Below are 288,358 nucleotides of genomic sequence, written 5' to 3'. Positions count from 1 at the left end.
CCTCACCACCTGCCGAAGATCCAGTCTAGCAGCCATGTCCCTTAGCACTCACCAGCTCGGTGACTAATGGCCACACTTGCTGATGGACATTGAATTCCCCCACCCAGAGTACATTCTGTGTTCTTGTCGCCCTTAGCGATTCCTTCAATCGGTGTTCAACATGGAGGAGTACTTGTTCATCAGCTGAGGGAGGGTGGTAGGTAGTACCCAGTAGGATGTTTCCTTGCCCATGTTTGATACCCTGAGACTTCATGGGGTCCAAATGTTGAGAGCTCCCAGGGAAACTATGTCCTTACTGTATATCACAGTGCTGCCATCTCTGGTGAGTCTATCCTGCTGGTGGGACAAGACATACCCAAGGATGGTAATGGTGATGTCTGGGACATTGTCTCTAAGGTATGTTTCTGTGACTATGGGTGAAATCTTGCCAAATAATGACAGAGTGATGGTTCCAGCACGAAAAAACGGACTGATTCCTACCGACAGTGCTGCCGTAATTTTGGAGGGAATCTTTTGCCTCATTAGTAATAATTTTTCTGCCTACCAGCGTTGCACTGCACCTGCGGCGTGTTCCCTCTGATTCACCCTCCACCCCTGCAACAACTTAATCATTGCAAGCACTAGGGAGCTCCATATAAATGGCACCCTGCACTCTCCAGCACTTGTTCCAGAATGACTGCAGGGGATGGCAGCCAAGAAGTCCGCACCTCGTTTTTTGGAGGGAGCCCTCACCAGGATGCTGGATGGAGTGGAGCAGAGGCGGGACACACACTCCAGGAGATGGCCTTCCAACAGGGTCACCACCCCTGTCTAGGATACAGTGGCAGCCCTGGTCAGTGCAAGTGGACTCCAGAAGAGGATAGGGCAACAGTGTTGGAAGAAGATGAATGATCTTCTTCGCTCAGCCAGGGTAAGTGAACCACCCCAGGTCCCCCTCTGGACTTTTCCGCATACACCTCGCTGCTCCAACTCCATCTCTCACCCAGCCACCTCAAGGGTTTCCAATACCAGGCACGAGGCGCTCCTCCCCGTCCCACAGTCACCATGTCCCCCCAGTAGCTGCTACGCTCCTCACTCTCAAGCTCTCACCCAAGCCCCACGCCTGCCACATCACATCACCATCTTCAATCTCACGAATCCCGCCTACACTCTTCCTCTCTCTGTCATTGCAGGACAAACTCAACCACAACAAATGTGAATGGGCCTGGCCAGCTGGAGTCATGTCCCAGCTCAGAACCCTCAGATATTTTGAGAAGCGAGCCCTCGAACTGGCCGGGAAGGAGAAAAACCGCGTGTGTGCCCACGCTGTCATTCCTCAAGTCCCAAGTGAGTAATTATTGTTTCCACCTTTCCCCTGTAATACACTGATGTCATGTCCCTTCTCCTGCAGGCTGAGCAGCTGAACAGGCCGGACCATCCTCGTGCACCCTGGACCCACCGGACACGAGCATCTCCGAGGGAGACCTCTCCAACCCCACCATGAAGGAGGTGTCACAGCTGTCACCCACATCCAGCACCACCACAGATACTCACACCTCGGTGGATTCATTAAGGTGGCAGGTTGCTGGGTCACTCACTGGTGAGCACCTCACAGCTGAAGATCCACAGCAGGCAGAAGCAGGGATGTCCCAGGGAACCGGGAAAGTCTGATTTGCTCCAAGTTGTTGCACTTCACGTTTTACTTGTCAGGAACAAAGCTACAATTCTAAGTGAGGATTTACTCTACTCATCAATTCATTCTCTTTGCTGCAGGAAATTTTCATGAACTTTTGAAATGTATCAAGAGATTTTCAGGGACACTTTTGTCAAAATTTCAACGGCACGGTGGCACAGTGGTTAGCACTGCTGCCTCACAGCGCCAGGGACCCGGGTTCAATTCCAGCCTCGGGCAACTGTCTGTGTGGGGTTTGCACGTTCTCCCTGTATCCATGTGAGTTTCCTCCAGGTGCTCCGGTTTCCTCCCACAGTCCAAAGATGTGCAGGATAGGTGGATTAGCCATTGTAAATGAGCAGGGTTACGGGGGATAGGTCTGGGTCAAATGTTCTTTTGGAGAGTCGGTGCAGACAAGATGGGCTGAATGGCCTCCTTCTGCACTGTAGGGGGTTCTATGGTTCTATTATCAACATTTTGTCTGGAAATTCACTGAGGACTTCACTTAAATAGATTAGCTGCTGAGCTACTTTACCCTATTGGACACTTTTCAGATGTCACCAAGTGAAAGTTTAGGGTCCTCCTTGGTCTGGACAAGAAATGGGTGGACAAGAGGCCAGGTAGAGCAAATAGCTGCATAGGAAAGAATAATAAAAGAAATGTGGATTCCTTCTGCCATGTTGGGAAAGGACATGCTCCTCTTCCAGACTTCCTGTATACAACATTAAGTGCTGTGTTTGAGAACCTGATAGAAGAGATCACTTGGTCCCTGAGTCACACTAAAACATCAGTGTGTCAACCCATGCCCCTGGTTTGTGGACAGCTAATATCACTGTAACATCATGGTACACACCATTAACTCATTACCATAACTATTAAACCATTATTCTGCATCTCTCCTCAAGTAAAATCTCAACTTTTTTTAGGAACAACTTAGGCTATTTTCTTAAACATAAGAACATAAGAAATAGGAGCAGGAGTAGGCCATCTAGCCCCTCAAGCCTGCTCCGCCATTCAATAAGATCATGGCTGATCTGATAGTGGGTTCAGTTCCACTTACCCACCCACTCCCCATAACCCTTAATTCCCTTAATGGTTAAAAACCTATCTATCTGTGACTTAAACACATTTAACGAGGTAGCCTCTACTGCTTCATTGGGCAGAGAATTCCAAAGATTCACTACCCTCTGGGAGAAGAAGTTCCTCCTCAACTCTTCTAAATTGACTCCCCCGTATTTTGAGGCTATGCCCCCTAGTTCTTGTTTCCATTGTAAGTGGAAATAACCTCGCTGCTTCTACCCTGTCAAGCCCCTTCATTATCTTATATGTCTCTATAAGATCTCCCCTCAACCTTCTAAACTCCAATGAGTACAGGCCCGGTCTACTCAATCTCTCCTCATAAGCTATACCCCTCATCTCTGGAATCAACCTGGTGAACCTTCTCTGTGCCCCCTCCAAAGCTAATATATCCTTTCTTAAATAAGGGGACCAAAATTGTACACAGTACTCTAGGTGCAGCCTCACCAGTACCCTGTACAGTTGCAGCATGACCTCTCTGCTTTTATACTCCATCCCTCTCGCGATAAAGGCCAACATTCCATTTGCCGCCTTGATTACCTGCTGCACCTGCAAACTGAGTTTTTGTGATTCATGCACAAGGACCCCCAGGTCCCTCTGCACAATAGCATGTTGTAATTTTTCACCATTTAAATAATAGTCCATTTTACTATTATTCCTTCCAAAGTGGATAACCTCACACTTACCAACATTATACTCCATCTGCCAGATCCTTGCCCACTCACTTAGCCTAACCAAATCTCTCTGCAGACTCTCTACATCCTAACTATCAACATTACTTTGAACTTCTGTAAATCTATTCTGCTGTTACAGATTCTGTCCAACTCTACTCTCCCCACTGCTCCAAGTCACTGTTATAAAGGCTCGCTAGGAGGATGTTGGGGACATTTGCAGTCGCTAGTCTTTTCGATGAAAGACAAATACATTTTGGTATTAGGCACAGTACCTGTGGCTGTACCTACATACCTGTAGAAACTTTTACAGTCAGTTATTATGTTCCCCGCAAGCTTTCTCTTGTACTCTACCGTTCTTCATCAATTCCTTTGTCCTTCATTTTAAACTGTTTCCAATCCTCTGGGCTGCTGCTTTTTCTGGTCAATTTGTATGACTCTTCCTTCGATATAATATCTCCAATTTGCTATTTTACTTTTGTGCCAAACAGGAATAGACAATTGTTACAGTTCACCCATGCGCTCTTTGAATGTTTGCAATTGCCTATCCACTGTCATCCCTTACCTAATCCATCATAGCCAACTCGAACCTCATACCATCGCACATTCCTTTATTTAGATTCAGGACCTGAATCTCAGAATCAACTACATCACTCTCTTGTGGATCTTGTAAAGAATTCCATCCTTTTATGGACATTCATCCCAAGGAGCCTTGCACAACTAGATTGCCAATTATCCCTTTTTCATTACACAATACCCAATGTAGGATGACCTGTTCTTTAGTTGGTTTGAAGAGTTGTTGAGGAGATTTAAGTGTGGGCATCAACATACATTCTCACAAGCTAACAGTCGCTAGTCTTTTCGATGAAAGACAAATACATTTTGGTAACCTTCACTCCAGCAATGTGATACAAATTGGAATAAAGCATTTGTCCTCCTGGACAGCTCACTGTGGTCAGCCAACATTATATAGTGCACCTTATTGGGTTCAATGGGACAAATAGATGAATTCAGCTCTTTGGCAGCAAAGGCTGTTGACTCCTCAAAATGGACAAGAGAAATTTCATACACTTCGGCTGTAGAAAAATAATGATTACTCGGACCTCGTTCTTCAATGGATCACCCACTGCTGCAATGGTCTTTTTCTCGCTTTAGGCTGAAGCACGCATTGAATGTTTTCAAGATGGTTTCAAAATATGCAGAGGTCTCTTCTATCATTTGTATTCAGGACATTGCCAGCTATGAATCCTACGGCATACAGGAATAAATAAACCTAGTGGTTTCGCTGTTTGGCATGCAAACCCAACACTTCTCGATACCTCAGGAATTGCTTTTTCCAAAAGTCCAAACACTGGCCTCACCGTGGAATATCAAGTCTTGCAGATGGCAGCAGAAGGGGCAGTGTGCACTGGACTGGTGCTGACATCATTGCCAATTCTCAGTGTGCCCCTTATCTTCCTTTGAAAAAGTCTCCTCATGATTTCTCCCTGTGTGTGCTCTGTCGATCGCACAAAACCATTGTTAGATTGCTGTCACCACTGCTGCTCCCATGGTTTGTGGTTTGGTTTCCACTTTAAGTACTATTTGGACCTCTCTTCGAATGACTTGTGGTCTGTTCTGGATTGGGAAGGTTTCCCAACACTTATGGGTGATTAGGTCTAACTCCAATATGTTTCTTCAGAAACTCCTTTATTTACGCTACAGTACATTCGAAGTTTCTAGGTAAGTGCATCTCTCTCTAGTGCGGACTATCCTTCTCAGTCTCTTGTACATCACTGTTACATCATGGTCCACATCATAATCTTCTAACTATTAACCTCTCACTCTACACACCCTACATCCTCAGTGGAAGTGAATTAATGGAACCTGTTTATTTTGTTCGACATAAATTGCATTTAATCAGCAGTTAAGTGCTAAACTTGATGGTACCCATTTTAGCATCTTCAGGCAAATTCAAGTTATGGGAATGAACACTTAATGTCAGAATGGCAAACCAGAACCAGAATTTCAAATACGTATGTTTTATTAGTACACCATCATCTGTTTTGCCCCTTTCACCAAAATAACCCCCTAAAATATTCTTTCAGCACCTTTATCTGAATTGAGAATTAATTATAATGCTTCAGCCAGTGACTCATATGAAACAGCTTCAAAGTTCCAGTGAATTTACTGGAATCAATTTGAATATTACTCCTGAATTCCGAGAAATTGCAATGTCAACATTACTTCAGATGAATCATAATTTCATTGGGATGTCCTTGTTTGAAGCCTTTGCATCTTTTTAATTTTGTGAGTGTTCTCATGCCTCAGCTATAACTAAGATTCTTGGCTGGATTCCATTCTCTCAATAACTATGCCTTAACAGAATGAGCCTGAACATTAGAAGTGACAGACTGAATGTGAGAAACTATAGATATGGCTGTACAGTCATTGTCATTTTTTAACAAACAGCTGCCACTTACTCACTAAATACCATCTATCCCTGGGAATTATTTTTTTCTGATCTATTTTAGCCTGATTAAAACAAATGATTAACACAAGTTTAAAAAAACCATAGAAAATTGACCAAATTCCTAGAATTGAAACCAGAATTGAGAAGCAGAGAAGTGATATTAAACTTGTATTGAACCTTTGTTAGACCACACTTGGAGCACTGTGAACAGTTTTGGTCTCCATATTATAAAAAGGCCTTAGAGGTATTGGAGAAGGTTGCAAATGAATTGTTACCCATGAGGGGTTGCATAGAGGGCATAAAGGATTAGGTAAGGAGAGGGATGGGAGCTGACTCCTCCCACTACAGCCATCCAGCCAAATAAAGATCCACATTCAACTTACACTGTTGCCAATCACCTTTGCTCTAAGCCAATAACCCCTCAGTCACTGGAGCCTGCTGCTTCTGCAATGTATGAAAGATGACCATACACACCATAGTCATCCTCTGGAGTGACCCATGTCACTCAATCATTGTCACAGGGGCCCCCAACAATAGATGGAACTGGCAGAAACCAACCAAGGTGGTTATTATAAAAATAATCGGACACAAGGAGAGAAGCATTGCCCACCTAATCACCCATGAGCATGTCCATCCATTGTGTTTTCTTAATTCTTTTATGAGTGCTCCAATGTGGTGTGCCCTTTGCTGCCAGCTTTGTGGGAAGCAGGCTGGTGACCTTGCTGCCTTGTGACCTTGGATGACATTGGTGTCAGACTCTGGCTGCCAGAGGCCTAGAGGGCCCCAGTATGCTGAGAGATTCCTGCATCTCCTCTGGCGTTATGGTTATGTGAGACACTGGCATCACGGGCTGAGGGGTTGAGGAGCTGCTTTCCACACTTGGAGCCTCCTGCAAGGATCCTCCTGAAACAGAAGGCAGCTCCTCTTCTTCCTCTGCGAGGTACACTTGCACCTCCCTGCTGACCTGAGAAGGGCGAAGATCTGGAGGATAGTCCAGGAACCTCATTCCGCTCTCATCTTGTCACTGCTGCATTGAACTCATTGACAAAGTGATGGCTCACAGGTCCGTTTGCATCTGCAGCATCTGGTCTGCTCAATGTAGCTCTCCAGGAGAGTCACTGATTTCTTAATGGAGACGATCAGTTGAGATGAGAGAGAGTTTGCAGCACTCATGAACAGGATAGACTCCTTTTATACAGCCAGGGTGTGGGTACCTTCTGGAAACTTTGCCAGATCTTCAAGCATCTTGTGCTGAATTTCCAGGATTAGCCACCTTACTAATGATTATGTTTTAAATGATTGTCCCCTTATCCTGGAATGGTGCCCCCAGGTTCAACAGTGTCTCTCTGCAGGATCTCTCCCAGGTTTCCCGGGAAAGGCAGGAGGTGCTCTTACCCAAGTTGGGAACAGCAGATTCCCCCCTGCTTGACTGTGGCAGCCTGGACTGGGATCACAGAGGAAGTGAGCAATTATGGAGTCCACCCAGAATGGGTGCAGGGCTGAAAATGGATAAATGGCCTCCTCTGATCAGATGTGACAACGTATTGTTGCATCAAAAGGTTTCTCAAGCCACGGGTGTTTGCTGATGAAGAGAGGGGCCAGACTGGAAAATGTGCATTAATCATCAGTACCAAATGGCCACAGAGGCCATGCTATCTGATAGTTGTGCATGATAAGAGGATGGGGTAGCAATTGGATTCTGTGGTCAGTACGTGGCATGGGGATGAATGGGCAAAAGGGAGTTAGGTGCCTTGACATGCTAAGAACACTCTAATTCCTCACATAGGATTCGGAAATGTTCAATGTCAGGGAATGGGCCAAGGCAGGAAGAGGACTAGTGGAGCTGAGAGTGATCATGGCCTTTGGAGCTGGAGGCCTGGAAGCTTGCTGGAGAACAGGGAAGGTGCTTGGTTGCAGTTAGGTTGGCTGGAGTAGCCAGTCAGCAAAGTGAGTCTGTCTCCAAGCTGGTATGGAGATATCTGCATATTAAAGACATGTGTGAAACTGTAGTTTCCTGATAGACTGAGTTAATCTTAATGTCTTTCTTGTTGCTTTCCACTGCAGGTCATCACTGTAACCTGAGAAGTCGAAAGTTGATAATGCTAACAGACAACTCCATCTCTAACGAGGACCATGTACAAGGTGCAGTGTTCCTCTCCCTGATTCTCCTTAGTTTCACTCACACTGGTTTCAGAGGCTTCTTGTATATAATTTGGGGCAGCCATCTTATATTGCCTTGAGAAACAAGGTGGTGATCACTTCATAGGCATGTCCCAGCAGCTGAGAGTGGCTCTGTTAGCTGAGATCACTGACACTGGAAGGATTGTTGGGGACTGGGCCTCTGCTTAGCCCCAGTCTGATGACAGGACTTTCCCTGGTCTTAGCCTCAATGAGTCTGCTGGAGATGCAGAGACAGGCAGGGGAACATCTGGTGGATGTTTCAGATACTATGTTGAACTTCGTGTAGATGGTGACGGAGTCCATCCAAGTCTTGGCTCCTGCCTTGGCTCTGGCTTATGAGTATATGGCTTCCTCCACAGTGAGGTTGGTTGCCACCTTGGGGAGCCAGATCAATCATACGATCTGTATGCATGAGGACCTGCATCCTGTCACTCTGGCCACGACTCAAAACAGCCGTGATTAGATCAGAAGTGAATGAGACACCTAGACCTCACTTCTAGTGCCCCTTCTCCCCAGGGATACAGGGAGATGCCACTATGCACCAGGAGGGAGAAGGATGCCAGCCAGAAGCTGGAAAGGAGCGGTCACGTTGCTAGGAGTTTACTATAGGCCCCCAAATAGTAATAGAGATGTGGAGGAAGAAATTGCTAAGCAGATTATGGATACGTGTGGGGGTCACGGGGTAGTTGTCATGGGGGACTTTAACTTTCCAAATATTGATTGGAACCTTTGTAGGTCGAATAGTTTGGATGGGGCACTTTTTGTGCAGTGTGTGCAGGAGGGTTTCCTGACACAATATGTGGATAGGCCGACAAGGGGTGAGGCCACATTGGATTTGGTACTGGGAAATGAACCGGGCCAAGTGTTAGATTTGGTTGTGGGAGAGAACTTTGGAGATAGTGACCACAATTCGGTGTCTTTTGTTATTGCAATGGAGAGGGATAGGGCCGGACGGCAGGGCAAGGCTTACAATTGGGGGAGAGGTAATTATGATGCGATTAGGCAAGAATTAAGGGGCATAAGATGGGAACAGAAACTGTCAGGGAAAGGCACTGATGAAAAGTGGAACTTTTTCAAGGAACAAATACTGGGTGTCCTTGATAGGTATGTCCCTGTCAGGCAGGGAGGAAATGGCCGAGTGAGGGAACCGTGGTTCACAAAAGAGGTGGAATGTCTTGTGAAAAGGAAGAGGGAAGCTTATGTAGGGATGAGGAAACAAGGTTCAGATGGCTCGACTGAGGGTTACAAGTTAGCAAGGAACGAGCTGAAAAAGGGGCTGAGGAGAGCTAGGAGGGGACATGAGAAGTCCTTGGCGGGTCGGATCAAGGAAAACCCCAAGGCTTTTTACTCTTATGTGAGGAATAAAAGAATGACCAGGGTGAGGTTAGGGCCGGTCAAGGACAGTGGTGGGAACTTGTGTATGGAATCAGTAGAGATAGGCGAGGTGATGAATGAATACTTTTCTTCAGTGTTCACCAAGGAGAGGGGCCATGTTTTTCAGGAAGAGAAGGTGTTACAGGCTAATAGGCTGGAGGAAATAGATGTTCGGAGGGAGGATGTATTGGCAGTTTTGAATAAACTGAAGGTCGATAAGTCCCCTGGGCCTGATGAAATGTATCCTAGGATTCTTTGGGAGGCGAGGGATGAGATTGCAGAGCCTTTGGCTTTGATCTTTGGGTCCTCGCTGTCCACGGGGATGGTGCCAGAGGACTGGAGAGTGGCAAATGTTGTTCCTCTGTTTAAGAAAGGGAATAGAAATGACCCTGGTAATTATAGACCGGTTAGTCTGACTTCGGTGGTTGGTAAATTGATGGAAAAGGTCCTTAGGGATGGGATTTACGACCATTTAGAAAGATGCGGATTAATCCGGGATAGTCAGCACGGATTTGTGAAGGGCAAATCGTGCCTCACAAATTTGATAGAATTTTTTGAGGAGGTAACTAGGTGTGTTGATGAAGGTAGGGCGGTTGATGTCATATACATGGATTTTAGTAAGGCGTTTGATAAGGTCCCCCATGGTCGGCTTATGATGAAAGTAAGGAGGTGTGGGATAGAGGGAAAGTTGGCCGATTGGATAGGTAACTGGCTGTCTGATCGAAGACAGAGGGTGGTGGTGGATGGAAAATTTTCGGACTGGAGGCAGGTTGCTAGCGGAGTGCCGCAGGGATCGGTGCTTGGTCCTCTGCTCTTTGTGATTTTTATTAATGACTTAGAGGAGGGGGCTGAAGGGTGGATCAGTAAATTTGCTGATGACACCAAGATTGGTGGAGTAGTGGATGAGGTGGAGGGCTGTTGTAGGCTGCAAAGAGACATAGATAGGATGCAAAGCTGGGCTGAAAAATGGCAAATGGAGTTTAACCCTGATAAATGTGAGGTGATTCATTTTGGTAGGACTAATTTAAATGTGGATTACAGGGTCAAAGGTAGGGTTCTGAAGACTGTGGAGGAACAGAGAGATCTTGGGGTCCATATCCACAGATCTCTAAAGGTTGCCACTCAAGTGGATAGAGCTGTGAAGAAGGCATATAGTGTGTTAGCTTTTATTAACAGGGGGTTGGAGTTTAAGAGCCGTGGGGTTATGCTGCAACTGTACAGGACCTTGGTGAGACCGCATTTGGAATATTGCGTGCAGTTCTGGTCACCTCACTATAAGAAGGATGTGGAAGCGCTGGAAAGAGTGCAGAGGAGATTTACCAGGATGCTGCCTGGTTTGGAGTGTCGGTCTTATGAGGAAAGGTTGAGGGAGCTGGGGCTGTTCTCTCTGGAGCGGAGGAGATTGAGGGGAGACTTAATAGAGGTTTATAAAATGATGAAGGGGATAGATCGAGTGAACGTTCAAAGACTATTTCCTCGGGTGGATGGAGCTATTACAAGGGGGCATAACTATAGGGTTCATGGTGGGAGATATAGGAAGGATATCAGAGGTAGGTTCTTCACGCAGAGAGTGGTTGGGGTGTGGAATGGACTGCCTGCAGTGATAGTGGAGTCAGACACTTTAGGAACATTTAAGCGGTTATTGGATAGGCACATGGAGCACACCAGGATGGTAGGGAGTGGGATAGCTTGATCTTGGTTTCAGATGTAGGTCGGCACAACATCGTGGGCCGAAGGGCCTGTTCTGTGCTGTAATGTTCTATGTTCTATGTTCTATGTTCTAGAAGCTCTGAAGGTGTCGTCTCAGGGCATTCCCTGAATGAGTGAGAGCCCTTCATTCCCTCTGCCAGTGACTCAGGAGACTCCAAGCAGGCAAGGCCAAGGAGTATCTGTGCACGAGACGATTATTAGGCCGGGGCCTCCAAGGTCTTGAACCACCTGAAGCCATACCAATATCATCTTACATAATGGACAATCCTCCTAGCAGCCTGCCTGTTCATCAGCTGCTGAAGTCAGGGTTGCAACAAGGCAGAGTGGTTGTAAACGAAAAATTAAAAAGTATTTAGGGCATAATGGTGGAATGGGTGTTGAGACACTGTTATATTTTGCACATTTATATATCACAATATATTTTGTCCATGTGATCATTATATGCATTATAAGCATTTGCTGGGACACCTTCATTCAAAGGGCAAAGTATCAGTGGTGGATGGTAAATGGGGAGGTGATGAAGTGTACAGAAAATGAAGATTAGTTGTTGCTGAAGGTGAATGGATGTGAGGGATGATGTGATGGAGAACACTTAGCAAAGCAGCGTGAAATAGGGACACATTAAATCACAGGATCTAGTAGAATCAATTAACGAACTCACATATCCTGGCTGAGTTAAGTCATTAAAACCTCTTTCAGTTATATTACACCACACCTTCTAGGTGAGAACAGCAGGTTCCTTCCTTCATTTGCTAATGTATGTCCCTCCTCCTCCTCACATAACTGCTGTGATGTGTCATTGAATCTGGGTGCTGCACTTGCACTCTGTCCAGTGTCCTATACAACTCCAAATTCTGTTTATGAAATGTCTCTTTAAATACGGCTGACATCATGTTGTGGGGTTAAACCAGCTGTGCAGCTTGGAGACGTGAAACCTGAAAGTTAACATTAATTGCTTCAACTGAGTTGCAATCTGAGGATTCACAGTCTGAGGATTCAGGGTAGATAATTTAGGACGGAGGTGAGGAGACATTTCTTCACCCTGGTGCGCATTATCACACACGAGGCTTGAGATGCTCAAGGAAATAAAGGCTTTTATTTACTATTACAACGAAGCTACCATGTATAGTACACGATCCCAGACTGAGGGGTCCCAGACAGAGCAGTGACCTTTATACCTCTCCCAGGAGGCGGAGCCCGACTGGGATGTACCATAATAACTATAATACAGGTGTAACAGCCCAACCCTAACCCCAACAGCAACAAGTAGAACAACCCATCCCTAACCCCAACAGCAACATATATACATACTCGTAGTACTGGCCAGACCCTGGCTCAGTACTATCTAGTGGGAACCAACGATGGTTCACCACATTCACCCCTCCTTTGAAGACAAAGGCCGGCGGGGTACAAAAAAAACAGAATAATTTGTCATCAGTCTATAAGTTCAGACGGTCAGGGGGACCGCACCGTTGTTGTGACCTCCTCAACACCGGTGATGACACCGGTGTAGGCACTCGCGGTGGCGTTCTCCCCAAGGCGATGTCCAACGGTTCCTCCACAGTCTCACGGGCCGGCTGACCCCGAGGTGATGATAATCCGTTGAGTTCCGACACGCCCTGAAGTGGTGACCATCTCCTGGACTCAGGCAAGCTGTACACGGGAGTAAAAGGGTTAAGTAATGGTCCCGATGCTGCCCGCGCCGTGTCAAGAGGGGAAACAATAGTTGGGGGGTCTCTAACAGGAGGTATGGGAGCGACAGGGATTTCTACGTCCCCTGCTGGCGCCAGGTCTCGAATCGAGACCGTGTCCTCTCGCCCGTCAGGGTATGCCACATAGGCATACTGAGGGTTGGCGTGGAGGAGATGGACCTGTTCGACCAACGGGTCGGACTTGCGGGCCCTTACATGTCACCGCAGGAGGACAGGTCCTGAGTACGTCAACCAAGACGGTAATGAGGTCCCAGAGGAAGACTTCCGAGGGAATGAAAACAGCCTCTCATGAGGAGTAGCGTTGGTTGCCGTACACAGGAGTGAGCGTATGGAATGGAGCGCATCAGGGAGCACCTCTTGCCAACGGGAGACTGGAAGGCTTTTTGACTTCAACGCCAGTAAGACAGCCTTCCAGACTGTAGCATTCTCACGTTCCACCTGTCTGTTACCCCTAGGGTTGTAGCACGTGGTTCTACTAGAGGCAATCCCGTATGAGAGCAGGTATTGCCTCAAGTCATCGCTCATGAACGACGAGCCCCTATCGCTGTGAATGTAGCAGGGGTACCCGAACAGAGTAAAAAGATCACGGAATGCCTTGATAACCGTGGCAGCGGATGTATCAGAGCAGGGAATAACAAAAGGGAATCTCGAGTACTCATCAATGATGTTGAGGAAGTACACATTCCGATCTGTCGAGGGAAGGGGGCCCTTAAAGTCGACACTCAGTCTTTCAAAGGGACGAGTGGCCTTGACTAGTTGTGCCCGCTCAGGTCGGTAAAAGTGCGGTTTGCATTCTGCGCTAACCCGACAACTCCTCGTTATAGACCTGACATCCTCCACCGAGTAGGGCAGATTGCGGGCTTTTATGAAGTGGTAGAGCCGAGTGACCCCAGGATGGCATAGGTCATTATGGAGAGCCTGCAAACGGTCCTCCTGTATACTGGCGCATGTTCCACGCGACAGGGCATCCGAGGGCTCGTTGAGTTTCCCTGGACGATACATGATATCATAATTATAGGTGGAGAGTTCGATTCTCCACCTCAAGATCTTGTCGTTCTTGATCTTGCCCCGCAGCGTGTTATTGAACATGAACGCCACGGACCGCTGGTCCGTGATCAGGGTGAACCGTTTTCCCGCCAAGTAATGGCGCCAATGCCTGACGGCCTCCACAATGGCCTGGGCCTCCTTTTCCACCGCTGAATGTCGAATTTCGGGGCCTTGGAGGGTGCGGGAAAAAAAGGCGACGGGCCTGCCCGCCTGGTTAAGTGTGGCGGCCAGGGCGAAATCAGATGCATCGCTCTCCACCTGAAAGGGGATGGACTCATCAACAGCGTGTATCGTGGCTTTCGCGATGTCGGCTTTTAGTTTATCAAAGGCCAATCAAGCCTCTGGTGTTAGGGGAAAAGAGGTGGACTTGATGAGCGGACGGGCTTTGTCCGCGTAATTGGGAACCCACTGTGCATAGTAAGAGAAGAAGCCTAAGCATCTTCTCAGTGCTTTTGCGCTAGTGGGCAGGGGAAGTTCAAGGAGGGGACGCATACGGTCTGGATCAGGGCCAATGACCCCGTTTTCCACCACGTATCCGAGGATGGCTAAACGGCGCATACGAAATACACACTTCTCCCTGTTGTAGGTCAGATTCAGGCGAGATGCAGTGCGTAGGAACTCAAGGAGATTTGTGTCGTGGTCCTGCTGGTCATGGCCGCAGATGGTGACGTTATCCAGGTACGGGAAGGTAGCCCGCAGTCCGTTATGGTCCACCATTCGGTCCATAGCACGCTGGAAGACCGAGACCCCATTGGTGACACCAAAAGGAACTCTGAGAAAGTGATACAAGCAACCATCTGCCTCAAAAGCCGTGTATTGTCGGTCCTCTGGGCGAATGGGGAGTTGGTGGTAGGCAGACTTGAGGTCTATGGTGGAGAACACCCGGTACTGCGCAATCTGGTTGACCATGTCAGATATGCACGGGAGGGGATACGCATCCAGCTGCGTGTATCTATTAATGGTCTGACTATAGTCAATGACCATCCGGGGTTTGTTCCCACTCTTGACCACCACGACTTGCGCTCTCCATGGACTAGCGCTAGATCGTATGATCCCTTCCTTGAGGAGCCGCTGAACTTCAGATCGAATGAAGATCCGATCCTCAGCGCTGTAACGCCTACTCTTAGTCGCGATGGGCTTGCAGCCTGGCACAAGATTCTGGAACAGGGAGGGTGTGGTAATCTTCAGCGTTGAGAGGCTACAGGCGGGGAGCGTTGGGCAATTTGGAAGCTGCTGTTCTGCCACTGAAAGCAGAGGGTGTGGCCCACCGTACTGTAGGGTTACACTCTTCAAGTGGACCATGAAATTTAGTCCGAGGAGTATTGGCGCGCAAAGGTGCGGTAACACCAGGAGCTTGAAGCGCTCGTAAACCGTGCCCTGCACCGTTAAATTTACCACGCAACTCCCTAGCACGGTGACAGACCGGGACCTTGATGCCATCGAAATCGTCTGTTTGACAGGTTGGATCTGGAGGCCACACCGCTTCACAGCGTCTGGGTGAATAAAACTCTCAGTGCTCCCGCTGTCAAACAGACAATAAATCAAGTGTTTGTTTACCTGAATGTCCATCATAGACTTGTCGAGTCTGTGAGGCTTGGCCTGGTCCAGGATGATCGTCGCCACCGTTGGTTCATGAGCGCCACTGCAGGCAGCTGAGATAGATGAAGATGACCCCTGCTGGTCGTTCGCGGTCGGTGCCGACCAACATGGCTGCTCCCATAGGTCGCACGTGGGTGATGGCGCCAAAATCAGCGACCCTTGGTGGTCGCGCATCTCTTGCGATTCCGTCGACTTTAATGGCGGCGTCCTGGCCTCGCACGTGGACGAAACCCTCGACGATGCCGATGACGAAGAACCGGGCTCCGGGGAGTCTCAGGCCGCACTGCTGTTCCTGGAAGTAAGTTTGGATCGGCATACCTTCGAATAGTGCCCCTTCTTACCGCAGGCGGAGCACAACACAGCTTTAGCGGGACATCGCTGCCGAGTGTGCTTCACTCCCCCACAGAAGTAACACCGCGGGCCGCCCGGAGCTGCTGCTGTCGTCAGGCCCGAGTGTGGGCACACCATCACGCAGCTTTTCGAACCCGAGGGACGAGGAGGGATCAGCGACTGCTCCTGCCATGTTGTCTCCACGTGGTCTTCGGGATACAATACTAGGCTTTTGGAGGCCGTCTCCAACGTATCCGTTAGTTCTATGGACTTAGTGAGATCAAGATTACCTTGCTCCAACTGTCTGAGTCGGATATAAGATGATCCGATTCCCGCCACAAACGCATCTCGAGCGAGGTCGTTCATGTTCTGGTCTGCCGACACTGCTTTGCAGTTACAGCCCCTGGCTAGCTGTAGGAGCTCGTTCGCGTACTCTTCCGTTGTTTCGCCGGGCTGCCGTCGTCGAGTGGCTAAGAGGTATCGAGCATGCATCTCGTTTGGCGGTTTAATGTAACGCTTCTTAAGAAGCTCGAGGGCCCTTGTGTCGTCGGTGGCCGCACGGATCGCGAGATATATGGTGTCGCTTACCCTCGCGTGGAGGACCCGGAGTCTGTCGTCGTCTGTGGTGACCGCTGCGGAGGCTGCAAGGTAGTCCTCAAAACATTTCAACCAGTGGTCGAAGGTGTTAGAGGCGCCCGCCGCACGTGGATCCAGTGTAAGACGTTCGGGTTTTAACATTTGCTCCATACTCTCTGTATCGTTTTCTTTTTTTTTTAACGACGAGAGTTTAATTAATAGTAAATAAAATTGATGCGCGTTATCACACACGAGGCTTGAGATGCTCAAGGAAATAAAGGCTTTTGTTTACTATTACGACGAAGCTACCATGTATAGTACACGATCCCAGACTGAGGGGTCCCAGACAGAGCAGTGACCTTTATACCTCTCCCAGGAGGCGGAGCCCGCCTCGGATGTACCATAATAACTATAATACAGGTGTAACAGCCCAACCCTAACCCCAACAGCAACAAGTAGAACAACCCATCCCTAACCCCAACAGCAACATATATACATACTCGTAGTACTGGCCAGACTCTGGCTCAGTACTACCTAGTGGGAACCAACGATGGTTCACCACACACCCAAAGAGGGTGAGCCTGTGGAATTCATTACCACAGGAAGTAGTTGATGCCAAAACATTGAATGTATTCAAGAGGCAAATGGGATCAAAGGTTATGGGGCGAAAACAGGATTAGGCTATTGAGTTGGATGATCAGCCATGATCATAATGAATGGCGGAGCAGGCTCGAAGGACCAAATGGCCTCCTCCTGCTCCTATCTTCTATGTTTCTATGTTTCTATCACAGGTTCCAAGCCAGAGTTTACTCCTGTGTTCATCTCCACCAACCCCCACCACCATCCCACAAACCCTCGCTCGCATCTGTGTGAAAGTAGCAGTCATGGTAATGGCACCTTTAAAATTCAAACTGCACTAAATGGTTTCCAAAATGCCAACAGGTGGCACAGTGGTTAACACTGCTGTCTCACAGCGCCAGGAACCCAGGTTCGATTCCCGGTTTGGGTCACCGTCTGTGCAGAGTCTGCACATTCTCCCCGTGCCTGCATGGGTTTCCTCCGGGTGCTCCGGTTTCCTCCCACAGTCCGAAAGACGTGTTGGTTCGATGCATTGGCCATGCTGAATTCTCCCTCAGTGTACCCGAACAGGTGCCGGAGTGTGGTGACTCAGGGATTTTCACAGTAACTTCATTGCAGTGTGAATGTAAGCCTATTTGTGACTAATAAATAAACTTTAAAACTTTAACAAAAACTTTAAAAAGTTAATCTTTAAGAAAATGTCTGAATGTCACCCTGACCTGAGTAACCATTGTCTTGATTGTTTCCATAAAAAAGTAGATTAACTGAAGATTGCAATAATTTATTTGCAATGTGTTTGCAATCAGCAATAAAGCTTTACTAATGTGGATGGTAGCAGGTGGGAAGAACTGCTCTCCATAACAAACTGTCAGCCCAGGCTCAGGCACAATGCGGCAGCTGCCACATGGAACAGGAAGGCCTGTTTGTTGGTGAATCAGAGGTTAGAAAATGGCATGTGTTAAGTGTGATCACTGGGTTAACGGTGCCTTATTTATGCCTTGGGCTTTCTTGACTTTGCATGCAAGCATGAGGGATTTTAAAAATTCTAATTAAAAAAAGCACGATATTACAGATGAAGGGAATTTGAAGTCAAAAAACAGTAAATGTTGGAAACTCTCGGCAGGACGCGGATGGAGCATTCTTCAGATATTGTCTCTTCCGCAGAATAATGAAGAGTCCATGTCGGAAATGTTTCTTCTGTTCTCTCCACAGATCTTACCATCTGAGAGTTTCCAACGTTTGCTGCTTTTGTATAAAATGTGCTAACATTATGAGCTCTCCTCACTGGAAGGTAGTAAGATGCAGTCATATAAAACATATGCCTCAGGCTCTGGAGAGTTCTTGCCAATTGGCAAATCCAGTATTGCAAATGGGTTTGCAAATTACTACGCCATGTTGTGAGTTGCCTGCAGTGCAAAATGTGTTTTGTTTTAAATGATGTTTGTTTCTTGCGACTGTTCTCTTGTACCAAAATCTAGATCAGTTATGTTGAGTGCTGACTGATAAACAATGCTAAAAGCAAGGGTTTTTTTGCTTTTTGAGGCCCTGGTGTTGTAAATAACTCCACCCTGCCATGACAGGCTGGGCAGAATTTAATCAGTGGCTCACTGATCCTGACTGTAGAACTGGAAGAAGTCGCCATTTCTACTTTTGTTCCAGGAGCTGATGCCCACGCAGTTGATTTGAAAATTTAAAGTGTGAGTATGTGAAGCACGCACTATAACATGGTGGATGTGGGATTTCCAATGGAGGATCCCACCATCAGGTCACTGTTCAGTTGCTCTAGAAGAAGGTCTATAAAAGAGCCTCCTGGACGAGCAGGGAGGCTCTGCATGAAAGGTCATATTTCCACATCCTTCCCGGTTTGTTCTGCAGTTTGGCCATTTTGTTTTATCACTCCCTTATAACCCTCAGCCCCTTTCAAACTTATCCACTCATCATTAAAATCTACTGTCCTAGGACCCCCATCCCCTCCTGCCCACCTCACCCACCATGCCCAAGCCCTGTATGACTATAACTGCAGATGTCAGAGTAAAGGCAGAGATTAGCAGACCCTGCAGATTCTCCTTCAGGTTATCAAAGATTGGTGTGAGATGCACTTCCCAAGTGATGGCAACAGGAAAGCCTCCGGCCTGACCAAGGCAACCTGCACGGAGATCAGAAAGGGCTCAGCAACCATGGAGTCTACCCACGATTATGGTGCAGTTCCGGAAAAGGCTCATTGATTTCCTTTGATCTGCTCGGCTAGGAGGCACAGTAGCATAGATTGTCTCTAATTTGGATGTATATCGATGTGTGAGTATGCAGCTCGGATAGGCAGGTGAATGTGTGAGGACTGCACGGCACTCGAGGCTAAAGCATGTGGCAGTTTGGCCTGAGTGAGCAATTGGATATAAACTAATTGAAAGGGCGGCATTTGTGGCTTTTGTCAAGGCACTAAGTTGCTCCCTTCTCCTGAAGGACAAGCAGGCCCATAATCTGAAGGAAAAGGCAAAGATGGGTGGAGGGGTCTCTGAGCTCAATATCCTCACTATTGCTGAGGAAGAAATCTCCCAAGCTGCTTCTCCGTTACTGATGGTGAGGCAGGAGCAGCAAAACAGCAGAGTGAGAATGGATCCAATCTAGTGCTGTCACAATGGGTGTTCAGGACCAGGGGTGGAATTGCACTGTGCTTACAGACTCTGTGAAACCTTGATGTGTTACTTTGTGTTCTCCTTTACAGGTCCCCGCAATCCAGACCCCAAACCTCAGCCACTGGACACTGAGCACGCCAGCTCTGGGGATGATGACCTAAAAGATACACCTTTACCTGCCTCTCCTGCACCCTCCACCAGCAGATAGACCTAGTGATACGTGGCATGGGCAGATATACTCTCGCTTATCTTACAAGTGTTTGATATCCCAATCACAAGTGTACATTTGTTCTGAAGTCATTGATATCCATTTACAATAGTTTTGATTACTTCATGGACATAATTAGCCAGTTGCAGCCACTATATTCTTGTGCAATTATAATGATTAATCACTAATGGAACATGCCTACATGGCTACATCATTCAAATATGACACCTGCTGTTATGATTACCACCCTGTGGTTACCAGAGTTCTCAGCACTCCCTCCCGGCTGTCGTTTGGTCAGCTTGTTTGTGCAGTCCACCTGTAAGTGTGAGACCATGTTCTGAGCAGCATCCCGGGAAAGTCTGTTCTGCATTCAATTCACAGGGGATGGAATTAGTGGAATCTTGAGCCCAGCCTCTGTGCACAAAGATGTTGGTACTGTTGTGGGAAATGTACCACTGAGTCAGGCTTGAAGGTTTCAAGAATACAGTTTTATTTTAACGAAGCTTCGTGGAGACAAGGCACTAACAAGCAGCAAACCTTCTCTCCATGAGACAATAGGAGCGGTCCATCTTTATACCCTTTACACAATAGATGGACCGGACATCTAACCATTATCACATCGTTGTAATCAAGTAGGCGATCAATCGTTAACACATCGTTATAGACAAATACAGACAGATATAGACATAAGCACGTTAACATCACATTGTTCTATGAATGGATACATTTCCTACATCAATCGCCATCAATGGTTTTAGTTTCGGTCTATTCATATAGTAATTTACAGTAATTGGTTTTCTTGCAGTTATGTATTCCCCATCCCACCTGTAGCTAATCTCTTTCCCCAACCCTATTGTCCTTATCCTAAAGAATGCCTCAAGCCCTGGCTGGCTTCCTGCAGGATCTGATTCCTGCATGTTTAACTTTGAATAGCTGTCTGTCCTTTATGTTTTAATCTCAGGTGTCTGTCTGTACTAAAAGTCAGTGCCTGTTCAATGTCTCTTTCCCAGGTGACTGTTTATGTGCCAGGCAGTTATTATTTTTTAAGTGTACTCATCTGTATATATTGTTTTCCCACTTCAGTCCCCACTTCTGGTCGGATTATGAGTTTAATAATCCCTAGACAAACAATTTTTATATGTATAATTCTTTGTTCTTCTTTCCTTCTTCGTTTCTTCTGATGTCTTCGGGGATCTTCATCAGGGTTTCTTCTTCGATGTATACACTGGCTCCTGGCACAATTCTAGTCACCATCACCTTGCAACAGACTTTTAGGCATCCAACAATTAGACAACAGACAATTACAATTGAAATGAGTATGACCAATCCATGTAATAAGTAAGATTCCCAGGACCCCCCACTAGCCATTCCAGCCAGTTACCTCCTTTCTTGGGTCCCTGTCTGAAGCTATCAAGTTGTTCTCTGATGCTATTGATGACCTGTGTAATGTTATAGGACTCGTCTGTGACATGGGTTATGCATTTATTGCCTATAATTGTACATACTCCCCCTTGTTGTGCTAACTGATAGTCCACTGCGTATTGTGTCTGTTGTGCAAATAATCTCAGTTCAGCCATTTCCTGGTTAACAGCCTCCAGTGCTTTTGAAGTGCTGTTTCCCAGGACTGTTAGTCCACAAACAATATGATTCCTATTCTTTGCACTAATCACTCCTGCTGCCCCCCCCCCCCCCCCCCCCCCCTAGAGATAAGGCTCCAAGGAACCCATATCCCAGTGAGAATCCCATTGTGCCCGGGGCTTCCCAATCAGCGCAGAATTCTTTGCTGATAACCCGAGTTACTATTCTCCTCCGAATGTGCCCCTTCTGAGGGCATAGAACGGTCAGTGGTCCGATTGTTCCTACTGCAAAACGGTTTGGGAGGTTTGGTGTTTCTGTCATGTAAGTACCATTGAAGAGGAACACATATCCCTTCTTAGCCCGGTAACATTTAGTGTCTTGATTATGAGTTTGTTCATATTGCCAATTGTTCGGTTTACTTGACTCCCCATTTGATCCCACCACCTGGTAAATATCAAATGGGTATGTCCGTTTAGCTGAGCTTACGTGGGTTCCATTGCATTGTCCACAAATAAGCTGTCTTCCCGCGGTTATATTCAGACATTTCTGTTCATCACAAGTGCAAGTAAACTGTCCCTTATTAACCCGACAATGTTGACGGACACACTGCGTCTGTATGCAGGAGTCATTCTTAGGGACCAAGGCATAGGCACATCCCCATCCCTGCCCTGTAAAACAAAGCGGATAGCTTGCAGTATCTGAACAAGCTTTTCCTCCCACCTGTTGGAACCCCCTGCACACAGGATCTGTGGGGTTTACAAGTCCCACACATCTCCCCTGTATACCTCTTTTATATTTGCCAATTTGTCCCTTACAAGGGTGTATCTGATGTATTTACAGTATATAAGTCATGAGGCGTCCACCCAGGGGTGGCTACAAATAGGGCTTCTACCGATTGTGCTAACGGGTAACATACAGTTCGATTCCTGTGTAAATGTATGTGAGCTTTGTAAGACAAGTTATCCTCCAATCCAGTTAAATTTACAGTCGCGACAATGCAAAGTAGTACAGTTACATACGCGATTACATACATATTCGCAATGATCAAATGTCAAACCTAACACTATAATTCATATAATCTTTACGAGTTATACTATCTATCAACCCTCGTGCGCTAGTCGTTCTTGCTTGCAGTCTTTGCCTGTGTTGAAGAAAGCAGTTCTGTTAGTTCATCAATTTAATTACTTATTTGTTCCCTTGTGTAATTTTAGCTGTGTCCAGTGTTTCCAGACACCTTTCCCTCTTATGTCTATACAGGCACAGGTGTCTCCACTAATTATAACTTCATATGGCCCATTCCATTTTGGTGCAAACCCTGGTTTGTCAGGTAATGTTTTTACTAGGACATGACTTCCCGCTGTTGGGACTTCAGGAAGCATTTCAAGCTCTTCCTCTGTGTCTTTTATTTCCTGATTGTCCTTTACCAATTTGCGCATCCCTTTTAGTTGGGTGCTCAGTTCCAAAACATATCTCCTGATTTTATCTTTTAGTGGACCTACATCGGTCCCACCTGTTATGATGCTTTCGGGTAATTGCATCGCCCGTCCTGTATTAGCTCATAAGGGGTTAATACGGTTGTCCGGTTTGTGGTAGCTCTTAATCTCATTAGCATAGTGGGCAATACCTCTGTCCACATTTTTCCCGATGTTTGTATGGCTTTAGCTAGTGCATTATAAATTTAACTATATATCCCCCTTCCATAGAAAGCTTAGTGTGAATCAAATAACACTTTGCATTGCTTTTTTTGGCTGCAGCTGGACATCCAGTCATTTGTATATAATCCTATCAAAAGACATCGCTTTCCCCATTAAAATCACATGCCATACAGCTCCAATCTTTATATGATGTACTCTTACATTATCTCTAATTTGATACACAATATATAGCATATAAATATATCATACAAAGTTGTTAAGGCTTTTCAGGATTTTATTTTATTCTCAGGTCTAAATGGCAGTGCTATACTGTATAATAAAAATAATCAAGCGGCAGTTGTATCATACCACTTCACACATCGTAACCGTGATATCCAAACCCTTTTAATTCAAGCCGTTTCCATTTTTAAACTGAGCTCCAGATCAAAACCCCGCACTCTCGGAAAATAACAGGCGCCGAATCAAAATCAAAGTAGGTACAATACATACTAGTTATTTGATTAGAAACGTTTTGGTTTGATTCTTAACTGGCTAGATTTTAAGCTTTGCAGTGTTTTTATACTTGGCAAACCTTGAACAATAGATGGCACATGAAATTCCGACGGCAGCACATAATTTTAACCGGTTACATAATACTAAACTATCCGACGTTCGTAAATCGCGATATTCTGCGGACCTTAATACTGTATTTCACTGACTTGACATACTTTAAACTGACTCATAGACAATATATTTACCTCATTCTTTTGTTCCTGCTTTTTTACCTTTCCACAAAATTACTTATTTTCTTCTCTTAACTTTTCAACTAACTCTTATAATTTCTACTTAAGACAAAGGAAAGAGCACATGGTTCCTTCCAAGGTTTAATTCCTTTCTTAACATTAAAACATTAAAGCAAACAACAACAAAACATCCATGCAACCACTTTGTTTAAACACACACAGACACACATGGAAGCTTCCAACAGTTATTCCACAGCACATCCTTTTTCATTCAAACTGGGATGTAAGTAAAACATTTAAAGAGAATACAGAATGTTGATTAAGACAGTCGCCTTTATTCTTCTTTCTTCCAAACTGTAATTAACTCAAAACAGAAGTAAATTCAAGAAATCTTATCACTTTAATCTTTAACAGTTTTAACACTCCCCAGCCCCCTGAGGCTAAACCAAGGTGCAAAGCACTGCACCCACTGCCTGCAACAAACACTCCACAGGAACAAACAGGCTTCAGCTCCTGCTCTCAATCTAATATAACAACCACCTACATTCGACAAGCTACCAGATCACACAAACACACTGAAATACAAAAACTAAGATCTCTCCTATCCACCTCCAGGTATGCCACTAGCCCACTCTACCAATTCATTGTAATCTTGGGACATAATCACTCCCATTTTTAGGATGACCTGGTGAGCACTAGAGAGTCCATCCTTAAAAGCCTGGGTGAACGCTCGATCCCCTCGACCTGGGTTCCCTTGTCCTGAGCACTCCTGATATACCTGGAACAACCATTCCCCGTATTCAGAAGCTCCTTCCCCCTTTAACTGTTTTGTTGTGGTAATTCTGCTCCAGTTAGTGGGAGCATTCCCTAATACCCTCTGAATCTCTGCTTTAAACTGGGTGAAGGGTGTCTGTTGGGCATCTATCTCCGATGTTAGGCGACTGCATGTGTCCACCGTCCTCCGTTATAATCCTGTGCTGGAGGAGCGGCGGGTCCACCTGCTACCTGCCTCCACTTATCCGCTGGACAGGCTGCCCTGACCAGCTGGTGTATGTCTCTCAGGTGTAATTGGTGTCCTACCCAGATTGTGTCTAATTTTTCCCAGAATTTAGTGCTTGCGCTTTTAGGTTGTAATTTACCCAGGGAAGCCATTATCTGCTGTCTCTCACCTGGGGTGAAGGATTGATAAGTTGCCTTTGGTCGAGCATTTGTTCCCCCTCGGGTTACTGGCGCTAAGTTGTGTTCTAGCGCTTCCCACTCCTCTGAAGGAGCGGTTGGTCCCTGCTGTGTGGACTCATAAGGAGGTAGAGGAACAGTTTCCCCTCTCCATTGCTTTTCTTCTAAAACCTGGTTTTGCTTCTCCAGTTCCTTCACTCGGGATTCTAATTCTCTAATCCTTGCTTTATCTTCACTTCACTTCTTAGTAGAGGCGACTACTTGCTCAATTAGACCAGCTAACTGATGTATTAACATTACTCCTAATTTCTTTGTCTTGTTTCTCTTTTCCTTATCTATCCACTTTCTCTGCTGCTCTAAGGTCTGAGAAGTATCCCAGCCATCCTTTTGCATTCTCTCTATTAACTCTTTCCTGTCTGTCATGTAAGCTTCAATGAGGGATCCTGCAGGTCCCCTTTTAACTTCATTATCTGCCATTTCGCAGACTTCACTAACCCTGGCCACGATTACTCCCTAGTAAAGTGTGCTCTCTACCGTACAGACTTCACTGCCCCCGGCCACTATTACTACTCTAGCACCGTGTTTCACTACCGTTACAGGGTTTCAAGTTATACTCACGGCTTCCACTATTACCACCTCAGCAATGTGCTTCTCCACCGGAGTCCAGTTTAGGTCAGAGTTGATCACGCTTCTTTTCCGCCCCGCTTTTCACAACATTGACAGTACAGTTCCCAACTTTTCAAACTTCCATGCAATCAGGTGGCAACTCTGCGTTTGTTCGCCACGACAGAGTTTGATGTTAACCGACCTCTGCCACTTGTGCTTCACAATCCTAAGTGCCCTTGGTGTCTCTTTACCCACTTCAATTTCCTGGCCTTCGCGTGGGAGGTTCCTCCTCTTAACAGCCGGTCTAAGGCAGGGTTTTGAGACAGGCACTACCTTGTCCTCTTGTCAATTAGCACAAGCAACAGTTACTTCTCACAATCAGCAGTTAGTACTTATCACTATATCATATGCAACAATAGTTATTACTACAAATACCCCTTAAGTTTAACCCCTTAAGTTTAACCCCTTGCAAACTGTATTCTTGACCTTGTCTGACTCTCACAGATTCAGTGATCTCTACCCCGGCTCCGATCGTGGCCAATCGATCTCACCAGTAATAGGATCCGTGCCGACTACGCCAATTGTTGTGGGAAATGTACCACTGAGTCAGGCTTGAAGGTTTCAAGAATACAGTTTTATTTTAACGAAGCTTCGTGGAGAAAAGGCACTAACAAGCAGCAAACCTTCTCTCAATGAGACAATAGGAGCGGTCCATCTTTATACCCTTTACACAATAGATGGACCGGACATCTAGCCATTATCACATTGTTGTAATCAAGTAGGTGATCGATCATTAACACATTGTTATAGACAAATACAGACAGATACAGACATAAGCATGTTAACACCACATTATTCTATGAATGGATACATTTCCTACGTCAATGTCCATCAATGGTTTTAGTTTCGGTCTATTCATATAATAATTTACAGTAATTGGTTTTCCTGCAGTTATGTATTCCCCATCCCACCTGTAGCTAATCTGTTTCCCCAACCCTATTGTCCTTATCCTAAAGAGTGCCTCAAGCCCTGGCTGGCTTCCTGTAGGATTTGATTGCTGCATGTTTAACTTTGAATAGCTGTCTGTCCTTTATGTTTTAATCTCAGGTGTCTGTCTGTACTAAAAGTCAGTGCCTGTTTAATGTCTCTTTCCCAGGTGACTGTTTATGTGCCAGGCAGTTATTATTTTTTAAGTGTACTCATCTGTATATATTTTTTTCCCACTTCAGTACCAGTGTATGCAACTCCTTTGGTATCTCAGCCACATCTCCCCACACCTCACGCTGAATATCTAGCATCTGCCACCTGATGGGTGACTCCAGAGGCTTGGTGGCTCCTCGGCCACCTCCAAGTGCCAGTGACCTGCATGATCTGAATCTCCGATAGCTGGTCTTGTGACTGTGATGTGTTCTCACCAGCAGGTGGATCCCTTGCAGTTGCACTGCACAAAACCCAATGAAGTGCCTGTATCTATGCTGGTGATAGGTGTGGAGGAAGGATCTGGCACTACATCCTCTGAGGCTTCATAGTCCTCCTCAGAGGTTAGAGAGGGTTCCTCAGGGCTTGGGGCAGCTGCTGCCAATGTTTGTCCTGTAGGGGAAACAAAAACAAGGAAAATAGCAATTTCTGAGCATCATCATTTAAGTTGAGTTGCTTCCTCAGAACACAATTAGGAGATGTAAAGCAATGTTTGAACCTTAGACCCCTCCACATTCAGATTTAACCTGCCTTCCCAAATTTTGAAAATCTCTGCAGACAAAATCCATCCATTCCACCTTTCCAACAACCACCCTCATTTCCAAGACAGCCCCACCACCACCACCACCTCCCTTCCCCACACCCCGCAACCCCAAGTCACAGTTTACAGGAAAGAGATATGAGAGCACTTCAAATCTCACAGCCCTTCGGCCTTCCTCCAGCTTCACCTTGGCCAATGGGTTGGTCGCCTCTAGCTCTGGGTCCTGCTCCTCGAGTGGGTGAGGATGGTTAGGTTGAGCTGACCATCTCCAGTCCTAGCCCTTTCCCTGTGCTGATGAAAATGGAAATTGTAATGACTAAGCTGTGCTGCAGTCATGCTTTCAAATGTATGGCCAACATTTGCCAATGCTCCTTGCCAGCTATCAGGTGCTGCAGTACCATCCCCTTCACCTTCCTCAGATCCCTGTTGCCATGCAGAGTGGCGTGTCTGCATCATGCCACCATCTACACTTGAGCAATACAGTAGGCAGCCCCACATTCGAGCTAATTCACACTCTCACACCCTTCCATGTAGGTCCATCTCCAAAATGGTTAGACACTCACCCTGGCAGATCTCAAAAGGTCATTGAGCTTTTTTGAGCATTCCAGCCAGATTCTGTGGATAAGCCAGTAGCTGTTGACTTCCGCAGCGACCTCTATCCAAACTGGTTTTGTTTGGTTGGGTGGTCTTCTCTTCCCACCTTCTGACATGAGGGGTTCCCACCCTTCACACACAGCCTGGAGGAGGACTCGTCATCGTCAAACTGTGGGCCCTGCTGGGACTGGACCCCTCAGCAGCCTCCATTCTCTCCTCCAGGCTGTGGAGAGACAAAGAGAGATAAAGAGTTGAATTTGAACCTTTCCCTCGGCACTTGCTATTCAGAAGGGGGATGGGTCAGCTGCATTCAAGTGTCCTTTCTTCCCTGGCAATAGTCCTGAATGATTCATTAAATACACTTGCAAAACAAAGCTTTTATCTGCTGCAATTCTTCGAAGGATTTAAGTGTCCTTCTGCAAAAGATTCAGCCACCAATTATTCTTTGCACTGACGATGCCTCTGTCCTTTGCCAGCACTGCCTTTAAATGGGTGGCAGTGGCTGTAGTCAGCAATCCATCCACTTCCAGGTCAGATTGCCACCTACAGATAAGCAACATAAAATTCAGCTGTGATGTTGGCTGGGTCATAGACATTGGCTAAAAATGTTGAAAGAAGGAATTACACTAGATCCTGATGATTGCAGCTTTGCTCTGGGTGCAGAGATGAGAAAGAGTCTTTCTTTTCACCCCCTTCCCCTCTTCCAGAATCCAATGGCACATGCATTCTCTTAATTGACCCCATGATACCATCCATTGGCGTTATGAACTATACGGAGCAGGAAGCCTGTGCTGAATACCGGATCTGCGCTAGGGTGGCAGGAACAGTGCTCGAATTGGTCTAGATGCCTTTACATCCATTCCTTTAACTGTCGAAATAGCCTTTGTGAGTTGCTGTAATGTATCTTGGATACGCCTTTGAGTGAAGCAAATAATCAAATTAACAAATTGACTAAAGAATCAACCCTTAAAAGGCATTGTAACAAAAAAAATACAAGGAAACTTGTTAAAATATCATGATGAGTGGGGATCATGCCTCCAGCCCCTGTGGTGCTCGCTGGCTGTGGAAGGCCTCAAGGGCACCAGGGGAACACCACATGCTCCCTCTCCAAGGACACCTGAGCTTGGACATAACCCTGAATGTGAGGTAGACAATTGGGTCAAATGACCCCGACAATGACCCGCTGCCTGATCCTGTTATTGGCCACCTTGCCCAGGCCCATGAGCAAGCTTACAATGAGGCCTCCCAATCTGCCTACCTCCGCCTTCGCTCCCCCCCCCCCCCCCCCCGCCCCAACCCCAACCTCTGCAATCGTGGATAGGAGAGTGGGGTTGAATTGCAAGCAAAACTTGAGGAACAGCCCTCTCAAATAGTGGAAAAAGGCCTGTTACAATATACGTACAAACGGAACATGCACTCCTCAAGGCCGCTGTATGTGTATCTTGTATATTGTACACATTGTTGTCACTATACACTGGTGGTGGAGGGAATGGATGTTTTAGGTGGATGGCGTGCCAATCAGGGGGTCTCCTTTGTCCTGGATGGTGTCAAGCTTCATGGATGGTCTTGCAATTAAACTCATCCAAGTAAGAAGAGAATATTCCATCACACTCCTGACTTGTGCCTTGTAGACTATGGACAAGATTTGGAGAGTCAGGAAGTGAGTTATTCACCACAGATTTCCCAGCCTCTGACCTGCTCTTGAAGCCACAGTATTCACATGTCGAGTCCAGTTCAGTTTCTGGTCAATGGTAATCCCCAGGATGTTGGTCGTGGGGGATTCAGTAATGGTAATGCCATTGAATGTTAAGATGATACGTTTTATTCATTCATGGGACACGGGTGTTGCTGGCTGGCCAGCATTTATTGCCCATCCCTGGTTGCCCGAAAGCAGTTGCGAGTCAACCACATTGCTGTGGCTCTGGAGTCACATGTAGGGCAGACCGGCAGATTTCCTTCCCTAAAGGACATTAGTAAACCAGATGGGTTTTTACGACAATCAACAATGGTTTCATGGTCATCAGTAGATTCCTAATTCCAGATATTTTTTATTGAATTCAAATTTCACCACCTGCCATGGTGGGATTCGAAACTGGGTCTCCAGAACTTTAGCTGAGTTTCTGGATTAATAGTCTAGTGATAATACCACTAGGCTATCGCCTCCCCTTAAACACACTTGAGATGGTTAGATTCTGTCTTGTTGGAGATGGTCATTGCCTGGCACTTGTGTGGCGTGTATGTTATTTGCCACTTACCAGCCCAAATCTGAATATTGTCCAGGTCTTGCTGCTTCAGTATCTGATAAGTTGTGAATCATGCTAAACATTGTGCAATCATGTGCACATTTCCACTTCTGGCCTTATGTTAGAGGGAAGGTAACTGATGAAGCACTTGATGATGGTTGGGTCTCGGACACTCCCCGAAGGAATTCCTGCAGTGTTGCCCTGGGATTGAGGTAATAGGTTGTGCGATTGAGTATAAAGGAATATAGGGACCTTGTAGTGCATGTCTACAGATCCTTGAAGGTAGCAAGACAGCTGGATAAGGCGACATGCCTATTGGGCTTCTTTTCTTCACTAGCCAAGGCAGACAATATAAAAGCAGCGAGGTTATAGTGGAACAATAGAAAACAATAATCAGGCCACAGCTAGAATACTGCATACAGCTCTGGTCACCTTTTGATGATGCACATTTCAGACTTTATCAGGAACAATAAAGGTTTTTATTAAGAAGTAAAAATGGTACAGATACCCACAGCCCCTCCACCAACCTCTCTCCCCCCCTCCCACCTCCCGCCCAACCCATCCCACCACCACCCCAGCCCACTGGCTGCCCTCAGTCCCTACATGTTTACTACATGTCTTCTAGATGTCTTCTGCCTAAGAGTGGATTCCACCCCCTCGTGTGATTACCCACTCTTAGCCCCACTTGGTCCCTCAAGCCAGGTGACTCTCTTCTGCTGTGTTGCCCTGAAAGGGACAAACACAACAAGCACCACATCACTGCATTACAGGGAGGATATTTCACATCTGATAGAATACAGAGATTTACAAGGTTGGTGCAGGCAGGGAGAATTTTAGTTGTGGGGAAAGATGGGATAAACTGGGAGGGAGGGGGTGTTCTTTAAAACAAAGGTGACTGGGGCAATTTTAATTGAGATGTATAAAATGATGAGGGGCTTATGCAGTGTGGATAGGAAGGATCTATTTCCCTCAGCACCGAGGGCAATAACCAGGAACATAGATGTGTCGTAATTGGCAAAAAAATAGAGAGTTGAGGAGAAGCCTTTTCATCCAGAAGATGCTGCGGTGAGAAACTCACTGCTTTAAAGCTTGGTGGAGGTTGAAAAGCTAGTGGCTTTTGCTACCAAATAAACCTGTTGGACTTTAACCTGGTGTTGTGAGACTTCTTACTGAGGTTGAAACCCCAGTTGTATTTAAAATGCACATGCTCTTGAAATGCTGTAACCCACAGGGCTATAAGCCAAAAGCTGGAGAGGGAGAGTAAGGAGTATCGCTTTTCCTCAGCTAGCACTGACATGGTGGGTCAAAATATCTCCTTCTGTGCTGTAAATTTTCTTTGTTTCTATGTTTCAAAACCCAACATAGAATACAATCTTTCCGCAGGCTCAGAGACCACTGGTTTCTTTTCAACAATACCACTGGCTTCCAACCTACACAAAAATGTTGCTTGAGGGGAAAGAAAAGAATTGGAAGGCAGGCTGACTGCTTTCCCTATCCTAACTTAACCTCCAAGAACTTTTCACTCCCATCATTTTATTTAAGCAGTGAGTGGGCTATATCTAGGAAGGTAGAAAAAATTAAGACTTACCTAGATAAATCCACAGAAGCACAGGGGAATTTAACCAACCATGTTGCAAATGCTGTCTAACAGTGAGAATCTGTGCAGGCAATATCTTTGTTTCTGAAACTAATCCAGTTGTCTTAGTACAATGGAGAGCATGGGAAACAACTGATGGGAAAAGCCAATACACAGACCCCCGGACATCTTCTCATAGATCCCTTGAGAGGCCAGAGATCCCTGGGTGAGAACCCCTGGTTGCATCCACCTTGGCAAGCTTCCTAAAATGAATGACCAATGCTTTGTATTAACATGAGACTTTGAGATGGAGTGGTGAACATAGGGCAGGGATTTAACTATCAGGGATTTAATTACACAGTTACTTCTGGAGCAGTTTATTGCACTTGGATGTTAAGGCAATTTTAACCCACACATAAATCATAACATCAAAGAATTCTTACAGTGCAGAAGGAGGACATTCAGCCCATCGAGTCTGCACCGACTCTCCAACAGAGCATCTTACCCAGACTCACCCCCGCCCTATCCCTGCAACCCACACATTTACCCTGCTAATCCCCCTAACCTACACATCTTGAGACACAAAGGGGCAATTAGCCCGGCATATCAACCTGACCTGAACATCTTTGGGAGAAAACCGGAGCAAACCCACGCAGACACGGGGAGAACGTGCAAACTCCACACAGACAATCGCCCAAGGCTGGAATTGAACCGGGTCCCTGACACTGTGAGGCAGCAATGCTAACCACTGTGCCACGTGCCGCCCATGTGCCACCGTGCCGCCCGCCGTGCTGCCTCATTGAGCCCGTGCCAATTTCCCCAAGAGCAATTTTGCGAATGCCACAGCTTTGTCCATCTCTCTTAATTTTGAAAATTGTGTTGAATCTGCCATGGGCATTGCATTCCACATTATAACCACTTGCTGCATAGAAAAAAGTTTCCCTCATACTGTCTCTGATTATTTTGTCAAGAACTTTAAATCAACATCCTCTGGTTCTCAATCTTTCTGCCAATAAGAATAATATTTTTCTACCTGTTCCGTCTGGACATTCATGAATTTGAATACCTCCATCAAATTTCCTCCTAACCTCTCGTCCTTGAGGAGGAAAACCCCAGCTTCTCCAGCCTATCCATTTTTTTTTTCATAGAAACCCTACAGTGCAGAAGGAGGCCATTCGGCCCATCGAGTCTGCACCGACCACAATCCCACCCAGGCCCTACCCCCACATATTTACCCGCTAATCTACACATCTCAGGGGAAATTTTAACCTGGCCAATCAACCTAACCCGCACATCTTTGGACTGTGGGAGGAAACCGGAGCACCCGGAGGAAACCCACGCAAACACGAGGAGAATGTGCAAACTCCACACAGACAGTGTCCCGAGCCGGGAATCGAACCCGGGACCCTGGAGCTGTGAAGCAGCAGTGCTAACCACTGTGCTACCGTGCCGCCCATGTCACTGAAGTCCCTCACCCACGGAACCATTTTTGTGATTCTTTCCTGCACTGTCTCCCAAGCCTTCACATCCTTCCTAAAGTGTGGTGCCCAGAATTGGACATAATTTCAATGTCCAATTGAACTCCAGTTCAGGTCAGACCAATGTTTTATACAGGTTCATCACAACTTCCTTGTTTCTATATTCAGTGCCTCTATTTGTAAAGCCCAGGATTACATATGCCCCTTTAACATTTCTTCATGTGCCCTGCCACCTTTCATGATTTGTGCACAAGGTGTCTCTGTTTCTGCACCCCCGTTACAATTGTGCCCTTTAGTTTACATTCGTCTCTGTTATGAATTTATTTTTTATAGCTCATGTTTTGCAGTAGTAATGGCGGTGAAACTGTTAACAATCACCATCATTATTCATCTGAAACTGACAGCAACATCTTGAGTCTGAGCATGCCCAGTCAAACTTGGAAATCCAGCAGCTGATATCGGTGCTCTTCCCAGCAAACTGCAATCAATTATAACTCCCAGAACTGGCAGGAATTTGCATTTTGAAGCTATGAATCTTTTTTTAAAACCTCCTGAAAAGTTCCACCATGTTGAAGGAGATACAACTGGGGTTTTTTAACAGAATAGTCAGTTCATAATTATTGCTGAAATGCCTCTCTAGCCCTGAAACACTCATTTTATATTTGTGGAATGACAGATTTCTTCATCATGATAAAAACACATTGTCCTAAGTTCACTATTTCAGCTTTTACCTTAATTCCATGTGGATGTCGCAACTTCTTACTTCATTAAATTTTTAATTTAATTGAAAGTGAAGGATAATCTGTGCTTTTTAATTCCTGGTTTGCTTTCTATGAGAATACAGCAATGTGATTGGCTGTTTACTTTGCTTTATGGCATCATGTTCCTGGATACCTCCTTATCCCCTTGACTTGGCACCAGATACAATTTTATTAGGAAAGGGGTGATCTACACAACAGGGATCACTGGATCATTGTGGGCAACTTTCTTGAGGTCAGTGTTGGGCACTGTCTCTTTATTGCTGACCATGAAATTGCACCAGTAAGTTCAACATGAATTTTCTTGTTACACATCTCTACAATTATTTTCTTCTACATATTTTTGACACTCGTCTTCAATCCATTGTTCTTCATGAATCACTCACAACTTAGCCCTTAGTTTGAAACAGAATCAAAAGCTTGTCATCTCAAAGGAGAAGTTTGTCTGCGAAGGAGGAATAGCCTGTTCTTGTTCTGGAAAAGATGGAAATGGGAAAAATTCAGTACATTTCTTGTGAGGAAAATGCCTTGAATACATGAGAGTAATGGCTTAGAAATTATTGTTGACAATGCAAACAGATGAATGAGTGTTCCACTTACATGACATTTGTATATTTATCATTAAAATTAGAAATTTAGCACCTCAATTAAAATAATGGGAGGACAAATATCAAACTGAAGCATTTGTGCATGTTTACTAATATTTTCACCAGTAACTTCATAAAGTAATTTATACTGTGACGAGAGATGTTAGATTGTGAGTGTGTGTGCGTGCATGTGTGTGCGTGCATGCGTGTGTGTGAAACTACTTTCATTAAACTGAAGACAGTCTGACTGCAAGGTTTAGGACATCAAAGCGATGTATTTGTGAAAGGCATGCATTTGATGTAAATATAGCCAAGCTGAATTTTCTATAATAAGCCATGAGAAGAAATTTGCATTGGGAAGTAAGGAAGAGTTGTTGTTTTCAATTAACTTTCAAAGGGAACAAAAAGGGTTTAAACTTCCATGGCATTGCCACTCATTATTTTTGTATCCTTTTCTATTTTTGGCTGGAATTTTCCAGCCCTCTATGCAAATGGGGTGTCCTTGCCCTGTCGATGTGGACAGAGATTTCAATGGTTCGATGACTCGGCTGGGGCAGGGGGAGGGGGTAGAAAATTCTGGCCAAATGCTACCACCTACCTGAACTCTTTGTTCCTCTGATGCAGCCTATTGTGCAGTCATCACCCCTCCTAACAAACTTCCCCTCCTTCAAGCACGTTGAAATTCCCTCCCCATATCTCTCCCCCTCACCAGCCTTTAGGAATCTCCGTAACCCCAATTTATTAACTAAACCTTTTATTACCCCTCCTAATAATTTCTTCTTTGGCTCTGCATCGATTTCTTGACTCACACCTGTGTGAGGTACTTTGAAAGCCTTTCATTATGAAAGTTGTAATAGAAATGCAAGTTGTTGTCTCTCTTATTAATATAGTAATACACATGATGATAAGCAGTTGATCTTCATATTTCACCAGATATTTCCAGTCAGACATCATGTAGATTGTTGCGGGCTATCATGAATGTGATGCTGTGCCACCTCTTCTCGGTAACCTGTACAATTTTCCACTGTGGAGTCCTCACAGAACACATTTAAAAGTGCAACAATCTTGGGGAGAAATGGAAATTTTTGGCTGCACTGGCTAACTCCCGAGCCTATCATTTTCCTTGCAGTTCAGCTTTTTTTAAATGGTGATCATGTGTTATTTACAGATTACATTACTCCTAACATTTTCAATACTGTTGTTTGTTTCAATTAAAGTGGAATGGAACTTCGATAAATGGAATTTCATGCAATTCTTAATGAGTATCGGATTAAGTCTGTTAGTTTTACATGGCATTATAAAGAGTAATAGGCGATCGAATGTTGTGCTCCAAGGAGCTTGGATCAAAGGATCAGGATGAGAACATTGCAGTCCTAACGCTGAGCTACACTTCTTGTGACTGTTATTGAGGAGAGGAAGGGTGCACAGAATCACCCCAATGTTTCATAATTTTATGCCCTTTGTTATGGACAGTGGTGAAAGAGAACTGAACCTACAATTCCCTTCCCTTACTGTCTGTAATCAGTGTGCTTTGGGAAAGGAATGTGTTTGTATTTCTGAACCCTTGAGTGTGTGGTCAAATTCTGAATCATCAGCAGCAAGTTTTCATGTGTTTAAATGAAGAGGATTCTTTATTCTTGCATTCTCCTTGAAAGCCAAAAGCCACGTCAGTCACTCTACACTCTCTCTCTCTCTCACACACACACATGAAAAATTATAGTTAAAAAGGATAGTGCACTTATACAACTGGAAACAAAAGAATTGGGTGGCACGGTGACAGTGCTGCCTCACAGCGCCAGGGACCTGGTTTCGATTCCTGGCTTGGGTCACTGTCTGTGTGGAGTCTGCACGTTCTCCCCGTGCCTGCGCGGGTTTCCTCTGGGTGCTCCGGTTTCTTGTCACAGTTTGAAAGACATGCTGGTTATGTGCATTGGCCATGCTGAACTCTTCCTCAGTGTTCCTGAACAGGCGCCGGAGCGTGGCGACTAGGGGATTTTCACAGCAACTTCATTGCAGTGTTAATGTAAGCCTACTTGTGACACTAATAAATAAACTTTAAACTTTAGAATAGTTCATAGTTCACATGTTTGGCTCGTTGTAGGAAAAGCAGCCATTGCCGGATCATTGAAGAAGTGGTTTTCACTCCTGAAAGATAGTCTATGTGGTTTTAATAGCTGGTGTCATATAGTAGTGTTGTTTCAGGATACCATCAAAATGATGGCTTTTTCAACATACAACAAATTTGGTCACTTGTGTTTTATATACCAGGAGGTCAGGATCCTATACTGGTTGACTTGAAAAGGGATCAGGCTGGAAGTTTGTCACACACTGCAGTATCGAGGCTTTATAAGGTGTGGATGTTACTGCCCTTTCCTGCAGCTACTGTTTGTGCTGTATTTTCTGCAGACTGACCAGCTTCTCCTTGGTTCTTGGTCTAATAGATTCTTAATATAAAGACAGTTTTTATCATGTCATCACCCGATCAAATACTTCTTATTCTCCACTCACAGTGGTTTAAAGCTAGAAGCCATTGCAATACAATACAGAATGGATAGGAGAGGGTGTGCTACTTACTGGTGGTTAACTGGTTTCTTGTCCCTTTGTTGAGTTTGAAGTTCGGAGCCAGGGAGTTTTGGGATCCATAAGTTTTGTGCTTTGGGTGAGTCCACAAACAATAGCTAGTGTAAGCATAATGGACGAGTTTCATCTTGGTATGTCCATTCAATGGAGACCCGCACTCATGGTCATTCAATAAGAAACTTCCTGGAGACTTGAGGTAGCCTGTTTGAAAATTGCAAAAGTCACATTATCACAGGCAACCAGCTTAGCTCACTTGTTAGTGGCCAGTTTTTTTTTAAGAAAGTTAGTTCTGAAAGATTCCAAACTGATTATATTTTATGTTTTAAAGTTCAGGACAGATTATGCCTCTAGTGGGCAGGGCACGTTGTTTGAGAGTGAATTTCCTCGGAGAATCTTGTGCTGCACTGCTGTAATTTCAACCTCATTCATACAATGCAAACTTCACTGAAGGAGGCCAGATGGAGCAACAGCAAATTGTCAGTGACTGCTTTGCCCTCCAAGTTCATGAGATTTCATTTGAATCTGCGATTAGAAGCAAATCTTAACGACGACAACACCAAAGCAAAATACTGCAGATGCTGGAAGTCAGAAATGAAAACAGAAAACATTGGAAATACTTGGCAGATCAGGCAACATTATTAAAAATGTAATCTTTCACAGGATATGGGTGTCACTGCCAGGACCAGCATATGTTGCCTATGCTTAATTGCTCTTGAGAAGGTGGTGGTGAGCCCCTTTCTTGAACCTCTGCAGGACATGTGGTGCTTTATAAATTACTGCATAACTGCTGGCACCTGTGGATCTTAACTCCAACATCTGGATGGGGAACGAAAGGGGAGTGCAGCTGAACAAATACTGGAGACTCACCATTGTCTGTGAGAGAGACAATCAGCTTCAACAACCAAGCTTTCCAACATTGCTAACCATTTTGAGGTGTCAGAGGTAATGTTATTACTGCAATATTATTATATTCAAATATTGATTTAAAAATCCTATACAAAATTAAATGTTTTAAAACCTAATGTTTCTACCCTAACTGGTTTTGCTTTTCCTGATCTTTTATATTTCACTTGTTGTTTGCTTTATGGCAGTATGCTGCCATTGTGCATCAGTGGTGAAGTGAGGGAATGTTAAGGTGCTGGACGGGATGCTGATCAAGTGGACTGCTTTATCCTCGATGTTAACTTTTTGACTGTAGTCAGAACTGAACTCATCCCAAGAATCATATCTAGTGAACCTTCTCTGAACTGCTTCCAATATAAGTATATCCCTCCTTAAGTGAGGCCAGTGAGCCTCACATCTGTAGTGGGTAAGTTATTAGAAGGTATTTTGAGAGACAGGATCTACAGGCATTTAGAGACACGTGGACTGATTAGGGACAGTTAGCATGGCTTTGTGAGTGGAAAACCATGTCTCACAAATTTGATTGAGTTTTTTGAAGGGGTAACCAAGAAAGTAGATGAGGGCAATGCACTTGATGTTGTCTACATGGACTTTAGCAAGGCCTTTGACAAGGTACCACATAGTAGGTTGTTGCATACAGTTAAATCTCACGGAAACCAGGGTGAGGTAGCCAAATGGATACAAATTAGTTTGATGACAGAAGACAGAGGGTGGTTAGAGAGGGTTGTTTTTCAAACTGGAGGCTTGTGACCAGCGGAGTGCCTCAGGGATCGATGCTGGGTCCACTGTTATTTGTCATTTATATTAATGATTTGGATGAGAATTTAGTAGGCAAGGTTAGTAAGTTTGCAGATGACACCAATGGGATCTTGATCAATTGGGCTAGTGGGCTGACGAATGGCAGATGGAGTTTAATTTAGATAAATTCGAGGTGATGCATTTTGGTAGATTGAACCACGGCAGGACTTACACAGTTAATGGTAGGGCACTGGGGAGAGTTATAGAACAAAGAGATCTAGGGGTACAGGTTCATTGCTCCTTGAAAGTGGAGTCACAGGTGGACAGAGTGGTGAAGAAGGCATTCGGCATACTTGGTTTCATTGGTCAGAACATTGAACACAGGAGTTGGGACGTCTTGTTGAAGTTGTACAAGACATCAGTAAGGCCACACTTGGCATATTGTGTACAGTTCTGATCACCCTATTATAGAAAGGATATTATTAAACTAGAAAGAATGCAGAAAAGATTTACTAGGATGCTCCGGGACTTGATGGTTTGAGTTATAAGGAGAACCTGGATAGACTGGGACTTTTTTCTCTAGAGCGTAGGAGGCTTAAAGGTGATCTTAAGAGGTCTATAAAATAATGAGGGGCGTAGATCAGCTAGATAGTCAATATTTTTCCCCAAAGATAGGGGACTCTAAAACTAGAGGGCATAGCTTTAAGGTGAAAGGGGAGAGATACAAAAATGTCCAAGGGGGCAATTTTTTCACACAGAGGGTGGTGAGTGTCTGGAGCAAGCTGTCTGAGGTAGTAGTAGAGGGGATACAATTTTGTCTTTTAAAAAGCATTTAGACAGTTACATGGGTGAGATGGGTGTAGAAGGATATGGACCAAACGCGGGCAATTGGGACTAGCTTAGGGGTTAAAAAAAAGGGGCGGCATGGACAAGTTGGGCCTGTTTCCATGCCGTAAACCTTTATGACTCTTTGACTCTAAGTAAGGTGATCAACATTGTACACAGTACTCTAGGTGTAATCTCACCAGTGAACAGTTGTTCCATACTTTTATACCAAATCCTCCTTACAATAAAAGTCAACACTCCATTGCCTTCCTTGCTGTAACTAGTGCATGCTTATACTTTGTGATTCGGGTAGAGGGAAGCCCGGATCTCTCTGTACAGCAACATTCTGCAGTCTCTTTCCATTTAAATAACATTCTGCTTTTCTACTCTTCCTATCATAGTGGACATCCTCACATTTTCTCACATTATACTCCATCTGCCATTTTTTACCTACTCACTTAACCTATCTATGTCCCTTTGAAGACTTTGTATACTCTTCACAACTTGCCTTATTCCCAGTCTTCCTTTGGTCAGCAAATATGGCTACCATGTAGTTGGTCCCTTCATCCAAACCATTGATGTAGATTGTAAATAGTAGAGGCACAAACACAGATCCCTTGTTGTGCCCCACTAGTTACAGTTTACCATTCTGAAAATTACTCATTTATCCCGACTCTCTGTTTTCTGTTAGTTAGCCAGTCCTCTCGCCATGCTAAAATATCACCCTCAGCATCACGAGCTCTTATCCTCTAACAAAACACCTCAAAGCGATTTACAGCCAATGAGGTACATTTTGAAGGGGTTTCCTGCAGCAATCAATTGCGCACAGTAAGCTCCCAGAAACAGCAGTGTGATAATGACCAGATAACCTGCTTTTCAGATGGTATTGGCCAGGACACCAGGATAACTCTGCTATCTTGTTTGAAATATTGCCACAGGATTGTTTACGTCCACCTAAGTCAGAAGTATATTTTCCAACATATTGGTATAGATGTCTAAAAAGGACCCTTGCCAACAACAGATATTGGCCTCTTTATCTGTGTAGATAATGGGCCTATCACCTGTTTGATACACCATTCATCAAATTATTTTGGTCTTATCATGATTCGCCATCGTGTAGCTAGATGCTGCCAGGACATTCTCAGCAAACTGGCATTCGGAGAATGTAAGGGGACCTTTGAATGATATCATCTCTGGAATTGTGAGACTTCTGATCAGTTTGATGGGGTGATTAACTAATGAAACACCTTTGCAGTGTCACTGCTACCCAATAAAATTGTACCATGTGATATCAACAGCTACTTGTATTTATTTAACACCTTTAACATAATTAAGTAATTGAGCTTCACAGGAGCTTCACAGAAGCTTTACAGAACAAACTTTGACACTGAGCTGCATGAGGAGGAGGTCAACAAAACCTCGGTGAAAATAGAGGTTTTGCTAAGGGACATCTTAAAAGAGGAAAGCAAGCGAGAGAGTCATAGAATCCTACAGTGCAGCAGGAGGTCATTCAGCCCATTGAATCTGCAGCGACCACAATCCCACCCAAGCCCTATCCCCATAACCCCATGCATTTACTCTAGCTAGTCCCCCTGACACTAAGGGTCAATTTACCATGGCCAATCCACCTAACCCGTACATCTTTGGAGGAAACCGGAGCACCCAGAGGAATCCTACGCAGACACGGGGAGAATGTGCAAACTCCGACAGTGACCGAAGCCAGGAATTGAACCCGGGTTGCTGGCGCAGTGAGGCAGCAGTGCTAATCACTGTGTCATTGTGCCGCACCAGCAGCACAACCCTCAGTCGATGAGGTTTAGGGAAGGAACTCCAGAGCTAAGGGTTCAGGCAGCTGAAAGCAGGGCCACCGATGCTGCAGCAATTAAAATCAGGGTTGCTCAAGATTCCAGACTTAGGGAAGCACAGTTATCTCAAAGAGGTAAGGACTGTTGAGGTCACTGAGGGATATGAATTTTAAAATCAAGGTACTGGTTAACTGGGAGCCAGTGAACACAGGGGTGATATGTGAACAAGTCTTGTTACACATTAAGACATGGGCAATTTTCAATGACCTCAAGTTTACGGTGGGTAGGCTGTGAAGCAGTATTATCATACTGTATCAGGAACAGACTGCACAAGGTGCTGTGACATTTTGAACGGCCTGAGGTAACAAACCAATGCTTTTCTTCTATGTACTGGGGTCAATGAAAGGCCAGCAACAAATCACTGTGGCTAATATGCTCCTTTGGATGTTTAAATGGATTCCCTACCTTACATAGCAAAATGCAGAATAGGAGGATCCTGCCACAGCTGCCTGTTAATCAACAATACTGCGAATGGTTTGAAACCTGGATCTATTGGCTGTTATCTTCCATTCCCATTCACGACTGGAGCTTTCCAGTGCTGCTGAAGATCAATGGAGTTTTGGCTGGAATGCCAAATTTTCTAATCTCACTCACAACAGGTTCCACCACGTACGAGGCTGGAGAATCCCGCCCATTATCTTTGGAATCCATGGCACGCTTCCTGTCACCATTTCCATTTTCCAACACCCCTGTGTTCGCTGACCGACATTGGCACCTGGTCAGGTAATGTCTCTGGCCTTGCCCCTCCAAACTCTGTAATTTCCTCCAACACCACAACCCTCAAAGAAACCTGCACTCCTCTAATTCTGGTCTCTTGTGCATTCCCAATCTTAACAGTTCCATCGCAGATGTCCGTACTTTCAATTGTCGAGGCTCCAAGATCTGAAATTTCTTCCTTACACCTCTCAGCTTCTCTACCTCACTTCTTATTTTTAGAAAAACAAACTCAAGCTTATGAAATTAGGAATGGGTGGTTCTGGCCTACTCATTTCACTCTCCGATGTTTTATTCCAGGGCCTATTCGAATGCAAGGTGATTTGAGTTGAACAAAACCAACAAGCTAATGTTATATTGCACAGATGGGGTTGTGGAATTTTCTCATGGTATCCCCAAACTATACTGAGTGTTTGGTAAAAATGCTGACATTGAGTTACGAAGTGGCTACCAGGAACATTGGACTTTAGTTACTGTAGATCATAAGTCAACCCAAGTGATTTTTCTAGCCACAATAATCCTGTTTTTGCATAAACTCAGCATATAAACGGAGACCTGCTCCTCCATGTGATTTGATTTGATTTGAATTATTATTGTCACATGTATTAGTATACAGCAAAAAGTATTGTTTCTTGTGCGCTACACAGACAAAGCATACCGTTCATAGATAAGGAAATGAAAGAGTGCAGAATGTAGTATTACAGTCATAGCTAGGGTGCTGAGAAAGATCAACTTAATGCGAGGTAGATCCATTCAATAGTCTGATGGCAGCAGGGAAGAAGCTGTTTTTGAGTCGGTTGGTACGTGACTTCAGACTTTTGTATCTTTTTCCTAATGGAAAAAGGTGGGAGAGAGAATGTCCGGGGCACGTGGGGTCCTTAATTATGCTGGCTGTTTTGCCGAGGCAGAGGGAAGTGTAGACAGAGTTAATGGATGGGAGGCTGGTTTGCGTAATGGATTGGGCTACATTCATGATCTTTTGTAGTTTCTTGGGGTCTTGGCAGAGCAGGAGCCATACCAAGCTGTAATACAACCAGAAAGAATGCTTTCTATGGCATATCTGTAAAGGTTGGTAAGGGTCGGAACTGACATACCAAATTACATAGAAATACATAGAAACCCGACAGTGTCCCACACTACCAGAAGGACGTGGAGGCTTTGGAGAGAGTACAGAGGAGGTTTACCAGGATGTTGCCTGGTATGGAGGGGCTTGGTTATGAGGAGAGATTGGGGAAACTGGGGTTGTTCTCCTTGGAAAGACGGAGGATGAGGGGAGACTTAATAGAGGTGTATAAAATTATGAAAGGCATAGATAGGGTGAACGGTGGGAAGCTTTTCCCCGGGTCGGTGGTGACGTTCACGAGGGGTCATAGGTTCAAGGTGAAGGGGGGGAGGTTTAACACAGATATCAGAAGGACATATTTTACACAGAGGGTCGTGGGGGCCTGGAATGTGTTGCCGGGCAAGGTGGTGGAGGCGGACACACTGGGAACGTTTAAGACTTATCTAGACAGCTATATGAACGGAGTGGGAATGGAGGGATACAAAAGAGTGGTTTAGTTTGGACCAGGGAGCGGCGCGGGCTAATTGTTCTTTGTTTCTCGTTTCAAGGCTTCATTCTATGATCAACTTGCTGGTGCCAGTACAGAGCGAGACTGCGGATAGTTGGGAACCTGTCTCGGGGGCAGGGAATTCATATGGTGTTCGTGGAAGTGGAAATGAATAGGGTTGGGAAGCATTTTCCGATCAGGTCTCCTGGACTCGTTTCGATCGCCTCAGGGGGTCGGAGAGGAATTTCCCAGATTTTTTTTCCCCATATTGGCCCTGGGGTTTTCACTCTGGGTTTTCGCCTCTCCCTGGAGATCACATGGTCTGGAATGGGGGGGTGGGGGTGAGCTAATAGGTTGTAATGAACAAAGCATCGTAGCTGTGAGGGACAGCTCGGTGGATAGGATATTAGTATGTAGATAGGCTGGAAAATTGGGCGGGGATCCTGGATTCAGGATTCAATCCTGGACCGGGGAGCGGCGTGGGCTTGGAGGGCCGAAGGGCCTGTTCCTGTGCTGTATTGTTCTTTGTTCTTTGTTCTTTGTTCTAGTGCAGAAGGAGGCCATTCGGCCCATCGAGTCTGCACCGACCACAATCCCACCCAGGCCCTACCCCCACATATTTACCCGCTAACTACGCATCTCCGGGACAATTTTTAACCTGGCCAATCAACCTGACCCGCACTCCTTCGTCTTCTGATAAAATAGAGGCATTGGTGGGCTTTCTTAGCTATAGTGTCAGCATGGGGGTACCAGGATAGGTTGTTGGTGATCTGGACACCTAAAAACCTGAAGCTTTTGACCATTTTTACTTCGTCCCCATTGATGTAGACAGGGGCATGTTCTCCTTTATGCTTCCTGAAGTCAATAACAATCTCCTTCGTTTTGTTGACATTGAGGGAGAGATTATTGTCGCCGCACCAGTCGGAGGGGAAGGTGCGGTGGGGGGATGGGGGAGGGGAAGGTGCAGTCGGGGTATGGGGGAGGGAAAGGTACAGTTGGGGGATGGGATAGGGGAAGGTGCGGTCGGGGGATGGGGAGGGGAAGGTGCAGTCGGGGTATGGGGGAGGGAAAGGTACAGTTGGGGGATGGGATAGGGGAAGGTGCGGTCGGGGGATAGGGGAGGGAAAGGTGTGGTCAGGGGTGGGGGAGGGAATGCTACAGTTGGGGGATGGGAGAGGGGACATTGTGATCGGGGATTGGGGGAGGGGATGGTGCAGTTGGCGGTCGGGGGAGGGGAAGGTGTGTTCCTCTTGGAACTCTGTAGGTTTGTCCTTTTCTGGATTTTCCATTTCTTGTGCATTGTAAATATTTGCTGGTCTGTTACTGGGATTAAAATTGCCAGAATTACAGAAACACTTGAAACATCCAGTTTTGCCAAATTGGTAGCACTCTGCACCCACGACCAGGCAGTCTTGACGTCTATGCTGTGTTTTTGTGCCACGATGTGGAGATGCCGGCGTTGGACTGGGGTAAGAGTTTTAACAACACCAGGTTAAAGTCCAACAGGTTTATTTGGTAGCAAATGCCATTGTCGATATGCGCGATCTTCTTGGAGATCCTCTCCACTTGGAACCGGCAGTTTGCGGTGTCGATGGTAGTCATGATACGGCATTTGCTACCAAATAAACCTGTTGGACTTTAACCTGGTGTTGTTGAAACTCTTTTTGTGCCACAACAGAGGAAACTCTTTTTGTGCCATCTCAAAATGGCTGCCAGTGTGGCGGTTCCTGTCCTTTTGATTTGTTTGATGGGCTTTTGAAATGGTGGGACTGCTGCCTGTGGGTCATCCCAATCTATGAAGTCATGTGAAATCTCAGTGTCGCTATACGTTATAGCCTGGTTAAGTGCTCTAAACTTGGCCTGCCTCACATACTAAACCCCTCAATCAAATGAAAAATCATCTTTGGTCTGCAGAAAGTCAGAGAGTTTCTCATCCTAAGCACCCACTGTTGTGTGTTGGAGACATGATATACAGACAGATTTTGGTAATAAAAAACAAAGGGAGCTTTATTAATGGTGTGCGATCTTGTCCATGGCTGCTTCTCTTTCTGTTTCCTGTGCTAGGTCTATTACATCAGTTCCGGTGTATACATTAATACAGCATAGCTCCAGTGAGTCAATAGGAATAAATACAAATACATAACACCCCTGACTATGAGACCATGGATTAGCTTGTCAGCGCCCTGTATCTGCAAGAACCAGCTGTGTGATATCGGTCAATTAGGAATAATTCAACCGATTCCCCAGATCCATTGCGGGTGCTGGTTAAAACTTGCTCTTTCAATGACTAAATATTGTGTTTCAGGCTAAAATGGATGTTAAAAGAATCAAAATCCATGATGGATTCCTGCGCACTCGCCTTCAGAGAACGTTGTCTGCTACTGGACCTTCCACTTAAAGAAAGGAACTAACTTGAAACTTTGGCTCTTTTTCATGAAGCTCAGTGTAGGAGAGAATGGCATTTCCATAATTCCCATTGCTCGCCTCTCTGCAGGTCCTTGAGGCAGTCAAGTGGGCAGGGCAATGGCAGGAACCGCTCACCAGGTAAAATTCTCATTATCTCTCTTGGGTGCGCTTTCTTCTTCCACCAAAATGTCTCAAACAGCGACTTCCACTACAGCTCCTCACGCTCTGCTTCCTGTTAAGGACTCCATCTCATTCTCCCAGTTTCTCCGCTTCCATCCTATCTATTCCAATGATGCTACTTTCCAAATGGCGGCGCTGACGTGTCTTCCTTTTTTTGAACTGAGGATTCCCCCCTCCCCTGCCCCCACTGTGGTTGACAGGTCACTATACTGTATCTGACCCATCTCCCAGAACGCTGCCGTCACCCATTCCCCTCTCTCACAGAACCAGGATCGGGTCCCCCTTGTCCTCACTTTTCACCCCACCAGTCTCTGCATTCAAAGGATCATCCTTCACTATTTCCGCCAATGCCAGCATGATTCCAACAACTCAACAGATCTTCCCCCCAACCCCCATCAGCATTCCGCAGGACTGTTCCCTCTGGGACACCCTTGTCCACTCCTTCATCACCCCAACTCCTCTTGCCATGGCACCTTCCAATGCAATGGCAGAAGGTGCAATACCTGTCTCTTTACCTGCTCCCTCCTCAGTGTCTAAGGCCCCAAACACTCCTTTCAGGTAAAGTAGTGTTTCACTTGTACATCCTTTATTTTGGTCTACTGTATTCACTGCTTCCAATGCAGTCCCCTCTACTTTTGGGAGATGAAACATAGACTGGGTGACTACTTTGTGGAACACATTTGCTCAAACACGGTCCAGAAGCATTATCCCAAACTTCCTGTTGCTTGCCATTTCAACTCACCATCTTGCTCTCACACCCACATGTCCATCCTTGGCCTGTAGCAATGTTCCAGTGAAGCCCAACGGAAACTGGAAGAATAACACCTCATCTTCTGATTAGGCATTTTACAACCTTCTAGACTTAACATTGAGTTCAACAACTTCAAAGCATGAACTCTGTCCTCCATATTGATCCCCTTTTAAAATCCATTTTTTTGTCCCAACAACCTGCAGAAAATATTAATGATTTTCAAAGATGAGGGAAAAGGAACAACTCTGAATCAGATAGTCAGGGCTCAGACTTTTCCTTGGCCTTGGAAAAGCCCAACATGCGCTCTTATGACTCTTCTGAAATCCACAGCCTATCCATGTGTGACTTTGCCCAGGATCTTTGTTTTTTGAAACAAAGGACACATTTGCAATGCTTTTTGCAAGCTGCGGTGGAATGCTTGAGATGTGCGGATGCAGAGAATGGTCAGTTAGAAGGCCTGCCTCCATTTTTCAACATAGTAGCTCTGCTCCCAAAATCATTTAAAGGCCCCCTAAACCTAATCCCTCACATCCCTCAGCCCTACACCCACATCCCATGCCACCCCATTCCCCCTCAAGTCACCCATGCCACACCTTGACACCAAAAATTGTCCGTGCTCCCATACACACAACCCATACACACAACCCCCATGTGACCCAATGGCTCACAAGAATCCCCATACCATCTCCATGCTCCCTCCCCATGTATCCCCGTACCCTCTCACCAAGTACGCACAGTGTACTTTCCTCAGCACCCATTCGATAGGAATGGGAATTATTTCAAAAATCATTGGAAAAGAACAAACCTCTAAGCAGGCAATAAAACCCTAAATTTATACACACCATCATTGATACTGGAAAGAAAAAACAAACTACCTCCATGCAAAAAAAATTGTATACCTTTAAGTGCCTATTCAGTTTATAAGCAAACAAGAAACCACATCAAAGACATATACTGTTATTGCAGCCCCTTAAAAGTTTCAATAGTTCTTGGATTTAAGTGGCTACCTGCTGAGCTGAAGCATTTGAAACCCAGCCAAGCATTCATAACACTTGCTGATGTCATAACAAAAGCTTCCAGCTACATTAACTGAAACTGCCAGGATAGAATTAAGCACTATTTCCATTTCAAGTCAGACTGCCTGTCATTCAATGGAGGAGAGCAGGTGCAGAGCATTTTTGCAACTTTCAATTTTATTTTTGACAGCCAGAGCTGTCAGTCAATTTAACATCACAACACAAAACATGACAGCAGAAGCTGACAGGCCATTTTAAAAAAAACATTTGCAGTAAGCCGTTGTTTTAAGTTGCCCTGTTTTCATGTTTTTTTTCTGATCAGGCCTACAGAACTTTACTAGACCTTGTGCAATGATTGTAAGGGGAAACATCTGATTCACTTAACTTTGTATCGTTTAAAGTTGCAGATTTCAGAAATGTAACAACACTGTTAAGTGAAGAATTATTGCACTGTAATTCATGACAACATTTACATAGTGTTAGTGAATACAAGGGCCTTTGCCAATCTCTATGATGAACCATTGCATTAAAAAAACAATGATATTACAATTCAGCAACTAATAGTGACATTTGAAGGCATCAAAACATTTTACACTTACCTTTCAGAATGTTTTCCATTCCTCAGCAGGCTTCCTGCAATGGTCATAAACTCTTCAATGATGTGTGTGTGTTTTTTTCAAACCCACAGCAGCACACAAAACCCGTGTGCAGGAGGAAATAACATTGTTTTTTTTACAATGAAGACCATCACCTGTGAAGGGGTGCATACCCCAAGCTTTTCCAACCCATAAAAGGACCAGGGTCAGGAAGACAGAGGAAAATTGTTTTTCCCAGCAAAAGAAACTAAGTTCAGCATTTCGTGATTCAATTTAGGAGACAAAAATCCAGCCCCAAATATCTTCATTGACAGTCAAGAGTTTTTTGACGTCCTGAGACCATGAGAGGCACTGTGGAAATACAAGTCATTCTTTAATAGTTTATGTGTTCTCTCTGTTAAATCCAGCACTTTAATGACATTAGCCTCTTGCCAGTCTTTCCTTGTTCTGTTTATCCTCTCGCCTTCACTTACTCTCTTCTGTCTCTAGTAAATCCTACACCAGAGAGAAAAATTGCCCTTGATACATTTGTGCATGAATAAGAGAAAGATGGAAAAAGAGGAAAATTATATTTCCACAGTCTGGAACCCTCATGATTGACAACGTTAACCTGCTATCATCTCATTCCTGCTTATCAGCTGTTCTCATCTTTAGATTTACAAGCACAAAGTGAGTCAATTTACAAAAAAACAAAGCAGCATTATCCTTGAAAAACCAGCATATTTACCTTGAAGCATTAATTTTAGCTGGCACTATTTCAATGCCAGTTAAAAGAGTAGACTGTGCTGACGACTTTATAAAGCAGTTAAGTGCAAGTTCTACTTAAGGGGATATTTTAGCTACGGACAAGATTTTCTTCCATTTGTAACACATTAAATTTTGATCAGGCACAATCTGGTTTTCCATTGAACAAGTTATTTATATCCAGTCCAGTGATTTCATATAAACCTCCAACCAATGACTCTATTGCACCTTTTCCCATTACCTACGAATCAATAACTTGCGGCCACGCCAAAACATAACTCAATAACCAAAAATATATTTATTTCAACAGCATTGCCTTCCAGGGAAAATGAAACAGGAGTCTGCAATCTTGGCATCAGTGCTGGGATGTGACTGTTGGAATCACCCTCTGCCTAGCCTGCCATGCTTCCTGTAGTCAGAGGCAGGTTCTGGGATCAGCATATTTCCTGAAGCACTTGAACCACTATGAACGCATCCTGGCTGTCCACATTTGTGGAAGACTTGGAAAAGTGGCACTGGAATGCTGCTTCAGGGTACTGGCCAGAAGATTAAAACTTGTGAAGAGAGTTGAACAACTCAGATAATTAAAGATGAGGGGTGAGATTCTCCAGCCTCCCAGCTGTATGTTTCCAACTGGCAGGAGGTGGCACATTATTTGCTAGCAGCGGGATTCTCTGGTCCAGCTGCTATCAATAGGAATTCCCATTGATGTCACCCCACGCCGGCAGGAAAACTGCGGGCGGGGGTGTGCTGGCAGCGGGACTGGAGAATCCTGCCAGTGTGAACAGCCGGAGAATTTTGGCCGCTTTCTGTTTTGGAGGGCTGGGGGAGGGAGCCCTAAGCTTTATCTCCCAGATGGGCCCCATATCAATTTTTGATTTCAGCCTCACTCCCTCAAAGAACACGACATAAGTAAGAAAGGAAGAGAAGCATACCAACCCCCGGGCAATCCTGTAAAGTGAAGACCCTAATTAATGCTGAACTTGTTGCTCACTCAGACATTGTTAGGACAGTGACTTTGTTCATTGCAGCATCTGGAAACAGTTCATTTTAAAGTAAGCTCTAAAAAACATTTTTGGGTAAGGATGCCTCTGTGATTTTTTTCCTGTGAGAATGCCTCTTGCTTCAAAGAAGAGAATAATGACAACGCGGTAAAGAGAAGGATGAAGAAAAGAAGTGTGATGCTTCACCAAAGATGTCTGACTCTCATTAGTGAGGCCCCACCCCAGAGGACCTACCGGCACTTTAGTCATTCTGATGTTTTCTCATCCAGTGACGTGTTAACTTCCCATTCTTTCCCCCCAGAGGTAAGCTTCTCAATATTTCTTATCAACCATGCTAAACAAGATGATGGAGCAGTCAACTATAACAGGACAGCTGATTCCCAATGCAATGTGCATTTAACTGTGCTTATGCAGTCTTGAAAGCTCCATGAGATCCCTCTCAGTCTCTTCAATTGGAAGGTCTTCTATTCTATTAACATCCAGTGAGTGATCTCTATTATCTAGTGATGTACAACTGCTTGATTTATATAACATAGGCCCCCATCCAATTTCTGGAAGGAACTAAGATCGTGCAGGAAAAGATCGCCCAGCTCAACACCCTGGTGCAGTTCTGTGAAGCGAATTTCAATGACTCAGAGTACAAGGCTAAAGCCTGCGACATCGTCCACATCCCCACCTTCCAGTTTTAGAAAATGGGCAGGAAAGTGGCCAGCTCCTGGATGACAGCTGAGAGTCGGCAGAGGAGAAATTCAAAGAACTTAAATAGAGTTGTCCTGTTAATTAATAAAACGCTAAAAAAAACCCAGAAGGAAAGCAAACCTTTTCGAACCAAACTGCCTGTAATTCTGATGTCGAAAGTTAAAGAGAAACTTAGCGGGCCTCCTTCCTTTGTTTCCACATTTTATTTTGATTGATGTCCCACCCCACTCAGACCATGGATATTGAACAAATTGTAGGTGCTGGATATACATTTTGGAAGCAATGCAGCTGGATTCACCCATCCCCAGGTGGAATAACCTAATGGAACTCGCACATGATTGTTTTGTTTTCCCTCCTTTTCTGTTGGTTCCCTTGAAAATGTATCAGGAAGCAAGTGTGAAGGCAGAGCTACACCAATCTCCGAAGCCATAATGTAAACCCTCTTTTGAAAGTGTTGATGTTGTGGATTAATGGAAGAGACCCACTGCACTTGGGATAGTGCTCAATGACTATTTGACTGTGGGGAATTGGCACCAACTTATTGCAAAATCCAATAAAATGTTGGTTATATTTCTTGTCTATGAAAAAAAAGCAAGGGGATTCAGTGCAATGGACATTTTGACAGCCACAGATTCTATGGAATGCTATTTTCCTTGTAGATGTGGACTGGAGGTCTTTGTCAGAAGCTGACACGACTTTCCTTGAAAATAAGACCATTATGAAAAAGGAGTATCAGATATAATGAGGTTACAATGAAGCCTGAGGAGTAACTAGAATTGTTATTGAAGAGACAACAGTTTTAAAATGTGGTTGTCCTAACATACTCCTGCCGCAACCTTTACCAGAAAGGTGGATACTAGGTTGGAATCATGGTATCTCTGCCCAGCGCTGAAGAATGTAAGATGCCAATACAAAAACAAAATACTGTGGATGCTGGAAATCTGAAATAAGAACCAAAAAAGCTGTAGAAACTCAGTGGGTCAGGTAACATCTGTGGAGAGAAACAGAGTTGATGTTTCAGATGGGAAATATTAACTGTTTCTCTCCACAGATGCAGCTTGACAATCTGAGATAGCCCTGTGGGACTGAAGCCTCTGTGTACAATAATGCAGTGCCCATTATGCATTAGTTTTGCTTTTGCAGGGAAGTATTTGCTGAGAAAGGAATCTGGCAAACAATTGCTTCCACTCAGGTTCCTGCATCTATACAATGGTGAGAATGCTTTGAGGCATATTCCGATTTTAGTCATCTCTTCTTTGAGACTTCCACTACCAGCTTGGTGCTAAACATTGGAAAAATAAAGTCATAGGACAGTGTGTGTGTGTGCGTGCGTGCGTGTATCTGTGTGTGTGTGTGCATGTGAGTGAAAAAGCTCGTGTGCAAAGTTAGCTCTGCTCTTGAGTCAATATTGGTGGTCATAACATCTGGAACATCAGATATGCTGATGACACTATCGTAATGGCTGATGACAAGAAAGCACTATTCATGAAGGCTGAAGAGCTGAGGAGGTCAAGTCTGAAGTTTCGGTTGATCATCAACAACAAGGCACACTCGATGACAATTCATGGTGAGAACCGTTTTCAGTTCTCTTTCAGTTCGCAAGCATTGCAAACATAGATCAATTTCAATATCTGGATTCAAAGATAAATGTGGATAGTAGCAGTGAAACCAAGGCAAGGCTAGCGAGGCCCTATAACTTGTCAGCTGAATAAAATAGCCTGATTACAGATTAAGCCGAGTGACAGGAAACAAAGAGGAGTGATGAATAAATGTTTGTGGACTGGAGAAAAGTTTATGGTAGGGTTTCCCAGGATCAGAATTCAGATCACAGCTTTTCTTGTTCTGTGTTAATGACTTGGATTTACAAGGCTTAATTTCAAAATTTCTAGATGACACCAAAATTTGAAGTATTGTCAAGTGTGAGGAGGAAAGTGATAAACGCCAAGAGATCGACAGGCAGATGGAATGGGTGAACACATGGCCGTGGAAATTTGATGCAGACAAATATGAAGTGACCCACTTTGGTAGAAAAATGAGGAGAATATAATATAAAACAAAAGATATAAGGAGTGATTTTCCCCCCAATAATTCCAAGTGCCTAATGGGCAGGAAAACGGGAGTTTTCCCACCTGTTTTTTTGGGCGAGCTGGCTTTTGATCATTTACGACACTCTGTGCACTACAATGCAAAAAAGATTTTACAAGAATGCTTCCAGAGATGAAGAACTTTATATGGCGGCTGTTCTCCTTTGAGAAGGGACAATTAAAAGGAGGTTTGATAGTTTTCAAAATCATCAATGGTCTGGACAGAGAAAATAGGGAGAAACTGTCCCTGTTGGCAGAAGGGCCAAAAGGACATTGATTGAGGCAAAATGAAGCAACAGTGACATAAGGAAAAGATTTATACGCAGCAAGAGGATAGGATCTGGAATGCACTGCCTGAGAGTGTGGTGGAGGCAGATTCTGTTCAGGCTTTTAAAGGAGAATCATAATCAGCTTCCAGCACTTATGGAAAAGGTGGGGAGGGGGTCTAGTTGAGTTGCTGTTACAGAGAGTTTGTATGGACATGGTGGGCCCAGTAGATTCCTTCTGTGCTGTAATCATTCTATGATTCTCGATTCAGCGTTTATTATTTCTCAGCTAAGTGCATTTACAAAGTAAGGATTTATTACTTCTAAGCTAAGTGAAATCTCCTTGTCAGCTTCATTGCAGTGATTAATGTTTGTATAATCTTGGCTGCCTGTGATCTTCGCAGAATGTTCTGTACTTCTAAAAGATCCGAACGTGCAGTTAAATAACTGAAAAGGTTGGGTGAAGGCTCAGGACCCATGTGGAGGATGTTATCAGAGTTGGAAAGACTGGAGCAAGTGAATTAAAATTAGAAATTTGCAGTTAGATGACATCCCTCTTGGGTTGAAAAACTTAAAAGCTTAAAAGATTGTAAGTTGATGTAGAAGAGGTAAGATGTTCAACACTGTTCAAAGTCCTATACAAAAAGAAGAAAAAGTGGAGAGCAGTACGATGATGAACATTGGTTTTCCCATAATGAGGAGAAAGTGTCTGTAGTATGACATACTTGGAGTCTCAGTAAAAAAGGAGAAGAAAAATTGGGGAAGTTAAAGAATCATAGAATCCCTACCGTGCAGAAGGAGGCCTTTTAGCCCATTGAGCCTGCACCAACAACCCATCCCCGTAACTCCACATATTTACCCTAATCCCCCTGACACTAAGGGGCAATTTAACATGGCCAATCAACCTAACCCGCACATCTTTGGAGTGTTGAAGGAAACTGGAGCACCCGGAGGAAAGCCACGCTGACGTGGAGAGAATGTACAAATTCCACACACAGTCACCTGAGGCCAGAATTGAACGTGGGTCTCTGGCGCTGTGAGGCAGCAATGCTAACCACTGTGTTATGGCTAACTAATAGAGAGAGACAAGAAAGAATAGAGGGAGAGAGGTTGGAGGCTACTGGTGCTTGATGCATGATAAGCTTTTACTCATATTCTATATTCTTCTCCTGTGTTTTTGTGAATCAGGGTCAACCACTGATGAAGCCTTCATTTACCATTAAGAATACTGACCAGTAGTATTCACATTGGGCATAATTGGAAATTTGGCTGCAAAAATTGTGCTGAAAATAATTGATTTTGCAAAGTCAATTTTTTGCTCAGGTTTCCACTTAAACCCATATACATAAACTTATAAACACATAGACGTTTTCCATGAGCCTGCCCAATTGAGCATCATTTCAAAATGCAATTAATTTTTTAAAGAAAATTTTGCATTAAAATAATAATTAGATGTATTCAAGAGTGGTAGCCTGGTGCAGTTTTATTAAGTAAGAAGTTTAACAACACCAGGGTCAACCAGGGTCAACTTCTTACTGTGTTTACCCCAGTCCAACGCCGGCATCTCCACATCATGACTACCGCAGTTTTATTAATACAGCTGAAAATGGGTTTATCGTGAAAAATAAGTATTTTTGTCCAGCGTCCAGTACTTCATAAGCGAGTACCCTAATTTTAAAGAACTGAAAATAACTTTAAAAAAACAATGCAGAACTATTTATTTACTAGTTTCATTAGCATACGTTTGTTAGTTTGTTAGTACATTAAAGAAAATATATTTAATAACTTTTATAAGCTGCCTATTATTTCCCTACAGGATTAAAAAAAAACCCTTAATTTTGATAGACATATAGACGGACAAAACTGACAGAAACTGGCCATGGTGCTTTATGTAATCTAGGTGTAATGGCCAGTTTGTGGGTGGCGCCAGCTCCAGCACAGTGATTTTTAAACTAGTACAAAAGATCGTAGCAATTGAGTTGTACTGAACATAACTTGCACTTGAAATCTCCTGCACTCATTCGGCCGATTTTATGCAAATAGTTCTGAAAGCACTTGCACAATGTAGTGGAAACTCCAGGCTACTACTTCTGCTCTCTGCTGATACAAATTTTAACTATAGTGGAATTAATGAACTTTGGAATGTTTGGCATAGCATTATAGTGCATACTCAGCACAGCCTGGCCACACTGAACAACAATAATTTCAGCCTTTCAATAAACACTTCAGATTAACCTCACCATTTATTTACCACAGACATTCTGACCTTTGTGTAGCCTTCCCAGACTGATTGTCATTCCTTAATACTTGCCCACACTGGGATGCTTTTCTTACCACAGCTACTTGCAAGCCATTTTTTTACACCACAGCCAGGATGATGATAAATAAAGTATATCCATCATGATTAAACCAATGCTTCAGAGGAAGAAGTTAAAAATAACAGAAACAATTAGCAGTGTGACTCTTCAGTGGTGAAAATAGAAAATAATGTCTGGGGAAACGAAAGCTGAGAAGTTAACTTGAAATATAGCTGTGAAACACAGCCCTGAGAATGCTTAATGTATCTCCCTGAAATTCCTTTCTTCATTATTTTACCAGAGGCGTTAGCCCACTTAAAATAAATGAGTTAGCACTCAAGTTAGTGTTCAACCATCTAATTTGAGCCCCAGGGAATCAGCAGAAAGATTAAAGAAAAATTTGCTTTTTGATGCGACTTCCTCAAGTTGTGATTTTTCTTAGTGCTCCGGCTGTTAAAACATCTTTTGCATTAGAATGGGTGGTTTGCACTCCCAGCACAAAACCAATTACAGATTCTCTTTCTCTTTTGCTGTCTGCTTTCCCTTTCATTTTAAACATGCTTTGAATTTCAAGAGCATTAGTAATACCAGAGTCACACATTGACCTGCTGCTTCCCTTCATGTTTCATTGGTCAATACGACCAAATGATGCATTCGTGTTGGCTGAAGAGGTCATATTTCAGTCTAAACTTAGTTGACTATTTTATTGACTCCCCCCCTCCTCCCCCCTCTCTTCCCCAACTATTGATTAAAAGTCTTGGAGATGTGGGGTGAAGCTGAAAAATTGGTACTATTTTCTTGGGGTTTAATGGGCGGCACGGTGGCACAATGGTTATCACTGCTGCCTCACAGCGCCAGGGAACCGGGTTCGATTCCCAGCTTGGGTAGATTTCTGTGTGGACTCTGCATGTTCTCCGTGTCTGCATGTGTTTCCTCCAGGTGCTCCAGTTTCCTCCCACAGTCTGAAAGATGTGTTGGTTAGGTGGACTGGCCATGCTAAATTCTCCCTCAGTGGACCCAAACAGACGCCGGAGTGTGGCGCCTAGGGGATTTTCACAGTAATTTCATTGCAGTGTTAATGTAAACCTACTTGTGACCACTAATAAATAAACTTTGGTTGAAGTTACCATAGGAATTTGGAAGAATCCTTGCTGAAATTCACCTCTAAATGGATAATAGTTTTCAGAGCTCTTGATGGCTTCCTCGTTGAAATCGTCCTTTTGCAAATAATAAAAATCAAATATATATTGTATATATATATATAGATATTTATGTGTGGAGTTTGCACATTCTCCTCGTGTCTGCGTGGGTTTCCTCTGGGTGCTCCGGTTTCCTCCCACAGTCCAAAGATGTGCGGGTTAGGTTGATTGGCCATGCTAAAAATTGCCCTTCGTGTCCTGAGATGTGTAGGTTAGAGGGATTAGTGGGTAAATATGTAGGGATATGGGGGTAGGGCCTGGGTGGGATTGTGGTCGGTGCAGACTCGATGGGCCGAATGGCCTCTTTCTGTACTGTAGGGTTTCTATGATTTCTATGATATTTATATAGCTAAATATAAATTCGTTGTGGCAGTAAATCTTACTTTGTTAGCTCTAAGGAAAAATATTTTGTATAAGCAAAATTAAAATGCAAATGTTGAAGAAATTGTTAAATTAAGATTGTGCCGATGGACCAGAATTTTCCGCCCGTTCTCGCCAGTGGGATTTTCCCATCCCGCTGCAGTGGATGGAGATTTGGCTTGTCACCAAATTCTCTGTCTTCGCTGCAATGGGAGCATGGCATGAATGGGCATTAAGATCGTGCCCATGGTGTTTAAACTACTTTTGCATTGGAAAAGAAGAATTATTTTTTACCACTGTTGTTTGTTGTGTGGCACGACCACCATGCTAAATGGGAAAAACTTTGAACAGGATCTAGTAATTCAAAACTGGGCATCCATAAGGCAATCAGCAGCAGCAGAATTGTACACAAACGCAATCTTTAACCTCACGGCCTGGCATATCCCCCATTCTACCATAATCATTAATCCAGGGTTAAAAACCCTGGTTCAATGAAGCGAGCAGGAGAGCACGACTCGAGCAGCACCAGGCCTACCTAAAAATGAGGTGTCAACCTAGTTAAGCTACAACACAGGACGGCTTGCTTGCTAGTGGAAGTAGCATGTGATAAACAGAATTAAGTGATCCTTCAACCAAAGGATCAGATCCATGCTCAGCAGCGCTTTCACATCTGGTTGTGTATGGTGGAGTATAATTACAGTAAGAAGTTTAACAACACCAGGTTAAAGTCCAACAGGTTTATTTGGTAGCAAAAGCCACACAAGCTTTCGGAGCTCTAGGCCCCTTCTTCAGGTGAGTGGGAATTCTGTTCACAAACAGAGCTTATAAAGACACAGACTCAATTTACATGAATAATGGTTGGAATGCGAATACTTACAACTAATTTTCTTAAAGACTTGATTAGTTGTAAGTATTCGCATTCCAACCATTATTCATGTAAATTGAGTCTGTGTCTTTATTACCTCTGTTTGTGAACAGAATTCCCACTCACCTGAAGAAGGGGCTTAGAGCTCCGAAAGCTTGTGTGGCTTTTGCTACCAAATAAACCTGTTGGACTTTAACCTGGTGTTGTTAAACCTCTTACTGTGTTTACCCCAGTCCAACACCGGCATCTCCACATCAGGAGTATAATTAACCAACTAACTGGAGGAGGATACTGAAAAGGTGTTGAACCCTGATGACATTCTTGCAATAGTGCTCAAGACCTGTGCCCCGAACTAGCCATCCCTCTCGCCAAGATGTTCCAAATCAGCTACAACACTGGCATTTTGCCAGCAATGTGGAAAATTTCTCAGGTCCACAAAAAACAGGACAAGTTCAACCAAGCCAATTACCACCTCATCAGTCTATTCTCAATCACCAGCATAGTGATGGAAAGTGTTATTGACAGTGTTAGCAAGCTGCACTTACTCAGCAATGACCTGCGCACTGATTCTCAGTTTGGGTTCTGCCAGAGTCACTCAGCTTCTGATTTAATTACAGCCTTGGTTCAAAAATGGACAAAAGAGCTGAACTCCACAGGTGAGGTGAGAGTGACTGCCTTTTACGCTAAGGCTGCATTCGACCAAGTGTGGCATCAAGGAGCCCTAGCAAAACTGGAGTCAATGGGAATGAGGGGAAATCTGGTTGGAGTCATACCTGGCGCAAAGGACGATGGTTGTTGTTATTGGAGGTCAATAATCTCAGCCCTAGGATATCACTGCAGGAGTTCCTCAGGGTAGAGTCCTGGTCCACCCATCTTCAGCTGTTTCACCAATAAACCTTCCTTCCATCATAAGTTCAGAAGTGGGGATGTTCGCTGATGATTGCACCATTCACAACTTGTCAGATAGTGAAGCAGTCAGTGTCCATTTGTAGCAAGACCGGGACAACATTCAGGCTTATGCTGATAAGTGGCAAGTAACTTCTGCACCACACAAGTGCCAAGCAATGACCATCTCCAACAAGAAAGAGTTGTCCATCTCCCTCCATGCCAATGACATTCAATGGCATTATAATCACTGGATATCCGCTATCAACACCCTAGAGGTTACCTCTGACCAGAAACTGAACTGGCCCAGCCAGAAAATACTCTGGCACCACAAGCAGATCTAAGGCTGGGAATTTTGCTGAGTGTCACTCACCTGTAACTCCACAAAGCCAGTCCAACATCCGCAAGGCATAAGTCAGGAGTGAATGGAATGCTCTCCACATGACTGGATGAGTCAGCCCCAACAATACATTCAACACTACCCAACACAGAGGCATCCCTCTCGATTGGCACCCCATACATCATCTTCAATACTCACTCCCTTCAACATTGATACTCAATGGCAGCAGTGTTTACCAACTACACAATGCACTGCAGCAACTCATGAAGGCTCTTTAGACTGCACCTTCCAAACCTACGACTTCTGCCACCTTGAAGGGCAGGGGTAGCAAGTACTTGGCAACACCATAACCTGCAGCAGTTCAAGAAGGAAGCACCTCCTTCTCATGGGCAATTAGGGATGGGCAATAAATGTTGACCTAGCCAGCGACACCCACATCTCATGAATTAACATAAAAATAAATAAGTGTTAGCTGTCCTTGATTAAGCTATGCATTTCTAAATGCAGCTAAAATGCAAGCTGTGCTAATACAGTAATCTAACAATACGATGGAGTATATCAATAAGAAATCATCTGGGCTTGCTACTCAGAGCTTCGAAAATTGGTGGATGGGACTCAGATGCAGAGGTTCCACTGCCATTTCCAACATACCAAATTTTTGTTAATAGAGAAAAGAGGACTGACCATGATTCACACATGAAGGAAACCTGAACTCAACAGACCCATTTAAATACAGACCCAATTTTAGCTGTTGCAAAAGCCTTAACCTTCAGTATGACAGTCATGAATTTATGGATTAGGCGTAAACATTCTTGAAGGATGGATAAGGTCAGTATAACTGGCATGATGTAAAACTATTTAAATTTACAACCCTTTAAAAATGAAAAAAATACAATCTGCAGATATAAGAGAGTTTTATGAAACCGTTCAACACATGCAGTCCAATTTTGTGGACAGTTCCCTTTGGGTTCTTTATGAATGCTTGGCTGGTTTCCAAAATTTACAATTATCACAGCAGGAGTTTGAAGTTCACAGTTTGACAGGCTGAAGAGTCTATTAAAGGATTATCTGTCAGTGATTTGGGGTATGAATGGAAGTTTGATTTTTATATAAGAGATTACGCACCTGAAATTTAAAAAAACAAATGGTAAGGGGTCTTAGTCTGTTTAATCAAATCTGTTAGATTTTTAGAACTTTATTTTTTAACTTATTTTTAATTTTTAACTCACCTCCACAAGCCTCTTGGGGTATGTCCAGGGAGAGTTTGCATGATTTGGCAAATGGGAGCATAAAGGGCCAAAGGAGTGGAAGTGGGATAAGGGGTAAGGGCTAGATGGCCTAAAGTTTTATAACACAACTAGGATGAAATGCCAGAGAACAGAGGCAGGCCTTCTAAGCAGCCTGTCTCAGCATTCTACTGCCCCTAGGGCCGCCAATGCTCTGCTTCAAAGGCAGAGTGTCTAACTCAATCCCACGCCCACTGATCCCACCACACCTCCCCCCCACCCCCCACACCCATTCCTCAGAGTGAAGATCAAACATTCAAGGGCCTTTTTTCCAAGCCAGGTATGGTGAATCTATACCTTTCCTGACTCAAGCTACCTGCCACGGTAGTGAACATCAAGCCCATAGCGTCTATTTCTTCCAGAGACTCAATGAACCAAGGATTGTGCTTCAAAAAGAAAACATGGGAATCCAGAGAGCGTTCAATTCACATTGGTTGATATAACTTTGTTCAGGTGGGGCCAGCGCAAAGCACTGCATCCATAATACAAAAAGCTTTTTCTTAGACTTTGGACGTGTCAGGCGTGTGCTGAGTCCTACCTTCCTAATTCTGTTGGCTGCACATCGAGGGTGGCCTTGATCTGCTTGCTCCACCTAAGAATTAAGCCAATGGGGCTTCCAACTTACAAGTAGATCCCACCAATACACATCTGCTCTCATTAACCTCTATGTGCCTGCTTACCAAATAGCTAGCTCATGGGTCAAATTGGCCAGTGACTGTTGGTATGAATTTGGTTCCACACATGTAATACTATTATGCTCTAAGAAACACATAATTTGTAAGAAGTCACTTTTTCTGACATATCTTCAACTCCTAGATTTAATGTGCATAAATGAATATACTGGTGAATTGGAATGAGGTGTCCTTGTAATTAATGTGCTCAATTATTTTGTTTAACCCAGGGGAGCAAATCAAGAAATCCCTTGTTTTTCTAGTAATATATTTGATCTTTGTATTTGCTTAGCCTTTAGATGAGAAGTGATAAGGACTATTTATGACCACGCAAACCTTTACCCTAAGGGGATAAGGACTTATTAACAGATGGTCTTGATACTCAGGAATATCAGTCTTGTAACCAAAGCAGATGGTAAATAATTAAATAGACAAGAATGAGACGATTGTAATGTGGGGGAGGTTTAAGGTTACCAAATAAACAGACAGTAGAGCCTCAATCAGTTATAAGCCTGGAAGGTAAGTGATTATCATGTTTTTTTTGGCTGGGAAATATTTACGTCACTAGTGAGTTCTAACATACCAAACTATTCTTATGAGATTGAGGCAAATTGTTGAGCCCAGTTACAAATCCAACTTGTGTAAAGACAGGGGTAATTCTTTATTCAGTATTATTTATGGATAGGGGCGGCACGGTAGCACAGTGGTTAGCACTGCTGCTTCACAGCTCCAGGGTCCCGGGTTCGATTCCCGGCTTGGGTCACTGTCTGTGTGGAGTTTGCACATTCTCCTCGTGTCTGCGTGGGTTTCCTCCGGGTGCTCCGGTTTCCTCCCACAGTCCAAAGATGTGCGGGTTAGGTTGATTGGCCAGGTTAAAAATTGCCCCTTAGAGTCCTGGGATGCGTGGGTTAGAGGGATTGGCGGGTAAATATGTGGGGGTGGGGCCTGGGTGGGATTGTGGTCGGTGCGGACTCGATGGGCCGAATGGCCTCCTTCTGCACTGTGGGGTTTCTATGATGATGATTAATAGGAAATGCTGTATCAATCACAGTTTCCTTGAATTCTGCCTAAAATTGTTCTCAATCATGCATATTTTAATGAAGATGTTATTTAACTTCAAATGCATTTCCATGCCTTTTCTTATGGTCTTATGGGAGGAATGGTTTTACAGAGCTCTGCAGGGGTGGATTTTCCCCTTAACATCTTTGGGCGGCAGGCCATTAGAACACACCAACCAGCCCACGGTAGTCCTGGTGTGAGACCTGGTCCATTTAGCATGGACCAGTGGACTGCAGCCAGAGATTAGCTGCCACAATATCAAATGGCTGCTCAGTCTCTGGATCACAATAGAAATAATGATATGAATTAATTGCTGCTGAGTTGTTGTCATTTTATGGTGTGCCAAATAAAGGGGAAATCTGATACAGAAAGAAAAGAAAGACTCGAGTTGTGTCTTTTATGACGTCAGGATGTCTCAAAGTGCTTTCCAACAAATGAAGGACTTTTGAAGTGTAGTCACTGTTGTAATGTAGGAAAGGAAAGGTTACATACGTACACATTTTGTCCTCCTTCCAAGCCTCAGCTTTGGTTGATCTGATTTATAAACAGTGTTTCTTTTGCTTCAAAAATGGATTTTATTTCAACAACTTTCCCTTTAGAAGCTTCTTGGCATGTAATCTTGCCTTGAAGTCATTTATACTTATTGACATTGTTACAGTCTTGATGGGATGAACTATTTCGGAATTGTTGCCCTTCTTTCAGTCGGTGATGCTGATTTGCTTGTGGACTTTACGTTTTGGCCATCTGCGATATCTGAAAGAGAAAACCACTTTTTCCCAAAAGCATATTTTATTTGTAAGAGTTATAAGAGTATTTACATAACCGTTCAAAGTTGACATTACACAAGGTGCAAACCAAATCAGTTTCTTGCAAAACCGTAAGTTAATCAATGCATTTATAATTAAAGTTAATATTGACTCACTATAATACTCGTTATATGTCAAACATACAGTCCAAAGGGTTTTTAATAGTTTCTAACCCTGGCTGTGCTATGACTGAAGGCCTTTCTCCATTGTACTTTGCAGCTGCTACTCCAAGCTTTAGTGCATCTCTCAGCAAAAAAGCTCTGAGTAAATAACTATCTTTACTGTGAATAAAAAGAGCGTATTAAGTTCTAATTGCTTTGGAGGTAGTTTTAGATATTTTGATTATACGTATTTGTTACTGTTTTCCATTTATTTGGAATTATTATTAGGTATGCTATTTTACTTAAATAAACTGCTAGGGGACTGGTTGCTGCAGGGAGTTAGATACTAATCTTTCATTTAAGACCTTGGTTTCAAATACAACTTAAGCACATGGGACAGAAGATTTTTCTGTTTGTTGATTCTAAATGACCTATATGGTTCTGAGTTAACCTGAGTTATCTATCCTCAGATTAGCAATCTTAATTAGAGAAGGCATAAAACTTCAGATTCAGGAAATCAAAAACAGTCTCTTTTGTGCCATAGGAGATTGGGACAATGTAGAAGGAGTTTAAATCTCAATCCTACAGCTGACCTGGGATTTCCCTGCTGAGGGATGAAATAATTATTGGAAGTTACTTTAAAATTAATCTTGTTTTGCAATCTGACTTAGAAGAGCCAAAAAAAACTTTTGAAACATTTAAACATAGAAAATTGTTTGGCAAGAAAAGGCCAGCTGGTCCATCGAGTTGACCCCACATAGCGATAGCCAGTCACCATGACTTCTTCCTTCCACTCACCCTCTCCTAGCCATGTAATGTCCTGTGGTGGACAAAAGAAAAACTAGAAGAAAATAAAATCTTAAGCTCCGTCTTGAAGGCATACAGAGTCAACACCCACTACACCCACTCCTCGCTGGCATGGAAGGACAGCATAAAACCCATTTTATTCTTATGTTCACAAAGTTTAAACTCATGCGCTCTGATCCTCCACAATATGTTAAAATGGAGTAATCTGTGCTCGGGATATTCTCAACCCCTTTAATTATTATGTAGATTGCTAAGATGTCACCCCTAAATCTACACTGTTCTAAAATCTTACTGTGTTTTCCCCAGTCCAACGCCGGCATCTCCACATCTAAAGTAAATAAACCAAGGTTCTTGAGTCTATTTGAGTTGCTGACTTGCTTTAAGCTAGGAATCATTGCTATCGCTCAATGGACCTTTTCCAAGTTTACTACACAAGGAGAGAAGAGTTGGGCTCCAGATACAGCCTAAATGGTGTCCTTTGATTTCCACTAAATTGTTTCATTAACCCAACCCAACCAAAGTTTGCTTGCATTGGTCATAATTCTTCAGTGATTGGTGCACAATAACATCTAGATCTTTGTTTCACTCAACATCTTTCTGTATTGTTCCTGTGAATGATACATACATTCCTTGTATTCTCACATCATTTGCCATCATCTTAGATTTGATTGAATTCCATCATTATCTTAATCCTTGTACAGCTTTTGGTTTATTCTGCAAACTCATTATTAAAGTTTGTTCCTTTCATTCATTACAAAATCAATTGCATTTAACCCTACCAGTTCCCCTTTTTCTCCAACCTCTGAGAACACATTGGTGGTTCATCTTCACCCTCACAATCTTCACATAACTAAGACATCTTTTACAATATTCTGCATGTCTCTTTGTGTTAGAAGTACCTTTGGTTTGGGAAAATAGTTACCATTACTTCCAGAACAAGCATCAATGTCATTGCTAAATCTAAGGTTGTTTACAGAATGTGCTCCTGAGTTAGAACCATAGGAAGATTTCTTGCAGAAAGAGCCCAGATTCAGCCCATCATGCCTGCACCAGCCAAAAAAATCTAGCTGCTTATTTTAATTCCACTTTCCAGCTACTGGTCTTGCAGGTTACAGTACTTCAGGTGTGGATCCAGGTACCTTTTAAATTAGTTATGTGTTTCAACCTCAGCCACTATCCTGCCTAGGCCCCTCATAATTGTACACCTCAATTAGGTCACTCCTCAGCCTTCTCTGTTCTGAGGAAAACAACCCTAGCCTTAGGATCATAGAATCCCTACAGTGCATAAAGTTTGCAGCGACTCTCTGAAAGAGCATCTTACCTAGCCCCCAACTCCCCCCCCCCCCCCCCCCCCCACCCCCACCCCACCCACCCCGCCCATCCCAGTAACTGGCACATTTACCATGGCTAATCCACCTTATCTACACATCTTTGGATGCTCAGGATAATTTAGCATGGTCAATCTACCTAACCTGCACATTTTTGGACTGTGGGAGGAAATCAGAGGACTCGGTTGAAACACTATCCATTCTTTCCTCATAGCTGCAATTTTCAAGCTCTGGCAGCGTTCTTGTGAATCTCTTCTGTACTCTTTGCAGAGAAATTATGTCCTTCCTGTAATGATGCTGAGGTTCTTGTCATTTCATGAAATCTAGATAATTACAACCGCTATTTACTGAAGAGTATTGGGACAGAATGCAGCCTTGTCTCACTGCTTTATTTTATGCAAGTTAGATAAATGAGTAAACATAACTTTTAAGATTTAACAAATAACATTTGAAACAAGCAAAAAGCTTGACCTTAATGTTAATTTAGTTCCATGGACAGAGGGAGAGATAAACTCAAACCCCCCAATTGCCTTCCCTCTGTCCTTAGTGTGGTTTATTTTTGCAAAGGTAGATGTGTGCATTTATGAAGCCCTCTTTAGTGTGTGTTCAATTTTGAATTTTGATTTGATTTGTTTTGATTTGATTTGAAAGGAACAGAAGCAGACTTTTGTGGAGGATTATTTATTCACACACTCATCCCAATATCCTGGGAGCTGTAGAAGAATGTGATGGAGGTTACACATGTGCCTTTGATATGCTTTCTAAAGATGTTCAAAAAGACAAGCTAACATTTAAAAAAGGTATGGAATAAGTTGATCAATGGGGCACGTGTGTCTTACAGCTGAATAAAAAGTACAAGTAGTTAAGGAATGGGTAGATAAGTTGCAAAAGGAAAGTGATGGTTGGCAGGAAACCACTGCTGTTACATTGGAAATAGGAGGCAGTGAAAAAGGCCATGTAAATACAATAGTAGTGCAAGACCAATTAACTGCACCGATGATAATTGAGGCTGTCTACAATTAGTGTTGACACTGACTTCTCCGCCTCCATCATGCACAATGCTTACTCCAGCCCCCTGGGGCTACAATCTTATTCAACTGAGAGTATACCATACATTCAAAATGTCATTAAGTCATTGTTAAAGCATAAAGTTACTGGGTAAGAGTATGACTTTAAGTATAGGAAAAGGGTCGAGAATTTGTTTCCAAAACATAAAGATAAATTATGAAATCTTGAAGAAATTGGACAAAAATCCAATTTGAACTTTTCAAAAAATCATTTGTACTCGAGTTAAAGAAGAGCTGCTAAAATTAAAATTAAAGACATATTTTATTGATTTTCTCTCAAATTTTAAGTGGTGAACATCAGAACCTAAACATTTTTGTGAAGGAGATAAAGGATAAACAAAAAAGGTATGGGAAAGATTGTGATCCTTTTCAGCAGTTAGTCTGTATGGTTGTGGTGATGTCTTTTAAGAAGCTGGTGTCCCTCTTTAACTCTTTGACCAGGATTTTGCAGCCCTGCCACAGTGTGCCTAGTAAGAAGTCTCACAACACCAGGTTAAAGTCCAACACGTTTATTTGGTAGCACAAGCCACAAGATTTCAGAGCGCTGCTCCTTCATCAGGTGAGTGGGACTTCTGTTCACAGACAGGGCACATATAGACACAAACTCAATTTACAAAATAATGGTTGGAATGCAAGTCTTTACAGGTAATCAAGTCTTAAAGGTACAGACAATGTGAGTGGAGAGAGAGTTAAGCACAGGTTAAAGAGATGTGTATTGTCTCCAGCCAGGACAGTTAGTGGGATTTCGCAAGCCCAGGTAAGTCGTGGGGGTTACGTGTGCCTCCCATCAGTGGTTGCAGTGAGCCATTTCAATTGGCATTTACTTCAGCGGGAGCATAATATCGAGCTGTGTGGGAGGGGCCATAAAATCCTGGCCTATGGTCTTAAAATCTTGGTTGTACCAAAAAAAGTCTAGGGGTGAGAAACATCTTACAAAACATTGAAAGACTTTTTAAATAATTGGAATTTGGGCAAAGTTGAAGAAAAGATAACAAAATAACTTTTTTTAAAAGCAGAGTTTAAAATGGAGATAGGTTCTTTTTGACTAGGGAAGTTTAAAAAAAAATGTGAAATGATGCAATTGCGTGCATTTGAGAATGTTTTGCTCTACCCCTTGGAAAAACAAGCAGAGAAGTTAACCCTTTCTATTCACACCTGCTTTTATTTAATTCACCCACAAGTTGCCTATTTTGAGTTTCCAAATTTACATGTTAATGACTGGATGTCATTAACATATTGGACTCCTAACCAAAGCCATGATGGATTTTGTTTTTGTGTTTCATTTTAATAACTTGCCAGGATCACATGAATATTGATATCACAACAAGAGACTGCAGGCAAATTCTAGTACTTATCAGCAGACAACGAATTTGGACTAAAAGCTTTGCCTTTTTGAATCCTGGTATTAACCATTCAGGCCATTTGATGTCATTTGTTATCTTTTGAGACAAAGGTTGGGAATATCCAGCCCTTCCCACCAGCAGGAACTTCCAGTCCCGACAAAGGCAATCTGCTTATGGCAGCAGGTTTCCCAGTGGTGGGGCAGGCAAGCAATGCAAACGGCCATTGACTTCAGTGGGACCTGATGATCCTACGGGTGGCTAACAGTGAGCCGTCTCCGTCACCAGAAAACCCGCCGCAGTGGGCCAGAAAATCCCGGCCAAAGTTTGCGCATCAGAGATGTGAAAGTTGCATCTAAACAAACTGCAAACACTTCTGTCTCTGATGGAAAAGCACCATTCAAACTAACTAAGCCTGGACATAATTTTTTTCTGAAATTGGAATTGATGAAATGAGTTGCTATATCAGCAGTCAAAGGGAAATTTATCTGATGTTTAAGGGAATAAACACATTTTATTTTTCAGAAACGCTTATGGAAAAACAGTCTGGTAGTTTCTTGGTATCAAAGAAATGTCAATTTTGGGAAGAAACTAATTGAACATGAACAAAGCCAATCAGCCCGACAACATTGTTATTTGAATTTGGGATCATTTTAAAATTAAAAAAAGTCAGGCCCCATTTAGCGGGTTGCTTTTGAGAAAATAAAATGTTGTTTAAGAGAAAGAACCAAAAAGCAAAATATATTAATACATGGAATTAAATGAGAGTGTTTGATTTATGAAAATGTCTTATTGGACTGTTCATGAATGAGAAAAGATGGTAACTAATGCATGTGTAAAGCAATGTGAGGAGGTGAATAAGGGTAGGCAATAGAGTTAGGAAAAAAGACACAAATGGGAATTGGAATAACTCATCTAATTGACAGCTTTCTCTTGGAGATAATTGTGTCCTTGTCTATGAACTTATTAAGAGAAATAAATTTGATAATCTGGCCACAACCCAAGACATTGGGACCATCCAATGGAGAATAAGCAAAGATCTCGAGACAGAAACCCAGCTGACCTTGATCTTTTGAGAAGATTACTTGGAAGTTAAGAAGGCTTATCCAATGAAGCATGTATGGTGCAATATACACAACTCTGCTGGGAAGAACATAAATTCAATGGTGACAGGAAAGTTCCTGTTTCCTTTGAGGATTATCAAATGGTGCATCATTTTGAAAACAGTGTAAGTTTGAATGGTGATATTGATTGACAAGACATGGCACAATCCCTATGGACCTGATAACCCTTTGTCAAATGCAAAATGAGGACTTTTGGCAAAGGGCAGAGAGATCGCCACCAAGAATAATGGGTGAAAGAGAGCTTGCCAATGCTGTCTCTGGTTTACATATTACAACAGGTAATAAAGTGGAACTTATTATTCAGATTGAATCTTTGGAAAAAAATAAATCACTGAAGATCCACACCCAACAGCTAGGAAAACTTGTGAAGGTAACTTATGAATGTGAAATTCCAACAGGGGATTAAAGAAGGAATTGGGACACTGGTGTGAGTGCAGAGAAATCATTTGTTACATATAATGCAACTAACATGTGGGAGTGCATGGTGAGGTTGTGCTGAAGAATGGGTCCCAGGCATGCTCAGTTACATGACAAATAGTGTGACATGAAATGGTTAATATGGCCTGACGAGCAAGAGAACATTTTTAAATGATCACGGCGTTGACACATACTCCAGAGGGAAATTGACTTTAAGACAATTAAGAGGTAATGGTCAGAAGGAATATGATTAAAGAACAAGTGAAAGGAAGTTTGGGTAGGGACAATGGAAGGCCAGGGAGAAAAAATACTTAATAAGAAATATTCACAAGATGGATACAGGTGAAAAGCAAAGCTGAATAATCTTTCAAATCTGTGCAAAATAATCTGTTGCTCTTATTTTATATACTTGATAATTAACAGCACTTCTGCCAAATAAGGAATAACAGTGAGTGAAGTGATTTACAAGTCACAGTGCCAATCCAGATAGATCTTAATCAAGTAATTCTGGTAGCTTTAGTATGTTATCTCTGATGTGTAACCGAGAAATTAGGGAACAACTATGTATCTTCAAAATAATTAGGTTGGCTAAAAGTTAGTTGTGAGAATCAATAAGGATATTTCCTTCTCAGAGGTGGAGTGTAAGAACTGGTGCCCATAAGAATGTTATGGAATAAAAAATAGGCATGTTATTGAGAACACGTAGAAGAAGAGTGTTCATTCTTAGCAGTCAGAGACATAGGCAAAACAAAGATGATACAAATTCTTGAACTGATAGTGTGTTTTCCAGAAGCTTGTGCATTTTATTGTTGATACAATTGTCTGGCAAGGGCTAGCAAAAGACCCTCAGCATGAAGTAAGCTAAAAAATGATCTTGGGCTAATTGATGGACGGGGGGGAAGTGACTTTCCTGATATATTGGGTATCTGTCCCATACTCACTGGTTAGAAAGGATCAAACAAGTGATTGGGAGCAGACATGTTACCAGCCCAGGAAATAAAGTATATTGGGGAGTCCTCATCAGGCGTTGACACATACTCCAGAGGGAAATTGACTTTAAGTTAATTGTCCTAATCAGGCAATCTCCTTCTTCAGATGGAAGATAGGCATTGAAGATGGAGGAAAGCCAAGGGAAGAGTTCCCTCACACTCCGGCGAGAGAGCAGAATGCTGCTATCACAAGCTGCTGAGATCAACTGTGCCAACTGTTCATCCTCTGGGATCAGTGAACAGCTCTCATCAGTCACGCATTGTACACTTTTCCTGTCTATTTTGCTAATGCATTATGTCTAAACTATTGCTTCATAATAAACTACATTAAAATTACTTATGAATACTCAATTGTCTATGTTAGTTATCTGTGTCTCCCGAACCATAAATCTTACAGTGACTACACTACAAACATGCTTCAATCGCTCCAAAGTGCTTTGAGACATTTGTTGGATGTGGCAGGTGCTACATAAATGCAAATTATTTTTTACTGATTCTGAAAAGCTATCTTCATATTTGTAGAATGTTAAATTTTTCCATTATGATTTTAAAAATTCTACAGATATAGTATAGTTAAGAGTATAGTAAGGGGCTGAGGACACAGCCTAGTGGGGCACCGGCATTGAGGATGATTGCGGAGGAGGTGCCTATCCTTACTGGTTGTGGTCTGTGGGTTAGGAAGTTCAGGATCCAGTTGCAGAGGGAGGAGCTGAGCCCCAGGCCACGGAGTTTGGAGATGAATTTCGTAGGGGTGTTGAAGGCTGAACTGTAGTCGATAAATAGGAGTCTGACATAGGTATCTTTGTTATCTAGTTGTTCCATGGTTGAGTGCAGGGCCAGGGAGATGGCGTCTGCTGTGGACCTGTTGCAACAATAGGCGAACTGTAATGGATCCAGGTAGTCCAGGAGGCTGGAATTGATTTGTGCCGTGACTAACCTTTCAAAGCACTTCATAATGATGGATGGCAGAGCCACCAGACGATAGTCATTATGGCTGGCTGCCTGGCTTTTCTTTGATACCAGGATGATGGTCATCTTCTTGAAGCAGATAGGAACCTCAGATTCTTGTAAAGAGAGGTTAAAGATGTCTGCGAACAGCCCCCCCCAGCAGGTGCATGCAGGATCTGAGCGCTCGTCCGGGTACCCGATCCGGGCCAGTCGCTTTCCGTGGGTTGACTTTTGAGAAGGCTGCTCTGACAGCTCCAATGGTGACCTCGGATACAGATTTATTCAAGGCTTCCAGGGTGGAGGGTGAGCTCTCGCTGACCTCTTGCTCAAAATGTTGAGCTCATCAGGGAGGGGTACTGGCGATTTTACATGCCTTCATCTTGTAGCCTGTTATGTCTTGCAGACCTCGCCATAGTCGGCGGGGGACGATATGGCTGGCCTGGGACTCTAGCTTGGTCCGGTAATGTCTTTTGGCATCTTTGATGGGTCTCCTTAGGTCATATCTGACTTTCTTGTATAGATCAGGGTTACCTGACTTGAACGCCTCAGACCTGGACTTCAGCAAGCAGCAGATATCCCTGTTCATCCATGGTTCCTGGTTGGGAAACATGCGGATTTGCTTCTTTGGCACACAGTCTTCTACATACTTACTAATGAAGTTAGTTACTGTAGTGGCGTACTCGTTCAGGCTGGTTGCAGAGTTTTTAAATACTGGCCTGTTTACTGACTCTTAGCAGTCCTGTAGGAGATCATCCGATTCCTCAGACCAACATTGCATGACATTCTTTGACGGATTCTCCCATTTCAATTTTTGCATATAAGCCGGGAGCAGGAGCACAGCCTTGTGGTCTGATTTGCCAAAGTGTGGGTGGGTGATAGAGCGGTAGGAAAGTTTGATATTTGTGCAGTAGTGATCTAGGATGTTTGGGCCTCTGGTGGAACAGGAGACGTGTTGGTGGTAACTTGGTTAGGTTTTGTAATATTTTTCCTCTTATTTTGAAATGTAGTTGTATAATTTCTAATCTCACCTTGCCAACCTGATTTGTCTATCTAATAAATACTGGAGCAAAGTAATTATTTAATATTTCTCCCATTTTACTACTTACAGCAACTTTCCGTTAGAAGTCCCTTGGAAAGCTAACTATGTTACTATGCTTGATTTAAGCATCCTGCTGGTTGAATACCATCAGATATTAAACTTGTACATACAGGTCCAGGTAGTGACAATTCATGTTTGGTCCACACCTAGCTACAGGGAGCTTCAAGTCACTGAATCAACTAGACAGAGTAGAGACTTGCATGCCATTTTGACAGCTGCCAGATGGCCAGGTTTTTGGATCTTCAGATTCTACTGGAAGCAGTCCAGTCATACTGAATTGTACTCAAAGGCTGTCTATTATTAGGATAAGACACGACAAGTCTAAATACTTTTACTTAAATAACACTTTATTGTGAAAGAATTTGAATTCACCAAAGCAAGGGTCTGCATTTATATAATGTCTTCAACAAAGTAAAGTGTCTTCAGTCACTTCACAGAACATTAGCAAACAAAATGTAACACTGAGCCACATAAAGGGATATTAGGCCAGATAACCAAAGGCATGGTCAAGCAGGTAGGTTTCAAGGAGTGCCTTAAGGGAGAAGAGACAGGTAAGAGGCAGAGAGATTCTGGGAGGAAATTCCAGAATTTCGGGCTTCAAAAGCTGTAGGATGTTGAGTTGAAAGCATGGCTGCTAATGGTGGAGCAATTTAAGATCAGGACTGCACAAGCGAGCAGAATATAATGAGTGCAGAGGTTTCTGAGGGCTGCAGGACTGGAGAATGTTCCCGAGATATGGAGGAGCAAGTCTGTAGAGGGAAACAAGGATAAGAATTTTCAAATTGAGGTGTTGTCGATGAGGACCCAATGTAGGTTAGCGAGCACAGGGTTGATGGATGAACAGGACTTAGGATTCTAGCTGCAGAGTTTTGGGTGGGCTCAAGTTTACATTGAAAGATGGGATGCTTTCCAGGAGAGCATTGGAATAGTCTAGTCGAGAAGTAGCAAAGGCGTAGAGGCAGGTTTCAGTAGCAGATGGGATGAGGCAGGAACAGAGTTGGGCGACATTGCCATAAGTTTATTAATGTCTCTTTGTTCCTAATATCCATAGAACCATAGAATTCCTGGGTCCTGGGTTCGATTCCCGGCTCGGGTCACTGTCGGTGTGGAGTTTGCACATTCTCCTCGTGTCTGCGTGGGTTTCCTCCGGGTGCTCCGGTTTCCTCCCACAGTCCAAAGATGTGCGGGTTAGGTTGATTGGCCAGGTTAAAAATTGCCCCTTAGAGTCCTGAGATGCGTAGGTTAGAGGGATTAGGGGGTAAAATATGTGGGGGTAGGGCCTGGGTGGGATTGTGGTCGGTGCAGACTCGATGGGCCGAATGGCCTCCTTCTGCACTGTAGGGATTCTATGATTCTTCTATGAATTCCTACAATGCAGAAAGAGGCAATTTGGCCCATCGAGTCTGCACTGATCCTCCAAAAGAATATCTCACCCAGGTCCTCCGCTCCGCCCTATTCCCATAACCTTGCACAGTGGTTAGCACTGCTGCTTCACAGTCGCACAGTGGTTAGCACTGCTGCTTCACAGCTCCAGGGTCCTGGGTTCGATTCCCGGCTCGGGTCACTGTCTGTGTGGAGTTTGCACATTCTCCTCGTGTCTGCGTGGGTTTCCTCCGGGTACTCTGGTTTCCTCCCACAGTCCAAAGATGTGCGGGTTAGGTTGATTGGCCAGGTTAAAAAAAATTGTCCCTGAGATGTGTAGTTAGCGGGTAAATATGTGGGGGTAGGGCCTGGGTGGGGTTGTGGTTGGTGCAGACTCGATGGGCCGAATGGCCTCCTTCTGCACTGTAGGGTTTCTGTTTCTATTTACCATATTTTCTCCATGTTGTCTCAGAAAAGCCTATTTTATGTTTTTGGTCCAGTCAATAGTTTTTTGCAGTGTTTGGTTGGGGGTAGGGCTAACCCATCTGCTATCCCTTTTCACTTGGAGAAAATCACTGTGTTTTGCCAAGGGGCAATGGTGGGGGCATTAGTGGAGGATCTGGGGATAAATCAAAGTGGCTATTGTCTGATCACATTTTAGGACCCCAAAATAACAAGTATGGGATTGAGGACAATCTTACTAATCCCCGTTTTTGATATTATAATTTAGCCATTACTATATTTCAAAGCTTTTAATGTTGAACTGTTACATTTTAATTGTCCTGAAACATGTAGATCCTTTATTCACTTGGTGCCGTCTTGAATTATTTGCCTATTATATATTTGCATTTCGTCTACACTTTGGAGGACTCAGAACCCCAGCCCCTCACCTTGTCTATCTCATGGTTTGTGCAATTTTAACCCTGCAATTCTTTCGCTGCGGTCCTGAACATCGCCTCTTCCCTCGGCAGGTGAGACCCAGATTCAAACAGCTGAAAATAATTTCCCATTTCCGTTTGAGATGGTATTTGCATCTTCCAAAATTCATATTAAAAATAAGGATAACGTCTGGCATATTTGGAAGCCTTTTAATTTATATATAATAATCGTTCTTTTGCTGTTTTAAAAATGTGCAAAACACAATTGATTTACTTTCGTTCGTCCTCCCGCCCCCTCAATTATCAATCTTTAGTAGATATTTTAATTTGGTTTAAGAATGTGCAGCTTGGACTGCTGCTTGTGGAAGATTGTCGGTGGGGTTTTTGGTAAGACATACCGCAGACAGCAGCAGGGGGTCGGGGCTGCGGTGGGGTTTATTTTTGGAAGGTGCAGTTGCTGCCTTGTCCAGGAGGTGTCAGAGCAGCTCGTCAGACAGTGCGACTGGGGAAAAGCTTGTTTGTTGGATTGCTGCAAAGTGCGAAATCACTGCGGGAAAATTCACTGGGAGTTGCGCGCGTGTGAGAGAGAGAGAGACGGCGTTGCGGGGGTGGTGGTGGAGAGACTAACAGAGGCAATTAGAGACAGAGTGGGGGCAGAGAGGGGTAACACCTTTTGGAATCGCGTTATTATTAACCGTATGAAAATTGGAGGATTGTTTGCACAGACAGCGCTGCTGCATTTCCTGTTTTTAAAAAAATCAAAGTGTGAAAGAGCTGTTGCTGCAAGGAGCAACACAAGGACGTGAGCTCTTTGTGAAATTCATTTTTCGTATTTTCCGCACAGACCTGGGGGGTTGGCGCGGGGGGGGGGGGGGTAGAATAACAGTTATAACCCAAACGCCTTTCAGACATGCTCTTTTATTAGAGACCATTTAAAAGTCAATGAGCTAAATGTAGGAATTCGATCACGTCTCCATGTGAATTCATGCTATCATTTTAACCAATGCTGTAATTCAATATCTGTGTGTAATATTAGCAGTTTTAGCAATCTGACTGCCTGTTATCTGCATCGTACATTGTGATGTCCATGACAGATTCAAGGGCTGCAGTACAAAAATTAAAACACACATAGATACATACACACACATCCAGATGTGAACACACAGATACACACAGATGTACATATACAGATGTAAGCACATAGATACACATATGTATGCACACATACAGATATGGACACACACATCCAAAGGTATAAATAGTTTAAGGTCGGTCTAATTCTTAGTAGGAAACCTTTGAAATTCGATTTATCCAACAGATTTGAACCGCCTGTCACCACTCTGTTATATGATTGCCCTGCCGATTAAGATCACTTCTAATCCAACAAGCAGTGGGTTTGTGAGAGTTGATATAATGCTAAGGATTGCATGATTGTAAACCAGACCCTTAATTGGCACAAGGGAGCTATAACGGGAGACTCTGTTAGGCAATGCTACGGATTCCATACCCCTCACATACAACACCGACTTGATTTATTGGACTGTGTGTGTGTGTGAGGGAGAAGCGGAGATAACTCTCGGTCTGTGTGGCTCTGGACATTTCAGCACCGGCTTGTTGTACAGGCAGAAGCAGAGAGATGTGCCTGCTCGCTGCGCTGCCTGGCTCGGCTGTAAATCTGCACAGTCCGATTCCCATCCCACACATCTCGCCGCTTCTCACATTCTTTGACTTTTCTCTCTCTCTCATTTATAGTTTGCGGTTTTTTTTGGCCCCAAAAAAATCTCCTTCATCCCTTTTCGTGCGTCAGCCCCACGTCATGTAGAGCAGCTACCCGAATTGGATGTTAAAAAATCGAATAGTTTTGGTGAGAAGGTGTTTTTTTTCGGAGGGGGGGGGGGGGTGTTGGAGAGAATTAAAGAAGACCTCGCACACACAGAGCCCTGTCAGCAGCTGGGGAGTTGGTGCCAAGGACTGACTGAGTGACTGAGTGAGTGAGTGGCCACTGCGGCAGGAAGGATAGCCCAGAGCCGAATGGCCACAATCTCACTCCACCTCTGCCGGAGCCTCAAATAGTGGCTGCGGATCCACTGGCGGCTGCTTTTGTAGCATTTTCCACATTCGGATCGCCCCTGTGAGACTATATAATATAGAAAAAAACACAGAGAAAGAGAGAGCTGTGGACAGGGATTTACAAACTGGAGGCATCGCTTAAATATCCTTTTATCCATAGAGAGGAGGACCGCTCTGTTTATTCGCAATCTACGGATTATTGCTGATTCCTCCTCCTCCCCGCTGCTGTCAGGGGGGCTGCTGAGAGACGGATCTGGGTCCTTGTCATCCTTTCTTTTTTATTTCTCCTGTTTTTTTTTCCTTGTTTGGGAAATTCCGTCCGATCTGGAGTGCGGAGGAGAGGCGAGCGGAGAATGGGCTCCTCGTTGCCGAGGTGTTGGGGCTCCAGGCTGAGGGAGTGTGCGGTGTGCTTGTTGCTGGGCACGGTGCTGGGCTTGGGCAGCTTGGCTCTCGCTTGTCCTCCTTCCTGCAGATGTAGCAGCACCAGGATCACCTGCATTGAGCCCGGCATCGTGGCTTTCCCCGTCCTGGCTTCGGCAGCCGAGATGGAGAACATTACCGAAATGTGAGTATAACCCCCGCATTGCTTGCCAAATGGGGGACGGACGGGAGAAATAAACACCTCGAAACCTCCCAATTTTTAGCCTGTTATGTCGGCGAGTCTTAAAATGATTAAGGATAAGAACATCGCTCTTATCAGATCAGGTCATTTCTCAGAGTGTCAATGTCTGTTTAGGATTAGCCCTTAGATCAAACAGCAGAAGAACATTTAAACCCCCTCTTTAAATGGAAAATCAGCTATAGATGGGGGAAGTCTCTATCGGAATATAATCCACAAATTTATTTCACCACCCAGCCCAGTCCAGCCAGACACACTCCGAGTATGTTAAAAAAAACATTGGTTATTTTGAACAGTCTGATTCCCAATCCCATCACTTGGACATGGCAATATTTAGGCAAAAAATGTCTGAACATGGACAATCGTCCAATGATTTTACTCCGCCTTCTCCTTAGACTCAAGTTAATTCATTTATTTCAAATAACGTGGATTGTCGACGACATTGCATTGCTGGTTAATTCGGATTCTGAAAATAAGGCCATTTCATCACCAGAGCCCATTAAAGAAACACAGCACGTCCCAGCACCAATCTGCGTGTTTGGATCTGAATATCTGACGGTTAGAGATCTCCGGGTGATCACTCCCAGCTGCTTCTGTGCAATTCGGGTTTTATTTTGTAAGATTCACTGGCTGGATATAGAATATTAATTGTGACTCTGCCGTCACATCTTTCACCCTCCTATATTCCCTCTTTGTGTCATCAGGATGAAGATTTTTTAGCCGCCGGGCCCTGAAGTACTTGTTGCGCTGAAAAAAATCTAAAGTTTTCCTTGCGCTCACTCTGTTTCATTTTCTTTTGCTGAATTTTAAGGATTCACATTATATTAAAGGTTGGCACATCGCCCAAGCAATCACCTTGCTGCTCTGGGCTCTGGGGATTTGGTTTGTATTAAGAGTAAAATCACCGTCGGTGATTTGTATCTTTCCCAAGTATTCAACAAGTTTCCGGGAAAGGGATCAGGTTTTCTTATTGTTTGTTTACTTGCTGGAATTGAAAGCTTTCCAAGTTGACTTCCGAGTTTCCGAAAGGGAGATTCCACCTAAGCTGCTGGCTGGAGGCAGTGATTCCATCATTACCGCCTTCACCGGGAACTGAACTCACATCAGCGATAGTCTGCTTGTGTCAGCTACCATGATGTGGAGATGCCGGCGTTGGAGAGTCTCACAACACCAGGTTAAAGTCCAACAGGTTTATTTGGTAGCAGTTGTGCCAGCTACCTGCAGATTTATCCCTAACTCCTTCAACAGACTCCAGCCTTTCCCCCAACTCTATCAACAGCCTCCAGACTTACCCCCAACTCCCTCAACAGGCTCCAGACTTACCCCAACTCCCTCAACAGCCTCCAGACTTACCCCCAACTCCCTCAACAACCTCCAGACTTACCCCCAACTCCCCCAACAGCCTCTAGACTTACACCCAACTCCCCCAACACCCTCCAGACTTACCCCCAACTCCCCCAACACCCTCCAGACTTACACCCAACTCCCTCAACACCCTCCAGACTTACACCCAACTCCCCCAACACCCTCCAGACTTACCCCCAACTCCCTCAACACCCTCCAGACTTACACCCAACTCCCTCAACAACCTCCAGATTTACCCCCAACTCCCCCAACAGCCTCTAGACTTACTCCCAACTCTTTCACCAGCCTCCATAACCCTCCCCCCCCCCACTCTCTTCAACAGCCTCTATACACCTCCTCACTGATAACATCCGATCCTGCCCCCTTCCACCCACTCTCCGCCCTCTCTCCCTTTACATTACTTCTTCTTTCACACTCCCTCCACACTCTTCATTCACACTCTCTTCCTCCATTCTCCCTCCATTCACTTTCACTCCACTCTCTACCTTCACACTCTCCCTCCATTATTTCTCCACACTCTCCACTACCCCGACCCTCCATTTTTTCTACCCTCTCTCTACAATCTCTCCTCTCCACACTCCGTCCACATCCTCTCCACACTCTCCCTCCACACACATTCTCTCTCCACATTCTCTCTCCACTCTTCCCCCCTCTCTACACTCTCTCTCCACACTCTCCATACATTCTCTCTCTGCACTTTCCAAACTCTCTCTCTCTCCACACACATTCTCTCTCTCCACTCTCCCTCCCTTCCTCTCCTCTCACAGTGTGAACCAATGTGGTCAGGTTATTACTGAGCCCCCCACCACCGCAGCCTGGGTTCCTGATTCAGGGTCAGACGCTGAGCTGAGCCACTCCAGCCCGTGGACATTACCGTGAGCAAACGTGTTCCTGGCTCATTTGGAGGGATGTTTGTCCCACAGAACAGATTATTTGAAATGCATCATTGTAACATTGTGGTGCTGCGAATGGAGAGGTGGTTTCATATATTTCAATCGGAGGCTCCATTGATGAGAAATTCTTTCAAACCCATTTCGGAAGAAAGAACCCCCCCCCCCCCCCCACCTCCGTGGCGAGTTCAAACGTGAATCTCTAGATCCCGGATACAGTTGGATTATCCAGGTTCTAAATTTGTGCCGAATTAGCACAAAGTACAGAAGCTCACCTCAAATCCTCAGGTACCGCTTCAGCTGTTGATTCAGCTGAAAACATTTGACTGGGTAACAAAAATCATATTCATGCCTTCTCTCTCTGGATAAACACTATTGTCAGTACGAATAACAGTGAAGGGCCCAGGCAGAGTTCGAGGGGATTAGTTAGCATGTCACACGGGTGCTGGGAATAATAATGTGCAAGAAGGGATATCCAAAGTGTAAGATACTGGTATCACCACAATCCAAACTCACCCATGTTTCTTACCAGCAAGTGTGAGAGCAGAAAGCAGTGAGGCTCTTTGACTCAGAGAACTCCCTCTATTGAATAGTTACAATGTGAATCCACTCCTCCCATTTAATCTGCAGGGAAAAAGTTAGCAGTGGCAGAGCTCTAAATGTCATCAACTAAACTCCAAAATATTCAGTCATCCTTGGAGTTTTATCATTTAATCTTGCCCTAAGCCCACCCCCCACCCCTAGCCAATATTCCCTCTATCCCTTTCTCAGCAATTGTTCCATGAAGAATCCAGATTACATCCATACCTGAAACTTTCAATCCTGTCCCATTCAAATGTTTACTAACTCCTTTCTAAAAGAACAGTGTAAATGTCTGATTAGAAATGCCATTTTAAGGTACATCATCAAGGTTGCTATTGGAAATGCTTTATTTTGGATTGTGTACAAGGATATAAGGTGTAGCATAAATCACGTTTCAATGAATCATTGTCCCACATGGCATTGCTGTGGTGAAAAAAATGGCAAAACTTTTAAATTTTTTTAATCTGCAAAAAAAAACAATTTTCCTTGGAGGATGTGGTGACTTTTAAACTCTCCGATATTATTCATTAACATGCTGCAAGTCAAATTTAAAATAGCATTATAAGCGACATAAAGTAGAATGTACTGAGGAATCAACAAGATTACATACATATGTGATGAAGTTAGCAATAAATTACAACAGCGAAGTATTAATTCTGCAAAACTCAAGACTGTGTTTATCGTTATGTTTGCAAGAGGACCAAGTGGGCTTTGTATAAAGCTAAGCAAAATTCAATATGACACTGGGTTAAGATGTGCCCATAAATCGTTCATAACTTTGAAAATAATCACATACTGTAATTAAGGCATTATTAAAAATACCATTTGGTGAATGTAAATGCTGCACTGATTGATTGTGTCACCCTCTGAGAAGGTGTTGAAACACTTCCAGAACCAGGTTCAGCTACAACTGCAAAATAATCAATGCTGCATGTAGTGTCCACACTGAGCATCTTGCAAGAAAGACAACGTTTTCTTAGAAGAAGGCTGACAGTCAGGCAGAGGCAGTGGGTGGGTAACTATTAATCGAAAGAATGGGTGATGAGGATCAACAGTCTACTGATAAAATAGCTGAATTGGTTTCAACATAAATTCATCCAAATGAATGGCCCCATAACCACTGATTGCATTATAATAACCAGTTACATTAAATCACATTATCCCAACACCACAGCATTTTTATTTCCATTGAAATTATTCTGTCAAAATTTTAAATTTTGCAATGTTACTACAATAAATCCGTTAAAACGAAGATGAAATCAATATCCCTAAAGTGCACTGAGGCTGTAATATTCCAGATTGTTCTGCAAATGTTCAGTTCCAAAATTAGAGTATTGCATGAAAGCAATATATATGTATTATATATATAGTACAGTATATATATTCCAAACAATATCTTGCATGATCTGTACATTATGGAAATATATTAAGTTTTCCATTGTCTAATTTATCATTTCTGGAGTGATAGTTCATAGTTTAAGTATACAACTATTCTACAACATTCTTTTTGTTATCGATAGCTTTCTGTGACCTTGAGCATCAAGGTTTAAATTATTAAAGAGGCAATGCGCTACATTTTCTGGTTTGGATTTGCTCAAGTTTCAGTCTAGGACACAGTGAGACAGGGAGTTTATTCGGTCTTTCATCCGACTAAGCTTCACAAATTGACTGGGGGAAGGCCGGTGAAGTTGGAAAAGTGCCAGGTAATGAATGTTAGAACAAGGACACATCTGTGTGTTTGATAGAGAATCAGAGAGATGCACACAAAACATCAGGAAAAGAAAAACACAAGTACTTACTTGTTTGGAGAGTATGAGAGAAATAATGGCAGAAAAATACATAGAATGAGAAAAGGTCACCTTAGGGAAAGAGGATAGAATGAACAATACAGTTAATGAAGGAATAGAGCAAAATATATCGACAGAGGGAGAACATCACAGTCAGGGGAAGATAGAAAGCACAACTAATAAAATGCAGAGAGAAGCATAGGATGGAGATAATGAAAGAAAAATAAATGGATAAGAAAGAAACAATTTTGATATGATACATGACATTTTGAAGTGTGAAAGAAAATATATTTTGAAACTAAAAGGGGCTTTGTATGCGAATAAAATCTCTGAAGAAATTGCCATATATTGATATGTAGTTCTAACAGAAAGACATTGCTGCAATAAACAGTGATGAATTTACATTAAGGGAAGTACAGTGGTTGCTGAGAATGTATACCCTGTGCTCACATATAGCTGCTCTCCAACATTACAATGTGTTGAGAACTGATTTTGTTAGAGAGAGAAGTGGGTGAAGAAAAGAAAGAACAATGAAAAAGCAGTGGACTAAATGGGAGTGAAAGGAAAGACAGAAATATTCAGACAGAGATTCTGCTGCTGTCATTAAATCAAAAGTAAAAAAATCAAGGCAACTTCAGTGGGACAGAAATAGAGTGGAGAATATTACACAAAAGAAATTACGGTAACACTTACATGAGTAATGTTTCTATGCAATGTAAACATTCAGGTAAATAAAGCAGCAGAAAAGCGATAGATGTAAATTTCAAAATAGCATTAATAACTTTAGACACTAATGGCTTATCTTACAGAATTCAGGTCATTTCTTTATCTTGTTGCATTCGGTCAGATAAATAATGGGAAAAGATTTGTAAACGATTGTTTGCATTTATTACAACTCACAGTGGCTACATGTTATGACAAACTTAGCTGTACTTTAAACTGGACACTAATAAAATGTTTCTGCACAATTCTGCTCATTTGTAGCAGCAGCAATCCATGCAGGAAAGTATGGGTGGGACGGGGGGAGTGGAGGGGGGGCGGCGGGGGGGGGGGGGGGGGGGGTAAGAATAGCTTTAGTTTTTTTCTTTATTGTATATAACATACACAAATAGAACAATTGCCTAATATCTGCTTGTCCTGAGTTTTGCCTGATAAGTTTTCTTATTTGTCAGTGCTTGAAAGTGTAACCCTAAAAAGAGACTTGTGAAATTTGTTATATTCTGATTTGACGTACAAAAAAGGCACCCCCATTTTAAAACATTTAACAAATTACTCCGTTCCCAATAGCAGAATATTTTAATTCAGTTGAGGCTGTTCAAAGATTAACTACTCTAATAGATAATTTTATTAATTTCATTGCAATCTATCACTGTTGAAAGTATTATTGGGTAGGAGGATCACATAGAGTTCAATAATTCATTATATTAAAATAAATAAAGGCAATCCACACATGTGCATCAACAGCCAGTGCTGTGGAATGATGTAACACCACTACAGCTATTTTCATGGTGACATTTTCATCTCAACCTGGCTTCAAAAGGAAGGCATTTAACCAAATAGGTCATGGGAAATCAGAAAGAAATTTCCTCAAATGCCTCTTTGGGGATGCTTATAGAATGAAATTAGTAGCTCTTTGGATGTAGACTAGTTTGACTCAGAGAAACATTGCTCACTGCATGAGTGTGAAATGGCAGTTTCCTGGTTTTGTCGTTTCCCTGAGTGTATGCTTTCCTCTGAGAATGAGGGTTTGACTGAAATCAGTTAAACCAGTTTTCAACATCTTGGAATTTACAACATAAGAAACGGCCATTTGGCCCATCGTGCTTGCACTGGACCTTATGTTTCAGCTAAAGTTGAATCTACAGAAAAAAAGGAAAGGCCTTAAGATAAATTTTAATTCTGATTTTGTAAATGATATAAGAATTCACATACTACAGGTTAAAGGTGAGTTATAGAATTATGTTGCCAACCATAAAATATTCATAAGATTCATAAACTTCATTGCCTTAGTTTTGTTTATTCTTTTTTCTTTGTGAATATTGCAAGTTCTGATCATTCTTTAGAAACTTCAGTACATTTGTTTTGCTGAACACCAACCAAGTTTGCTAATGTCATTCTAGAAAATAATGATTGAACTGTGAAGGTAAGTCGAATTCTTCATGTATGTACTTTATAGTTTAATCTGGTGTGTGGTGTGAAAGTGTTGCTGGACTTCTTGAGAGTTTAAAGGTGAACCTCTGAGCTCAGAACATGATGCAAATGAATAGTTTCAGAAAGCAGGTTAATAGTAATGTTAAGAGATTGAAAGGAAATTTTATATGCCTATTATATAACAGTTACTGGTGTTAGACTATGATGTTCAGCTGACAGACTAGAGTTGATTTTTGTCTGACTGACTTCAAGGATTTGCAATAACAGAGCTTTGTTGCATGCATGCTTTGACATATATTGAGAATTTTACTCTACTGGAAAGTAATTGCTACTGGAATACAGACATAATTTTTTTTCTCTATTATTAAAAAATACACGAACATGCATCAAGTTTCCATCTAAGCACCTGTATATTTTAACTTTGCCCCAGATTGGAATTTTGTTGGAGATGTTGTGGACTGGAAACAATATGGAATGGTATCTTGGATTTGACATGACACAGATTGGCTATAGCACACTTGGAGTTCACATTTAGGCCTGACACCTGAGTGCTACTTATTGTGTCCATGATGCTTCACATCAACCCAAAAGCTTAGCTTAGCTGCACTGTGAATTGCATTCAAATTATATGTTGTGTTTGCAATTGAAAATAATTTTAATTAAAGAATAAATATTAGTTTATCTTCTATATGGTATTGATCATGGTTAGTCGGATAATATAAAATTTAATAGTAACATGATTGGTTTATTATCTAATGCATAGCATAGTGGAAATACATATGCCAGTTTTTTCCACTTTGTTGCCAAGGTGCAGTTGTGCTTGACCTTGTCTGTGTCTTGAAAGCCACAACATCCAATTGCAGTAATAGGTCAATTATAGGGTAATCACTATTGCTGAGAGAAGTTTGCAGATTGATAGGTGCTTGTATTTTCCAGCTACAGATCAGAGCCAACCAGCAAAATATTATTGCCCTATCATTTTAAATGCAATAGATTCAAAAAATTATATACATCCAGATAGAAGTCATGGGCTGCTTACATACATAAATGTTTCCATAAATCATGCTGACTACTGCCCAGGAATGACAAAGTCATAAGTAGGTTATGGTGAACCTCATGAGTAATGATTTGGTGAATGTCTCCAATATCTATGGCCAACACATTTGTATCCAAGTAAATGGTTGAATGAATGGTGTCTCATTTTGACTTTTTTTGTGTTATGTTACTGGAAATATGTATAATGATGGATGGTCAGGATCTACCAAATGAGTACAAATGTATGAGAAGGACTAATCAATTTCAAATCATTGACTAGGCTATATTATTTACCTCTTACAGAATAGATTTTGCACTTTTTATTAGAGTTAAGAAGAATCTATACATGAGGCAGTGGTAGTGACAAAACTAACTTATTTGGTTTTGACTCCTTTTATTTGACCTGGGTTCTTAAGGAGTTGGCTAATTCGATGCATTTGTTGCAACAATTAGTCAGGTTGTTGTTAGCAGAATTTCAAAGGGAGAAGCCAAACCATTGAATTTAAATGTAAAAACTTTGTATAATTTATCCAACTCTATGTTTGATTGTTGGCTGGGTTTAAATTCAGTGGGTCCAGAAACTGCATTTAAGCTATTTATCAGCTTGTCTTTTTCAAAGCAAGAGTATGCCTAGGAGATTGAAGGGTGTATTCAAGCTAGGTAGCTTTCATACTTGGTGAGAAGAAAAAGTGAACCATAATGTAAGAAAATTACTTATAGCATGGTTGAGCATAGCAGTTGTGAATGACATTTTACATTTTATTATAATCCTAGCTAAACTTAATAATTATTGTAAAAAATCTGTATAGTGTTACTGCTACAATTTTCCGACTTCCATGAATTTATTTTGAATTTAAAGCCTAAGACAGAAAATAAGGTTGTATTATTCTGCCAGATACAAGGAAGATCCCACAATGGACAGAATAGTAGCCATTTAAATGAAACTAAAAGGTATTGTTTGTTACCAGGACACGCTATGAATTTTATTTAACTCTGCAGTGGTCAGGGGAACCCTGAGGTTCCGTAGGAGCCATCCAGGGATTTCACAGTAGATCCGGCAATTTTAAGTTTGAAAACAGTTGTCCTTCCAGTTTGTCCAATTGAAGGTGGTTTTCACACTTTTATCCTATCAGCAGCCAATGAACTGAGAAGCCAGTCTTTGATTGGACAAGCAGGAAATAGCGGTAATGTTATTATTGAAGGTCTCAGCCAAGGCCAAGAGTGAAGACAACGGGATGGTGAACCAGGTAGCAGAATGAGGTAGGCCACGGCCACTGGATGGAAGGGGAAGCAGCCTCACTGGATGGTAGGGACGGTGGCCTTGGAGATTGGGAGGGCAAGCGGTCATGGAACAATGGAGAGAGATTTGGAAATGTGTGTGAGAGGAAGAGAGGTGGATGTGCAAATGTACATGTGTTGCTGTGTGTGTGCGTTTGTGAGTGTGTGGGAGAGATAGGTGAGTGAGTGTGTGGGGCAGAGAAAGAAGTGAGAATGTGATTGAGTGGGAGGGAGAGGTGGGAGTGTATGTGTGTGTTTCTTTGTGTATGTGAGCAAGTGTTTTGTATGTGTGTGAGAATTGTGTGTGTGAGAGAGAGCGGTGGGTGTGTACATGTGCATGTTTCTGTTTTTGTGTGAGTGTAAGTGTGAATGAGAGACAAAAAAGTGTGTGTGTGTGTGGGAAAGAAGTGAGTGTGTATGCGTGTGTATATGTGAGTGAGATGGGAGTGTGTATGTGAGAAAGAAGTAAGAGCGTGAGAGAGAGAGGAGGGAGTGTGAGTACATATGTGTGTGTTTCTTAGTGTGTATGAGTGACAGTGTGTGTATATGTGTGAGAAGGAGTGTGTGTGTGCGTGCATGCGTGTGAGAGAGAGAGAGTTGGGAGTGTGCATGTGTATGCTTGTATGTATGAGAGACAGAGGTGGGAGTGTGTGTGAGAGAGAGGTGGGAGTGAGCATATGTATGTGTGTGTTTCTGTGTGTGAGAGAGAGATAGAGAAAGTGTGTGTGTGTGTGAGAGAGGGAGAAAGTGTTTTTGTGTGTGTGATTTGAGAATCCAGCTCTCCAGCAGCACTCCTTATATTAAATGAATTTGTGAGCAAAAGAAGCAGCATCCTTCCATTAAACATTTCACAAAGGTAAGACTTAAGTATTTGTTGCAGAATTATAATAAATTATTGAGTTAGGCTATACAAATTTCCCAAAGGAAGTTTGAATCCTGGGATGAAGGAATTTCTGGCGGCTTTTTCTAAAAGTGATCCTCTGAGTTATATTTTGTTGTCAAAACTGTCAATCATTTCACTCTCCTGAAACTGTAGGTGTTTAACTTTCCAAATCTATAACCTCACTTGCTTGGCAACCAATCACATTATTAATTATAATAAATGTGTACATATAAGAAATAGAAAAAATTCTATAAATTTGATTTTGTGTGTATCTATTATGCAAAGCAATCGATTTTTTTGTTGTTGTTCAACTCTTCAGCATAATAAGAATGTTTCTCAGGGGTTCTGCTGAGTACTCTTGGGAGGTCAAAAGGGTTCCGTAGCTGGAGAAATTTGGGAAACCCTGCCTTAGCGTATCCATCCCCTGTGAAAATAATGTACATTGGTCAACATGCCAATAAAATGCAATGCCACCGGATCCAGGGATGGGTTTTTGGTAAAAGAAATTGCTCTGGTTTAACTAGTAGGATAGTTTCCAACAAGTAAAGTTGTAAATTTGGAAAGTCTCAGGTAATTGAAATGATTGACAGTTCTGACAACAAAAAGTAACTCAAAGGATAACTTTTAAAAAAACCTCCAGAAATTTCTTCATCCCAGGATCCAAAGTTCCTTTGTGAAATTGATACAGCCTCACTCAATTTTAGGAAGCATCTAAAATCAATGATCTATATGAAAGTCATATCCACAATACCACCTGTGAGTAGTAATTTTCAAATAGAAATATATGCGAAAATCCCCAAAGCATTACATTTTGATTGTTGTTTGAAAATGCGCCAGAGTATGAGCAATGTCTATATGATTATTGTTGTGACTTTTGATGTGAATTGTTTACATCAGTAAATGGATGAAGACACAAGGTGGTGGTGAGAATTGGGTAATGCTGTTATAATTGGATTCAGGAAGTTCAGATGACTTCAGAAACCAGAGAAGCAAAGCCTGAGTGATGTACTGCAGTTGTCGGGACTACTGCCTAGCAGTCAGGAGTTTCTTCAGATTTCTTCCTTTTTATGAAGGTACTGACTCGGACTTGGTTGAGCTTCCACCTACTTAACAACAACCCTAGTATTTTGTATTAATGACCATTCTTCATGTGTTAACCCAGGAATGGAATGTCTCTCATCCATGTTTATCTCATTTCCAGACTTTACCTCTCCAATACTATACTGGCCAGTCTCTCATCACTCACCCTCCTTAGACTTCATCTCAATCTAAATTATTTTGCTCAAATCCTATCCAAGACCCTCTGACCTATTACTACTTTATTTTCTGACCTGCATTGGCTCCTGACAACCAGTGCCTCTAATTTAAAATATTCGTCCTTGTGTCATAGCTGTGCTCTTTCCTATCTTTGTTAACTTCTCTAGACCTATTACCCCCAGAACTCTGTGTTCCTCCAGCTCTGTGTATTTCCCACATAATCCCCCACCCAATGCTAGGAACTCCCTTCCTAACAGTACTGAGAATGTACCTATACCAATGGACTTCAATACTTCAAGATGGCGGCTCGCCACCACCCTCTCAAGGGCTATTAGGGATGAACAATAAATGCTGGCTTTGCCAGTGATTTCCACATGTCATGAAAGAATTTTAAAAATGGGCTGAGTAGTCATTATAGTATACCTGGGCTTTAAGGACTGGCTGAGGATAGCCAAGTCAGTGTACAGTCTAGCCTTCATTTCCCTACCCTTGTCCTGTTACAAGGAGTATGTCACAGGGAAGTTGGTGCAGCAATGGGTATTCCAACATTTGCTGGACATCAGCAGGAACTGCTTTGTGGGAATCCCACTCTCAAGCAAATGAGCCCTGATCCAGGTTGGGGTCACAGTGGTGTCAGGACAATTGGGGGAAATCCTGCTCTGACTATCCCCTGACAGGAGAGAGGAAACTTGGCCCTCTATATGTACATGAGTTTTCAGTTTACACTGAGGAGTGGACATTTCCCAGTCAAGATTATTCCGATTTTGGATATTTGGCCTTCCCCCAAAAATTCCTAGTCTGTCTATTATTTTCATCACAGTGGAGTCCTCATTCTCACCTATCATGTTAACATCACCTTTACTTTGTACTGTCTTGGTGGGGAAGTGTCCCCTCCCATCATCTTCCAGGAAGGAATTCCATCCTGCTTGTTAATTTGATGGGAAATTCTTACTTCCCAATGGATGGCCCTCCTGCTGCTGGATCTTTGGTGATAAAACTGCTCCCTCTATCATTTCCTTCTTTGGAATTTCCTTTCCGACTCTGTATGGCAATCCTCTCCATTCTGAGTGAGTTTGTATATCTTTAGATCCTTCCACCTCAATGGATACTCAGTCCCTATTAACCACAGGCTACAGGGCGGCACGGTGACGCAGTGGTTAGCACTGCTGCCTCACAGCGCTAGGGACCCATGTTCAATTCCAGCCTTGGGTCATTGTCTGTGTGGAGTTTGTACTTTCTCCCCGTGTCTGCATGGGTTTCCTTCGGGTGCTCCAGTTTCGTCCCACACTCCAGAAATGTGTGGGTTAGGTTGATTGGCCATGCTAAAATTGCTCCTAGTGTCAGGGGTATTAACAGGGTAAATGGGGGTTACGGAAATAGGGCCTGAGTGGGATTGTGGTCAATACAGACTCGATGGGCTGAATGATTTCCTTCTGTACTGTAGGGATTTTGTGATACAGAGGAAAGAATTTCCAATCCTGTCAAATTTCTTTTTTGTCAAATTATTTTGTTTTTTTATCATTCCTTTATTAAATTTTATTGAAGCATCATATATATTAGAGTGGTTGAATATTATCACCAGCAAAGCCTCAAGTACTCAGACTGGGATTATTAAATTAATACCACATACTTTTATCTACTACATGAAAACCACATTAAAGATATAGATTCCTTAATTTCAGTATCTTATTATTTTAACAAAAGCATCAATCCTTTTATTTCAAATGTTCCCACACTAATGCTAATATACGAGACAGAAGAACGTGATGTAAGTGCATGAAGTATTTGTCTGCTAATATCACCATCATTTCCAGGCTGGTATGATTAAAAGCATGAGCACGGCTACAGCAAAGGCTGAATTCCATTTGGCCATTCTGCAAAGAGGTCAACCCAACAGGTGTCTTCACAGCCAATGTCACCAACCTTTGGGAAAGTGCCTTAGGGATTATGGAAACATCTGGAATAACATTCAGAGAAAAGCAGCTTGTGGGGATCCTCTGTCTGATGTATTCAGATAATGGCTGGATTGTTATTAATCATAATATGTTTGTATTAAATATGCCTCAACAGCTAAGGTTCAATACAATTAAAATTGGTCTAATGTCTTCACAATTAATGACCACATTCACATTCCTTATCTCGCTGGAAAATGGGAAACAAAAAATCCATCCATAGACCTTTAAAACAGAGCTATCTTTAAATTATACTGCATGATTGTAATGTTTAAATGCTTGGCATAATCACCTAACTTTCCTATTTATCTTGAATAAGTTAACATCTCCATTAAGAAGCAAAGAAAGAATTTCAGATGTCAACACTAAACGTTTATGTTGTCATCCTACAGTACATTTTCAAGGCCATAATACATTGTGAATATGTCCCATGTTTCCTCTTCCTATGTGCATTACATGCTTTCTATCCTTCTTCAGAGATCATCCATTCAATTTGATCAAATCCTTTTGAATTCTGTCAATCTGTCTTATTATTGTCACATGATCACATTGCTTAATATAATCAGTAAATTTTATCTTACAAGATGGAATGTCCTCCATATTAGAGAATCATAGAACGGTTGTAGCACAGAGGGAGGCCATTCATGGATATTTATGAATAATAGCCTAAATGTTCCAATCAGTGGCAATGCGAGGTGCATTGCTGCTGCCCGTGAAGATTTTATCGACCCAACACTACTGCCCATCTCTTCAAGGATCTTCTCATCCTAGTTGATGGGACACATCCCTTTTTACAGCACTAGCTACAGTATTCAGCTACGGGGTGAGTGAATGAATGGGTAGGTAAGCCAGGCGGGTTGGTGGCTGAGGTGGTTCATGTGGCTGATATGGGTAGGTGGGTAACTGCATTAGGTGGATGAGAGAGTAGTCAGATCAAGGGATCTTTGGGTGGCAGAGGGGACTAGTCAGGGTGGTCAGTGGAGGGTGGTCGAGTGGAGGGTGGTCGAGTTGGGTCAAAGTGTATTCGGGTGGCCAGAGGTAGTAGTTGGGTGCCAGGAGTGAGGTGATTCGGTGAGTTAGTTATGGAGTTACCGGCTGTTGGACCAGGTATTGAACTGTCTAGCATTTCCAGGATAAGCACACAGTTACATCCGATGTATATCAACTGAAGCATTCGTTGTGCATCCTGGGAAGCAGGGAATGAGCCCATCCAAAATGTAAACTTCCTGGCAATTCCTACTTCTGTCCACATGTCAGGACTTCCAAAGGGTCCTGATTAATATCTCCTGATTTATGTCCTGCCTCTGCCGATCTGGAGACATGAAGATTTGGGCCAATGTGAATGGCAGACTAAACTGGGAAATATTAACCCTACAGGATGAAATACCTTGTTAGATTATCATCTAAAATCAGAAGTAAGCACCTCCAACTTTAATTTGGCTTTCATGTGCTGCAAAACAATTTTCCTTAATTGTCAATCTTAAAAGGAAACGTCTTATGTCAGTGGAGTATGTAATTTATTCTAATTTCCCCCATCAAACAAGGCTCGCATTTCCTGACAATTTCCGAGGTGGTTCTTAGATCGAGCCAGGATTACTGATGAGTTTGCTGATCTAGCCGGGGCTACTGACGATTCCTCTGATCTAGCTGGGGTACTGATGATTTCTCTGATCAATCAAGATACTGTTGATTTCTCTGATCTAGCCAGGGTTATGGATGAATTTACTGATTGAACCAGTGCTACTGATGATTTATCTGATTGAGCTGGAATTACTGATGAATTCTCTGGTATAACTAGGGGTACTGATGATTTCCCTGATTTAGCCGGAGCGCCAGATGATTTCATTTCCCTGATCTTGCCGGGGTTACTGATGACTTTGCTGATCGATCCAGGGTTAACCATGGTTTCTCAGGTCTGGTCAGAGTTACTGATGTTTTTCCTCTGACTTGGCCAGTGTTACTGATGATTTCTCTAAATTAGCCGGAGTTGCTTATGATTTCTCTGATCTTGCCAAGGTTACTGATAATCTCTCTGATCTAGCCAGGGTGACTGAAGATTTCTCTGCTCTAGCCAGGGTTATTGATGAATTCACTATTCAATCCGGGGTTAGTGATGATTTCTCTGAACTATCTGGAGTTGCTGATGATGGTCGGAGAATCTGGTCCAATTTCTCTCTAGCCGGGGTATCTGATGATTTCTCCCCAGTGTGGTCACTAATGATTTCTGGCCAGGGTGATTGATGATTTCTCTGATCAGTCCCGTGTTACTGATGATCTTTGATTTACCCAGGGTTGCTGATGATTTTTCTCCAGCGTGGTTTCTGTCGATTTCTCTGATCTGGCTGCTGTAACTGCTGATTTCTTTAATCTTGCCAGGGTTGCTGATGATATCTCTGACCCAGTTTTAATTTCTGATGATTCCCTAATCTAGCCGGGGTTTGTTGATGATTTCTATGATCGAGCCTTCGTTAATGCTGATTTATGTGATCTAGCTGAGGTTACTGATAATTTCTCTTGTCTAGCCGGGTTTAATGATGATTTCTATGATTTACCTAGTGTTACTGATGATTTATCTTATCTAGTTATAGTTTCTGATGATTTCTTTGACCTGACCAGGGTTACTGATTTTTGCTGTGATCTAGGTGGGTTCACTGAGGATTTCTTTAATCTAGCCACGATAATTATGATTTTTCTGATCTGGGGTTTTAATGGTACCCTGATGTAATTAGGGTTACTGATGATTTCTTTGATCTCGCCGGATTTACAGATGATTTTTCTGATCTAGCCAGGGATAGAACCATAGAAAATTACAGCTCAGAAACAGGCCTTTTGGCCCTTCTTGTCTGTGCCGAACCATTTTTTGCCTAGTCCCACTGACCTGCACTTGGACCATATCCCTCCACACCCCTCTCATCCATGAACCCGTCCAAGTTTTTCTTAAATGTTAAAAGTGATCCCGCATTTACCACTTTGTCCGGCAGCTCATTCCACACTCCCACCACTCTCGGCGTGAAGAAGCCCCCCCTAATATTCCCTTTAAACTTTTCTCCTTTCACCCTTAACCCATGCCCTCTGGTTTTTTTCTCCCCTAGCCTCAGTGGAAAAAGCCTGCTTGCATTCACTCTATCTATACCCATCAAAATCTTATACACCTCTATCAAATCTTCCCTCAATCTTCTACGCTCCAGGGAATAAAGTCCCAACCTATTCAATCCCTCTCTGTAACTCAGCTTCTCAAGTCCCGGCAACATCCTTGTGAACCTTCTCTGCACTCTTTCAACCTTATTTACATCCTTCCTGCAACTAGGTGATCAAAACTGTACATAATACTCCAAATTCGGCCTCACCAATGCTTAACCTTACCATAACACTCCAACTTTTATACTCGATACTCCGATTTATAAAGGCCAATGTACCAAAGGCACTCTTTATGACTCTATCCACCTGTGACGTCACTTTTAGGGAATTCTGTACCTGTATTCCCAGATCCCTCTGTTCAACTGCACTCTTCAGAGTCCTACCATTTACTCTGTACGTTCTACTTTGGTTTGTCCTTCCAATGTGCAATATCTCACACTTGTCTGCGTTAAATTCCATTTGCCATTTTTCAGCCCATTTTTCTAGTTGGTCCAAATCCCTCTGCAAGCTTTGAAAACCTTCCTCACTGTCCACTACACCTCCAATCTTTGTATCATCAGCAAACTTGCTGATCCAATTTACCACATTATCATCCAGATCATTGATATAGATGACAAACAACAATGGACCCAACACCGATCCCTGCGGCACACCACTAGTCACAGGCCTCCACTCAGAGAAGCAATCCTCCACAACCACTCTCTGGCTTCTTCCATTGAGCCAGTGTCTAATCCAATTTACTACGTCCCCATGTATACCTAGCGACTGAACCTTCCTAACTAACCTCCCATGAGGGACCTTGTCAAAGGCAATACTGATGATTTCTCTCTAACCGAAGTTACTGATGGTTTTTCTGACCTAATGTGGAGATGCCGGCGTTGGACTGGGGTAAACACAGTAAGAAGTTTAACAACACCAGGTTAAAGTCCAACAGGTTTATTTGGTAGCAAAAGCCACACCTTTTGCTACCAAATAAACCTGTTGGACTTTAACCTGGTGTTGTTAAACTTCTTACTGTTTTCTGACCTAGCCAGAGTTACTGATGTTTCCACCAATCTAGCTGGGTTCCTGATGATTTCTGTCTCGCCGGGGTTGTCGATGATTTATCTGATTTACTCAGAGTTTTCGATTATTCCTTTCACTTGGCCGGGGTTAGAGGTGAGGATTGGGAATAGTTTTAAATTCAGTAAAGGCGGACCAAAGGATTGATTAAGAAGGGGAAAATAGAGTATGAAAGTAAGTTATGGGGAACATAAAAACTGACTGTAAACGTTTCTATAGGTACATAAAGAGTAAAAGATTGACAAAAACAAATGTAGGCCCCTTACAGTCATAGAATAGAACCCCTACAGTGCAGAAGAGGCAATTTGGCCCATCAAGTCTGCACCAACTTTCCAACAGAGCATCTTATCCAGGCCCACCCCCTGCCCAATTCCTGTAACCCCACACATGTATCCCATTAATCCCCTTAACCTACATACATTTGGACAGTAAGAGGCAATTTATCATGGCCAATCCACCTACCTGCACATCTTTGGACTGTGGGAGGAGACTGGAGCACCTGGAGGAAACCCAGAAACAGGGAATTCCTAATGGGGAACAAAGAAATAACTGAGGAACTAAATTCATACTTTACTTTTGTCTTCACAAAGGAAAAGATGAGAAACATACTGAAAATTTTGAGAAACAAGTTTTACTGAGGAGCTGAAGGAAATCAATATTAGTAGAGAAAGGGTTTTGGGGAAATTAATGGGATTGAAGGTGAATAAATCTTTAGGGCCTGATAATCTTCATCCCAGAGTACTTAAGGAAGTGGCCCTAGAAATAATGGACCTATTGGTGGTTATTTTCCACAATTGTTTGGACTCTGGAATGGTTCCTCCAAATTGCAGGGTAGCTAATATAAGCTTGCTATTCAAAAAGGGACGTAGAGAGAAACAGGGAACTATGGAGCAGTGAGCCTAATGTCAGTAGCAGGGAAGTTGCTAGAATCATTTATCAGAGATTTCATAGCACAGCATTTGGAAAGCAGTGGTATAATCAGACAAAGTCAGCATGGATTTACAAAAGGGAAATCATGCTTAATAAATCTACTGGAATTTCTGAGGATGTTACTAATAGCGTTGACCAGGGAGAAGTAGGAGATGTGGTATATTTAAACTTTCTGAAGGTTTTCGGCAAGGCCTCGCATAATGGACTACCATGTAAAGTTAAAGAACACAGGGTTACGGGTAGTGTCTTGAGATGAATAGAAAGCTGGTTAGCAGACAGATAGCAAAGAGTTAAAATAAATGGGTCTTTTTCTGATTGACAGGCAGCGAGTAGTGGGATACCACAGGGATCTGTGCTGAGACCTCACTGTTCACATTATATATTAATGATTTGGAAGAGGGAACTAAATGCGTTATCTCCAAATTTGCAGATGCCACAAAGTTGGGTAGGAGGGCAAGCTGTGAGGAAAATGCAGAGATGGGGGATTTCAATATGCAGGTGGACTGGGTAAATAATGTTGCCAGTGGACCCAAAGAAAGGGAATTCATTGAATGTTTACAGGACGGCTTTTTGGAACAGCTTGTGATGGAGCCCACGAGGGAACAGGCTATTCTGGACTTAGTGTTATGTAATGAGCCAGACGTGATAAAAGATCTTAAAGTAAGGGAACACTTAGGAAGCAGTGATCATAATATGGTAGAATTCAGTCTGCAATTTGAAAGAAGGAAGGCAGAATCAGATGTGAAGGTTCTACAGTTAAATAAAGGTAATTACAGGCGCATGAGGGAGGAACTGACAAAAATCGACTGGAAGCAGAGCCTAGTGGGAAAGACAGTAGAACAGCAATGGCAGGAGTTTCTGGGAGTAATTGAGGACACAGTGCAGAGGTTCATCCCAAACAAAAGAAAGGTTATCAGAGGGGGGATTAGGCAGCCATGGCTGACAAAGGAAGTCAGGGAATGCATCAAGGCAAAAGAGAGAGCCTATAATGTGGCAAAGAGTAGTGGGAAGTCAGAAGATTGGGAAGGCTATAAAAACAAACAGAGGATAACAAAGAGAGAAATAAGGAAGGAGAGGATCAAATATGAAGGTAGGCTAGCCAGTAACATTAGGAATGATAGTAAAAGTTTCTTTAAATACATTAAAAACAAACGGGAGGCAAAAGTAGACATTGGGCCGCTCCAAAATGACGCTGGTAATCTAGTGATGGGAGACAAGGAAATAGCTGAGGAACTTAATAAGTACTTTGCGTCAGTCTTCACAGTAGAAGACATGAGTAATATCCCAACAATTCAGGAAAGTCAGGGGGCAGAGTTGAATATGGTTGCCATCACAAAGGAGAAAGTGCTAGAGAAACTAAAAGGTCTGAAAATTGATAAATCTCCGGGCCCAGATGGGCTACATCCTAGAGTTCTAAAGGAGATAGCTGAAGAAATAGTGGAGGCGTTAGTTATGATCTTTCAAAAGTCACTGGAGTCAGGGAAAGTCCCAGAGGATTGGAAAATCGCTGTTGTAACCCCACTGTTCAAGAAGGGAACAAGAAAAAAGATGGAAAATTATAGGCCAATTAGCCTAACCTCAGTTGTTGGCAAAATTCTAGAATCCATCGTTAAGGATGAGATTTCTAAATTCTTGGAAGTGCAGGGTCGGATTAAGACAAGTCAGCATGGATTTAGTAAGGGGAGGTCGTGCCTGACAAACCTGTTAGAGTTCTTTGAAGAGATAACAAATAGGTTAGACCAAGGAGAGCCAATGGATGTTATCTATCTTGACTTCCAAAAGGCCTTTGACAAGGTGCCTCACGGGAGACTGCTGAGTAAAATAAGGGCCCATGGTATTCGAGGCAAGGTACTAACATGGATTGACGATTGGCTGTCAGACAGAAGGCAGAGAGTTGGGATAAAAGGTTCTTTCTCAGAATGGCAACCGGTGACAAGTGGTGTCCCGCAGGGTTCAGTGTTGGGGCCACAGCTGTTCTCTTTATATATTAACGATCTAGATGACGGGACTGGGAGCATTCTGGCCAAGTTTGCCGATGATACAAAGATAGGTGGAGGGGCAGGTAGTATTGAGGAGGTGGGGAGGCTGCAGAAAGATTTAGACAGTTTAGGAGAGTGGTCCAAGAAGTGGCTGATGAAATTCAACGTGGGCAAGTGCGAGGTCGTACACTTTGGAAAAAAGAATAGAGGCATGGACTATTTTCTAAACGGTGACAAAATTCATAATGCTAAAGTGCAAAGGGACTTGGGAGTCCTAGTCCAGGATTCTCTAAAGGTAAACTTGCAGGTTGAGTCCGTAATTAGGAAAGCAAATGTAATGTTGTCATTTATCTCAAGAGGCTTGGAATACAAAAGCAGGGATGTACTTCTGAGGCTTTATAAAGCACTGGTTAGGCCCCATTTGGAGTACTGTGAGCAATTTTGGGCCCCACACCTCAGGAAGGACATACTGGCACTGGAGCGGGTCCAGCGGAGATTCACACGGATGATCCCAGGAATGGTAGGCCTGACATACGATGAACGTCTGAGGATCGTGGGATTATATTCATTGGAGTTTAGGAGGTTGAGGGGAGATCTGATAGAAACTTACAAGATAATGAACGGCTTAGATAGGATGGACGTAGGGAAGTTGTTTCCATTAACAGGGGAGACTAGGACGCGGGGGCACAGCCTTAGAATAAAAGGGAGTCACTTTAGAACAGAGATGAGGAGAAATTTCTTCAGCCAGAGAGTGGTGGGTCTGTGGAATTCATTGCCACAGAGGGCTGTGGAGGCCGAGACGTTGAGCGTCTTCAAGACAGAAATTGATAAATTCTTGATTTCTCGAGGAATTAAGGGCTATGGGGAGAGAGCGGGTAAATGGAGTTGAAATCAACCATGATTGAATGGTGGAGTGGACTCGATGGGCCGAATGGCCTTACTTCCGCTTCTATGTCTTATGGTCTTATGGTCTTATCCTTCTGCGTGATTTGGTCAGGTTGAGTGAGTGGGCATATGCATTGTAGATGCAGTATAATGTGGATAAATGTGAGGTTATCCACTTTTGCAGCAAAAATAGGAAGACAGGTTATTATTTGAATGGGTGTAAATGGAGAGAGGCTTAGAGAGATCTTGGTGTCTTTGTGCATCAGTCACTGAAAGTAAGTGCGCTGGTACAACAGGCAGTAAAGAAGGCAAATGGTATTGTTGGCCTTCATAGCTAGAGGATTTCGGTATAGGAATAGAGATGTGTTACTGCAATTGTACAGGGCGTTGGTGAGGCCACACCTGGAATATTGTGTGCAATTTCAGTGTTCTTATCTGAGGAAGGATGTTCTTGCTATAGAGGGAGTACAGCAAATGTTTCCCAGGCTGATTCCTGTGATGGCAGGTCTGTCATATGAGGAGAGACTAAGTCAGTTAGGATTATATTCACTGGAGTTTAGAAAAGTGAGAGGGGATCTCGTAGCAACTTATAAAATTCAAACAGGGTTAGACAGGGTAGATACATAAAAAATGTTCCTAATGTTGGGGAAGTCCAGAACTAGGGGTCATAGTTTGAGGATAAGGGGTAAAAATTTTAGGACTGAGGTGAGGAGAAATTTCTTTACCCAGAGAGTGGTGAATTTGTAGAATTCACTACCACAGAAAATAGTTGAGGTTAAAACATTGTGTGATTTCAGGAAGGAATTAGGTACAACCCTTGGGTTAAAGGGGTCAAAGGATGGGGGTGTAGGTGGGATCAGGGTATTGAATGCAATGATCAGCTATGATCAAAATGAATGGCAGAGCAGGTTTGAAGGGCCGAATGGCTTACTTTTGCAGCTATTTCCTATGTATGTTTCTATGTGTTACTGATGATTTCCTGATTGAGCCAGGTTTACTAATGTTTATCTGATCTACTCGTAGTTTTTGATGATTTCTCTCTAGCTAGGGTTAACGATGATTTCTCTGGTCTAGCTGGGATTACTGATGATTTCTCCTAGTTAGCCGTAGATTTTGATGATTTCTCTCAGTTTGCTGCTATTACTGATGATTTCTCTGATCTTGCCAGAGTTATTGTTGATTTCTCAGTTCTCGATGTGATTAATGATGATTTTTCTGATTTATCCAGGGTTATTGATGTTTTCTCTGATCTAGTCAAGGTTACTGGTGACTATCTGGAGTTACCGATGATTTCTCTGTTCTTTTTGGGGTTACTGATGATTTTTCTGATTTTAGCTGGACCTACTAATGATTTCTGATTTAGCCAAGATGACTGAAGATTTCCCTTATCTAGTCAGGGTCACTGATTATCTTATCTTGCCTGGATTTCTGATGATTTCTTTGATCCATGCAGTTTTACCAATGATTTCTCTGAGTGATCCGGGCTACTGATGATTTCTTTGTTCTAGCTGGATTTACAGATGATTTCCCAGATCTTGTGGTCATTAATGATATTAACAAACGTCTCAGAACATTCAAATTTGAGAAGTATACTCCCTTGGTTTTCACCATTGACAGAGTCAAAGGGGACAATCTTACTGGCTCGTCACACTGGTCGATCGGTGTGGTGAGCTGGTAAGATTGCGAGAGAGGCAAAAAACTGGGTTTGCACCCCTCACAATGATACCGGCACTGGGCTGCCGGTGTGATCAGGGGCGTGAGGCTGATTTAAAATTAAATATTATTAGTGAGCCTGGGATGGAATCGTCCAGGCTCACTTACCTTAACGGCCTTGCCGGTAAAGGTCCTCACTGGTGAGGATCACATATGCATCCCAACAACGGGAACCTGATGTGATGGCCTCGCCAGTGGGATCAGAGGCCATTGAGATCCCCCTGGGTGGTTGAAGGGATGGAGCCTAACGGGAAGGGGTGGGACCTAAAGGGAGGGGGCAAGGCCTGAAGGGGAGGTTGCTTTTGGAGAGCTGCGCTCTCTGCAATCGGGGATTGCCACGGTGGTGATCGGCCAGGGAGAGGCAGTGAATGAGGACAGCAACTGACCTGGGGGTGAATCGGTATGCACACACTGCCCTCACACACTGCCCTCACACACTGCCCTCACACACTGCCCCTCACACACTGCCCCTCACACACTGCCCCTCACACACTGCCCCTCACACACTGCCCCTCACACACTGCCCCTCACACACTGCCCCTCACACACTGCCCCTCACACACTGCCCCTCACACACTGCCCCTCACACACTGCCCCTCACACACTGCCCCTCACACACTGCCCATCACACACTGCCCCTCACACACTGCCCCTCACACACTGCCCCTCACACACTGCCCCTCACACACTGCCCCTCACACACTGCCCCTCACACACTGCCCCTCACACACTGCCCCTCACACACTGCCCCTCACACACTGCCCATCACACACTGCCCCTCACACACTGCCCCTCACACACTGCCCCTCACACACTGCCCCTCACACACTGCCCCTCACACACTGCCCCTCACACACTGCCCCTCACACACTGCCCCTCACACACTGCCCCTCACACACTGCCCCTCACACACTGCCCCTCACACACTGCCCCTCACACACTGCCCCTCACACACTGTCCTCACACACTGTCCCTCACACACTGCCCCTCACACACTGCCCCTCACACACTGCCCCTCACACACTGCCCCTCACACACTGCCCCTCACACTCTGTCCCTCACACTCCTCGCACTCTCCCTCCCTCTACCCACTCTCCCTCCTTCTACCCCCTCTACCCCTCACTCTCTCTCTACCCCTCACTCTCTCTCTACCCCCTCACTCTCTCTCTACCCCCTCACTCTCTCTCTACCCCCTCACTCTCTCTCTACCCCCTCACTCTCTCTCTACCCCCTCACTCTCTCTCTACCCCCTCACTCTCTCTCTACCCCCTCACTCTCTCTCTACCCCCTCACTCTCTCTCTACCCCCTCACTCTCTCTCTACCCCCTCACTCTCTCTCTACCCCCTCACTCTCTCTCTCTACCCCCTCACTCTCTCTCTCTACCCCCTCACTCTCTCTCTCTACCCCCTCACTCTCTCTCTCTACCCCCTCACTCTCTCTCTCTACCCCCTCACACTCTCTCTCTACCCCCTCACACTCTCTCTCTACCCCCTCACACTCTCTCTCTCTACCCCCTCACACTCTCTCTCTCTACCCCCTCACACTCTCTCTCTACCCCCTCACACTCTCTCTCTACCCCCTCACACTCTCTCTCTACCCCTCACACTCTCTCTCTACCCCTCACACTCTCTCTCTACCCCCTCACACTCTCTCTCTACCCCCTCACACTCTCTCTCTACCCCCTCACACTCTCTCTCTACCCCCTCACACTCTCTCTCTACCCCCTCACACTCTCTCTCTACCCCCTCACACTCTCTCTCTACCCCCTCACACTCTCTCTCTACCCCCTCACACTCTCTCTCTCTACTCCCTCACACACACTCTCATGCAGTCTCCAGTCACTCATTCACTCAGATGCTAGTGGGCCCCACTCCTGCTGCCTCATGCTAAGCTCCTGACCACCTGGGGCCCCCTCTGCCATTGTTTCTTGTTATTCCAATTCTCTTCTTGCACCTAGTGATGCACTAAGGCAGACTTTCATTAATTTCATTTCCATAGCTAGTAATCCCCAGAACAGGTCGCTAGCCTGTTCCCAGGGACTTGTAGCTTGAGGGGTTGCCACTCCACATCAAACATGGCTGACCAAGAGTCTCTCCTGCTCTTACCGCCAACCATTGGTATGTTGGAAGGAGCTGCAAGTTAACAAACCCAACCTGTGCATTATGAGCACAGTTTCCTTGGCTATCAAGTCCCGGGGTGGGACCTGAACCCGGAGCTCTTGGCTCAGAAGTAGGGATGCTACCACTACGCTACAAGTCCTCCTCGGTTTCTTGTTGTGATTTTATACAACCTAGTAGCTTCCTGGGCTATTTTAGAAGGCAATTAATAATTAACCACTTTTTGTGGGTCTGGAGTCACAATATCGGCCAGACTGGGCACAGCAGGTTTCCTTCCACGTACATTGGTAGAGTGCAACAGATTTAAGATGTTAACATCAGTTTCCCGTGATTTGACATCTTTTATACTTTTAATCAATGACTTGTGGATTTGATACCTTGCTTTGTATTGGTAAATCTTCTCACCAATATTTCCTCCAAGCTGTGTGAGTGCAGGGTTGCACAACAGATTGTGTCATGCAAGGGATGAACAGGCCATGGTCAAGCAGTGGTCCCTTTAAGAAATGCATGTGTGCGACTGGGCAACAATCCTAAAGTGACCATGCGCTGCAAGAAATGAGCAATGCACAGCAAAGGGAAATTCGAGGATACATTGCTCCCCACCTCTTTAATTCCTTCATGCTCATTTGAATTTTGTTGAAGACCCATTTATGTGATTTTTAAAAATAGTTTTCAGCTTATTTGCAAATGCTTGTTATATAATTTGGATGCTGTGTTATGCAGAGATTACAAACAAATGGCGGATGGAAGACGAATGTTTGGAATTGTGTTTTTTGATTAACAGAGGAACGCTTAAGTTGCTTGGAATTTCTTTCACTGTTATTTTAATGGAGGCACTAAAATGTTTCTTTTGGGATCGAGGCAAAAACACCTCAAAAAACAACTTGTCTTATCCTTGATTGAAAAGAAAAGCTGGAACGGCAATTCAACATGGGTACAATGTTCAAACAGTGTCTGACTATTACTGGCTGTTGAGTATCACCGTTGCTGGGGAAACAGCCAGCTGGACATCGACATCAGAACATCTGAACACTCAATGGAATTTGAGAGTTCCAGGTGGTTCCGTTGCTCTGGGGTTTTTAATAGAAAACAAAGCTGTAGAAATAATATCAACTACAGTTCTGAGAGATAACATAAAACACAAAAACCTACATATTTCACTCCGTAAGCCTGATATCATTAGCTCTCATTACCAACTTGCACCTTCCTCCAGTGAGGTACTAACCAGTGGACATCAGAAAATCAAGGTTGATTTCTACAGTACTGTTTGACACATGGGCAAGCTTAGTAACATGCCTAATTCCCAGCTGAAGCTATTGAATCAGTTTCTCCTACTAGTCTCCTGTTCTATTATGATAGCTTTACACTGTAGATGTGGTTAATGTTAAGCGATTCATGAAAAGAATAGTTTATGTTTGTATTTCACTTAAAATGCCATCTTTCGCTATATTTGTAAAATGAAACATTTACACCGTCTTAGGAACATATTTTCATACTTTTCATTTTATGTTGTTTAGAGTAAAATTGAGTCAGTGATTTAGCTAAGAAAAAGCAAGTTAGAATCCAAATGGCAAAGTCCTCTGCTTGGGGCAATTAATAATCTTCGGTTATTTCTTATTCGACAGCTATATTGCAAATCAACCCAACCTGTCAGGCATCAATGAGCGTGACATGGAGCCTTACACCGGTCTGAGAAATCTGTGAGTATTTCCAATGAATTAAATCATCTTGTTGCCTTGATATTTGAAAGATGTTCACACAGTAAATAATTAATTTATTGAAGTCTTCTTCATTTTCTAGAACTTTGGTTAATTGTGGATTGACATATATCTCACGACAAGGATTCCTTAATAACCCTCGACTTCAATACATGTGAGTTATGATTGTTTTCTTTTCCTTGACAATTTTTGAGTTCCCTGCACCCTCTGTGATGATATTGACTCTTCAATGCACTAGAGCTCCAAAACCACCAGCTACACCAAAGGTACACCTCCAAGTGATATTTATTCATGACTGCGGCAAGACATTTGATTGATGGTCAGTACCTAATTTTTACCTGATGTCCACACTTTAGTACTTTCAGCAGATATCAATGAGTATCAGGGAGTGAAGATATGAGGCAATATTTCAAAAGAGGTTCTCCAGGTTCTCTGCCCTTTGCATCATTTCACTGGTGTTGCTATGGATCAACTGTTAAAGTTACTACAGAAAATCAGGGAAACTCTGGAAATTAATGGTGCTGTTTTCTTTTGTGATAGTAGCTTGCACAAAGCTGGGTGGGAGAGTGAGCTGTGAGGAAGATGCAGAGATACTTCAGTGTGGTTTGATCAAGTTGAGTGGGCAAATGAATGGCAGATGTAGTATAATGTGGATAAATGTGAGGCTATCCACTTTGGTAGCAAAAACAGGAATGCAGATTAATATCTGAATGGCTATAGATTGAGAGAGGGGAATGTGCATTGAGACCTGCGTGTCCTTGTACACCAGTCACTGAAAGTAGGCAAACAGGTACAGCAGGCGGTGAAGAGGACAAATGGAATGTTGGCCTTCATAGTGAGAGGATTCAAGTACAGGAGCAGTGATGTCTTGCTGCAGTTATACAGGGCCTTGGTGAGAGCACACCTGGAATATTGTGTGCAGTTTTGGTCTCCTTACTTGAGAAGGATGTTCTTGCTATGGAGGAGTGCAGTGAAAGTTTACCAGACTGATTCCTGGGATGGCGGGACTGATGTATGAGGAGAGATTGAGTCGATTAGGATTATATTAAGTGGAGTTTGGAAGAATAGGTGGGGGGCCTAAATCTCATTGAAACCTATTAAATTCTAACAGGATTAGACAGGGTAGATGTAGGAAGGATGTTCCCAATGGCGGGAACTAGCTGTCACAATCTAAGGATACAGGGTAAACCATTTAGGACTGAGATGAGGAGAAATTTCTTCACTCCGAGAGTGGTGAGCCTATGGAATTTTTTTTCCATAGAAAGCAGCTGAGACCAAAACATTGGGCGGGATTTTCCAACCGCGCTCGCCCCAAAGCCAGAAAATCCTGTCCAAGATCGACAGGTCTGTGTCCCGTCCGTTGGGATTCACGTGGTGTGTGGGACAGGAAAATTCCATCCATTGTGTGTTTTCAAGGAGTTAGATATAGCTCTTGAGGCAAAAGGGATCAAAGGATATAAGGGGAAAGCTAGAACCGGTTACTGAGTTGGATGGTCAGCCATGACCATAATGAATTACGGAGTAGACTTGAAGGGCCGAATGGCCTACTCCTGCTCCTATTTTCTATGTTTCTATGTGCTTAGTATATTTGAACTCTCAGGTTTTCGTGGTTCAATCCTTTCAAGTGGGGTTCTTCAGCTTGAGCGTGGCACTTTGTTAAGAATTCCATCCACCTCCTCCCCCAGAATAAACGCTAATTCATCATTTCCTTTCTGATGCTGAGTGCATTTCCAGCAGTTGCACATTTGTTATTCTAATACCTACCACTCCATTGGTATCATTCTTTTAAAATAATGTCCAAAAGCAATGTACCACTACAATCTGAACATTCAAGGTTTCGTTATCTGGCTTATTGGTTTGTCAGACAATGTCAATGGTATGAGCGGTGAAAGAAGTCGTAAATAAAACTGGGCACACTTTTGTAGCTGTGCCTTTTAATTGAAGAAGAAAGCTTTTGGTTGATGATGGATAATCCTACAGTCCATTAATTCAAATGCCTCTTTCTGTATGTCAGCTGCAGCTTGACTATTTACCAGTTTACCCTGAGTGTTTTATTCCTTAAAATGGCTAAGTCAAGACACTTTTCCAGTGTGATGATATTATTACAAATACAATCGCAATATAATTGTCAGTGCTTAAAAGGCCTCTGAAAGAAATTCTTTCTTGCATATTGTTTCAGTAGTGGAAGATGCTGGAGTGTGTTTAATATAAATTAGAATAAACAGTGTTTGGAGTCGAGATTATAATTTATTTCACACTGCCCATTCTCCTTAACCTATTTGTAACATTGTTCTTAGAGGGACGGCATGGTGGCACAGTGGTTAGCACTGCTGCCTCACAGTTCCAGGCACCTAGGTTTGATTCCCCGCTTGGGTCACTGTCTGTGTGGAGTCTGCATGTTCTCCCTGTGTCTGCGTAGGTTTCTTCCGGGTGCTCTGGTTTCCTCCCACAATCCAAAAAGATATGCTGGTTAGGTGCGTTGGCCATGCTAAATTCTCCCTCAGTGTACCCGAACAAGCGCCAGAGTGTGGCAACTAGGGGATTTTTACAGTAACTTCATTGTAGTGTTAATGTAAGCCTACTTGTTAAAATAATAAATAAACTTTAAAAAAGTTGTGGCATTATATTGCAGGTTTTATTATTTTATACAGTTTATATAGTGTGCAATATTATTCTCACAAGTTAGAAATACCATGTTCAAAAATGTTGTCACCAGTTATAATGAAAGAAAATGCATGCGTTTATATTGTGCCTTTCATATCATCAGAATATTCCAAAGTGCTTCACAGCCAATAAAATACTTTTGAAGTGTGGCCAATGTATATCATTTTGGATGTTGTATGGTTTGACAGGTTGTAATGGCCCAGATTTTGCAGAGCGCAAATAGCACTTGTTCACTAACTTACACTTGCACAAATATTTTCTATTGGCCTTTGCACTGGAACTTGTGATTAGAAACTCAAAACTTGGCACCCTCCACGGGGGATCTGGAACCTGTGTGAACAGGTGTGGGCCTGGGTCTGGGGTGAGGGGGGTACAATGAGAACTGCAAATTAGACCGGCTCCTGGAATCAACACAATTCTGCCTTCAGCTGCAGCCATCAGAGAAATATTTGTTACAAAGTACAATTCCTCTTTGGAGAATCAGGCACAAATTCTGGTTTGGATCCTCTGACGGGTTCCAGTTCTACTTCTTTGTCTGACCAAACATACCTTGGCTGAGCAAATACTATATGCCACTGCGGATCAGTAGAGTGGGCGCTCCCGGCATAGTATCCACTCATTCTTACACCAATGGCCATGTTTGTGACAGGACATTGATCTGTCCCCAGTTTCCCACACAAAATGGCAGGGGCAAGGCCATAACTGGTTCTGCACCTAGTTGTCAGAACTTTCATAAAACTCCTGCCAAAGTTATAGTGGGAATATATTAGAAGATCTCTGGAATTTCAGGAAAATGTGTATACCATGGCTTTTATGCTTAATCCACATATAATTAAACTCCCTAAGGATTTAATAATACTCCATGGCATAAGCAATACTCTATGTAAGCTTCTTGTTCGTCATCCTCGGGGTGTTTGGGAGAGTTCCGATGGGTATGTAGGTGATTGTTCAGGCTGATCTGTGTACAGAGGTTCTGCTGCAAATAGGAAAGGATATCGTAGACGATTGAGTTTGGAGTGAGTTGCTGGATCGGGATTTCTTCTCCATGTGATTTCTTTCTGCACTTGCTTCGAAACACTCTGCACTGTTTTTTATTTTGTTCTGCCAAGTGCAGTGATCCTGGGCAAACTTCACCCAGGACTCAAAGTCAATGTTAAAACTCCGAATTCAAGCCTTCAGACGGTCCTTGTTGCGCTTTTTTTGATCACCATGAGAGTGCACCCCCAGACTCAAGGGGCAGGATTTACCCAGCAATCCACCACATGTTTCACGGTAGCAGGAAGTGGCCTGCTATTGGCTGGTACTGCGATCTCCTGGCCCTGCCGTGGGATCTTCTGGCCCTGCCGTGAGATCTTCTGGTCCTGCTGGGGGATCTTCTGGTCCTGCCATTGTCAACTGGATTCCTTTCCATCTACTTCACCAAGGCCTCCAGTGCAGTGTCTGAAAATCTTGGAGCTTGCTCTCTTACTCACGGTATGCCATTCTCACTCTTCCTGGTCGGACTCCCAGCATGCCTACTCCAGACACAATGCTCCTCTCTTTTAAGAGGTTCAAGCTAGTTTTAAGTAGCACTCACCACTCATAATATTAGTCCCTGCTGACGTGTTGTGCCAGCTAATAACTCAGTTAGCGCTGGCTGGATGTAGGGATCATTCAAATGAACAGGCATGATAAAATTGGCATAGTGTCTGCATTGCAACCACAGAGAGTGCAGGTGGATCATATGTCAGGATCCCCTCACCTGTTTTCATGTGCTATCCAGTTTAACCCCCATATGTTAATAGGTCTGAGATAGTTCTTGTGAAGCATTAGCACAATGATAGATTTGTTGGCTAAATGATGAGCTCCTATGCTGTAAATTCGATGCAATTCACCCTAGTACGCTGTGTTTCATGCAGTGCCATTGCAACAATGGTAGATTGCAATTAGGTGCTCCAGAGGAAGCATCCAATGTTATGGCTAATCAGGAATTTGCATATCTTAATTGTGCCATCAGAAGTCTGCTGCCTTTTCTTTGGTAGAAGAGAAACCTCTGCATATTACCTTTGGAACTTGGGGAAATAAATAGTGATGTCTTGAGGAGTGTACATATTACAGAGAAGGAGGTGCTGGAAGTCTTAAGGTGCATCAAGATAGATAAATCCCTGGGACCTGATGAAGTGTATCCCAGGACATTGTGGGAGGCTAGGGAGGAAATTGCAGGTCCCCTAGCCGAGATATTTGAAGCATCGATAGTCACGGGTGAAGTGCCTGAAGATTGGAGAGTGGCAAATGTTGTGCCTTTGTTTAAAAAGGGCTGCAGGGAAAAGCCTGGGAACTACAGGTCAGTGAGCCTCGCATCTGTGGTGGGTAAATTGTTGGAAGGTATTTTGAGAGACGGGATCTACAGGCATTTAGAGACGCAAGTACTGATTAGGGACAGTCAGCATGGCTTTGTGAGTGGAAAATCATGTCTCACAGATTTGATTGAGTTTTTTGAAGGAGTAACCAAGAACGTAGATGAGGGCAGTGCAGTTGATGTTGCCTACATGGACTTTAGCAAGGCCTTTGACAAGGTACTGCATGGTAGGTTGTTGCATAAGGTTAAATCTCATGGGATTCAGGGTGAAGTATCTAAATGGATACAAAATTAGTTTCTTGACAGTTTCTTGGTTGTAGAGAGTTGTTTTTCAAACTGGAGGCCTGTGACCAGTGGTGTGCCTTAGGGATCAGAGCTGGATCCACTGTTATTTATTATTTATATTAATGATTTGGATGAGAATATAGGAGGCATGGTTAGTACATTTGCAGATGACACTAAGATTGGTGGTATAGTGGACAGTGAAGAAAGTTATCTTTAATTGCAACAGGATCTTGATCAATTAGGCCAGTGGGCTGACGAATGGCAGATGGAGTTTAATTTAGACAAATGAGAGGTGATGCATTTTGGTAGATTGAACCAGGGCAGGACTTACTCAGTTAATGGTAGGGCGTTGGGGAGAGTTACAGAACAAAGAGAGCTAGGGGTACATGTTCATAGCTCCTTAAAAGTGGAATCACAGGTGGACAGAGTGGTGAAGAAGGCATTCGGCATGCTTGGTTTCATCGGTCAGAACATTGAATATAGGAGTTGGAATGTCTTGTTGAAGTTGTACAAGACATTGGTAAGGCCACACTTGGAATACTGTGTGCAATTCTGGTCACCCTATTATAGAAAGGATATTATTAAACTAGAAAGAGTGCAGAAAAGATTTACTAGGATGCTACCGGGACTTGATGGATTGAGTTATAAGGAGAGGCTGGATAGACTGGGACTTTTTTCTCTGGAGCGTAGGAGGCTGAGGGGTGAACTTATAGAGGTCTATAATGAGGGGCACAGATCAGCTAGATAGTCAATATCTTTTCCCAAAGATGAGGAGTCTAAAACTAGAGGGCATAGTTTAAGGTGAGAGGGGAGAGATACAAAAGTGTCCAGAGGGGCAATTCTTTCACACAGAGGGTGGTGAGTGTCTGGAACAAGCTGCCAGAGGTAGTAGTCGAGGCGGGTACAATTTTGTCTTTTAAAAAGCATTTAGATAGTTACATGGGTAAGATGGGTATAGAGGGATATGGGCCAAATGCGGGCAATTAGGATTAGTTTAGCGGTTTTTAAAAAAAGGGCGGCATGGACAAGTTCGGCCAAAGGGCCTGTTTCCATGCTGTAAACCTCTATGACTCTATATATCAATAGGTCTGGTCACTTCTGTCTTCAGATGCCTCCTGTCAGGAGGGAACAGAGCACCTCTAGTTAAACTTGATCTGCCAGGCATTCCTTCATTGGTCTTCCTCTTCACAAGAGACACTGAATAAAAAACCTTCTCCTGGGACAAGTGGTCAGAATGGGGAATGTCATCAGAGGTTTGGATATCTTCTGATTGGTTCTTGTCGACTACAAGCAGAGACCATTGTTCCTGCTTCCCTAGGAAAGCTCAGGAAATCTGAGAAAATTTTAGCAAATGCAGGAAGGCAGCAATTCAAGCTCACTCACTTTCTGACCTTTGCATGCAGAGAACTGGATGTCCCCAGCAGCAAAGATCAAGGAAATCCACCTTTGTATAACATCACTTTCACATATTTATAGTGCAAACAACCCTCTCAAAGGTTATATTCTATGTAAAGTGCTCATGGCCTTTAACGTCTACACCACACTCAAGTTATAAAACCCATGTTTAAAATCGCATTCAAGGTAAACGGTGTACAACAAGACCCTCAATGGCTATATTTTGTATGATTCTTTTTTCACGGTACGCGCTTGCCTGTGGTGGCACAATGGTTAGCACTGCTGCCTCACAGCACCAGGGTTCGATTCTGGCCTTAGGTGACCGTGGAATTTGAATGTTCTTCCCATGTCTGTGTGGGTTTCTTCCAGGTGCTCTGGTTTCCTCCCACAGTGTAGGTTAGATGGACTGGCCATGGTAAATTACCCCTTAGTGTCCAAAGATGTGTAGGTTAGGGGAATTAACCATGATAAATGTGCAGGGCTAGAGGGGTAGGGTGGAGGGGAGGGTCTGGGTGGGATGCTCTTTCAGAGAGTCGATGCAGATTCGATGGGCTAGTTGGCCTCTTTCTGCACTGTTGGGATTCTATGGTTCTAAATGATTGTTACCATTATTATTGGAGTTATTTTGAACATTCCATGGGACGTTCTTCCAGCCATTATTTTAAGGGAACTGCCTGGAACAATGGGAGGGACAGAAACCCTCATAACATTTAAAAGATACTTAAACATGCACATGAAATGCAGTTACGTATGAGGCCTTGGATCAAGAGCAGAAAGTGGGATTAGACTGGATTGCTGCTTGTTGGCCAATGTGGACACAATGGGCTGAATGGCCTCCTTCCATGCTGCAAATTTCTATAATTCTGTCATTGTGTGTTATGTTACTTTATTAAAAAAATGAATAGAAATGCATTAAAACAGTAGACAAAAATATGAGTTTAATATGGTCAAAATGCCCACGTTCGGCATGCCTTTGCATTGTAACTAACTCTCACACAGTCTAGTTTTATTTCTGTTCCAGAAACCTTGCCAATAACAGATTTTCAAGCTTGTCCTGGAAGCCCTTTCGATACTTGGAACTGACCCATTTGTAAGTGGCATTTCGTAAACATGTATAATATAATTAATGCAAAGGTTTCAAATATACCAAAATCTTATCTGGGTTCTTAATATGACAGCATAGAATTATTTATTGACCTGAAAGAGTAGTATATTTACTGTTTCAATCACAATAACCTAGAAATTATGCATTGAGATATTGCCATTAGGAAATTTAACACATTGATTTGAAATTACTTTTGTCCAATATTTTAATGAAAGTATTGATCTGATTTGAACAGCGGACAGTTAATTAGATGAACATGTTAAGCATTAATTTAATGATGTCAACATGCCTATGTTCCAGATGCAAACTCATTGGGTATTCATGCAGTAATTCAATTTCTAGACTTGTGTACTTGATGTAGCCTTTATAATCAAACTTTTTATTTATTAGTTATGTTCTACTAAGTAGCTGCTTTCTGTGCTTTAATCAGAAATGTCAGCTTTGGAGACCTGTATTTCTCTGGTCAAGTTGTAACAGAAAGCCCAATTGCCCTTGAGAGTAAGCATTAAATAATGTTGTAGATGTTATGAATAGAATGAACACCTCATCAATCCAGATTTCCCTGTTTAATGGAAACATAATTTTACCATTGCCCCATAGAGATTATTGAAGTAAACAGGTCAGCAATGATAGACTGCTGATTTTATATTCTTTAATATATTCTTAAACTTCCTTGTAAGTTTGATGCCATTATTTTCCAATTACTGAATTTATCTTGTATGTTGACGTAGTTGCCAATTTTAACCATGTAACAATACACGTTTGAAATGCCCAGTTTTGAAAGGTGAGCTATTACTTTATAGAAATTATTTTGTGATTAGAAAATACTTAATCAATTAATTTAATCAGTCTAGATGAAGACTTTCATTTCATACTGCAAACTGGGACAAAGACTTCAAGAGGCTTTTTAATTTGAGATCACAGCATTGTTTTAGAAAGGTGTAAATAATAGGAAGTCCATTTGATATAGTGCATTTTTAATACTACTCTTCAATTATTTTGTTGCAGCGATCAGAGCTAGATCTCATTCCAGTGAATACTTACTTATAGATAACATTTTACAAAATTATTTATGCAGTAGAATCTAAAAACATATTAGTTTAAGATAATTTAGGAGTAATTTCTAAAATAATTTTGGAGTAATTTATTACACTTGTACAACTTAAGAGTATTATCTCATTGGACTTATTTTCATTCGGAAGATTTTACCTCTTTCTTACACTTTTATTTCCATTCTGATTACATTGTCGATATCGTTCACTGAATGATGAATGTGAAAGTACATACTTCTAGTGAGTTTTTGGCATTTTTCCACTTAGTTTCCATATCAAGCAGAGATCAGCATTTGAACTGCCTCTGATAGGCAAAAGTAGCCACAATCGAGTCAATTACTGAATTTACTGGTATTAGATTGACATTTTTTTTCCTGATTAAAAGTGTTACAGTTTTTTTGTTGCTGTTACTGATTCTATCTAATATTTAATGTTGGGACGTGAATGGTTCATGGTTGAGTTGAACTCGATGTCCATTGTGGGATTTAGAATGGCTCTCAGAATTGGACATAATCTAATGAAATTTATATTATTTGATTTTCTGTATATGCACTTTAAGAGCTAATCAATGAAACATTTTTACACTCCGTACATTTCTTATATGCAACAATAACACAATAGATACTAAAATGAATCAACATTTGTTTTTAACCAGGGTGATTCAAGTGTATTTGTGCCCTGACCTTAAGGGATTCGAGCAGCAATGGAGATGTAGGGCCCAATTTTACCATTTTCATTCTAAGTGCTGAATCTGGTGTAATGCAGATCTGACTTAGAAATCTGCTCTCAGGCGCCCTCGTACGCACAGAGCCTGAAAAAAATATCTCCAGTCCTATTCGCGCTGTGGGCGGGGCTTAGCGCGGCCAAAACGATCGGAGCTCTGAACTGCGCATGCGCAGTTGGAAAAAAAATTAGAAAAAGTGCGCCCGTGTCAGATCGCTCCCGAGCCGCAGAAAGTGTAGAAAGCAGCTCGGGAGCTAAAAGCAGGAGCGATGGTGCACACACACATCACTGTCCCCCTTATCCACCCCCCCACTACCCACACACATCACTGTCCCCCTTATCCACCCCCCCACTACCCACACACATCACTGTCCCCCTTATCCACCCCCCCACTACCCACACACATCACTGTCCCCCTTATCCACACCCCCCACTACCCACACACATCACTGTCCCCCTTATCCACACCCCCCACTACCCACACACATCACTGTCCCCCTTATCCACCCCCCCACTACCCACACACATCACTGTCCCCCTTATCCACCCCCCCACTACCCACACACATCACTGTCCCCCTTATCCACCCCCCCACTACCCACACACATCACTGTCCCCCTTATCCACCCCCCCACTACCCACACACATCACTGTCCCCCTTATCCACACCCCCCACTACCCACACACATCACTGTCCCCCTTATCCACCCCCCCACTACCCACACACATTGCTGTCCCCCTTATCCACCCCCCTACTACCCACACACATCACTGTCCCCCTTATCCACCCCCCTACTACCCACACATATCACTGTCCCCCTTATTCACCCCCCACTACCTACACATATCACTGTCCCCTTATCCACTCCCCCTACTACCCAGACCGATCGCCACCCCTGTCCCCCCTCCCCCCCCCACCGATCGCCCGCAGAGTGGCAGCAGATCCCCTGCCCCCGCCCCCCCCCACCAGAGAATGATCTGACCTGCCCCCCCCCACCCCCCCCACCCCCCACCCCCCGTCACTGATCTGAGTCAGAGAGCCGTTGGAAGCACTGAACATGCTCTTCAGCAGCTGTAGCACCCGATTCAGACTTTTATTTAGCAGGTCCCTTATGGCGCGGTTCCGGATTGGCAAACGCAGTGGTAAAGGGGCAAATGTTGATAAAGTTGGGCGCGCAGTTCATTAATTCAATTTAAATGCATGCAAATGCATTAAATGCAAAAATTCTGCTCCCATTTGTCTCCAGCAAGCCAATGCGATTAGGCAAAAATTGATTAAAGTCTGTGCCTGCCCCTTCCTGCACAACTCACAGCTGAGAGTTAAAGGTTGATTATTGCCACTTCAATTTCCTATATTTTTTAAAAGCATGTACAGTTTTGCTCGCCTTTTTATGCTTTCCTGTTCCCTTCATATCTGTGAGCAAACCAGCTCAGTGCAGTTGAGAAGGGACAACAGCATAAATAGATCACCTTATTAAAGTAGCCTGCTTTTAAATTCTGTTCCAAACATAACCATTTAGGAAGAAGTATAGTGGAGTAATACTTCTACTATTTACTACCTTAGACCTGACTAAGCTACCTGGGACATATTTCTAACACGATGGGTGGGATTTTATGGCCTCGGCTTGTCCCAAAACCGTAAAATCCCGCCTGAGGTCAACGGACTTTTCCATGTTCCGCCCCTCATCAGCTTTGATTCCCCATGGTGGGTGGAACGGTAAAATTCCAGCTGTTGTACTTTATTTTGACCAGCTCTGCTTGAAAACTGAGATGACCCTTGTAAGTTATCTGAAGGAAAACTAATTCCGTACATATTACTGCATTGCTGGGGTACACTAAAATACATGTAAATTTCTTTCCGCTCTAGAATCTTAACAGAAAACCCATTCCTGTGTTCATGTGGCATTGCGTGGATCCAGTTCTGGCAGGCAAATAACCTGTCCACCCTGGAGGTTCAGAACCTGACATGTCGAGGCGAGAATGACTGGAGGATAATGCTGCCGTATATGAGGATTCCAGACTGTGGTACTGTCATTTTTCCCAAAAGCATTGTGTATGATTCCTTTTCCCTTCAAGTCTGATGAATAGAGAAGAAAGAGCTTGAATACATTAAAAATCCTTAAGGGTTTAACAGGTGGAACGTATGTCGGAAATACCCAGACATGTTTTTAGTATCGTGCACAAATTCCATGCCCTCACTGTCACTTGTGACAAAGTATTTTGGCCTTATTGATTGCTGTACATTTAATAATTTTAGGTTGCAATTGTCATTTATTTTAGTGCCATATTAATGATTTAATTATCTTTTCAATGTTCGTACTCAAAATGCTGATGGCAATGAAGACTAAATGGAGCATTAATTCTGACCAGACTTTAAAATATGACTAGGGGTCACAATGAGAAATTAGCCAGGTCATTGCTATTGGATACAGAGCCCTATGTTATTAGGTTTTGAGACCTATGCTGGAGGAAATCGAGCTCTATGTTACTGGATACAGAGCCTAATGGTAGAGGGTGCAGAGCTCCATGTTATTGGGTACAGTGCCCATGTTAAAATGCAGCCCTCTACTAGTAGGTACAGAGTGCTATGCTTTAGAGTGCAGAACTTGGATAGGATTTTCCAGTCCCCCCTGCCCCATCCCCAGGACCAGAACTTCCTGCCCGAGGTCAGTGGGCTTTTGACTTGTCCGTCATAATTACCGTCAGGTCTGCAACGAATCCTGCGGTGGATGGGACCAGAAGATTTAGACCCTTGGATGGGTTCAGAGCCCGGCGTTATAGGGTGCAGAGCCCGGCGTTATAGGGCGCAGAGCCCGGCGTTGTAGGGTGCAGATTTTCTGTTGCTGGATACAGAGTCATATATTAGTTTGTACAGAGTCCTCTGTTTTTGGATACAGGGCTTGTGTTATTGGATACAAAGCCCTCTGTTGTTGGATGCAGCACTCTGTTGTTGGATACTGATCCCTAGAACATCATTAGGCTGTTCAGAATTAATTCTACTTAAGCAAACAAATTACTTAATCAGTAGAAATGAGGTGAACCCGGTTGGAATGATGGTAAACTAACACAACAGTATAAACACAGGGCTGAAAGAGAAATAAATTAAACTGAAAATATACCTCTCTTTCTAACTTTGGGCTGAATTTAATGCACATAACAATGGCCCTGTCTACGGGCCAGAAAAGCTGGGCGCAACCTTGTTGCGGCCCTTTTCAGACGCCCCAGTGGAATTCATAACAATAGGCAGTTAATTGCTGACGGTTAGTGCTTCAGCCCCTTTAAGAACAGATGTCCCTCTGCCAAGAGCTGCTGGCCAATCAGAGGGCTGGCAGCTCCTCAGTGCCACAGGGCGCCACCATAAATGGTGGCCGCTATTGGTACTGCAGCAGGTCCAGGCCTGCAATGGTGGAGCCTGCCCAATGGTGGACTTGCCAGGGCCACTCGTGAAGACCCTGGTAAGAAGGTGGGGTTGGTGTTGGTGTGGATGAGAAAGGGGAATCTTGCAGTGGGGATTAATCTTGCCACTGGGTGCCCTCTGTGAGCCACAGGGAGCCAGATCTGGAAAGCAAGGCTGTGCTAGGCTATTAATTGATCCATTAAGGGCCTCAGTTGCCGCTCAGGCAGGAACAATGACCTTGACCTTCCCACCCCTGACTTCATCGGCAAGAAATTGGGAAGGTAACAGTCACTTCAATGTTTTCCTGATTTTACAGCATCTCCCAACTTCATAGCCCACTCCCGCGGGCAAGATTTGTCCCTATCTGAAGGCATCTAGGCCACAAAGTTGAAAGTTATCCCTTGCAAAGAATCTAAAGAGCTATGAAAGCATTTTAGGACATAGACAAAGGTTAATTATTAAAGGCTGCAAATAGAGGAATAGCGGAACATGCGAAAAACCCAGACCTGGCTATGGAAGCTCGTTGAATCATAATGTAAAGGTTTCATGTAAATAAAATACCGCAGTCTCCTGTCTGATTTACAGCCTGACTAGAAGGCAGGAGCTGAAACAATCAGCAGGAGAGCGCAATTGGGGATCTATGAGATTGTCTCCAGCAGCAATGTGGGGGAACGCAGCTCTGGCCAAGATCAGGTGAGGGCAGGAGTGGAGGGGGGTTCTGAGAGAGCGGGGCTCACTGGAGGTCCCAGATCTGGGCTGGTGGTGGTGGGGGGAGTTTGTTACAATTGTGGAGGAGAGGACATAGCCCTGTTCCAAGAATGCCTGAAGCTGCCTTGTGGGGTCTCACCTGGCCCAGAAGGAAATCTGAGAGTATGTTTTGAATTTCTGGGCCTCTTCTTGCCCAGGATTTGCTTCTGGCAGGTTTTTGCCAACACTCATTCAGGCCTGTTTGATTCATTCTGAATCTCAGGTGTCTGCTTGAAAGAGTTGGTTAATATGGGGGCATAGCAGGAAGGTTGTGGAAATAGTGCATAACCGAAACCAATTATTTTAACTGCCTCCCCTGTCAGGTTTCTGTCAGGTTGGGACAGTTAAAATAAATCTTGATTCCTGAGACCTTGAACACAATTTTGACTCAATTTAAATTTTAAGTCATCTGTCAACTCCAACTGTTAAGAACATTTGCTTTCTTTCTTTGCTTAAATAACATTGATGTACTGGTAGTAAACTAATGTTGAGGAACCTTAAATACTTTAGAAATGATCTGCTTACTGATAGAAGCCAGATGCTTTGGAATGACTTATTTGCTGCGTCAAATCAATTGCAAACTTTAACATGGACCACTGGACTGGTACATCATGTCAGAATGCCAGCACATTCTGCAGCAGAGAGCTGAGTCCTGGCTTCGTGCCCAATAGATTGTGAACAGACAGGGCCTGACAATTGCCATGGGTTAAGAAGAACTGTCATTTGGAGATCACATATTTTCTCCACAGGGAATCATCACAATGAGGGTAGACCATTTAATCCCCAGAGCCTGGTCCATCATTTAATTAGATCAAAGAACAAAGAACAATACAGCACAGGAACAGGCCCTCCGGCCCTCCAAGCCTGCGCCGCTCATGTGCCCAACTAGACCATTCGTTTGTATCCCTCTATTCCCAGTCTGTTCATGTGGCTATCCAGATAAGTCTTAAACGATCCCAGCGTGTCCGCCTCAATCACCTTGCTTGGCAGTGCATTCCAGGCCCCCACCACCCTCTGTGTAAAATATGTCCCCCTGACATCTGTGTTGAACCTTGTCCCCCTCACCTTGAACCCGTGACCCCTTGTGTTCGTCACCTCCGACCTGGGAAAAAGCTTCCCACTGTTCACCCTATCTATGCCCTTCATAATTTTATACACCTCTATTAGGTCGCCCCTCATCCTCCGTCTTTCCAGGGAGAACATCCCCAGTTTACCGAATCTCTCCTCATAGCTAAGACCCTCCATACCAGGCAATATCCTGGTAAACCTTTTCCGTACTCTCTCCAAAGCCTCCACGTCCTTCTAGTAGTGTGGCAGAACTGGTCGCAGTATTCCAAATGTGGTCTAACCAATGTTCTATACAGCTGCAATATCATATGCCAACTTTTATATTCTATGCCCCGTCCAATAAAGGCAAGTATGCCATATGCCTTCTTGACCACCCTCTCCACCTGTGCTGCCACCTTTAAGGATCTGTGGACTTGTGCACCCAGGTCCCTCTGTGTGTCTATACTCCTGATGGTTCTGCCATTTGTTGGAGAGCTCCGCCTTACATTAGATCTACCGAAATGCATCACTTCGCATTTATCTGGATTAAATTCCATCTGCCATTTCTCCGCCCAATGTTCCAGCCTATCTAGATCCTGCTGTATTCTCTGACAATGTTCATCACTATCCGCAACTCCAGCAATCTTTGTGTCGTCCGCAAACTTACTGATCACACCAGCTCCATCTTCCTCCAAATCATTTATATATATATATATCACAAACAGCAGAGGTCCCAGTACAGAGCCCTGCGGAACACCACTAGTCACAGACCTCCAACCGGAAAAAGACCCCTCCACTGTTACCCTCTGTCTTCTATGGCTAAGCCAGTTCTCCACCCATCTAGCTAGCTCACCTTTTATCCCGTGAGATTTAACCTTTTGCACCAGCCTGCCATGAGGGACCTTGTCAAACGCTTTACTAAAATCCATATAAACGATATCCACGGCCCTTTCCTCGTCAATCGTTTTTGTCACCTCCTCAAAAAACTCAACCAAATTTGTGAGGCATGACCTCCCTCGTACAAAACAAAACCATGCTGTCTATGGCTAACCTGAGCCATAACTTCATTTACTGACCTCCATATCCCTGATACCCTTACCTCACAAAAATAATAGTCAAATTCCATGGATAAAACTAGACCACATGCCATTTACAGTGAATCCTCTGGACTTAGAGGCAGAATTTGTGCTTCAAAGAAATGTTGTCCCTCACACGCATTGTTATATACCCATGAAAAACACTAACAGCACAAACATGCAGGCGGACCTCTGAGACATTACGGACTCTGGATACTTGTTTATTCTGGTAAGTAAACAAGTGCCATTTCTCCATCTCCCTCCTCACATCGTTACTGGGAGGTCCAGAAGCCGCAGGGGCTTTTCAGCTAAGGAAGAGACTTTTTGACAAAGAAATTAGTTTATCAGCAACACCAGAGAGACCAGCAGGAAATTGAAGTTGAGGCCATGATCAGAAGATTCATGATCTTGTTCAATGGTGCAGGCAGCTCAAAGGGCCGAATGGCCTACTTCTGCTCACAGTTTCTATGTCCTGATATTCATAAAGGATCAACTTTGGCCTTTAAATAAATTTGTGACGCTGGTGTAGAAACTCATTTTACCATCAGCAAATGTAGCAAAATTACAGACATGCTGTCCATGTTCCTTTGAGGTGTGCTGTTGGTGAACAAGATCAATTGTTGGTGTATGGTTAGAAAATTGCTTGTAAAAACTCATTCATCCATCAAATCACTGAAGGATCTCTGAAGTCTTGCTGTTCCCATGAGAAGAAGATCAGCATTAGTTGGTGGAACATTGAATTCAGCAGCTGCAAACTGACAGATTTGAGCACTTCTAATACTAAATCCATAACCTCAGAACCTTCAACCTTTGGCAGATTGAGTCCTCCCCCCCCCCCCCACCCCATCAAATAATCTTAAAATTAAAAGTGTAATGAATGAATCAGAATAACCCCAGTCGTACTTATCTTGGTGTGAAGTTTTTGTCAGGTGGCATCAATGCTTTTCATGCGACTAAGATTCTTACTCATTCAACAACGAAGAACCAGTTACTCATTGGGACCATAGAATCATAGAATCCCTACAGTGCAGAAGGAGGCCATTCTGCCCATCAAGCTTGCACCAACAACAATCCCACCCAGATCCTATCCCTGTAACCTCACATATTTTCCCTGTTAATTCCCCTAACACTGCTAATGAGGCATGAGTAATCTGGAGAAAGTTAAACAATGAAATTCTATTGACCTGAAATGTTGACTGTTTCACTTTCCACAAATGTTTTGCTTTACAGGCTGAGTATTTCAAGTTTTGGAATTAATAGGGTAGCCCTTTCAAAGAGCTATGTGGCCTCCTTTTGTCCTAGATTATTATATCATTCTACATCTAAAGTCATTCGCATAGATGCGATTGTCTATGAAGTATTTTTCATAAATTTCCCCTTTCTTTATTTCAGAATTGCCTAAGGCCTCTGTAAACATTACCAATGTTACCGTGGTTGAAGGGGGAGAAGTTGCAATTCGGTGTACTGCTGTAGGCCATCCAATTCCCACTATGGACTGGCAAGAACACATCCTCTATTCGACTTATCAGGTTTGACTGTGATGTTCTCAGAATTCAGCATTTCTAACACAACTCACCATTTTAATATGTTTTGCTAAGAATAAGAAATAAATGGTGAGCATTGGGCTAACGGTGGGAAATTCTTTTTATTCATTCCTGGGACATGGGTGTCACTGGCTGGCCAGTATTTATTGCCCATCCCTAGTTGCCCGACGTCAGTTGAAAGTCAACCACATTGCTGTGGCTCTGGAGTCACATGTAGGCCAGACCAGATAAGAACAGTAGATTTCTTTCCCTAAAGGACTTTAGTGAATTTAGTAGATTCTTAATTCCAGATATTCTTTATTGAATTCAAATTCCACTATCTGCCGTGATGGAATTCGAACCCAAGTCCCCAGAACATTGATTGAGTTTCTGAGGTAATAGTCTAGCAATAATATCTTTATGCCATTGCCTCCCCACATGTGTCATTAACCAGACAAGCATCTATGTTCTGTGGCGTTCTCATTTGGAATTCTTTATCTGCTATTTCTTTCCTCTCGGCTTCTCTGTTCTATAAGTGCTTCCCTGCTGAAAATAAGGTTGTAAGGGGATTTTCTCGGAGTGCCCCTCTGGGGGCGCCTTGTATTCAGCTGATCATAGTTACCACAAAGACTTGTGAAAGACAGTATGCAGTTAAAGATATTCTTTATTTGACCAACACACATCGGGAGAGAGATGGTCAGAGGATTCTAGCCTCTCTCTGACGTTACGTCACATGAGCACAACAGATATACATTTCTGAAGATTCGATCCTCCCGTCCCACCTGTCACCCAAGCTGGACGGTCCAATTACATTCATACACTTTATTTACTTTGGCCAATAGCAGAATTAGAAATTAATTGGTCAACCTAATCTAGCGGTTCTTCCCCCCCCCCCCCATTGCCTAGTAACCTTACATACGCAAATCTGGTAGATTCAAGAGTCACTCCTAACACCAGCAGTCCCGGAATCGAGAAGGGAGTCATCTTTCTTGTCTGTTTTCTGTCCTTTTATCAGTGGAGGCTGAATATATCTATCTTTTCATTGCAGCTAGAAGCTGGTCCTTCTATTCATTTCAAGAACCTTGGTAGCTGCTAGCTGTCTGGTCTGCCCCTGATAATAGGGTATATGCCCTATGCTTCCTTGTTCCAAAAGAATGTGGTCTGTCTAATTAAACTTATTTCCCATTATGCCAAGGGATAATTGCTTGTTGGCCAAAGCTCACAAAATACAAAAATACAGTTTAAATCTATAATGCTTGTTCAAAAATGATTATATATGTTCTTATGCAGACAACACCTTCGTATAATATATGTGAGGCACATTGCGATACCTTTGATATATATAAGGCACACTGTGATCTCTATTTTAAACTAATCTACTTTGTTTTAATAGTCTCAAAAAGTACGTGTTTCTGTACGCCATGCTACAAAGGTCATTTGCTGGGTACAGTTTTATAGGCACAGAGTTGGAAGGTGAACTAGTATGTCTGCACCAATGGCCAATGGAAAGTCATGACCCAGGCATGCAGCTCACTTCTTTCATGGGCAGCTGTTAGTAATGGATAAACTGCACACTAGTTGGAATGAGAAGCTATTGGTATAAAAGGCTTAATATAGTCTTAATATAGCAGGTGGCACAGTAGCACAGTAGCACAGCTGCTTCACAGCTCCAGGGTCCTGGGTTCGATTCCCGGCTTGGGTCACTGTCTGTGTGGAGTTTGCACATTCTCCTCGTGTCTGCGTGGGTTTCCTCCGGGTGCTCCGGTTTCCTCCCACAGTCCAAAGATGTGCGGGTTAGGTTGATTGGCAATGCTAAAATTGCCCCTTAGTGTCCTGGGATGTGTAGATTAGAGGGATTAGCGGGTAAAAGATGTCGGGATATGGGGGGTAGGGCCTGGGTGGGATTGTGGTCGGTGCAGACTCGATGGGCTGAATGGCCTCTTTCTGTACTGTAGGGTTTCTATGATTTCTATGATGATAGTCCAGTGAATGACATCATGTTATTTCTCCTCATAGTCAGCAGAAACTTCCAGACCACCAGTAATATTAAAGCTCAACAACATTTCTGGTGATGACAATGGACAGCAACTTGTCTGCACAGCAGAGAATATTGTGGGGGAATCGAAGGTCGTTGTCAATCTAACTGTTCTCTGTGAGTATGCACAGTATTTCTGTCACATTTTATCTTTGTACTTTTATTTCATACATTTACACCAACGACATGGCCATGATCAGCTTAGACAGAATCTAATGTGGGTGAAGAATCAAAAAGAAAATCAAATTTTCAAATCACCTAGCCTGCAATTATTTAATCGGTTGCTGTTTCGCAATGTTTTACACTCTGCTGAACAAAAAACATTGGGTGGAATTCAGTGTTGGTGCTGGGGGTCTCTTGCCCACAAGTTGCAGAATCATTGTGTACCTGGTCCTGCTTTTCTTCAGTCATCTGATGTAATCTGATGGCTCGGGTCACTGTCTGTGTGGAGTTTGCACATTCTCCTCGTGTCTGCGTGGGTTTCCTCCGGCTGCTCCGGTTTCCTCTCACAGTCCAAAGATGTGTGGGTTAGGTTGATTGGCCGTGCTAAAAAAATTGCCCCTTAGTGTCCTGAGATGCGCAGGTTAGAGGGATTAGTGGGTGAATATGGGGGTAGGGCCTGGGTGGGATTGTGGTCGGTACAGACTCGATGGGCCAAATGGCCTCTTTCTGCACTGTAGGGTTTCTATGATTCTATGATAATTATGAGGTAATCAGGCATTTACCTGGACAGTGCAGGCTTCCCATGCAATTAAACCCCGAGTAGGGTGGAAATCCCACCCTGAGAACTCCTGGCCAATCAGAGGATTGCAGATCTCCGGTACTGGCAGTTCCACCTAACTGTCTTCCCTCCACTGGTGGGTGACTTTCCCACATTAGTGCCGTCTTACCATGGAATTAATGCCTCCCGTGTGATTTTCCAGGTCCACCATCTTGCCCACTCCAGCGGGCTCCTCTAAACTCCATCCATTGTGACACAGTGCCATTAATGACGATGAATCAAAGAAAAAATGCCCAGATATCACTTGAATTATGTCATTGTTAGAAGTAGTAAACAACCTGTAAGTTTAAAGAGACAGATTAAGTCTATTGTATCGACTTTTGTGGTAGAAAAGTGCCCAGCTGTGATTGTAGACCTGGCTCTGGCCTGGCCCCCAATCAAAATGCTGGTTCCATTTGTATTTTCTGTCCCCTTCTAAAAGGGTCTGATTGAGTAGCTAAAGAAAGTTCTTTGCTGATAGTTCCAGCGCATCAACAAGCAGCTACTTTTCCTTCCTCATTCCTCTGGTTGATCCCCAAGAGACAATAGATCATGGCATAGCACCTGCCAGTGCTATTTAATCCTGCTCTGACATTAAATACTCCAGCAGGGTCGAGGCAGGAGGTCACTAGTGCCAGCTTTGCTGCACTCCTATAAACAGAGCTGGGCAAAATAATTTTGCTCCCTGTCCATAATCTGGCCAGTGAAGGCTGTACCTCAAGGGGTTCAATGACCTAATCTGGTCAGTGGAAGTATTAAACACTGCACTTTGTGAGGTGTAAAAGTTGTAGTTAGATCATGTATTTATTTATTTTTTAAAACATTGACAAAGCACTTCACCTATAGAGGTCAATAAAGTCATGGATGCCAAATCATGAAGGGAGAAATTAAAAGGAGTGGCTGAAAGCTTGGTCTTAAAGATGGGATTTGAGAAGGTTATTAAAGGGTCAGAGAGAGGTGGTTGGGTGCAATCCTTTAGGGAGGAACTTCCAGATAGCAAGGTGAAGTGGTTGAAAGTCCTCAAATGGAGGGATGAATGATGGACAAGGGCTTATTTGAGTGTTTTTTGTGCCTAATTCCTGAGGGATTACGTTCACATATATTTGGTAACCGTGTATTATTGATACAACCTTCATCACATTCTATGTAACATTGGGTTTAATTTAACATCATTTGCTTTTCTCTCTAGTTCCTCCTCGGATAATATTGTTGGGTGAGGCAATCCCAGATCACCGTTGGTGCATTCCTTTCAGTGTAACAGGCAACCCGCCACCCAAAATTCAGTGGTATCACAATAATTATCCTCTGAATGAGACCGATTTTATACTGACACAAATTCATGAGGAGAATATCAGCGAGCAACACGGTTGCCTGCAGCTGGACAATCCGACCCATCTGAACAATGGGAATTACACCCTATACATTTATAATGATTTAGGGCAGGATAAGGGCACAGTATACGCTCACTTCATGCACCATCCTCCTGGTTCAGGTGGGTATTTTCTTATTGTTGGTTGTTATTATTGCCACTTTATTTTGTTATCATTCTATTTTTTTAAAAATTCAGGGCGGGATTTTTCTCCCACTCTGCGGCCTGTTTCGTGGTGACAGGAGGCGCGCGCACTCTCTGGTGACGGGATCTTATTGTACCACTGTTGTCAACGGGGTTTCGCGTTGAATGCATCCCCCACCATTGGGAAACCTGTGACGGGCATGTGTTGTCGGCAGGACCATAAGATCCTGCTAGCGTGAACGGGAGCAAGGTTTTGGTATCAGTTTCAAAGTGAATTGTTAATTAGATATCTTCACCAGTCTCATTACCATACCAATCTCATCTACATAAATGGCAATAACACAAGAATTCAGTCAGTTGCAGAGATCTGTTTCATATGATAGATATAGATCAGAATGGCAAGGATCATCCCATAAACGTTTAGTGTACTTTTGGATGATAGCTAAGCCAAAGGTTTGGTTGTGAAACTTTGTGCATCACATCAAAATAAGAGGTTTTATTCTGACTCGGATTCTGTGAAGGCAGAAATTAAACATAACGTAAAAATGTAAAACTGACTTGGTTCGTGCACTTAATTTAAAAAAAAATCATTGGGGTAAAATTTGCCTTGGGTGGAGATGTAGCACAGATGGGATCACATCTGCTGCTGATTGTGCACCCTTCCTAATATTCTGTTCCATTGACTTCTCACAACTATTGGCATCAAGAATTAAACATTCAGCTTTTGGTAAGTGTACTTTGAACAAATATGTCACAAATTAGAATTGTTTGTGGGCAGGGCATCATGAAACAGATTTTACAATCATTGACAGTACAGTTTTTTTTACAGCACAGGCTTCTCTGAGTGGAGGCCTGTGACTAGTGGTGTGCCGCAGGGATCGGTGTCGGGTCCATTGTTGTTTGTCATCTATATCAATGATCTGGATGATAATGTGGTCAATTGGATCAGCAAGTTTGCTGATGATACAAAGATTGGAGGTGTAGTGGACAGTGAGGAAGGTTTTCAAAGCTTGCAGAGGGATTTGGACCAACTAGAAAAATGAGCTGAAAAATGGCAAATGGAATTTAACGCAGACAAATGTGAGATATTGCACTTTGGAAGGACGAACCAAAGTAGAACGTACAAGATAAATGGTAGAACTCTGAAGAGTGCAGTTGAACAGAGGGTCTGGGAATACAGGTACAGAATTCGCTAAAAGTGACGTCACAGGTGGATAGGGTCGTAAAGAGTGCCATTGGTACATTGGCCTTTATAAATCGGAGTATCGAGTATAAAAGTTGGAGTGTTATGGTAAGGTTATATAAGGCATTGGTGAGGCCGAATTTAGAGTATTGTGTACAGTTTTGGTTACCTAGTTACAGGAAGGATGTAAATAAGGTTGAAAGAGTGCAGAGAAGGTTCACAAGGATGTTGCCAGGACTTGAGAAGCTGAGTTACAGAGAGGGATTGAATAGGTTGGGACTTTATTCCCTGGAGCGTAGAAGAATGAAGGGAGATTTGATAGAGGTGTATAAGATTTTGATGGGTATAGATAGAGTGAATGCAAGCAGGCTTTTTCCGCTGAGGCTAGGGGAGAAAAAAACCAGAGGGCATGGGTTAAGGGTGAAAGGAGAAAAGTTTAAAGGGAATATTAGGGGGGGCTTCTTCACGCAGAGAGTGTTGGGAGTGTGGAATGAGCTGCCAGATAAAGTGGTAAAAGCGGAGTCACTTTTATCATTTAAGAAAAACCTGGACAGGTTCATGGATGAGGGGGGTTTGGAGGGATGTGGTCCAAGTGCAGGTCAGTGGGACTAGGCAAAAAATGGTTCGGCACAGACAAGAAGGGCCAAAAGGCCTGTTTCTGAACTGTAATTTTCTATGGTTCTAGTTCTCTCCGCTAGTTAAGTATTAAATAAAATAAACCATATTTTGTTAATGCAAAGGCTTAAATTCAGACACTTTGCAACCTTTTTGAACGAATGTGTAGAATGATTGCCCAGGTTGAACTATGTACTTCACACATGAGACACATTCTTGGTACATGGATATCACTTTCCAAGACTACATTCTTTCCTCACTGAAGAAAGTTTACTGCAATAACTCTGAAAACAATTTTACAATATTCCATCCCTTCCCATTAAGAAGGAAATAATATAGTGGTATGTACGGTTCTTTGACAGATAAACATGGCTATGTGTACTGAGTAATGATGTAATCATTTATATGGTATTTTTAATCTATTTTTTATAAATCTCTTTTTCCAATACATCTTGCCCTCTTTTGAGAAACTAGTTACATTTTTCCTTTTGTTGTCCATTTCGTTTTGATTTACGTTTAATATTTCATATTACTGCTATTTCATTTTTGTTTACAGCAACTCTGGTAGCACTTTAACATTTCATACAATCCTATTATTCCCTTCTTAAATTTTATTAATTTTCATCCTGTGTGTTTTCAAGCTGATGGCCTATTAGTTGTGTCAGTATTTTCACTTTTCAGTTTCAGGGTCGCCCAGTAGTGTTACTTTCAGTGCCACACATCATTGGGATGATTCCCATAAAATTGCACCTTGTGGAAATGATGTCTGGAATGTATTATATTACTCTGAAATTGATAAACCATCTGCCCGTAGTACATACTCAATGTTTTCTGATCACATCTGCGAGTCATAATTGTTGTTCCTGCTTTGGAGAATGACCTAATGATTTAAAAGCATTGGATAAATATTTTAAACGTGCGATCTTACTTTTGCAGCTGATAAAGAGGCAGCATGAGGGGTGCTGCAACTCATGACTCAGCTCACATCACATAAGGAGAGACAGATGATTGTATATTATTAATCCCGAATTTAGAAACTTGAGGTTTTTGAACATTTCCAGGCACTGAGTTCCCAGTGAACCTGCCATTTTGAAACAAATCCAGATATTATCTTGAATTCTAATTAGTCACAGATCCTTACTTTTCAGGATTTCAATGTATTTGCCCCATTGGAAAATTATTTCTGTGTGAAACTGTTGGTTTTTGTCCATTTTCCCACGATAATTGTTATTTTTAAATTTTCAACCAAACATTGATAACATAGATCTATACAATGAAATAGGTAAAATAAAGGCATGAATTAGGATCGGAAGGGACATCTGGTAATAAGGTTTTCAGAAGTGATAAGGTAGAACCATAGAAACCCTACAGTGCAGAAGGAGGCCATTCAGCCCATTGAGTCTGCACTGACAACAATCCCACCCAGGACCTATCCCCGTAATCCCACATATTTACTTCACTAATCCCTCTAACCTATGCATCCTGGGACACTAAGGGGCAATTTAGCATGGCCAAGGCACCTAACCTGACATCTTTGGACTTTGGGAGGAAACCAGAGCACCCGGAGGAAACCCACGCAGACATGAGGGATGACAGTAGCAAGAGAGAATTTTACTGCAGGATTCTGGGGATTGTGTTAAGATAAAATCCATATGGATAGCGTTAAGAACTAGAATAAGAGATAATTACGTTTTCCGTGTCCATTGCAGTGCACCAAACAATGAAGACTTCCGAGGTGTTAATAAGCAGACTGTTGAAAGAGATTGTGCAAAAACAACAGGGCAATATTTTGAACTGTCCCAGGGTGGACTGAAATACAGTAATGCATGGGATCAAAGTAGGGAACACTTTTTAAAATTTATCCAGACTGCTTCCTAGAAGAGTAAGCCTCTAGTCCAACAAGAAAATACATACTTCTAAGAAATGTAGACCAAATAACTGATATGAGAGCAGGAGAAAGTGGTCACAACTGAGTTGGGTTCAATGTAAGAAAATAGAACTATGAAGAATCAAAAATCAGGCTGTTGGAATAGTAAAGGGTAAAGTCCAGAGCGATAAGAAGGGATTTTATCCAAATTAATTCATCAGTAAAGGTGGAAAACAAATTGGATCAGTAGTGGGAAATCTTTGAGTCCAACTGTATTGTGAATATATTCCATCGGGCAAAAAGGGATAGTATGAGAATAGGTTGGCCGGTTACATAAAAGGGTAAAGGTTTTTAATGATATATAAGTAAAAGAATAACTAAAAAGAGAGACACCCTCAAGAATGAAAGATATGTGTGGTCACTAAGGAGAGTGAGGTGAGCCCTCTCCCGCTGGATCACACTACAATACTAAAGCCTATTGTAGTTGGAAGCTCAATGATGCCTCATTGGGAAGCCTCATAATTCCCAGGATAGTTTCAGGGGGGCAGAGATGTGATTAGAAAGATGGTCCATTATTTTTCCTTTGTATTAAATTTCTGAAGATTGATGAACAAAATGACAAATCTGTGGTTCTAAAATATTTGTGCCTGATTCTGCACTTCTTGAAATCTAGGCAATGAACCGATCACAGATCCTGAATTTTATGGTAAGTAATGCAACATGCAATGTTTTCCTATTTATTGTAAGACATAAACTAGAGCAAAAATATCTATGCGATCAGTGTACTTGACAAACTTCTGGAAAATCTCAATAGAGATGATCACACAGCACAACGCTGCCTGTAATTTGATGCTATTATAGACATAAATTAGTAACTTGATTCAAAGTGGTCGCAGGGTGACTGCTGTATGAAATTTCATCTTTCTCAGAACAGTCTTATTTTATATCTAATCATTCTACACCTGACCTGTGTGTCCTTGTTGCTGGAATTAACAATCCTTCTGTTCATGAGCACAAAAAATGGATAAAATAAAATAAAAACTTCTGATTGCAGAGAAATTAGTTTTAGTATTTTCTAAGGTGTTCTGTTATAAGAACATTAGAAACAATAGCAAAAATGACCCCTTGAGATCACCCTATAATTCAAAAAGATACTGGCTGAACACCTTTTTTTACTCTCCTGCTTTATCTCCATATTTCTTGATTCTCTTAGTACCCAAGACTATTGATCTCAGCCTTGAATGCAATCAGTGACTGACTTTCCACAACCATTAGGGTAGAGAATTCCAAACATTCACAACCCTTTGAGTGAAGATATTTTTCCTCATCTCAGTTCCAAGTGGCTGAGACAATGGTCGGTATTTTACAACCTCACTCGGGGAAGGCTCGTAAAATCCTGCCTGAGGCCAATGGAGAATTTCATTCTGCGAGCCATGCCCGCCCCGATTCCAGGGCAGGCGTGGTGGTAAAATTCTGGCAATGACCGCTAACTAGCTCCGGACTATCACCAAGTGAAACATCTGATAGCATCTACCCTGTCAAGCCCTTTAAAAATGTTATACATTTCAATGATTCATTTTACTAAACTCTAGAGAACGTAGGATCTATTCAATCTCTCCTCATAAATTAGCCCTCTTATTCTAGGAATCAATGATGTGGAAATGCTGGCGTTGGACTGGGGTGGGCACAGTAAGAAGTCTCACAACACCAGGTTAAAGTCCAACAGGTTTATTGGGTAACATGAGCTTTTGGAGCGCTGCTCCTTTATCAGGTGAGCCCTGATGAAGGAGCAGCGTTCCGAAAGCTCGTGCTACCCAATAAACCTGTTGGACTTTAATCTGGTGTTGCGTCCAGGAATCAATTCAGTACATCTTTATTACACCCTATTAAGACAAACATAGCAATGGAGTCCAAAATGTATATGGTAAATTGAGTCATTCAGAGTAAGCGTGACACTTGTCGGTGGTGGGATCTTCTGGCCTTGTCTCTGTCAATGGGATTTCTGGCCGGTGTCTTTTCACTCTGACTGAAAGCTGCAGCCTGTTCTTTTCATTGTTAAAGGGCTGGGGATTTAAATAACTTCAGATGATGACACTTAAACAGATCTTATCCACCTGTCGAGCGTGTTTGTGACTCCGACATAAATTAGTGATTGCGGGTTAAGACTCTTGGAACAGCAAAAGTTGTGTCTTTTTGAACTCAGCATTAATCTCAAATGGTGCTTCTGAGTTTGGGTTTCCCGCCTGTGTGATTCATGCCATGCCCCACCCACTTCCCGCTGCTGTCAGGGAGTAGGGTAAGACTTCCACATCCATTTTGAAAGGCCTCCAGAGTTGGTACAATTTTATGAAAATCTGGCCCTATGTAAGGAAGGAATTGTAAATTATAATGAATCTATTCAGGAAATGTTTTGTATTCCATTGACGTGTGCTGGAATTTTACCGCCTCCTCCACCCGAGGCTTGTAAGATCCCGCCCGAGACCAATGGGGAATGACGTTCTGCGAGCCTCGCCCACCCCAATTCCGGGGCAGGCGTGCCGGTGAAATTCCGGTCGTGATGTCTGATCTCATTGCTGACGTGATGGGCTATTTTGCTGTCAGACTTTGTTCAAGTTCCCTGATCTATTTATCTCAGTTTTATATTTCTGACAACATAGAATATAATTAAAGGAATGAAAACTTTACAGGGATCTTATTAAATGTAATTTAATGCATTTAAGGGGAAACTAGATAAGTAACTGATGGAGAAAGCAATAGAAGGATAGACTGATGGAGTTAGATGAAACAGGGTGGCAGGCGTCTTCTTTGGAACATAAATGCCAGCATGAACCATTGGGACTGAATGGCCTTCTTCTGTGCTGTAAATTCTATAAAGTTCCATATAATTAAATTTATGCCGGGATTCTCCGGCCTCCCCATGGCGGTTTACTTGGCGACGGGACGCAGTGCGCTGTTGGCCGGCGGCAGAGATCTTCTGATCCCATTCAATCCCACTACTGTCAATGGGATTTCCCATTGATTCCACCTCATGCTGCCAGGAAAGGCGTAATGGAGTTGTCAGTGAGATCTGAAGATCCCACCAGTGTGAAGAGTCGGAAGTTAGCACCCATTGAATTTATTTAGAAAATAATGTGATTTTGTTAAGTACTTTTACAGGAAGGATTGTTTTAAATAAAGCTTCTTGATACCTCTATTGTCACTCGTGGCCAAATGATGGGCTATGGATTAACGGGGCAGTACGGAGTAGTGATAGTGGTAGACTTAGTAATGTGCAGTGGAAGGGGTGCTCAGAGCTAATGGGAAGGATTGATGAGGCTGAAATGGATCCAGAGAATATAGAAAGACCTCATGGAGATATTGTAAGGAAACCATTAAAGCCGGTTGACATTGGATAATAATTTGTACTCCAGGGAAAATTTTATAATGTTCTTATAAGCATACTAAGACCTTAGCAGACTTTGTCAGTTGGCCAAAGCAGGTAATAAAACATTGAAATGTTTGATATGTCTCTCACTTCCAGGTGCATATGACCAGATTGTGGATATCTTCGGTGCGACCTCTGACAATTCAACTGCAATTGGCCCACCTAATGTCACTGAAAAGACAATGGAAGATGGCATTGCTGTAAGTAACATTGGAGAAGATTAGTGCCTGATAGATCAGATTGCCTGTTACAAGTGGGTAGAGAACCAGGCTTGTATTTCTACATCATCTTTCATAACCTCAGGATGCTGCAAAATTCAATACAGTCAGCGAATCACTTTTGATATGTGTTGACTGTTGGAATGTAAGAAACGCGGTGGCCAAGTTTCAAATAGCAAGGTACCGTAAACAGTGATGTTGGTTGAGGCCTAACCATTGACTAGTACAGAGGGAACAATTCCCCTGTTCTTCGTTAAAATATAGCCATGGGATTTTTACACCATCCGGGGAGGTGAAATGGAGCCTCATTTTAATGTTGCATCCAGAAGAAATCATACAGCCACAGTACAGCCACGGTACAGCCACGGTACAGCCACAGTACAGCCACGGTACAGCCACGGTACAGCCACGGTACAGCCACTGTACAGCCACGGTACAGCCACTGTACAGCCACGGTACAGCCACGGTACAGCCACGGTACAGCCACAGTACAGCAATCACTCAGTACAGTCAGCTAATATTATATGCTCAACTCTCTGGAGTGGGACCACAACCTTCTGACCCAGAGGAGCAGGGTGCTTAGAGAAGATTAGATGGATGTCACTTAGGTGTTTGATAGAATAATAATTGAGATCATATTAAATGCTGGGATGGAAGGAGATAGACTATTATATCTTTCTGACCACTGTGATACCAAAGAATTCCTATAATAAAATGACAAGGCAGGCACGTGCCATGGTCAGTTGTCATTGGTGAAGTTGCACCATTGGTGTTGCACCCTGGCCACCAACCCTGAGACCGTCATGCAGCAGATCAATTACCTTCAGCTATATGGCTATACTCATTGGAATTTAGAAGAATGAGGGGAGATCTTTTAGAGATCTTATAGAAACATATAAGATTATGAAGGGAATAGATAAGACAGAAGCAGAGAAGTTGTTTCCACTGGCGGGTGAAACTAGAACTAGGGAGCATAGCCTCAAAATAAGGGGAAGCAGATTTAGGACTGAGTTGAGGAGGAACTTCTTCACACAAAGTGTTGTGAATCTGTGGAATTCCCTGCCCAGTGAAGCAGTTGAGGCTACCTCATTGAATGTTTTTAAGGCAAGGATAGATGAATTTTTGAACAGTAAAGGAATTAAGGGTTATCGTGAGCAGGCGGGTAAATGGAGCTGAGTCCACAAAAAGATCAGCCATGATCTTATTGAATGGTGGAGCAGGCTCGAGGGGCCAGATGGCCTACTCCTGCTCCTAGTTCTTATGTTATGTTCAGGATTTATAGAGTCATTGAGGTTTACAGCATGGAAACAGGCCCTTCAGCCCAACTTGTCCATGCTGCCCTTTTTTTAACCACTAAGTTAGTCCCAATTACCCACATTCCCTCTAAACCCATCTTACCCATGTAACTGTCTAAATGCTTTTTAAAAGACAAAATTGTACCCGCCTGTATTACTACCTCAGGCAGCTTGTTCCAGACACTCACTATTTAAAAAATATTCATTGATTTTTTAAAAAATTGATGTCAAAGAGAGTTCCAAGTTTTAGCATGTTCATTAATCTAAAATTAAAGATGCAAATAATATTTAATTGCAATTTCCTCAGCCTGGGGGATATCTTGTTAATATTCCCAATGGATACATTTTGCAATATGTCATTGTAATTGTTTCATTTAATATTTTTACACCTTTGCAACTTCACGGCACCAATCAACTCCATCATGTTGATTCTTAAGGCACAGTTGTAAATAACCCAACATGGAACTACTTTTTTTGGAGTAAAAGACAGCAAGGAGAAATTGTCTTGGATTGCATTGCAAAGCCGTACACATAATGAGCAGTAATAAAGTTAAAATGTATTTTTGAAAAATTGATACATCGTTTTATTTTCCCTTTGCAACATCAACATAAGAAGCACATGGGTACTTACATCCAGTGTCAAATGGAAAGCTTAGGAATCACGCTGAGATTCCCAGCTGAGCAGCTGCTGATGCTGACTGTGCTATCTGTGGGAGCTATCAAGTGGAGATGCTTCTCCACAGAATGGAAGGGGGTATTGATGAGTTAGTGCTTGTGCAATCCCTAAGCAGCCAGATACAGAGCAGCACTGGTAAAGCAGTTCAGCTGCCGATTAATGCTCAGGGATGTAGAACTGGTAAAAAGGGAGAAAAATGCAAAGGGATAAGGAAAAGCATCTCAGATGGCTTCAGCAGCTTGGCTAACACCCACTAGATATCAGGAATTAAGTTCAACACCGTTCCTGAAACGTAAATTCTGTTTGCCAGATAACCACAGTACGTTTTTGAGGATCTGCAGCCTGTGATCACCAAGAGCACCTTTGTTATTTTAATACTCACAATGTGAAGTCATGATTTGCACCTTTATTCTAAATTTCTTGTCCATTTGGGCTTACGGAGATTTAGGACATTATGTAGCTGCAAGGCCTTACAAAGCAGAGCTGGATGAATGCGTGGTCAGTGATGCACCATCAATCGAGCAAAGATTAGTTCGTATGCAAGAACAAATAGGCTTTTATTAGCAAAAGACTTGGAGCACACCCATGCCGATGAACTGGTTATAGACTGAGGCAGGGGGGTGGGGAGCAGTTGCCTTTATACCTGGACCGGGGGGGGAGGAGTCTCGGGTAGGGCCGGCAGGGATGTGTCCAGGCATGTCACATATACAGGTAATAAGCTAACAGTGGTTTACCACAGTCAGGATAGGGTTTAGGATTAGAGAGGGGTAAACATAGACCAAAATAAAATGGTTACTTCATGAAACACAATGGATAAATCATTGAACAATGGTTCCCCCCTTTGAGGGGGAGAGCTGACTGGTGGTGATTTGACCTGAAGATCACCACACCTCAGGTGAGGGGCAAGGTTGAGAAGGCAGGCCTTCATGAATAATTTCAGTCAGTACAGGAATTGAACCCACACTGTTCACATTGCTCTGCATTACAGAGAAGCTGTTCAACCAACTGAGATAAATCCAAATACAAATGGAACCCCTGTTTTAAACTCCCAGTGAGTTTTGGGCGATTGAATGGTGAGGGAAAATGGAAAGTCACCTGTTGCCTCAGGATTCAGGCCTGAGCTATTTAACACCAAGATTCCAAGGTCTGTGAAATTGGGCAGCCATAAGCTGCCCATCTGCACTCAGGGAAGCTGGTGCTGGGAGGTCCTTACAGTATGTGAGGGGGCAGAGGCACACTGGCTATCTGGAATAGGAGATCTAAACATTTCTTGTCGGACCTGGAAGGGGGCTTTTGACGGCATGGCAAAGGAAAGCATAAAACCTAGCTTTTAGGCCCTCTTCACCTGCCTGTCAAGCCCAAACACTCTTTCATCTGACAGGAAAGCCAAAGCAGCCCCACCGCTAAAGCCTGAGTTAAAATTGCACGAGGAATTCCATAACATGAACAGACCCTGATCTCCATATTTACAAGCACTGCACTGGCTTTGGCTGGGTCGCGTAACATCGGTCCAGTAAGCTGTATAGAAATAGCAGAAAATGCTGGAAAATCTCAGCAGGTCTGACAGCATCTGTGCAGAGAGATAGAGCTCTCTTGAAGGGTCATCCAGACTCGAAACGTTGGCTCTATTCTCTCTCCACAAAATCTGTCAGAGTTGCTGAGATTTTCCAGCATTTTTTGTTTTAGTTTCAGATTCCAGCATCCACAGTAATTTGCTTTTATATTTGCATTAAAATTGCAATTGTTGGGATTTGGGTGGCTTGATGGGGGGTAAGTCATCTCTGATTTTCACCAGGCGTATGGTGAAAATGACCTGATCTGCATGTTTGCTGCTTGTGTACAGAGACATCAGAAAATCTGTTTAAAAGAAATAAATATTTGCTATGAAGGTTCTGATGGGTAAACATTTTGAATTCAGTAACTGAATGGAGTAATAAACCTATGATAATGACATTACTGCCAACTTATAGCAAACATCTGAGCACTAATCTTCATTAGCTGATAAAGAGTAGTGACAATGTACTTCATTATATATAAAGTAAGTCAATGCTGCCAGTCGTAAAATGTTTATATCCACATTAACTTCGGAAATAAAAGTGCGGCTCATTGCATAATGTTGACTTATGTGTGAGTCATTCATGTTGCACTGTCACCACATTCTGATTGCTTCAATTCCTCTCGTGATCTCAGAGCAGCAATGTGTATTCAGAACTTAATGTGTGAATAACTGAGAGTCTGCAGCGATACTCTGCGAGTGTTTAACAGGCCTGTGTAAGTGTGTTTGAAGGCTTGGGAGTTAACAAAGTGGGCTGGTTTCAATGACTCCTCTCTGCCTCTGGCTGCTTTCCCAAGGGGTGAGCTGAGTCTGATTGCAGCGGGAAGCCATTTACAGTCATTCGTGAAGTAACAAATGGTAATTTTCCCCCCAAAATATCATTGTTACAGTGGCTTTTTCTTGCAGCCATTTTGCTCCCCCTTCCTCTGAGGCTTTCACCTCAGTAGCAGACTAACAGTCCAGCTGCTGTGATAGCCGCGCACACACTCATTGGCCCTCCCTCCCTCTCAAACTTTTCATCATCCCTTATTGGACAGTGAACCAAAAGGCAGCTGGTTGTCTTCCAGACAGTTGATCCAGATGTGCTTCTTTGACAGACATTTACAGACCCACTAATTGTCCCAATGGCCAGAAATTAGCTGGAAAACTAATACTCCTAAAAAATGACAGGTGTCGTAATGGCGAGAATAATGGAGTGATAATGGAGTGATCTGCACTGGTCTCTCAGGCCCCTCCACACCGCAATCCTCCTACACTCAGTAACCTTTCTGGAGAGTCAGGAGTTCTGCGCCAGTACTTGCGGGGCTTGGGGGGGGGGGGGGGGGGGGGGGAGGTGGGGGAGGGGTGTGTTTGTGGCCTAAACATGCCGGTAAGCACGGCATCAGAGCCCTCATGCCCCGTTTCGCAAGGTGGCCATGATCTCACAGTACAATAGGAGAACTCCTCCCTCCCCCACGGACATTAGGAACATCGCCCTCATCGGTGGCATGTTCCCTCACCCCCTCCCCAACAGAGGTCGCTGGCCATTGGGCCCTCCCAATGGATCCCCCTGCCTGACCCCCCACATGCCCTTCCATCATGACCCCCGAAATGCCTCTCTCTCAAGACCCCTGACATGATCCACCCCAAATTACCCCTTGCGTAGCCCCCCCACATGATCACCCTGCATAGCCCCTGCATAGCGAGCAGATCAAGCACTCAGCAGGTACTGTTCTTAACAGCACCAAAAAGCCACCGTAGGACCACAATTCACATTGAATAATGAGACCTAATGCCAACCTAGCACAAAAACTAACTAGTCCCAGAGAAGGCCACAAACTGCGCTTTTCTTTCCTCTGTGGGGACCAGGAGCAGGAATGCTGATTTTAGGCCCTATGAATTTTTCCTGCCCCAGACAATCTCCACCTTTCCTGAACAAAAAATTTTCTAGTGAACAGAAATAACGCAAGATAAATTTACAGCACAGTTGGTACATTTATAGTCCCAAGAAAGAATAATTAAGGATGGTGTATATTCAGATTTTAAACAAAAACTGATCGGTGATTCCTAATATCAAGATTTTTTTTTCTCAGGTGTATGTTGTCGTTGGGGTTGCAGCACTGGCTTGCACTGGACTGGTACTAATGCTAATAATTCTCAGGTTTGGCAAACACTCCAAGTTTGGAATGAAAGGTAAGGAAAACAGAAGTTTGTTAAATTGATCTGTTGTAAATCAAACTTTATTCAAGCTGAGTGGAGTGGTATTAGTTCAACCTGCAGTTGACAACCATTAGATTAGGGTTTAATAACTTCATTCAGCTGATGGACTATCATCAAACCAATATACCTCTGAACAATGTATCACTCAAATATTCAAAATAACTCTTGATAGGTGTTTGAATTTCACGAACATTTTGCTAATTATGTTTGAGTTTGTCTGTGTTATTTAGTTCAAATGGAGCTGATAATATGTAAAATCCAGGTGGAGTTTTTTAGGCAGATGTCCCTTTCTATCACCCGCATCCCGCTTATTTGTAATTTAAATGATGGAATGAATGACTCACAATTGATAAGTTACTTTATGAGGATAATAGTCAACAAAACTCAGTTGCTTCTGTTTTACAACATCCATCACTTCTTGCCTAGCTTGGTAAGTGCAACAGAAAAAAGTAGTGCCTCTTGGGGAATCATTGTGGTTGGAAAGGTACTGGCTGGAGGAAGAGCATTCTGTGAGGGGAATATATCAATAAATGAAAGAAGAAAACTGGAGGGATCCCATTTATGGAGTAACAGTTCAATTTAGTAAGGACATTGTAATTTATCAAATGACTGGAAGATTATCTTAGAGTGTGAGATCCTTACGTAACAGAATCAAGAGCCGAAATTTTCCAGCCATTCCTGCTGGTTGAATCTTCTGGTCCCGCCAATGGCCATCCCCTACCATGGGTTCTCCAGCAGTGGAGGCTGCAAACAATAGGAAAACCTGTTGATAGTGGTGGGACTGGAAACCTCTGCCACTGGCAAATGGCAGGCCACCTTCGCCACCACAAAACACACCATGGAGGGGCTGGAAAATCCCACCCAACATGTTTGCTATCCAGTGTCAGATAATGTGGATGATTTTTGTTTTGATTGCCCAGTACTATCTTCTGAGAGAGACAAATATTCAATGCTAAGGGCCCCCAGAAACAATATAATGTAAAATAACATATTTATAATGTGCCACACTTGAAGTGAGATATCCCTTCTTATGAAGAGACAAATAAAAGGAGTCTTGTTAGACTTCTGAGCAAGCAAAGACTAGTTCAGTTGACGTATACAACAGAATTCTTTAGGAAAGTTCTTATTATGCCTACATGAGATTGGCATCATTTTATGTTTTTGATGCTGTCCTGCAACAACCCTATATGTATATACAAACATAACAATGACACAGAGGTTGAATGGAATCATTTTGAATCTACATAGTATTGCATTTCTGTGGTAACTTTTAAAATACGCATTTAGGGCTGGATTTTTGCAGAGTCAAGCTGACTCTGGAGGCCTTCAAGAATGGTAGGCAAGAGCCAGATGCAGAACCCCCATTTTGGAAGATATAATTTTTGCCATTGGAGGAAAGGATAGGAGCTGAATCACACAAACTCAGCAGAGCCATGTGAAAATAATGCTAGGCACAAACAGACTGAAATTTTGCTGTTCCAAAGACCTTAACCTGCAGAGTGGGAGTCAGGAATTGACGGACCACGCACAAATGCTCTTGAAAGGCAGATAAGGTCCGTTAATGTGTCATGATCTCAAGTTATTTAAACCCCCAGTCTTTAAAGAAGAAAAATAAACAGCTGTGGCTGTTAGTTAAAGAAAAATCATCAACTCGCTACTGGAATGGATTGATTGACAGGCCATCTGAGATAGCTTAGAAAAGAAATTACCATTGGAACTTGCAGGTTCAACCCCCTTCATTGATGGCATTTCCCAAGGTCTGTCATTACAGCTGAGCCTATTATGAGTTTCAAAAGCTCTTAAAATACTTATCTCAGTTGGGGGACTGAGTTCACATTTTTATAGTCTTAAGAGGTTATTAGCTGTCTTTGATGAGATTATTGAATACGAGATTTAACTTTTGAATGAGTTTCAGTACCAACTTTGTATGAATGAAAGTTCTTTTTTATGTTAGAAGATTAAATTTTATTCAGTTCTACATAGCTCCCAGGATCTGCCCACAGTGAATTCTGGGAGATTGGCTGTGGAGGTGGCTTAGGGATTATGAGGTGGCTATGGAGGTAGCAAGGGAGTAAAAGGTGGCATGGGAGCTCAGACAACTATTACAATAACAGAACACCTGCACTCCATAGAAAACATTGTTTGCTTGAAATCCCAGACTGTCTAATTTCACAATGTTTGTCAACATAAGTCAGTTGGTTTCAAGTGCTTGTGGTTTGTAGATTTTAAACTTCAAAGGGCCTGGATGATAGACATTTTTTATTAGCTTGCCATCCAGACTTTTGTTTCAGAGGAGAAACTGATCAATGGTTTGCATCTTTTCACACCTTTTTTTTCACACATACCACTTTGCACTGTGGTGCGGTGTCCATTGGTTTCAGAAAGTTTATAGTGGGTCAATGGACATGGAAGTACCAGAAACTGGCAAAGGGAGCCTGAGGGGGTGGGGTGAAGGGAATAGGTTGGCATGGGGGCATTAAGGGAGGGGGATGCAGGTGGAAAGGCAAAACTTGTTATGGGAGCCTGAGGGGATGAGTGGAAGGGCAGAGCTTGGCATGGTGATCATTAGGAGACATAGGTGGTGGGTGGAGTTCATGAGATAGCATGCATGGGGAATGTTTGGAGGGTGAAACAGATATGCGGTATAAGGGCAGGAAACCTTTGTGCTGTTTTCACTGGGACGTTGACACTGAGTTGGAACTTTTAAACAGACTGCCTTGTCACCCAACAGGCCTTATGGCTGCCTTTGTACTTCTTCCCAAGTCAGCTGGTCTGACTCCAGCTCACACCAACCTCCCAGCAATGAATGGGGCAAGCCAGGAATTTTCCCCACATCCTAATCCCCACCCATCCACTTTGAGGATGAAAATCCAGGCCTAATTTGTCAATTTGTAAAATGTGTTTAAGAGATTAAGGTTAGAGTGATGGTTCTTTTCCATTCCACTTTCCCTCCTGTCAGCAGGGAAGCATTTGGTTTTCATTCAGTGCCTCCCCTCTTCTATTTGGCATCGATCAGAGCTCCACTTTTTTGAGAAATTCTAATGGCTGCTTGAAGCACTGTTCACAATGTTTCTACCAAGGATCTGTTCATTTATATTGTTGACATGAGAATATAAGGAAGTTAACGTTTCTTTCTCTTCCTTCTATCCTTATGAACCATTAAAAGAATAATTTAAAATCAATAAATTGTGAACAAAATATAATGTTACTTTTGAGTTAATTAGTAAGAGATAAAATTAGCATTATAGTACTGAGAAATAGATTCATTAGTAATACAGTTGTCTAATCAAGAGTCCGACAATGGCAATCTAATGATCTGAGAACCATCAGTTAAATGCTATAAAAATGAAAAGGCTCTACAGTTGACTTTTGGTAAGTCCTTGAAACTCCATGAACAGCAAAGATTTCTGCATTTAATTTTCCACTAGGACATGCTCCTTATGTACAAAAGGATCACTTGCATCTTTTAAAAACCACTAGAGAGTAGTTTGTGTAAGATATACTGTAGGTTGGACTATGTTACTACTATAAAAAGTAAGATCTATAAACATTAATTTGATCTAGTAGGAGATTGTACAGCTCTGGAAGTCAAGGCTGGCAAGCACAGATTATCTGTACTTTCTTCAGACCGACCATTGCTTTGTCCTTTTTTTCCATCATCGGACGTCAGCAGTGCTAAAAATAGGCCTCCAAAATGAGATTACCATAGAGCATAGAACTCTATTTTTAAATGTGTGCTCAGATATAACAATTGCTTCAGAAGTAAACCACAATTTTATTAGACTGAAGTTTTCTTTTCCATTGTGGCCATGTAACAAAGTATCTGCGTATTGATTTAAATTGAACTCCTGATGCATTCACCTTGAATGTGCAGATGACTTTAATGATTTGAATAATAAAAGCAATAGAATGAAACTTGATGTGTTAGGGCTGGGTCTAAATAAACAATTCAGCAAATACCTACTTATCCTCAAACATATAGCCTCAATTCATTGTTATTGGGTGAAAAGTGAGCGGGAACCTTCACTATGACCATTGATTACTGTTTAATTTTATAAACGTTTCTTATGCTCATCTCAGTCAAGGCGATCTATTTTGGGAAATGAGGTGCTTTGCATTCCAGGCAACAATTATTAGCATCAAGAACTTGGAGTTCAATGGATAGGAGATAACTGATATAGTCATTCACTGTCAGATTTGATTGGACCAGTTAACTGTATTACCTGGTCCTGCTACTGTCTGCCAAAACTGGTTATGATTTCAGCATTAGCCTGGAATGTAGCTACCAGCTTGATTTTCTCTGCTACAAATTGCCTTCTTAACTCCTGTGAAGTGTGAAGTGTTCATGGGCTTCTTTGCACTGAGAGATTATCATCTGATCAGCTTCCTCTGTAGCTTCCCTTCTTACCAATATCTCACTGAGCCAAACTTCCTGTAAAGATATCCCTGGCCCTAGATCTGAACTTGTATCTTTCTCTAGTGTCTCCCCTATCTCTCTTTATGCTTTCTCCAAGCTTATGTTGCCCATAAGGCCATCTCCTGCTCCCTCCACCCATTCCCACTAAACGACTGCCCACCCAATTTCCTTTCCTGGTTCCCATGTTAACTGATATTGTTAACAAGTTCTCGTTCTTCAGATGATGTATCTCTCTCCTTCAAATTCACTGTCATCAGCCCATTCTTGTCTGTCTTTGCAAACTCCTGTCCCCCCTCCGATCTCCCTTTACTCTCCAAAGTCTTTGACTATGCTATCACTTTCTAATTCTGTTTCTTAGAAATCCATGTTTAACCCCTCCACTCAGGTTTCTGCCCCAGCCACAGTACAGAAATAGCTCTTATCAAAATGATGAATGACACCCTATGTGATTGTGGCAAAGGTAAACTATCCCTCCTCATCATTATCAATCTGTCTGTAGCCTTTGACATGGTTGATCATACCCTCAATCTCCTTCAATATCTCATCACTAATAACCTGCTGGGTGGGACTGGGCTCACCTGTTTCCATTCTTATCTATCCAATCATGGCAAGAGAATCACTTGCAATGGCTGCTCTTCTCACTCCCACATAGCTACCCAAGGATTCCGCCAAGCATCTATCCTTAGCCTCTTCCTCATTCCCAGTTACATGCTGCTCCTCAGCAACATCATCTGAAAAACAGAGTCAGTTTCTACATACATGCTGATAACACACATCTCTTGACCCTTTCACTGCCCGTCTGATATCCAGTACTAGATAAGCCTAAATCTCCTCCAGCTAAAAGCAAATTACTGTGGATGCTGGAATCTGAAATCAAAAGAGAAAATGCTGGAAAATCTCAGCAGGTCTGGCAGCATCTGTAAGGAGAGAAAAGAGCTGACGTTTCGACCCTTTGACAAAGGGTCATCTGGACTCAAAGCATCAGCTCTTTTCTCTCCTTACAGATGCTGCCAGACCTGCTGAGATTTTCCAGCATTTTCTCTTTTGGCTCCTCCAGCTAAATATTGGGAAGACTGATACATTTATCTTCAATCTACATTATGAAGTCCATTCCCTAGCCACTGATGTCATCCTTCGCTCTGCCAAATGTCCGATGCTCACCTAGACTGTTTGCAACTTTGGTGTCATATTTGATATCAAGTTGACTTTCCAATCACTCAGGCTACGTATTTCCATCTCTGCAACATTGCCTGACTCCGTCCCTTTCTTACAACTTCTACTGCTGAAACACTCACCCAGATCTTGCTTACCTCTAAACTTGACTATTGCAACATACTCTTGGCTGCCTCCTGTAAACTTAAAGTTGTCCAAAACTCTGCTGCCCTAACTCACCAAATCCTGTTTGTTGTCTCCTGGTTGAGTAAAGCCTGGACATTAAAACTTTCATCTTGTTTTCAAATTTCTCCATGAGCTCATTCCTCTTTATCTCTGTAATCTCCTCCAGACCTACAACCTTCGAAAATAACTGCACTCCTCTCATTCTTATTTCTTGAACATCACCAGTTTTAATGTGTTTTGCTCATGGGTAGTACAACATTGTGATTATGTTACTGGACTAATAGTCCACAGACTTTGACTCGTGATCTTGAGACATGAGTTCAAATCCCACTATGGCAGTGACAGAATTCACATTTAACTAATTAAATAAATCTGGAATAAAAAGCTAGCATAAGTAATGGCGACCATGAAACTATCAGATTGTCATAAAAACCTGTCTGGTTCACAAGGGAAACAATTCTGCTGTCCTTACCCAGTCTGGCCAATATGTCATTACAGATGCATCGCAATGTGATTGACTCTTAACTGCTCCCTGAAATGGCCTAGCAAACTATTCAGTTGTGCTTAGATGGTGGCTCACCACTACCTTCTCAATGGCAGTTATGGATTGGTGATAAATGCTGTCTTTGCCAATAATGCCCACATCTTGTCAATTAATAAAATAAAAAGCTCCACCATTGGCAGCTGTGCCTTCAGCTGCCAATTGCCTGAGCCTTGGAATTTCCTCTCTACCTTTCTTCTTAAAGCTGCTCCTTGAAATCTACATGGTAGAATCAAACCTTTGCTCATCTGCTATAATATGTGGCTTGATGTCAAATTTTGTTTCATAAAGCTCCTTTGAAGTGTCTTGGGATGTTGCACTACATTAAAGACACAATATAAATGCAAGTCGCTGTTCTTCCATTAAATTCAGTTAAGTTGCAGAGCTTTGCTTTGTTTCCTATCTCTTCTGGTAAAATAGTCAAAAGAGTGAATGTATGCTTACAGCTAGGATTTCCCTTGATCACTTTCAGTGTGACTTTCAATATAACCATTCACATCCCCTATATTGGACAGGGATAATTAAACAAAAACAATCCTACCTAATATCTATTCTTATGAACATCGAACCCCTAATATAATGACTTCTAAATTGTAAGGTACCACTCTAAGGTATGACTTAGTGCTTAACTGGGAGTAGAGGATGAGTTTTATAGAGTCATAGAGGTTTACAGCATGGAAACAGGCCCTTCAGCCCAACCCGTCCACACCACCTCCTCTTTTCCAAAACCCCGAAGCTAATCCCAATTGCCCGCATTTGGCCCATATCCCTCCATACCCATCGTACCCATGTAACTATCTAAATGCATTTTAAAATACAAAATTGTACCCGCCTCTACTGCTACCTCTGGCAGCTTGTTCCAGACACTCACCACCCTCTGTGTGAAAAAATTGCCCCTCTGGACACTTTTGTATCTCTCCCCTCTCACCTTAAACCTATGCCCCCTAGTTTTAGACTCCCCTACCTTTGGGAAAAGATATTGACTATCCAGCTGATCTGTGCCCCTCATTATTTTATAGACCTCTATAAGATCACCCCTCAGCCTCCCATGCGGAAAGATTACAGAATTATTTATATAGTAAGAAACGAAATACAAAAGCTATGTTGAGTTTGTGTGAAAAGGCACACAAGAGGTACAAGCAGGGAAGGACGAGCATGAGAGGAAAAAACAAAAATGAGCACTAAGTCCGGAGTGTGCTATTTAACTCTTATTAAAGGACAAAATCCAGTGAGTGTACAGGAGCTGAATGCACTGTGTAGTGAAAAAAAGCTGCATGTGCCTTCATTAATGATTCAGTAACAGTGGTTTCAGTTTTCTCTCTGTTAAGGGGAGTGCCAGATAATCAATAAATCAGTTTCAAGGTCAGGAATGTGTTCTCCTATGTCTCTCTGACCACCTGCATCAAAAAGCAACACAACATGTTCAGGCTATGCATTTCTTCATTGATTAGAGAATTACCAGCTGGAAGACATTTTACTTAAGAAAAATGTTCTGTGTTGCGAATATGTACCAGTGTACTCTTTGCTAAGAAGTGCCATGCAGACGTTTATAACGTAATGTTTATTCCCATGTAGTTTTATCCGTCTTTATAATAAATTTTTTAATGAATATTGGGAGGTTGGTTTGCTCCTGATACTTGAGGTTTATTTGCCTTTGCCTTACACTGTAGAGAGCGGGAGTAATGCTGCTGCTGGCATTATTGGGCTTTTCCTTGTTCTTTTACCCAAATATATTGGCTGGGATTCTCCTAAATAAATTCGAAGTGCCGAATTTGCGTAATAACTGGAGTAAATCGCACTCTGTTTTTTCAGTGGGATTTTCAAAATGAATCTCCCAGTCTCTGTACCCGAGCATGAATCATGCTGAAAACCTGTGTGTGGGGCCTAATCCCTCCTTTGCTGGGAGGCGGGCAGCAAAGCTCTGAGCGGGTCACTGCGCATGCGCCAATCTGTCAGTGCGGAGATAGGCAAATGCGCAGTGGCCCCGCACTGCCGGTCTCCCGATCGCTGGTCAGCCCTACCACTCTGCAATGCTGCCCCTCCAATCCGCTTACCCCCCCCCCGATTGCTGTCCTCCTGGACGTCTCCGGGCAAGCCCCTCCCTCCACCACCTCACCCCCTTGGCAATCCCGATCTCCTGATTTCCCCTGCGCCTCCCCCCTCTCCTCCCCTGCCCCCCGACCAGAAGACCTGACCTACCTCCCCCGGCCAGCCCCGATGGCTGTCCACCCTCCCTCTGTCTACGATCCCAAATGCAGAGTCAGAGTAGGACCCCCACCTCCCATCCTGATGCCTGGTGGGCAGTGTCAAGGTGCCCTCTGGGCATTTCCACTTTGCCCCTTGGGCAGTACTAGGTGGCCTGGCTGGCACTGCCAGGCTGGCAATGCCCAGGGGCCACCACTCCTTACCTCCTGGGGGGGGCCTCAATGGCCTCTCTTAACTCCCGCGGGGTCGGGCCGCTAACAGGGAGCTGTTGTAAACCCTGTTGGAGTGAACCACTCCTGGCGGGGGTGGGGAGACACTAGCTGGCCCGGAGACTTCAGTCCCGGGCCCGCTAATGATATTAAAATTTGAATTTAAATATTGTAATCAGCTCCAACTGATTTCCAGCGCGGAGCTGACGACGCCGGAAATCCGGTGGCCAGAGACACGCAGAGGCTGCTAGAACAGCGCAGCGGGCTGGGAGAATCCCCCCCATTATTCTTTTCCATGGTATTTAATAGACCTGAAGGGGGAATCTCTTCAACAAGTTTCTTTCAAAAGTCAAAGAATAATCGATGCATTTCCCCCACCCCACACCCTGATGTCAATCAAATTCCAGTCGGCCTTTTGGCTAAGATCAAGTGTAGTATGAAGAGGATGCTGCACTTGGTTGAGATCATTGGGTCACATTTAAGCTTCATATGTTTCATATGAAGCAATTTTTAAAGGCGGCATCTCGGCCTTTTGGCTAAGATGCAAATTAGATCAAGCCTTGGAGGAGGAAACCTCCCCCTCCTCCAATCAGCTTGGCTCATGTAGATCAGGCCCAGGACAGGGTAATTGGGTCGCTTGCCCTGTCTTGCCAGCCTGGATCGGAAATGTCTCAACTTGTTGAGACTCTGAATTGGACTTGATTTGATTGAATTGGAATATTTAAAAAAAATTCCGGTTGGCACAAGCAAACCTCTTGATCTTGCAGTATTCCCACTCGATGTATAGAAAGAAGGTCTTGCTTTTCTATGAGACCTTTGAAACCCTCAGGACATCCTCAAGCTCTTTGTAGCCAATTAAATACTTGTGAAGTGTAATCACTGTAGGGCCGGAGGAGGAAACAAGGCAGCCAACTCCCACAAACAGAATCTGGCAGAACCTGCTTTTTCAAGTGATGGTGGTTGAAGGATAAAAGCATTGGCCGGGACATTGAGGAAAACTCCCCCATTTTTCTTTTAAATGGTTTCATGGAACCTTTCAGGTCCATCTGAGAAAGCAGACAAGGCCTTGGTTTAAAATCTCATCTAAAGGACAAGAGTTCTGATGGTGTGCTAATCCCTCAGTACTCCAGATAGTTAGCACAGATTTTGTACTGTATTCAAGGGAATGGTGCTTGAGCGCAGAACTTTCTGACTCAGAGTTGGGAATGCAGTGGTGGACTAAAAGCCATGTTGGCAATACTAATGTTCCAATCCATTTAATAGATTCTTCCCTAAGCATCGTGCAAATTCTATGTTGACAGTCAAATTATGGATAGGTTCCTGAAATTTTTAAATGTAAAAAAAATCAGTCTCCAAGAAATCAATCTGATTAACATTAATGTGTTTGATTTTGTTCCATCCATATCTGTTGACCTCTGGAGTTTTTTTATCGTTTAATCTTGAATTATGATATCACAAGTGGAAGTATGAGCTGAGCAATGTATTGTGACCAACATTGTGAGAACTGAAATGTCGTCAGTTGAGACACAATCATTAACCCAAAGAGACTTCAGCATGAAGTTGTCTTCTTCTTCTTATTCTTCTTATCCACTGAGTGGTGCACTAAAGCAGACTTTCATTTGTTTCCATAGCTAGTAATCTCTGGAGCAGGTCTGTTGCCAGGGGTTTATAGCTTGAGTATAGCTTGAGACATCAAACGTGGCTGACCAGGAGTCTCTCCCGCTCTTACCGCCAGCCATTGGTGAGTCTGCAAGGATTTACAGGTTGACCCACTGAACCCACTTGACCGCGCCCTGAATGCACCTTCCTCAGCCATCAAGTCCCGAGGTGGGACTCGAACACGGAGCTACTGGCTCAGAGGCAGAAATGCTACCTACTGCATGAAGTGCATATGCTAATTCAGTTTGGGAGGTTTTCCAACCAGGTAATCCCAATAATAAATCCAAATTCATCATTTCCACAAAAATATTTAGATATAGCAAAACAAAAAGAGAGTACGGTCAATCAAAATTCTTTGCAATGACTTGCCTCGTAAAAGTTAACATACAGAAAGGAATTTCAAATCTCAGCCTAGGAAACCTGCGCAGAGAGCAGTTAGCAGTTGCTGGCCAACTGACTGCCCGAAAAGGGCACAAACAGGCAGCTGCTATAGTTCCCTGTTATCTGAACATTGGGCAGCCTGGTGACCACCCACAGGAGCTCGGTTGTGGGGAAGGATTCAGATGGGTCACTTGGGTAGGAAGCAGGGTGCCCAGGGGCCACCTGGGCCTCCTGCTCCTCCTGAAACCACAAGGAAAGGTTTAAAGCTTAACTTATCGCATCTATTCTTTCGATCAGTTTTCTCTGAGCGGGAAAGGCACAGTTAGTGGTTAAAATGCAATCAGGGTCCTATGTACATCATTCCTATTAATTATAACTAGTCATTAAAATGGGCTGGCATCTCTCTGCAGCATTCAAAGTGGGCTGCCTGCACACGTGGAGAGGGAAACAGATGCTGCCAGACCTGTTGAGTATTTCCTACATTTTCTGTTTTGATATTGGATTTCCAGCTGCCATGATTTGTTTTTGTTGAGGAATACTGCTGGCTTCCACCCTTGGAATTAAAATTTCCCATCTAGTTTGTTTTTAATTCAGGTTTTAAATATATGTTCAAGGCCCATTTATATTATTAAACTACTAAAACCTTGGTACCAGGTCATGTATTAATCTGTAATGGCAGTAGGTAATCTTTGATTGGTGCTGGTTAAATAAACTTATTACCTCCAGAAAGTGGGAACAATTTTGGATGAATAAGCACCTGGCGGGGGTCAGTGTGAATCTCGCTGGAGGAAAGGCCATCAAAAGGCATTTGATTTAACCCTTGGATTAACCAACCTCCATGCTGCTGTGAACAACAACTCAATTGAAGAGCATCTGAATCCCAGCAATAATGGACAGATGGCGATCATAACTTTAAATTGTACTTATTTTGAATATCTGGTTTTGCTAATCTATACCTTTTCATAAGATCAGCTATAAATATTAGTTCAGTGTTAGAGTGTGTGTTTCCTCTAATCAAGTTCAATTCTGGGTCAGATGTATGGTTTTAATGTGTCAACTTGTCTCAGATGGTAACACTCAAGGTGTTTGAACTTGAGTCTGTACCAAGATTGGGGTTTATAATCCAGGCTGAGATTGTAGGGGAGCATTGCATTGCCGGTGGGCAGTTGCTATACCAATGTTCAGGTTGCTATTAAAGATACCAAGGCATAATTCGAACAAAAGCACTGAACCTATTTGAAATTCTGGTTAACATCTCTTCCTCAACCAAGACCAGAACAGATTAAGTAACTATTAATTTCATTGCTCTTTGTGAGGTGTCGCTGACACTAAATGACCGTGCATGTGTCCACATAATCAATCCACCTCAAATGTATGCATTTGCATTACATGAAAATTATTTTATGATTCTTCAAAATTAAAAGGCAGAACATGCAAATAATAACAATATTTGTAATAATATTATAATATGGGAATAGATGACATATGTGCCTGTGCAACAAATATCCAGAGTAATGGAGTATAGCAATCACATTTCCTGTGCATGATCATGGTCGTAAAGTACATTTAATCAAATTGTACACATAAGCAGTTTATCCACTAGATGGAGCATTAATTAGGCAGCCGTTAGTGCTTCAGAGGATGCTTGTGTTTGTTTAATACTTGTTAGATTAAATCTGACATTGGGTGAATCCATGTTACCTGCTTTTCACTGATGGACGGACAAGTCAAGACCCACCAATTCTTTTATTTCTTCTAACATAAGCCATGTTAATTTTTTAATACAGGTTACAGTAAAATACTATATTAGTCACGTTGTCCCTAATAATTTTTTGTGGGGCTTCTCCTTTTAAACTAAATACAACTTGAACAATACTGCAGAGGCAAGCAATTCCCTCCCATAGAAAATTAGAGACAAGTTTCTATTAGAAAATTTGATTCCTTTAAGTCCTAAAATATTTTGTATTTTAAAAATTAGACCTCAGTTTGCCAAAAATATGACTGTCAAATTGCATGTGCAGAGTAAATCTGTGTAACTTTTTCTTGTGCTTGTTGAAATCAGCAGTTTCCGTTCGTGAATTTATGAGATTATCCTATTCAAGGGCTGAGAGTTTGTGAAAATGGATCATTCTGATCTATCTGCAATACTGGTGCAACCCCATCTAGTTCTGTATCATAAAACTGCTACAAAAGAAAAATTTATCTGCATCAATAAAAATCTTCGGTGGAATTTATACCCAGTCACACCTGGCGGGAACATTGCAACTAGGGGTTTAAGATGGCAGGGAGGGATTGCTCTGTATTTCTGACATGTCCTCACCCATACCATTTTATCTGACCTGAAGTTAGAAATAGGGATAATACAACGATTCCTCCCTGTCCCAGTCTCAATGTCCCCAGTGCCGCATCTACCTTGCTGGAGTTAGTTTCTGTAGATTCCAGGTGGTGGCTTGACAGAGTCCATCCTATCTCCAGCAACTCTCATCTCTCATCAATTATGTGCCATTTAATGGCCACTTAAGTGCCTCACCTCAACATCATCGTTATTTTTTCTGTGGCAGGGAAAGTCCATGCCAGGTGGGGAGCCTGACAGATTTAACTGAGTGAAGTGGTGTTGGGCAAATGCCTGGGGACCTCCTTTGGAGCCCTCTGTGCCGATTGGAGCCATCGCCATGCCCCACCAAGGTCATAGAGTCATAGAGGTTTACAGCATGGAAACAGGCCCTTCAGCACAACTTGTCCATGCCGCCCCATTTTTTTAAACCACTAAGCTACTCCCAATTGCCCACATTTGGCCCATATCCCTCTATATCCATCTTGCCCATGTAACTGTCGAAATGCTTTTTAAAAGACAAAATTGTACCCGCCTCTGCTACTACCTCTGGCAGCTTGTTCCAGACACTCACCACCCTCTGAGTGAAAAAATTGCCCCTCTGGACCCTTTTGTATCTCTCCCCTCTCATCTTAAACCTATGCCCTCTGGTTTTAGACTCCCGTACCTTTGGGAAAAGATGTTGACTATCTAGTTGATCCATCCCCCTTTAACCCTCCTCCCTGGCCTTACAAATCCGGCCCTCCATTCCGTCATCCCCCTCGCTGGGCCATTATTTCTCAATATCTTTTCCTTAATTGAAGAAAGTTTGTCAGAGGGTCAACATCAATAATGTGGGATGCAACCTTGATGATAAGTCGAGTCATATTAAGAGGTTGCCAGGAGATGACACCTAACATGGGTTTCGACTACCTGGAGATAATAGGAGGGAGGATGGCAGAGTGAGATAGAGAACTCCAATGTTTGAAGTCCTGGGATGGCAGAGTAGGAAACTGAGGAGGTTGAGAGGAAAGAAAACATGTAGCAAGGCACATTTGTAATTTCGAAGGTGCAAGACAGAAAAAGACAAAGGAGCGACAACCACAGTCAATCAATAAAGTACAAGAAGTCAAGATTGTAATGGAGATGGTTGTTCACGATAGAGTCTTAAATTTGAGATTTGTGCAAATCAAGAATGTAAATCCAGAGTCCAAAATGCCACAAACACTTACACGTAAGAGATTTTGAAAATTCAGTGTGACTCGCACAATGTTGCATCTATCAGCTCCAAAAGTCAAGAAACCTTGCAGGAATTTCCATCCATTGATATTAATAAATGGGAAAAGCTGTTTGGGAGGCCTAATCTCTGTGGTAGATTCCCATTGCTGCTGTTGGCACACAAAACTTTAAACTGGAAGCGTAATAATCTTCAGTATCAAAGGGCTTTCTGGAAGTTGGTGTTCCTAGCTGTTGCATGACAGTCTTAATCAAGGGCCTCTTCCAGAAAATGACTTGTGCTCTTAATGTCTTTGAAAGAGACATTGTCAAAAAGATATTCAGTTGATCTGCCTGTAATCGTGCACGAGCATTAGCAAAGAGTTTATCCATTGCTGTCACTGAATACTGGATAGTGGGTACTGCAAATCACAAAGCTGGAGTATGGAGTTTGCTTTTTTGAAGGTGTAGAGATAATTCAGCTAACAATGATTGAACCATTTTGCTTCAAAATTGTTTCATGTTTGTATTTATCATTTTCTATACAGACTTCTAGTAACTCAAGTTTAATCCAAATGAAACAATCAGCAAAACTGAAGTACACTGTCCCATTTAAATTCATTCATAAGTAGCTGATTTAGAAATCAGGGTGAACATGTGGGGCCCACCATGCTTTGCTTTAAGAATATTCCAGTGAAAAAGTATTGCAATTTTAGACACTGCTGTTGTTCTCCAAGGCAGTGCACATCTGTCCTGCCGTTCAGTATGCTCTGGAGTCCAGTCTTCCTGGTCTCGCAACATTGCAGAGACTTTCATGCTCAGCAGGGGAAGTTAGTGTGTGGCATTGGCAGCTGACTAAAGTAGAATGAATGGTCTGAGCATATTGCTTCAAATCCAGGATGTCTTAAGAGAAACAATGTAAATGATTTCTGCTAAAACAACCAAAATAAATGGCTAGGATTCTCTTCTCACAATTGTACCTTAAAGTTGACAAGATCTCTGCACAGAATATGGAAACTGAGGGATTCTGCTGTCTCACTGTTCTGATCACAAAGCAGGTGGTAGCAGGAATGAGGCACTTCCGAACTTCTAACAGATAGCCCTCATATCCATATCCGTTACCTTTGCTATCCCAGGCCAGGTAGCAGTGGGCCCTAGACAGACAGGTAATGACACTGGGTACCTACAAGTTAGCCAACCTTGTCATCTTCAGCTTAGCCTTAGCTACTTTCTCTTCTATGTCAGAAGGTTGTCAGAATGCAAAACTTTAAGTTGACCCTCCATTGTGCCACTCTGGCAGTGTTGAACTGTCAGAGAGTTCGGCAAGAATTCTCCAATCTCGTACACACTGCCACCACTTCCAGCGAGAATACAGAATTTGGCACTCAGCCAAAACTCCATTCACTGCAGAGGGACAGGAGAATCCCAGCCGCAGGCAAGGTTTGGAGAATTCCAGCCATCATTTTTCAGATAAGCATCATACTAAGGCCTCATCTAGCTTTTACATTTTGGGCTGTTGTGAAAGGTAATAAGGGCGGGATTTTCCAGCCTCACTCACCTCGGAACTGGAAAATCCCGCCGGAGGTCAACGGATCTTTGCATGGTCCACCCCACCCGCCCACTACGATTCTCATGGTGGGCAGGATGGGAAAATTCCCCCGTAAGTCTTTCTTTCTGTTCTATCCCTTTAAATGACCGGCCACCCCTAGTCCTACTGCAGCACCGCCGGGATTTCACAGCTGGAAAATAGCAAGTTCCCTGTTGATGGTACAAGTCTCCAATAGGTCAGTATGCAACATACTAGGCGCCAAGTTAAAGAGATCAAGATTCCAGGTTTAACCCATGGTCTATGTTAAATTAGCTGATCTCTGTCAAAACAGTGTTGGACAGGGCAATTGGCATCAAGGTTCTTTTCACTCATTACTATTCAGTGACTCCTGCAGGAAACTGTATATATTTGGAAGTTTATTAAGGACAAGATCAGGCTCAATTATGTTGACACCATAATTCAATAGGGTGGGCCAAAGCTCATGTCGAACATAAATACCATCATCAAAGAATTGGGCTGACTGGGCTTTCTCTGTGCTTAAAGTTAATGTCTGTTGACACTCTTGTGTTCAGGTTCCAACGTAAAGTCTGACCACTTGACTGAGGTACTAGTGGGTTATAACTTCCATAAAGCCAGCCTAACCTGAATCAGTGCCTTCAGGAAATGAGGGAAGAAAATTTGGGAAGAAATATTAGGAATCGGTGGGGTTGGAATGCATAACATATTTGTAAGAGTTGAACAGTTAGCCCATATTATTGTGTTAATCAATTATTATGAGTAAACTAAAGAATCATTAAAATGATTGGTGGTTTATTCAGCATTAAGTCTTGTTGCAGACATTTATTCAAAAAATGTTCATTCAAATTCTTTAAACATGTTTGGTTTTGAAAGGTGAAAAATGATTTACAAAATGGGCACTCAGTGAGGAAAGTAGGGATTCTGGTTTGCCATGGAGACTTTGGTTTTATTTAAAGCATTTGTTTGTTATAATTCTATGAGTTTGATTTGCCTTAAGTCCATTTCTGCAGCATTGAGCATTTTTCTGTGAGCACTCGAACCAGATTATAGAAATCCGGGTGCACCCAGTGCTGCAGAATTTATACAAAAAAGAAGTCCAGAAGCCCATATCTTTATCTCTCTGTTTATTCACAGAAAGAAATGCACATATCTTTGGAGGGAGGGCGTGGGGTGAATGGAAAATTAAACCTTTTCACTATCCAGTGAAAAGCTTTGCAGCCTATCTTCATTTTTCTTTTGTTAAATTTTATAGGAAGACAACGGCATATTGTGGAATGGTGAAACAAGTGGAGAAGGCTGTCATGCAGATTTGATTTTAAGGAAATGTACCAAAAGGGATACTGCCTCTTTAATTGCATGTCTAAAGTGAGCTCTAAGTGCTAAAACGAATTACACATTTGACTTCATTATTGTTGCTCCACTGCACTTCCTTTTGATGGGTCAACTCAATGCTACATGGCAAGGGTTATAATTAAAGTAATGGCCCATAAGGCTCGCTGGATATGTTCTTCTCATGATTCAGAGCAGAGTCTTGGATATAAAGTAACTTTCTAAATTTCATGTTGTTAGGTTTTAATTATTTTGTTTTTGTTTTGTTATTTTAATTGAAATGCTACCAATAAAACAATGGTACCTTTTTGTTTTGGTTGTATTTTATCATTTATTCTATTTTGTTTGGAGCTACTATTGATTCCATCTTCTGGAATATGATTATGACCTTATCATTTGAAATTCTTGTGTTCTTTTTGTTGCTGTATGTATTTGTTATTATGTATAAAAGATTGAATTGTTAGATTTAAAAAGAAAATGTAATTTTCAGACACAAAAAGTAATATAGAATAGACTCAGTACTGAAAAATTAACATTATCACTCCATACTCTTCATCATCAGAGGTTATTATAAACACAAAACTTCAAAAGCACCTAATTTATGATGTTAACACATGGGCCAGAATTCTCCAGTCTTGCATGCCCTGCCACCACTGCCAGAGAGAACGGAAAACTTGGCACTCAGCCAAATCTCCATTCATAGCAGCGAGACTGGAGAATCCCAGCCATATTTTTTTGTAGAATAGAAGAGGATAGGAGATTATCTGAAAAGAATCATTTAAACTCAGAATCCTATCTGCTTCCTAAGCGATTCCTCTGTTTGAATCTGAAACAGTAATTAATGTCACCAAGCTAAGCAATTTTGTTGTAGGTTTAGATGCTGCTATGGTTTTTGTAATGAAATTGTTAAACATGCTGTGCTCTTGACAAGAGGCTGTGCACTGATGATGTGATTTTCATTCCAAACAAGCATAACCTTCTGTACAAGATAAAATTCAAAGCCACATCCAGTTCATTAACTGAGACAGGAATGCACCAACTGTGACGGATCCTTTTTTTTTCTCGTTTTAAGAAGAGGTGAGCCTGAACCATGTTTCCTGCCCTTGCCCTCACCCAATCAATCAGTAGCTGAACAAGTGCAGCCAGTTTTGGAGAGGAAATGGCTATTGAGCCCTCCACTGGAAACCATGAAAATAATAGCTCTCACTGAGCTGCATGGAAATCTTTCTTTTTTAATGGCGCACCTCACTAAATGCCCTCTCACTGTGTGCTCAGTTATCCAGTGCCAACATTGCATAGGCTTCGAAGGTCATCTCTTTCTTGGCAACGTAATAAAGGAAAGGACATTGTCCCTCAATTATTATTTATAAAGTATATTGCTACACTTCCTGTGTCATTTTACTCTATTTTTTAAATAAATTTTATGCATGCATGCTTGGTATCATATAATTTGGCATATAGAACTAAAATGTTATCTCATTGGAAACCAAATAGTCTTACACGTAAAAGCAAGTATTTTTAGTCCTTTTTAGCTTGTGATGAAATCAGTGGTAATTGAGAGGAGATATTACAGAAGAATTCACACATTCCTTTTCTTGGTGACAGAGAAATCGATTTTTAAAGTGGGGATTTTCAGAAATAATTTAATTCTCGCCCCTCCATCGAAATGAGAGCTGGCAGCAATCGAATAGCAGCCATTTTCAGGAGACCTGTTTGGATTAAATTCTAATGGCTGCCATTCGAGTTCCAGGCTCATGAGAGGGGAATTTCCTGTTGGAATTTCACCTCCAGGATGGATGTCCCGCCTCTGAGAGCTGATGGCCAATCAGAGGCGGGTCACTCTTCAGTACTGGCAGTGCCACTAGGAGCGTTGCCCCGTGCTGTTACTGCAACAGGCCCAAGGCTGAAGCCCTGGAATGCAGGTAAGTTGGCGCAGAATTTTCGGGGCCAGTCAGACAACCATGGGGGAGGGGATCAGTGTAAAGGACTGGAGTGTGTCTTCCTGTGGGTCCCTCCCTTACCATCAATGGATCCCTCTGGGCACTGGGTGCCTGAGAAGGAGAGATCTGCCCTCAAACAAGCCACAGACATGCCCATCAGGGTTTATCTGGCAGTTTTCCCACATGGTGTGGCCCCCACACACTACTCATAGACCATTAGCAATTGTGATTTGTGGTATATAAGTGGTCCTTAAGCAGTCACTTAAAGGCCTCACTGGCCTGAGGTAAAAAAAACTATTTTTTGATTCTTCCGACCCCAGAATGGGCGGGTGGGGGGTGGGGGGGGGGGGGGGGTTGCAATTGACAAGGCAATGGGGTATCCAACCCCGATCTTCCTACCCCATTATACAGCTCCCCATTCCAGCTCCTAACCCACTCCTGGACACAGCATTAAATCCTGCCCTTCATCTTATAAAGTGCTTCTGAGGACACGGTGGTAAAATGGTGATTTGTGCTTCATATCACAACGACACTCAATTAAAAGGAAAGTCTAGAAATCTATCATGGTCGGTCTAGATAAAACTATTCATGTACTTTAGCATCTGCTCAACTATGAATAAATTGTCTGTATCGAAGCATCCTCTCTTCCGTTTGAAAATTCAAGGACAGAGCATCTGCCCTACATCTGCGGCTTTAAGTGAAGGAGCAGATTTTGGGAAAGAAAGAAGTTGATTCAGTGTTGTTCTCTTTGATTGCGCTTTTCATTTTCCTATTAATATTCTTCATGGGTTTTTTTCTGAGGGGTGGTGAAACTCCCCCATTATGTTTCATTTGGACAGGAATCAAGTAGCTTTGTGGTGGGGATGGGTATGCATGTGTGAATGTGGCTGGCTGCTAAAGTGTGGGAGAGGAGCTTGTTGCAGGATTAGGAACTGGCGATGAGAGGGGCAAGAAGGACAACTTTTATAATGAATTTGAGTTTGTCAGCACTGATGGTGGCCACCTCTTCAAGTGAAATGTGTCTCTCTCACCCTTCACACTTTCCCTTCTGGGAATAGTCCTGAATAATACATGTTTTCAAATAAAATCAAGCATCTATTTATCAGCGAAAAACAAAAACCTCAATGTTTTCTGTGCTTGGCTTGAGGCTCTTATTCCTTTCCGAAGATTATGGAGTACCCCTGGACACAATAAAGGCCGAATCTTTTCACACAAATTCCTTTTCCGCTGCGAGTATTCCTAGATTAGTTAAGCCTTCTTTTGATCAGCCAGGAAACCTATTCATGCCAATTGTGCACAAAAAAATATTTTTTAACGAGTACCTGACAAGAACAAGAATGAATAGAACAGAGCATGGATGGTAGCAGTTTGGAATATAAAATTAAACTACTAATGATGAGAGTGCAAAAAAGTACTTTGTTATGGTGGTGAAGTTGTGAGGGGTGCATAACTGTTTAAACTGGAATAGTTGTCATGGTTTACAATGATAGAGTAATCCAACATAAAAACTGTCCATGAATGTTCCCTTCCACACATTTTCTTATGCCTCTTGTTACTTTTCACAGTTTTTATAACACACTACAAATTTCATTTTATTGCTCTTGGCTGTATTAATGTCAGTGAAAGTCTTGGTCTTCATGGAACAGGGAAAACAACTTTGCCACTCTGTCCTGGCTTTACTTTCATTCCTTTTCACAACTCTCTATTGTTTTTACATTGCTAAGTAGCATCAGTGCCACAATTCACAATGCAGATGTTAAGGATTCATAAGGACATATGGCAGCGTGGGACCACAAAGGCCCCTTCAGTTGATTCCTTCCCCACAACAAGCAGCATGTGCTCATTGGAGGCCAATAAGTTAACGTACTGAGGGTGAGAAAATGGGCTTGTTAACATTCATTTTCTGGGTGCTATTTATGTCCTCCGAGCTCCAAAATGGCATCCACAATGCGCATGCATGATGTAGGCTGAGTCAGGCCGAATGTCATATTGGTATGAATGTTAACATGCACTAACCACTGGAATTATACAGAGCATGACACCAATCCTGATGCCAGCGATACCATTTTGAAGCCCAGTGCCCCAGTCAATGCTTCCTCTTAACCGTGCACAGCTGAATATGCAGATAGCATCAGGAAGGACTCCTCACCGGGCTTTTCAAAAGAGCAACAACTACCCACAGGTTAGCATCTGATTAATTACTTCTGGCTGTTGCTTCGATTCTGCAAGGGTTTGGTGTTGCTTTGTATTGTTGTTTAAAGTTATCAATGTCTGCAGGGGTTGGTGTGGCAGATGCACTTTACTAAGAACATCCTCACTGAAATCCTTCACCTGCTGCGGCCACATCTGCAACCTCCAAGCAGAGCGGGGACAGCATTCCCAGTGGCTGCACAAGGTGACTTTTATACATTTGGTTCCTTCCGGGCTGGAGCTGGATATATTTGCAACATCTCACTATTCACCATCCTCTTATTTTGTATAAAGGCAGTTGCTAAGGCTCTCCATTCAATGAGAGCTAACTGCATTTCCTTTTCTCTTAGCAAAGAGAAGCAGGCAAACGGGGTATGTGGCTTTGCTAGGATTGCAGGCTTCCCCATGATGCAGAATATCACCGACTGCCTGCTGTCAATTCTACCCATATCAGAACTGACAGGGATTCCATTCCCTCAATGTGCAGCTAGTGTGTGCCTACAAGCAGTGAATCATGCAGGCCAATGGTCATTATCCTGGCAGCAATCATGGTGGACAGTTTCTTCTGCCCTCTGTAGTGTTGAGTTTGGAGGCAGGGAAGGCAATAATTAGGCATGAGAGTGACAGATGGGGATCCTTGCCACCTTCCCACCTCCACCCAAATAAGTCTGGAGTGGGAAGGCCCATGGCTGGCCTTCACAACCCACCGCCAATTAACACTCTTTAATCAGCACTTAATCACCCCTAAGGGCCTCATTCCACTGCTGCTGGTATCGACACAGCTGTGGGTGGGCATGTCTTTTGGTCTGCGGAGAATGGGTTCAAAGGTACTCAGTATCTGACCAAGCAACCCAGGGCCAGGAAGGGGGGTCCTGCTGAAAGCCACATCCTGCCCTTGCTGCCAAATCCCCTAAACCCTCCTACTCCACTACCCCCCCACCTCACAGAACCACTCATGCAATTACTTACCACTGGCCTGGGTCACTCCTCGATACTGGGCTATCATGTCAGCTGCGGCCATTGCCCACCCGCTAGCCTCTGTTTGGCCAACAGTCCTTAGTAGTCTGATCCCAGGAAAAGGCCCGCCAGTGGTCTCTCATCTGCCTGATTGGCTCTTGGTATAATGGGCCTTCCCCAGCATTCCTCCAGCCAGCAGCTGACCCTCGGCATGTCCTCAAGATTCCACCAGATCTCTTCATTTTGTGGCAATCTACCACACCAGCTGTATTTGAGCTCTTATAGCAAACCAAAAGGTGGCTTACTGGGTGACCAGGAATGGTGGATGAATTCAGTGCAAACCCCATACAAAAGTGTGGAGAATACATGCAGTGAAAGCCATGCTGCCTCATGAAATGTGATGGAACAGATCATAGGCGTGTGCAACCAACATGCTGAATATTCTTCAGACTGCACAAGTTCCGCTGCCGGAACCAAATGCAGAAGGCGACACAGTTGCTGACAATAGCTGGCAGCAGCTAATTAGCAGGTTGGCTTAGAGGAAAGACCAACAGTCGTGCCAAATTGCCATCACTCCTGCTGCTGGCAGGAAGATATATTGGCAGCAAGACATCGGGCTCCCCTCTTAATGCCTTTCCCCATTTTTTTGCCAGTACTCCCAGCTCCCTGCAGAATTCAGCTCAATGTTGTCACTGTCTGCTGCGCTCGGCAGAGCATAGTTGTCTGCTGCATGCTGTACAAGCTCTTCATAAAGGGACAACCTTTTCCACCAGATGTACAGCAAGCAGTTGAGGAAAAGGAGCATGATGAGAAGGAGGAAGAAAGATAGGAGGAAGAAGAAAGGAGAAAGCAAACATCCCTTTTGGCTGGGTTGTCTGTGAAGAACTTATCTCAGTGTGATACCAGATACTGCAATCACAATTCTCCATTCACTCCTCATCTCACAACTTACCTTTGACCATCACAACATCCACTTGGCCACAATGCAAAAATGAAACCCACAACAGAATAGACATTCTTGCCAAACTTATAAATGAGATCATTCCATGCTGCATGCAGAAGTCAATTAATTACCTCCATGCATCCCTTTAGTGCCTGTCTTCCACGTGCCTTTGCCTATTTTGGCGTCCTGATGTCATGTTCCCCAGTGCCTGCTGCATGGCTAGTGGAAGGGTGTGACTCTCAGTGAGGGAGGCTGTAAATGCAGCTCAACCGTGAGTGTCTCCGGTCTTAGAGCACCATTCTTCAGACTGCACCATTCCGGCATGAGTGGAAAAGCCTGGGCTGGCTGACAGGCAACAGCGAGTGGAGTGGTGGAGATGGGAGGATGGATGCTAACACTCCCCTAGGGTGGCAGCTCAATTAAACATAATTAATGTACAATCAACCACAATCATTCAAATGAGCTGTCATGTTTCTATTACATTCAACAGGCGCAATTTCATTATGTATGGTGACCCTTGCTCCGGTTTTTGGGAGGTATCCAAGTTAGCCCTCTTACCCTCTGTACGCACAACAAGGGGATCCTCAATTGACATTGCAGTTAGTGATCTCCCAGGTACCTGGTGCATGAAAATAAACATGTAACACATTGACACGTGTTTTAGTTGGATGGGATGAAGACATAACCAAACCATGTGTAATCTCATACAGGCATGACTGTGAATGCTGTAGCTGTCTGTTGGCACATTTGCTATTAGCAGCCGACCATGAATTCAAGTACTCTTTGTACCTGGCCTGGCTTTGCTGTAGCTAACTTGGGTGCTTCTCACTGACTGCCCTTACTAACTGGTATCCTTTAATGGGATCCTTTAATCCAGAACCTCAATCTCTGAAAATCTTTGGGAAACAATAAAGCTCAACTATTAGTGGTAAAACATCACCAATAAAATTCTGTTTCATTTGTCACAGTAATACTAGCAATTTCTGAGCCTGTGCTTTAGAATAATGCAAATCCGAGTCTATCAAACAGTTCCTTAGTCTGAAGCAGACTTAACTTTTAAACCACCCATGTCAGCCTGTATCCTGTCAGACCCGAATTCCTAATGACATCACCTTGCCGGATCACAAAATTGACCAAATCCTGATTCCAAAAGTATGTCGGATAGAATATTTATCCAGTGTGAGAGGTCTGTGCAGATGCACAATTGGCCAGGTGATGATTGAAAAGCTGTTTTCTGTTTAAACATTCAGTACATTCTGGAAAACTCTGGAACCTAACAGAAGCGGAGAAGCTTAACTCCTTTGTAACTTCTGGTATATTCAAGGATGACCGATGCACAATAGTTTTAATAAGGAAATAATAGTTCCAATGTTCCTTTGCACAGTCCTAGAAAATTCTGAATTCCCAGATGACAGGTCTCAATCTCCCTTACATTGTGATTCAGATTCTCAGGGCTTCCCCAGGTAAATGACTCTCTGCCTAATGCTTGCCATGAGCAGCCAGAAGGCCCTGTGTCTGGTGGCTAGCCTGTAATAGTAGGCTTCCCTGGCCTGCCACCTTCATTTCCTGGCATTAGGCCCCATAAGAGGTACAAGTGAGCCATGCTCATGACTTGGCACACCAAGCTAGAGTGCTGAGCAGACAGAACCGATGTAGTGTAATATGGCTGCTGTGCGCCAGTCAGGCACCCGTTTAAAAAGATGATGGCAGGGTGAGGGAGTGGTGAGGCAAAGGGAGTGGAGGGGAAGATGGTAAAATAGGACAATCACACAGATGAAATCTTGCACCATTAAGGACAAGCCTCTTTATTAAAAATCCATTCAGAGCTATGTTATAAGCTGTTAGAAGTTGGCATTGATACAGAAAAGCAGAAACCATAATCCAAACAATCTATTTTCAGTTTTGGGAATGTTAACTCCTGTGGATAACAATTCCGAAGGAGTTATGGGCTGTGAATGTTTATTGGTTGATGTTAAAGGAGAATAAAGATGGTCGCCACTAATACCTTTCTAGCAAAAGTAGCAAGGACAAGTTGCATGAAAAGTTATCTTGCTTGACAGAATATATTAGTTTTTGCACTACAAATATAACTGTCAAACTCGATAATTATCACTGATGAGTAACACATTTCACAACGTGCAAGCTTCTTAAAGCTTTTCGGTCTGTGATTTGAAGTAATGAATGCCACAGTGTTTGCAGTCCCACTTCAGGATGAATGCCAAGTCCTCAGGCACAGCTTGGGTGAGTCTAACCTGGCTGGTTGCGTTGTTCTTTGACTTTGCTTTCAATTATTTCTGACAGCGGATAAAATATGATACAATAAAGCAGCTGAGATTCAATGACTCCCCCTCCATCCCCTGATATCTCTTGTTCTTATGGGGCCAGTCATTTGGTCTATTTAGTTTTGAACTTGATGAAGGCCAATCGATTTGCACACTACAAGTATTTACGTTAGGCTCATTCACCACCAACACTTGAACTAGACTCAGAAATACAGCATTTTCAGGTTATTTTATTGACTTTGAAGATAATATGGGGATCAATTTTCTCAGCCTTCCCCGGGTGGGAGCAGGGTGTTGCTGCTTTGAAAATTGTGGGGGTTACATACGGCCCTGTTTCCCCTCATCACTGCCAGAATAGACAGGCACCTAGGTCACCCATGTGAATCCCTTAACCAAGATGATGGCAGGTGTTTCAGATGTAGGAATAGGTAGTTGCCCCAGCCTCACGATTCTACAACAACTATACTTAAAAAAAACTTCATTAGCTGCAAAGTGCTTTAAGATGCTCTGAAATTATGAGAGGTGCTACATATATGGAAGTCTTTGTTTTTTCCTCTCAGTTTATAACTGTAGTGAATGCCATGATAATCACGGTATGTTCCAAATTAACAGTGCATCATTCTGATAGGGCTGGGATACTTTTCAAATAAGTATTCATCATTGGGGTTTTAAGGGACACACTGTCCTTTCTCTGGAACACTAGATTCAAGTTCTGCCCAGACTGACTGAATGAAGGTAGCTCCCTGCTCTAAGCTGTAATGCTCTTAAGGGAATATATTGTGCAGTTGCTTCAACCAAGTCCATAAAAGCATTAAAAAATTACCCCTATTTGGAGTTTCACTCTGAACTAAACATAGATGCTCTGTTCAAAATAGAACATTTCAAAATAGAGAAGTGCTGGGCGGAGTTGAAACTGGGAGTTTCAGATCCGCCTTTTGGGTGTATTTTGCCCCCCCATATGCAACCTGTCTGCAAAATTCTGAGTGAGCCGGTTGCTCGCTGAAGAAGTCTGTGGACGGGTCTTAACATGCCCAAAAACCTGCAGAGGGAGGTAGTGTGCATGTGCAGGCCTCTGATGCTGAACATACGCATTAGCAGTAGCAGGGGTCTGACGGACAAAGAGAGAGCTGTCAGGCCCCTGCTGGTGTGGGCAGCCTGAAGCAGCTCCCCCCCCACTTGCCATCGCAAGGGCTGCAGCCCGAGATACAATCTCCGCCAACACCCCCCAGCACCCACCCCCCAAGCCCCCCCTCCCCCCCCCCCACCCGCCCAGACCGATCGCGGACCTCTCTCCCCCACCGATCGCGGCCACACTGCCCTCCCCCCAACGATCACTGCAGAGTGGCAGCAGGCCACCTCTCCTTCCCTCCCCTTTCCTCTCCCCACCAATCACTGGAGAGTGGCAGCGGGCCCCCTCCCGCCATTAGCCCTGCCCCCATTGGCCCCTCCCTCATTAACCCCTCCCCACTGGCCTCCTCCCCATTAGCCTCACCCCCTGGCACTGCCCAGTGGGCATTGCCCAGGTGCTTGGTGCACATTGCCCAGGTGCCAGGGTGGCACTGCCAATCTGGCACTACCCACGGCATCCTCCCATGTCCTTGGCCTCCCCAGGAGGCCTCAATGACCTCTGGTTCCCCCGGCGAGGTGAAGTTGACTGCTCCCCCTTCATAGGGAGCATGTCTATTCCTCGCTGGAAGAACCTTTCCCGGCGAGGTGATAAAGGCAGGCGAGCCCAGGTGATTGTGTGCCGGGTTCGCTAATGAAATGTAAATGCTTCTTTAAACAAATTTCAATACATTAACCTGCCTCTCGCCCCTTTCCGGCAAGAGGCTGACCGCGCTGGAAACCTGGTGCTCATAAAATGGCATCGATTGCAAAACCCAGTGCCAATCGCACTAATTGCTTTACACCCCACTTTACAACCGCGTCACGCCCAAAAACGGGCACAACGTGATGGTAAAATCGTCCTTATTATGTGGTACTTTATCAAGTTCCTTTTGAAAGTCCGTAACAACCACACGAGAGAGTATCAGCTTCTTTAGTGAAGACAGATGCGCAGTGTTCATTTAATAATTAGCAATGCCCTATGCCTCCACAAGGAGATTTCCTTTTTGGTCCCTAATCAGCCCTGTCCTTCTTTGAACAAAGAACAATACAGCACAGGAACAGGCCCTTCGGCCCTCCAAGCCCGTGCCGCTCCCTGGTCCAAACTAGACCATTCTTTTGTATCCCTCCATTCCCACTCCATTCATATGGCTGTCTAGATAAGTCTTAAATGTTCCCAGTGTGTTCGCCTCCACCACCTTGCCTGGCAGCGCATTCCAGGCCCCCACCACCCTCTGTGTAAAATATGTCCTTCTGATATCTGTGTTAAACCTTCCCCCCCTTCACCTTGAACCTATAACCCCTCGTGAACGTCACCACCGACCTGGGGAAAAGCTTCCCACCGTTCACCCTATCTATGCCTTTCATAATTTTATACACCTCTATTAAGTCTCCCCTCATCCTCCGTCTTTCCAGGGAGAACAACCCCAGTTTTGGACTACTATTTACAAAAGGCCTTTGTGTTCCTCATATGACACATGCTAAACTATGATCATTCTTGCCCCCTTTTTCCTCTTTTAATTCTCCATTGTAATTGTTATATTCAATTTGGTTCCTCATTGAATTTTGAACCCAACATTTATCATAATGTTTTTCAGGTTCATTTTAATCTCGATTGGTTACATAAATGGAATACAAAACTCTGACATACTATTTTAAAAGAAATAAAAATCTTGAACACTGGTATGATGGTAGATTATTTCTCAACAACCAGGGTATGGCACATTCTATCAACTTGTCCTCCTTTATAGGACACTGTTCAATCCTGTGACTTGTTTTAAATTTCTTTTAAGCTTAGTTACTTTTCTGGAGAGAACTAGATGCAAAATGTTGCACTTATTTTTTCTTCAGAACAAAAACAATTTTCTTCTGCCTTCCCAATCTCACACCACATTTGCGTGGCCTTTTCATGTATCGGGAAGGCCTGGTGTGCAAAATGCACATGCATCTCTCTCTCAAGGTTGTGATGACCACAGGAAATTTGTATTTTGTGTGGTGGTGTGGGGTTCAGGAAGCACTAAAAAAAATCACATCTCCTTGGAGAGGTTATGACCACTGGGGGAAGTTTGTTAAGGTGTTGGGAACATTCTGACAGGTAAGTGTATAATATTTTGACACCTTCAAATATCACAATTAGATGCTGTATTGTAATGTAGTTGGCTTTTAATGCAGGGATTAATCATAAGGATCTGTGCTGCAAAAGTAGGTTGACTCTTACATTGATCTGCATTGTGTAATTGATGTCATGTATTACAGTACTTTACCAATTGTCAAAACATCATCATACATTAAAATGTAAAGCAAAATGTCCTGTCAGCCTCTGCTATCATGTTTTGTACTATGATTTAAATCGACTGATAGCTTCAGTTGTTAAAACAATTCCTGATTTTGAATGTTGAAAAAATGTCAGCAGCCACTCCCCTCCATTGATTGACCTGCACCCTGCTTTGAAATTAAAATGGATACCATTATTTATATCAGTTTCAGGCAATGTAACTGAAAACATTCGTCATGACAACTGTAGCCATTATGAATATTTGGCTGAGTTTCAAAAGCTATTCATGGCTTCAGCTCAGCAGGGTGGTCTATTGATCCAAGAATGATTGACATTTTAAGAGGCTGTATTAACAAAATATACCATTGATATGGTTTTCTCTTTGCTTATAAACCTAATAGACTCTTAGATAGTTATATTTATTTTACACTGTAGATTATTTCCCCCCAGTATTAATGATACTGTATTTGAATACAAGGTTTTATTAGATTTTTAGACATTTATTTTTTTTACAGTGATTTTAACATAATTCCCATTGCTATTGCTCATGAGGACTGTACATGGTAGGTATGAGTTCACTATCTGGTTTGCTAATGTCATTTAGGGAAGGAAATCTGTCATCCTTACCTGGTCTGGCCTACATGTGATTCCAAATCCACAGCAAGGTGGTTGACTCTTAAATGTCCTCTGAAATGGTCTGAGTTCAAACGTGATTAAGGCTGGTCCACCCCATGAATGAATTTTTAAAATGAGTGGTTATGGAGGATACATGCAGGACATTGGGACCTGAGAGGGCATGTGTGTGGTGTTGAATGGCATGGAATTGTAAGGTGGCATGGAGATGGCATGGGTGGATGAGATTTATGGGGCCTTTAAATAATGTCAGAAGCTGGGCTGCCATGACGAAAATTTAGGCAGGCCCTCAAATCAGCTCATCTCCACACCCACTCAAACTGCGTCATGGCTCACAAGATACACTGTAAACCCAGCCCCTGTGTGAGAAGACAGAAATCCCACGCCGTCATACATGGGTCGGATGTGCATTTCAGAAGGCACAAAAGTATGTGGGTTGGGTTTTTCTGAGCCCAGACAAAATTCCCAGTTTCCATCAAAGTGTTCACATGATGTCCTTTAAAGCTACAGTTGAACATAGAACATAGAACAGTACAGCACAGAACAGGCCCTTCGGCCCACGATGTTGTGCCGAGCTTTATCTGAAACCAAGATCAAGCTATCCCACTCCCTATCATCCTGGTGTGCTCCATGTGCCTATCCAATAACCGCTTAAATGTTTCTAAAGTGTCTGACTCCACTATCACTGCAGGCAGTCCATTCCACACCCCAACCACTCTCTGCGTAAAGAACCTACCTCTGATATCCGTCCTGTATCTCCCACCACGAACCCTATAGTTATGCCCCCTTGTAATAGCTCCATCCACCCGAGGAAATAGTCTTTGATAATTAATAATTCCTTTTTCTTTACATTTTCTTTTCTTCTATAGCAAAATAACAATCTAAATAATAATAATACCCTTCATCATCTTCCATATAATAAGAAATGTCACAAACCACAGCAATGTTATCTGTGAGGGCATCTCAACTTGAAACACTGGTTCATGGTGGTGCATAGTTTTGTTTTGGAATGTTGTGAGAAGTCACATGAAACGCCCAGCGAGAATAACCAGCCCAGACATCGTGTAACAATTAACAAAAGACTATTTATTAAATTAAAGAAAAGACAAATACACACGACCAGGACTATAACACTCAAAGGCAATTAAATACATAAATTACTAAACGCACACACAGATTATATAGCAATTACCCATAATTCCAAAGTATATATATCTGCAATCCCTGAACTCCTTAAGACATTCCTGTTCCCAAACAACAACCACATTAAATAAATCTATAAGTCAAATTCAGCTTATAGTTACCACCAAATATAAGGCAGACAATTGAGTCTGGGAAATGTCTTTTCCTAGACTAGGGAAGATATTTAAAGGTTCCTGCACTGTTTTGGCTCCAAAACTTCTTAGATGTTAAAATGGCCACTGAGCTGTAAAATTGGCCTCTCCAGCTCTTGGATGTTACAATGCCTTCTTGGCTGTTAGATGTTAAACTAGCCTCTTAGCTGTGAGATGTTAACTAGCTTGTCTGCTTCTGCAGGTGCTGGCACTAATACCTGGTTCCTCTAAGGTTTTTCCCTCTGTGTATTTGGACTGGCTGCATCTCTCATATTCTGTAACTGTCAAAATCAGCATCTGTAAACATGCATTGATCTCTTAGTTGTCCAGGTAAGCTGTTTCCCGATGATAGTTATTTACACTTCCTTCCGTATACTAATCTCGTTATTCGGAAAGGTCAGATTTCAAAGAACAAAGAACAATACAGCACAGGAACAGGCCCTTCGGCCCTCCAAGCCTGCACCGATCATGTGTTCCTAACGAGACCATCCGTTTGTATTCCTCTATTCCCAGTCTGTTCGTGTGGCTATCTAGATAAGTCTTAAATGATCCTAGCGTGTCTGCCTCAACCACCTTACTTGGTAGTGCATTCCAGGCCCCCACCACCCTCTGTGTAAAATACATCCCCCGCATATCTGTATTGAACCTTGCCCCCTTGAAATCATAGAAATCATAGAAACCCTACAGTGCAGAAGGAGGCCATTCGGCCCATCGAGTCTGCACCGACCACAATCCCACCCAGGCCCTACCCCCACATATTTACTTGCTAATCCCTCTAACCTACGCATCTCAGGACTCTAAGGGGCAATTTTTAACCTGGCCAATCAACCTAACCCGCACATCTTTGGACTGTGGGAGGAAACTGGAGCACCTGGAGGAAACCCACGCAGACACGAGGAGAATGTGCAAACTCCACACAGACAGTGACCCGAGCCGGGAATCGAACCCGGGACCCTGGAGCTGTGAAGCACCAGTGCTAACCGCTAACCGCCCTGTCACCTTGAATTTGTGACCCCTTGTGTTTGTCATTTCTGACTTGGGAAAAAGCTTCCAACTGTTCACCCTATCTATGCCCTTCATAATTTTATAAACTTCTATTAGGTCGCCCCTCAACCTCCGTCTTTCCAGGGAGAACAACCCTAGTTTACTCAATCTCACCTCATAGCTAATACCCTCCATACCAGGCAACATCCTGGTAAATCTTTTCTGCACTCTCTCCAAAGCCTCCACATCCTTTTGGTAGTGTGGTGACCAGAACTGGACGCAGTATTCCAAATGTGGCCTAACCAACGTTCTATATAACTGCAACATCATATGCCAACTTTTATACTCCATGCCCCGTCCAATAAAGGCAAGCATGCCATATACCTTCTTCACCACCTTTTCTACCTGTGCTGCCACCTTTAAGGATCTGTGGACTTGCACACCCAGATCCCTCTGTGTGTCTATACTGCTGATGGTTCTGCTATTTATTGTATACCTCCCCCCTGCATTAGATCTACCAAAATGCATCACTTCGCATTTATCTGGATTAAATTCCATCTGCCATTTCTCTGCCCAATTTTCCAGCCTATCTGTATCCTGCTTTATTCTCTGACAATGTTCATCACTATCCGTAACTCCAGCAATCTTTGTGTCGTCTGCAAACTTACTAATCAGACCAGCTACATCTTCTTCCAAATCATTTATATATATCACAAACAGCAGGGGTCCCAGTACAGAGCCCTGCGGAACACCACTAGTCACAGACCTCCAATCAGAAAAAAACCCCTCCACTGCTACCCTCTGTCTTCTATGGCCAAGCCAGTTCTGTACCCATCTAGCTAGTTCACCTTTGATCCCGTGAGATTTAACCTTTTGCATCAGCCTGCCATGAGGGACCTTGTCAAATGCTTTACTAAAATCCATGTAGACGACATCCACGGCCTTTCCCTCGTCAATCATTTTTGTCACCTCCACAAAAAACTCAACCAAATTTGTGAGGCATGACCTCCCTCGTACAAAACCATGTTGTCTATCGCTAATGAGACTATTCAGTTCTAAATGTGCATAGATCCTATCTCTAAGAATCTTCTCCAACAATTTCCCTACCACGGACGTCAAGCTCACTGGCCTATAATTACCCAGTTATCCTTGCTACCCTTCTTAAATAACGGGACCACATTTGCTACCCTCCAATCCTCTGGGACCTCACCTGTGTCCAATGAAGAAACAAAGATTTCTGTTAGAGGCCCAGCAAATTCACCTCTTGTCTCTTTCATCATCATTCCCTTTGAATGCTGGCTGCTGCTGTCACTAGGTATTTGATTTGATTTGATTTGATTTGATTTATTATTGTCACATGTATTATTATACAGTGAAAAGTATTGTTTCTTGCGCGCTATACAGACAAAGAATATTGTTCATAGAGAAGAAAAGGAGAGAGTGCAGAATGTAGTGTTACAGTCATAGCTAGGGTGTAGAGAAAGATCAACTTAATGTGAGGAAGTTCCATTCAAAAGTCTGACAGCAGCAGGGAAGAAGTTGTTCTTGAGTCAGTGGTACGTGACCTCAGACTTTTTTATCTTTTTCCCAATGGAAGAAGGTGGAAGAAAGAATGTCCGGGGTGTGTGGGGTCCTTAATTATGCTGGTTGCTTTGCTGAGGCAGCAGGAAGTGTAGACAGAGCCAATGATTGGAAGGCTGGTTTGCCAGGTAGATGCAAGGCAGAAGAATATTTTAATGTGGTCAGAAAATTAACAAGACTGTGTTGTGGACAGAGGAAGAGAAATAAACTGAGACCCACCCCTCCTCCCCAATTCCTTTCCCTTCCATCTATAATCAGTGCAGTTTGTTTTCTAGTGTCACAAGTAGGCTTACATTAACACTGTAATGAAGTTACTGTGAAAATCCCCTAGTTGCCACACTCTGGTACCTGTTTGGGTACACTGAGAGAGAATTTAGCATGGCCAATGCACCTAACCAGCACATCTTTTGGACTGTGGGAGGAAACTGGAGCACCTGGAGGAAACCCACTCAGACACGGGGAGAACGTGCAAACTTCACACAGACAGTGACCCAAGAATCGAACTTGGGTCCCTGGCACTGTAAGGCGGCAGTGCTAATCACTGTGCTACCATGCCACCTGCGTGTGTGTGTGTTTTTATGCCCCCTTTGGATTGTAGCCAATTTTTAAAATGTCAGCAGCGGGTTTGCATTGGTTTAAACAAAAAGGATTATTTATTCACACATTCACCCTGAAAGATCTAAATGCTCGGTCAGTCACACAATACACTCAAGAAAGATACGGTAAAATGAGATAGTTTATTTCAACAAGAATGACCAAAAGAATAGTTAACTGTTCACACCTCTTTGTGAGTCCATTGAAGAAAGAAACTTATCATACTCTTATTGTAACTCAGGTAAGTTCAGATGGCTAGGAGATTGATATCAGAGCTGACATTTCGAGTCCAGACGACCCTTTGACCCTTTTGGACAAAGGGTCTTCTGGACTCGAAACGTCAGCTCTTTTGTCTCCTTACAGATGCTGCCAGACCAGCTGAGATTTTCCAGCATTTTCTCTTTTGGTTTCAGATTCCAGCATCTGCAGTAATTTGCTTTTACCAGGATTACTTTAAAGGGAAGGATGTTCAGCAAGTCATGCAGTTAGATACTTATGGCTGTTGTGTCAGGAAATCCATTTTCTTTGCAGGTGAATTCAGAGTTTGGAATCAGGCTGGGAGACTTTGAAAAAATATCTTCAATCCTTTTGGTTCTTAAAAGGCAATGGTGGCAAATTATTTCTGCAGCTTTTGTCTAGTTGGTCTAATCTGCAGACTGGCCTTCAGTCTCTTCTGAGTTTTTGGATAAAAGGATTTCGGTATCACAAAACTAGTTTCAGTCACATGGTCAATGGCCGTTGATGTTGAATAGAAGGTAGATGGTGCTTTTTCACACTTAACTTGTGGATAGTTGACTTCGTCAGCTTTCCTTTGTTATGCTGCAAACCTGGAGACAGAGGGCAGAATTCTCCCATCTAGGACAAAGTCCCATGGTGGAGGCAGCTCTGGGGACTGTTTCTTGCTGTGGTGACCACACATTGCAGTCCCAATGTCAATAATTATGCATTAGGAAATTTTGCACCATTATGTCCAGGTGCCATATTTCCAAGGTGCTCGAACATCCACAATGTCAGACCAAAACCAGAGATCTGCTGGCCCTGCCCTGAAATTCAATCATGCCCAAGTATCCTTCTGGACCACATTGAGATAATAGAATCATAGAATCGTAGAATTCCTGCAGTGCAGAAAGAAGCCCATCGAGCCTGCACCGACAACAATCCCACCCAGGCCCTATCCCCTTAACACCACATATTTGCTTTGCTATTCCCTCTGCCACTAAGGGGCAATTTAGCATGACTAATCCACCTAACCTGCACATCTTTGGACTGTAGGAGGAAATCGGAGCACCCGGAAGAAACCTACGCAGACACGGGAGAATGTGCAAACTCCACATAGTCACACAAGGCTGGAATTGAACCCGGGTCCCTGGTACTGTGAGGCAGCAGTGCTAACCACTGTGCCACTATGCCATGAGATGTACAGGAATGTGCTATACTCTCCCGATGGGAGGAGGAGACCAAGCAGGGAAACCAAAGCTGCATGGGTGTAGGTGGCCGATTCTGTCAGTGCCCATGGGGTTCACAAGAGATCGGCAACACAATGCCGGAATGCCCGGATAAATGACCTTATTCACTTTGCTAGGGTAAGTTGCATCGATGGTTGCACAATTCACAAACACTCCAATATGTCAGGGTCCAAAGCCCAGTGATAATGGCATGTCCTGTCTCTCAGTCCCACTTCAGTGCACTCAAGCTGCTGTGGAGTGACCACTGTGCCTCATCTACCCTTCAGCAGACATGGGAACCCGTATGGAATGGAGGTTGGGGCTGGATGAGAGGCAATGGAGGGGATCCAGGGTAGGCGCAGAGGAATCAGCAACCTCCACAAATCATATGCATGAATGAGCCTTCCCCTTGCATGTGGATGTGCTCAGGCTCCCTGGAGGGAGCTGTTCCACAACCTCTGCCAACTTCACATCAATGATGACCTGCCACACAAAAGTGGGCTACCTTACAAGAGGAAGAATGATGAACAAAATGAATTTCAATGCTCCAATGAATGTGCCATGTAACTCCTCTCAAAAATGGCCACTTCTTTGAGCAGGAGAAGCTCCGTCACAAACATGCCGAATGTGAGAAGATGAGTGGGAGCGACCATTTATCAGGTCTCTGCCTGGATTTGAGGAGAAGGCTTTGAGCTTCTGGGATTGGAGTGGGGCAGAGTCATTGGCAACATGGTACTTGGCCTTAGACACCCACCTTGTAAAGATTCATCCATTCAATGCCGACCTGAGGTTGAATATGCCTCCATGTTGGAGCAGCTGATGCTGTCAGTTGCACTCTCCTTTCTCACTTTTAGTTCCTCCAGTAAGAGACCAAGGCCTGAGGAGGAGGAGTAGGAGAACTCCCTACCAGGCCCCAGTCCCAGCCACGTCCAGAGATGAACAAGGAGGGGGTCACAGCGGTCACTTGCATCCTCCACCGGCTCAGAAACACAGCTCAGTGGGCATTAGTGCTAGTTCAGGAAAGGTCTCGCAATCTGGTGGTCACTGCATGGACACGTGTCCACAGCAGGAGGAGGCAGGTTCGGCTGAGCTCCCTGGCTCTCGGAAGACTGCTGGGGAAGAAGAATCTGTGAGCTCCCAATCCAATGATGAACCTCAGGAATCGGCCTTCACACTCATGGACACTCATGGTGGAGAGTCAGCAAGAGTCGGGGTAGTATCAGGCAGAGCTGTCGGAAGCCCTCAACAGAGAGGCATGCCAGTCGGAGGAGTCGATCCTGCTCGCTGAGGAAGTGGTGCCCATATGTGCCAGCCTCATGCTCTCCATGTGGCGAATGGCAAACACCATAGAAACCCTGATCCAGCAGAATGCCCAGTTTCTGTTGGCGATGCGCACAGACTTGCACTCTCCTACTATTGCCATTGGAGAGTTCATGTAGTGGCAACGTGAGAGGAGAACAGGGCGCCCTGACGTCCCTTCAGGTGCCTGTTACTCTCAAGAGGTCTGGCCGGTTCCCCAGGCACTTGAAGAGAGGAGGAGCAGTAGCTGGACACCCTTGGGTCATCCACTCAGGACTCAACGAGAGGTTGTCTGCACCCTCCTAATCCCCTTGATCTGTGAGCCCTGCAGCCTCATCCTCTGTCACCACAGAGAGAGCAGCTGGTCCACTGGTGGGAGGCCAAAGTAAGTCAGCACCCTCCAGGCCTCAGCTCTCCAGAGGATAGCTGTCAAAGTCATTAAAGACAACAGGGCCAACAACTGCACCTGGTGTCTACATCCTAGCTGTTGATGTCATGGCAACACCTAGAAGAAGTAGTGGGCCAAGTAAAATAAAGAAATTCTGATCACAAGTGGCTGCTCTGTCACTGTGTTATCTGCACATGTATTTACTGTCCCTAAATAATGTCTAGTGTTATCTTTCAGCATCATTACATTGGCTTTGTGAGGTCACTCCCCCATCCCCTCAACACTCACAGTTCAGCTGCACACAGCTGCACCCCGAGTGATTCTGGAGGGAAAAGTGTCTGTGGAAGGGCCTTTCACAGCCTCGTCTAAGTACTTCCCCACACAAGCGCATCCTCCAGCTATCACACTCCTCACACTGTCCCAAGCTGCTGCTGGGCTTCTCCTTCAGTTGTCCAGCTGAGCCGACCAGTTCTGCCCATTCACTGATTGAGCTCCCAATGCGGCGAACTTCCAACGTGATGCTCACTTTTGAAGACAAAGGTCGTTGTCTGCTTTTTCATCAGCCTCCCCCTCATTTTCCCTCCCCAGTTACTGCTTTCTTTCCTCCATCAATGTGGACCCCCCGGCATCACCTTCAACTTCCCACCATTACCGTACAGCCTGAACCCTTCTCCTTCAGGAATGTCCAGGTGAATGGGTACCTTCCTGATAATCCCATCCACATTGACCTCTGTGACCTCCTCCTTCCCATCCGCCATGTTGGTGTTTATCTCCATGTCCCCACCAACCATCCTCGCCGTCCCCTCTATCAATGCCATTGCATGCTCACCCTTCCACCCTACCAACCCCCCCCTTGTCCCCTATCACACTCAGTATTCTATCCTTCCACACCCACCCTCAGTTCACTCCCCAGGTGGCAAACATTGACTCTGTAAACCCCTCCCTTGCACATTCACCTGGATATTCTACCCCCCACTCCTTCCTTCCCCTCTTACTCCTTCTTTCCCCCTTACTCTTTCCCCTCTCTGAACTCTCTCACTCCGCTCAGCTTCACCCCTCCCTGATAACATTGTTCCCCCAGCTTCGCAGCTTCACCCCCACCCCCCCATCACTCAGACCTGCCTCTCCCACTCACACATAAACCTTCCCCCACCACACCCCCCTTACCACATTTTTAGTAGCCCATGGCGAAGACCCTGAAATTCTGAAGCAAGGCCGAGACATCATTGAGGATCATGGAAAATACTACAAGCCCTTGGCAAAGGCCCTGAGGTCCCAAAGCACATCCGTGATTAGTGAATTTGAAGTTGCTATGTGGGGATCTCCCGCCTTCTAAGAGCTCCTTCGCGGTGGTGCTATTTGCATGGCGATCCATCCACTGCGTGTTGCACGGGTTCCTCCGGGGACTGATAGCTGCAGCTCTCCAGCATCTCCTTCCCTCGGATGTCTGCAGTCTGAGCAAGGGCCTAAAGATAAGCCCTGACTTTTGCCCGTCACGTTGGTCCACACGTGCTCTGGACCAGGATGTTTTCCCGCTGGTGCAATGGAGAATTGGGCATTGGGGAAGATTCCAGTTGGGCCTTCATTTGGATCCCATGAGTGGGATGAAAATTGCTTTCACGCCAGCATGCAGCGGGATTCCCGATCTGCCATGGGGGACATCATCGGAAGATCCTGCGGTAAATTCACACCAGTGTGAAACCAATTTTTGGGCCTCCTGCCAAATTCTACCCCCCCTCCTCCTCCATCCATCCATCCCATCTGCTGTTGAATTCACCAACAGTGGCATGAGAGAATTTTTCCCACAGAGTCTAGGAATCAATTGACTCGAGTAAGCTTTTTGATTTTATTTGATTTGATTTATTATTGTCACCATCTGGTATACAATGAAAAGTATTGTTTCTTGTGCGCTATACAGACAAAGCATACCATTCATCGAGATGGAAAGGAGTGCAGAATGTAGTGTTACAGTCATAGCTAGGTTGCAGAGAAAGATCAACTTAATGCGGGGTAGGTCCATTCAAAGTCTGATGGCAGCAGGGAAGAAGCTGTTTTTGAGTCGGTTGGTACGTTACCTCAGACCTTTGTATCTTTTTCCTGATAGGAGAAGGTGGAAGAGAGAATGTCCGGGGTGCGTGGAGTCCTTGATTATGCTGGCTGCTTTTCCAAGGCGGTGGGAAGTGTAGACAGTGTCAATGGATGGGAAGCTGGTTTGAGTGACGGACTGGGCTTCGTTTACGACCCTTTGTTATTTATTGCGGTGTTGGGCAGAGCAGGAGCCATACCAAGCTGTGATATAACCGGAAAGAATGCTTTCTATGGGGCATCTGTAAAAGTTGGTGAGAGTCGTAGCTGACATGCCAAATTTCCTTAGTCTTCTAAGAAAATAGAGGCATTGGTGGGCTTTCTTAACTATAGCGTCCACATGGAGGGATCAGGACAGGTTGTTGGTGATCTGGACATCTAAAAACTTGAAGCTCTCAACTATTTCTACTTCGTCCCCATTGATGTAGACAGGGGCGTGTTCTCCACTACGATTCCTGAAGTCGATGACTACCTCCTCGTTTTGTTGACATTAAGGGAGATTATTGTTGCTGCACCAGTTCATCAGATTCTCTATCTCATTCCTGTACTCCATCTCATCATTGTTTGAGATCCGACCCACAACGGTGATGTCATCAGCAAACTTGAAAATCAAGTTGGAGGGGAATTTGGCCATACAGTCAGAGATGAATAAGTATAGTAAGGGATTGAGGACACAGCCTTGCGGAGCACTGGTGTTGAGGATGATCATGGAGGAGGCGGCCTTACTGACTGCAGTTTGTAGGTTAGGAAGTCTAGGATCCAGTTGCAGCGGGAGGAGCTGAGCCCCAGGCCATGAAGTTTGGAGATGAGTCTCATAGGAATAATGGTGTTAAAGGCTGAGCTCTAGTCTATGAATAGGAGTCTGACATAGATTCTTTGTTATCTCGGTGTTCCAGGGTTGAGTGCACGGCCAGGGAGATGGCGTTTGCTGTGGACCTGTTGCGGCGATAGGTGAACTATAGTGGATCCAGGCAGTCTGGGAGGCAGGAATTGATTTGTGCCATGCCTAACTTTTCAAAGCACTTCATTATGATGGATGTCAGAGCCACCAGATGATAGTCCTTAAGGCACACTGCCTGGCTTTTCTTTGGTACCAGGGTGATGGTTGTTTTCTTGAATCAGGTAGGGATCTTAGATTGTGGTAAAGAGAGGTTGAAGATGTCTGCGAATACCCCCGCCAGCTGGTTCACGCAGGATCTGAGCGCTCGTCCGGGTACCCCATCCGGGCCAGTCGCTTTCCATGGGTTGACTTTCGAGAAGGCTGCTCTGACAGCTCCAATAGTGACCTCGGATACAGGTTCATTCAAGGCTTCCAGTGTGGAGGGCGAGCTCTCGCTGACCTTAAGCTCAAAACGTGCATAGAATGCGTTGAACTCATCAAAAAGGTGTGCCTGCGATTTTACATGCCTTCATCTTGTGGCCTGTTATGTCTTGCTCTTGCCATAGTCAACGGGGGTCCGTATGGCTGGCCTGGGACTCTAGCTTGGTCCAGTACTGCCTTTTGGCATTTCCGTAGATCATATCTGGCTTTCTTGTATAGGTCAGGGTCTCCTGACTTGCACACCTCAGATCTGGACTTCAGCAAGCAGTGGATGTACCTGTTCATCCATGGTTTCCGGTTGGAAAACATACGGATTTGCTTCTTTGGCACACAGACTCCTATACACTTATTAATGAAGTCAGTTACTATCGTGGGTGGCGTACTCGTTCAGGCTGGTCGCAGAGCTTTTAAATACTAACCAGTCTACTGACTCTAAGCAGTCCCACGACTTTCTTTTACGGATTCTTCCATTTCAGCTGCGAATGCTTTGTGAATTCCACAGATACCTGTTCGAAGAGGAGGCACCCATGCAGTATGATTCAAATCGGAGCTTTCCGGAAGCTTGATTGTGTGGGTTGAAGTTGAAAAAGTCACCTGTCTCCTTTGGCAGCCACCTTAACAGTTCATCAGTGTCCACTTCTAAGTAAATAAAGGCAGTTCCAGAAGCTTCTTTGTGAGTCCAGTCCACATTTAAAGTTATGAACATCATTTGTCTTTTACCAGGTATGACAACCTGCAAAGGGACGCATTTCTGTCCCCTTACAATGTAATCCAGGCATCACCAGTGAGGAAAGCTCAGGGTTGGCTTTGAATTTCTTACCTTCTGATTCTCACTGTAATGATTTACACAAAAATTCATCACCACTTGGGTTGGGGTAACAGAGGGACCATTGAATGGCACCCGAGTGAAGTGTCAACACCTTATGAATGAGGAGGCAGCAAGAGAATTACGGAAGAAAAATGAACGTAAAAACATAATTGGATAGATTTTCAAGTGACCTTTCCCTCTGCCACTGGTTAACAGTCATTAGGGATGTTCTGGTCTGTCTATGTGGAGTTTGCACATTTTCCCCGTGACTGTGTCGATTTCCTCCGGGTGCTCCGGTTTCCTCCCACAGTCCAAAGATGTGCGGGTTATGTTGATTGGCCATGCTAAGTTGCCTCTTAGTGTTAGGGGGAATTAGTAGGGTAAATACATGGGGTTGCGGGGATAGGGCCTGGGTGCGATTGTGTTGGTGCAGACTTGATGGACCGAATGGCCTCCTCCTGTGCTGTAGGGATTCTATGATTCTATGTTATGTTTTCAGCATGTTCTGCCATTCATTTGATTGCTGATACACTATCGTCCCATCCATTATTCTGTCATAACACATGAGGACCATGACCTGTGATAGTCATTTAGCACAAATACCTATCAAATTGAGCCCATCGACAGGTTTATACTTAGTGAGCAATTTCATAAGCTGGAGTACATTTTAAGTTCATTCTTGTTAGAGTGGAAGATGGATAATGAAAGTGGAAGTATCCTATTTTGACAGCTTAATGGGCTGCAATGTAACGCTACAGTGGAATTTGGGTTGAGAAATCGGAATTTGGGTTGAGAAATCGGAATTGATTTTGCCCAACGTTTGGGTGCCCAGACGTGATAAAGTTGTCTTTCCCTTTGGAATGCAATCTGACTGAGGAAATGAACAGGTATCACGCAGAGCAGTACAAGCTGTGCCTGTTCCTCACTGCTTGGCACTTGCTGGCCCCAATTGTGTACAAGCTTCTCCTGTAGAAGACAGGGAGATATGGCAGACTGTGTGGTGCAATCTGTTTGAGTGATGTGGCCGCCATAGTTGGAAAGCTGGCAATGTTTGCAAGCCTTGAGATGTAGCTGTGAGACTTGCAGCATTGCTAAGTGTGTGAGGATGTGGTAAAGCCATGAATGTTAGGTAAGTCCTCTGATTAACACTGATTGTTGTTAGGCGAACAATGGGTGTGTGTTGAGTTCAGCAGTTTCTGAGGCTACTAGTGCAGTTGCTATGATTTGGCATTTGAAGATGCATTCACTGATGTTGACCACTGGAATGAGATCGTTGAACTTCTGAACTCAGCTGCATTCAGGACCTCAGGGTTTGACGCCTGACATTGACCTCCACAACTATCTGCTTTTGATGGTGTGTCTGGAAGGCGTCCTGGTCCCCTGCAGAACCAGGACATCTTTCCTCCTTTCCACCACCTCCCCGTGGCCTCTGGTGCAGCCTCTAAAGCCTTGAAGGCCACTCTTTCCCAAATTGTGTCATTCTTTGCTGTTTCCCAGGGTCACCTTTTGAACAACTTTAAGCACTTGTTTGCTGCCAACCTTCATCTCCCCTTTAAGCTGTACAGCCTAGCCTTAACTGGTGCTTGGTGCTCACAATATGCCTCCCCATTGATGCATCCAGCCAGTCAGCAGCATCTTTAACATTGACTGGATGCTGAAATCATTGAAATGACCAGGCAGCATGAATTTAGCATTCTTTGTATTTAAATGATTTTAATTAACAAAATTATAGATACTTCTGTGGAAACAAAGCTTTCTAATTACTACAATTACATTAAAAATGTTTTTATGATGCGGTTCCTGTCAGAGGTAGTTATGCAATTCAGCCACACTTTACCAGTTAAACCTTGTGTATGGTTCATCCTTACAGTAGATTAATACTGCACCGTCATTACACTCCTCTTATTTGCCACTGAATCATTACTTTCAGTGATCAAAAAACAATTGTGTATAATTTAGGAGAAGTTTAACCTTTTCTTCCAGCTGGTCTCATATTAAAAAAAAAATTTTTCTGGCTAGAAATAGTTTTATATTGGTGGTGGGTTGGGGTGAGGGTGGGATAGAGTTTATAACTATAGCCATTGATCATAAAGAAGGATATTACCTGAGAATGAGGATGTATATTATTAACTTACAAGTGTGCAACATATTGAGACACAATCACTTGATCAATTATTTTACAAGAGAAAATAACTTATAAAAGTAAATACTCATTGAGATTAGCAGACAAAGTAATGTCATATCAATGTGCTAAGTGTTTATACACCAACTTGGCACAACTTAATATCAAGAGTCACAAATGTCATATCTTGTACAACATTGGTGCTGAATGGCGGCATGTTGGCACAGTGGTTAGCACTGCTGCCTCACAGCGCCAGGACCTGGGTTCAATTCCGGCCTTGGGTGACTGTCTGTGTGGAGTTTACACAGTAAGAAGTCTAACAACACCAGGTTAAAGTCCAACAGGTTAACCTGATGTTGTTAGACTTCTTACTGTGTTTACCCCAGTCCAACGCCGGCATCTCCACATCGTGTGGAGTTTGCACATTGTCCCCGTGTTTGCGTGAGAGGGGGCCTAGGTGAGATGCTCTGTCAGAGAATTAGTGCAGACTCAATGGGCCAAATAGCCACTTACCGCACTGTAGGGATTCTATGAACTGCTTCTATGAACTTCAGGAAATCTGCAAGTTGGAGTGAAACCTGTTCATGTTCAGTCTCCACTCCATTATGTGGCTGCGCTATTGTTTTCTGAGTTGACCTGTGCCCTTCCCATGGTGTGTACATCAGTGCTGCTTGAAGCTTGTTATAATAATGAGCAGCTCCTGCAGCAAGTTGTGCATGTCGGGCCAAAATCTCTTGGTTTCCTTTTTTCATGACATGCGCCATTCTTTATTTCCGTCTCTGCTTTTTTAAACATTTAATTTTAAATTGTGTAACTTGAAATGCTAGATAAAGCTGAGGTCAGATCTCACACTCTTGAGATTCCTTTTCAGGTAAATTTTCTTTATATATGTCATAATAAGACTAAAATGTGATTTGTAATAGGAACTTTATAGAGGTTGTGTTTCTGTCAGTTGTAATCTGGTCATTTTCAAGTTATGAAGATACAAATGTGTCTTGAAGTATAGAAAGTGCAAATGTTAGGGCTACTCCCAGATCTCACTTTTCCAACTGAAAGCACAGAATTGACCTTGCAGTTCTTTCAATGGCTATGTCGGTGAAATGAATCTGCTGTACATATTGGGAAGGCTTTCCATTACCAAATGTTCCGGGGATGAGTAAGGGATGAGGAATGTTCCTGGGATGAGGAACTAACACCTGATCAGCATTCAGAGTCTGCTGCTGGAAAGGCATACATGACATTAGGAGGGTACACGTGTTTGTCATAGTCAGATGACATGTTGATACTCAGCCTAGGCTCATGTCTGAGGGAGGGTGAGTTGGGAAAGGCACCTGGGGCTGCTGGCCCTGTGGAACTGCAGCACAGGGCTATGTGGAGAGCAGGACAAACACTGGGGAAATGGGGAGGGAAAGGGAAGATGTTCTTGGAAGCTAGTGATGTGTGAGGCAGCATTTTGGGAAAGAAAATCAATATTGGGTGACAATGAGTGATTGTTCATTTTGGCTTTGACTAACAGTTAAGTGACCCTATTTAATCAGAATGACACAGCACTTATACACTCTTTCAGAAATTAGCATTTGATTTAAGTTAGACAATTCCTGGTAATCAATGTAAGACATTTTTGGTAAACTATTATTAATGCATTTTCAAAATTGCTTTCTGCAAAATGCCAGTAAGTTTTTTTGAAATCAGCTGTTTGCTAAGTAGCTTGTTTTATAACCACCAACAGCAATGAATAGCCCTTGGTCCATCCCTCAGTCATACATAAACAACATTTCCCTGCTTCGAAGGTTTCAGAAATTTGCTGCTATGCTGAACAGAATTTTTCAACTTAGGGTTCAAGATGGATGACAGAGAACAGAAGAGTCAAAAGGCACTTTTAATTTGGGACATTTGCCTCTGGTGGCACCGCTTGATTCTGATCAGTTGATACAGAGGTTGTGAGTGTGATCAGTGCTGGGTTACCAGGCATCAGTTACATCCCAGCCGAATGTCAGGATATACAAACCAACACCACTCACTAAAACACTAATTCTTAAACCATTGGCATCATTTTGAACAGATGACCAGAATACTTTAAAAACAGAACTAGAATCAAATATATTTGGAAATGTACTGGTGTAAATCTGCTTCTAACCATAGCCCCCCGCCCATGATCCAAAATGTCTGTGTATTAAAGGATTGCATAATCAACTTGGTCTAGTAGAAAATTACAATTTCATTTTTCCTGTTCTTTAGTAACTTTAGCAGAAAATTAAACCTGATTTACAAAAAACAATTTACTATCAATAGAAGTGTCTATGTCAGTTTAAAGCAGCTGGTAACTACAAGGGCCTTGAAATTTATCATTTGTGATTCAAAGAAGCACAGGACTGGATTTTACACTCCCCCTTGGCTGGTGTGAAAGCGAGGGGCACATGAAATCCAATCTTACTCTGCTCACAAGCTACGCGTTGCCCCTGGATCCTCTGCAATTATAAGTGTGGCGGGGGAGTCATTGGGGGCATGCCCACCCTTGGGTCAACTGAGGCCCTTGAATGGCCAATTAAGGCCCACGTCATATGTGAAGCCTGGCAGCTTTAATTTCATGGGGTTGGGGAGAGCAAAGTGGTGGGGATCCCTTTTATAAGCCCTCTGGGCCCATCAAAGGTGCCTTCCATATGTTGGTCCACCACCCCCCCCTTTAACCTACCCTCCTCCCCCGGCTTATCAATTTTAACCCCCAACCCCACGTCATGCCCTTTGTTGAGGCCTGCCAGCCTGGTCCTTGTGATAAACGTTCCCAATACTTACCTCACATATGGTTCTGGTTCCTGGCTCCTCAATGTCTGGATCTGGATGCAGTCCCAGGAGTGGCCACCATTTCCAGCAGTGTTGCTGGACTGTAGAGATGCTGGCCATCCAATTGACTAGGAGGTCCTGAAGGCATGATCCACACCCCCACACCCCCCTACCAACCCCCTTCAATGTGTGGAAGGCCTGCCTGAGGCCAATGAACACTTCTGGCATCATTAACTGAACGAAGGGCAGCCATCCCTCCAGACATTTTAGCTAGGGGGCAGGGACCACAGTGCCCCGTTAAATCCAGTTCATAAAGTTGCAGCAGAGCAGGTGACCATTTGACCCATCGTATCCATGCTAGCTGCAAAAAAGCTATCTGACCTCATATCACTTTACTGCTTTTGTCCTGTAGCCCTGTTGGTTATGGCACCTCATGTGCATTTTTTTTTAACATGCTGAGGATTTCTGCCTTTATCGCCCTTTCAGGCAATGAGTTCCTGACTCCCAACATCCTCTGGATGAAAAATAAAGTACTCCACAACTCTCCCTAATCCTTCTACCAATTACTTTAGAACTATTTCCCATGGTTATTGACCTCTCTGCAAATGGAAACAGGCCCTTCCTATCCACACTATCTTTGCCCTTCATAATCATATACACCTCAGTTCAATCTCCCCTCAGCCTCTTTTGTTTCCAAGAAAACAAACCCAACCAGTCCACTATATCCTCGCACTTGGCAGCACCTTTGTAAATTTACACTGAATTCTCTCAATCATATCCTTTCCATAATGCAGTGGCTAGAGTTGTCCGGATTACGCTAACTGCAGACTGATAGTATTTTATACAATTCCAGCATAACCTCCCAGCTCTTCTATTCTCAGCCTCAACCAATAAAATAAAGTAATCTGGATGCCTTCTTGACCACCTTTTCACCCTGCTGCCTTCAGGGATCTGTGGACACGCACACCAAGATCTGTTCCTCTACACTTCTCAGAATCCTACCATTTGTTGTACATTCCTTTGTCTGCTTTGTCTGCCCCAGATTCATTGCCTATAGTTCTCTGGATTGAATTCCATTAGCCATTTTCTGCCTGTCCAGTCCATTGATATTTTCTTCCATTTACAAGTTTCTTCCTGACTATCAACCAATTTTCATGTGATCTGCAAACTCCTTAATCATGCCTTCTACATTAAAATTTAATTGATACGTATGAACAGCAAGTGACAAAGTGCTGAGCCATGTGGAATCTCCCTGGAAACAGCCTTCAAGAAACACCCGGTGACTATTGCTTCCGAGCCAATTTTGGATCCAACTTGTCACTTAAATCCCATGGCCATTAATTTTCTGACCAGTTTGCCCTATGGCACTGAAAAGCCTTTCTAAAAACTATGTATACACATCCAATGTGCTACCCTCATCCATTCTCCCTGTTACCTCCTCAAAAGATTCAATCAGGTTCATCAGCCCTTCCCATAAAGCCATGCTGAGTGTCCTTGATTAATCTGTGTCTTTTTCAATACTCTCTCAGAATTTTTCCAATAACATATTCACTACTAAAGTTAGGTTGACTGGTCTATAATTATTCATTCTATCCCTTCCTCTCTTTTTAAACAACTGTACAATTTTTACCGTCCTTTCCAGTAGACAGAAAGAATTCAGTAAGTGATGGAGAAAGCCTCTGTTATTTCTTCCCTTGCTTCCTTTAGTAGCCACAATTCATCAGAGCCTGGTGACTTAACCACTTTCAAGGATGTTGAATACCTTAATATTTCCTCCCTCACTATGTTTATCGCGTCCAGTATTTCACAATCCTACTCCTCTTTAACCACAGTATCTGCTTTGCCCTTCTATTGTGGAAACAGATGCAAAGCATTCATTAAGAACCAGGGCCATATCTTCCATTTCCATGTACAAGTTACCTTACAAATTACAGGGTGGGATTTACCACACAATCTGCCTCGTGTTACGCTGTGGTGGGAGGTGGCCCACCATTGCCTGGTGGAAGGATCTTCTGGTCTTGCCCTTGTCAGTAGGGTTTCCCATTGAATGTACCCCTTGCCGCCATAAAACCCATGGTGAAGGTGTGCCATTGGCAGGACCAGAAAGTCACGCCAGTGTGAATGGCCAGAAAGGTCTGGCCAAAGTCTCCAATTGGTCTAATTCTTTCTTTTGTTATTCCTTTGTTCTTTATGTATTTCTAAAATATCTTTGGATTTTCCTTAATTTTACTTGTTAATGTTTAATTTATGCTTAGTTTTTGCTCTCCTCAATGTTTATTTCATGCTTAGTTTTTGCTCTCCTCACTACCTTTTTAATATCGCTCCTGCACTTTCTAAGTTCCTCTAGGCTAAGCGCTCTGTAATATTGAGCTGTTGACATCTGTCATTGGCTTTTTTTGCCTCCTCCTACTCTGTTTGCTCTTTTTCAGCCAGACAAGTTTAGATTTACAGGAGCCACCTTTTACTTTGTGGGAACATATTGTTCTCAACATATTTGAACTCTCTTCATCTCCTCCTTGAATGTTTCCCACTGCTCCCTCACTGATTTACCTTCAGGTAGATGTTTCCAGTCCATTTTTGCCAAATCTCATCTCAGCTTAGTAAAATTAGCCTTCCTCTAGTTTAAAATTTAACTCTTGGACTATTTTTATCTTTCTCATAATTACTCTCAATCCAACTGAATTATGGGCTACATATGCCTTGTTTGTGAACCCAACTCTCCACTCACCTGACAAAGGAGCAGCTTTCCAAAAGCTTGTGGTACCAAATAAATCTGTTGGACTTTAACCTGGTGTGTGAGACTTCTTACTGTGTCCACGTCAGTTCAACACCGGCAACTTCACATCACAACTGAATTATGATAACTGTTACTAAAATATTCTCTCACTTATACACCTTGCACCTGCCCAGATTCATTTCCTAAAGTTAAGTCCGGAACTGTCCCACCTCATGTTTGGCTTGCTACATACTGGCTAAAAAAAATCTTGAAAGCATGTCAACAATTCAACATTCTCGCTATCTTTTGCACTGAATTTATCCCAGTTAATATTAGGGTAATTGAAAGCCCCTACTATTATTCCCCTATTGTTTCCACACTTCCCAGTAATATGCTGATATATTTGCTCTTCTATCACCTCGAGGAGTCTATAGTATACTTCCAGCAGTGTGATTGCTTCCTCAGTTCAATGCATATGGTCCCATTTGACTCCATTTCATACATACCATCCCTCTTCACAGCTGTAATTGCTTCTTTGACCAATATTGTGTCCTCTCCTTTTCTTCTCCCTTTTCTATCCTGTCTGATAATCCTGTAACCACTAATAATAAGCTGCCAATCCTGCCCTTCTTAAACCACATTTTAGTAATAGTCATGATATAATTCTAAAGTCCTCTCACCAGCCACATATTCAGCTGTACTACCTCTTATTTCTGCACACATTATGCATAATATTAGGCGTAATCTTGAGATGTCTAACTTTGACACTTGCATTTTAATTTATTTCCTAGCTTCCTAAAATCTGCCGGTAGGACCTAATTCCTCTCTCTATCTATATCATTGGAACAATTTGGACCATGGCTGCTAGCTGCTTACCCATCCCTCTCAGAATATTCTGCAGCCACTTAGTGACATCCTTGACCCTGGAACTGGGAGGCAACATAATATTGTGGCTGCAGAAATGTCTGTCTTTTCTCCTAACCAGCGAATCTCCTATCACTATTGTTTTCCTGACTCTCCTCCTCCACGCCCCCTGCAGAACTGACCCGCCCATGATGCTGTGGACTTGGATCTGACTGTATTCTTTTGAGTTGAACATTGGTTGGAGAGCGAGATGAACTGAAAGAGCCACCTCACTGCCTGTCTGGATTTCCTGACAGTCACCCATTCCCTCTCTCATTCTTAAACTATTGAGTCACCACTTCTTGAAACGTGTTGTCCATGTAGCTAACAGCCTTGCAGATGTACCACAGTGAGACAAGCTGCAGCTCTGAAACCGGAGCGAGAGATCCTCCAGATGACAGCACTTCCTGCACTTGTGGTTGTGACGGGAGGTATCCTGGAGTTTCCACACGGCACACTATGTACATCTGACAGGATTGAGGTGCTCTACCATCCATCTATTTAATAGATTGACTAAACTTAACAGACCAATAAAAGGAACCTCACCAGCATTCTGTTCCTTTCCTTTTACTGATTCCACTTTCACGTTCCTTTTGGCTCACATCTCATGCTCACACTCCCTCTGGGCTCCGGTCACTCTGCTGCTACTACTCCATTCCGTCCATGGTCCTTATCTCTGCCTTTGGTCCATGTGCTGCTCCCCAGTAAACTCCTTTAGGTTCATATTCCTTACTTCCAGCTCCGGTCTCTGTGTTGTTTCAGCCTCAAACTCCTTAAGATCCACACTCTTTTCCTCAGAGCTCCCCAGTTTATTTAATTTCCTGAACTTAAATACCAGAGCTGCAATGATGAGATGTCTCTGGAGCAATAGCTTGGCTCCATGGATAACTAGTTCAATAAGTTAACACTATGTTACCCCTCATTACTTTTGTATTTGTAACTATTTCTTGAGTGAGTTAAAGCAGATCATAAATCTATACAAAACCAAAATCTGCATAGTACCAGTGAGAACATTCATAACGTGGGACAGTACTTACCATCCCTCCAAACTCTCCGTACTCATCCTAGCTCGGCTACCTGCAGAACTATTCTTCCTGAGATATTATCAATTCCTTCAAGTTCTATTGTCTGCCATCATGTCCATGCTGTTCCCCCTTATTATGTGAGAGATTTCCCTTTAGCAGTAAGAGTGATGTTGACAGAAGAACTTCCTTCCTGCAGATTGACCCCTTTCCCATCATAGTATGTGCAGAGTAATGTGTTCTTCATCTCAAGTTGAAGCAAGTTATTTTAGCCATTTATAACTCAATCCTAAGATCACTCTCAGACTGACAAGGATGAGCTTGATACGTAAAGCTCCAGGAAACACTCGTGGAACTGAACTTGTTTATACCATGATGAGCTTTCAGCAATATTGATTATGTAAACAAAACATTTACATGGCAGCAGTGACAGCACTTCAGAAATAATTCAATGGTTATAAAACGTCCTGGGATGTCTTCTTTTATTTGTTCTTGGAATGTGGACATTGTTGGCAAGACCAACATTTGTTCCCCATCCCTAATTGCCCTTGAGCAGGTGGCAGTCAGCTACCTTCTTGAACTGCAGTGCCGACACCATGTTTCCACGATTTTGACCCAGCCACAGTAAAGGAACAACGACATAGGTCCAAGTCAGGATGATATGTGGCCTGGAGGGGAATCTGCAGGCGATAGCGTCCCCAAGCATCTGCTGCTCTTGTCCTTCGAGATGGAAGAAGTCACCGATTTGGAAGGTGTGGCTGGAGGAGTCTTGGCAAGTAGCTGCAGTGCCTCTTTAGAGATGGGACAGAGGTGTAGAGGAATTGGTAAGAAACTATGTAAATGTAAACATTATTGTGCTCTTAAAAAGCTTGTTACTTAACTTACAAGGTGCACCCAGAACTAGAAAACATGAATATGAGGCTTGATGGACCAGGTGCACTTTCCAATCAATTATTTTTTAAATGGATCAGAAGTTAAAAGGTTTATTAAAATGTATCTTTAATTTCAGCAATTATAGTTAACTTGCATTCATCAATTCCTTTAAAAAAGGGAAAAGAACTGGATTAAAATTTGCTGACATTGGAACTGAACAAAGATAATTCAACTATTAAAATATATCCCTGCTATACATATTTATATTTTTGTTACAAATAAATATACTTTAAAATTATTGTTAATATGTAAAGTGACACAAAAATACAGTGGTGAGTTTTAAGAGCAAACCAGAGAGGGAGCAATGAGTGAGCAGTGAAATTTGAAAGAATAAAACTGAAGACAGAGTATTCATGATGAAAAAATAGAGTTGGTAGGAAAGGTACTGCAAGCAATTTTAATCTTCATGCAGATTGGATGAATCAAATTGGCATAGGTAGCCTGAAAGATGAGATCATAGCGTATATTTGGGACAATTTCTTAGAGCTATACATTCTAGCGTCAACTGGCAAGCAGGTTATTTCAGACTTAGTAATGTATAATAAGACAGTATTAGTTAATGATCTCATAGTCAAGGAGCCTCTGGGCAACAGTGATCATAACCTGATGTAATTTCACTATCTGGCTAAGAGTGAGAAAGTGGGTCTAAGACGAGTGTCTTAAGCTTAATTAAAGGTAATTACAAATGTATGAAGACAGAGTTGGCTAAAGTGGATTGGGAAAATAGGTTAAAACATTGGATGGTAGAGAGGCAGTAGTAGACACTGAGGCAAATATTTTATAACTTTCAACAATGATATATAATACTGAGAAGGAAAACTCTGGGGGGGGGGGCAATTGAGGCCCACCAGAGGGTCAGGTGTTGGGTGTGTGCCCCCTGGGCATTGCCACCTTGGCAGTGCCAGCCTGGATCCCCTGGTACTGTCCAAAGAGCCAAGTGCCAATGCCCAGGGGGCATCTTGGCACTTCCCACTGGGCATGGAGCAGTGCCAAAGGGGTGGGGACTAATGTTGGGCCCAGATGGGGATGGGGCCTCTGGGGGCAATCGGTGGGGGTGAGCAGTCCTATTGCCACTCTGCACTCAGGATGAGTGACAGAGCGAGGGAGGCCAGCAATCGGGGCTAGCCATCGAGTGGTGGCGGGGGGGGGGTTGCAGGGCTGCAGAGGGGTCAGGGCTGCTGGTGGGGGGGTGGAATCAGTGGGGGATGGATCAGGAGATTGGGGCTGTGGGGGGAATCGAGGCTGGCCCGGGCATGTTTGGGGGGCCAGCGATCAGGCTGTGGGAGGTGCGGGGGTGGGAAGGCTGGCAATGCAGGGGTCACGGGGCTGGCCAGCGATTGGGAGGCTGGCAGACAGGGGCCACTGCGCATGCACCAATCTCAGTGCTGACAGATCGCCACATGCGCAATGGCCCGCTCAGTGCTATGCTGCCGCCTCTCCAGTGGGAATAGGCCCCACCCACTGATTTTTAACGGGATTCATGCCAGTGCACTCTGCAGTGCACAGAGTGTGGGAAGTTCATTTTGAAAGTCCCGCTAAAAAACCAGCGGGATTTACTCCAGTCTATGAATTCGACACTTAGAAATCTTTTGGAAAAATCGCCTCTGACCCATTGAATGAAGGTTACCACGGTGACAAACCTCCAGGCCGGAGCAAGTGCTATTTGCAGCATCTCCCACGTTGTCACCACTGTTACACAAGGGAGATCACTGAAGCTCCATCTTGGAAGACAGCTGAATACATTTCAGCTGCTTGGTAGTGCAGAACTTGAATATTGCTGCAAAGAGAGATACGTTACCAAAGCTTTTGTCTCGCATTCCTCAAGACAAACATAAGAATGCCGAACTTCAAGCAATCATAACAATTCATAGCACAGGAGATAAGGCAAGGTTGAAACGGACTTCCCTATGATTCTGGGGAATATCTAGCCACAGCGTAGAAATATATCTAGTGGGTTTGTCGCAGCTGTAAGATCCTTATTAGGATAGGGCAGAGACTGAGTGAACCCATCTCTCTGCAAAGAGAAGGGAGGCAAGATTGTTCACAGCAACTGTTCCTAGTTTTCATCAATACTATTATAATAAATAGTCTTGGAGCACCATTTCTGGGCCTTTTTCAAATATGTGCCTGAGTATGGATGATATTGTGTTGTTGGCAGACTCAGCTGAATGCATTTCACTCACCTTCAATTTGGGGTTAAAAAGCAGATCGTTGAAAAACTGCATTACAAAATGTCAAAAATCTAAATCTCCAGTGATGTCTTCCCCCAAACCCTCCATGAAATAAATTATGCTCATGTCTCTCTTTTGAAGTCTAAATCTAGAGCAACAATGCATTTTTGTGTTCTTCATTTTTTAAAATCTTTGTGCTTAAAGATTACAACTGATGAAATATTGGGTGTTCCTGGATCTTAAAGCAAGCTTATGTTCCAATGTTCTCTCATTGTAATTACTTTTCAGATGTCATAGGTGAGGTTGTCACATTTCACAGACAAACATATTGGAATTCGAATATGTGATCCAAAACCTCATTAAAATTCTGGAATCCAACATAATAAAAAGGAAATTAATCTTTAGTCACTATAAAGCTATGGCCATTTGAAGAGTTTAACTTAGGACTGTTTTAAGGTTGCCAGTTTTATTGTGCCTGCGGCAGTTTTTTTAAAACAGTTTCTGAATTGTACAGATTGTCATGTAGGAGAGTTGAGATTGTACTGTGCAATGTAAACACTTTTTTATACAGGAACATGTTTATTTCACAAAGTGTGTTTTCAATTCTTCTGATGGAAAAAGGTGGAGCTTAATCTTTAATGAATTCCTGATGCAATGCTCCAGAAAATTAAACAATGGCCCAGATCCTCTGGTCTCCGGATGGTCGTACCCAGGAGGTACGCTGGAAGATGCACTGGGGGAACCCCCCCACCCCGGAAATCCCAATGCAAGGATTCCACAGGGGTTGCCCAGGAAGTTTCAACTTCCACTGGGCAATTCTCCTGCGTCTGCCACCCTCCAAAACTGAGTTAGAGGTCGGAATTTTACTGGCACACCTGCTCCGGAATCGGGGTGGGCGAGACACACAGAACTGCATTCTCCGTTGGCCTCAGGCGGGATCTTACAAACCTCGGGCGGGCGAGGCGGTAAAATTCCGGTAAGAGTCAGAGACTTTGGATGGTTCTGCCTCACTATCAGAATAGTTACACAGGAAAAGTTAGTTAAAACCAGTTCCAACTCCTGGGTGACTATAATACTGCCACCCCTCCGCCCTGACTCCTCCCCCATGATGCCCCACTGAACCCCAGCCCCCCAGCCCCTGACTACTCAAACCCCCAATTATCCCCCAAACCCCACAACTAATTCTTACCCCATCTACTTCCCTCAACCCTGTCTATCCGCCTACCCTCGGACTACTTCCCCATCCCCCAGCTACCCCTCTGACCACCCAGCTACCCCCTAATTACCCCCACAACCATTGAACTACCCATCCATCCCCTGACTATCTCGAACCACCCCCAAGCGCCTCCTCAACCCTGCATACACCTCCAAATACCCCCTGACCGCCTGTCAACATACCCGCTACCCCACCACTTACCCACCTGCCATCCTACTTCTTCACCCACTTACCTTACGCACTTACCTTCTCTCCATAGTTTGTCAAAGTTGCTTTGGGACATTTAAATTTACTGGAATATGGCATCTAATGATGTTAAAGAAAGAGACATGGCTCAGTTTCTTCTGACACTCCTAGACCATGAAGGGAGGACCCCCAGACAGGTATGTTCCACATTTTTCAGGAAGCTCAATGTGAAGTCCAGGTGAGAAATGTGGATCTCTGCTCCAAGGTAGGTGAACAGGAGCCGGCAATCCAAGCGTGGTGAGCAAGGCTTTTCACCAAATCCACCATTGATTTCCTTCAAAATACTAGAGACTGGTGATTTGATTGATCTATTTCAGTTATTGATTCTGCTGCTGAAGGATTGCATTGTTATGTACATATTTCTGATGAATTTGAACTATTCCTAGGTCCTTCTTCAGTAATCAGCACTGATGATGATTCTGCCAGTCCATTGCATCATGTAACTAACGGCAGCAACACTCCATCCTCCTCAGAAGGTGGACCTGATGCAGTTATCATTGGCATGACAAAGATCCCTGTGATTGAAAACCCGCAGTACTTCAGGAATTCTCACGGCTTACTCAAACCCGACACTTGTGAGTATTTCATTCTGAGCAGATTACAAAGTGGAAATGTATGGAAATCTTGGTGTGTGCCTGTATTGGTCAGGAGTTTCTACAGATTGAATAAACTACACCAAGTTACCACTCCTAATTACACCAAGTTACCGCTCCTAACTACACCATTTTACCACTCCTAACTACAGCAAGTTACTGCTCTAACTACACCAAGTTACTGCTCCTAACTACACCAAGTTACCGCTCCTAACTACACCAAGTTCCTGCTCTAACTACACCAAGTTACCACTCCTAACTACACCAAGTTACTGCTCTAACTACACCAAGTTACTGCTCCTAACTACACCAAGTTACTGCTCTAACAACACCAAGTTACCGCTCCTAACTACTCCAGGTTACTGCTCTAACTACACCATGTTACCACTCCTAACTACACCAGGTTACTGCTCTAACTACACCAAGTTACCGCTCCTAACTACAGCAAGTTACTGCTACTAACTACACCAAGTTACCGCTCCTAACTACACCACGTTACTGCTCTAACTACACCAAGTTACTGCTCCTAACTACACCAAGTTACTGCTCCTAACTACACCAAGTTACCGCTCCTAACTACACCACGTTACTGCTCTATCTACACCAAGTTACCGCTCCTAACTACACCAAGTTACTGCTCCTAACTACACCAAGTTACTGCTCTAACTACACCAAGTTACTGCTCTAACTACACCAAGTTACCGCTCCTAACTACACCAAGTTACCGCTCCTAATTACACCAAGTTACCACTCCTAACTGCACCATGTTACCGCTCCTAACTACACCAAGTTACTGCTCTAACTACACCAAGTTACAGCTCTAACTACACCAAGTTACCACTCCTAACTACAGCAAGTTACTGCTCCTAACTACACCATGTTACTGCTCCTAACTACACCAAGTTACTGCTCTAACTACACCAAGTTACCACTCCTAACTACAGCAAGTTACCGTTCCTAACTACACTAAATTACAGCTCCTAACTATACCAAGTTTGGTATGGTTATGATTACACGATATGTTTTGTCTGTATAGCATGCAAGAAACAATACTTTTCACTGTGTGCTAATACATGTGACAATAATAAATCAAATCAAATCAAAGTTACTGCTCCTAACTACAACTGGGAATATTTTTAAAGAAAAAATTAAAAGGAAGCATTCTAAAACACTTCCTGATTGCATTGGTTTATGGCAGATTTTACATTTAGCAATGTGCAAATTAGTTTGAGCAGGAAACAAACACCTCTCGAAATGAGTGCAATTTTAACCGTGATTTGTCCTTGGATTGCTGATTTTCAGTTAAATGGATAAAAATGGCTAAATCTTATTGGGAAAAGATTAAATGCACTGCAACTTTAACATAATTGGAAGTGGCGCAATGCCTGAAACCACAGTAACTTTAGATAATCAAACAGGACCTTCTATTAGTTGATTGCATTGAACATTTCTGGGCCAATAATCCACTCCTCTTACAATGCAGTCCCATCATAACTCTAGTAGGACTCTTGTGGAAGCAACCAAAATTACACTGGAATGCAGATGTACCAGTCCCTGAGCTTCCCTGGTAGGTAATGAAGCAGATCACCTTATACCACAATTTAAAGTGATTTTGAAAAAAATGCTTGCATTGGTATAACACTTTTCACAACCGGTTGCTATCACAAAGTTCTTTATAGCCAATTAAATACTTTTGAATGTATTGTTGGAAACCCGGCAGCCAATAAACACACAGCAAACTTCCACAAATAGTGAAGTTCCACAAACAGCAAACTTTCACGAACTGCAATCTGATAATGACCAGATGGTCCTTTTTTGTGATGTTGTTTTTAGTGGTAAATATTGGCCAGGACACCAGGGATAATTCCCCCGCTCTTCTTTGAAAAAGTGCCATAGGATCACTTACATCCACCCAAGCAGACTGATGGGTCCTTGTCTTGGTGTCTCATCTGAGAGACAGCAACTCCAGTAGCACTGGTGCCATACTGCACTGGAGTGTCAGCCTTGATTTTTGTGCTTAAGTCCTGGAGTGAGACTTGAATCCAGAAGCTTGTGATGCCCAGGCAAGAGTGTTACTAACTAAAAAAGTTTAAGGTTTTTTTGTTAGTGTCACAAGTAGGCTTACATTCACACTGCAATGAAGTTACTGTGAAAATCCCCTAGTTGCCACATTCCTGTGCCTGTTTGGGTACACTGAGGGAGAATTTAGCATGGCCAATTCACCTAACCTGCACATCTTTCAGACTGTGGGAAGAAACCGGAGCACCTGGAGGAAACCCACGCAGACACAGGGAGAATGTACAAACTCCACACACAGTAAGAAGTCTCACAGCACCAGGTTAAAGTCCAACAGGTTTATTTGGTAGCAAAAGCCACTAGCTTTCGGAGCGCTGCCCCTTCGTCAGGTGAGTCTTCGAATGGGCAACGCTCTGAAAGCTAGTGGCTTTTCCTACCAAATAAACCTGTTGGACTTTAACCTGGTGTTGTGAGACTTCTTACTGTGTTTACCCCAGTCCAACGCCAGCATCTCCACATCAAAACTCCACACAGACAGTGATCCAAGCCGGGAATCGAACCTGGATCCCTGGCGCTGTGAGGCAGTAGTGCTAACCCCTGTGCCACCATGCTGCCCCTGAGAGCCATCTGACACCTTTGGAGTGAATGGTTACTTTAAGCATTGTATTTTTGGTTCAGGTAAAGTCAGCAAATGGGACTCAATGCAAAATTGACTGCGAATCCGCTATTGCCCAGCAGTTAAAGTGAAAGTGCAACTCTGGAGGGAGAAAATTGTTTGTAAGCGGCCCAACACAAGTGTAGTCTAATTCCCTGTGAGCAGATAGTACCACAACTACCTACCTAACTCACAAGTGTTTCATCATTTATATCATTGAAGGAACCAATGAGAGCTGCACATGTATTTGCCTGCAGCACTATATGCTCCTGGGGAACTGATGTAACCTGGGTATTGACTTTTTACCCATTTAAAGTTGTTTGTTCAGTACAATGTGGGAAGGTGCAGGGCAGAAGACATAAAATGATTTCATCAACAGTTTTTATTACATAATAACATTTTATTGTGTTATAAAATGTGCCACACTTTCAAATGTCAAATTATATTTTAATATTTTCTCTTTAATACCTTATGCAGAAACATCTACAGGACAAATGCAAATTTTCCCACAGTCAGCAAGGCTGCACATTCATGTACTAAACATGAATGTTTAGTCTTAGCATTTGAGATCCTAAACATTGTTATTTTAAAACGTAAGAGTAGTATAACCTTTGATTTGCATTAGGTTTGCCTCTAACACAGTAATCCTTACAGAACTTGAATTATTTAAATACAACCAGATCAACAGTGTTCTTTGAAAATGTCATACCTTAAGTCAGTGATGAGGGGAAGGTGAAAATCAGCATCACCCACGGTTTAAAGGCCAGACAGAAGATTGGGAGCCATCTAATGATTCCCTGTTTTAATATGCCAATACAAATGAACTCAGTTTGATAAATTTGCCTGTAAAGCAAACGCAGACAGTTGCATATGGAGTAGTTATTGATGAGAAGATGAAGGGAATTTCAATAACACTGTAACTGCATTGCAGAAATGTCCAGCACAACTGCAATATTTTACACAAAATCAATTATCTCCATTAGCACAAAAAAGTCCTTTATTGTTTTTCAGTAGATCCTGTTTTATTACTTTTCATCGGAAGATTTCACCCCACCTTGGGAGGAGGTGAATAAATCTTCAAAGAATAATGCCAGCTACAGGGAAAAGTTTTAGTCGGCATCAGGTCAATATTTTTTTAAATCTGTCAGCAACAAATTGAGGGAAAAACAGACTCAGCTTTTAATTTCTTTAAAGTACATGATGCGGTAAATCAAAAAAAAAAAGTTTGATTAAAAGGAAATGTCTGAAACGCTCCTCTGGCCACATGTGGTATTTTATTGCTCCAGGCATAGTCTGAAAATAATGGGGGATGTGATGACTGCCGTCCTGTCTCGCTACTCAATGGCAGTTCTGGATGAAAGTTTCACTGTGGTGACGGGAAACAAGAGCTGGGTCTGTTTTTGGGTCAGATACCCACCTCTGATGGAATTTCCACAGGGGTGAGTCCAGATTTGGCGTGGAGCTAGGTTTCCTGTCCACTTAGAGTCAGTGGGAGTGTGAATGGAGATGGACCTGCTGAATTGTGTGACTCATTCAGACAGCCCACAGCAGCCATCCTTGCTGACATCCCGAGGGAGAGATCTGTAGTTGGTGCTAAAGCCTTCCACTTCAGAGGGATGTGAGATGTCACTGAGGAGCCAGAGGCCTAGCACCCAGGGCAGGACAGACCCTCACTTCATCAAAGCTGAGTTGAATCCAATTCTGGAGGCCGTGAGGGAGGGGAGGGAGATCCTCCTCCCAGACGTTGGTAGGGGGAGGCCACGTTTTCATGCAGCTGGAACACCTCTCTGTTCAGGGTCATTTCTCCGCACCTCCTCTTTTCTACTCTCTCACCTCCTTGACTTTTTACCCACTTAAAGTTGTTTGTTCAGTACAATGTGGGAAGGTGCAGGGCAGAAGACATAAAATGATTTCATCAACAGTTTTTATTACATAATAACATTTTATTGTGTTATAAAATGTGCCACACTTTCAAATGTCAAATTATATTTTAATATTTTCTCTTTAATACATTATGCAGAAACATGTACAGGACAAATGCAAATTTTCCCACAGTCAGCAAGGCTGCACATTCATGTACTAAACATGAATGTTTGGTCTTAGCAACTCTTCTCCAATGAGCTGTCTTTAACCAGGGCCTTACTGCCCTCAAGGTCCACATCTCTCTGAAGGGCCACTTTATGCAAAATGCACCACCCAACTGATATGGGCACCAAAATCAAATCTTCAGAAGCCAGGTGGCCTGTTCAATGGCTGTCCTGCTGAGCATGTGCATTGGTTGTATCACTTTGTGCCTCTGCCTGGGCTCTGGTAGAGGAGGGAGTAGTCTTTGTCCACACACATTGGGGTTGGAGTGAAGAATGAAGGAGTCATGGCGGCTGCCAGGAATATGAGTAGACACATGTAGGTAACTCTTGTGGAGATTGCAGATCATTTGGCATTGAGGGAGTGGAAGCGCTACCCATTGATGAACCTCACTGGGCAGCCACTTAGTATGGTCATATTGGTGCTATCATTGATGTCTGCACCTGGAGGAAGTCAGCGAAGGAGGTGGAACCCACTGCCCTCTGAGGCCATATTGTCATTGAACAAATGTGCTGTCTAGCTCTGGCAAAGTGGACCTCCATGACATTGAGATGCCACTAAAGTCCACAGTTAATGTTTAGAAGGAACTAGAAGTGAAGATGTTCAAGGTCACAGCGACTTCGGCAGCCACTGACAGGGCATGACAACCAATGCTGCAAGGTACGAGCTCTTTGGCAAGAAAGGCTCAGATATCTTTTAACATCTGCCTGGAGAGTCACAATCTCCTGTGGTGTTGTTTCGAGGTCATCTCCAGTTAAGCTTCAACTTTGCAGTCAATCCTGTGTGGACGGTTTGGCTTCTGTTGCCTTCCAGCCCCTCTTTCCTCTCCCATGTTCATGATTCTGCCTTTTCTGCAGGGAGTGTTTCCTATCATTGCAACAGGGTTCAAAACCTGACAGTGTGTCCCTATTGCTAGCTGGAGCCTTATTACTGGGCAAGTTCCCCCACCCTCAATTACCCTTGGCAGCCTTTGTGCCCTGTTCTTCTGCCCCATAGTAATGCCAGAGATGTCGATCCTGTTCAAAGGCTGGTCGTTGAGTGCTCACTCTCCCTGTTACCCAATGCCAAGCCCCCTTTTATCTTGCTAACAATCTTTTGGGGATGCCCTAGGGCTGCCATGCTTGGCTTCTCACTTTGTACCCACCTGCCCTCAACTGGTCAGTCTCTGACGGTATGGGTAACCTGTATGGCTCTACAAGGAAGAGAAGTTCAAACCTTTACAAGTGCTACACAAGCTTTTAATCTGTCTAAATTGGCTTCAGTTGGAAGGGGAGTGGGATTCCTGTCCCATCCTCCCCTCATGCTGATGATCATTGTTGGTGCCTTGACATTGACAGACCTGTGCTCTGATCCTGTAACCAGTTTATAAATGTGGTTGCTCCAATTTAGCTCTGGTTCTGTGGTGACCCCAGGGTATTGATGCTTGGAGACTCGGCAACAGAGCATTGAAGTCAAGGAAGATAGCTGGAATTTTTCTTGTCTCTGATGGTCATTCTGTGACACTGCTACAAAAAGAAACATCCAAAAGAACCAACTTAATTTGAGAATCCTCCTCCAAGGCTTTCAAATGAGTGAAATTATTGGACCTTTACAAAAGTGATTTGTTTGATCAGGGGCATAACTATTTGTGTTTAATGCATTTTGTGGTTAAAATTTGGCATCTTTCATCCTGGTTTCGATGATCTCAGATGAATGACACTGATTATCACAGCCTGACAGAAATTCCTATCCCAATATATGCAATCATCATGGCAGCAACGCCCGACCCTGAATGAACATCATTCTCGAATCAAGGGACATTGATGATGAGTACCTGCTGAATGAGGTTATCTGCTGCTATGATTTCTGTAGCCAATCTAACAGGTAAAAGGAATGGCCATTGCCAGTGAAATGTAAGGGCACTTCCACCCTCTCCTCTGGGGTAATGCCTTCATCCATCTTCTTTCACTTGAACCATGAAATACCATTGGGGCGATTCTCCCAACCCGCTCCGCTGTTCTGGCAGCGCAACCGGCCTGGCGATATCAGCGGAGGCCGTTTACCGGGCTCCCCGCTGGATGTCTCGCCCTCTGCACATCACCCAGATGAAGATTTGTAGCGTCATCAGCTCCGCACCAGAAATCAGCATGGAGCTCATTTGCATATTTAAATTACCAATTAAATCCAATTCGTGGGTCTAGGACTGAAGCCTCTGGGCCTGCTAGCATTCCACACCCCCTCCCCCCCCCCACCCCCGCCACCCCCATCCTGGCCAGGAGTGGTTCACTCCAGTGGGGTTTACACCAGCTCCCCACTAACAGGGAACTAGTGGCCTGACCCCGCTGGAGTGGACAGAGACCACTGAAGCCCCCCCAGTAGGTCAGGGGTAATAGAGGGGTTCCCCGTGAGAAAACTGGCAATGCCCAAGGGACACCTTGACTATGCCCACCAGGCATCGGGCAGTGCCAAGGAGACAGGGTCAGAGGGGGCGTGGCCTATTGGAGGGTGATCAATGGGGTGGGGGTCCCGCTGCCACTCTGCATAGGATCAGTGGCAGAGGGAGGGAAAGGGCTAATTGGGGCTGGCCATCTGGGTGGGGGGTTCGGGGGGGGGAGGGGGTCAGGACTGCCAGGGGGGGTTGGAACTGCCATGGGGGATATCAGGGGGACCGGGGCTGGCTTTGGGGAGGGCGGTGGGGGGAGGGCACATCGGGGCTTCCTGGGAGAGGTCCGGGAGGCCAGCAATTAGAGAGTGGGGGGATTGGAGGGTCAGCAATTTGGCTGGCCAGTGATTGGGAGGCCGGCAATGCGGGGCTATTGCGCATGCGCCGATCTCCGCCCTAACAGATTGGCACATGCGCAGTGGCCCACTCAGTGCTATGCTGGCGGCATCTCCAACGGGAATAGGCCCCACCCACTGATTTTCAGCGTGAATCCCTGAACACTCTGCAGTGTAAGAAGTTTAACAACACCAGGTTAAAGACCAACAGGTTTATTTGGTAGCAAAAGCCACACAAGCTTTCGGAGCCTTAAGCCCCTTCTTCAGGTGAGTGGGAATTCTGTTCACAAACAGGGCATATAAAGACACAAACTCAATTTACAGAATAATGGTTGGAATGCGAATACTTACAGCTAATCAAGTCTTTAAGGTACAAACAATGTGAGTGGAGAGAGCATCAAGACAGGTTAAAGAGATGTGTATTGTCTCCAGACAGGACAGCCAGTGAAACTCTGCAGGTCCAGGCAAGCTGTGGGGATTACAGATAGTGTGACATGAACCCAATATCCCGGTTGAGGCCATCCTCGTGTGTGCGGAACTTGGCTATCAGTTTCTGCTCAGCAATTCTGCGCCGTCGTGTGTCGTGAAGGCTGCCTTGGAGAACGCTTACCCGAATATCAGAGGCCGAATGCCCGTGACCTCTGAAGTGCTCCCCAACAGGAAGAGAACAGTCTTGCCTGGTGATTGTCGAGCGGTGTTCATTCATCCGTTGTCGCAGCGCCTGCATGGTTTCCCCAGTGTACCATGCCTCGGGACATCCTTTCCTGCAGCTTGCCTGGACCTGCAGAGTCTCACTGGCTGTCCTGTCTGGAGAAAATACACATCTCTTTAACCTGTCTTGATGCTCTCTCCACTCACATTGTTTGTATCTTAAAGACTTGATTAGCTGTAAGTATTCGCATTCCAACCATTATTCTGTAAATTGAGTTTGTGTCTTTATATGTCCTGTTTGTGAACAGAATTTCCACTCACCTGAAGAAGGGGCTTAAGGCTCCGAAAGCTTGTGGCTTTTGCTACCAAATAAACCTGTTGGTCTTTAACCTGGTGTTGTTAAACTTCCTGCTGTGTTTACCCCAGTCCAACACTGGCACCTCCACATCACTCTGCAGTGCACAGAGAGAGGGAGATTCATTTTGAAAATCCCATTAAAAAAACCCAATGGGAATGACCAGTTTTTACGTGAATTTGACACTTAGAATCTTTTTGGGAGAATCACCCCTGATGATTGAAGTGCAAACACGTTTTTTTCAATCGATAGTGTTTGGTGTTATTTCCTTTTGTTAAAGTAACAACAAGCATTAATAGAAGAAGTCAGTTCTAAAATATACTCCAAAACAGAAAACAGACTTCAGGAGGCAAATTGAAAATTTCAGCTTCTTTTCTGTGCATTATTATAAAGAAGTTGTGATTTTTTTGACAAGACCAGTGTAAAATAGCTACATAAAAATTCAACTTTGAATGAAAGTAGTGCAGTTTGGTTTATATTATTTTCAGTATGCTTTCTGTCCCCTTTGCTCCTTCACTATAGACCGTAGTGTCGAAATCTATCTCACAACAGTGACTACTCTTCAGCAACATTTAAATGGCTTTAAAGCACTTTGGGACACTCTGAAGTCATGAAAGGCTATCTTTTTGTAGTCTTTTCAACCTTGTTTGTGTTTGTACTTGTCCCAATGTAATCCCACAAATGACAGTCTCTCATAAATTATTTGATTTTGATTTGATTTGATTTATTATTGTCACATGTATTAGCATACAGTGAAAAGTATTGTTTCTTGAGCGCTATACAGACAAAGCATACCATTCATAGAGAAGGAAACAAGAGAGTGAAGAATGTAAAAGAGATAGAATTAAGTTATAGAAGCGTAGAATGAGAGTAAAAGATAGAATTCGAAGGTATGCTGGGCACAGCTTGCAAGAAGTCGCCTCGCTACAGGAAAGTTCTTGAAAATTAATCCAAATGTTGGATACTAGATACTTTGGGCTGAAACAAGACTTCTGATCTGCACTGTATATCTATAAGTTGGGAAATTCATCCTGTTACCTATTAGGAAATTAATTTTAATATAATTGAGGAGCTGGCCCTTTTCATGTGATATAAGGTTTGGTGATTTGATTATGTTTTATATCGGCATTTGTTTGGGTGTCATTTCCCACCTTGAAATCTATGATTAAATAATGTTAAATTGCTTTGTAACAATCTTAAATGTACTCAGAAAAAGCATGTCCAATAAACAGTGGGGGAGAGAGCTCAGACCAAAAATGCTGAGGGTGGCACGGTAGCACGAGGGTGGCACGGTAGCACGAGGGTGGCACGGTAGCACAGTGGTTAGCACTGCTGCTTCACAGCTCCAGGGTCCCGGGTTCGATTCCTGGCTCGGGTCACTGTCTGTGTGGAGTTTGCACATTCTCCTCGTGTCTGCGTGGGTTTCCTCCGGGTGCTCCGGTTTCCTCCCACAGTCCAAAGATGTGCGGGTTAGGTTGATTGGCCAGGTTAAAAAAAAATTGCCCCTTAGAGTCCTGGGATGCGTAGGTTAGAGGGATTAGCGGGTAAAACATGTGGGGGTAGGGCCTGGGTGGGATTGTGGTCGGTGCAGACTCGATGGGCCGAATGGCCTCCTTCTGCACTGTAGGGTTTCTATGATTCTATGATTCTATGAGGTCTTCATCAAAAACAATGCTAAAGTGCTGAAAAGAGTGCTGAGGAGATTTACCAGGATGCTGCCTGGTTTGGAGGGTAGGTCTTATGAGGAAAGGTTGAGGGAGCTAGGGCTGTTCTCTCTGGAGCGGAGGAGGCTGAGGGGAGACTTAATAGAGGTTTATAAAATGATGAAGGGGATAGATAGAGTGAACGTTCAAAGACTATTTCCTCGGGTGGATGGAGCTATTACAAGGGGGCATAACTATAGGGTTCATGGTGGGAGATATAGGAAGGATATCAGAGGTAGGTTCTTTACGCAGAGAGTAGTTGGGGTGTGGAATGGACTGCCTGCAGTGATAGTGGAGTCAGACACTTTAGGAACATTTAAGCGGTTAGGCACATGGAGCACACCAGGATGATAGGGAGTGGGATAGATTGATCTTGGTTTCAGATAAAGCTCGGCACAACATCGTGGGCCGAAGGGCCTGTTCTGTGCTGTACTGTTCTATGTTCTATGTCTATGTTCTAAAATACAGTCAGCTTTTTTCTCAATTCTGCCTGAAAGAGTGATTGAAAGACAACGATGCATTTTTTTCAAAAATAACAAAGGTCACTTTTGAATGGAGTTTAAAATTCAATTTGTCTAATGGATTGGTGAAAATGGTAAAATATTTTCTTTTCTGATAATGAGATGAATTATTACAGAAAGAGATTTCTCTAGCCAACAGAAGGTCCTTGCATCTCCCATTACTGGACTTATAAGTTTAAACAAACCAGTACAATCAGGTTGTTCCAAAACAAGTACATTTGGCTGTGACCCTCCTTCAATAATTTTGACACGTACATTATTTATTGGGAGTCTTATGCAAGCTGAATACTTTACTCATTCCAAGCTCTCCAGTGGTCTAAGCGGCTGTGGTGACAGTAAATCAGTAAATTTGATCTTGACAATGAATAGGAGTGGGGCTATGATAATCAGCAGTCTTTAAAAATCGAGCCAATAGCTTTCATCCTAGCAACTGCCATTAGGTGGTCGTAACATAAAGAATCAAAGATAAGATATCCCAAAAAGATGTTACTGAAAAAAACTGCAGAGAATGAGGTCACTTATTGTAGTGGAAGACAGGTCTCAGCTCACCAATGGAGTGATGGAATCTCAGTTCAGTGATAAGGTTATTGCCATTAGCTGTGACTGATTTAGTATCTTGTTAGATATTTTTATAACTTTGGGGGATGTCTATTAAATCCTTTTCAATCGTTTTACAATGAAAATTCTGTTCTCTCTGGGCTCTGCACTCTCTAAGCCATGGAATGGAGTTGTAACTTAATGTATTGCAATGGTCAGGATGGAAGCAGAACTTGACCACATTTTCTGCTGAGCCAGATCCCAGGCTGTGATTAAGGGAATTGTAGGTCAGGGCTGTGGAGGATTGCATTTGCTTCAACTGCTTGTTGACATATCTTTACTGTCTGAACATGATGTTTATAGCCTTTGTAAATATGAAATATTGCAGACCCTGAACTCTGTGGCACTCAATTAATGCCATAATTACAAAATTGCACAGGTCTTTGGGGAAGGGGTGATACGTAATGTGAGTGTGAAAGTCCTGTAGTGTTATTGGAGCTGCAAGCAGTGCAATTGCGTATGGCTGATATCTAAGCATAAGGCTTGAAGCCTGACATTGAGATTGTGGGGTCTGTAAATCGATTATTGACACCCGCAGACAGTAGGGGTCAGAAATATGGTTTCAACAATAAGTTGGTATTAAAGGCAGTGCTTCACCTTTGGCATATAAAACTCTAATAATTATTAAATAATTGTATTAAATACTTCAGTAATCAGTAAATATTTGTAGGAAGCCCAGAGTTTGCATAAATCAGAAAATCTAGATGAGTTTATATTTTCAATTGAGATCACTGAACTAGAACCAGGACCCAAGGCAGGTTTGATTCTGTCTCTGCATCGCTTAGGGGTATAAACCAATCTGTACCCCTCTTCCGTCACCTCAACTTAAACCAATAGTCTCAACAATGACAGTCAATGGGATTTTGAGCCCCCACAGTGTGTGTGAGATTACCGGAGGGAGTGAAAAATCTGGAGGAAATTGGAAATCGTGAATCTCACCGGTGAGATGGTGATTTCCAATTTTCCCTACCCTTCGCCAGCAATGTTATGGGCTTGAACCTGATTTTAATAGATTTTAATGAATTTAAATATAATTATCTAGCCGTTTTGGGGTGGGGGGGCGGGGGGGGGGGGGCGGGAATGGGGATGCCAGCAATGATTGTGGGGGGAAAAGGGGGATAGGGTTGCCAGCGATGATCGAGGCAGGGGATGGTGATGAGGATGGGGATTTTGGCGGGGGGGTGGGGATGGGGATGAGGATGGGGATGCCGGTGATGTTTGTGGGCTGGGTGGGGAGTAATCTTTGTATTTCAATTGGGGCACCCTTTAAAGATGGCACCCGATCTCAGTACAGCCGTTCCTGCCAGCTCTACGAGCCCCTGCCCCACTAGAGTGGTAGCGCAAACCTCGCCCACTCTTTTTTTCAGACTAAGAGGCTCTAAATCTGGAAAGAAAACTGGTCAGTGCAGCTGGAGAGCTTCATGCCAGTTTTCTCATCAGAACATACACTTTGCCCAATTCTGGTAAGATCATCCCCAACAAATGAAAACCCATACTGAATAATTCACGCTCATTAGTTAGCTGATCGCAAATGATGCAGCAGTTGAGGTGCTGTACAATTGGTCTCAGTACTGTGGAGTTTGGGAGAGGAAAAATCAGCCAGGGTCCTGTTTCTGGCTGCTAACTAGTGACCTTTGCTGCCAGTCGGTGGTTGTGGATGATGGTGGAATCCAGAATTGAGCCCAGTTGTGATGCCTCTCAGTCAAATAGTTGACTGGTTTGTCTAGGCTCACAATCATGTGGGGAAGATAATGAAGGGCTCCTGGACCCTAGATCCGTATGCTAGCGAGGGGTTCAAGCCTTCAAGAATAGGGAGGAGGTCAGAGTATTATTCAATACTGACAATAAACACCAAACCAAATTCCCAATTTTACATAATCTTAACCTTATTGTTATTCATTTCCGAGTACAACCTAAAATTTAGGAGAAGTCCCCTATTACAGACTAGTTTCGCATTATAACAATTACAGCCAACCGTACAGTCAACCACGCAACCTCATTTTAGTAAAACATCTTCGTACATGTTTTGAATGGGAATCCACAAATATTTTTAAAGAGAATCACTTGTTTTTAAAAGAGGAATATTTAAAGGGAAAGGTGCTGCAGAATGAGATTGGGGCTCTTTGACAGTGGGAATCCTACAGAGAACCAATTGTGCACAATGAACCCCCTCTGACTCAGTGAAGTGGGCTACATTAGGAAAGATTCGGAAAGATGTGTATAAGTCCTGCCCTATGGGAACGTCACCCCCGATACCTCTTAAAAACATGGTGGATGAATGGTTTTGGGGTTTAATCCTCTGAAAGCCTCTGAGCGGTTTGTCTCCACACTTGATTCTCTAATCAGCATTTCAGTTGAATAGTCTTTGAATGGGGATCATGGCCTTTAAAAATAATACCCTCCTGCATTCAAACCCATGATTTGTTATAACATGTCTCCCAGGGATAGCAGCATGCCATCACGTTAAGGAAATATTACAATATGGTAATGAGATATTGAGATACCAGTGGGTCCCATCTCTTCTCACACACACTGGATCCAGCAGAAGTAGCCACTGCCAATCTTCACCATCCTTGCTCCAGTGAAATCTCCAGGCTCCAGTACCCAGTTTACCAGTCTATTCAGTGCCCATGTACCTGGCTTCTTCTCGATCAAAGTCCTTGCTTTCTTTGTGGCCAGGACTTAGCCACCCATCCTTCCCAGTCTGTGATCCTTACTCCTCCTTGGTTTGAGGTCCAGCCCCTAGTGTCCCTTCCACCTGTTAATGGTACAGCAATTCCAGAGTTTGGGAAAATCAGTTGGAGCCAGAGCTTTGAATCCACCATAACAGTGTCAGGAAAAATATTCTGCATGGAACTGAATTCGATACCATCCCTGCTGCCTCCACCTCCTTCCTCACTTCCTCTCCCTCAGAGGAAGAAGTCCTTTCCCCTCTTTCGTCCTGCTCCTTGGCCTTTGGCTTATAAGTTGGAGCAGATGAGCTCGGTTCTGAGGCTATCAGGGCATCAAAACCCAAAGACTGGCCTCAGTAATCCCTGGAAGGTGAAAAGAAAAGCAGAGAAGTGAAAGACAAGAAAAACAAGTGATACTGCAGTGATAGACAGATAGGGAAAAGGGAATAAATACTGAGAGACAGAAAAGCAAGTGATAGACTTGTACAGAGGAAATGGGGATGATGACACTGGTTTGGGAAGACGTGAAGAAAAAGGTGAAGACAAATTGTGAGATCCTGAGATAACAATGAGCAATAATAATGTGTGAGATCCATACAGAGACAGATGGAAAGAAAGAGGGGGAGACAAATAGAAAGATAAACTTGGCAAGTGGCAGAGAGGCAGCAGCTGGAAAAGAACAATTTTTAAAAAAATGTTCCAGTAATGTCATAGGCGGTCAGTTAGTTGGTCTGCAAGAAATTATTTGTACCAGACTGTATAAGGTAGGATCTAACCTAGGTTTGATTAGCATGAAAACTACAGAACAGATAGTTGTTTCTGACCCAAGTTTCAAACTGAATATTAAATTATATTATGCTTTCATAGAATCCCTACAGTGCAGAAGGAAGCCATTTGGCCCATCAAGCCTGCACCGATAACAATTCCACCCAAGCTCTATGCCCATAACCCCACTTATTTACCCGACTAATACCACTGACACTAAATGGTCAATTTAGCATGGTCAATCAACCTAACCACACATCTTTGGACTGTGGGAGGAAACCAGAGCACCCAGAGAAACCCACGCAGACACGGGGACAACGTGCAAACTCCACACAGTCAGCCAAGACTGGAGTTGAACCCTGGTCCCTGGCGCTGTGAGGCAGCAGTGCTAGCCACTGTGCCACCGTGCTACCCCCAAATCACAAGATCACTGTTTCCTAGGGAGTCTTTTACTCTGCAGTCATTTATTAAACCTATCTCATTACACATTACCAGAACCAAGATACCCTGTTCCCTGCTTGGCTCTATGACATATTGTTCTTGGAAACTATCCCTGATGCACTCTGCATTTGTTGTCGTAGCTACCCTTTCCAACTTGATTAACCCAATCAACATGAAGATTAAAGTCACCCATAATTATTGCTCTATTCTTTTTACATCCTCCTATTATTTGTTGATTTATACCCTTTCCTACAAGTGGCTACTGTTGGGGGCCTATACACTACTCCTACCAATTTTTTTTTGTTATTTTTTTACCTCCACCCAAATAGTCTGTATATCATCCAAGCCTAGATTGTCTCTCAGAACTGGCTTCATTTCATTTCTTATTAATAGTGCTATTCCACTACCTTTTCCTTCTGTTCTATCTTTCCAAAAGGTCAAATATCCCAGAATATTGAGTTCCCTGCTTTGATCTTTTATGATGTGGCTCTATGACATATTGTTCTTGGAAACTATCCCTGATGCACTCTGCATTTGTTGTCGTAGCTACCCTTTCCAACTTGATTAACCCAATCAACATGAAGATTAAAGTCACCCATAATTCCTGCAGTCATAATGTAGGAAAGTCATAATAGTAATTATGATGTGGCTGTCTTGTCTGGAGACAATACACATCTTTTTAGCCTGTCTTGATGCTCTCTCCACTCACATTGTTTTGTTTCTTAAAGACTTGATTAGTTGTAAGTATTCGCATTCCAACCATTATTCATGTAAATTGAGTCTGTGTCTTTATAAGCTCTGTTTGTGAACAGAATTCCCACTCACCTGAAGAAGGGACTTAGAGCTCCGAAAGTTTGTGTGGCTTTTGCTACCAAATAAACCTGTTGGACTTTAACCTGGTGTTGTTAAACTTCTTACATTGATCTTTTAACCATGTCTCCGTAATGGCTATGAAATCCTTTCCATTTACGTCGATTTGCGCCGTCAGTTTGACTACCATATTCCAAATGCTTCATCCATAAAGATACAAAGCCTTTACGCTTGCCTTTTTGCCATTTTTGATCATCCTAACTTTCCTTTGCACTGTGGTCTTATTTGCCTCGTGCCCTTAGTCACCCATTTATTGTTTTTACATTTTAGTGTTCTTTCTTTTATTTCTCTTTCCCTTGTCACCCTGCTAAGGTTCCCATCCCCCTGCCATTCTAATTTAAACCCTCCCCAACCACACCAGCAAATACTCACCCCAGGACATTGGTCCCAGTCCTACCCAGGTGTAACCAGTCCAATTTGAACAGGTCCCACCTCCCCAGAACTGGTCCCAATGTCCCAGGAATCTGAAACCCGTCTTTCCAGCCATATATTCACCTGATATATCTTGCTATTTCTACTCTGACTAGCATGTGGCGCTGGTAGTACTCCTGAGTTCACTACCTTTCAGGTCCCACTTTTCACCCCCTTGTCCTCTTCCCTTGGCAGGCCAATCACTTGCTGCCCTGAAAGCCTGGGGTCCACCGCTCTCCTTCCTGGGGCCTGGTTTCAGTCTTGGCAGCACCCATAGGTTCTGCTGCTGCCGGGACTGTTGGAGCTGCCAGCCAGTTTGCCACGTCTGAAAAGTAGATGTCCCACTTTGAGCTTGTTTAAGTTGCCTCCAGCATTTCATTGCTATGGAGCGGGCTTTTTTTAAGTCAGTCAAATAGAAATGCAGTTTTGAAACAGGAGCTGAGCAATACACATTCCCATAAAATTCAGCCCTAGGGTTTTCTTTCAGTCAGGGGATGTGAGTGTCGCTAGCAAGGTGAACATTTGTTTCCCATCCCTAACTGCTGTTGAAAAAGTGTCAGTGAAACACTTTATGAACTGCTTCAGTACCTGTGGTGAAGGGACACTCACAATACTGTTAGGGAGGACATTCCATGACCCAGTGACAGTAAAAGAATGGTGATATCATTCCAAGTTAGGATGGTGTGTTAGGACTCCCGTGTAGACCAACAACTCAGATAACTGGAAGGATCATATGACACGATTTTAAGCTTTAAGACTTTTGTTGCAATAAAAATATTAAAGCATTTTCTCATTTGTTTGCTGTCACCATAGCCTTCACGAGGTGGTTGGCATCGTCTTGCTACTTCTCTGGCTAACTTCAAGATACCCCCCAATCCACATCTGAATGCTATCTACACATCCAATTCTTCTTCTTCCATTTCTGTTTTTACCTTCAGTTTCTCCTTGAATTGTTGTCAGGACAAGGCTGCCTGGTCTTTGTTTACACTGTCTTGGCTATCTTTCTCTCTGACTGTACTTAGCAAACCTTTCAATTCCTGAACTACACATGGAGAAACAGAGTTAATGTTTCAGATCAATAACCTTGCATCAGAATGGTCTGATGGAAACTACTTTTTCAAGTTGGCTTTCAGCTCATTTTTAATAATAAGCAGGGGTAGACCTATTCTGTAAGAATAAATCTCCTGTTATTTATTTGGTTAGGACTCAATGGGCTTTTATTAACACACCCACAATATTAAAGACAGGTCTCATTGCAGACAGGGAGCTTGACATTATACACGGCATGAATTGCTGCTAAATACAGTGTCTGAAAATAAATAAAAATGCTTTATGTGTGATAGTCTTAGAGCTCTTAAAAAACAAATATTTATTTATTGTGCTCCATAAACTGACAAAGAAAAGTGTATTTATCTTTGCTACAAACATCGATGGCTGGGATATTACTGGCCCGCCCGCCACGGGAATCGAAGCGGGTGAGGGGCAGAACATGGGAAGGTCTGTTGACTTCAGGCAGGATTTTACAGATTCGGGATGAGCGAGACTGTAAAATCCCACCCATCAAGTCTATTTGCTTTCTAGGATCTTAAGGAGTTCTAACACTTTATTTGGTGATGTGAAACACTATAAATAAATAAAATATCTCTGTGAGGAGCATGGCAAACCAAAAGAAAAGTGTGATAGTATGCCTGATAATTAAAGAATTTCACCTACAATTTAAATCCTGAATTTTGAGACAATGAGGGTAATCTCGCCTTTAGGAGACAGTGGGAAAAACTCAGGCACCCTAAAGGCAAAATTACCCCAAATGTATGCTCGTTAAGTTGAAAGACAAGGAGGAGAAACACCTCAATGTCTTTATTTTTGAATTTGTTTCAAAGATGTTTCATCTACAGGCTTGGGGAAGTGAAGGAGAATACAAAGAGAATAGTTCTATGGAAGTTGAGGCTAAACTTGTGACTAATTTTTTTAGAAAATGGGTTAACACTAATCTGCCAAAATTGAGAAATGAAAAATGTGGGAATGTTTGCGTTGAGACGTAATTCAAGTGCAAAATTGCACGGAAGCACAGGTATATCAATGAGTTGTCTGACTGAGAAATGGTTACAGGATGCAATTTCTGCTGGATTACATGTGTAGATTAAATTGTTATAATTGAGTCCATTCCACAGGGCAGTGGGGCAATCAAATGATTCTAATGTTATAGTTTGATCAATTTTCCTAATTTACACTTCACACTTCTCTTAATTGTGAAACAAAAAACGGCACAGTAATTAAATACTTGACTATCTTTTGTACCTGCTCAAATACATTAAAAGAAATGCTTTGATTTTTAATTTATTATAGCCATAATAGTATTCTTATGTTTTAACAGTTGTCCGAAACATCAAACGGCACAACATTGTCCTGAAGAGGGAGTTGGGTGAAGGAGCCTTTGGCAAAGTGTTTCTTGCTGAATGTCATAACCTCTGCACAGAAGAAGACAAAACTTTGGTGGCAGTGAAGGTATAAAACTATAGAATTTCAATTACTAATTTATGGCTTGGCGCAGAGCTCCTTGTGATAAATGCTTGTCTATCTTTCAGCTTCAGTAATCTTTTAAGTTGGGCTGTGTCGGACTAATGCAATGTCAAAAGAGCACGATACATGATCTCCACCTTTAGATTTAAAAATATGGCCTGGTTTCATATGGCAGTGACAGTAGACCAGCTCGGCAAAACTGTGCATGGCAAATATAGGAACCTGATAACAGTGAGACGCAAGCATAGTCGATTCCACTTAGTTGACTACTTTCTATGTGAATATTTGTCGACTGAATGGAAATTGAAAACCAGGCCCACTTGCTCTCTGTGCATTGTGTATGTATTCCTGCCTTTTTGATGCCTTCTCTTGTACTTTCCTGTTAAATTAATAATTTATTGTCCAGATTACAAATTTCACTATGGTCATTGCTCATCTGACGGTTGCTTTTCAGTTAAATCTTACACAATTTGCTGTAGTGAGACACTTTCAACTTTACATCAAAGTGCTACAACTCATAACATCTCACTTCTGTTTGAAGTAGTTTAACAGCATCTTCTATTTATAATATTCTGTCTGAATTCTGATGTGCCACATACTGGAAATTAGATCAATTTTTGCAGCAAACTGAATGATTGATGTAACAGGAATTGCCTGTGGTGTACTGTATGGAGACAATGTGGACTTTGAGGACTATTGCAAAATTGGCAGCAGTGTACCAAAGGAAAACAGAAAGGGGTTTTGTAGATTATACCATGGATTTTATACGCAATGGTTTATGATGTGTGGCCAAGAAACTGAGGTCCCACTGCTGGAACAGGTTCCCTCTTTTTCAAAAACTGCTTTTAAAAATAAAAACACGATGGCGTGCAGTATATAAAAAATAACATTGGCACAATATTTAATTACAGAAGGAAGCCAGATGTGAATAGGTTAAATACAACTCATTCTTGACCCTGAAGTCGATTGAGTTATTTTGCAGCACTTTATAATCTGCAATGTCACTTTGGCTTCGTTGGTAGCAATCTTGCCAGCATCTGAAGTTTGCGCATTAAATCTCTCGGCTGATGCTCAGTATTAACAGAATGCTGCATTGGAGCCAGTTCTGTTCTTAGAATGAGATGTTAAACTGAGGGCTTGTCAGCCTATTCTGGCAATTGTTAAACATCCCATTGCAATATATGAAAAACTATATGATGAAAAACAAAAGGTTTTGGCTCGTTCCCTCAACCAATATTACTGACAAATGATTAACTAGTTGGTTATTTATCACGATTATGTTTAAGGAATCTTGCTGAATGTTAGATGGTTGCGACATTTGTCTAGCATTAGTTATGTCCTTCTCAGCAATTTGCTGTTTATGAGATGTTTCTGATGGATGTGAGATGGCAATATAAAAATGCTAGTACTCAAACTTCACTGGTGTGTATCCTTTAGCTGTGATTTAATGATTAGAAGCAACTTGTGCTTTAAGGAACAGTTTTAGAACACAGAATATTCCAAAGTAATAGTTATCAGAGTAAAAGATGCATTGTTTTTGTACTGTAAGATCTGATATATCTTAACACTAAGACAATTAACATAACACCTGAGTAATTGATACCTGTGGCAATGTAATTGAGTTTATCGACAAAGACTAGTCCTCAATCTTAACTGGGGTATCAGCAGTATGTGCCAATTAAAACCACTCGCATTTACCTCCTATTAGTAAAACATTGGGTACCTTTAGTTGATGGCTCTGGGTAGGCAGCCGTACCTGTCCATCCTCCAGTTGGCACCAGGGCACAGTGGTTAGCACTGCTGCCTCACAGCGCCAGGAACCCGAGTTCAGTTCTGGCCATGAGTGACTGTCTGTGTGGAGTTTGCACTTTCTTGCCGTGACTGCATGGGTTTCCTCCAGGTGCTCCGGTTTCCTCCCACGGTCCAAAGATATGCAGGTTAGGTGGATTGGCCATACTAAATGTCCCTTACTGTCCCAAGGTGTGTAGGCTGGGTGGATTAGCTATGGTAAATATGTAGTGTTACAAGGATAGGGTCTGGAGTAAGATGCTCTGTCGGAGAGCCTGTGCAAACTCGAAGGGCTGAATAACCTCCTTCTGCACTGTAGGCATTCTGTGATTCTCTCAGGTAGAAAATGATATATGGGACACAAGGACCTTAGAGTCTACATTGGATATAGGGAATCTTTGAGTTTCCCAGAACAAATTTGACAAGCTGTCTTGACTTTTGAGCACTCAGCCTTTCCAAATCCTCAAACTGTGTGTTTTTCATTAGGTTGTCTATAGCTGCGCCTTATCAATGTGTCATCAAACATGCAATACCAAAAAGCAAAGCAGAAAAACACATATTTGAAAAATCTTTTGTTATTTCAAACAACGCAGACCTTGAAAGAAGCCAGTGACAACGCGCGTAAGGACTTCCATCGCGAGGCGGAGCTCTTGACCAACCTGCAGCATGAGCACATTGTGACATTCTATGGTGTGTGTGTGGAAGGCGACCCACTCATTATGGTGTTTGAATACATGAAGCATGGAGATCTCAACAAATTTCTCAGGTTGGTTCAGAAAACTGCAAGTTTCTAGATTGTTACTATACTGTTACCATTTTGGTGCTGAAAACCGACTAGGAATAGCAAAAGCAAATTACAGTGGATGCTGGAAATCTGAAATAAAAATAGAAAATGCTGGGAATACTCAGCATACCTGGAAATATCTGTGGGAGAGAAACAGAGTTACTAGGTGGAATTTGAACCTGACAAGAAGGGTGGATATCTGAGCAGGAAGCAGGTTAAAAGAGCTGATGTTGCCAGTTTATTAGGAAACCAGCAGGAATCTGGCAAGTTTTACCTGAGTGTGAGTGCAGTGCGTGAGGAACCACCTCTGGGCAGATGGACCAGCTACTTACATATGTAAACTGCCCATTATTTGCTTCTTCAACCTTGAATTATGACATGAATGCCACTCACTGGTTTTCCCGGCTTCCTGAACATGCTGGAGAAAGTGAGAGGATAGTGGGAAGAAAGTGAGAGGATAGTGGGAAGAAGGTGAGAGGATAGTAGGAGATGAGAGGCCTGAGCAATTAACAGGTAAGGAATATTTTAAACACTGTTACCTTGCACCTGCTTCCTTGCCTAAGTGAAAAACTTTTGGTCACAGAACCTATTTGGAGAGTGTGCTTTCACTGCTTGGGAGGCAATTTTCAAGACTTTGAAGGTTCTTTTACTATCATAGAGTTTTTTTGTCTTTGATCTTTGCTCCCTAGCTGTCAACATTCTGATCAGCAAGGGAGATCCTTATGTAGAGCTACCTTGAGGAACAAGAGGAGCATCAGGAGCAGCAGCCTTCTCTTTAATCACTGCGGCTTCACAGGACAGAGGCGATAAACACAGAGCCCCAACTCACAGGAGGCAATATCCACCAACATAGGGTTTACAGATGGAGGCTATGACTGAGCACCAGTGCCTCTGAATACTCAGACTCCCTTATCGGGTGGTCTGCCTTCGTCCTACTATTTCAGAAGCCAACTTGCCAAATGGACCAGGTGATCACACATTAGGGTGAGAGTCAAAGTGACCACAACCTTTTATCTCTTCACCTCTGGTTCCTTCCAGGAATCAGTTGATGATATTTGTAGAATCTCAGGCGGCTGCCCACAAGTGTATCTTACAGGTACCACGTTTACTTGGGTCAGCATTTGAGTGCTCTCTGCAACTGATGAGATCAAGTCAGAAGAGCAGGCACTCTGATTTGACACTCTGCCTGGCTTCTCATAGGTCCAGGGAGTCAGCTACTGCGCACATGTGACAATCAGGATGGCCCCAGATTATCCTGGAATCTTTGTCAACCAAGTACATCAATGTTTAGCTCATCTGCAAGAGATTGTCATGTATGTTTGTGCAATATTCCCAGGAAACTGCCATGATGTATTAATCTTGTGCCAGTCAAATCTTCCAGAGATATTCACACCTTGAAGCAGAATTAGCGATTGGCTCCATGGAGACTTTCTGAGGATATGGGTGATGTTATCTCTAAGGTGCCCAAAACTGATGCTCAAGAAAAGTACAACTAACACCACAAGAACACTAGAGTTGTAACTGAGCAAGCAATCAGACTGCTGCAATGCGATTCATATGCCTGGACAGATCTGAGGGCACCCTTCATTAAACAGAGGAAACAGGAGCTGGTGTAGGCCATTCAAGTCTGCTTTACCATTCAATATGGTTGATTTTCCAGCTCAACTCCTATCTTCTTGCATTATCGTCATATACCTTAATTCCTTTAGTACACAAAAATTGTCGCAATTAGGACTAAAGCTCCAGAAGGAGGAAGGTGATGAACACTCTGCATCTTCGGAAGAGGAGCAACAGGGGGAGCAGCAAGGAGACCGGGAGGAGCAGCAAGGAGACCGGGAGGAGCAGCAAGGAGACCGGGAGGAGCAGCAAGGAGACCGGGAGGAGCAGCAAGGAGACCGGGAGGAGCAGCAAGGAGACCGGGAGGAGCATGATGTGGCGAGGACACCAATAACTGCACTCACAGCTGTCAGGGGTGACTAGAACAATCTGATTCGGGCACGTTACATTTAACCTGAGTGAGTGCAGCCATTTACAACACCAATTCGGAAGCCACTGTGCCCTTCCAGTCCCCACAACAGAGCAGCCCCACACTCAACAATCATCCCAAGATGAGAAAATTGAATAGTGAAATCAATTTCATGGTACATAAGAATGAAATGTGACAACGCAAGCACTGTTTTAAAATCCCGAGTAAATATCCTTGTGCAAATACAAATCTTTTATCTTCCTGTTTGTACTACCGTTATGTGGTGCTTATGTGACTTCAACTGAGCGAGAGGCAGGCAGAACGTTCCTGTTCTCTGACAGATCAGATGCTCTTGACTGACAGCCTCTGAGCTTGAGAGGCTGGAAGGGCCCTGCCAAAGACTGCCACACCAGCCCATAAGCAGTGGGGCAGATCTGGACATCAGGGCAGGAAGCAGCATGTGGGCCTCCAACTGAGGAGGGGACACGGAACAAAGTCTCCACTTCTGTGTTCCCATTCTCCATCTTCCCTCTCAGAGCCCACCCATACTTCCCTGCTAGCCAAGAGTTGCAGAACACTTAGCTGCACTTCAATGGGGTACTGAATGACAAGGCAAACTTTCCCACAATCCTGCTTAATCCTGAGTGAGCAGACCAGTGGTGAGGGTTGTCATGTACTCTGTGCATTGTTGTGTCTGATGCTCCATGTGGGAGGCCACTCTTTCCATGGCTGTAGACATGAGGGTGAATGTCAGCGGTGGCAGGTCAGATGAGGATGCAGGGAGGTGCCTCAAGAGAGAGGGATGGGACATCCACAAGGTGTTGACTTGAGACTAGCAGGCTGGGAAAGGCAGAGTGAGGGAAGATATTCCATACCAGTTACCTTTCCTGACAACGTCATTGCACCTCCTGCAGGACCAATGAGCCACTCTCCAACTCGCTGACCTCCTCTGCTATTTCAAATGACAGCTGTTTATTTTCCAAATTGATTTCTTCTTTTGCCTGTGGGGAACAGAATCTCCCTGCCGACTCTTATACGCTACAGCAACCTCTCAAGATACATTGCTGCAGTGTGGCGCTGCATTGCCATATCAATCTTCCATACCTTCCTGGTTTTGACTCTGTCAACAAATCTTTGATATCCTTCAAGTCTGACCCTCTTCAGGCCCCTTTAAATAATTGAGCTGAAATAAACTGATTTGGGTACTTCTCACGTTCGCCCACTCTAATTGGTCAGGAAACACAGTGGTCAGATACATATGGGTTAAAAAGCCATTGAGAAGCACACTGCTGAAACGCCTGGGTTCCTGATTCACTCCTGGCCTCCCCCCCTGTGGGTAGATCTTCAATTCAGCCCATCTTTTCAGATCAGGGGTATAACTATACAGTGGAATGAATCAAAAAGATATTGGGATAATGATACAGCAACGTGCAATTACATTAACAATTGGCTATTATAACAAGCTTCACATGATGACACATATTTCCACGTGTGATCTGAGTATACCACACTTCCCTATTAAATTCCTGTTTTCTCTGGTAACTAATATAAAACATAGAGGGTGAAATTGATCTTTGGTGATAGCACAAAACTGGCAATTGATGTCCTGTTTTACACTCTGCTCGATTTTCTTTTTCATTGATAAGGTGTAAAATGAGCTGCCAATTCATTATCACCCTTTTTGTGTGATTGTCAAAAGCCAATTTTAACCTCATAGTTTCTCCTATCCCTTCGTTACATTGCAAAGCAATAGCTGTCATGTGCAAGTGTTCTTGTAAAAGCTCAATTTCCAAAGCAGTAGCAAAGAAAGGGGTTGACTTGATAATTCTGTCACTTAGATCATTTTCATAAATTGGTTGAAAATAGCCATTTTAAAGCAGTCGGGAATAACATTGGACGAGATTCTCTGGCCTCCCCTCAGCCTTTATCTCGGTAGCAGGAGACGACCATGAGTACCTCATGGTAGGCTGGTGCAAAAGGTTGGATTTCATGGGATAAAGGGGGAGGTGGCTAGATGAGTGGAGAACTGGCTTGGTCACAAAAGACAGAGGGTGGTAGTGGAAGGGTCTTTTTCCGGCTGGAGGCCTGTGACTAGTGGTGTTCCGCAGGGCTGTGTATTGGGACCTCTGCTGTTTGTGATTTATATAAACGATCTGGAAGAAGGTGTAACTGGGGTGATCAGTAAGTTTGCGGACGACACGAAATTAGCTGGACTTGCAGATAGTGAGGAACATTGTCAGAGGCTACAGATGGATATAGATAGGCTGAAAATTTGGGCAAAGAAATGGCAGATGGAGTTCAATCCAGATAAATGCGAAGTGATGCATTTTGGTAGAGCTAATGTAGGGGGGAGCTATACGATAAATGGCAGAACCATAAACGGTGTAGATACGCAGAGGGACCTGGGTGTGCAAGTCCACAGATCCTTGAAGGTGACGTCACAGGTGGAGAAGGTGGTGAAGAAGGCATATGGCATGCTTGCCTTTATAGGACGGGGCATAGAGTATAAAAGTTGGGGTCTGATGTTGCAGATGTATAGAACGTTGGTTCGGCCGCATTTGGAATACTGCGTCCAGTTCTGGTCGCCACACTACCAGAAGGACGGGAAGGCTTTGGAGAGAGTACAGAGGAGGTTTACCAGGATGTTGCCTGGTATGGAGGAGCTTAGTTATGAGGAGAGATTGGGTAAACTGGGGTTGTTCTCACTGGAAAGACAGAGGATGAGGGGAGACCTAATAGAGGTGTATAAAATTATGAAGGGTGAACGGTGGGAAGCTTTTTCCCAGGTCGGTGGTGACGTTCACGAGGTGTCATAGGTTCAAGGTGAGGGGGGGGGAGGTTTAACACGGATATCAGAAGGACATATTTTACACAGAGGGTGGTGGGGGCCTGGAATGCGCTGCCGGGCAAGGTGGTGGAGGCGGACACACTGGGAACGTTTAAGACTTATCTAGATAGCCACATGAATGGAGTGGAAATGGAGGGATACAAAAGAATGGTCTAGTTTGGACCAGGGAGCGGTGCAGGGTTGGAGGGCCGAAGGGCCTGTTCCTGTGCTGTATTGTTCATTGTTCTTTGTTCTTTGACGTAGCATTTGTTGGCAACAGGATCCTCTGGTCCCACCGCTGTCAAAGGGAATTCCCACTGAAGTCACCCCACACTGCCCGGAAAACCCACAGCAGGACGTGGGCTGCCAGTGGGACCAGAGAATCCCACTGGCGTGAACAGCCAGAGAATTCCAGACATAATTTCCATTTATTTGGTATAAATGCAATCACTCTAATTACTGGCAAAAAGATCTTTGAATAGATTTTTTGAATTATCTTTATAACCTATAACAAGATGTCAATGGAAAAGAGGGATGGCTTATAGGATGCCTTCTTAAAGTCAGCATATTTTTAAACTGCCTTTCATTACAGAATAATATTCACACTGTTACCATTCTTGATACCATGATTTTAGAGATAAACTGGAACAAAATTAATCATGGTCCAATTTTGGGCACATACCATCAACTTGCCCAAGGCAAGCCCACAAATGGAAGGCAGAACATTCTTTGGGTGAATCGCTGGCACCTGATGTGCCTTGACAGGCAGCTCACCTCTTTTCATGACATGAATATCAGACCACTGGCAGCAGCTTGAATGTATTTTGCAGAATGTGAGGGGGGAGCAGCAATGGAGAGTGCCTAATTGCGATTCCTGTTGAGTCAGTGGAGCTCTGCCACTTCGACTGGTTCCAGAACAATGGGGCAATCTTAAGGCAGCATTCACCGTCTGCGGGAACGTTGGCGGCTGCTCAAGATCCGGCAAAAGAGAAAAGTCGCGAATCTCGCCGGTGAGATTGTGACTTCTGATTTTCCCTGCCCCCTCGCTGGTGACGTAATCAGGTTAATGCCCACAATGGGTGTAAATCAGGTTTAAATACATAACCATACATTTGCATATTATTAAAGGCCCCCTCACCGTAAATTGAGCCCGAGACGTATTTAAAACTGCGCTGATGTGATGTCGCATCGGCGTGGTTTACAGCAAGTTGACCCAGAGGTGAACCTGTCATGGGGATCCCCCCCCCCACCCCGGGGGCATAAAGCTGAGTATGGTCCCTAGGAGAGAGGGGCATTTTCTGGCAATGCTGGGGCAGATCCCAGTGTGAGCCTCATGGGGGAGGGGAAAATTCATTTATTCCTGATGATGGGGGAAGCGAACGTGGGAGCTGAGGATGCCAGCAATGGTTGTTTGGGGTAGGTGGGTCGCTGCCGATTGTGTGGATGGGGGTTTGGACAGAAGGGGTCCCATGTTTGAAGGGAAAGGGTGAGGTTGGGAGCGAGCATTGACTGTTGTGGGGGGCGGGGGGTGGGGGGGGGGGGGAGTTTGGAAGAAGGGGTCTGATGTTTAAAGGGAAAGTTGGGGGGTGGGTGCCGGCATTGACTGTATGGGTGGCGGGTTGAGGGTAAGGGGTCCGATGTTCAGGGAGGGAAGGGGGAATGCCAGCATTGACTGTGTGGGTTGGGAGTTGGGGGGATGAGGTCCGATGTTCTGGGGGGATGGGGGAGGGGATGCCAGCATCCGCAGTGGGGTGGGGGCAGGTTACTTTTGGACTGATCAGGGCATCTTTTAAACATGGCACCTGGTTCGCAATGCAGCCAGGCTTTGCTGGCATGTTGAGGCCATGTGAAACACACCCACCTGTTCTTTTATGACAGAGTGTGGTAAGATCTGGAGAGAAACACATCGTTTTTCTTGCCAGAACCAACACTGCCATTGTTTGGTAAGATTTTGCCAATTTGTTTTGTAAATTTTGTCAGTAGGCCTGGATCCCTGCACTACTCGTTACAATCTAATTTTTGCAAGGGGGTCTAAAACAGGCATTAAATCCATTATTTATATGTAAGTTGTCAAATGCCTATTTTAGGGAGCTGTCTCTGATGCCTGTAAAATGGTCCTACCCAATATCAGGTTGGAAATCCTGCGGATATCCTTTTGATATTGGTATTAGTCATTAAAATCAGTTTGTATTGTGTCTGTTTTATGCCTGTTAAATAGGCACAACAAGATCCAATATCTAACCCATAAAAAAGGCAAATAGTTCTGAATATTATATCAACCAAACTAATTTTCAATTACATCCACATTAGAGATCACATTACCTTTGATCTGCATCTGGGGGTTTTCATGAAATGATCTCTCAAATTCATAAAAGGGCAGCCACATGTTCTTACAATTACTGCAGTTCACATCATAAATTTATAAAGGAATATTCGTATTTGTTCCAAGTCAATAATTGTAACATATTAAAATGTTTCCAAGAGACTTTTTATAAAATTCCTAATCAAAGCAGTATCGTCAAATGCTAAATTCTAATCCAAGTAGAATATCCTTGGGGCCAAGTGGGATAGTCCCTGTAAACAAGCCTGGAGATCAGGATGCAGGATTAACCGTCTGCCATTGTTGGTGGTGTAGGCTGCACGTCAATCTAGTGCTGAGCACACTGGCTCAACATGGTGAAAGGTTAGCATCGGTTAAAGTTAATTGGCACCATGTAAAGCCAGCCAGCTCCCCTTAAAAGGGAAGTGGTGGGAGCAGGTGTCTGAAGTTATTTTACTACTGATTCTGACATGGAAAAGATAGAAAAATAGCACAACATGGGAGAAAGCAGGCTTGAAGGTAATCCAGAACTTCAGTGGTGACCTTGGTCAAGGAAATGCAGAAGAGGAAAGAGCCAAGTGGCTGCACAAGAGTGGAACAAATAAGGCTGTGACTGCTTGTAGCAGCAGGGTCTGCTCGTGAAGATGGCAGCCTTTGCATGTTTCTTGACTTCATTCATTCAGTGTTTTGAGCCCACGACAGGGAAAAAGGGCAGCCCGTGAGGCAGGGTGGTGGGGGGGCGGAGGGGGGGGGGGATGGTGCGGGGGTTGGGGGGGGGGGTGGGGGAGCGGCGGCACTAAATCAGCGGCTGTGACTGGCTCCCTGTCCTTTGGGTTCTTTTGTAAAAATATGCCTTTCTAGATAGCTTTTTAATGTCCTATGTGAGACTTCAATTGTCCTCATATTCTAACGGTCAGTACAGCTCTTAGTCAGAAGTTTCTACAACTCGAGTACACAACCTAGGCTGACACTTCAGTGCAGTACTAAAGGAATATTACTTTGTTGGAGATGCCTTCTTTAAATCATTAAACTGAGGCCAGAAATGGCGTGACAGATTCTGTCGCACTATTCGAAAACAAGCAGGAAATTCTCCACATGTCCTGGGCACCAATCATCCCTCAACCAACACGATAGAGACAGAATAATTGGTTATTCAATATATTACTGTGCACAAATCAACAACTGCCTTTAAGACAACAGTGAATACATTTCAAAAGTAATTTGTTGACTGTGGGAGATCCAAAAATGGGAAAACTATTATACAAATTCAAGTGCTTTATTTTCCTTATGTTCACAGTATTTATTTATTTCATGACTTAGGAAGTCCCCACCACCACTGAAAGATTCAGTGAGAGGATCATTTTTTAAATCAGATTTAATTGTAACATGGAATAAAACTTGCTTTCTTTGAAATGTCTGTAGTGTCACTTAATTATAGGAAACTGCAGGATGTCAGGAGGTTGGCATTCTTCAACAGATGTTGCTCATAAGTATTAGAGCAGATGTGCTTGACACAGGAATGATGTGACCCAGTGGTTTCAGTGCTATCATTCTCTTCCGTGCCTTCTGTTCTTACCAGCTCTTCCATTTAGATTCTGCCAGAAACAAGCTGCTCCTGACCTCATTGCAGCCCTGAATCAAACCCAGGCAAAAGGGCTGAATGTTAAAGGGGAGATGAAGAGTAGCCCCTTCTCCCATTAGAAATCAGGGCAGCATTTAGCTGAGTGTGCAGCATGGCACCAACCCAAGCAAAACCGAGGTCAATGGTGGTGGGGATGTGCGGGGCAGCAGAGATGGCGCAGTGATTAAAGGCAAACTATTCCAACAGCTGGAGTTATACCGGATACATCGGAAGCTGTCTGGGGTTAATGAAAGCCAAATCATTATAGCCCTAACCTTGCTGCTAGAGTTCCTCAAGGCAGTGTCCTTGCCCCCACCAATTTGAGTTGCTTCACCAACTGGGAAAATTGGGCTTTCATAACTGAGATACATGGATTTTTGTTAGGTAGATAAGGGAATTTAAGGACATGGAGCAAAGTAGGTACATGGAATTGAAATAGATGAGCCATGAAATAACTGAATAGTAATGTGGGCTTGAGGGGCTGAATAGCCTACTCCTGATCCTATGTTCCGCAATAGAATGATCACAACTGGAAAGTTTGCCCAAACACTGAAGCAACCAGTTTCCAAAAATGATGGGAAGAACCTGCCGAGTGGTTTTAACGTTAGAAGGAAGTTGCAGTATAATGGCTTCTTAGAGCACAGAATTGTACTTTGACCCTGATAAGAGCTGCAAAACAGCAGCGGTTCTGCCACATTTAATGGCAGAACTCAAATTATTTTTTGTTCCCCTGACTCTCGGTTGCAGCCAACCAGATTGAGAGGCTGGGAAGGGCTGGTGGGGCTTGGAGTGAGGGAAAGAGGAAGAATCCCTGTTTCTGCTTACCTCTCATTTCCTTCAGTTGCTGGGTTTCCCGAGACCTTGGAAACCCGGCTGGCGAGCAGCCTCAAATTTTAAATGTTGGTAAAATGCAGAGCTGACTCCATAGACTGGAACTCAGAACAGATGGTATTAGCATTTCATTTCCTTTTGTTATTATTAATCCCTGTGGGATTTTTCCTCATTCACTCACCGGATACAAGGTGATATGCTTTAGGTCTATCTTAGCCAACCAAAGTTTCAAGACTTTGATACATTTGAAACCTAGTGCAATCTGTGAATCCTAATGGAGGTTGAGATCATTTTTACTTGAATTGGATGAGGTCATCCTTGGAGGCACCTACACTGGCTGGATACCTGGAAACCTCTTTCCCAAAGCTCTCGCCAGGGACACCTGAACATCCCCCTCAAAGAGAATTCAGTAAATTGAAAGTTAAAGTTTATTTATTAGTCACAAGTAAGCTTACATTAACACTGCAATTAAGTTACTGTGAAAATCCCCCAGTCGCCACACTCCGGCGCCTGTTCGGGTACACTGAGGGAGAATTTAGCATGGCCAATCCACCTAACCAGCACATCTTTGGACTGTGGGAGGAAATCAGAGCACTTGGAGGAAACCCATGCAGACACGGAGAGAACGTGCAAACTCTACACAGGCAGTGACCCAAGCCAGGAATCGAACCCGGGTTCCGGGTGCTGTGAGGCAGCAGCGCTTGCCACTGTGCCGCCCCCCCACCCCCCCCCCCCCACACCCCCCCCACCCCCCACCCCCCCCCCCCACATTCCCCCCCCCCACACCCCCCCCACACCCCCCCCACCCCCCCCCACCCCCCACCACCCCCCCCCCACCCCCCCCACCCCCCACCCCCACCCCCCACCCCCCCCCCCCACCCCCCCCCCCACCCCCCCCCCACCCCCCCCCCCCACCCCCCCCCCCATGCCATCCCTTGATGCTCTGATGTCGATTAAAGAAATATTTAACCCATCTGTTGGTTGCTTGTCTTTTCATAATTTTTCTTCCTACGATTGACATTCACTTTCAACTGCACCTTGACATAATGAGAATGCTTTTGCTTCAACCTCCCATCATGCTTACAGTGAACACAACCTCATTTTTAAAGATCTCTTGTGCCTCACCTCCCTCTGCCAAGGGAACCCCTTGACGGTCTTTAATATTTCTTGTTCGTAAGTTCCTAAAATGAAGAAATTAAAAAGAACTTGAAGTTACATAGTACTTTCAACATCCTTGGAACACTGCACAGTGCTCCACAGCCAATAAACTACCTGAAGAGCGGAATCACAGTTGCACATACAGTGGGCTAATTTTCACACAGCAATGAGGTACATCACCACATAATTTGCCTTAGTAACTTTGGTTGAGGATCAGAATTTGGCTAGGACATTAGAAGGACATCTCTGCACCTCTTCAGTGCCTTAGGAACTTTAACATTCAACAATGAAAGCAGTTTAGCATTTCATTCTGAAGATATCCCTCAACCAGTGCTGCAAGACTACATGCTGAAATGGGTGATTGGGCATTGATTTTGGGACTTGCTGACTCTTACAGAATAGCACTACCACTGAGGCAAGGCAGAATAATGGTATAATGCCCAAAGCATAAATATAATTGCAGCGATACTATGGATAAATCTCATTTTCTGATGCAATTATATCAATATCAAGGAATATTAGTATTTACGTCCCTTAGTCTGTGACTTAGCACATTCTCCAGTTGATGGAACACATTGGTATTGTTGCTTGAAGATGTTAGTTAACTCAGCAAAAATAATATTACTTGATTTTCATAAAACTAAAACAGAATTGCTTTTGAAAGACGTATCCAATGATTTATTCATTCTTGCTGGCTTTTCATTTGCTCCTATATCTCTCATCATTGATTTGTTCTGCAATGTGGAACATTTCTCACTGAGTGGAGTAAGAATTAAATACATTGTAAATAATCTTTCTATGAAGAAACAAAGCAAAATTGAAGAAAATACTGAGGGAGGTCCAAGTCATTCCATGTGAGCTGATCTTCCTAACTTGAGATGGGAAAAGGTTGTTAGAGATCACCAATACTAATTTATTATGAGCACAACATAATGCAAGACAGATGTTTCTAAATTATCTGCACATTTTAGTGAGTTTTTTACTTCTGTCACATTGAAGCAACAGCCAGATTTATGACTTTTGATAAGCAACTCGTTGCGATATATTTAAAAATTATTATTCTGAATTTTTAGCATATTAGTATGATCCCCACCTTCACATTGCAAATACAAATGTCTTTATTAATATGTTTTGATTTTAATCTTAAAGGGAACTTGCCACCTATTTATCAATAATAAACAAATACACATTTTCTATCGTAAAATATTTTTGTCCTTGGTGAGGGTATTATTTCTGGACTCATGAGACATTTCAAATTATTCAGGTCAACAGGAAGATCTTATTAGTACTTAGACTGTAATTACAGTGAATTTTAATTATTGCTAAGTAGACACAGTGCTGTATGATTCCCTACTTCAATTATACTTTACGTCTGTCTTTTGTCTTGCACAGAAGGTAGAGAAGGATGCACATGAGGGAAAGGGAATGTACAGCTGAGTGAAAGTATGCAGGTTCACAGTTGTGATTCCTCATGAGTGAAGTCAAGATTGTCATCAATCCAACACACTACTTTGTAAATATTAATTTCGCTTAATGCTCTTTTGTTGAATCTCCAGGTCCCATGGACCTGATGCTGTGTTCCTCAGTGACGGCCAGTGCAACAGAATGGCAGAGCTGACTCAGTCACAGATGCTACATATTGCCATGCAGATCGCAGCAGGGATGGTGTATCTGGCATCTCAACACTTTGTTCATCGTGATCTGGCTACTCGGAACTGCCTGGTGGGAGAAAACTTGCTGGTGAAGATTGGTGATTTTGGCATGTCCAGAGATGTGTACAGCACAGACTACTATAGGGTAAGTGTAAGTTGTCATTTATTTATAATATTACAATTATTCTTTAACCTGTGAAACAAAGTAACAAATTAATGGGGTAGTTAGAATAAAGTTCTACCACAATAAATCACCATTATAATTAGTAATCTTACCATAGCAATGGCTATATCTGCATCATTCTAGAAATAGCCATGTGGGAGTCCAGAATAAGAACCTTACAATTACAGTTAGACCATGAGGGACTGATATCAGGAAACACTCCTTATAGAATCATAGAATAGTTAAATCACAGGAGGAGGCCATTCAGCCTGTCATGTCTGTTCTGGTTCTCTGCAAGAGCTAGTCAGCTCGTCTCACACCACTCCCTTGCCCCCTACCACTGCAATTTTCTTTTATACAGAGCATGATGGAAATCTGGAGCTCTCTTCCCTAAAATACTGCTGAGGCTAGGTTAAGGAAACATTTCAAAACTGAATAAAGGGTTGTGGAACAATGGTGGATAGATGGAGTTAAGATACAGGTCAGTTTTGACCTAATCGAATGGTAGAGCAGACTTGAGGAGCTCAATGTTCATTTTAACTAACAATGTTCTTATGTTCCTAATGTGTTTGAGCTTGCTACATCCATCAAAGCTACCCATTGCTAACAGCAGTGACATCGTACAACCAGCCTGGTACAACTGACATGTTATTTGTGAATAATTTCCTTTCAGCCGTTGCACTTCTGAACTACTGATTGGTAGATCTACATTCATTGAATCTGATTCTGAATGTTGGACTGAAATATGGAACTTGTTTTTTTAGATTGCAGTTCATAACCCCTGCTGCACCCATCTAAAAAAAAGCTATAGCTACTCTTAATCAACTAAACATTCAACTGGATCTGAATAGAACAAATGAAGGCACATTGCAAACATCTGTGTAGAATTAAGATGAGTTCAACAGGGATGTTTTTCAAATTCAAGCTGACGTCTACTGATTGATGCATGCGATTCCTTTTATAAGTTCTTAGGTAGGATTTAGTGGTGGAACCCCCATGCTGAATCAAAAAATAGTGGATATCCTGCCCTTACTTCAAAGCTCTCCTTCAGGTCTGACTGAACAATTCTGGATTACGGGTTGTAATCTCCTATACTTTTGTGGTTGTGTAACATCACAATCAGAACGGGATTCAGCATTGTACATTTTAATTAACAAATGTGATTAGCATAAAACAATCATTAAACTGAATTAAAATACATTGAAAATGCCATTTAAACATCGTATCTGAAAATAAGAAAGGCAGGCTAACATTTGGGAATGGCTCTTTTGTCATAACAGTCTTTAAAGTGGGTATCCCCATTTCTGTATTTAAATAACGACAACTTATATTTATATCCTGTCTTTAACATAATAAACATCTCAAGGTGCTTTACAGGAGGGTTGTAAAGCAAACTTAGACACCAAGCCACGTAACGCAATATTGGGGCATATAGCTAAAAGATTGGTGAATGAGGTAGGAGCATCTTAAAGGAAGAAAAATGAGAAAGAAGCGGAGAATTTTAGGGAGTATGTGCCAGAACTTAGAGCCTGGCCAGCTAAAGACCCAACTACCAATGGTTAAGCAAATAACATTTGGGGTGCTCTAAAGTCTAGAATTAGAGAAGCGCAGATATCATGGCGGATTGTGGGGTTAATGGAAACTACAGAGATAGGGTTCCACAATAAGGTTAGTCAATAGTGAAGACTGACTAAGATACAGATCAAACCAGTAGAGACATTTCTCATGATCAAGACCACCTTTTGGACACCATACCAAGTCAAGAAATAAATAGATACACACCCACAAATTCTCCTTCAGACAAGAACATTGTAGAAACTGGAGAGTCATTTTTTAAATTCTGTGCTCCAGACTGTGAGGCTCATCTGTTAGTAGCTCATATCACAAACCTCATTTCCTATTATTACCCCCCCACCCTGCCGTTAACAGCAAGTTCTTATTTTATTTCCCCTACAATGAATTTCCTACGAAACAGAACTCCTACTGAGCCAACTAATTCAATCTGGTTGTAGAAGGAAACCATCTGTGTTTTGTGATTGCAGTATTTTTTGTTCATTTATGGGATGTGGGCATCACTGGCTAGGTCAGCATTTATTGCCCATCCTTAGTTAGCTTTAAGAAGGTGGTGGTGAGCTACCTTCTTGAACCATTACAGTCCCTGAGGTGTAGGTACATTTAGTGCCATTAGGGAGAGGGTTCCAGGATTTTGACTTGGTAGTAGTGAAGGAACGACAATATGTTTCCATCTCAGGATGTCAGGAGGTGAGTTACCACAGAATTCCCAACTTCTAATCAGCTCATGTAGCCACAGTATTTATATCGCTGCTCCAGGTCAGTTCCTAGTCGATTTCTAATCAATGGTTACGCTGAAGGTACTGACATTGGGGGATTCAGCGATGGTAATGCCATCCAATGTCAAGGAGCGATGGTTAGATTCTCTCTTGTTGGAGATGCTCATTGCCTGGCACTTGTGTAGCACAAATGTTACTTGTCACTTGTCAGCCCAAGCCTGGATATTGTCCAGGTCTTGCTCCATTTGGATTGCTTCAGTATCTGAGGAGTTACGAATGGTGCTGAACATTGTGCAGTTGTCAGCAAACATCTCCACTTCTGACCTTATGTTGGAATGAAGGTCATTGATGAAGTAGCTGAAGATGGTTGGACCTAGAACACTACCCTGAGGAACTCCTGTAATGATGTGCTGAAACGGAGGTGATTGACCTCCAGCTAACACAACCATCTTCCTTCATGCCAGGTATGACTCCAACCAGCATGATCTCCCCATGACTCCAGTTTTGCTAGGGTTCCTTGATGCAACATTTGGTCAAATGCTGCCTTGATGTCAAGGGCAGTCACATACGTCTGACCTCTGGAGTTAGACTCTTTTGTCCATGTTTGAACCAAGGCTATAATGACATCAGGAGCCAAGTGACCCTGGCAGAACCCAAGCTTGAGCACCAGTGAGCAAGTTATTTTTGAGTATGTGCCAATTGATAGCGTTGATGTTGATTGCTTTACTGATGATGGAGAGTAGACTGATGGGACAGTAATTGGGAGGGTTGGATTTGTCCTGTTTCTTGTGTGGAGGATATATAAATTAGATCCAACAGATAAGAAGCTTGTGATATTGAATGCCTCCATGTTACACACAAAAAATCTCACTAATCATTAACCTTCAAACTGGTGCTTAAGTGTTAGAGTTTGGCCTTGACGATGCATTGATGTGGCACTCAGACAATTGGGCATGACTGCATGTTTCTAGAGGGCTTATCACTTTATTAATATACTTACAAGCATTAGCTGTTGAAACCTGTAGAAGATATGAAATTCCTGGGGCTGGTCTTCATTCCAGAAACATAGCCGAGCAGGGTTCCAGGCACAATGTCTTGTCACAATGTGGCCCTGACCCTGTCCAAAGGTGAAGTGTATGATAGGGTGAGGGGGTCATGAAGCTTAGTGCAATGATATCTGACTGATTGTTCCAGTCAAAGTAGGCCTAAGTATAAGTGTAAAAGAAATTGTTAGTTGTCGTTAGGAGACTGGTATTTCCTTAAGTTGTGAACACCATTTCCATCAAGATCTCATTGTGCTAGTGTGTTTCATACTAGTGGCATGTAAGGTAGAATTGTGGCATTTCTAACCCAACAGTCTTGCCTCTTCCACTGACATCTGTATGGAGTGGGGCAGATACAAGAAATGCTAACAAGCGCTTCTAATGGAATTTTATACTGATTAAAGTAAAGAGACAAACACTTGGAGAAATCAGATCCTGCCGCAATCTCAGCCACCCAACCCCTATGCATTGCCACAGTTTCCCTTGCTCCCGGCTCCTAGGAACTCCAGAACCTCTGTGTTCAGAAAGCTTTTTAACCATTAAGAAATGCAAGTGGTGATGTAATGTTCCGTGGGGTTACTCCCACTCATCTGATTCAGTGAATGAGCAACAGAAGCCCTGGAAAAGCAACTTAAAATTAATCACCATAATATCTAAAACAAGTATACTACTGTAATAAAAGCACCTTAACATTGTTATGTCTTCTGCTTCCCAATATGTTCAAAGTAATCACACTTTACACTTAAAAATGCTGAGGTTTAATCAATTGTATTTCTTGCATCTCTCCATGTGGACGATACATTGTTACATAGCTCATATCTGCAGTGCAACAGTGAATGTGGCATCCGAGGATATGTGCTCACATGGTTAGTTCCTAGCTCCTTGAAAATAATGTAACATAACAGGGGCAATTCTCCCAGCCTGCTGCGCTGTTCTAGCAGAACAACAGGCAGGGAGACATCAGTGGAGGCCATTTAACAGGTTCCCCACTGGGCAACACGGCTTCCGCATGTCTCAGGCTCCAAGATTTTTAGAGTCATCAGCTCTGCACCGATTTCCGGTGTGGAGCTGATTTAAATATTTAAATTATCATTTCAATGTCATTAGCGGGCCTGGAACTGAAGCCTTCGGGTCTGTGAGTACCTCCCCCACCCCCCGCCAGGAGTGGTTTCTTCCAGCGGAGTTTACAACTGCTCGCCACGAATGGGGAGCAGGCAGCCCAACCCCTCTGGAGTGAACAGAGGCCAATGAGGCCTCCCAGGAGGTCAGGGGTAAAGGGGAGGTACTCCCTGGGCAGTGCCAGCCTGGCAGAGTCTGGCCCCCTGGCAATGCCCAAGGGGCACCTTGGCACTGCCCACTAGGAATTGAGCGCTGCCAAGAGGAGGGCGGGGCTATTGGGAGGGCCTATGGGGGGTGGTCAGTGGGGATGGGGGGGACCCACTGCCACTCTGCACAGGGATCGGTGGCAGAGGAAAGGAGAGGGGTGATTGAGGCTGGATATCCAAGTTGGGGGGGTTGGGGGTCGGCCTGCCAGGGAGGTTGGGACTGCTGCGGGAGGGGGGGGGGGGGCGGTGGCGGACGTCAGGGAGATCTGGGCTGGCCCAGAGAGCTCCGGGAGACCAGTGATCACGGGGGGTGCGGGGGGGAAGGTGGACGGTGGGGGGGGGGGGGGGGGGGGGTTTGGTCAGAGGCTCAGCAATGCAGGGTGATGGGGCTTGTCAGCGATCGGTTGGCCAGCGATTGGGAGGCCAGCAGTGCGGGACCACTGTGCAGGCACTGATCTCGGCACTGACAGATGGGCACATGCTCAGTGGCCTGCGCAGCACTCTGCTGCCGGCCTCTCCAGTGGGAATAGGCCCCGATTTTCAGAGTGAATCTCACTCAGGCACTTAAGAACCCGGGTTGATTATCCAGCTTGATGCTAACAGTAAAGATTTTAAAAATTCTTTCATGGGATTTGGGCATCGCTGACAAGGTCAGCATGTTTTATTTAACTAATCTATCTAACTCTTCCAATCATTAACTTTTTTTTTCTAAAGATTAAAAACTTTTATAAATAAACTGAACACCTTAAGAGTCTTTTATAGCTTGTTTTGTTTTCCTAAAATATTATTCACGGTATCACTGAGGTGGTAGAATGTTGTGGCTCTAACTTGTAGATTTGGAATTAATCAGTGTCACTGGTGAGTTGACACGCTGCACAGGTGATGTTGTGTGTGTTGTTCCTTGTGTAGAAGATGTGTCTGGTATTGCTAATGTTTGTCCCTTGCTGGTGATGTTAATATTGCACCATTTGTTAGTGATACAGTTGATGTTATCTCACTGATTAGTGATGTTGCTGATGTTGCTGGTGATTTTTGTTGCTTTTCCAGCTCACATGCAGGTCGAATATGGATTCTGCTGTTTCTCATTTGCTTAGCGGTTTCAGTCTCACTGATGAGTATGACTGCAGGTGTGTCAGCCTCTGAGAGAGAGAGAGTGTCCTTTCCGATTAATCTTTTTGTACTTCAGGGTATGCAGCGTCCTAAAGAGCAGTTGTTATGATTCCTGTAGAGATCGATAACATTTAAAAAGAAATTCAAACTTCTTGTAATAGCTGGAGCAGATGGCACATCAAGATTTCATGTTTTAAGATTTTTACTGTGACAGATAACTAAAAACACTATTAACTGAACACTATTTTTGTAGGAAATTTATACTTTGAACTACGGAAAGGAATGTCCCCTTTTATAATTAACACATATTAGACTCTACACAAAATTCAGTCCTTACAACAAACAGTTCATGGTTGATCCCAGCTTCCAATGGATAGGCCTTTCCCATTTCATTGAATAGTTATTCTGAGTGACCACATCCAGATGCTTGCCCTAGTTTTCTGAGTTTCCTAAATCCGCTACCAGCTGTTAAGCCTGTCCCAATGATTGTCCCCTTTGGTAACACCTGGATGAATTTCCTGGATTCCTTAGCTGACAAGAGGTTGCAACTCTTTGATGAGAGACCATCTCCCTCCTGCATTCAGCTATGTTAGTCCACAAAGCCAAGCATTCTCTCTGCTGATGGCACAAAGCTGCCAGCTGTTTGTGACATTCATTTATTTGTAGGGATGCCCGTAACCTGCTCTTTTCAGTGACTTCCTCGGCAACCTTCTCTATGGTAACATGAATCATATGGGCCATGTATCTAAGTAGAAATGCTAATTAGCTATCGTTCAGAGCCCAACTGTTTCAGCTTGGAACTACATGGACAGTTCAAAGCACAACTATTTTCAACCCAACATTCTAATTTTTTGGGGACGTTGGAGACTCACAGAGCCCGATTTTACCATCAAGTTGCACCCATTTTCGCATGCGGAAACTTGATAAAGTCGGACGTGAGGCGAGTAGCACGATCTGCGCCTGCCTCCATGCCGGTTCCCCCTTTACCAAAGCCAGAAAACGGCCACGATCGGGACAGTGCCCGAAATAGTTGCAACGGCCATTTAAATGCATTTACATGCATTTAGGTTGACTTTATTGGCTGCATGGCCAACTTTACCAGCACTTGCCCCTTTACCACTGCATTCGCCAATCCAAAATTAGTGCAAAACAGACATGCTCCATAAATGTCCGATTCCGGTGCTCCATCAGTGAGGGTTAGTGAGGAGGTAAGTGCCTAGTGTCCCATAGCTCTCTGCTGCTTACAGGGGTCCTTTTCTTGCAGCAATTTTGTTTCTCGGATTGGTGGGGGCTCTGCGAGTGTGAGTGGGGGGTGGGGGGCTTTTGCCAAGCAGTGTGTCCAATGTCAGATTTGCAGCACAGACCCAGGTCTCAGCACTGACCTCGGGTTTTTTGAATGCTGCTCGGTCCTAGTGAACTCAGCACTCTGCCAACTGAAGGATGTGCAAAATTGCACTGCTGCAAGCTCTAAACTTTTCAAGGAGCTATGTTTCTGGGGAGCATGTGTGTGGGTAATGGGGAGTCCGCTGCCACTCTCCCTGAGAAGTTTAACAACACCAGGTTAAAGTCCAACAGGTTTATTTGGTAGCAAAAGCCACACAAGCTTTCGAGGCTCTGAGCCCCTTCTTCAGGTGAGTGGGAATTCTGTTCACAAACAGAACTTATAAGACACAGACTCAATTTACATGAATAATGGTTGGAATGCGAATACTTACAACTAATCCAGTCTTTAAGAAACAAAACAATGGGAGTGGAGAGAGCATCAAGACAGGCTAAAAAGATGTGTATTGTCTCCAGACAAGACAGCCAGTGAAACTCTGCAGGTCCACGCAACTGTGGGAGTTACAAATAGTGTGACATAAATTCTGATTCTAGGATCGCATGATAAAACTGCACTCTCCCTGAGATCAGTGGGGAGAAAGGGGGGTCCAAGTCCACCCAGAACTTAGAATCAAAATGGTAAAATAGGGCCCACAGTCTCCACTGTTAACACACAGGTTGCTGCCATTATCTCAAGGTGTAAATATCTTCCCAGTCAACTAATATAAGCTTTACTTTGATCTCAAACAACCAAATGCCTCATGCTTCCTGTCAAGAAGACTTCAGAACAGGCTACACGACTCCCTTAATTTTATGTTAAATTTAAAATAGTCTTAAAACATAACAATTTAAAAATCTCAAAATTGTAACAAAGCCTTTCATCTGTGTTTTAAATTTACATTTTCTGGCTACATTCTTCAATCTTGTGAAATTGGCAACCTGACTCTGACCTCAGGCTTGTAAATCATTTTGATAGATCCATCGAATCGTAGAATTCCTACAATGCAGAAGGAGGCCATTCAGCCCATCAAGCCTGCGCCGACAACAATCATACCCAGGCCCTATCCTCATAATCCCACATACTTACTCTGCTAATCCCCGACACTATGGGGCAATTTAACATGGCCAATCAACCTAACTTGCACATCTTGGACTCCAGAACACCCGGAGGAAACCCACGCATTCACGGAGAGTATGTGCAAACTCCACACAGTCATCCAAGACCAGATTTGAGGACCGGATCTGTAAGGCAGGCAGCAGTGCTGAGCACTGTGCCACTGTCCCGCCCTGATCCAATAATTTGACTCAGGCTGGAGATGTGAGCTTCATTTTACAAAACTTTTCTGCTGTCATTTCTACTTAGTCCTCACCAAATTAACCTAATTTAACCCTTTCTTTCTTGCCCACAAAATGATGTAACTTTTCCTCTTTGCCAGTGCCTTTTAGAAAACTACTGAACATCAGTTTACACTTCTGTTTAAACTTCTCAAATGATATAATCATTTGAGAAGCAGAGGTAGGTTCTTTACGCAGAGAGTGGTTGGGGTGTGGAATGGACTGCCTGCAGTGATAGTGGAGTCAGACACTTTAGAAACATTTAAGCGGTTATTGGATAGGCACATGGAGCACACCAGGATGATAGGGAGTGGGATAGCTTGATCTTGGTTTCAGATAAAGCTCGGCACAACATCGTGGGCCGAAGGGCCTGTTCTGTGCTGTACTGTTCTATGTTCTATGTTCTAATCAGCCTTCCAATTCATTCTGAGCAGGAACTGTGCACTCATTGTTGCAGTGGTGGCCATTTTGTTTTTGCATGATTCACTCAGTTTTTCTCTCATTCTGGCACTAAGTCAGGTTGATTTTTTTTTCAAATTAATTCAGTTAAAGTTGTTTAGAATGTTTAGGTTTGGTCACCAAACCTGTTGCCACCATATTTCTTGTATCTCTCCATGGGACTGGTGGACTGATACATTGTTACTCAGCACTTGACTGCAGTGCAACAGTGAATGTGGCATCTTGGGATAGTTTTTAGATAACAATTCTTGGTGCTTTATGAATAATATAACAATATATCATTGCCTTACCTTAGTAGCAGGTCTGCAGGCAGAATATGGTGTGTCAAAAATCAGCAGTGTTAAAGCTACGTATTCAACTTGATCTTCAATGACAGAATGGCTACAAATCTCTTAACATCTGTAGGGACTGTCACATAGTATTTGAACTGAAAGTAGGAGGTCTGAAGAGATCCTAGAAACAGATGTTAAGAATGAAATTACACCAGTCATATAGAATTTTATCCAAGTATAAGTTCATCTATGTGCTACTTCAGCATATTGCTTTGTTCAGATTGAATTCTCCCTTTTTGCTTTAACAATATCATTTACATTACTTAATTTAACAGCAAATTAGAAATCCGTCCAAACATGTAATTGATCTGACAAACGTTCACTGAGGAATTTCAATCCATTCATACATAGCATCACAGAACAAGCATATGAATCACGTTCTGATCTGGTCATTGTGGATATCTCATCAGTGTGGATGTACATGTAGAATGAGACAAGGTATACAACATTGGCATTACTGGGCCAGAGGGAGTGTTGTGAAGTGGATGATGTTGACATCTGCTTTTGACCCCATCTGGGATTGAAGGATGTTACCACACTTATCTACCAGCAGCAGTTGCCTGTACAACTTATAGGTGTATTTTAGATATCCAACAAAGTAGAGAAGATGTAAAAACTTGTCCTGATGTGGGTGTAAGAGCAGTAACAATGAAATAATGCAAAGTGGGAAAGGAGGAATTGATTTGTCAAGTACATGATTAAGATCCAGTGCTTAAATTAATGGTGAATTTTATTCATGTACAATAGCTTTCACCATGTGTTTATGAAATAAATTAATGTTCTCTTGTCCATTTATACACATCCCCTTCATCTAAACCTTCTGAAATCAGCGGAGTCTCTATTTTATTGTCTGAAACTGAACTGTAATTTATTTGTTCAATCAGCAGTTTCATTCCAAGACAATTACAGAATTACAGATGTTTTTAATATAACACTTGAAACTTTTTTCTAATGTAAGGTCATTGTTTTGATTTCATCATCAATTTCACAAGATCTTAATCAAGAAAGCAATCTGTTTCGTAATTGCTATATTGTTATATTCCCTGGGCTCAGTTCTATCATCAACATCACTGGTAAGGTTCTTGTAGGGATGAAGTTTCACGGAGGTTACAAAACAACATGCAATGGATAGTTGTGAATGGAGTTTTGTTTTTATTTCTTCACTCATGAGTTGTTAATGTTGCTGACAAGGTTGACATTTATTGTCCATCCCTAATTGTCCTTGGAAAAGTGGAAATGAGCTGCCTTCTTGTTCAAGGAATTTGGCCCAGCAACTATGAAGGAACAGAGACACCCAAGTCACGATGATGAGTGACTTGGAGGGGAGCTGGCAGGTGGTACGTTTATATGTAACTGCTGCCACAGTCCTTCCAGTCACTAAAAGATGCAGATTTGGAAAGTGCTTTCAGAGGATCCTTAGCGAGTGGTTGCGGTGCACCTTGTAGGTGGTTTACACTGCTGCCACTATGCATCGGCAATGGAGGGAGTAAATGGTTTGGATGGCGTACAAATCAAGTAGGCTGCTTGCCTTGAATGATGTTGAATCTCTTAAGTGTTGTGGAGCTGCACTCATCCAGGCAAGTGGGTTGCGCCTTGTCGATGGTGAAAAGACTTTAGGGATTCAGGAAGTAAGTTACTGACCGCAGGGTACCCAGCCTCTGCCCTGATTTTACAGCTATGGTATTTATGTGTCTGGTCCTGTTAAGTTTCTGGTTAATGGTAATCCTCAGGATATTGATGGTGGAGAATTCAGTGATAGTAATCCTGTTGAATATCAAGAGATGGTGTTTAGAATCTCTGTCATTCGAGATGGTCTTTCACTGGCCCTTAAAAAGGGAACTGAACGTTTTGCAATCATCAGCGAACATGCCAATTTCTCATCTTATAATTAAGGGAAAGTCATTGATGAAGCAGCATTAGAGCATTACCCTGAAGAACTTTTACAGAAATGGGCCTGAGATAATTGACCTCCAACAACCACCTTCCTTTGTTCTAGTTATGATTCTTAAATAAGGGCAACCATGTCAGCATGAAAGCAGAGTTAGCTGTAGTAATCTGAGACATTAGGCTAGGGGATATATTAATAGAGAAACACTGACAAACATTTAAGGGGATATTGTAGAATACTCAGAATAAGTATATTCCGACTATAAAAATTCTAAGAGGACCCACCATTTGCGGTTAACTGAAGAAGTTAAGGAAAGCACCAAACTAAAGGAAAAAGCATACAACTGTGCAAAAATGAGTAGCAGGTCAGATAATTGCTCATAATATAAAGAATGGCAGAGAATAACTGCAGAAAATGGGAGCATTTCAATGATAGGCATAATAACTCAATAAGATTTAAGGTATATAAGGAAAAGAACAAAGATGAACTGGAAATAAAGATTCTAAATTTGGGGAAGGTTGATTTTAATAGGATAAGATATGATCTGGCCAAAGTGGACTGGGAGCAGCTTCTAGGAAAATCCACATCAGAACAGTGGGAGTCATTCAAAAAGAAAATAAAGAGTGTTGTGCCTGCCACACAGTCTGTTTTAATCCTTATACGGAGGACAAATAACTGCGAGTAGATGTCTTGTTAGTACAACCAATATTTATTTAAGACACACAATCAATAATCACCCACCCAACCAACAATAAGTTAGCTTTACAGAAAATACTAGAGTTCAAGTCCAATACAAGACCTTGACTTAACTTTGTGTGACTGGCAAGTACCCAAGGAGATATTGGCCTTTATCTGTGCGCTGGTCTCGGTCGTCCTCTGCGTAGTCTGGTCCTTTGGTCTGGTCTGGCACTCTGGCTCTGGTCTTCCTTCCTTCTCGGGTGTGGTGGCTCTCCTCGTGCTGGTTGTTGCTGGCGATGGTCACCGTTGTTGTAGCTCGTTCGTGGGGTCAGAGAGAGAGAGAGATTCTTGGTTGTGCAGCACCCTTTATACGCCGTTGGGTTTCACGCCCCTTTTGGCCATTGCCAATCAATCGATCAGGACTTGATCACCCTGATCGATAAAGTCCAATCGGGTGCTGCCACACCAATCTCTGGATGTGTCCCCAATGGCTATGTCTGCAGGTGCTGGGGGCATGTAGAACACACACCTCCCTCCCAAATAAGGGGTTGCGGCACTCCTATGTCTGGTAAAGAACTCAGTTTGACCAGAAAGTCTCTATTGTCCTGGAGATGACCCATATCCTGTGTATTCACTCGTCTGAGTTGCAGCCTACTGTTTTAGTTCTTGCCCAATTGTCCCAGAATGCTTTACAAGTCGCCATTTTAGATGGCCCGTTTGGCCACAAGAGAGTACAATACCAAAGTATTTCTGTAAAGGTAAAGGGTGGGACCAAGAAATCCAGAGAACTCTGGATATCAAGGTGTATAGATAGAGATACTGAGAGGGGATTTGAGGAAAAGATTTTTGGGAATCTGGAACTCTACCTGAAAGGGTGGTAGAGGCGGGAACCCTCACAACATTTAAGATGCATTTAGATGAGTACTTGAAATGCCGTAGCATACAAGGCTATGGACCAAGTATTGGAAAATGGGATTAGAATTGATAGGTGCTTGATGGCTGGCAAAGACACGCTGGGCCCACGGGCCTCTTTTTGTGCTGTAAAACTCTATAGGCGCGATGTTCCTGGCCTGCTGCACTGCCCAAGTAGCACAGTGGGTCGGGAAATGTTGTGGGGGGGGGGGGGGGGGGGGGGGTGGGTGGATAGTGGTGTATACGGCTATAGCGGGATTCATTCACTGGTCGTGACTTTCCCAGGCCATTTTTTATGGCGTGATCAGCCTCGTGCCAGAAAACAGTGCGAGGCTGATCACCATATTTAAATCGCCATTTCAGTGTCATTAGCGAGCCTGGCATGGTATCGTCCGGGCTCCTTAATATTTCTGCCCCTGCTGGCAGAGGTTCCCACTAGTGGAGATTAAAGCTGGTGCCCATCAATAGGGACCGAGCATGATGGAAGGGTCGGCAACCGGGTCAAGGGGTTGGGGAGGCTGGTGATCGGGGGAGGGTTGGGGCCAGCGATTGGTGGGTGGGGTAGGTTGAGGAAGTCATCGGGAAGCCAGCAATCGGGAGGCCAGCGATGGGGGGGGGGGGCAGTGTGCATGGACCAATCCTCCCACTGACAGATTGGCGCGTGTGCAGTGGTCCGGTCAGCGTGCTGATGTTGGCCTCACAGGCGGTATTAGGCCCTGCCACACCCTGCTATCGGCATGAATCCCCCGGCAGACTCTTTGAAGTACAGAGTGCAGGAAATTCAACAGACCAAATAATGAACAGGAAATTCTCCTATTTTCCCACCAGTTGGGCACTTAGTTTTTTTTTGGCAAAATCATCCTTTAGGACTACATGGCTGAAAGGTAAAGCAGAAGTGTGAAAATGGATAGCAAGAGTTTCTACAGGTACTAAAAAGGAAAAGAGTGATAAAATGAGTGTTGGTCCTCTAGTGAATGGCCAGGAGAGTTAATAGATAATAAAGAAATGGCAGATGAAATGAACAAATATTTTGCTTCTGTGTTCATTATAGAAGATACAAAAAATATTCCGGTAATAGCTGTAAATCAAGAGATGGAAGGTAGAGGGGAACTCGGTGAAATTACAATAACTAGGGAAGCGGTACTGAATGAAACTGATGAAATTGCAGGCTGAGAAGTCACTGGGTCCTGGTGGATTTCATTCCAAACCAGAAAATGATGACGATGTGCATGTTGTGATGAAAAGTGGTGAGCATCTGTTTCACACCGTCAATTTCATGGAAAACATAAATGCCATCACACTGTCTGACGTGTTTGCCAAGATTCAAATGATCTGTCCTATGAGAATTGGTAATTATTTCTTATTGGTCAAGATTAACACAAAAGCAAGTGCCAACATATTACCTCTGCCAGTTTAAAAAACGTATCCACAGAATTGGAAGCCCATGGTGAAACCTACTGCTGTAAAAATTAGTGCCCAGTGGTTCACTGGCATTAAGTGCAATTTTTCATTCATTTGGTGTGATTATAGAGATCATTACAAAAAACGGTCAGCAATTTATCAGTAAGCCATTTCAGGATATTTGTGAGAAGTGGAATATTGATCACACTACTTCTTCTATTTATTACCCTAGCTCTAATGGCCTTGCTGAATGAATGATTCACTTGGTGAAATCTCTATTTCTCAAATGTAGACTGACCGAGTCAGATCTACACATTGCAATGTTACATCTGAGAACATCTTCAAGTGCAACTATTCTATCACCAGCAGAGTTCACGTTTGATAGACCAGTGCATGCCAATTGACCTACTCTTACCCACTGTACTCTCTCAGAAACCAGAGAACAACTTTAAAAACTACAAGAGAGGTTGACCAATGTGCATGATAAAAATGTAGGTGTAGAACTGCCAACATTGCAGCTGTGTGAAGGACTAAAACCTCATATTGTACAGAGACATGCTCACTGCTACTGCTATTTCTAATATTTAAAAACTGAATATAGACCTTTAAAATAGCCAAAGTTGTGTCTGTCTGCGCACCCCATCCCCCCAAACAAAAGAAGCCACTTGGCAGATTTTGGAAAACTCCCACCTCATCATCTCTCAGGAGCCACTGACAACCACCTATGGACTATACAGCCCAAATTCAAACAAAACTATACAAAGCCAATCTGCATTTAATTATCCAGGCTGGTCAGAAGGAGAAAGATTGTCTGCTAAGGCAAAAGGCCCACAAAATTTCTTTCAATTCCTAATGGCTGAGATATTTAACAGTCTTTCGAATCCAGATGATGGATACACATCTTTTGACAAAGACCTGATGCAGAGATGAGAGTCATGTGGCCTGGGCCTTTGGCTTGTGGAACAAGTAATATTGCCGTGCTGAACTGCATAAATTAGCAGCCTAACAGACAAGGAACTTGGCCCAGTTTGGACACCTGACCCCATTTACACGGCTTCTGCTAGAAATTCTGTGCCATCACCTACAAGACTGATTCATCTTCACATGTCAGGGAAAAGTGGAGGGCAGCAGAAAGAGGGGTCAACCTAGGTGCAGTTAGATGACAGACATCACAGAGTGATTATAGAAGAGCTACAGTGGATGTGGGAGGATGGCACTAGACAGATAAATGTGATGTACCAGGACAGCAGGTCTCCGACATGAAGCGCTACAAGCAGCAGAATTAATGAGGAGGACGTTGCAGTGTCGACTGGGTTGAGTGTGCCATTAATGTGACCATGCCCCGGTGGTCCATCCAACTTTATTCTTATTCGTATTGAGTGGTTTCATATGACCGAGTGGCTTTCTGGTCTTTAACATAATAAAATGGCCCAAAATGGCACTTAATAGGAGAAGTATCAAACCACTTAAGATAATGACCAAAAGCTTTGTCAAAAAGTCAGGCTTTAAGGAGTATCTTAAAGGAAGAGAGTGAGGTTAGTGTGGTTTAGGGAGGGAAATCTTCAGCTTTAGATCTCGACAGCTGTTGGCATGGTCACCAGTAATGGAGCAATTAAAATAGCAATGGATCAGAAATGAAAGTTTGCAATGGTTCCAGAGGAGAGGATTGTAGCTATTAAGGTTGTTACAGTAACAGGGAGGGTGAAGCAATGGAGGATTTGAAAACAAGGATACCAATTTTAAAATCGAGACATTGCCAGACTGGGAACAAAAGTAGATCAGCTACCACAGGGATGAAGAAATAAATCAGACTTAAGTGCAAGTTAGCATGGACAATAGCGTTTCGGACTAACTCAAGTTTACATTGGGTGGAATATAAGAGTTTGGCCAGGAGACTATTGGAATAGTCAAGTCTAGAGGTAAAAAAGGCACGGATATGGACATGAAACTTCAGTAGCAACTGTGGCAATGCTGGAACCATGTGCTACTGTGGTGAACATAAGTCTTGATGATGGAACAGATAGGTGGTCAGAAGCTCATCTTTCGGTTAAGTATGAAACTAAATCTGCAAAGAGTATGGCTCAACTTCCAACAGTTACATAGGTAAGGGTTGGAATTGGGGGCTGGGAAGAGTTTGTGGCAGAGACAAAAGACAAGGAATTAGGTCTTCCCAACATTTAGTCTTACAAGCTGGAATTTTCCAGCTGTTCATGCTGGCGAGATCTTCTGCTCTCACTGATGACGCACCCCCTCCATGGGTTTCCAAGTGGCATTGGATACAATCAATGGTAAATCCCGTTGACGGCGGCAGTCCAGAAGATCTCACCACCGGCAAACAGCGTGCCCCCTCCCGCTGCAAGAAAGACGCCGCAGAGAGGCAAGAAAATTCTCCCCAAAATTTCTGCTCATCCCATTTTAGATATTGGAATTTATGGTTCAGGTCAGAAACTCCACAGTGTTTTGTGCAGTCCATCTGAATCATAAATTTTGCACCTTGAATTTGGCTAGGATAAGCATGATATGTTTCACCTCAAGATATGATTCAAATGACCCACTAGGGAGCTTTTAACAACAAAGTTTATTTAAGAATATAGTTAAAATGTATAGTAAGAAAATTAGCAGAAACTTTTATCAATTACAAACAAAAACAAACCAACCACAATCATGTCTAACCCTTAACAAATATAACTAAGATGTTCTAATTAAACCAATCCCATAAACAACACCCTTTCACAGGCTTAACACAGCAAAGACTAATGCTCATGGAACTGAGTCCTTTGGATGAATGCTGCAGTTCTCTTGATAGACTCGGAACAGTTTGAAGTCAGAACAGCTTCCCAGAACACCAGGGAGAGACACTGGTCAAGCCACCAATAGTAGATTTTCTCCTACAGGAAGGCAAGAAGCCTTGCTTCAGCGAACCAGCAGAACTTCCAAAACACAAGGAGAGAGAGAGACACTGCTTTCAGTCTGAGGTCCATTCCCTTCTAAACTAAAAACTGTTGTCAGTCAAAACAGAAAATGAAACATTGAATTCCCTACGAAGGAAAAAAAACAGAACCCATGATCTTCCTTCTAACAATGCAGGGTCATAAAACAGCCCAGAGTAAAAGTAAAGAAACCCCATTTAAACCACTGAAGGAACAAGAAAAGAACTCCTCGTGGACAGCTCGGAACAATGACATCAGCTAAGGCTGCGAGAGCATGATTTAAAAAAAAATCTCTTAAAGATACACTAACATCACAAAAAGCAGTCTGACAAATCAGATAACAGTGGAAGTGCTGATGTAAATCTGGGTGTCATCAGCATATGTGTGGAACCTGAGGTATTTTTGGATGTTTGGCTGAAGAACAACATGGAGTTGAGGAATAGGAGGGGGGGCCAAGAATAAATCCTTGGAGACATCAGAAGCAATAATGGTGTTGAAGTGAGAAGAGAAGTAACTGCAGGTGATTCTTTAGCCAAGAAGAACAGGAAAAATGGAACCAGGTGAATCCAATCTCACCCAGTTTGAGACATGATCAATCATGTCAGACAGGTTGAGAAAGATGAGGAGGGATTAACAGTCACAGTTTGTGATCTTGCTACAAGCTGATCAGTACCCCAGCTGGGACAGAAACCTGAATGGAAGGTTTCAAACATGAGGAAAGAAAGGCACAAGCTGTGAAGCCAGAGAAAAAGGGCTCAAATTATAGATGGTGAAAATAAATTGGTCCCAAGCACTTGTACAATCACACTTGGAGTAATGTGTACAGTCCTAGTGACTGAAATAGACTTACAGGCAGTTCAGAAAAGGACAATCTAACTGGTTCCTTACTGACGCACTTTGAACATGCATTTGTCAGGTACTGATGCACTTTGCAAGAAAGTTGGGAATTGGCTAATGTTGGCATTCTAGCGCATATCAGAAAGATAAGCCCATCCCAATTTGCTATACTCCAGGCTGCAATATTCTTTTGCAAGTTCCCACAGTGAACAACCTCAACTTCTTGAAGAACCACTTAGTCTTTCAAAATTAATAAAGGCAATGTTGGCAAGGCCGCATTTATTACCAAAGCCTTGTTGCCCTGAGATAAAGGCCAATGGCCTTCATTTGAGGTACCACAGTCATTGTGGCAACTGTGCATTTACAGTAATGTTGGAAAGGAAATTCCAGGACATTGATCCAAGAGGAATGAAATATATGTTCAAGTTAGGACATTATGTGACCTGGGATGGGAACTTGGAGGTGATCCCTAAACAGTGCTGCTCTTATCTTTCTTAGTGAGGTCATCGGGAGGCAGCCTTTCTGCAGTGCATCCAATAGATTGTGCATACTGCTGCTAAAGTACATTGGTGATCAAGGAGTGAATAAGTCCAGTGGTATGAGCACCCATCAAATGAACTGCTCTGAACTGGTTGGCATTGAGTTCCTTGAGTTTTATAGGGGCTGCTCAAAAAGAAAAGTGGTGAATATTTTGATGTTGGAGACATTGTGTGTTAAAAATGATACATTACAGCATACCAAAGGTGGAGTTTTCCAGTCCAGCCTGCAATAGGACCCATTCCGGGTGGGATGGGGCTTTCGAACAAGATGTCCATTCACTTTCAGCAGGAATTTGGCATGATCAGAAAATTTTGGCCCAAATCTTCAAAATGTAGCTGTTTAAGGAAGAAAACTATGTCAATGAATGGCTAGTGGGTAACAAGATATATCCTTTGTTCATGGCTATTGATCCCATTAAAAGCTGTCAAAACTGTAGCTGAGGAGGACTCCAATTGCCTTTACCACATGGTCAGCAAGAGGATCATTAGGATGTTAAGGTAGGCGATTGGGTTTGAAGACAGGTTGGGAGAGGATCTGCAGTGAACTTCAGTTCATTTCCTAATAAATACAAAATGCCACCTTGACCTGAGCCATAGACAAATACTTTTACACCGGTGGGAGGTAGGGCATGCGAGTGTCTCAGTTTGGAGAATCAAGACACTTCATTAACATATTTAAATCAGTTCCTGCAGTGTTATTTAACTGCTGCCAAGGGATTGTTAAAGCTTAGGAAATCCAGCTGTAAAATGGAGGCAGGAGTTCTGACTCAAGGGAAGAGCCTTTTCCAGTGCTCCTTGTGGACCAGGAAGAGCAGGACTGCTTCCTCTTCGCCTCATCTTGATTTGGTTTGATTTATTATTGTCACGTGTATTTCCGAGGCAGCAGGAAGTGTAGACAGTGTCAATGGGTGGTAGGCTGGTTTGAGTGATAGACTGGGCTTCGTTCATGACCCTTTGTAGTTTCTTGAGGTCTTGGACAAAGTAGGGGTCATACCACCACATCCTCTCGCCCACCCCCCACCGGTTCTTCAAGGAAGCCTCTGGCCTCCCTCTGCTGATTGCACCCTCAACTCTGGCCTTTGCTGTGATCAGCAATCTTCCAGAAACATGGAAAATAGAAGCAAGAGTAGGCCATTTGGCCCTTTGACCCTGCTTTGCCATTCATTTTGATCGCGGCTGAAAATTCAATATCCTGATCCCGCCTTCTGTACCAACCCATGATCTACAGGTTGTTCTGTAATCACAGCTGACCCCCCATGCCATAGGCACTGACCCATAACCTGTACTGTGACTGTGAAGCTGACAACTTCCCATCCCTCTTCAGTGCCAAGCCTTGATCTTCAGCCTGTCCCTCCCAATCACCAGCTGTAGCCTCCTGCTGTTGGCTTTCTGCCTAGCAGCCTGTCACTTTGGGAGGCAGACAGGAAACAGAATCAAAATATGAAAACAAAGTCCTGCTGAAACATGCCCCAGGCTCCTCAGCTACTTTCGACCCCTTCCGCTCTCTCCCTGCCCACCTTTAAATTTCAGGGCCAAAAGGTCAGCATGAATTAACTGCCATTTATTGTCCTGATGTCCCTGAATAATTAAACAGGAGAAGTCGGCATTTTTAAAAATATAACAAACTCAAAAGTAACCAGAAGTGAATTTGTAGTGTTCTGGGTGGTTATTCTTTTCTGTATACATATTTCTCTCTTGGGACCCAACATCCCGAGAGATAGTTGACTACTCTTATGCTGCAGAATGATTGTGAGACAGAGGTGGTCCTAATCTCATGGCAATCTTGGCCTGGGAGGAGTCACTGCTAACTTTCTGGGGTTTGTACTCAAGCAGCTTGTTGGCATCTTCTATGTTTTTATAATTAAGGCTGAGATAGATGTATTTTCTGGTCACTCAGGGAATTGAGGGATTTGGTGAGTGGACAGGTAAGGTGAAACTGAGGCAGAAGATCATCCGTGATTGCGTTGAATGGAAGAGCAGGTCCAAGGAGCCGTATGGTCTACTCCTGCTCCTATTTCTTGTGTTTTTGTGCTCTATGTGCCACTGGGATGGTTCTCTCAGGGGGAAGGAGAGAGGGTTGGCATATGCTACTGTCCCTTAGGCCGACGTATTACAGTAGCCATCATTCCATTTGAATCCTCACATTTAGTATCACCCTTTTAATTTTGTTTAATTTAAAATAAACCAGCTAAGAATGGCAAGTGTATTTTTTAATATGGACAGTGCAATAAAGTAAGGAGTCCAACAACACCAGGTTAAAGTCCAACAGGTTTATTTGGTAGCAAACGCCACTGCTCCTTCGTCAGGTGAGTGGGAGTTCTGTTCACAGATCTCCCACTCACCTGACGAAGGAGCAGCGCTCCGAAAGCTAGTGGATTTTGCTACCAAATAAACCTATTGGACTTTAACCTGGTGTTGTTAGACTCCTTACTGTATTTACCCCAGTCCAACGCCGGCATCTCCACATCAGTGCAATAAATCCAGGCTGTCTCTCCTAGCCATGATATATCAAATTCAGCTAAGTAATGATGGAGTCATATAATGTGTTCGTTGATATCTCAGGGTCAGACTGAAAGGACTGACATATACTTCAAATTTCCTGAGCCCGGAGTTAATTCTGTGACATTTTTTTGAACTAAAATAATTAAAGTGGTTCCAGCTGACCCGGCAGCACGTTTCATTCTCTTCAAAAAATGGCAAAGCATTTGAACATTTTCAACATGTTAGCTTTGGCACTGGTACAGTATTTCGAAACAGGAGACATTGCCAGGAGAGTTGCAATTGTTGACAACTCTTTTAAGCTTTTGTGATAGAACATAGTTAATTATTTGAAGCCTTTGCAGGGAAGCTACACTACGCATTTGTTGCTCTGCATTAACAGGTTAATTCTGAATTGCTAACATTTGGAGCGGATGCAGAAGAATATGTATACCGTCGCGTAATCACTGTAAAATATTATTTATTTGGGATGTTTTTGTAACACTTTTAGTTCAAGTATTTTCCCCCTCTCCTTCTCTGCATTTTCCCTGAGCTAATTCAGTTTAGCTACAGCCCATCTCAACGCCCACTGCCATTGGAAGAAAGCTACTCCATTGTGAATGCAGACAGAAGCATGATCTGTCAATTTGAAAACTGTCTTACCTAAAGTAACAAAGTGAAGACGTTTGTAACATCATTAATCCCAATTAGGGAGAAATTCATTCATTTCCTGTTGTTTCATTATTAGTTGTTTTATCTTGAAACAGCAGCATTGTCAGATTGTGACCAGCTATTTTCTTTGAAACACACTTATGGAATACGCTGGAGATGTTGATATTGGGCTTTTACGCATTTAGAGATCTTGTTTCCATGGCAGCGAAGCTCAGCAGCCAGAAAGAGGGATATATCAGACAATTCAGAGAAAAGTCATTTCTGGCTTTCAGATTAGTATGCAGTGCCACACCAGGCTAGTGCACTGTTTTGTATCAGCAGCTAGATTTATACAACATGGATGCTGCACAGTGCATGGATGGAACTTGATTTACTTTTCTTACAAGTACCTGGAAGTCCTGTTTTAAGAAAGACAAATATAAGTTTGTAAAAGCAGTCTGCATTTTTTCTTTTGACAGTTTGGAGCAGAACACAACAACATAGGACTGAATTATACAATCCACCCATGGATGGCAATGCAGGCAGGTGGAGCAGTAAATAGGAGCGCTGTGCCATCAGCAGTGCGCCCCAGGCAGACTGGCAGGTCTGCTTCTAAACTCACTGGAGGTTTATGAGCAGCAGAGGTGGCACCAGGTGGCTTGCCTGATTGTGGCCCAATTGCAGCTCTTAAGTGGACAATTAATGCCATTTAAGGGCCTCATTCTGCCACCTCCTGGATTAAAACAGTGACAGGAGAGACCTTGCCATCAATAGGTCCAGGCAGCAGGCGACTGAGGGGGTCGTCCGACCTGACAGTCTGCTCCTCTACCGTGGCTATATTTGAGGCTGGGTGTCCCTGGAGAGGGAGCATGCCGTGTCCACGAGCACCATCAAACTCTTCCGTACACATTGGACACTCAGGAACTGGAGTCAATTATTGCTCCCTTTAATTATCTTTTGGTTTGGTGTTTTAAGTTTCATTTGTGCTTTGTTTTTGTTTCAGGCTGTCCTCCTTTAAGAGGCTGCCCTTTTGTTTTGTCCCTCAGTTTTTAAAATTTAGTTTAATTGGTTTTCCCTAAAGAGAATGGCCGGAGAGGCCTGTGTTCTTCAGGTGAGTGGGAATTCTGTTCACAAACAGGGCATATAAAGACACAAACTCAATTTACATGAATAATGTTGCGGTGTCGATGGTAGTCATAATGTGGAGATGCATCTCCACATCATGGCTACCAGTCTGCACAGCTGCCAGCAGCTGTCTGTCCCTTTAAGACTTGATTACCTGCATTCCAACCATCATCTTGTAAATTGAGTTTGTGTCTTTATATGCCCTGTTTGTGAACACAACTCCCACTCACCTGATGAAGGGGCAGTGCTCCGAAAGCTTGTGGCTTGTGCTACCAAATAAACCTGTTGGACTTTAACCTGGTGTTGTGAGACTTCTTACTGTGCTTACCCCAGTCCAACGCCGGCATCTCCACATCATAGCAGCTGATTGTCCAGTAGCCCGATGAGCCATAATCCCTTCCTGGAGATAGACGGACATTCCATCTCAAACTAATCAAAGGGCTGGCACCTGACAATTTAAAGCCAGGCAAACTGGCTAAGTGAAGGAGGGTTTGACTCCAATATTTATCCTGGGTTGTGGGGAGCCCAGCCTCTGTATATAATCCAGCCCATAGTTAATTAAGAATGTTGATGTCACCCTTTTTGGAAACACTCAGCATTTTAAAAAAAATTTAAAACTTATTTATTAGTATCACAAATAAGCTTACATTCACACTGCAATGAAATTACTGTGAAAATCCTCGAGTTGCCACAATCCGGCGCCTGTTCGGGTACACTGAGGGAGAATTTAACACGGCCAATGCACCTAACCAGCACATCTTTCGGACTGTGGGAGGAAACCGGAGCAGCCGGAGGAAACCCACGCAGACACGGGGAGAACGTGCAGACTCCACACAGAGCTGGGAATCGAACCCGGGTCCCTGGCACTGTGAGGCATCAGTGCTAACCACTGTGTTAATTTGGATCTGCATTCTCCACAGAATACATCAAATGACACAACTGGTATTCCTTAAAGCTTAAAATATTCGATTTCTGAAAACCCCTCTCATTTGGTGCAATCCTGTGCTGTAGGTCTACTCTTGTTCACACCCACATATCCAAATACATTCTGTTATGGACAGGGGAGGGATGGTCTGTAGTTTCACCCTTTTTCCTCCTATCGACTGACCATAGACAGATGTATTCTTAAAAAGAACAAATAAGTGTTTTAACCCTCTGAGTGCTTAATCTCTCAAGAACAGACAAATTATAGGATAAATGTTTATTACTCAACACTCAAAATGTATTTGCGATAGGACTCACTCCCACACTCACACCGCTGTACACACATACACACATATACAAGAAAAGATGATCACGAAAAAGGTACCATGCACTTAGTTCTTAAAAATCCAAAAAATCATTGTCAGCATTTGCTTCCTCCGACATGAGGGGAGTGATTCTCCCAGCCCGCAACGCTGCTTTAGCAGCGCAATGGGCCGAGAGAGTCAAGCAGAGGAGGTGTAGCAGGCTTCTCGCTGGGTGCCACGGCCTCCATGAGTCTCCGGGTGCTGGATTTCCAGCGCCATCAGCTCTGCACCGATTTCTGGCACGGAGCTGTATAAATTATGTAAATGGCCATTTGAATGTCATTAGCAGGCCCAGGACTGAAGTCTCCAGGCCGCTAGCCGCTCCAGCGGGATTTACAGCAGTCCCCCACTTGTGGGGAGCTGGCGGCCCGACCCTGCAGGAGTGAAGGTGGGCAATTGAGGATCCCCCAGGAGGTCGGGGTAAGGGGAGGTTTCCCCTGGGCATTGGCAGCTTGGCAGTGCCAGCCTGGACCCCTGGCACTGCCCAAAGGGTAAAGTGGCAATGCCCAAGGGGGCACCTTGGCACTGACCACTGGGCATAGGCAGTGCCTAAGAGGTGGGACCAGAGGGGGTGGGGCCTATGGGGGCCTCTTGGGGGGAGATTGGTGGGGGTGAGGGGTCCCGCTTCCACTCTGCATTTGGGATCGGTTGTAGCAGGTGGGAGCCAGTGATCTGAGCTGGCCGTTGGGGTGCAGGGGGGGGGGAGGGGTGGTGGTGGTCAGCTTGCTTGGGATCGGGAGATTGGGACTGCTGTGGGGGGTGGGGGGGGGGGGTGGAGATCGAGGTGGGCTGGTGGGGGTGGGGCAAGACTGGTCCGGACACACCTGGGGGGCCAGCAATTGGGCCATGGGGTATTGCACGGCCAGCAATGTGAGGTCACAGAGCTGGCCAGCGATTGGGAGACCGGCAGTGTGGGGCTACTGCGCACGCACTGATCTCAGCGCTGACAGATCGGCGCATGCACAGTGGCTGACTCAGTGCTACGCTGCCGGCCTCTCCAGCGGGAATAGGCCCCGCCCCAGGATTTTCAGCGTGAATCTCGCTAGTGCACTCTGCAGTGCACAGAGTGTGGGAGATTCATTCTGAAAAACCCGCTGAAAAAAACAGTGCGATTTACTCCAATTTTTAAACGAATTCGACTCTTAGAATTTTTGGGGGAGAATTGCCCCCAAAGTTTTGAAACATTGCAAGCCTGTGTTTCCCTTTTTGAGTCACCTGAAGAAATAGAGGTTGGAGGTTTCAAGATGGATTTGGCGTAGCTTACTGCTTGCAGTAGCAGGCTTTTTTGGCTTCACTCCAGTTGAGATGCAGTCTCACCCGTGTTTACTGAACCTGGGTTGGATTTTGAAATGGGCAGATGAAGGCCAGTCCAAATTCTCTGCCTCCTGCTGGATTTTCAGCCGGGCCCTTTTTCTTTGCTGGACTGGAATTCTTTTTCTTTCTCTCTGCTTCCTGCCTCCAAGAATGTGTCTGAAATGACCTTTATCTGAAACTTGGGCTGCAATTCTCCAAAAAGCACTGCATTGGCAGGAAAACTGAACTAGATCACGATTGTTCTGTCAGTTCAGCTTCTCACCTGAATCTCCGCACTCTGCACTGAAGAGGTCCCAGTCGTGAATATCATTAAAAACCCAGGGGGCGGGGCCTATTTGCATGTGCAGTGGTCCCGATCTGTCAGACTCCCCGTTTGCTGGCCAGCCCAGGATCCCCGCAGTGCTGCCCCTCCAACGCCCCCCCACAGCCCCACAACAATTCCCGGGCCAGCCCTGACCCCCCTGCCCCAGAGCACCCCGATGCACAGCCCACCACCCCCCCCAGCAATGGCGATCCCCCCACCCCCCTCACCCTGGCAGACCCCCTCGCCCTGGCAGACCTACCCCCCCCCCCCCGCCTCCCCCGCCCAGAGGCAGCCCCCTCCTCCTGGCAGCCTCCCCACAACCCCTCCCAATCACTGCCCTCCCTTCATCCCAGACCGATCCTGACTGCAGAGTGGCAGCGAGATCCCTCACTCCCACCGATCACCCCTAGACCCCAGCCACAATAGGCTCCACCCCCTTGGCACTGCCTGATGCCTGCTGGGCAGTGCCAAGTTGCCCCTTGGGCAGTGCCAGGTAGCACAGGCTGGCACTGCCAGGGTGCCTAAACCCAGGGGGCACCCCCCCCCCCCCCCCCCCACCCCTGGCTACCCGAACCCCTGTGGGGCCCCGATTGCCCCTTCTTCATTCCGGCGAGGTCTCCCGCTAGTTCCCCGAACGTGGGAGGCTAATGTAAACCCTGCCGGAATGAAGTACTCCTGGTGGGGTGAGAGATTCGATCGGGACCTGAAAGTTCCTGCTAAACATATTTAAAATACATTTTAAAAAGATTCAAATGACTTACCTGCCTTCCCACCGATTTCCAGTGTGGCCTGACTGGTGACTGTTCGCCGGCTCTGGGAGATGTGTATGCGTTCCCAGCACATGCGCAAACGTGCATCTCCCACCTCGACCTGCCAGAAAGGTTGTGGGTCATGATGGGAGAATCGCGGCATTGCGGCACTGTCAGGTGACCATTGTATCCATTTTTAATTGTCCTCCCAAATGGTCTCTAATGCCTTGGCATTTGACATAAAATGGTGTTCAAGCTTCACCCACGTAAATGTCTTTGTGATAGAATGGGTTTCTTCTTGTACTTATTTTGTTTCATGGTAAAAGGCTCATTTCAGATAAATCCATGAGTCCATATTGCGTGAGTTCACAGAGATTGGCACATTTATTTGAACTACTGAAAGTAGTCCTTATAGGGTTCCAAACACCTTTGCTTAATTCATGCTATCTGATTATTGAACTTATTGAAAAAATATTACGACTTTATCCATTAATTAAAGCGAAATTGTCTTTATAAAATGAATAGTGTGTGATGTATACGTGTAATGTGTAGAACAGTCTCTTGAAGTATACAGGCCTTTAGTCATAAGCTAACCTCGAGATGTCACACAGTGGCAGGAGGTGGAAGTCATCTTTGGTGAGGGTGTGATGTGTGCACTAATGTGTTGGCCACCTATTATACACCCCACCTGAATCTCCTCATTGATGTTAAGTCAAATTGGCAGTCGATCTGCTACCATCCATTTTGCATCCCCTCCAATGATGAACTACAGCCCCTTAATGCTGTATTCACATTTAAGCTTCTGAATACAAGGGATAGAGATACAAGGAATCCTGCCTGTCAATTTAAATCAGGTAATCCTTAGCTCTACATCTATAATGGCATTTATTAACATAGGAACCCAGGAACTAGGAGGCCATTTCGCCCCTCAAGCCTGCTCCACAATTTAACCAGCTCATGACTGATCATCTACCTCAATGTCATTTTCCTGCACTTTCCAATTTCACTTGATGACTTTAATATCTAGAAACCCTTTGATCTCTGTCTTGAACAGACTTGACTGGACCTTCACAGCCTGGTGGGACAGAGAATTCCAAAGATTTACCACTTAGTGAAGAAATTCCTTCTCATCTAAGTCCGAAATGGTTGACCTCTTTATTCTGAGACTGTCCTGTGATTCTAGACCCCCTACAGCCCACCAGGGGAAACATTGTTCCTGCATCTACCCTGTCGAACCTTGCAAAAATGTGGAATATTTCAAAGAGATCATCTCTCATTCTTCTCAGCTCTATAGACACAGGCCCAATCTCCTTAATCTCTCATCATGGGACAATCCGCTCATCCCAGGAATCACTTTGGTGAACCTTCCTCTAAGTCAAGTATACCCTTCCTTGGGTAAGGAGAGCAAAACTATATTCAATACTCCAGGTGCAGTCTCACCAAGGCTCTATACTATTTCAGCAAGGTATCTTAACTCCTGGACTTAAATCCTCTTGCAACAAAAGCTAACATACCATATGACTTCCTAATTGCTTGCTACAGCGGCATGTTAGCTTCCAGTGACTTGTGAACAGGGACACCCAGATCCCTTTGGGCATCAACACTTTTCAATTTCTCTTAGAATCATATCCCTATAGTATCATTTGAGAAATACTCTGCATTTCTATTTTTCCTACCAAAGTGGATAACTTCACATTTTTTCACATTATATTCCATCTGCCATATTCTTGCCCACTCACTAAGCCTATCTAAGCCCCCTTGAATCTTTCTGACAAACCACATTTCCATCTAATTTTGTGTTATCAGCAAACTTGGAAAGGTTATATTGTTCCCCACATCCAAATCATTGATACAGATTGCGGATAGCTAGGGCCCCAGCATTAATCCTTGCAGTACCCCACTAGTCACAGCCTGCCAACCTGAGAATCACCATTTATTCCTACTGTCTGTTTTCTGTCTGTATACCAATCCTCAATCCATACCAGTGTATTACCTTCAATTCCATCCAGTGTAATTTTGTTTACTAAACCTCTTGTGTGAAACCTTATCAAAAGCCTTCTGCAGATTCCAATACCGCACATCCACTTCTTCCTCCTTATCTATTCTGTTAGTTACATCATCAAAAAGCTCTTAACAAGATTGTCAAACATGATTTGTCCATGTTGACACTGTCCAATCCTACTATTATTTTCCAAGTGTCTGTTATCACATCCTGTATAATAGATTCTTGCATTTTCCCCACTATTGATGTCAGGCTAACAGGTCTGTTGTTCCCCATCCTCACTCTCCCTCCCTTTGCAAATAGTCGGATTACATTTGCTACCATCTAACCTACAGGAGCCATTCCAAAATCTGTAGAATTTCAGAAGATGACCACCAATGCATCCACTATCTCTAAACCCGCCTCTTTGAACACTCTGGGATGTGGGTACAGGGGATTTACCAACTTTCAGTCTTTAACTTCTCCCGTAGCACTTTTTAAAAAACTGTTCTGTCTCTACCTGTAATGGGCCCACATTTGTCTTTGCTAATCATTTCCTTTTCACATGCCTATAGAAGCTTTTACAAACCGTTTTTATGTTTCTTGCTAGTTTTATTTTCACGTTCTATTTTCCCTTTCTTTATCAATTTCTTGGTTTTTGATTACTAATTTATTTAACCAATTAAATTATTTAATGTTTGTAGAATTGTTCAAAATTGTCTGAAATCATGTCTGAAATTCCACTATCCACAATTTCACTTCTCTTTTAAGCTTTTTACAACTTAATTGTTTTTTGTTTTGAAAATGGTCAAAGTTAATTTAGGTAGGCAGGTTGTTGATTTTCACAATTGCATTTTCAGGCACAATACCAGGCAAAATATTGCAACACATTTACAATCTTTAATGTACCAGGCCATTGCTTTAGAATGACCTAAAGCAGTAGAATCATCATAGAACGCCTACAGTGCAAAAGAGGCTGTCTGGCCCATCGGATCTGCACTGACTCTCTAACAGAGTATCTTAATTAGGTCCTCTCTCCCGCTCTATTCCCCATAACCCCACACATTTCCCACAGCTAATTGGCTAACCCATCTAATCTACACATCTTGGAACACTAAGGGGCAATTTAGCATGGCCAATTCACCTAACCTCCACACCTTTGGACTGTGAGAGGAAACCAGAGCACCCAGAGGAAACCCACACAGACACAGGGAGAATGTGCAAGCTCCACACAGGCAGTCATCCAAGGCCAGAATTGAACCCGGGTCCCTGGAGCTGTGAGGTGGCAGTGCTAACCATGCCGCCCATGTATTCCCCGTATAATAAGTAAGTTGCATTGATAGCGTAGCTGAAAATTTACTCCCACCTAGGCCTTCCATCTCTAACGCCCCTCAAATATGCAAGACCAAAGGAAATTCCCTCATTAGAAGGACAATTGCAGACACCCAGGCATTGAATGCTCATTTGGTATGCCTGCACAATGAGAAGACCAGAGTGTCCAGGCAAACAGCAATTCTTTTGAAACGTGGACTGCTCCTCTTTGCCCACAGAAACAGCATTCAGTTAACCTCAGTGGCCCCTTTGCAATGGGCTGCAATTACTTTTTGTTTAAAGAAATTGTCAAGCATCATCTATGGTGTGCCAACCCAAGATCTGGACCTGCACTACCATATAGGCCTCACCTGGTGATCCGCATAGTACAGCTGGTCACAGTAATGTTACCTATGTTGATTCGTAGCTCTTCTGAGGGCCAAGAATATGGGAGCTGGGTAGAGTCAAAGAGTGGTCGTTGAAAGCAGACCTCAAGTCACTTGACCAAGCAGCTGTCCTGCCCTTCAATTCTATGTATTGTTTCATGTCGCTGTAATAAAGCCAGTATGAATCGAGACAGCAATAGAATTAAAATGCAGCAACATAAACAAGATATGAATCAGACAATAAATATGAAGTGCAGTGTTTCACTAGTCAATAGTATAAATAACAAAGAATCTTACACTAAAGCAATTTGTGTGCACAACTTTAAAAGATAATGCTGTTTGCTGGAACACTGAATCGGGGTGAATTGTATTCAGATACTTAATTATGACCAGTGAATGGAGACTATAGACTATAAATATGCCGAAAGAAAGATGATGAGTAATCAAACAAATCAAAAATGAATCATCAAACATGAATCAAATCTATGCCACAATTTACATAAAAACAGAGAGAGATGTTAGAGTAGTTAAAAGTTGATGAATGAATGGAAAACTAACGTATTGACCAAAAGAATAAAGAAGGTAGACAAATTCCCAGGCTGACAAATAAAGCAAAATGACTTCATTCTTGCGAAATCCGTAATCAGTTTCTCGGTCTACTTGTGTTTGTTCTCCTTCATCAATGAAGGATTCATCATCCGTTACCACTTACTTTTCATTCTTGGGAAACTGGTAATTAGTTTCTTAACAATGCAGCAATGGACAAAAGCGTAATTAAATTGGAAGCTTCACAGAACTTAAATAAAACACAAAAACAACTCAAAATGACCCCTGCTGAGGACCAAGCATCTTCACAAGTGCAGCATCTCTGATTTAGCACAAAAAGCATGGTACAAACAGGAAAATAACATTCAGAGAGGATGGCATTGGTTCAGAGTTTGCACTGTGGAGGAACTGTAAATGGAAAATCAATAGAAATAGGCAACTTCATTACTTAAATCAAAGTCAAGTTACTTAAAAAATGAAATAATCCTAGTACTCATTATCTTCTTCATTATAGAATTCTCTGATTCACTAATAAACATGTTTAATCTGTATACTTCTTTGAATTGCTTGCTTCCAGAAGCCTTAAACTCAAGGCTCAGCCTGTAGCTGAAAGAGCAAATTAGCAGGAAGTAGAATTCAAACTAAAAGGTAAAGTCGCCACAGCCCCAGATGACCATAGGCTGCTCTCCCCTCAAAGGGGAGAGCTGACTGGTGATGATGTAACCTGAGGATCACCACACCTTAGGCGAGGGGCAAGGTTGAGAAGCTGGGCCTTCAGGAATAACCTCAGCCGGTACGGGAATTGAACCCACGCTGTTGGTGTCGCTCTGCATCACGAACCAGCTGTCCAGCCAACTGAGCTTTTAAATAGAAGTCCCGTGACTTGAGGTGCTGTGACGAACAATTAGCAGAGTAGTGTCATATGTTCTTTAGTCCTCTCACCCCAGGAATTTCATAGCACTGCAGGAATTGTCACTCCCTCGCTCATTCTGGTAAAGTTAATTAGTGAGTTATGCTCCCCCACTGAGATCAGTATAAAGTAATCCATAATTCTACAGACTTTGGTCTTTATTTCACTTTGTCAAATATGGACGTGGCTTGGAAATGTAATGAAATTCTACTTTTGAGCTGATTTGTTTCTTTCATTAGGAAGCGTGAGCACATTGCAGGCATAAATGTCAAAATTAATTCCCCAGATTCCCCCTTCCCCCCAATGGTAAACAGGATGAAATCCTCCACTCAGTAAATCCCTATTGTATGAGGCAGTATATTTTGTTGCTGAGCTATACTTTTAATTGGTAGACTCTAGGTCAATAAATTGAGTTGTTTGCACTGGGGCTGAGCTTAATTAGCTCGGGTCATCTTGGGTCAAAGCAACTCCCCCCCCTTGAAAAACAAGCCATAAATCTGATTCACTGGAAGTTATCTAACAGTTCAACTAGTGTACTGTTTATGATGATTCATATCAGCATTACTTTATGTTAAATTTGTTGCTTATGGGAATGTAGAAACATGGTCATATTTTTGATACAGAAATTGGGCAAATAATCTAATAAATTTCAATGATGTCATTAACTATGCACGGAGTGATACATTTTAGTTTTAGACCATACCTCATGCATTGTGCTTTGAGACTATTTTGTATTAATATTTTGATCTACATCTAGCACTAACTTCATTACACTGTGGTAAACCAATGCAATCTGCCATAACCAATCTCTACACCCACTCCACTTGCTTGAAAAAGCAAGTAACTCTGACCCCAGGAAGTAGAGATGAAGGCCAGGGATTTGACCTCATGATTTGTAGAATGCTTGTTCTGCAGAAGATATTCCAGGACCTCCAAGATCCCCGCCCAAGTCACATACCATTCTGAAGGAATAAACTATGGGGGCGGGAGGGGTTAACGTTCAAGCACCACGTTAGGGAGTTCTCCCCTGTTGCCTCCCAATGCAGCATTATGTTCCTGCTTATAAACACTGGCGTTCAATGAAGTACAGACATTGAGGCTTGGATGGAATTATAAAGAAGATAGGTAGAAGGAGGTGGTTACTCAATGTTTGGGCCTATTTTGCCTTTGAATTATTTGAAGATTGATTCTACAAGTCTCTTGCCCTTCATGTAAAAATACTACCGTAGACGGCGGGATCCAATGACAGGAATGCAATTTCAAACCTCATCCACATCTGTTCCCTCTCCAACCAGCAATTGAAAATACAGCCCATATTTTTCACACAACTACCTCCCACCTCAAATCAATTCTGCAGTCATTAGTGACGTCTTTCTGCGCCACCTCTTCAGACGATCCCCGTAGCATCACAGACCACTTAAAAGAATTAACATTTTACTTTAACTGGCTATTGTTTTTCAGTGAGACTATTGTTAATGTGGTCGTTAATTCTGCTACATGCTTAGTTAGTTTATGTATTATACTTAAAGTCGTACTTAAAGAACTGCTCTATAAGCTAATATATTCAAGTCTAAGAAAAAAGGGGAAGGCTGAATGTCTTGTGTGAAGAGTATTGCATCAGATCTATGAACAGAAGAATATGTAATGGTTTAGTCCATGAAACAGCATTATTGAATTGCCAAATTGATTTCATGATGATTTGTTTAGATTTACCTGGATGCATTGCAAAAACTTACATTGTAATGTAAAGCTAGTATTTATGGCCAACATGCAAAACTTTAAGGAGAGCAGAATCTTCCAAGCTACTCCAAAAATCACGCATTCCCAAAAACATCTTTTGAGATAACAATCCTTCTTTAAGACAGAATCCTTCTGAGTCGAAAGGCACACTCAGAAGGCAGAGATGAAGGGAAGCACCCAACAAAAGTATGCTCCACAAAATATCTTTTACATTTAGATTTGATGGCAAATTGTTTTTACTGGCAGGGTGTGGAAACCTCACCTCGAAGTAGGATGACCTAAACCACTTTTACATTCATTGCATGTGGAAAGATTGTTTTCATGAAAACTGAAGCTTTAAATAATGATTTCAGCACAAAATGGCTTATAGCCCAGACTCGCTAACTGGAATCTGACACTGCAATAAATAAGCAGACATTTTTTTTCCACTCCTGAGATCTTCTGCATTCATAATGTTTATTAAATACAGGTCAAGAGCATTATTGATGAATTGAGAATAATTTTCGATGGCTCTTACACAAGTGTCAGTTGCATAGATATAAGGGGCAAAAGGTCAATTGATGTCTGGAGAATAGGGACTCATCAAATTTGCTTCTGTGTACTTTGATGTTAATTCTTCTCAGACTGAAGTTAAGATTTGATTTCGCAGTTGAACAGCGAATCACAGCCTAATTCCAAATTTAGAAACAAAAAGGGGGAAAAAACACAGAATTTACAATCAGAAAGATAAAACTATGTATTATTTCTTATCAGTGTATCAGGGACTTACATTTTGAAGAAAGTTTTCCTTGGAAAACAGTAGACTTTGGGGAGGTTTAATTGAAATATTTAAAATTACAAAACAGATTAAAAATTCAGGCACAATGTTCACTATCGAATACCAGGGGACGCACATTAAATATTGGAAAAATAGAAATAACAAGATGGAAATATTTTTACATAAAATATAATAGACTTGTAGAATTAATCTTCAAATAATTTATATGAGTTTAAAAGGCAATTAATTGTGATTATGAAGAGATAAAGCATTGAGAGATATGGTGAGAATGTTAACTGGTGAGAATGAGATTGCTGAAAAAAGAAAAGAAGCCTTTTGGAATAAATAGCCCCCTCCTTTTTATAATGTTTTATGCTCTTAGCTCCTTGAAGCCATTTGTAGAACAGGCATTTTTGGGAAAAGTGATTTATATTTTTCAACATTTTTAGTCTTATTTCTACAAGTCTTAAGGTCCCCCTCACTGCCAAGATAAAAGGTGATAATATTTTGGGCAATGATGGAGGAGAGTTTTTGTTTCACATTGATCAAATGGGTGTTGGATGGGGAATTCACAATAACTGTCCAGAGGAATTAGTATGGGATCTAATCAGTCTTGTTCCTGGACCTCATTTACAATGTGGCAACAAACAGGCAGCACAAAACGTGCTCCCAGTAGGTGCTCACCGATTCGGGAGGCAGTTAGTTACTCAGGTATGATGTTAATTGTAACAGCTTGCAGCAGCGCCTTGAAAGTGCATTTAGAATCAGAAATACAAAGAAACAGCAGCCAACAATGTCTCCAGAACTGTTCTACAGCCTCTTCACAGAACACTTCAAATATTCAAAACCTAAAGCTACTGCCATAAAAATGTCTCCCTAGGTTCCACCCAGCTTTCCCAGAAAACAGCTGAGAATATCCTTACTTATTGCTGGAGTTGGCAGCTTGCTGGCTTGTACAGCCCATGATTAGTGAACAGGTGTAGGAACTGGCAGCAACCAGGCAGACAGAGATGAAAATGGCTTTTATCTATGTTGGTCTGTTTTGCATGCATGTATGAGGCCCCCACCTGTTTCTGATCAGCGTTATAGGCATGCAGGTTCTCCTGCCAATCAGAGGATCAGCAAATCAAAACAATGATGATACAATGCAATGTGACAGCCTCGTCCTCTGGGCACCATGCCCTAAGAGGGCATTGGCAACCATGGATGTCCAATAGACTGGCCCGTGATTAAGCTTGGCAAAGTGCTGCAATGGTTTACCATTGTCTTCTGTAGTGTGGCTGACCAGGAAACCCCTACTCTTCCGACCTGCTATCAGGTATATTGGAAGGATTTACAGACTGAACCAGTTTGGCCACATTATAAACATGCCTTCTGTGCTCATCTGGAATTGAAGTGGAACTTATACTCAGAACATCTGGCCCACAGGAAGGGACGCTAGCACTGCACCACAAGACATCCTGCAGGGTGACAACCAGCTGCTTTAATTTGATTCTGTCTCATTTTAAAGCGCAAACAAGAGAGTAACAACATGTAAATTGTCACTGATGTGTTGTTGTAATCTCAAGAATAGCGAAAAGCAATGAAAGTATGTTCACTGTTTGGGATTGTTGTGTGCTTTGCAAATAGATGGATGAAAATGTTTGCTACCCCCCCCCCCCCCCCCTGTGCAAGACTAAACTGATGTGCAGTCTGCTCCCACCATTCCAGCCGTTAAGTGCTTATGAAGACCATTTTCAGCACTTTGGCTATCTTACTCTTATTCATGTTGCAAATCTTCTCAAGATGAAGAATATCCATGAACACACCAACATTTGTAAGTGCATTTCCACAACAAACATGTAGCAACTAAGAGCAATGATTAATGATTAATATTTGTTACCATTTTAAAATGAGCCTCAGTGGTCACGAACCTGCACTTATGTCAAGGATCAGGATCAGGCCAGATTTCCAACTTAAAGTGATCAGAATTCATATTAAATTAATTTTTCTTAATTAAATATAAACCAAATTAATTTATTTAAGTTTGGATACATCTGTTTCCTTTAATTAAAGGGGTGTCGCTCATTCACAGAAAGACAAAACATTCCCTGTGCGTGTATGTCGCCATTTTTGCCTTGTCCACAACTTTGTAGAGTCTGACTAAAGGGACAAAATGTGTTTTGTAACACCATTATAGCTGTAAATCTTCCTACTTTATAAGTAACTGGTAGCTTGATGATTTGCTGTCTCAGGCCAAAATCAAATCAGTAATGCATTCCGTTTACCATGATACAGTTTCAGCACTGGACTGCTGTATTTAATTGCTTAAACTGGAGTCTGGTGAGTGAGGGGTTTCAGTGAAGAGGAGAAGGAAGTGATCCTTGCATTTTCTTCCTTTCCTCAGCCTCTCGTACCTGGCTCTTACTTTTCTACAGGGGAAGAGGCTGATTGGCGAGTAACTGTTGTATTCTAATTGTAATAAAGAGTTTTTAATGTTATGGTATGGTAGGTCAGTTCAGCCAAGTAGAATGTGCATCTTGTGATATGTGGGAAGTTATGGATGCATCATGTGTCTTAGATGAACACATCTGTAGGGAGTGTCACCGGCTGCAGAAGCTTGAGCTCTGGGCATTGGGACTTGAACAGTGGCTGGAGTCACTGTGGTACATCTGTGCGGCTGGAAACCATGTGGATAGTACATTTAGGGAGGTGGTCACACTGCAGCTTAAGAGCATGCAGGCATGGAAGGAATGGATGACTGCCATGTAGTCAAAGAGACTCAGGCAAGTAATTCAGGAACCCTCTGAGTCTATCTTGCTTGCTAATCAGTTTTCCATTTTGATGAGGGCGATGGTTCCTCAAGGGAGTGCAGCCAGATCCAAGTTAGTTGCACAATAGTGATAGGGTATTCCTTGGTCAGGGGATCAGACAGGACTTCTGTGGCAGTAAATGTGACTCCAGGATAATGTGTTGCCTTCCTGGTGCCAGAGTCAAGAATATCAACATAAACGCCCACCTGGAGAAGGGTGAACAACCAGAGGTCTGGATCCACATTGGTACGACTGACATAAATAAGAAGTGAAGTGAAATCCTGGAAGTGGATTTTAGGAGGTTAAGAAAGAAATTAAAAAGCAGGACCTCAGGAGCAATAATCTTAGGATTACTCCCAGTGTCACCTGCTAGTAAGCATAGGTATATAAGGATTGAACAATTAACACATGGCTGGAGAATTGGTATGGGAGGAAGGGCATCAGCTTTCTGAGGCATTGGGACCAGTTCTGTGGTGGGCGTGACCTGTTCAAACTGAACGGGTTGCATCATAACCAGACCGGGACTAAAATCCTCGCAGGACGACTTGTCACAGCTAATGGGGAGCGTTTAAACTAGCTTGTCGGGGGGGTTGGGAACCGGAGGGGTAGTGCAGACAATAGTAACTTAATAGGTGGAGTCAGAGTAAGGGAGAAAGTAATGAAGTCTAAATCAGGGTAATTCTGCATGAGACACATGAGGATGGATAAAGCATGTGCTTTCTGGAGCTTGTTTTTCCTGAGGGAATAGATCATTAACCTGAAGCCAGAGGGACTCCACGCCAAATCACACATAACTGACCAGGAGTCATAGAGTCATAGAGGTTTACAGCATGGAAAAAGGCCCTTCGGCCCAACTTGTCCATGCCGCCCTTTTTTTTTAAAACCCCTAAACAAATCCCAATTGCCTGCATTTGGCCCATATCCCTCGATACCCATCGTACCCATGTAGCTATCTAAATGCTTTTTAAAAGATAAAATTGTACCCGCCTCTACTATTACCTCTGGCAGTTTGTTCCAGACACTCACCACCCTCTGTGTGAAAAAATTGCCCCTCTGGACACTTTTGTATCTCTCCCCTCTCACCTTAAACCTATGCCCTCTAGTTTTAGACTCCCTTACCTTTGGGAAAAGATATTGACTATCTACCTTGTCTATGCCCCTCATTATTTTATAGACCTCTATAAGGTCATCCCTCAGCCTCCTATGCTCCAGAGAGAAAAGTCTCAGTCTATTCAGCCTCTCCTTATAACTCAATCCATCAAGTCCCGGTAGCATCCTAGTAAATCTTTTCTGCTCTCTTTCTAGTTTAATAATATCCTTCCTATAATAGGGTGACCAGAATTGCACACAGTATTCCAAGCGTGGCCTTACCAATATCTTGTACAACTTCAACAAGACGTCCCAACTCCTGTATTCAATGTTTTGACCAATGAAACTAAGCATGCCGATTGCCGCCTTCAGGAGTCTGTTATCACCTGCCATTGGCATGTTGGAAGGATTTACAGTTTGACAATCAACTTATTTGACTGCATTATGAACAGACCTTCTATGGCCATCAGGTCTTGGGGCGGTACTCGAGTCTGGAGCTTCTGGTTCAGAGTCAGGGATGCTGCTATTATGTCACAAGACCTCTGGAGCTACTTAGCCCTGATGAAAAATTACAAATCTTGGGCAGGACCTTCTGGCTACGCTTGCCCCAAAACCACAAAATCCTGCACAAGGTGAACAGACCTTTCCATGGTCTCCCCCCACCCCCTCCCCCCCTCCACCGGCTCCCCCCACCACAATTCCCACGCCCTCCACCACAATTCCCATGGCGGGTGGGACGGGGAAATTTCCCCTTTGTCATTACATATATCCAAACCGCATGGCCTCTACTCAGAGTTCTCATCTCTTTAACACACACTTCTCATGTCAATTTTCAGTGGTGACTGTTGAAATATTATTCAGATACCCACAAAGTGCACATCTTGATGCTGTAACCCTAAAACAGCTTTCCTCTCGCATGTCTTTCTAAGCTGTAAAAGCCAGTGTGCGAACCATGTGAAACTTGGAACTGATACTGTACCTTGTTCCCAAGATATTACATTAGTGACCTGACATTGAACAGTGTAGTATTTAAACAGCCACAGCATCACCATCTGACACTCATGCATAGTCCCAGAGTAATTCTCAAACATTTGCAGTCATTATGAGTAGAGCCAGTTACTTATAACAAGGATAAATTAGGTTGGATATGCTGCGTTTCCTTAACTGTAAATTTATTTTCTCAACTCAATTAAATTGCAGCAAATAAGGAATGTAGCAATTGCCTGATGTTGCTTATGATGACACTTAGTACATATCATGTGTTCCATTCCCAACAAAGCTGTAGATTTATTCGATGTTATCAGCCAAGCTGTGGTCATTCACCAGCAGGAAAACTTAGATACGCTCGACATAATCAAATCAGTTCCTGGCACTACTTCAAAGTGAATCTGCAGCCATTTGCAACCCGGCAATCAGCAGTCCTATCGACTTTCAGTATTGGATCACAGACAAAGGCAAGCCAAAAATGTAGAAACTGTTAAAGTTAGCAGAATCCAACAAAAGACTGCCGCTTGCAAACACCAGCAGGGCAGATGACTGGCACTGAGCAGGCAGCCATGTTTCTCCAAGTCAGCAACGGCAATGGAAGTAAAACAATGACATTCAACCAACTGGGAGAAAACTCTCCCTCTTCACCACCACAACAGAAATGGGTAAAGTGATCTTGGTTGTGGTGGTGGTTGGAGGTCTGGAGCTGGTACTAAAAGAACAATTTCCATGAGATTAAAGGACAGTCATTAATATTTTAGGCAACAAAAACTGCTGAAACCAGGTTGGCATATAAATAACAAACAGTGCTGAGTGCTGGACTTTAATTTTTAATGAGGTTTGAGCCATTTGACAATTAATCACTCTCTGAAGGCTCAAGGCTATTGCTATATATGAATTCCTGCTGAATGTACATAAATGTTGGTCAATAGGCTGAAAGAGGATTGTGGGATCTCACGATTTGTCTTCTTACAGTGACTATAAATAAGAATCAATTTTGACTGTCTCACAGTTTCTCTGTTTAAATTGTGATATTTGTTTATCTGGACTAAGGTATCAGTCACTCACTTGCACAAAGCTGGAGCCCTCCCAGTTCGGAGTGGTGTAAAAACTCAATTAGCTGTCTCAAGTCAAGTAATTCACTTCTGGACAACTTTGCTTTGACTCTTAGCATTACTCACTCAGTTGGGTTTTGTCAGATTCCAGCCACGGCACTGAAAGGAGCCTTTGGTTTGGGGATCAAAAATGGTGTCACCTGACAGAAGCTGACTTTCCTTCTTGTTCACCAATAACAGAGCATTATTGTGGGGAACCTAGTAATATAGAACCTACCGACGCGAAAGCTGGATGTTGGTGAACATTCTCCAAAAGGAGGAAGTACAAGCATGTGGAAACTCATCTATTTTATTCAAGGAAGCTTTCCTATAATCCTAGAGCAAGGTTGTCTCCAAGTTAAGGATATGAAGTAGACTCTGGGTAAGGTTATGCTTATTGTAGTTGAGCAAATTTATGGATGATCACCAAACTTCCCTTCATTACCTGACAACAGTATTTAAGTCACAAACCTGGTTAACATTTTGATTTATTTTGTTACTTCAATCAATGTATTTTATAGATAGTGAAACCTGTGCTGGATTAACAGTTTCAGAAGTGCATTCTATGCAGGTGCAGAGTGTTTAGGCTTTGAGCATGGTGGTGATTCTGATACGAGAAACCTGAGGTCAAATTTTTCTCCCTTGGGCACATGTCGGGTGAGAACACCATGAAGCGTACTCTGCATGATCTAATCTGACTATGGATCATGCCAATATCATGGGTCCAACATATCCTTGGAACAAGCCTACCCCTCAGTAAGTCCTTGTGCCTGGAAGCATGGGCATAAATCCAGCCTCTGAGGCCATAAAATAACCCTGATATGTTTTGCCTTTTGTAATCATGAATCAAAGAGAGATACTTGCTTTTATTTAACTACAGATTATTTGGTTTCAATGGATCAATTGAGTATTGTTATTGATCCTGCAGAGATTGTCTCAACTACTGAACTGATAATGAGATTTTTGGAAAAGCAAATGCTTGGTGGCATCAGTATAACTTCACTGACAATTCTGTCATTTCAGAATGGATTTCCTTTATTCCTCTTGCCTAGCTGTGGAACAAAGTGAAAATTAAAAGGGGCCCTAAGATGTATTGAGCCTGTTCATAACATTGCGTTATATGAGCAGGGTGTTAGCAGGAGGCTGTGAGAGATTTCTACTGAATTATAGTAGCAGAGAAGGAGCAACTCTGGGGAAATTCCTGGCCCAAGTGTTTATGTTTTTTTGCCACATGTGATGGAGCTATGAACAATTTTATCAAAAATCGCAAATTGATAGAAATATTTTAATAAATTACATTTTAAATTTTTAATATTTCAGGATTGGTGTATTGGATCCCTAATAAGAAAGCTCATTCTGAATCCAGTGGGAAAACTGGAAAAATGTCCCGACTTTCCCTTTAAACAGTTATGGAGTGGCGTTAACCATTGAGGACAAGTGGCTGGACTCTTCCGGATGAGGAAGAAAACAGGAACAAGAGAAACATAAATGATAGAAACGTACAAAATTATGAAAAATAAAGACCTGCACTTTGCTTATTCATTGTTGCGAATGCATACAGATGTTTGCATATTTATTTCTGAGCATTTTGATCGAAGCTGAATGATTGTTATCCCCTCCAGAGTATTCAGGTTTTTGTTCCAATGAAATGCTGTTATTGAAATCCACCTAATTTTGTTACCATGAAGGGGGAAAATTACGTGTGAGGCAACACAGTAATATTAATCCAAAGTTGTCATAAGCAAAAAAAATAATTGTAGCATATCAAGTAATATTCTTATTCCACACCTAAAGCACTTGCTTCAGGCAATAAGAGAAGACTACTAAAATTTGTCCATTTTTGAAGTATTTTAGCAATCCAGATAAAACAGTAATTCTGGCCATCACTGTTGCTAAGATACAGATGAGAAATGTAATTTCCACAAATGTAGTTTGTCTGTGTGAACTTTGATCCATGTAATATTTAAAAAAAATCCAGGTACATCTTAATACTGAGAGGCTGGCATTTCCAGTAATTCAGAAGAACTTGCACAGTTGAGCAAAAGGCAAATTATTAATAAAATAAATGCCTTTACAGAGTCAATTGCTTCAACAAAACAGTATTCTGCAGGGCTGTTAAGACTGAAAGAAAAACAGGAGTGAGGTGTATGATCAAAAAAAGTGAGATACGTCACAAAACCTATTTAAACAAAAAGTGGTGTGTTTATTTTTAAGAGTGGGGTTGATCAAAACAGGCCATATTTTTAAACCAAGTGAGTGAGTCATAGTCCTAATGACTAAAATTGGACAAACATTGTATAAATAAAAACAAAATACTGCGGAAGCTGAAGATCTGCAATAAGAACAGAAAACACTGGAAAATCCCAGCAGGTCTGGCGGCATATGTGTAGAGAGAGAAAAACAAAGCTAATGATTCGAGTTCAATATAATCCTTCTTCAGAAATAGAAGTTCCAAATAGGAGTCATACTGGACTCAAAACATCAACTCTCTCTATAAATACTGCAGAGCATTGTATGAACTTCAGCCTCCGTTCAGTCTCATACACAATTCTTAAGTGTAGCGTGTATGTCATATTTTTGCAACCCTCTACTATATTTCTAAACTCTTTTATTTTCCCAGGTAATTCTTTAACTCAGATGATATATTGACACCTAATTTTCTTTCTTTTCAGGTTGGTGGTCATACAATGCTCCCCATTCGTTGGATGCCTCCTGAGAGCATTATGTACAGGAGATTTACCACTGAAAGTGACGTGTGGAGCTTGGGGGTGGTATTATGGGAGATCTTTACCTACGGAAAGCAACCCTGGTACCAGCTGTCAAACAATGAGGTTTGTAGAAGATTTTATAAACTGTAATCAAAAGGTAGCAGCCATTCTTTAAGTACACCATTGCAGTACAGCTGAGGAGGCAGAACAGTGATTCTCTTAACTCATATATTACCTGAAAACAAGCATTACAGTGCCCCAGAGCAGGGATGGTTGCAAGTTTGATCACCATTTGCTCAGTGCTTTATCCAGGCTTTGTCAGCTAGGCAGGAATTAAATAGATACTACAACATCTACAATTCAGGGAGAGGGAAAATTGGAGACTGAAACTCTTGGAGACTGACTGAAGAGTTATTATAGACAAACGAGGAACAGGCATCAACACCCAGAATCTAAGCTATAGGGATCTGGCATGGCATTGAAGTAAAAGGAAGCAAAAGTACAAAATAAATGGAACAAGTTGACCCAGAGGTTTCATACAGTTAGTAGTCAGTCAAATTCTTTTGGTGAAGCTGCTGCTAATAATGTTTTTCTCTGATTTTTCCACCAGGTTATTGAATGCATCACACAAGGCCGTGTGCTGCAACGGCCTCGGACCTGCCCAAAAGAGGTGTATGACCTGATGCTCGGTTGCTGGCAGCGTGAACCACACATGAGGCTCAACATCAAGGAAATTCACAGTCTCCTCCAGACATTGGCAAAGGCCTCCCCGGTCTATCTGGATATTCTCGGCTAAGCACCACTTTCACAATTGTAGGCGTGCGTGTGTGTGCGAGATTGTTGCTGCATTATGAAGAAACGTGCTCTGATCCCTGACAGTATTAATCGCAATGAGGAGAAGCTTTAAAAGGCAAAATATGGCAAAACCTCTCCATCTACAGACATATTATTGACTTTGAGTTTTATCATTCTCACTCAAATTGATCTGGCTTTTACTCATTTGCAACTCTGCCTTGAAGCAGGCCTTAATCTAACTGATTATTCTGCTGAAGACAGTCAAAATTTCTCACTGCAATTAACAAAGATTCTTAATGATTTGCCTCTGATTTGGATGAAAAAAGGGAAGAACAGATAACTGTGAATCATAAATACCCAGATGCAACACAAAGAAAGGAAAATAATTGATTCAACTATGTATATTCCACCTGCCATGGACAAAAATCTTAGCTGAGACTGAAGAAATATAAATGTATATGGAAAACATTTTTAATTCAGTGAAGGAAGGCATTATGTCATGACTTACTGCATACTGATAATTTAATAGGTTTCAAGTTCACCAGTGGACTCTCTAAAACTGACATCGAAAACACGGTATTATTTAGCCACTTCACTTAAGCCCATTATTCAGAAACTTTTCCCGGCTTCTTGCTTTTTCAGTTTTTTTTTTGCATTGAATAACATGTCTCACAAAGAAGCAAGTGCAATACAACAATTTGCTGTGAACCGGGCATCTAGAACAATGTGCGACTTTAATTATATGAATGCAGTCTCCAGATTCTGAGCTTCAGGCTGGAGCAGGCTGCAACGTTCAGTATTAATTTCAGGGTCAAATACTGAAGGTGATTGACTTTAATAACACAGCACTTGTAGTTGTCTAGGCAAATCATCTGAAAATGTACTTATCCTAAAGCATTTTCCCCTTCGGTATGTGAGTGAAATATAATTGTGCATGATCCTAATACCATAATGTATGTACAAACTATCGCTCATATCTTGTACACCTTTTAGATGTAGGATGTTATCCATAATGGTGTTACATATATTTAATTAGAAACCCTATTGGAGGCCATTAGCTGCAGGAAATGGCCTTATGCTTTAACAGTACGATGGGATGATAGAAATGCAGAAATATGGACAAATTTATAAAGATCAAATAATCTGCAAAGAGACAGTGAAATTAAGTCCCTAGGGTAGACAGAAGTGTTCCTATAATTAACATATGATAGCCATCACATAAAACCTAACCTAGCCATGTTGCTATGGTATCTCCATTCTCAATATCCTTTGCTTGCTTAATTTTCTTTTTCCGTCTAATAATATTCTGACAGATAGAGCATGGGTGCATTGCAGTACAAGATGCATGGTCGATGGCTCATGTCTAGCTTGTTGACATGTAAATCTCAGTTATCTGTTGATGCTGGGGACAAGTTCAGACTAAAGTAAGCACTTGGTCTGTCAAAACCTAACGTTTTCTCCTTTTAAAAGCATACTCCCTCTGTGAGGGAGCACAGCTGTAACTTGTAACTGCATTCAGCAACAAAGCATGGATTGCTCTTAGGATTTGTCTGTTCTCCTATTTTATCAAAAAACCTGAGGAGATCTGTATAGGATATCCATTCAATTTTTTAAAATTTTATGGCCAAATATTTAATAATTTAATACCTTGAGTTTATTTACAATTTTTTATTTTTTACATAATTTATTAATTGGAGCATAACTGCATTTGATTGTTTTGCTTCCTTAAGTGGGGTTCAAATGGCTGTTAATTAGCAAAAGAATTGAGTTGTATATAAATGGCAGAGGTTATTTTTCATTATGTCCTGCTATTCACTTGAGATTTGACGGATTCATTAAACTGAATTCTTAACTACCAGAGCCACGGTAGTTCAGAGAGATATAAAAATGAATTTACACCCTGTGGATATGCAGGGCAGCATAACAGATACTGTTGTAGACGTTCTCAGGATGATCCATCAAGTGACCTGAGATCAATGGATTTTTGTTAGGCAATGGTATCAAGAAATATGAAGCAAAAGCAGGTGAGTAGAGGTGAGGTAGGGATTGGCCACGCTCTATTTGAATTTGGGAACTTTTGAGGGGCCTACTCCCATTCCCATATTCCAACGCTCCCTTGTTCCTATGATCAGAAGGATGTGCCTTCCGTCTACTTTTAGAAGTATTAACAGAATTATACTGCATTGCAATATTAGTGCGAATGTACAAAGAGCAAGAAGTTAGTGAATTTTGTTGTAAATCTCAGCCTACCACATTATAACATTGAACTCAGCAAGTAGGTCTTTCTTCAAGACGTTCAAAACTTCTGGACATTTGAATTGTTGATACCAATCAAAATATATGATCTTGGCTATTAAGCTGGTAAAATCACATCCATTTCTTACACTGCATTATCTGCTGCTCTTACTATTCCTTTTGTAAAAGGTAATAGTTATGAACATAATAACTGAGGAAGAAAAGTCCTCAGCAATGACTACTTGCTGATGAAATCTCCAAATACTTTGTGGGCATAAGATGTGGCATATGTTTGTCTTAAGAGGTTGAAAATAAATCAACAAATAAGGTAACTTCTATGAAACATTTTTGTGAATTCTGTAGATGTTGAAGTGTGGCATCCATGGTGTAACATGCTTTCGGCTCATTATTGACATGTGCCATGCCTGACATAAACTAATTTTAGCATTTTAGAGAGATTAATGTATTAGCAATAGTTGGACCAAGGCACTGAAGGAGGGGATGTTTCTGTAAAAATGAACACTATTGTCACCAGAGCCTGGAAAAATCTTTAGCTATATTCACATTTGACTCAAAGTCTTGTGCTGTGGTTATATTCTACCTGTTAATGAGCAACCAACTTCTTGCACATTGGATTTATGATGGATTGAGAAAGCACAAGCAACATCAAAGGACATATTAAATAACTGAAGTACAGCTCATTTTATTTACCATTACATTATCAGAAATAGTTTCCAATCAGGCCAAATACAGGCCCAGTGTGGGTTAGCTTCATTCTTTGATCATGGTATGAGCATTGTTTTTGACAGTTCAAAGGTCAATGGATATTTCAGCTTGATTTTGTGGCTTTACAACATTTCTTAGTGGTAGTGATTGCCAATCCTCCCTTCAGTAGAAATTACTTGTCACTTCAACAGAATTGGGAAGATTTTTGTGTCCTGGTCTACAAACACAAGTTTTCCAACCTCTTGGAACTGAAACTGTGACCTGGTGTCTTTTTTAAATTCAGCTCGATATTTAATATATTTTTCTCTTTCCTTTTGTTCTGGTTAATTATATTTTTCAGTGTCTCCTAAAAAAAAAACCTCTGATGACATTTCTGTGTTCTACGTCTTTCCCAAGATGTTGAGATTAAGATTTGCAGGGGCTAGATTATCATCATGTGTCCAATTCCATGGCGTGGAAGCCAGAAGACACATATCTGCTACCCAGTTTGATGGATTTGCTCAGACGTCTGGCCAATTCTCACACTTGGGCCTTGTCTCCATTATTGTCAGCAAGGGCTGAAAATCCAGCAGATTCAGCACAATGCTCAGCCTGTGCAGATAGTGAGTGGCAGTGGGGGTGGCGATTCCGAGGGACGACCGTGGCAGATGAGATTTTTGTGGGGCTTGGAGGATAACTAATTCCACAAAAATCATTTTGTAAGTTTAACATGTCTGGTTTTGATCAGTCTGCTGAACAAATTGGCCTCATGCTGTCTTTATGCTGGAACCTTTGCCATTTTTTCTGTTACAGTCTGTTGTACACATTTATTTCTTGAATGGTCTATGTAGCACTTGGCTGATTTTTAGATGATGCCTAAGTACCTGTGTTATATATTTGTACGTTGAAATGTGATCAGTTTCTCAAAATGAAATGGAAAGTTTCTTGTGATACAACAAATTCAATGGAAAAATTCTGTCTTACAATAAACATTGCCATCAGAAACATATATTTTGTGCTGTTTTAATGTTAGTACATTTAGAGCAAAGGCTATATAAATATATAGATGATAGACACATGCCATCAAATGCATGCTTGGTGTTAACACACATTAAGACTGGTGTGTGAACATGGCAAATCTCATGCACCGATTATTGTCTTTGAACATTTAGGTTAGTTCTTCCAATTTTATGATATATAGTAGCAAATTACTATGAATCCTGAAAATCTGAAATAAAAACAGAAAATGTGGAAAATACTCAGCAGGTCGGCTAGCATCTGCAGAGAGAGAAACAGACTTAACGAGTTGAGTCAGTGACCATATATCAGAACTGAAACTACTCACTTACTTAAAAACTACGATCGCTGGAATTCTCCAATGTCATCTGCCCTACCACTGTTGCCAGAGAAAATGGAGAACTTGGCGCTCAGCCAAATCTCCATTTGCAGCAGAGGGGCTGGAGAATCCCAGCCGTGAATGAGATCAGAGAATCCCTGCCTACGTCTCTAAGTAGAGGGCGGGAATTTCCAGTCGCGCTCATCTCAAGACTGGAAATTCCCGGCTGAGATCAAATTTTCCTTCCTGCCTGCAATGATTCCCACTGTGGGCAGGACTGGAAAGTTTACCCTATGGTTAGTTCTGATAACAGATCTCTGACCTGAAAGATTAAGGCCAGAATGTTACGGCCATTCACGCCGGAGGGATTTTCCTTCCGGCTGCAGTGAACGGAGATTTGACTGGGCGCCAAATTCTCTGACTTTGCTGCAGTGGGAGCGTGGCGTGAATGGCCGGTAAAGCCACGCTCTAACACCTTTTCTCTCACTGCAGATGCAGCCAGTCTTTTTGGATATTTCCAACATCCTTTGCTTTTATTTCTTGATATTCTGCTTGTATGACAACAGCGTCAAAATCATTGATATTAGATTGAAAGCCCAATGTTTTAAATGCATCTGTGATGCCACAGTTTTCAAAGATGCTCATGCTTGAAAGTGCATCCTCAGAATCATTGAATCCTACCTTTAAAGGATCACCACTGAGTTTTCGCTGCAGTTACAATGGCTGATCAATAGAGCCCCTCACAGTTGAATACATCTCAAGTACTTCCTCTTTTCTAACTGCTGCATTTGGCTTGTTTTGATTGACAGGTCCAGGCTATTTCACAGCAGGCAGCAGCTTCCAATTCCTCTTTTCTAACCACAGTGTTTATAAACATGCTTGTTCCTAACTGCAATGTTTGTAAACAGGCTTGTATTTTCATCTGAAAATCTTGGCTGGCAGTTGTTTTTCCATAGTGAGTCTTCTTGAACCATTCATGCTGAAATAGTGCATGTGCACTGGAGGTAGCCTTCAGCCATTCAAGAGGCTAGCAACACTCCCCTGCCACTCTGGCACCCTGGCAGTCACAGCACTGCCAGGATGTAAGGGCCAGGGTGCCACTGCCAGAGGAAGTGCAAGGTTGGCACTACCAAGGGGGATGCCTGAGGGGGGAGGGGGGGCGATGCTGAAGGGACAGGACATTTGCTTGGTGGAAGGAAGGTTGCCCTTCTGTTGGGATGGGTAGGGGATGCTCCCCTTGTCTGCACAGGGGGTTTGCTATTTCCATGGTGAATGGGGGGGGGGGGGGGGTATTGGGGGGAGGAGTTTAACACTGCAGTCTCTTTAAAAAGGGCGCCCTTTTTTAAGCGGGCTGTCTGACATGTTTTACATTTTGCACATATTAACATTGTAGAGGTGGCTGAATTCCACCTAACAGGTGCTGCTGGCACCAGCGGGAAACACTCTGGCTCTCCCACTGGCAGCAGAACTTCGCTTCTTTGCAGTATCGGACCCAATGGGTGGAATTCTCCAGCCGCGTCACTCCAAGACCAGAAAATCCCGCCCGAGGTCAATTGACCTTTGCATAGTCCTGTCCCGCCCACTACCATTCATAAATTCCGATGTATATGTTCGTCTTGCGATTGTAAGTTGAAATATATTTTCAAGATCTTAGTTTAATTAAAAATTTCATTCTGTTAATTTTGGGTTGACAAGATATTTTCCAGCTAACACTACTGAAAATGCTGATCCATCTAATATCCTTATTTAAAATCTTAGCTCTTTGGAAAGACTGAATTATTCTTGAATCATTATTGCATTAGGGACATGTTGTTTTCTGGATGCTGGTTTATAAATGAATGGTGTGACCTCGCTGTTGCCACACCGGTATTGTCAAAAGTTTTGATGTTAAATTTGCTGCTTCTGCTATGACACTGCTTTTCAGTATTTTGTTCAGCAGTAAGAAAAACAAAATGATGGCAACAGGGTGGAAAAAATTGCCTCTTGACTCTTTTTGTAAAAGAAACTTTAATAAATGTTCACATCACTACAAATAATATGAAATATTGGTGGACAGGAAAAAGTGGAAGACTGGAAACAAAAGTGCCAAAATTCATTGGGCAGCAATCTGACGAAGTTGACAGAGTCAGCATAAGGGGAACTAATTTGCATGGGACTGCGGGATGCCCTTTGCTGTTTGGGTGCACTTCTGGAATATACATCTTCCTTCTACCCATTAAACCTAGCACCTGGCCTGGAGGCTATATATTCAGGCCACACATAGCAGATACCACATGTCAGACAACATGGCACACTCTTCAATCTTCCATTCAAGTAGTCTCTCCATTTTATTTAATAAAAGTAACCCATCTTTGGACATGAGGAGAATGTGCAAACTAACATCCAAAGCCGGAATTGAACGCCCATCTCTGGCACTGAGGCAGCAGGGCTAACCTCCTTACCTGAAGAAGGATATACTTGCCACAGAAGGACTGCAATGGCGGAGGTTCACCAGATTAATTCCTGGGACGGCGGGACTATCCTATATGAGGGATTGGAGAGACTGGGTAGGTACTCCATAGAGTTGAGAAAAATGAGCAGTGATTTCATTGGAATGTTCAAAATTCTAACAGGTCTTGACAGGGCAGATGCAGGAAGGATGTTTCCCCTTGCTGTGCTGGGGGTGGGGCAGCGTGGGGGGGGGGGGGGGCGGCGGGGAGATTCCAGAACAATAGGACACAATCTCAGAATAAGAAATAGGCCATTAAGGAGTGAAAAAGAATAAAATTTTTATCCCTGAGTGCTGTGACTGTTAAGAACAGACAAATGGCAAGTCTTCCAGGTTTTGAAAAGGATAAAGATTGATTATAAATATTTTTGCAATTGCATCCATTTACACACTAATACTGACACACACACACACACACACATAGGCATACTCAATAAAAGATTCTTGTTGCAAAAAGGTTGCATTTCTGACTTAAAAGTCCAAAAATCCTCTGAAATGAAGTATCGAAATGTTGCAGACCAGTAGTTTCTTTAAGTAAATTGAAGAATAGAGCCTGGAGGTTTTGGGAGGTGACTTTGTTGTGGTTTATTGCTTGCAGTCTCAGGTTTCTGTTGCTCCATTCCTGTTGAAGTGCAGTCAAACCCCTTTAGTGACAACCTGGTTCAGTTCCTCAGATAGATCGGTAATGGCCAACCTGAATTCTCTGCCAGCTGATGGTTCTTAGGCAGAGTCCTGTTCATGTTCCTTTGTCAGTCTGGATCTTTCCCCCCTTCTGCTCCAAAAATAGCAGAAAAACTAGTTTCTGTCATATGACCAGCGGGTTTCTGTCTGTTGAATGATTTCTGACAACGAGGGCATTGTCAAACAATGGGGTCCAAGTTTCATCCATCAATGCCTCATTGTGAAAGAATAGGGGTTTTGCAAAACCAATTCCACTCTGAAGCTGAAAAGTCTCCAAACGGTATTGCACATCAATATCTTTCATTATTTGGTTAAGGTCAGTCATTGGCCACAGGAAAGGTCTGTTGCATTTTAATGAGATGGTCTGAAAGTTCATTTGCATTTTAATAGCTCTTAAAGACATAAAGTTAAGTTTCGGGACCTCGAGTGTTCAATGACCGAAAAGAAAAGGTCACCTGACCTCTCAACTTCAATTTGTTTTAAGGCACCCATTCTCCATTAGTGTCCAATTTGAATTTATATTCCATAAATCCATGAGTCTATATTGTGTTAGTGTGACAACATAGAGAAAACAATGAACAAACTTAAAGCAGCATATACTCCACAGAAAGGACTTTGGCCTGAATCTTTCAAGGAGTGGCAATCACCATCGGAATGCTACTCTGCTCCTACCTTTTTCAACTTTACTGTAGCTCTGCATTTCTGGCCAGGGTTTCTGACCCCCAGATTCTTCGGAAACATGGAGAATACAAATTTTCATAGAGTTTCTTCATGGCATCAGAATGTTGGAGGAAAATAAATCACACCCCATGTTTATTGCATTAGCTTCCGTACTCTATAAGTAAAAAGTTTAAATGTCCCAAAGCTTATTTGAAAAGCTACAGGGAAAAGGTAAGTGGGTAGAGAGTAGGGTGGGTAAGGGGATTAAGTGGGTAAGGTGAGTGGGTAAGTAGGTAAGTGGGTACATGGGTAAAATGATTGGGTAGGGGGTAATGAGGCCAAGGTAAATGAGTAAGTGGGTTGGTGGGTAAATGAGTGGCAGGTGGGTCAGGTGGTAGGTGGGTTGTGTGGCAGGGTGTCATGTGGGTAGGGTGGGAGAGTGGCAGGTTGGTAGGGCGACAGTGGGTGACTGCTTAGATAATCGGGTCAGGTCGAGATGTGTTGTCAGGTTGGGGTCTAGTGTGGTCATGTCAAGAGGGAGTCACATGTAGACCAGACAAGTAAGGACGGCAGATTTCTTTCCCTAAAGGACATTATTGAACCAAATGGGTTTTTCCGACAACCGACAATGGTTTCTAGTCATCAGTGGATACTTAATTCCAGATTTTAAAAAAAATTAAATTCAAATTGCATCATCTGCTGTAATGGGATTCAAACCCGGGTCCCCAGAACATTAGCTGAGTTTCTGGATTAATAGTTCAGCAATAATACCATTGGGCCATCACCTTCTCCCATAGAAAGTCACCAAGGCAACAACTCATGATCTCCACCATCCACAAGGACAATGGTGGTAAGTACACAAGAGCACCATTATCTTCACGTTCATACACTATCCTTCATCATTTCTTCATCATTGCAGGGCCAAAAGCCTGAAATTCTCTACCCATCTTCATTGTGGGAACATCTTCACCATATGGATTGCTGTGGTTCAAGAAGAAGAGTCACCACAGCTTTCTCAAGATCAACTGGAGATGGGCAATAACATACCAACATTACCAGCGATGGAGAATGACTGAAGAATGAAAGGAACTGATCAAATATGTGGTATTATAAACTGTAAAAGACTGGTTATTAAAGAAGTTGATGACTTAAACTATTAAAATGGTTGAATGATTGAAAATGAAAGGAAAATAATTGAATGAGTTTGTGGTTATTTTCCAGAGGTTCACTAGGGAAAAGACACGGTTAATAATCCAATTATTTTGGAATGAATATCATAGGATATTTTGAAATCAGAGAAAGAAGTACTTGATGGATTCAAAGGACAGAAGGCAAAGAAATTATTGGCGCAAGTCACCATATATTCTAGCACAGGCTTTTTCAAAGTGGGGTTGTGACCTGCACGTGGGTTACGGGTCTCCGGATATCCTGTCTAAAAAAAAACATGGGATGTTCTGTGGTGAGATGTGGTGAGATGTGTTCAAAACATGGCAAGATGTGTTCAAAACATGGCGAGTCGTTCTGTGATCCTGTTCAAATGAAAAATCAGATGTCCTATTTATGATGCGCACTTTGTAGAAGGCGGTATGACAATGAGGATCTCTTGACTCAGATCTCTCGACATAGCCAACATGAAGTGGAAAAGATTAATATTGCCTGACACAATTGAAATTATATGCACTTTATGAAAGAAAAAGGTAAGGTGTATTTTTAAATGTACAGTAAATCTGGTTTAGATTGTGACTGTGGCAGCAGTACCTCAGCTTGTCTGTCAGTAGGTCGCAAGGGTTTGTAAAAGTTTGTAAAAATCCATTATGTAAAAGTGGATCCTGGAAAAAAAGTTTGAAAAGCACATTTCTAGCATATAGAAGGAAGCTAAGAAGAAAATCAGCAGAGCACTGGCAGAATTTTTCGAAGATTCATTGGGTACTGGAAAGGTTCTGCAGGATTGGAAGCTAGCAGATGTAGTGAACTATAATATCAATGGGGTGGGAGAATGCAAGTTAGCAAATTTTCCTTACAAAACATGTAGATTGAGGGGGTGTGGGGGATGGGGAGGAGTTCAGATTTTCTGGAATGAGGATTTGGGTGTTTACAAGAGGTGCATCTGGAGTGTCACCCCCATGTCACCCTCCCAACTCTTCCAATTAATCATGACAGAAACGTTGATGGAAGTTGGCCTGGCTCTAAAGGAGAATACTAAATCCAGCCCTATCCCAGGATTATTCTCAGGGATTCACCCACGTGGCTGCTGTGTGAATGTGTGGAATCCCTGGAAAGATGCTTCCCATGTCAGGTCTCTGGGATTCCAGCTAGCAGATGCTCAAACAGAGGATCACTGAAGCTTAGATTACGTACCTTGCAGAATCTTTTCACTAAGATGGGCCCAAAAGATTATAATCAGCCCCTCAAATGCAGGAGTAGGCAACCTCCAATCACCTCCAAATGGCTATTCTTCTATGCTTGTACATCAGCAAGAAGGAAGAGGGGGTTGAAGGGCCTAAAAAATCCAAAACCAATGGACATAAAGCATTTTGGCCTGTAATGGCAGAAAAGGTTCTCCAAGCAGCACCATAACCCTCCTCCCTCCACATACAATTCTGGGGTGCTCAGACATTCCCAAGAATTTGGAAAGGTCAAGGCATGCAAATTAGCTGAACTGACAAATTAATCTGCATTCCTGCCGAGTGCAGTGCGGTAGTGCACAGCTTGATTTATGCCAGAGTACAGCCTTTGTTTTTTTCACTTGTCAGATTGAAGCATCCTTCAGAAAGTACAGGGTTATACCTAGGTTTTCGATGAGGAGAATCACGAGGGCAGTATCCGGTTAAAATATTTTTGATGCCCTCCCACTTGCCATGTAAGACATCTCTCCTGAATCTTCACCTTTGACAAAAACTAAGGGCGGCAGAAGATCTTGAACAACAAATAAATTGCAGACATTCCAGAAATAAGGATCGGACCGTGACATTTTTCTGTTCCAAGTGAAAAGATTCTGCAAGGTACGTAATCTAAGCTTCATTCCTGACATAATGCAGTAAACTGATATGTTAATACCTAGGAAGAGGAGGGTAGCTATCACAGACAAGAGGAAACACCTGCAGCTAAAACAGCTGCCAAACAGGAGGCCTTTTAAAATTTAAATAATTATACTTAATAAACATACAGCAGCTGCTCCAAGTAGCTTTACAAACGATGACTGTAGAATTCATTTTGAGTTTAGCCCACAAGGTCAATGCCAATCTCATTGTATGCCATTTAATTTCACCTACGGCTTTCTTTTTTGTGCAATGGTCATATATTCCACTGAACATTTACCAGCCTTTCATTAGAAATAGCTTTAACATAAGTAATGGGTGTGCAGACACAGAAGCTTGCTAAGTTGTATAAAATGTCTTTTTTCTATCAATGTTAAATATAGAGCTCTCCTTGTCATAGAATCAAACAGTGCAGAAGGAGGCCATTCGGCCCATCGAGCCTGCACCAACAATAATCCCACCCAGGCCGTATCCCTGTAAACCCAAATGTTTACCCTGCTAGTCACCCTGACACTAAGGGGCAATTTAGCATGGCCACATATCTTTGGACAGTGGGAGGAAACCAACGCAGTCACGGAGAGAATGTGCAAACTCCACACAGACAATGACCCGAGGCTGGAAGTGAACCCGGGTCCCTGGCACTATGAGGCAGCAGCGCTAACCACTGTGCCACCATACTGCCTATACCTCTCTTTCTTCTTTTAAGGTGATCCTCAAAACTAAATCTTACAAGATTTTGATTAGCTGCTCTAATGTTGGCATATGTGTTTAGTGGAAAACTTTGCTTGATAACTTTCCTGTGAAGCATCTTGTGACATTTAATTGTGTTAAAAGCTCTATATTATTCATGTTGTTGCTGTTGTTGAGAATCCAAAGCAGACTGCGAAGCTTCCGGTACATTTATTTAACACAAGCCTTGCTAGGCCCATCAATAGTGACCACGGTTCCTTCTTGGGCATTACCAAAATCAAGGGCCAAGTATTACCAAAATGCAAAACATTTTGTAATTAAAAAGATCAAAAACAATATGAAAATTATTTTGCAATTTAGCAAAGTCACAGAATGATACAGCACAGAAGAAGTCCATTTGGCCTATCATGCCTATACCGGCGATTAGGATCCCAGTTGATGTTAATAATGGACATGTCATGGCCCAAAGTGAAACATGGCTTGATAACTTTGCTTTTATTTTAGAAAACATGGAGAAAAGTTACTGAACAAATTCACAAGGGTCTGCTGATGGACTTGAAACTTAACAAATGAAATATTTACTAAACAAGAAAAAATGAACTATATTACACCAGCCAAAAAGGTTGCAAAGATCTCAATACAAACACAAGAAATTTATTCAAACTCACATTATTTCTTTTACCCCAGCTATATCTTTACAGACAAATATACATCCGTACTGATAAACAATTTATACTCTAACTTTCAGAGTAATTATGAGGTACGTGTGAAATAACAGTCTTACAAAAATGAGGGTTTCTGATTCTTATGTTTGAAGAATTTACCTTGGATTTCCCTCCAAACACTTGGATGGCTTCAACAAGGATCCACCTCCAGAGTTTCAGCACCTGAGTTTCCTTTCCCCTGGATCTCCGAGTACTCTCAAGCTTAACATTCAAGCACAATTTCAGATCTTCAGTCGTGTCAAGCCTTCACCTTTCAAGCAATCCTCCAAAACTCCCATAGCAGGGAGTTGCCAAATTTTGATGCCTCCTCAGATCTTCAGGTCTTCTCTCAAGCTGACTTTACTTCAGGTCTTTTTGCTGCTGCTGTGTCTTCCATTTAAAGACTATTTCTCTGCTCATCTCCTTCAACTTTATTTATAGCAGGCTATTACTGATTTCTATATCTGTCCCTGCCAGGGCTTTTCTTCTGGGGCCTCTGCCTGTCCCTCTCCATATATCCTGCTCCCTGAGACCCTTTCCCTGGAATGGCACTTTAGTTCCAGGTCACCTGATCTACAGTTTCACACCATTTCACTTCTTGGCTTCAACACAGGTGCACAGGGTTGGTTCCCAGATTAAAGGCAGTAAAAGACACCAATGACACATGTGTGGCCATTTCCCAACCAGCGCACGCATAGAAGGCCCAAAATCCACTAGGAACTGGAATTCCTGGCTCACAGCTGCTGACAGTAAATATTTTGAATTTCATTAGAAACCATCAGAAGAAAGAAAATTTCACTTCAATTAAGGTTTATTTACAATGGCATTATACTTCCTTTACAATAACTTATCAACTTCTAACAAATTACTTATTAGATACATGACATATAGGGCGGGATTTTCCAGCCGCGCTCGCCCCAAGACCAGAAAATCCTACCCAAGGTCAACAGACCTTTGCATGGTCCCTGTCCCGCCCACTATGATTCCCATGGCAGGTGGGCAAGGGAAAATTCCACTCATAATCTTTTCATTTTATTTCGCAATTACATGTCATTTTACACAATTGCAAAATTTTAACCAAAACAAAGTCAATGCATATAACAAATAGGATTAGCAGAATTTACATATCAAAACATTATCATAACAGGTGATACAGTCACAGTGGTTAACAATGTTGTGTCACAGCGCCAGGAATCCGGGCTCCTTTCCAGCCTGGGGTGAGTGTCTGTGTGGAGTGGCATGTTCTCCCTGCTTCTGCGTGGGTTTCCTCTGGGTGCTCCGGTTTCCTCTCACAATCCAAAATGTGTGGGTTAGGTGGATTGGCTATGCTAAATTGCCCCTTAGTGTCATGAGGATTAGCAAGGTAAATACATGGGGTTACAGCGATAGGCCTGGGTGGGATTGTTGTCGGTGCAGGCTCGATGGGCCGAAATGCTTCCTTCTGAACTGTAGGGATTCTATGATAACTTAACGCTTGCATTTTTTTTTCTCCCATTCCTGATCTTTAACTCGACAAAGAATGCCTTATTTATGTCCACAGCCCAGTCGCTGTCCTGTTCATTAGCTATAGGTGTAATTCCACCATCAAGTTTATTTTCTGAATTCAAATATGGTAAATTCTCATTTCAAGACAACAAAATGCAAGCTTTCTGGGTTAACTTTGCCTTCTGACCAAGATCTTTTAAACCATTATGAGGATGTTATTGAAGTGCTTTTTATGTTCACACAAAAGGGTTTCATACTCCTGTCTGGTTTGATCTTTGAACATTTTAAGATCTTCAAGTTTCTCCTGATTCCATTCCAAACCAGGTCCTATCTAATTCTCTTTGGGCAACATCAACCATTTCCTCCCTCTGGAGTTTTATTGTTTGTTGCAACACTTTAACTCTTTTACATAATTCATGAACCAAATCATTCCACTCCTCTGCAGGTTATAAATGGTCTTTTGTAAACTACCCATTTGCTAGGCCTCCAGCTGCTGTACCCTGTGTGTCAATAGTGGCAAGCACTTGTAGTACAGTGTCTCTGGTCATTGACCCTTACAGACCATTTTGTCTTTTCCCTTGACAATTCTTACTTCTATATTCTGCAGGCACTTCAGTTGCTTCTATACTGTCCATTACTGAGGTTCTTACATCAGTATTGTTACTTGGATTAGTTCTTTTCTCAACTGGGTCACAATTGGGCAAGAAGTTTTTATTGACAGGAAAAACTTCCAGAACTGTGACACTGATCTCAGGTTGTGAAAGAACAATAGTGCCCAGTATATCTGTGCCCAGAATGAAATCTACCCCTTTTATAAGTGAACGAGGAACAATTGCCACTGTAACAATTCTGTTTACTAAGTCACTTCATAAAGTGCTTTAAACAAACGAACAGGTTTATAAATTCCATAAATATCTCCTATTAATATTCTCTCCTTCATCAACTATCTACATCAGCCACCATCAATGATTGATCTACCCCAGTATCTCTCAAAATTTTAATCTGCTTATTTATTTTGTTGGATGAGTAAGGGAACATCTTACCCTTTAAAACAAAACATTCAGAACCTTCAATAAATGGACTCTCTTTAGCAATAATCAAGGAAGAATTTTCTTGAGCCATATCCCTCTTTCTAGTAGGTTCTGAGGGAACATCTTTCATCCATTTCTTTTTCTGGTGCAGCATTTTCTGAGGATTCCTTAAGCGCTCCTCTGACAACCACCAGTCTACCATTCAGCTTCCAACAATGGGCTTAGAGGTTCCTCTCTTTTGGCGATAAAAGTATGCCGGTTTATTTTCACTCCTTTTATTTTCTACCCTATCATTTTTCTTGACTGGAATCTCTTCTGACTCCTCTGTAAAGTTAGACTCTTTCCTGTTCCTCCAGTTTCCCAATGATTCCCATATGACCATTTCAAAACTTACAACTGTCTGTGTGAGATATTGTAGATATCAGCCAAAACTGCTGCTTCTCAGACCTTTGATACTAGACGTTCAATCAAATAACTCTTAATGATTACTGGAATGCTATTTTGGAATTCTTCCATGATCATAAATTCCCTGACGTTAATCAAATTTTTTTCTCTAGTTTCAGTGATCGAATCCACTGATCCGCAGCATTTTTCCTTTTCCCTTGCAAATTCTGCAAAAGTCTGATTAGGCTTTTTCCTTATGGTTCTGAACTTTAATTGAAAGGTTACAGGGACAAGCTCATAAGCATTGAGCATTTCCCTTTTGACCGTTTCATAGGTTGCAGATTGTTCTTGTGACAGAGTACTGTACACATTCATAGCTGTAAGACAGCTCTCTAACATGAAGGTTCAAGTATCTATTAGCCACTTCAACAACCCAGCTAGTTTTGCCAGCTGAGGTGAAATATCTTTCAACTCCTTCCTCTGTAAAGATAGGCACTAAAGAAATGATTTTTAGTCAAATCGAAATCCTCTGTGCAATCAGAATCATCCTGTGAACTACTATCACTTCTTTTTTCCTTTAATTT

The 288,358-nt window shown here is 43.1% G+C and overlaps 1 protein-coding gene across 1 annotated transcript; it reads left to right on the top strand.

Moving 5' to 3' along the window:
• Nucleotides 1-76,938: 76,938 nt before the first annotated feature.
• ntrk2a (neurotrophic tyrosine kinase, receptor, type 2a) lies at nucleotides 76,939-272,435 on the top strand. The gene is made up of 17 exons (XM_078214460.1): nucleotides 76,939-77,295; nucleotides 103,980-104,054; nucleotides 104,155-104,226; nucleotides 111,776-111,844; nucleotides 115,502-115,659; nucleotides 121,294-121,430; nucleotides 123,441-123,576; nucleotides 125,409-125,711; nucleotides 130,071-130,103; nucleotides 132,918-133,021; nucleotides 138,638-138,737; nucleotides 194,596-194,784; nucleotides 213,676-213,806; nucleotides 216,203-216,375; nucleotides 228,673-228,913; nucleotides 271,507-271,665; nucleotides 272,153-272,435. Exons 1-17 carry the CDS (start codon nucleotides 77,084-77,086, stop codon nucleotides 272,336-272,338), a joined length of 2,478 nt encoding a protein of 825 aa, XP_078070586.1. The 5' UTR covers nucleotides 76,939-77,083; the 3' UTR covers nucleotides 272,339-272,435.
• Nucleotides 272,436-288,358: the final 15,923 nt, after the last annotated feature.

This window comes from Mustelus asterias, chromosome 6 (assembly GCF_964213995.1).
Source record: "Mustelus asterias chromosome 6, sMusAst1.hap1.1, whole genome shotgun sequence".
Taxonomy (NCBI): Eukaryota; Metazoa; Chordata; class Chondrichthyes; order Carcharhiniformes; family Triakidae; genus Mustelus; species Mustelus asterias.
The sequence above is the reverse complement of the archived record's forward strand: the minus strand, read 5'-3'. Positions and strand labels throughout refer to the sequence as shown.

Excerpts from the sequence above, each read along its gene's own strand:
- ntrk2a (XM_078214460.1), top strand. The coding sequence starts at position 77,084 with ATGGGCTCCTCGTTGCCGAGGTGTTGGGGCTCCAGGCTGAGGGAGTGT. Across the intron at positions 111,845-115,501 it reads TACTTGGAACTGACCCATTT|AATCTTAACAGAAAACCCAT; the intron begins GTAAGTGGCATT and ends TTTCCGCTCTAG. Across the intron at positions 133,022-138,637 it reads CAATGGAAGATGGCATTGCT|GTGTATGTTGTCGTTGGGGT; the intron begins GTAAGTAACATT and ends TTTTTTTCTCAG.